At 45.2% G+C, this 288,358-nt stretch overlaps 4 protein-coding genes and 1 non-coding gene across 6 annotated transcripts; 4 read left to right on the forward strand and 1 right to left on the reverse strand.

The window, feature by feature from the left end:
- The first annotated feature begins 33,995 nt into the window (after positions 1-33,995).
- On the forward strand, positions 33,996-200,890 carry LOC142589974 (ribosome biogenesis protein bop1-A). 2 transcript variants are annotated; one of them, XM_075701746.1, is made up of 18 exons: positions 33,996-34,081; positions 54,709-54,777; positions 115,287-115,502; positions 125,231-125,431; positions 128,772-128,923; positions 130,131-130,350; positions 139,074-139,175; positions 140,705-140,815; positions 151,538-151,699; positions 153,792-153,872; positions 157,427-157,496; positions 164,849-164,981; positions 170,547-170,650; positions 177,083-177,297; positions 177,877-178,054; positions 185,908-185,992; positions 188,777-188,884; positions 200,684-200,890. In XM_075701746.1, the coding sequence occupies exons 1-18, from the start codon at positions 34,070-34,072 to the stop codon at positions 200,835-200,837; spliced, it is 2,373 nt and encodes a 790-aa protein (XP_075557861.1). In that variant the 5' UTR covers positions 33,996-34,069; the 3' UTR covers positions 200,838-200,890. The 2 variants fall into 2 exon arrangements, with proteins under 2 accessions (XP_075557861.1, XP_075557852.1); XM_075701737.1 differs by lacking the exons at positions 33,996-34,081; positions 54,709-54,777 and adding an exon at positions 112,859-113,115.
- On the forward strand, positions 35,168-35,939 carry Spase25 (Signal peptidase complex subunit Spase25). Its single transcript, XM_075701772.1, has one exon. It carries the CDS (start codon positions 35,219-35,221, stop codon positions 35,828-35,830), a length of 612 nt encoding a protein of 203 aa, XP_075557887.1. The 5' UTR covers positions 35,168-35,218; the 3' UTR covers positions 35,831-35,939.
- On the reverse strand, positions 59,057-112,486 carry LOC142589981 (protein fantom-like). Its single transcript, XM_075701759.1, has 25 exons — positions 112,414-112,486; positions 112,073-112,144; positions 111,614-111,737; positions 111,412-111,479; positions 106,791-106,888; positions 104,429-104,509; positions 98,558-98,631; positions 97,450-97,533; positions 97,052-97,157; positions 93,093-93,215; positions 88,502-88,648; positions 87,781-87,854; positions 86,931-87,073; positions 86,570-86,676; positions 84,855-84,971; positions 82,068-82,223; positions 81,418-81,480; positions 81,152-81,229; positions 80,221-80,336; positions 79,838-79,907; positions 76,408-76,537; positions 74,359-74,453; positions 68,957-69,098; positions 62,577-62,702; positions 59,057-59,149 (listed from the first exon to the last, which is right to left on the reverse strand). The coding sequence occupies exons 2-24, from the start codon at positions 112,074-112,076 to the stop codon at positions 62,680-62,682; spliced, it is 2,223 nt and encodes a 740-aa protein (XP_075557874.1). The 5' UTR covers positions 112,077-112,144; positions 112,414-112,486; the 3' UTR covers positions 59,057-59,149; positions 62,577-62,679.
- Positions 72,308-72,382, forward strand: TRNAP-GGG (transfer RNA proline (anticodon GGG)). The gene has a single exon. It is a non-coding gene; the product is annotated as a tRNA-Pro (tRNA).
- Positions 200,891-244,392: 43,502 nt separating the features above from the next.
- On the forward strand, positions 244,393-276,770 carry LOC142591812 (glutamate carboxypeptidase 2-like). Its single transcript, XM_075703961.1, has 10 exons — positions 244,393-244,736; positions 245,887-246,028; positions 262,447-262,569; positions 264,962-265,078; positions 266,045-266,228; positions 270,857-270,947; positions 273,934-274,017; positions 274,941-275,023; positions 275,871-276,137; positions 276,763-276,770. The coding sequence occupies exons 1-10, from the start codon at positions 244,393-244,395 to the stop codon at positions 276,768-276,770; spliced, it is 1,443 nt and encodes a 480-aa protein (XP_075560076.1).
- The last annotated feature ends 11,588 nt before the right edge of the window (positions 276,771-288,358 follow it).

Below are 288,358 nucleotides of genomic sequence, written 5' to 3' on the forward strand. Positions count from 1 at the left end.
GGAAAAAGAAAGAACAGAGACTTGACACAATACGTCATTCCTCACCAAACGTCTCCGACGATGCCGTAGACCACCTGTGATTTCTTTTTAAAAAATTCCTCAGTTGCTTACACGGGTGGACAAAAACATGGTAGGCAACCCTAACCTTTGACTCTGGTGTCTCTTAGTGACACTCGCCCCTCGGCGTTGGTGTCCTTTAAGCTAAGCAAGCGAACGTCTTTTCCTTGGCACGATATGCGGGCGAGGAGCGAGGGAGGGAGAGAAGGAAGCATAGCGCGCGCCACCTGGCAGGGCGTAGCCCACAGCGAGCGGCGCACAAAGCGCACCTTACGCGCCCTCTCCGGTGCTGACGTCAGAGCATGTAACGGACGCGCGTGCGCAGCTGTTGCGAGCGAGCAGGTGAGCACCGGGAGAGGAGAAACAAGAGAGGAGGGAGTGACATCACATCCGCTCTGCTAGGTAGATGTTCAGTCTATGCCAGGCAACTGTTTTCCATTAATTAGCCGGTTAAATACCAAGTCACCTTCTTGTGTGTGACGTCATTACTTTCGCTTTCTACTTCCGGGTTTCCAGGAATTTCGCCAAGCTCGTGCTCACGTGGCGGTTCCCTAAAGTCTACGATTATGCACTTTGGTGTGCAGTAATCAGTTATTTCTACTTAATTCTAATTGTTCCAGACACTTCAGTAACTCAACTTGTAACCAAACTTATGCTCTGATATCATATCTAAATGAAACTCATGAATTTTGTACTGTATTATTCTTTCTACTTTTCCGATTAACTTGAATTTCGTCCCTGGTCGTCTCATGAGGTGAACCGGAAGTGCTGCGCAAGAAACAAGAATGTCACTCGATGCTTGTGCCACTAAAAATGTCGAAGGTGTGCTTTGAGTGCCATAGAGCAGGGATGAAGAAAAAATAGAATTCGTTCCAAGGTCTGAATCTACGGTCTTCACCAAGTTAAACACACCTTTGACCCTTACATACCATCATAGTTAACGACCACTTGCGCTGGCTTAATTTCATGCTCAGCAGCACAAGGCTTTCAAGTGTCAAAGACCACAGGGCAGCGATGGCACGAAGAACTGAAACCTTTCTCGACAGTGTTGAGACCGTATACGTAGGGTCCTTCGTCTTCGGGTTTGGATTTTTCCAAAATTCCGGGGTGGGGAGTTGGGGTAAAAATTGGGTGGTATTTTGAGAGTAAAACCGGCGAGAAATCGTTGTTTTTTTTTTTTTGCTTGTCTTGCAGCAAAACCCGGGTTAAATCGGGGTTTGGTGTGTTTGGCAGCCTAGAGTTGGGGATTTTTGTCGTAACCTTTACAAACGTTTAACACAAGCAATAGTCTCCCTTTGGACACAAACTCTCTATTTAAACAAGCGAAATCACTCACTGGAACATGTACTGGAAAATAGAGCTTCTCGCAAATCATGTGACGAACTCATCTGCACAAATACTCGTTGTCAGGCATTATTATTACATTTAAAAGAAACCACACTCACAAGAAAAAAGACGTGTCTGGCGATCCTTTCTTCATTTTGTTCTCTGATATTTTTCTAAGGAAAAAGAATGCAAAAAGTAGTGCACATGGGCATGCTTCACAAGTAGTATGGTGCTTCGCACCATATTACAAGACCTTATAATTGTTGACGTATACGTTATCATGTGCATTGGAAGCATCCCTGTGCCCATCTTAGGGGACCTGCCGGGTTTACAGCTTTTGTTTATGGTCGTCCTGTTTTGCTGTTTCCGAGTATAGCTTCTTGCAACAAAATTAATGGAATACCAACTATACAAATCGGCCAACCTACTTTTAACGTATTTAGGTAAACGTCCTCTCAATGGCACAGCTACCGCTCGCGATGTAGAGCTACGTCGGCCCTGCTTTTACACGTGTGCGACGAGCGGGAAGTGCGATGCAACGCGCTATTGTTCTATTCTTGTAAACGCGGCTGCTATAAAAGCAACACGCTTTCGCTCACTTAAGGCCCGCATGGTGCTGAACATATGATTTTATATACGCCAATTTGAACTTAAGCGTTAGGCGGAAACAAGGCATTTGCCATAGTCGTACATTAATGATAATGTTAGTATGATATATCCATGAACACTTGCTCGAAAAAGGGGAGCAACATTCGTTAGTTTTACAACACCTGCACTTATCATCCTTTACAAAAGGGCCAATTTCGGAAAGAAATTGGATTTAACCATATTTTTATAAATTTGGCTCGGGTGCAAGAAATCGGGAAATATCGGGTTTGATACCAGAATACGAAGAACCCCACCGTATACGTAGGGTACGAGAAAAACAAGGACAAAAAGAAGACACATGCTGCGCTTACGTGTGTCTTCGCGTCTCTTCTTTTCCTATTCTTCCTTTTCGTCTCTGCTTCGCCCGGTAGGTGCGTGTAGCACAGTGAAGCAGACTTACGGTCCAGAGCCTGAGGACGCGGCGGACGCTCAATATGATTTATTCAGAGCGAAGCTGTCTACGGCTAGGATATGGACGATCGTGTCCACGCGTAGACTAACACTTTTTCATACGTCGGCCGCTCCTGAAATTAGTGCAATATCGGGTCGACCCGCGGCGGAGGTGAAGCAGGCGTTAGGCACTCCCCATACGTGGGCCCATCCCGAAGATAGTGAGATACCGGGCCGACCCACGGTACTTCCCATGCGTGGGCCCATACATCACTCCTCATACAGGCAATTGCGGTGCCAAGGGTTTGCCTTAACATGACGCCTGAAGCGGGCCTTTTTAATAGTATATTGTCACGACCCGCTCGGGTTCGTGAACGAAGGAGGCCTTGAGGCACCCTCCGTTAGACAGACGCTCCGCAGCGTGGTGGTGACGAACGTTGACTGGCCGCCGAGCAGCTGTGCTCGTCGGTGTTTATTGGGTTGCCTACCGAGCCTGGCAGGCCACCAAGCCTGGCGGGCAACGGAGGTTATGCCCGAGGGGGCGTCACATGCTTGTTACACCCCTTTACCCCCAGTTTGTTTACCCTTACCCCCAGGGTGGGCCAGGACGGAAGTTCCTGGCGAAAACTGGAGCTCCCGACTCCGGCAAAGACCCGGGACGGCACCCTCAGTCAGCAGCCAACTTCTGCTTCAGCTGCTGCAGGAGCACTGTGGATCGGAGGTCCGGATAGGAACAGGCCTGATATGCTCTGCAGAGAAATCTGAACTTCTCTTGTACCGCCAAACACTTAGGGGCAGGCCTCCCAAAGGATACGACAGAAACAAGGCTCATGAGGAAATCAAGCTACACACCAAGAACGGGCGGAATATCCCAATAGTAAACCAGCTCAAGGTGCTGGGTCTAGTAATCGAGAACAAAGGCACAAATGGGGAAACCATAAAGAAGTTAGACACAAAGGTAACAAAAACCATGAGATTAATCAAACGAATTACTAACAAGCACCAGGGTATGAAGGAAGAAAGTATCATACGGCTAATACAATCATTCGTAATCAGTCAGACCACATACATAGCAGCCTTCCACAATTTTTTTGCAGCTGAAAAGACTAAAATTAACAACCTGATACAAAAGGCATACAAACTAGCACTAGGGATTCCCATCAGTACGAGCACGGATCTCTTGCTAAAGTTAGGACTCCACAACACACTGGACGAACTCATAGAAGCACAACAAACATCTCAAGCAGAACGACTAACGAAAACCAAAACGGGACGGCATATACTAAGAAAACTAGGAATGAATTACCACAATCTATACGGGCAAAAGAGGACGATAACGAGAGAAATTCGTGACAAACTCCTAGTACCAAATATACCCAAGAACATGCATCCAGGTTACAACGACGGCAGACGCAAGAGTAGAGCAGAGAAAATGATCCGAAGCTTTGGGTCAAACGACAGAGCAACCTTCGTAGACGCGGCTGAATACCCACACAGAAATAGCTACGTAGCAGTAATCGTAGATCACACACAAAAAACTCTTACAAGCGTATCAGTTAATACCAAACATTCCGAGACAGCAGAGGAGGTAGCCATTGCACTAGCATTGGTCGCCACGAATGCTCAGTACATCATTAGTGATTCTCAAGCGGCCATTAGAAACTATGCAAAAGGTAGGATCTCGCCTGAGGCATGGCACATCATCAAAGTCAATGAAGCAAAATTCTCCAATGCAGAGAAGAACGGCAGGCAATTGCTCTGGTTCCCAGCGCATACGACTCCAGACATTCCCGCAGTCAACCTCAACGAGGTAGCACACCGCGAAGCTTGAGGTCTTACTCGCCGAGCTGAGCAAAGAGTGACTTCCATCGGTCAGGAGAACGCGGAGGAGGAAATCTGGAGAGAAAAAGATAGATTAACAAGATTTATGCGATATTATCAAATTCTATCAAAATAGGAGGCGAGTATTACCACCGCCTCACACTAAACTGAACAGAGCTGAGTCGGTTACTTGGAGGCGACTACAAACAGAAACTTTACGAGTCCTGTACAACTAAAAACTTTCTACCCCGATATATACGAGAGCGATATCTGCAAGCTATGCAAGTCTGTTAGAGCCACCCTTCAACACATGTTGTGGGGATGTGTAATATACCAAAATAAAATGGCAGTCTCCCCAGAAAATCTACAGGCTCAGTGGTCGGCCGTGCTGCTCAGCTCAGAACTCCAAGACCAACTTTGGGCCGTCCAGCGAGCCAAGGAAGCCGCACGGGAGCAGCAGCTCCCAGCGGCCATCTAGGTGGCCCCAGGCCCGGGCCTCCCAACCGAGGATTCCAAATAATGTTATCACATCATCATCTTTTTTCTGCTTACTTTTTGATGCGTGATATATTAGCTTCGCCTGATGTCCTCACTGAACTAAAGGAGGCTGCTTCGTTATGTTTGGTGACTGTAAGCACAAGTTAATGGGTGATGTGCAGGTTAAATTCAAAATAGATGGGTAATTGGGGCTTTCGCAATAAATCACGTATGCAAGCACTCTAGAGTGTTATGAGCATGTCTTGCGAGCAGGGAAGTAGTGAGCCCGCTGCCCTGGCAGAACTACAAAAACCATCAAGAAAAAATTAACCGAAAATTGGTGGTATGCTATCGAAACTCTCTGTACGAAGTTAAATGCGGTTGGATGAAATACAGCCTTTGTACGGATACGGAGAACTTTATTAAAAGTATCCCGCAGAAAGGGGACCTGCAGCTTCGTCGATAAAGCACACTTGCGCGCCGAGTTCCTTATCAGCTACCAGCAAGAAACGATATGCTCGGGCGCAGCGGGTGTCGCTACTCCACGTGGTTTCTTTTCAGTAATTTAAAAGCTCAAGTACACAGAAATAAAGAGGAGTATTCTGCAGCTGCTGTGCTGCGTCACCTCAGTGGCGACGAGGATGGGATCGAGGCCACTCGAGTTTGACGAGACAGCAATCAGTTGGGATGCCTACCTTGTTCGCCTCGAGGCTTACTGCGAAGGCAACGATATTAAGGACTCATCGAAGCGCCGGGCGCTTTTGGTAGCATCGCTCAGTGACAGCGTAGTTCGAGTTCTTCAGGGACGATGCCCCATAACGCCCGTGAACAGTTTAGAGTACGACGAAGTTGTGAAAGTGTTAGAAGAGCACTGCAGCCCGCAAGTGAACGAGACAGCGGCAAATCACACGTTTTTCATACGCAAGCAGGAAGATGGCGAGACAGTTGAAGACTTTGTGGCCGACTTACGACGCTGCAGGACCCTTATAGGGCGACACCGCGGGCCGCTCCCACTTGGGGACAGTTAGGCCTAACCTATAACCGCCGCATTGCAGGCTCTCTGGACAGTCCAAAGCTGACGATGATATTCCGAGCTCCTGATGGCCGAGTTCCACTTCTGTTCAGTGTTGTCCTTATCCTCTCGTAATGAGGGGCACAGCTTTGGCTCTTTTGGACGACAACAGAACGCAAATATTCACACGCACTAGATCGGCAGTCAGGGCGTTCGCCTCGGGCTCCATCGCGAAAGAGGCTCATAGTATTGTTAGGAACAGGGCAATCGCTCGACATACGATTACTTGGTTTCCGGCACAGTCTTTTTAAAAAAATTCTTATTCAACTGTTAGAGCATGCTATGATATGGCCACTATCAGCTATGGTACCCAATGTCGTGACATAGCTGTAGGTTACAACAGGTTTATATATTGTGGAAAAGGGATGGGGGACATGGAAACTGCGATGTGCGACAAAATTTTTACGTTGTGGTCCTCTTAGAATCGTTGCAAATATTTACTAAGCCATCGTTTTCTTTTCCCTATTTTCAGGTGTCATAACACGTTCCGACTTGGTTTCAGCGATGTCCTCGTTGAACTAAACAAGGCATTTTGTTTACATTTAGCGAAAAAAAAAGGAAGTGTTACGAGCAATATGGAGGTAAAGTTCAAATACAGGGAACTAATTATGGCATTTGCAGTAAGTTGCGCATGCAAGCGATCTGGAACTTTATGGATGTGTTTTGCAAACAACGAATTTATCCCGTTTCCCTGGAGGAACTGTGAACTCAGCCGATATCAAATCCAGCGGGAATTGAGCGGGGAAGGGGGGGGGGGAGGGAGAGAGGAGACTATGGTAAATCATCAAGCCAGCAACTAACTAGACCACCGAAGCCTTTTAACCATAGTAAATGCTAAAATGCCATGGCAAGGTAACATATATGTGTTGGTTGCTAGTTTCTGAAATATATATATATATATATATATATATATATATATATATATATATATATATATATATATATATGTATATATATATATATATATATATATATATATATATACACATATATAGGCAATTTTTAAAGTATATGCGATATAACTATAAGAAACTGAAACTTTTATTGCAGTTGTTCGAAAGAAACAGCTTCATCTGGAAATCGTGTTGTAATTCTTCAAGGTCGCACACATCTACTGTCTTTCTTTTTCTTGTGAATATTTCAAGTAAGTTATGTTGACAGTACTTCGTTGCGTATAATCTCGACAATACTATTACCTAAACTTGTGGTGCATTTACGCCGTAAACATAAACACCAACTACAATCCTTTGTTTAATTACTAAATTTGCTTGTCGCAAATGTGTATTTTTTATTTGTGCTGTATTGCTGCTACTGGGCGGGATCCAGAACCTCGGTGAGGCATTCATTGTCTTTTACTCCTGCATCTTCTTAAGATTTCATATACTTCGGCAGCAAGCGCGCGGTCGCGTGGGCTTTGTGTTGAGAGCGATCAGCTTTGGGGGCACAGTCGAGGTGAGCCGACGCCTCGTAGCTTTGCGGGTTCTGTCTTCTCGCCGCTCAGTTTGCGTTGAAGCGATAGACAGCACGAAGGTCACTTCGCTGGCTGCTGCTGCCACGCTTCCTCACGCCAGCGTTTTCACTTTGCGGTAATGTAATGCGGCAATGTTTTGCAGTAATGTATATGTTGCGCGGTAATGTGAAATTATTTTAATGTCCTCTGACGAAACGTATCACTTAGCTGCGATTGGTGGTTTAATTTGTGAACCATGCTGCGTAGAGCACGGGCCCAAAAACGTAAGATAAAGGCCACACTAATTTTTTATTTACTTAGAATGTCTTGAGGGGCTAGTTGGTTCATTTTAATGACTGAGTGCTAACTGCGCAAAATTGGGAAGCAGTACACCACGCAAGAAGAGACACACAGTAAGATCGCGAACACAATCGAGTTCTGTGAGTCTGTTCTTGTGTGGTGTCCTGTTTCCCAATTTTGCACATTTAGCAGTGATTCACGTGCAGTGCAACTGATTAGCATGCCCTACATGACACATGACTGAAGCGAGCATGACGCACAGGGAGGAAATGTGGGAGGGTAGCATTAATGTTCACAGTGTTACCGTTAAGCACATCTGCCCCTGAATAGCTCAGCGGCACATCGCGATTAAATAGCACCGCAGTTGCATAGAATGCTGGGATTTTTAATGATTGTGTGCCTCTGTTGAGACTCACACTGGGCATTAGCTATCGAAGATGAATACCAATGAAGTATTACGCGAGAAAATCCACGGAGTAGTAATCACCTTTAACTAGACGCCGAACGAAACGCATAGCCAGCGATCGGCAGACACAGAAGGAAAGGCGAAAACTCCCTGTGGGAACATTCCTTTTCAACTGCGTTGCGCGGACCAGCTCTGTGCCACCCGACCAGAAAATGGAACTTAGGATGCAGCATAATGATCTCACGATGCGTAATCGGGATCGCACAGGTTGCTGTTGCACTGGTTGCACTACGTTGCAGTGATCAATATATATCCGCTAAAGAGGCGTATCGTCGAAGTCACGCGTATCTTGAATTATTTAGCCTTACATCTTCCAAGAGCCGTCGACCAAATAGAACCACAAGTGCCACGATTACAAACAAAACCACAAAAATGACGTCTGGGGACATTCCGCTAACGTTAAGTAAAAAAAAAACGAAAGATAAATGCAACAGTTCTTTTAAATGGCCCATCAAATGCGACCACGTAGATGATACATATACCGGCATTTAAGATCACGACGCGCAAAAGCGGACAACTAAAAAGCTTCTGAAAGCCTATAGCGTAGTCCCTCACCTTTACAAATCCTTTAAATCGCATGTTTGATTACAGGCAGCAGTAACTTTTGTTGTGATCAACACCACATCACAAAATAAACGGCCGTTACTACGGTGAAGATGCAGGAAAGACGGCTAGATTCGGAAGCACAACGCGTTAACGTCCTCAGCCACCAACGGAAACAGACCGTGGAAAAGACCCTTTCTCTGTCAGTAGCGAGAGCGTTGTCATCATGACTCCGAAGCAGGAACAGACCGTTAAGGGCCAAATTGATCTGGTGCGCAGCACTTTTAACTAGAGTGCTCTAGAATTAATTTATCGAAGCGAGAGAGAAAGAGAGAGATATGAAGAGGAAAAGCAAGGAGGTTAATTAGCGAATGAGCCCGCAGCGTACGTGAGTACATGGTAAAACATAGGACAGGTGCGGTAAACACTTCGTGCCGCACTGCACCATGCGCGATATAATAGACTGCTCAAGTGTTTTTGTTTATGTCATGTCGTTCTTGCCTTTGCTTTCTTTCTTTCTTTCTTTCTTTTTTTCTTTTAACGTCATTTACAAGTCTACTTGAAACGCGCATACGTGTTGAACGACAGCATCCTTTTTAAAGCGCAGCTTCCGTTCCTGCGGCGAGCGTCGGCATCCTACCTCGTAACCGAGCGAGCGAGCACAGCGAAAGATGAGAGCGAACGCGGAGCGCAGCGAGGGATGAAAAAAGCGGCGAGAGCGAAGAGAACACGAGGAGGACAGCTGAGGAGGAGGGTATGGCTAAAGCGTGAGAAGAAAAGCACAGTGTCGCGCAAGAAGGATTTGGCGGCGACGATGGCTACGAGATAGCGTCAGAGTAGCGCGCGTCGTCTGTACGGAGACAAAGCGCTGCATGAGCGGAGGTTGTCTGCGGCGGCTGCTGTGAATTGCGCCCACGCGTCACCCACGCGCTTCCTCTCGCGATCTCCCGAGGCAGTCGCGCCGCACTTCGCTCCGTTTGCAACGTGCCGCTCGAGACAGATTGTCCGCGCCAGCCAATATATCGCGAAATGAAAACACGCATACAGCTGCGCTCAAATTTTGCATTAAGGAGTATCGTAATCATCAGTGATTTTTTTTCTTTTCGTCAATTTGTCGTCTTCGTGAATCTGTCAATGACCAGCATTCCCCTTGTCAACTTATTATTCTTGTTTACTGCCTATTCGATGCTGTTAAAGTATTTCCATGGCATTTCATCCAGCATTAAAGCGCATGTTGGTATAGTTATCTAATATAAAGCGAACCTTTCCTTGCACAATGATGAATACTCCAACGAGAGACGCTGTCTGCGGAATGCACATGCCGCCTCCTTGACCTACAGATCCCCAGGCTGGCGCCCTATCGTCCCTGCGCGGGGTGGGCACATGCTCCCCAGACACATGGCGATGCTAACCAACAGTGCCCCTCTGTTACGTCTCAATACCACAAAGGCGTTAATTGGACGTTTGCCAGGAACCAAGCCATCACGAATCCATCAGCGCATATCCCGATGTCAACGCAGCGGGGGCACCAACTCTTGACGGGTCCCACAAAAAGCCCTCAACCCGCCCTTTACCTGGCAGCCTGAGCGAAAGATGAAAAGGAGGGAAACATCGACGGCGATTTGAGAGTCACAGTCATTTAACGTTTACCACGAGTCAAACCGCCACCCATCCATCAGCGCCTATCCAGAGGTCAACGTGGCGTGCACACGAACTCTTGAGGGGTCCCACAAAAGGCCCTCACCCTGCACTTTACCTGCCAGCCTGAATGAAGGATGAAAAGGAGAGGAACAACGTCGACGACCTGAGAGGCGCAGGTTGCTTTCTTGCCACAGATTCCAAATCAGTCTATTCGGAGGCGGAGTTACTGCGGGTTATTGCGAGCATGGGCGTGGTATCGCAACGGAGTCAATGATTATAATTTGCTGCTGGACAGTCTTCAGATTCCCAAGTCGACTCGCCTAGGGAAGACAACGGTATTGAAAGCGGAGACTTTCGGAGCAGTGGGGGACAGAGGGTCTTGATGTGAACTTGGACGTTTAACTTGCTCCTGCATGAAGTGGGCTTCCATACTGGAGCCGTGTAACTAAGCTAATAAACCCTTTTTCCTTCATTTTCTACAACCTGATGTAGCAGTCGATGGGCTTGGTGGATTCCTTGCCCTAACGCCACCCTTAGCTATGACAAACTGGTTGGCAGCGGTGACGTCAAGAAGGCAGTCCTCACGATCTGGGATCGGCGGACCTATGTACGTGGCTCCGGAAGACACGAACTTCGCAAGATCGAGGGAAACTATAGACGTAAGAGTGACTTCTGCGGATCCGGGATCAGCAGACCTCCTCTTCGTGACTCGGGGAGGCACAACCGTCGCAGTAAAGGCGTGGAGTCTCGGACGACTCTAGGAATCTGGAAGGAAGAGCAGCAGAAGGCAGTTCCACCATCTGGGATCGGCGCACCTGGCAACGTGGCTCCGGGAGACACGACGTTCGCAAGCTCGAGTTTGGGTGAGTGCTTGGGCGACTACGTTTTGCCGGACGATAAGGACAGGGTTCTATCGGTCAATTAGCTGTCGTTGATCGCCACCGGGTGTGGTGTCAATGCAGGGAAAGTTGTCGTCAGCTCTCGAAAAGCATGGATATTATAGCGTAAAAGAAAGAGGAGCTGTTGCTTTTATCAGCAGAGCTCGGTATGGAGGTTAACCATAGGTTGAGGAAGCCCGAAATTCGTACGGCGATTGACAAAGTGGGTTTCGATGAGCACGAGCTCACAGAGGCCTGGGAAAAGATATGTCGCGAAAAGGAAGAGAAGGAGCGCGAGGGGAAAGAAAGGGAGGAAGAGAAAGAGCGCGAGAGGAAAGTGAAACAAATGCAGGAAGATATTCAGCTTGAGAAGGAACGAAGCCAGCATGAAATTGAGCTCGCGAAAATAAGACAACAGGAAGCGAGAATAGCAAGCAGTGCGGTTGTGGCGCCGGCACAAACAGAAAGCGTGAAAATGACGAGTTTGCCTCAGCCGTATAAAACAGGCGATGGCATCGGTCTCTACCTGATTAATTTCGAACAGATTTGTGTGAAACAATCATTTCACCAAGACACATGGCCAGAGCGGTTGCTGTCGTTGTTGCCGGGAGAGGCTTCGGAAGTCGTAGCACCGACTCAGAGCAGCCGAGTCTGGCGCGTACAGTTCCGTGAAGTCGGGTTTTCTCGCTAAATACAAGCTTTCCACCGAGGAATTTCGAAGGAGATTTCGGCAGGAAAGAAAGAAGCGTAATGAAAGCTTTGTTGAATTTGCATATAACCTGAAGGATAATTTTGTAGAGTGGGTGAATTAAAGGAGCAAGGGCGGATGACGTCAGTAAACTAACATATTAAATCTGCTTAGAGCAGTTTTACGAGACCTTGCCAGATAACGTACGTCTTTGGGTTAAGGACAGGCAGGAACGTATGTCTGTAAAGAACACAGCACAGCTGGCAGATGAGTACGTGGCAAGCCGAGGCTTCAGGCCACAGAGCCAGTACCACACAGTACTATCAATATTACCCTCTATGGCAGCAAACCACCCAAAAGGAACGAGACAACACTATTCGCAGTTCGGCGCGCACCGAAGGCACAGCGAAAGCACCTGAAAGAGGAGAAAGGAACCTACAAATCACTCGGAAGAGCTCGAATCGAGAGTTCAGTTGGCATGTTATCATTTTAAGAAAACGGGTCACTTCGCCCGAAACTGCCCAAACAAAATGTCAGTATTTGCTTGATAAGCAACCATCAGAGTAAGAGCGATCTTCTAAAGCCATACTTGACGGATCTACTGGTAAATGGCCAAGAGTGTAGGGTACTTAGGGACTCCGCGGCCAACATAGACGACGTACGTCGTTCATCCAAAGTATGTGAAAAGTGAAGACTATGTGTCCGAATGTGCATGGATAAGGCAGGTTGTGAGCGAAGACTCAGTGTACCTACCTATGGCAAAGGCACAGATTGAGGGACCTTTCGGAGATATCGAGACAGTGGCAGCAGTCTCCAATGGGCTACCGGGAGGCTACCCTTACCTTTTCTCAAACAGCTTGGAGTTACTACTAAAAAAGGGGGGTGCACATTTGCTGAAGCACAGGTCATGGATTTGACGAGGTCCAAAGCACGCGAACCAGCTCAGCAGCTGCGTTACAAAGAGGAACAAAGTACAAAAACGGAGGAAGAAACAGGTAGCTCCGGAGACGCAGGAAAATCGGAGGAGGAAATCATTCCGATTTTCCTGGAAGAAAATCAGGAGAATGGTCATGCCGAGAAAACGCCAATGAATAAAAGAAAAGGGCACTTGAAAGGAAAAGAAAACAGCTTCCAGGTGTCCGTGTTGGCACCGATCACGCACAGCTATGAACGCATGGTAGGTGTTGACAGAGAAACACTACGGATGGCACAGCAAAATGGCTCGACGGTAGCGATTCTGAACAGCGGGACAAATGAAGGTGTGTCGTTGAAAAACACTTCTATCGAAGTTTGAAACGGTGCCCTATACCGTAAGTACCAAGATAGGCGAGGACAGTCTTACGATCAACTGGTGGTGCCGGCTCCGTATCGCAAGGACTTGCTGTGCCTTTGTCATGACCACTCGTGGGCAAGACACCTAGGCATAAATAAGAGGAAGAAAAGACTGCTGCAGGAATTTTATTGGCCGGATTGTTTCGGAGAAGCCCAGGATTTCTTCCCCACTTGCGAGACTTGTCAGAGAGCTGACAAGTCTGACGACAAATGGAAAGTGCCATGGTAAAGGCGCCCATTATTTCCGAGCCTTTCCGGATAGTTGTTGAGGATTTGGTAGGACCGTTGCCAAAAAAAAAATGTGGGAGAAAGATACATTTTCACCTTATTGTGCCCGGCCGGCCGCAAAGTTTCCTGAGCCGGTTTCCTTAAAGGATACAACTTCGTTCGAGTTTGCGGATGCTCTGCTTTCCATATATTCACGCCTCGGTTTCCCGGCAGAAATACAATCAGACCAGGGAACAGTTTTCACGAGCGTACTCACGACAACGTTTCTCGAGAAATGTGACGTTAGAATTTTGCATAGATCGGTCTATCATCCCAAGAGCAACAGCGTAGAGAGATGGCATTCCGTCCTCAAGAAAACCTTGAGAGCGGTTTGTCATGAGAGGAAGTATGACTGGGACGGTTGCCTACCGCGCACACTCTTTGCGTTGCGCACAGTGCCACACGAGGAAACATGGTTTGCCCCGGCAGAGCTGGTATATGGCCGAAATCTTCGAGGCCCCCTGAGGCTAGTTCATGAGATGTATGGGAGGACGATCGGGTGCCCACAAGTGTGGTGGAGTATGTGCTGAACCTGATGAAAAGGCTACGTGAGTCACGTGAGATCGTAAAGTGTAACCTAGAGGCAGCGCAGGGCGCTTCAAAGCGATCTTACGACAGAAATGCGAGGAAGCGATCATTTGACACTGGCGACAAAGTGATGATCGTGCGGCCAAATCGCCAAAATAAACTGGAGGTTCACTGGGATGGACCCGCCGACGTTATTGATCGCATTTCAGAGGTGAATTACTCCGTGAGGTTACCTGGACGTAGACGTGACAAACGGGTTTGTCATGCAAACTTAATGAAATCCTTCTTGGAGCGAACAGCTATTGTTAGCACAGCTATGAATGTTTCAGGGGACGTTCCTCAGAGTTACTTGGTTTGCGGGGGAAAATGGAACCTAATGTGAAAGAAGTAATAACGCAGGCTGTTAAAAGGGAGGAGCTAGGAAGAGAGAAAGTGGAAGATTTGAGGAACCTTATTTGGGAATATGGGGATTGTTTTGAGGAGAAGCTAGGAAGCTTAGGACTCATTTGATACATGACATCGAACTAACAACGGAGGTTACCGCCTATCCCCGCGGCAGCTAGACATAATGAACGCAGAAGTAAGAAGGATGCTTCGTCTAGGGGTGATCAAAGAATCACATAGTGAGTATTGCTCCCCTCTAATGCTAGTTGAGGTACTAGGAAGAGATCCACGGCCATGCATGGATTATCGAAAGTTAAATGCCATCACGAAAGATCAAATCTACCCCTTACTGAATATAGAGGAGAGAGTATAACTCGTAAGCAGGGCGGCATTTATTTTAACCCTAGATTTAGTGAGCGGATACTGGCAGGTGTCCTTAACAGAACGAGCCAGTCGCTACGCGGCCTTTGTAACTCATTTCGGAGTTTACCAGCTAGTTACCACGAGCTTCGGCTTGAAGAACGCGCTGTTCTGTTTTTCAAGGATTATGGATCAGATGCTTGAAGGACTAGAACAATTCGCGCTGCCCTATCTGGATGACGTGGCCGTGTTTTCTAATGACTGGGAGTCCCACTTGCAACATGCACGAACGTTGCTTGAAAGAAACCGAGGGGCGGGCTTGACAATCAAAGCCGAGAAGCGTCAGTTCGGCCAGGCTCGTGCCACGTATTTGGGGCACGAAATAGGACACAGGAAGCGGGAACCTATGCAAGCCAAAGTGGCGGCCATAGTTAACTTTCTGAGGCCCGTAACAAAAAAGGATGTGCGGTCATTTCTGGGAATGACTGGGTAATACCAGCACTATATTCCCAATTATTCGGAGTTTTCCAGTCCACTAATTGACAGCCTCCAGAAGCATGAGTCAGAAGGAGTCACATGGAGCGCCGATAGGGAAGAGCCTTTCCAAAATCTGAAGAAAGTTTTGTCTGCACGGCCTGTACTTGTCTCGCCAGACTTTTGCAGAGAATTCTTTCTCCAATGTGACGCCAGCAACTGTGGTCTAGGTGTCGTCCTTGCCCAACTAAATTAAAGCGGAGAAGAGCATCCTGTGCTGTACCTCAGTCGAAAACTAACACCGCGAGAAGAGGCGTTTAGCACCTCGGAGAAAGAGTGTTTGTGCATAGTATGGGCCATTCAAAAGCTAGGATGCTATATTCAAGGCACTAAATTCGCGGTCGAGAGCGACCATGGCCCTCTTGCATGACTGAAGCAAATGTCAGGAAAAAACGGGAGACTACTGAGATGAAGTCTCATCTTTCAGGAATACAATTTCGAGGTCAAGTATAAGAAAGGGAGCCAGAATAAGAATGCAGACGGTCTGAGCCAGGGATTTCAAGCAACGAGCGCAGAGTAAATTTTTTTAGGAACATGTTTTATACGTATGCACTAGTGATGTTATTGAGTTAGGCAACCTATTTCTGCCTTATCGAGAGCTGACCACGACTGAAAACGGAGAGAGACAGAGTGAGGGGTAAAACATTGTAAACCATACGGGAATTATAGCGTCCGGTAAGCGTGTCGCTCGGGCACGCTGACGTGCGTGCGTGCGTGCGTGCGTGCGTGCGTGCGTGCGTGCGTGCGTGCGTGCGTGCGTGCGCGCGCGCGTGTGTGTGTGTGTGTGTGCGTGTGTGTGTGTGGGGGGGGGGGGTGCTCGAGCTGCCGTGTGACATCAGCCATCACAACTAGAACGATCTGCGAGGCCGCGACCGGACATCAATGCTTCAGGCAACCTGACATCTGGTTATCCTCAGGTCGAATCTCTTGGCGGCGGAGGTGTTTGTTGGATTTGGAATTGGACGCTTGCCACGAGTCAAACCACCACCAATCCATCAACGCTTATCCAGGCGTCAACGCAGCGTGGACACCAACTCCTGACGGGTCGCACAAAAGACCCTCATCCCGCACTTTATCTGGCAGCCGAGCGAAGGATGAAAAGGAGGGGAACAACGACGACTATTTGGGAGTCACAGTTCATTAGACGTTTACCACGAATCAAACCACCACCCATCCATCGGCGCCTATCCAGAGGTCAACGCAGCGTGGACATTAACTTGTGACGGGTCCCACAAAAAGCCCTCACCCCACCCTTTACCTGGCAGCCTGAGCGAAGGATAAAAAGGACGGGAACAACGTCGACGACCTGAGATGCGCAGGTCGCTGTCTTGCCACAGATTCCAAACCAGTCTCTCCGGAGGCGGAGTTACTGTGGTTTATTGCGAGCATGGGCGTGGTATCGCAACGGAGTGAACGATCATGATTTGCTGCTGGACAGTCTTCAGATTCCCAAGTCGACTCGCCTAGGGAAGACGATGGTATTAAAAGCGAAGACTTTTGGAGCAGTGGGGGACAGAGGGCCCTGATGTGAACTTGGACGTTTAACTTGCTCTTGCATGAAGTGGGCTTCATGTACTGGAGCCGCGTAACTAAGCTAATAAACCCTTTATCCTTCATTTTCTACGGCCTGCCGTAGCAGTCGATCGGCTTGGTGGATTCCTTGCCCTAACGCCACCCTTAGCCGCGACACCACTTACTTAAACTCTCATCTCACCGACCCATCCCTCCCGCCGAGTGGTTGACCGCCGCAACGATTCCTCGTGGACTTTATCGGCCTAGCGCTGAAGCACATCGCAAGTGACGCACTGGACTGAGGGCATCGATGCATTTGTTGACGTTTAAAACAAAACAAAAAAAATGTGTGTGTGCGTGAAGTGTGGGAAGCCGGTCACGTGGTAGAAGTAGGGAGTGGATAGGTATATATAGTGCAACGGAAGGCTAGTCTTCTCCGGACCACCACGGACCACCGTCAGTTGCACTTCGCTCCTCAAAGAGGCAGGACGTGTGTCGAGTGAGCTCCTGAACAACACTTTGCAATGGGATGAACACGTTTTAAATCATGGATCCGGAACGTGCAAAAGGTGCGACGTAATGCTAACGCATTTCTCTAGCATTTACCGCTAAATCGCCAGTGATCCTTTATATCTCGTAGGATAAAGTGATATCTCTCTCCCTCTATCTCTCCGGGTTTCAAAGGTACCTATATCTCGAACACGACCTACTGGAACTTCAGACCTGCACAGACAACCGACCTCTATGGGAGTCGCCTGCGCCCACTCTCGTTCAGCCGTTGGCCGTTGGTGTCGCTTTTATACGCGTAGTGCGCGCCGATGGACGCGCCACTGGTGGCGGCCTTGCGCAGAACACACGGAAGAGGAGCCAGGCGTGCGCCGTAGTTTGTTGTGTCGTTGATAGTGTTTCTCTGCCTTATTCACGTTTTCAGAGCAAAATAGGCAACACCCTTCGCATGTGTGGGGTGGCCAAAGCTTCAAGGAATGTCCAAGAAGAATTGTTACAGGGTGGGGGGCTCAAATACCAGCGAAAACGTGCCGGCGATACAGTTCTAATCATTCCCCGCAAAGCCTCATCAGCGGGAGCAACGGGAGCAAAAATGGATCGTCGCTTCGGCGAAAAATTTCTTGTTCCCATCCTTTCCTTTGTCTCGTCGGTGTTTTTTCTACTCGATAATAGTTACACGCGTAAGCGATGAAGTTCGCAGTGCAGCATACGGTTTAAAGGCATTTCGGTGAAATTCGGAATGCCGTTTGCCCCTTATATTGTTTTCCGCTTTACCGCGTTGGGCTAGCTAGGCAGCACGACTGCATGAGCGCATTGTGTTGTACGTTAAAGCTACAGAAGTTTGCAAGAACTGAAATTGTTAGTTTTATGTGGCCAGGTAAATCCTCGCACCAGCTGTCGCACACTTCATTTTTTTATATCTATTTTATGCGTGGCTTCGCACATGTTTAACTGTTGATAGTTGCTTCATGCATAACTCTTGTTGATTCTTTTGAGCTGCGAGGTTTTCACCCTGCCTCGTTTGTAAAGGGTATAATACACGCTGTGTCTTATCGGAATGACACCAAGCAAGTGCTTCTTTAACAGCTTTATTCATTTCGCTTGAGGGCATCTTAGATATTGTGGTTTTTGGGGAAATGTGTTTAGAAAATAGGTAGCTGCGGGCGAGAATTGCTAATAGTTGCTGCATATAGTATTTTTGTTCCATTTTTCGCTGAATAGTTCGCGTCACGTTTGGTAAGTCATCACACCTTGATGCTGTCTGAGCACACTTAACACGCAGAGTGATTTGTTTGTTTCAGAACGTAGTCGCTTCTTGCAAGTGAATTTTGTACTCAATTGAATTATTTCTTATTATGCTTATGCCGCAGAGGACTAAACCCGGCCTTGCCGCCAGCACTCAGCTACTTTGACTGGCGCTGCCCTGCCTTTAAATATATCATGTGGCACCTCCCTCTAGTAACATTAAAAAAAGTACTGAAAAGTTAGTCAGTCTTTAGCTTTGTACATTTCCAAGCAGCTCCCCTGGGGAATTTAAAATTGCAAAAACTGCAGCGCGAACGGCAGTTCATCGGCGGTACAGCACTAACACGCGCTTTTATTATACCATGCGTCTATCAATAAATTCGTAATTACTATTCTTCAGGCAACTTTGACTACACTTATTCGGCGAGGTCACATGTATTCATCGGCAGAAAAATCACAACGGCATATGCAGACATCGCACCGTGCGGATTTGTTTTCTAAGTCTGCACTAACGACGGGTGCTTATTATTGAGTTACAGAAGCAGCATTGCGACAAGGCTAGAATTAAAAAAAAAACACGGTCGAGACATCGCATTAGTCAACAAAATTTGTCGGCTAGTCCACATGAGCTCCACTTCGTGTAAATGGAGTTCATGGCGTCTGCGGGACGCACCTGGCACGTATGTCGACCATGTTGTCCCAAAGACCGGTAACATCGTGTTCATACCCGCTCCCACAGAGGTCTGCGTCTCCCCTACAGCTGTCACCACAGAAGAAGCAGTCTGGCACCCGAACAAAGGACAAATCACAGCCGCGAACTTCAGCCACCCTTGCTGCAAAGCGTTGTAGTCTGCTACTGCTCCCGCACGTACTGTTGGAAGCGCCCGCTAAGTGGCTTTCAATGGCGCCTCTATAGGCGGTGCACGAGGCGTATAGCAGGGCGTGCTGCCACTTAAAAGGCGACAGGGTAGTGACGAAGGCGTCACACACACAGACGTTTACACCAGCGATGTGCTTCGCTCGTGGTGGTTCATGATAGTGATAAGCAGACGCAGTGGCAGCACACCCGGCCAAATGCTATGTTCGTTTGTGTGCGGAACGCTTGGGAGCAGTGCAATCACGACACTCAAGCGGGCATGTCACATGGTGCTTTTTGTATTTCCCGGGCATCCGGAGTAAGTTGGAAGACACTAATACTTAATAGATAGAAAGACATAAAGCGTTTATTCAGACGTTTTGCAAACCGCTCTGCCACTTTCTAATTGGAATTTTTTCCCTAGCTTCGTTGCTTCAGAAGTTGGTTAATTAATCTTGGCTAATTATCAAATTAAGCAAAATACAAAAGATAGCGTGACACACTACATACAAAAGTGAGCAACATGCATTTGGTCGCGCCGTCATCTTAGAGCGCATCGGCATATTTTTAAACTTCGCTAAAGTTAGCTTAAACACCCTGTATATATATGTTAAAAGGAATGATGCAGTCGTGACAGAATCAGGAATACGATACATTAACTTTGCTTACAACTCGCACTTTAAGGAATGTTTCTGGTGAGGCTATGTTCTAAAAGTTGTTTTATCATTTCCTTTACGTTATAAATATATGACAGAGATTATTTTAGTTCCCTTTCAATATGCCCGATTGAGGAAGGTTTGCATGTGTAGCTGGTAATGTGTGTCCATGTGGTTTCTGTGCCAATTTTATAAATATTTATGCTTTCAGTAAGTTTAGTTGACGTGAACTGGCTGCCACATTCTCATTGTAAATGTTTCGTTTTACAGTGGCATGCAGCATACAGTCAAACTTCTTTATACCAACCTTTAAAAAAAGTCCCTGCGAGTTCGACATGAGTGTGTAAATTGCATGTTGCCATAATTCTTTGAAGCATGTTGCTAAAGGGAGACAAAAAGGTCGCTAAATTACCTCTAAATTTCACTGTAAGGTCATAAAAATTGTTGCTAAAGCTTTGAGTAAGGTTAAGTAAAAGTAAGCATTTTGGAATGCTATAATATTAGCGATCGTGGCATAAATCATTTACCGAAACATCTCATGTTTGTCTAGGGTCCGTGTGAGTGAGAAATAAACAGGCATAAATAGGAACAGGAAATAAACAGGAAATAAACACGCATAACACTTGTTGATTCTTTTGAGCTGCGAGGTTTTCACCCTGCCTCGTTTGTAAAGGGTATAAATCATGCTGTGTCTTATCGGAATGATACCAAGGAAGTGCTTCTTTCCCGAGGGCATCTTAGATATTGCGTTTTTTTTTGGAAACGCGTTTAGAAAATAGTTAGTTCAGGACGAGAATTGCTAATAGTTGCTGCATATGGTATTTTTGTTCCATTTTTCGCTGAAAAGTTCGCGCCACGTTTGGGAAGTCATCACACCTCGATGCTGCCTGAGCAGACTTAACACGCCGAGCGATTTGTTTGTTTCACAACGTAGTCCCTTCTTGCATGTGAGTTTTGTACTCAACTGAATTCTTTCTTATTATGCTTACGCCGCAGAGGACTAACCCCGGCCTTGCCGCCAGCGCTCATCTACTTTGACTGGCGCTGCTCTGGCTTTAAATATATTGTCACGTGGTAGTGACGGTGAAGAAAGAAGCAGTACGGTGGAATACAAAACTAGCTTTTATTGGGCGAACCTGTGCCCACAAAACAGGCTACACTTATAGCACAACGATAGCGGCGAACACGGTCGGCGATCGTCGGAAATCTGATCAGCGGGTCAAGCGCGTCGGCTTTTATAGAGCAGTCGTCGAATGTTCCAGACTAATCGTTCGGACCCGCGTGCCTTCCACAATGTTCTACACCATTCACGTTACGCGATGGAATCAGATAACACAAGGTTCGGCGACAACAGACAGCCGGGTAGAAGCATCGATAACTTTCCAGAAACGTCGGATACATGCAGGCGCGTCCCTCGCTGTGCGATTACATTTGTTAAGCGACGAAACGTGGTCGCCCGATAAAGATAAGTACACGTGTCAATACCCCCCTCTTAAAAAGCATCGGCCCGATGCTGCAAACAAACGAAGGTAATAAACAAAAGCACTCGTAGCAAAGAAAAGAACAAAAATGGCGAAGTTTGTCAGCGTCCGTAAAAGGGTTTAAGGGGACCTGGACGGCGTGCGACGGCGGCGTATGTCATCGCTTCTGGCTGGGGCTGCGGTAATTGTGGTTGCAGTTCAGGAACTCCTAGCGATCGGTGCACCTCTTCTTTCACGATGTCGGCGATCGAGGCCACTTGAGGCTGCGACGATGGCAAGACCTTGCGCAGTTCTTCGCGCACAATGGCCCTGATGGTCTCGCATAGATCGTCCGTGGCCAGTGATTGAATACCGGAGTAGCTTGTTGGCTTGGTGCGTCGGTCGAATTGCCGGTTCCGCAATTCCAGTGTCTTCTCGATGCTCGTCGCCTCACGAAGAAACTCGTCGACGGTCTTCGGTGGGCTTCTTACCATACCGGCGAAAAGTTCCTCTTTTACACCACGCATTAGTAGACGTACTTTCTTCTCCTCGGACATTTCGGGGTCGGCGTGGCGGAACAGACGGCTCATTTCCTCAGTGAAGATCGCGATCGTCTCATTCGGCAGCTGCGCTCTTGTCTCCAGTAGAGCTTGGGCTCGCTCTTTTCGCACGACGCTTTGAAATGTTTGCAGGAAGCCGCTTCGGAAGAGGTCCCACGTCGTCAAGGTGGCTTCTCGATTCTCGAACCACGTCTTGGCGGCGTCCTCCAATGCGAAATAGACATGTCGTAGCTTGTCGTCGCTTGCCCAGTTGTTAAACGTAGCGACCCTCTCATACGTGTCTAGCCAGGTTTCCGGGTCCTCAAATGTGGAACCGCGGAACGTCGGTGGTTCCCTGGGCTGCTGCAGCACGATGGGGGACGCTGGGGCTGCCATTGGGGTTGCCTTGGCCACAATCTTCTTGGTCTTCTCAGGTAGAAGTCCGTGCTCCGGGGGCAGCTGTTGAAGACGGCGGCTTGCTCGGTGGTCCGGGACTACGTTGGTGTTCTGTTTGCAGTCTGGGCTGGGATCACGGCTTGTCGGGGGCGTCCCGTACATGAACGAAAAGCACCTCCACCAGATGTCACGTGGTAGTAACGGTGAAGAAAGAAGCAGTACGGTGGAATACAAAACTAGCTTTTATTGGGCGAACCTGTGCCCACAAAACAGGCTACACTTATAGCACAACGATAGCGGCGAACACGGTCGGCGATCGTCGGAAATCTGATCAGCGGGTCAAGCGCGTCGGCTTTTATAGAGCAGTCGTCGAATGTTCCAGACTAATCGTTCGGACCCGCGTGCCTTCCACAATGTTCTACACCATTCGCGTTACGCGATGGAATCAGATAACACAAGGTTCGGCGACATAGACAGCCGGGTAGAAGCATCGATAACTTTCCAGAAACGTCGGATACATGCAGGCGCGTCCCTCGCTGTGCGATTACATTTGTTAAGCGGCGAAACGTGGTCGCCCGATAAAGATAAGTACACGTGTCAATATCATGTGACACCTCTTTCTAGTAGCATTAAAAAAAAAGTACTGAAAGTTAGTCAGGCTTTAGCTTTGTACGTTTCCAAGCAGCTCCCTTAAGGAATTTAAAATTGCAAAAGCTGCAGCAGGAACGGCAGTTCATCGGCGTATGCAGCAGAATTGCATCGGCGGTACAGCACTAACTCGCGCTTTTATTAACCCCCGTGTGTTTGGTGACTTCGTTGACTAGTGTACGCGTTTCCATCAATAAATTAGCAATTACTGTTCTTGAGGCGACTTCTACTGCACTTATAAGGCGATGTCACATGTATTCATCGGCAGAAAAATCACAACGGCATATGCAGACATCGCATCGTGCGGATTTGTTTGTTATAAATCTGCACTAACGACGGGTGCTGATTATTGAGGCACAGAAGCAGCATTACGGCAAGGCTAGAATTTAAAAGAACGATCGAGAGATCGCATTACTCAACAAAATTTAGCGGCTAGTTAACATGAGCTCCACTTCATGTAAATCGGGTTCACGGCGTTTGGCTGCGGGACGCACCTGGCACGTATGTGGACCATGTCCCAAACACCGGTAGCATCGTGTTCATAGCCGCTCCCACAGAGGTCAGCGTCTTCCCTACAGCTGTCACCGCAGAACCAGCAGCCTGGCACCCGAACAAAGGAGAAATCGCAGCCGCGAACTTCAGCCATCCTTGCTGCAAAGGGTTGTCGTCTGCTGTCTGCTACTGCTCCCACGCGTACGGTTGGAAGCGCCCGCTAGGTGGCTATCAGTGGCGCCTGTATGAGCTTGGCGCGCGTTGGGAACGGTCGTGGCTCGCGGACGCTCCTGTGGACGAGGCTTCAGCGACTTCGTTCGTAGCTAAGTACTCTTTTATCTTTATTAGCTAGTGTTTTGAAGTGTTTTCTTTTGCATGGAGTAGGGGCGCAAATTTTGAATTTTTGGTAGGAGTAGGAAACGTACCGGCTTTGTCTAGGTCTGGCGGCTCCCCCGTTAGGCCTAGGGGGTAGTTCTTTCAGCTAGCTCTTCGGATACTTACATGGAGTAGGGAGTGATAATTCTTTGTTTTTGTTTGGGATAGGGGTCGAGGTCGGGTTTGCGTGAGCGATTTGGCGAACTTGCTCGTTGGGCCTAGGGACGTAGGCCTAGCGATGAAATCGAAAAACGTGAAGGCCGCGGGGGACGGGGAGCAAATGCAGTGCGACGAGTGCCTGCGCTGGTGCTTCCTCGACGAGACCAAATTCCAGAATTTAGCAGACGCGGTGGGGTCTAGCTTCACGTGCAGGTCGTGCGAGGGCGTCAGGGAAGCCGTCCAAAAACTGGAAGAGAATTGGGCGGCTAAGTTTGAAGAGCTTAAGGCAAACCTGAGGGAGGAGCAGGAGAAGCGGGTAGCACTGCAGGCGAAGGTTGAAAATTTCGTCAAGGTGGAGGCGGCCCAGGCCGCGCAGTTGGTGAGGACTGTGGCCGAGCTTGGGGAGGCGAAAGAAAGGAGCGCCGAACTGCAAAGGCGGCTCGACGCTCTTGAGACTCGGGCAGCGGATAATGTCGGGTCAGGACACCAAAGCGAGGGCGAAGTGGGAGGCAGGGAGCCAAAGCAAGCGGTCGCCAGCTCGCCGCCGGTGAATCGGCGTAGCTATAGCGAAGCAGCGCAACACGCCCCGAGTGAGGCGACGCTGCAGCCACAGGAAGCCGGGAAGCAGGGAGAGGTAGGAGAGAGTGAAAGGGTGATTATCGCTGGCGACTCAAACATGGCTGGGTGCTCAAAAGCAATTGTGGAGAGGGTGAAAGGCGACAAAAGAGTGGCGGTAGGGACATTTCCAGGACAGACACTGGGTTCTGTCATGGAGCGAGCAAAAGAAAAGCTCACGGAAAATGCCCACGTGCGCAACCTTGTCGTAGTAGCAGGTGGGCTAAATGACGTCCTGAACAGGAAAGGGCCAGGACTAGCCCAGCGCTTGGCGAAGGGGGTGGACGACTTGCGCGAGCTATCCCCTCAGGTGCAGATCGTGGTGTGCACGGTGCCGGAGGTGCCTGTGCGTGACAGTCACGTACAAAGAGCCGTAATGGCTGCCAATGAGACAATATGGAAAATGAGCCGAGAGAAAGGCTTCGAGGTTGTCGAAGCAAACAGGGAAGTGAGAAGTTGTGGTGGTTTTAAACGAGATGGGATCCACTTCAATTACAGGCTAGCACGAGAAGTGGGCTGGCGACTTGGGGGTCGCGCTGTTGCTTTTTTAGGGGGCCCGCGGGCGCTCAGGAGGTCAGAGTAGGTAGTAATAAAGAAGGTCCCCTAGGGGAACATCAGAAGAGCATCGCCGTCGATAACAGAAAAAGGAGGAAAGCAAGAACAAGAGCTCGCCATGCAATAGGCTACATAAACATGCAGGGCGGTAGAAGAAAGGAAAAGTGGGCAGAGATTGAGGAGCAGTTACATAGAGAACAAATAGGGGTGTATGCGGTTACAGAAACGCACCTTAGAGACTCAGAAGAGCCGCCAGTTATTGAGAATTATGTATGGGAAGGGTGCAACAGAACTAAGTCGGAAAGAAAGGGAGGGGGAGTCGGAATGCTCATCCATCAGGGAGCCAAATGGAAAAGAGTAAATTCACAATGTCAAGAGCATCTTTGGTTATCAGGTACAATGAGTGGGAAAGAAACTTGGCTTGGAGTTACGTATTTGTGGACCGGAATAAATTGCACAGAGAAGAATAAAGAGTTAGTGGAATGCATAAGCGCTGATATTAGGGGTTTCGGGAATGGTGCTGAGATAGTCCTATTAGGTGACATGAATGCCCACATACAGGATTTAGATGGCTATACCAACAATAACGGGAAGTCAATGCTAGACCTTTGCGAGCAACATAACCTCGTGATCGTGAATACAGGGCCTAAGTGTGAAGGACAGATCACGTGGGAAGTGGGAAACCGGCAATCGACCATTGATTACTGTCTGATGACAGAAGGAATTCATGATAAGTTGAGAGAAATGGTCATCGATGAGGAAGGGTTTAGCAGCATAGGGAGTGACCATAAACGCATCATTTTGAAAATGGGATATGTAGTTGGGAAAGAGAGCAACGAAAGCAAAATGGCCAGTCCAAATTTGAACGCTGAACAAATAGCAAATATAGTCACTAGAGTGGAGGAAGAAATTGGCAAGTTGCCAAGTAAGGGGTGGGAATATGGTGAGCTTCTAAGTGTAGTAACGACAGAAATACGGAAAGAGAAACAACATGTTCATTGGAAAGGAAAAAAGAAACCGAAAAGCTGGTGGAACAAGGAGATACGAGAAGCGATCGCCGAACGACAGAAGGCATCTCGAGAGCACAGGCAGGCAAAGAAGGCGCAGTTGCCACAGGATGAAGTAACCAGTAAATGGGAAATATACCGGGAGAAAAAGTCTATGGTTCAAATACTGGTGCAAGCAAAATTAAAAGGTGAAAGTGAAAGTTGGTTGTCAGAAATACGTGAGAAAAAGAAGGCCGCACCTAGAATATTTTGGAATCACATAAAATTATTAGGCAGGAAGTCAAAAACAATACAACAACATATCCTAGACGAAGATGAAAAGAGACTGGAAGGAGAAGCAGCAATAAATTACATCCAAAAAGTAACAGCCGAATCTTTCCAAGGCAAGGACGAGGTTGTATTTGAAGAAAAAAAGAGCATGAAAGAGACCCAAGGGGGAAAGGAGCTAGTGCTTACAAATTTAAACTGGAAGAAAGCGGAAGAGAAAATTCCTAAGCGCACAGCCACAGGGCTAGACGAGGTTCCCGTTAGGCTGATAAATGAACTGGGACCAAAAAGTAAGGAAGCTCTCGTGAAAGCAGTTGAAAAAACTTTAAAAGATAGACGAATACCAGACAGTTGGCGACAAAGTAGAATGAATTTAATTTATAAAGGTAAGGGGGAGAAAGACAGAATTCACTCGTATAGACCGTTGACCATTACATCGGTAATATACAGGCTAGCAATGCAGGCAATCAAATTAAAGCTTCAAGCATGGGCAGAAAATAATGGCATTTTGGGAGAGCTTCAGAATGGCTTTAGAATAGGTAGGCGTTTGGATGATAACTTGTTTGTTCTTACTCAGTGTATTGAAATATCAAAAGCAGAAAGCAGGCCGTTGTATGTGGCCTTTTTGGACATTACAGGAGCATACGACAACGTAGACCGCAGCATTTTGTGGGATATTCTGGAAGGGGAAGGCTTAGGTAACGATTGTATACAGCTTTTGAGAGAGATTTACCTAGAAAATACTGTTTGCGTTGAATGGGAAGGGAGGAGGAGCGCGGAGAAAGTTCATATCAACAAGGGACTGAGGCAGGGGTGCCCTTTATCCCCGCTGCTGTTTATGATGTACATGGTGAGGATGGAGAGGGCGCTAGAAGGAAGTAATATCGGGTTTAATCTATCATACAAACAGCCAGGTACAGTAATAGAGCAGCAACTCCCAGGTTTATTTTATGCGGACGACATTGTGTTGCTCGCAAACAAGCAAAGTGATTTGCAACGTCTGGCTAATGTCTGTGGACAGGAAGCCAACAATTTAGGTTTGAAATTTAGTGTTAGAAAATCAGGTGTTATTGTATTCAATGAAAACAGTGAACAGACAGTGGAGATACAGGGCCAAGAAATACCTCGGGTAACAGAATATAAATACCTTGGTATATGGATAAACGAAGGCAACGGATATATGGAAACACAGGAAAAAACCATAACAGTCAAGGGGAAGAGAAATGCAGCCATAATGAAGCACAGAGCGCTATGGGGATACAATAGGTACGAGGTCCTCCGAGGTATGTGGAAAGGGGTAATGGTTCCAGGACTTACTTTTGGAAATGCGGTTGTTTGCTTTAAATCAGGGGTACAATCAGGACTCGACGGGAACCAAAGGTCAGTGGGTCGCCTCGCATTGGGCGCTGTTTGAATCCCACCGATGGCAACGGTTGTTGTGGTCGCACCGCTGGTGCGATCTGTTGGGAACTCGGCGCTGACGCCCGTTGTTGCACATGGGTCGCAAGCCCCAAGGGTAGCGTTGGCCTGGCGGCCTGGGGTACAACTGGAAGCATCCGAAGGTCCCGGCAAAGCATGAGTCGACTGGTAACAACAAAACAACTTGTTTATTTTAACATCGCAAAGAGTTGGCGGTCAGGTTGACCGAAGTAGAGAGACGGGAGTGCACTTTACTCAACAGAAGAAATCGGAGCCCTCCTTTTTCGTCCGGGGGCAGCTGTTTTTATACTCTCGCAGTTGAGGGCAAGAAGGAACCCCTCAATAGACGAGCACGTGATTGTACAATGAGATAAGGTGACGCATACTGTCGTAGCGCCGCCGGTCGGGCACAAAGACTGGGAGGAGAAGGTAACTCCTACTGTCGTAGCGCCTCCGGTCGGGCACAATGGCTGGGAGGAGAAGGTGACTTCTACTGTCGTATCGCCTCCGGTCGGGCACAATGGCTGGGAGGAGAAGGTGACTTCTACTGTCGTATCGCCTCCGGTCGGGCACAATGGCACATACACTCACACACGCACATGAAGACACGTGGCATCGGAACATGCCTGGACGCGCTTGGCGGGGAGCGTAGCGGCGACGCCGAACGGGCCAAAATGTCTGCCGCTTTGTTGCAGTCGCGCCGGCTAAACCGCGCGTCGTAGGCGAAACGTAACAGCGCTCACGGGAAGACTACACATGAAGCTGTGCAAGGGGATATGGGCTGGACTAGTTTTGAAGTGAGGGAAGCTCGCAGTAAAATTGAGTATGAAGAACGGCTGAGGAATATGGGGGAAAGTAAATGGGCTGCGAGAGTGTTCAGGTATCTGTACAGGCAAAACATTGATTCACAGTGGAGGAAAAGAACTAGGAAGCTTACCAGCAAGTATGCGGCCTGTGGGGTGGGCAACACAGCAACAAAGAAAGTCAAGCGGAAAGTCAGAGAGGCTGAATTAACCTCATGGGTGGCGGCAATGGAAAAGAAACCTGCCATGAGTAACTACTTAAGGGGAAAAAACGAAATTAGGAAAGAAACCATTTATGATAACTCAAAGGGAAGCTCATTACTTTTCGAAGCGAGATCGGGATGCCTTAGAACACGCACCTATAAAGCGAGATATAAGGAGGAAGAAGAAGCATGTGCTTGCTGCGGTAAAGCTAGGGAAACGACGGAGCATGTTTTATTAGAATGTGAAGACGTCTATCCAGCGGTCGATTTAGGCACCACTGGCCTCCTTGAAGCCCTTGGGTTCAGCGGGAGCAATGGTAAAGCAAACAGGTCCGCAATAGACATCAGTAAGAGGCGATTGGAGGATTGGTGGAAGAAAAGTAGGGAAACGACAAAAGACGGAGATGTACAAAAGCACAGTTCGCAATAGGGTATCAGAAAATTTGGACGTGGTAGTTCATAGTGTTTTTTTTTTGTTTCTCATTGGTTAACCTAGGTAGGATATTAGGCAGCATAGTAGCAAGAGCTTGGTGGCGCAAGCCACCGCCCCCTTCCAAAGGGGACGCTCATAACATCCATCCATCCATCCATGGGGAACCAGCGCTGGAGTTTTCACGACGCCTGCAGCGCCACCCTGGCGGTCAGAACGTGCACAATGCAGCCGCTCCCGCGGACGGAAATTGCTACTGGTAGCGGCGTTGCGTGCGCTGAAAGTCGAAGGAAAACAAAAGGACGCCGACGGTACTGTTGCGTATACAAGTGTCACAACTACGTCGGAATGAGGGAGGATGTATCCTTCTGCGTCTTTCCATCTAAACCCTACGAACAAGATCGGAGGCGGCGTCGGATCCAAGCAGTCCGGCGAGCGGAGTAAGTTCCCGTCTTGTCGCCCTGTCAAGCGGTGTCGGACTGGTTTCTAAATCGAATTTCGCGTGTGTGCTTGGTTTATTCGATACTGAAGATGGTCTGCCGTGGCAGCCAGTACCAAACAGTAGAATCTGCAGTCGGCATTTCGTCGGAAACAAAATGAGCAATAGCATGCACCATCCGGCATATGTACCAACCATTCTTCCTTCGCAATAGGACCGCCAAGCTCCTTCCAATGCCACCACACCAAGCGAACGATACGAAAGGTAAATGGTTTTCATTCATTGCCAAGAATTATGTGGCAGGGAAGCTGCCTTGTAATTCGAGTTGCGTGCGCATACTGCCGGCGCACGCGCGACTAAGCCGCCTATGTGTTTTTAAAAAAATGGACATGCGGATGAGGACTCGGCTCTGAGATGCATCCGGTAAATTTATGTAATTAGTGCTAAATGTAGCCAGGGTTGTTACGGATCAAGCAGCGGAGCACTCAAACCTTTGCTTGCCCGAGTCAGATGATGCGGCGAAGCTTTCTTCTCCATTGACTGCTGTGGCGAAGTAACATCAGAATTTATTATGTCTAGCCAGAGAAGTATGGAATGTCTTCAGGCCAACTAATACTTCCGAAACCATAGCGCAGCAAGACCGGCGCCGTAGCTGCTAGATTTGCGAGGCAGGCTGCCACACAAGCATGGGAATGGCGCACGGCGCAACCGTTAAATAAGCGCACGCGCTCGCCGCGACACACTGTGAAAAATATATAAAGCTTAAAAAGCTTCTTTCGTCATTTCTTCATTTGATGGCGCTAGCTTCTTTACGAAAACTGTCCACTTGAAGCGGCGCGAGAACGGAAACATGCGAACTATGAAACGGCCGCGGACGTGTCGTCTGGCCGAGCGGCTGGAATATGCCGCGTTTCGTCGCCAGGGCGGCGTGCAACGCACTATTTTCGACGCGCCGCATATCCAGCACTGGTTCCCCATAGGCGGTTCACGAGGCGTATAGCCCGTTAATTTAAGGTGACGATTGTCTACAGCTTTTGAGATAGATTTACCTAGAAAATGACGTTTGCGTTGAATGGGAAGGGATGAGGAGTGAGGAGAAAGTTGACATCAACAAGGTATTGAGGCAAGGGTGCCCTTTATCTCCACTGCTGTTTATTATGTACATGGTGAGGATGGAGAGGGCGCTAGAAGGAAGTAATATCGGGTTCAATCTTTCATACAAACAGGCGGGTACAGTAGTAGAGCAGCAGCTTCCAGGTTTATTTTATTCGGACGACATAGTGTTGCTAGCTAACAAGCAAAGTGATTTGCAACGTCTGGCTAATATCTGTGGACAGGAAGGCAACAATTTGGGTTTGAAATTTAGTGTTAGAAAATCAGGTGTTATGGTATTCAATCAAAACAGTGAACAGACAGTGGCAATACAGGGCCATGAAATGCCTCGGGTAACATAATATAAATACCTTGGTGTATGGACAAACGAAGGCAATAGATATATAGAAACACAGGAAAAAACAATAACAGTGAAGGGGAAGAGAAATGCAGCTATAATGAAGCACAGAGCGCTATGGGGATACAATAGGTACGAGGTGCTCCGCGGTATCTGGAAAGGTGTAATGGTTTCAGTACTTACATTTGGAAATGCGGTTGTTTGCTTTAAATCAGGGGTACAATCAGGACTCGATGGGAACGAAAGGTCGGTGGGATGCCTCGCATTGGGCACTCACGGGAAAACTACAAATGAAGCTGTGCAGGGTGATATGGGCTGGACTAGTTTTGAAGTGAACGAAGCTCGCAGTAAAATTGAGTATGAAGAACGACTGAGGAATGTGGAAGAAAGTAAATGGGCTGGGAGAGTGTTAAGGAATCTGTACAGGAAAAACATTGATTCACAGTGGAGGAAAAGAACTAGCAAGCTTACCAGCAAGTATGCGGTCTGTAGGGAGGGCAACACAGCAACAAAGCACGTCAAGCGGAAAATCAGAGAGGCTGAATTAATCTCATGAGTGGCGGCAATGGAAAAGAAACCTGCCATGAGTAACTACTTAAGAAAAAAAAACGAAATCAGGAAAGAAACAATTGATGATAATTCAAAGGGAAGCTCATTACTTTTCGAAGCGAGATCGGGATGCCATAGGACGCGCACCTATAAAGCGAGATGCAAGAAGGAAGAAGAAGCATGTGCTTGCTGCGGTAAAGCTAGGGAAACTATGGAGCTTGTTTATTAGGATATGAAGACGGTCGATTTAGGCACCACAGGCCTCCTTGAAGGCCTTCGGTTCAGCGAGAGCAGTGGAAAAGTAGACATGTCCGCAATAGGGATTGGTAAGATGCGATTGCGGATTGGTGGAAGAAAAGTAGGGAAACGACAAAAAACGAAGATGTACAAAAGCAGAGTTCGCAGTAGGGGATCGGAAAATTTGGTTGTGGGAGTTCATAGTGTTTTGTTTTTCTTTTTTTTAACCTAGGTAGGACATTAAGCAGTATAATAGCAAGGGCTTGGTGCCGCAACCCACCGCCCCATTTAAAAGGGGACGCTCATAATATCCATCCATGCATCCACCCGTCTGCTACTCCATGGTTGACTGGTGCGGCGTTGTAACTAGAACGACGGCTGCTGTGTTGTGACGAACTGCTTGCGTAGTTGATTATTTTTGCGAACACAGTGACAGTGATGGCACAAGACTTTGATCGCTCACTTGACTCCAAAAATTGACTGCCCGAACCTGAAAAATGTCGGTGGGTGTAGTCCGCGCTGCTCACTAAAATAGCGTTAAATAGCCGCCCCTATCGGCTTTTTCACGCAGTAGCAAGCCGCACTGATCTTGCACATTAATTCAAATTGTTTATAGAGCTCGTAAATTTTACAACAGTTTCATTGAGTACATTGTAAAGTTCGCTCCTGTGCTCTTTAGAAACTGGAAACAACCGTAAAGTCCGACCACAGAACGATTACCACTAATTTTAACTCTTAAAAGTTGTCCGTGAATGTCTCGTGAGTTCAAAAAGAGAATTACGCGTCGAGTTTCACTGCATACGTATCTTGCGCACCACCCTTATATGCTGCCGCCGCACCACGCAGAAAAGCTAGCTTTGCAGTTTGAAAAGGATTGCGTGACACAAGGCCTGCAGTGCAGCACGTTTTAAAGCACCGTGATCGCTCTTGCAAGCTTTCTACTGATGTAGACATCCAACAATATTAAAAACAAGATATGCTCACCTTTTCTTGAAACAGACTCGATCAATTGCACACATCGGGCGCAAGAATTACCTGTGAATACTTTTACTAGATCCTCTGTCTTTCACCATGGCTCACAGGAGTAAATCCTAATGTCATCTCTGGCATTAGGCTGTCTGTAATCAACTCAAGAAAGGTAGATTATACTATGAATCTTTTAAAATAATTTTTTTAAGTCTCTTGCGGAGGCTAGGAAAGGGAAATTTGTGTCATCTAACATTGCAGCTGCCACCTACGCTCGTTGTTTATCATTCTTGTGCCGCTCCTCCACCTCTAATTTCACTATTCAAGCGCAAAACATTCGCAAATTTTTTCTTTTTATATTTGTGAAATTATTCATTTACCGCCAATACAAGCGCTTTGTGCCTAACCGAAATAGCAGCATGAGCGTTGGAACAGATCGCGGAAGCAGACGACAGCGAACAGGTTATAACTAGCGCCACTCTGCCCGTACGTCCTGTCCCTAGTGGCAAAACAGTTGAACTAGACCAGGCGTGCTGGGCAGGGGACATCTGTATGGGTCTGGAGTTCTGCCAGGTTCTGCCTTTGGGTATGCTCTCCAGCAGGGACTTCCAGGGCAGCGCGTGACATGGTAATCTTCCTCGTCTTTCATATACAACCATACTGAGCACATCTAGTTTATGTGAATCCGGAGGACGATGCTTTCGTATACGACCAATATATGCAATTTATGCACTTGGCTTGCGATTTCAAGGTCGTTATTGGTAAAACCATGACATCACCCTACTTCGTCAGGACATCTCTCGAAACCAGGCTGAAAACAGAATAGCGCAAGTGCCCCTTCCTTGAGAGACACGAGTTGAGAGTGCACAGTGAAAAATATGAATACGGGCAAAAAAAAAAAAAAAAAGACAGAGAGGGAACGATTACGTTGTCTTATAGTTTACTTATTGTCTACCAGGGTATATCAATTCATAATTCTCATTTCTTTTAAATGATGTCCGTTCTGATGGCCAACACTGCATTCACACGTCACCAGCACAATAAGAGCCGATCCAGGCACGCTACGAAGACCTGCGGAGTGGTTCCGAGGTGTCTGTGTCCACATCACGTTCGATTGGAACCATGGTGTCGAAGGTATGCTTTCAGGTAGCTTGTAAATTATGTACCGTGTTTATTACGGTATCTGTTACTTGCACGGTATACGTACGTCGATCTACATGTCAAACGAACTCTTCAATCCTTCTTCAGTATTGCCAACGCGCGCGCTGAATCATGGCAACGACATTCAATTATGGGATATAAACAAACTAAAAAAGAAAGGAAATTCAAGCGGGTCCAAGGCCAGGCGACCATCAGGACGATATATGGAAGGCATTCCGTTTTACATTATCCTTACGTTGAGGAAAATGCCAACACGCACGCGAATGAAATGGTCAAGCGTTGCCGTGGTTTCCAGCCTATGCCACCGATCACTTTTACACCTCTTTCCCCTTTTATGTGATTGCTCGCTCAGTCCTCTATCACTCTAACGCCACATCAGTAATATTCCGCACTTCTAGTTGCAGCAAGAATAAAGAAAGCGTTTCCACATCAACGTTTTACTTCCGTGCCCAATTAAACAATGGCGCAATGAGATCAAACAACGAACATATTTAGTGGATGCGTTTTTTTGTACATTCCCGCACAGAGAGGTAATCTTGAAGTTCTGCATGGACAATGGATTGTCGTATTACCATAGGTATTACAGCAAAAAACAGCGGGCACCTTGGCTGTTCAAAATAGGGAGCGGTAGAACGGATAGATGGCAACTTCATTACATGGCGTTTCTACAATCCCACAAAGGCAACACATCAACTGTTATTACGTCCGAGAAAGGGACTAGCAAAAGCACCTTTTCTGAATGCGACGCTGCAACAAACGTTGGCTGCAATGCAACATTGTATGAACGACGCATGTTTCGTTTGTTTTGAAGAAAATCAGTTCTCGGTAGAAGAAAAATTTTGATGTCTTTCACCACTGGGTGAGAAATTATTTTGTTCATAAACTTAGTCATCTACATTTTTTATACTTTTTTACAACTATGTTTCATTGATTAAGGCGTTATACAATTTACTATACTTGTAACTTTGTAACATAATCTGGAACATTACAGTTTGTTCCTAGCGTGAGCCAACATAGCTGCGTTGGGAACATTGATAAAATATTTCCCGGCAGGCATCGCTTTCGCGGCCGACGGCTCGTCAGAAGCGTCATCATTCCGGACTGACTACCATGGCGTCCAAGCGTGCGCAAGATACCGGTGACACGTCAAGCGCCGAGAAAGAGGCTGAGAAGCCTGTCAAAATTGACAAGTGGGACGGGTCTGCTGTGCGAAATGCCCTAGACGACGCAGTGAAGAAGGTACTGACTGAAAAGTATGGCTACGTGGAAAACCACAGGCTGACCGACGGCCGACTGGCCATCTGTAGCATCGCTGTTGGAGCTGCGATGTTTGCGCTCTTGTGGGACTTTTTGTACCCGTTTCCCGAGTCGAGAACGGTCCTCATTGCCTGCGTGCTCTCCTACTTCTTTCTCATGGGCGTCCTGACGATGTACACCACTTTCCTTGAGAAAGGCATCTTCCTCGTGGCGCTGCAAAAAGATAAAACCGGCTTCGACCCCGACAGTGTCTGGACGGTGAGTTCATCGCTGAAGCGCTTCGACCACATGTATCACCTCCAGATTCATTACAAGGACGGAAAGACGAAAAAGACGCGCGAGGCCAAACTTGAGAAGTCCATCGCCAGCTGGTTCGACGAAAACGGCACCCTGGTCAGCGACCTCTTCGATCCTGAGGTGTGCAAGCTACACAACAGTCTGCTGAGCGAGAAAAAGGACAAGTGAACTGTTGTTCATTTATGAGGCACTGTTACTGTTCCCTGTGGTGTTTGGGTGAATCAGGGTCCGGGTTTTTTTTTTTATCTAACCTAATAATAAAGTAATTGTCATAACATGTTAAGTGGCAGCGTCAAGAATACGTCAACATACGTTTGCATTTTCGTGGCCACACAAGTTGCCCCTCTCATGTTGAGAGACGAGTGGTCTCTGCGCCTCTATAACACTGCTGTTAATGCTTCTAGAGGAGGCATGATAAGTGTGCTTGTAATTGGTTTTATCTGGGTAAGGTCGCGTACCAAAACCAAAATAGCGTTGCGCGCTACACTGGATTTTGTACTTGCAGATTGAAGACTTTAGTAGAGGATGGCCTTTTAACAGCCTTGGGACTGACACTGCTGTTTGAACCTCCTTTTGTGCAAGCCGCTTCTTTCAGCATCTGTGATAACTTCCCGTGGTTGATGTAAAAAGATTAGCAGTACAAGAAACCTTATTGAAATCTTTAAAATAATCAAGCCAATGGCCGCATGTTGTCTTTTGTAAAAAGAACTGCGACTTCTGGATGGAGCCAGTGCAAAAATCAGTGTTTCAGTCTTTCCATGTTTTATAAGTTGCAAAATTTGTTGTCAGTAGCACATAGCATCAGTTGACCATTGCATGGCTTTTCATATAGGTAGCCTGTACGAGACATTGTGGACATAATTGGAGCACTGGTACTCTAGTACTGTTCCAGCATGACTGCAACATCATTGCAAGCTGTCTATAGGCACCTTATGCTTAATAATACAGGTGATTAGTTTTAGCTCATAAACACTAACGCTCTTTATTTTTACATGCACTTCATGCAAATTTTGTGATTGAAAAATGTCATGAAATTGAAAGGCATGTGAAAATTTCAGCGAAAAAATGTGGACACTGAACTGAAAACAAAAAAATATATTTTGCCGGCTAGGTCTACTAGCCGTACCCACAAAATGTGGCATGTTGGATTGACTTGACTGGGAAAGTTTGCGCTATGGCGTCTCCTGAAGTGCTGTTTCTAGAGTCTCTGGCCTCGCAGAGAGGGATTGCCATTGTTCGACAAGGCGGTGGGCACTGGTTTCATCAGTGATCTGTTGGCGCAAGCCAGAAATCGCATTTAGTAGCCATGAATGTCCCCATAGTGCCCGATTTGCAGAGGGTTGGGGCTGCAAATTTATGGAGGTTTAAAGTGGCAGTTCACTACTGTTACAACAGTGCAGACCACGTGTGTCAAGCTGCTGACGGATGGGAGCTTACTGGAAAGCAACATGGGCTATGATAGATGCTGTAGCAGAGGACCCAAGGTTAATTTTCACTAGCCGGGATTTTCCCAAAGATCCGTACATGAGCACTCTTGCATTCTGCCCTTGCAGAATGTGGCTCCTGTGGCCAGGAATAGAATACATAACTGTGCTTAGTAGCAGAACCAAGCTGCCACAGTGCAGGTGTGTCAAGATGTGTTAAGCTGTGTTTGCATAGTGCAGCATCTCTGCTGGAAGTACACAGAAATGGCCGGGCAATGCAGTGATATTCATGGCGAACTAAAACATTTAAAATGGCACAGAAAATCAATTTGAATTTTAAAGCACTCTGAACATGCAGCTAAATACTTCCCTTATAGAGAAGAGGAAGTCTACATGTCTACAATCTTTATTCCTAAATGTTTCTCCAGCTAGTGAAGAATTTACTTGCATCTTATGAAGAGGTGCATATTTTGTGCGACTAGTAGGACAACGGCAACACAGATTATAGAGTTTCCTGCAATAATTACTAGAGAGAACTCTGATGCTGCAATCGTTCAGCCACCATGGGAATGATGGGTAGTTAGTGGGCTTGTCTGATCTTTGGGCTTGTAAATTCAGACGTTCTTGTAGCTTTGTTTATTATGCTTTATCTGCCTTTATTGTCCTATATTTCAGAGCAATCTAGACTTTTCTAAGTGCAAAAGACCGGGAACTTGCACAATTGCTACTAATTCTAGCACACAGCCTGTCAAGGTGGCCAAATCGAAACACACCAAGCATCTCAATGCATTCACATGCCCACGAGAAATTTACTGGGCATTCTATGCTGCTTGTGGATGCATGCATCCGTGGCATGATGGCTTCAATATCAGGCTTCTGTGCTAAAGGCCGTGTGCTTGCAGTTGCCATAGACACTAATGCCAGAGTTACCTCAAGTAATTATTGTATGAAACTCTGATGCAGACGGCTATAACACTGTCACATTGCATAATGGATTACCTGCTGTGCTTGCAACTTTCGTTGGCTGAAGGCTGACAAGCCAATAGAAACTTTTCTATAACCTTGTCACGAGAAGAGGGGAAAGTACTGGAGACATCTGCTTTTTGAGCCGTGGCAACCACATTTGGAAGCTTTGTGCACCTGTTTGTGTCAGCTTGTTTTATTTAAATCAGAGGTGCCTCCCACAAAATTCCAGTCCCTGGTTACCTTTCAAACTTTTTTTTTTTTAATGTGTATCATGCGTCATGGCCTTCCATCAACAGGAATATTGCTTTATATTCCTCTGCTGGCATTGAGTGACATGCTGTGCAGTTTAATAGGAAAGAGCGTAGCATCAAGTTTCAACATAAACTGCTGCTAGCAACCTTATAAGCAATGAAAATAGCTAACTTGCCGACCTGAGTGTTGGGTTTATTTTTCTGTGTTCTAGGAATCTTTCAACCATATTATGTAACAAACATTGCTTAAGTTTGAAAGAAGAAGCAACACACCATGCACAGGTTATACACAACTAATTATGGGTTTTATTAGCATGCCCTTAACATGCATTAGTACATTTGCACATTCATGTAAAGTGCATCTGCATTTTACAAAATGTGCACATGCTTTCTCAAGCACACTGCAACTGTTCACTGCAAAGAAGTTGGTGCTGACAGATGAATGCTTGACATGAACTCTACCCAACAATTAACTGTTTCACACTTTCAAGTTTGAGTCTAGGCAGTAAATGAGACAAGCCACATGGCACAAGCCTACTTCAGTTATTTACGATGTAGTAGAAATGCATGGATAAGGTGAACTGCACACTTCCAGTGTGATCATTCTCTTTAATGTTGGCTTTGCTAATATTGCTGTTGCCTCAAGCTTTTTTCAAATCAAAATTTACAAACTTGCTCAACCTGTGAGCTTGGCCAGAACACTTCAAGACAAGAAATGTCTTTCTCTATGGGGTCGTTCATATAAATTGCTGTGGTAAGTAGCAATAAGCTTTTAATCTTTGGCTAAAGCTATGAAGACATATGAGAAGTATGCTCGCTCTCAGCCAGGATGCGCTTCAGTGCCGCAAGTATTTCGATAGAAACATTCAGTTTTCCGATGACTTTGTTGTTCCTTGTGTCAAGAACTGAAAAAAGAAAAAAACTGTATAAGTACCAGTAAATTTTTTTTGCTGAAGGTAACCAACAGTTGCGAAATGGGCTAAGATAGAACTTACCATCAACATCTTCTTCTATAATGTCCTTGCCATACTTTACAATCTGTGAGAAAAATCTGAAGCTTTCAATGTGAACTGGAAATAAGGCTCCCACAATTCAAACCATGTAACAGTCGTGCTGACAGAATGTTGCATGTAACTACTCACTTTTTTCCCTAGCTATTTGCACTGTGCATTACCACAGAGTGAGGCACTTCAGAGTGCTTTTATATATATTTTTAATTCATTTGTTACCATTTGGAATGGTTCTCCCAGTGATGCTAGCCCAAATCGTATGCCTCAAGCCTCTGCACAAATTAGTGTTCACCTATTTTCCGTCAAAGACATCATCTTAACCACTGCTGCCATGCATGACTTCGTGAAGCTTTTAGGTCCACCAAAAACCCTTTGAGCTTCAACAGAAAATGTCAAAATCATGGACGTTAAACATGGAAGTGCTTATACCTATAAGGTATCACTGCTTACTAACAAGGCCCTGCAACTTTCCTGTTTGTCATTTACCACATTTAATCCTTTGTTACCATCCATCAAAACATTTGCATCAGGACACATACAAATGCAATCATAAAGATGAAAACTATTACTGGAGCATTTGCCTCAAAAAGAGACAGTACCCCACATTCGCAAGCAAATAAAGTGCAGCATGGTTGCACAATGCTCAGCCAATGATTGTGACTTGCAGTTCTGCAAGTGGCCTGCTCCTGTGTGATCCAAAACTCTTTCAATGACAAGAGGAGTGTTGCAGGCCCCTAATGTCCATGAGCCTGTCTCACATTGAGTAAGCTGCTCTAGCAAATTTGCAACTCTGCAGCCTTATTATAAAATTAAATTTTACTTGCCTGTTTCAAATCAACTATGGCAATACCAACATCTTGGCACTCGGCATCTTTGTTCTTGCCTAAAGGTTCACTCACCACTGTGAATTTTATGCTGAAAGAGTACAACACATGTCAAACACCGATTATGAAAGTGTTGAGCAATCTAAAAAAATGTGCCAGAGCCTACATGCATTGTTTAATGCTGTTCTAGGACATCCTGCACTAGCTCAGATTAGGGCTGGACGATTTAATGATCAACTTGCTGATTAATCGATTGATACTTTCATCATGATTAATCTGCAAGATCCTGAATAACATCAGGCAAGTGCCAATACCCCTGCCTCACTTGCTCAACCAGGAAGGGAACACAAGCTGCAATGTTCCAACTGAGGTAAAGCCTGTGGGTCTTGGGACAAAAGCCACCCATGCAATCTGAATTTCAAGCCAGTGGAGGGAAAATTCAATGCTGTGCAAGGACCTCTTCAGTGCAGCTGGTAGAACTGTTAATAAACATGGAATTCCCTGACTAGAGAACATTAACAAGCATCTTTGCCTCTGCAGTGGGTCCTTCAATTGCGTCCGAGTGAGCTTGATATCTCCACTCATGCAAAGTGTCGCTGCAAGGCAGGCAACTGACGATTCATTACACAATATTAAGACACAACCGAGGGGAAAAAAAAAAAGTTCGAGATAGGAAAGAGCGTCACTTGCAACTAGGTTTGTTGGAAGCAGACAGGAACACATTTATAGGAGAAGATGTTCAAATACGTTTGTGCACAGTAATCAGAACTGGCGCATATGTGTTGTCCAGAAAAGTTTTTCTGGGTGACACATATGCTGGGCGTACTGTCCGCATTCATGCTAAGAGCTTTTAACGTTCGACTTATTGCATACTAAGCTTGTTAAGAGGGCAATAGCTTCCATGTATCTTGTGGTGGCGTTGGTGAGGTCTTGTTCACATAAAATGCAGGAAAGTTGACTATCAGGTTGTACGGCTACGCTCAGCCGGATACCCTTGGTATGTCACTGTTGCCAAAAGCCCCCTTCCGAACTTAAAGACAAGTGGGAAGCCAAGCCGTTAGTAAAGAAAAGGGCGCAGGTTGTTCCGTACATGCATAAAGTGGTTCACAACTTAAAGAAAGTGGCCAACAGGTACAAAGTACCTGTTGTTTTTTCGGCTCCATGGAAGCTTGCTGGCCTGTGCCCACGCATCTCAGGGCTGCAGAAGCTGACCCTATGTGGAAAAATGCATGCAAGGCCGTATGTGACCTGCGCGGCTGACATGGTGCACAAAATTCCACTTGCAGCAGGGTGCACATTGGCCAGACAGGTCGTTGCGTCAATGATGGAGCAAGAGAACACGAGCTGTCAGTCCAGGATAAGATTAGTGCACATTTACCTATGCACTGTGATTCCTGCGTGTGTGGGCCAGATCTTTCCAATATCTGCAGACTTGGTAGAAGCAAAGATTCCTTCGCACGGGAATTAACGTAGGCTTATTTTATCAATATGACATGTAACGTCTGTGTAAGCGGCTTTATGGCTGTGGCTTTATGCAGCACTGTGTGCGAAAGTACTTGTGCACCTTGCCACCTTTCCCTACAAATGTGATCCCGTCTGCTTCCAAAAAACTTAGATGCTCTTTCCTGTCCTGAACTTTTTTTTCGTCCTCCGTTGCGTCTTAACATTGTGTAATAAGATGAACCAACTAGCCCAACAACAAGTATTGAAGCAAGATACCCAAGTGGGCGAATTGGTTAGGATTCATTGTTCTTTTGGTAACAGTGCAAAGGGGCACGGACAAAAGGAAGTGTAACACGACAACATCGGCACTGATCAAGTATTGAAACTGACAATTCAATCAGCACATCTTTTTTCCTCTGCGAAGTTCATGTTCATAAATAACCAGTTGTGTCGATTTCTTTAGCTGATGTTTGTAAATCAACAAGTACAATTAGTCAATTAATTGACTAATTGAAATTTTACTATCATTCAGATTTAAATTTTGTCACTGCCCAACCCTAGCTCAGATGCAACATGTGCAGAATCAACATATCCATGGATGCGGTAATTCCAGTGTCCATATTTACTTAGTCAAGGGTTCGACAAAATATTGTCTGGCGAGGAGCAAACATTGTTAGAAAAAATTAACACTCGCCAAAGGAGAAAACCTTTTTTTTTTTAACTTGAAGTTTCTAAAAAAACATTTTGTTTTCTACTTTGGAGAGTTTGTTTTTTCTGACAATCCATATGGGCAAACAGTCACCTTAGGCAAACCAAAATTTTAATTAAAGCCCAAACTTCTTTTCTTGTATTCCATTCTTCTGCAAACACAGTGGACAGAATCAGTTTTAGTTTAGTATTTCAATATAGGTACATTGAAAAAGTCAAACCGAAAGTCCTGTAGTCCAATACTAAACGAAGACATCCCAACATGCTTGTGACAAGTCTTCCTCTGCTGTTTTGGTGAATAAGAAGGCCCCAAAGATGGAGGGAAGGATGTCTAATGAAAGAGTGGTAAAACAAATAGCTGTACCACCGTTCTCATGAAGCTGCTTGCTTGCTACGCTATCGCATGTACGAGGTGAGTCATAATTAAAGCCACACAGTTAATGTATGTAAACAAGAGAACACCTTTGCTAGTCTTGGATGGGCCATTGCAATGCAAGAGGGAGCTCAGCTCAGCTGCAAAAAAGTTGAAAGGGTAGGAGTACCATGAACAGAAACCCCATGAGGCATCACTATGAGTAATATCAGGACCTCTTCAGAGTTTTCTTCCTCCATAGCCAATGCTGTCAGAGACAGAAGCTGGTGAACGTGTGCAAAGCATGCTACACCCTATTGCGAATGCCATACAACAATACAATGCAAGCAGCTTGCACATTCGGGTCAATTCCTTCAGAACTGCTTCTCGAAACTGCCAAGAACTGTTTTCCAATGTTAGGAAGAACCCATAACAGCTGTTGCTATATTAAAGGAAAGACAAGAAAGTGCCTGCTGCCATCGGCACATATTACAAAGGGGGAGCACATGATGACTGTTTTCTGATGGAATCATTTTAATCGTACAAGCCAACCAAAACTCTTGGAACTCTTTTGTGCTCATCCCAATGCCAAAGTTGGCTGATACAATCAGCTGCATGGTTTTCTCTTTTCTTGGATGGTCATCCTCAAAGCCCCTTCACTGTTGCTACCGCTGTCAGTTAAGTAGTGCCAACCTGCTCTCCTTTTCTGCCTCTTTTCCAACTGACAGAAGTGGAAGTGCCACCATGATGTTTCTGCCCATGGCCGCTGTCGCCGCTTTCTCCGTGACTGTACCAACGGTTGTATGTGCACAAGCTGAAGAGTACGGATTTTGCTTAGATTAATATTTGTCATGTCCTGATGGCACAAAAGATGTGCATTGTGTGATGTAAATTCAGGCTATGTGTAGGGGTTGAATAGACACTGCCTGAAAAATGAAGATGAGGAGTGATACATACACGGCATTGCAGAAGCATTGAATGACGAACTTATTTGCCCATTGGGGCTCTGCGACAGCCTATAAATGTGCTCGCACTCTGGAAACAGATGCGTACAGATTGCTTGAGCGTGCGTGTTCTCAGCAAGTGTGGAAACAACATGGAAGTCCACGCGGAATAAAGCAGCACAGAAACTTCCTACGGGAAGTGGCAGAACCAGAAATAGGCAATAGCGGAACCGGAACTAGGCAGCAGCGGCTCCTGATAGGTTGGAGCTACTTAAAGAAAAGCGTCAGCTGATGAAAGAGCTTTAGTCATCCTGAACCTGCCATGGTCTGAGCTCAGATGCCTGCAAAGTGCCACACTCCCCTTGTTTTTCTGCCACAAGGGGGCCAATGCTGACACGGAAACCTAGCCTGATGAAATGCTATAGACCCATTTGCTTCCCTTGTCACAAACCCACTCCAACAATTAGACCTGACCTTCCAGCGGGTCAGGGGCCCTGCACGCAAATCCAAGCAGAGCCAGGGGGGTATTCTGTAAGTGTCCACCTAGTGGACATGTCCCTTTCATCTGCTGCTGAAGTTCTGATTCGCTGGCTGTGGTACGCGTGAGAAGGAGACAGGTGCCCCCAGCCAATCAGCACTTCAGCAGCAGACAAAATGGACATGTTCACCAGGTGGACACTTACAGAATACCCCACCAGCTGTGGTGTCATGCTCACGTGTCCAAACTTATACCAGCTAAAGACTCCCCTCCACCCCTTCTCCTCCCCTCTTTCCTGGAAGCTTTTTATGTGTGGGTCATTCTGTGGGAGAAGGCCTGCACCAGCGAGTTAACCACCGTGGAGGCTTTCAAGATATCAGTGGAGACAATAGAGCGATTCTCCCACAGCACCCAATAGATCACAGCAAACATTTACTTTGAAGGTCTATAAGCACTCATCAAAGCCAAGGGCGACAATATTGAGTAGAAAAATTGCCTCCTTTGCTCTGTGAGATGTAAAAAAACTAAGTAGCTGTGGTGCACCCTGTGTGTGAAGGAGCTAGTTCTGAATTCCAAAAATTGCATCACCACTTGTTGTTCTTCATTGCCCACTTTACTGAAGCTGTTTTTGGTAAAATGACTCTATTTGCTACTTGAAGTTATATATATTTAGCCTAAAGGGTCCTTAAACCTCGTTTGATATTGAACACATTTTAAATAAATGTGCATTGTGTACAGAATGTGTGACGATGATCTTTGGCAAATATGGCAGTGTTATGCCTGCAGGGAAGTCTCAAATTAAATAAAAAACGATTCCTGTGCTCATCTCTGGGCTTTCCCAGTCCCTTCCTTGCATGTCAGGGACATGCACATGATGTGTCGAGGGCAAAAGCTGTTAACTGGTCAGTCAAGCAGGGACAAGACTGCCAACATGACAAGAGCTGGCTGTGTATTCTGAGAAGGAAGGCAGGAGCTTGCCCATTGTGCTCCACTAATCCTTCCACGAAGTTTCCATTCAGTTGGCATAGTATGGAGGGCGATCAGAAGTGCACAATGGAGAACCCCTTCTTTTCATTGGCTGATGCGACTTCAGCTTTTGCTGCACTGCAAGGAGTTGGTGATAGTACGCAGCAAGGAGGAGAAAGCACCCATGCGGAGGGTAAGGAAGGCAAATGAGAAATCACGGTGGCTGCGTAGTCAATTATTAAACAAACTTTGCTATTACTGCATCATTTAGGAAAATTATTGTGGCTGTATGTTTGTTGTTGGCTGATAAACGTCTGCCGCTAAATCACAAACTTTCGAGCTCAGAGTGGTTTAGGGGCCCACCTTAGGTTTAGGGTTTAGGGTTAGGGCTTAGGTTCACCTTCAGGGTTGCTTTAACACTAGCAATACTATCAGAGCTTAGAATTATTGCGAGTTAAGCCAGAAAGTTGCATTCACTTTTCTAATTGTGTAACTGCTTCTTAGGAATGATAAAACACCTTTATGGCAGATCTTAAAGAAGTATTATTATTATTATTATTAAGCTGTGGAGTTTTTCATTTTCAGCACAATTTTCAGCACAACAGAAAAATTTTCTTTTTTGAACAGACCGATATGAATAAACATGTAACTGAGAATGGCACAAACAACGAACCTTCCCAAGTCTTGACACTCTTGCCTCTAAGACTGTAAACTTCAAATATTGTCACTCCAGGCATACATCAAAATCAAGCAGGGTGAAGAGGAACTATGCGATGTGCTCAAGCAAATGGCAGCTTGATTACCTAGCAAGTCTTTTCTACATCACAACTGAATCTTCATATAATATTTCGTCAGACTAATGAGGGAATTGAATTTTAGAAATACTGGGCCCAAGGTTAGTGAGCCAACCCACAAGAGAGCCTGTGTCCAGTGTGCACCCAGTGACACTGACACCATTTATTCAGTACACTAAGATCTCTTCAGCAATGAAAGCCACTTGAATCCACTCTTTATAAAGCTTTCAAAATATTACGATGATAACCAGCCTGTCTCACTACAGCCTTAACAATTCCATGCTTAGCAAGCAATGCAACATTACTAACATGGCACTTTTAGGGTTTTTAGATGACATCATTGAAGCCAGGGCTTCCCTCCTCTCCTGATGGCGGTTGACATCAAGATGAACAACTGCAAGTCATTATAAGAAAGATGAGTTAGGCTGGCAATGACATATAACAGAATCTAGATGTAATAAACAAGCAAGGAAAAAATTGAAGCAGACTCAACTCCAGTTGGCATCAACGTAATGCAAAGCATACTTGGTTTGGTAGAGAATGGTTGTCATGAATCATATAAGTCTTCTGCAGCAAATGGTTCATGCTTTTATCCTATGGGTCTGTCTGTCTACATATATATACATATATATAGTATATGTGGATGGGCACATACGCAGTGGCCCAAGGGGGCACATACCCAGTGCACAGGGTATGTGTGTTTCTAGAAATCTGAAACTGCCTACAGTGGAGCGAGTGGAATGTGCATCTGTAGAGCATTCTAGGAGCAACCTGAGCACAGCGGGACCACACTCAAGCGGACTATCGCACTATCACAAGTTTAGCTGTTTTTCCTCATGTAAATCAATCATTATGCATGCTGAAATGAATACTACTCTTATTTCAGCCGACTGAAAGAAGCGATTCGTGTGTACTGGTCCTTTATTAAAAATTTGGAGGACGCTTAAGCTTCGCCTTTAGGAGCCGGAGAATGAGAAAGGAGATGGAGAGCAGAAGCGTTAGGTTCGGGACAAAGAGTACAGGCTGAAGTGAGGAAAAGTGGTGGAATGCGATAGCATTAAGGGGGTATGGTAGGGTAAACCCCCCCAAAAAATCGAATTTGCAATTTTGGCAGAGAAAAATTGACTGCACTTTGAGGAACAAACCTGCAAAAGCGCGACCTCGAGTGCCTGCTCAAAGCGGTTCAAATGTCGTGCCCAAGTGTGCCACGCACCCTGGCATTTAAAAATGGCGGGCAGAGTTCGCAGGCCAGTTTGTTTATCGTTGTCGTTCGGGGTTTTCTTCGTTAGGACGTGGTTTTTTATTTTTTGCTTGTGTGTGTGTGTGCGTGTGTGTGTGTGTGGGAAGTAAATTATTTGTACTAAAAGATCATGTAATAATTGAAAAAAAAAAAAAAAAAGACATCCACCTAATTGTAGCAATTGCCACAAAGGAAACCCATACGGGTACGTCGAAAGAAAAGCCTCGCAGTTGAAGAAAAATTCTTCCTGTTCTGGGACTCGAAACCGGGACCACCGCCATTCCGGGGCAGCCGCTCTACCATCTGGGCTAACGAGGCGGCGAGCAGATGGCAGGGCGAAGTCGAATTTGTCAACAACTCGAAGGAAGGGCAGGAGTACGACGTAATAGTCCTTTGCAGAAAAGAACTATTACGTCAAATGCTGCCCTAAGACAATGTTTGTTAGTGCTTACACATTGAAAACAGCAGCTAACAATGCTGTAGCCTACTACAATGACGATGATTCTGCACGAAAAGCTGTTCTGGAGGCCCTTGGAATTGTTCCAGGTGTGTTTTGTAATATTGCCCTCGACAGGATGGACAAAGAGTGTGTTGACAGGGCAGAATTCTTTTACTCTGCCGAGAGCAAGAAAGGACGATGGATAAAAAGAAACACTAAGAAGGGTCTCGGAGATACCTGCAAGAAAGTCAGCAGTGAAATGTATTCTCCTGGGTCATTTTGAGCATCCACAAGCAGTATGCGAACCTAAAACTTAATTTTTCTCAAAAATTTTATGGATTTCTCAAATTCAATGTACTTTTTCTTTCTCAGAAAGTATTCATTCCATCCCAGTGAAACTTTCTAGACATGTACTACAACCAGTCATAAATATTCTGAACTAAAAAAAATCTCTGATATGAATGATAACACTGGAAAAAATTACACTGCAAGACCCTCCCCCGTAGTTCTGTGCATGCAGCGATATTTTTTTGGGGTACAAACTCGAAAATGGACGTGAGATCTCTTTAGTTCAGATATAACCTATGAGTATTTAGAATAACATTGCGTAATATCATCACATTCCTTTGTGTGGTTGCAGAGGAAAGGTACATTAAATAATTAAACACAGTTAACATTTTGGGAGTGGACCACAGGAAAGGCAAACCATCTAGACACAAACAAAGTGTTTCATGTTGTACCTAAGAACATCTTTTGTAAGCGTGTGAAATTTGATGCGAATATCTGCAGCCGTTTCTAAAATATTATGTTATAACTAACATGTACCACTTACCCTACCATACCTCCTTAAAAGATCTCAGACTGCTTCTCACGCTTCCTGGCAACTGCAGCTTACGTAATTGTAATGTTTACCGGAAAACCCTGGTGGCGAACGCTATGCACGAAGGTGAGCTTTCTGGTAGAAATTGCGTGGGCCACGATGCGGCAGAGGCGAGCACCATCTGGAGGTGTTGCAAAGAACTGGGCGCACCTCTTTATGGCTTTTGAGAGTTGCGAGCGCCGCCGTGCGCAAATCTCAGAGGCCATGGCTGCTCTACGAATTTTAGAAACACTGGAAAATGCATTTGTGTTTGAGTTTCTGTGTAACAGAATTATGTTTTCTCGTATATTCAAATTACAATCCGAATCCGATGCTATCATGTCTGTAGGTTATGTGTAAGTGGTACTTTACAATTTTTCTGACGTATTTTACTTTGAGAAATTCAATTAGTTCAGTAACTTCTTTGCACTACATGGAAGGCCTGCGTGGTTGGTTATGCGTGGTTCGAAATGATTCTTCTGAAACAACAGTCGGTGTTGGACGCTGGACATGGGACAACGATGCTGGATTTTCTATGACACGGGGCCCTTAATGCTATTGGGTTAAAATTAAGACGTCAGTACGTAGATATCAGGGAACTTGACATCAGCCGCTTGTGTTGAGCAATTTTGCATTTTGCGAAAGAGGCCAGATACCCGTTACAGAAAACTGGGTTGTACTCGTCAAGAATGCTTTGCATTAAAAGCAATAATAGTACACAGATGCCTATGCAACAAGGGAACTACAATATGTAAGTAACAAGTCAGAAGCTGCAAAGGTGTATGCGATGTGAAGTTGTAGTTCAAAACAAAAGAAATTCTATTAGTCTGACTTGCTTTCAATAGTGCAACAGGAGGGTTCCCATGCTTTTAAATGTGCTACAGTACTTTAGTGAAGCAAATCTGATAAGCATGGATTCTGATAAACATGATTAGTTGAACCTGGTAAGTACAAACAAACTTTTTAAGATAACTTGGGCATACATTCTCTATGTTTACCATTATCATCACAAACAATGAACCCTAAATAGCAATGTTTAGAACAGCTATGCCAAACAGCTTTAATTTACGTAACTGGTAAGCACAATCTTACCTGAAAAGCATTAAGACCATGCCCTGTGATTCGAAGCCTATTTTCTTCAGTAGCATGGTTAGTATGGAAACAAAATTCTAGGCCTTACCCTTTCTAAAGTTGAAGGCAATTCGTTGCGGAGGTTTTGGCTTTGGCAGGGCAACTGGTGTTTCAAGTTCTTCTGGGGAGCAGTCGAGAAATTGGAACTCAACAAAAAGCATCTCCACTGACTTGTTTTTCAATACTGCAGCACCAGGCAAAAATCCCAGGTTAATCACTGAGAAAACTGCAGCATCTGAAATCTAGAGGATAGACAAGAGATTGAAGGAACATCTTACAAAAAAAAGTGGCTTAATTTGGCATAATCATCAGTGAGATTATCCTAGCAAGCTGTGTAGTTGAGACTGTTGACAAATGTATTTAGTAACCACCATAAGTACAGAGTGTATCAACTACAAATTGCAACAGCAAAACTGCCTTCCTTTTTTTCCACATAAGGCAAAGTTTAAAGACCAACCACAACTGAAAAGCCTAGATTCAGATAGTTTAGATAAAGAATAACCTCCGTGTAAAATTTTACATTTGAAATATGAGTGGATGCACAGAAAAGGCTCACGAAAGTTATAGTTCTTGACAACGAAACTGAAAAAAGAAAATGCCACCACTACAGCTTGCCAGAAGTGACACATGACTTGGAATGTGTGGCTTCTTGGCATGAACTCCAAGATGGGGCACCACCTGCAACTGCACGCGCCATGCTGACACATCTTGGAGGCAACATTCTGGGACTTACTTTGTATTCACACAGCATGAGGTGCACGCATCTGCTTAGGTGCCATTTAAAGGCTGCTAAGTAGAAAATTATACAATTAGCAACACTGTAGATTTGCCAAGATTGCTTCTGTAGTATGTACTACTAATTTATGACCAATTTAGCCAGAGTAAAATTTTGTTGTAGTTGGATTTTAAAGGGCCCTTCACCACTTGAAATTTTGTGATACACTCTTATGTTTTAAAATGGCATCTATGGATAGTTTTACCATAAGAATCTAAATAGGTTCATTATTGTAGGAGATGGAAGAAATTGAATGCCCTGTTACCATACAGCCAGGATGCAAGCACAACTGCCAACAGAGACACTATCTCCCTCTCCCTCGAGTAGCATCCACAAGTGAAGTTCCTTCTCCGCCTTCTCCTATACCGGAGCCGAGGGTCTGCATTGGGTTCACGTGACAAGCCCCACCTCCTTTTTTTTCTTCTCTTTCTTTTATGCTGAGCAGCACATTTCAAGTGGCTGTGTTTCATATTGGACAATTTACACAAGTAGTGCGCCATGGTGACTGATGCTGCCAGGACTGCATTCTACACCATGACATTTGTACGTGTTACCTCGACTCTCTGGCTGGGAGCGCCACTTCCTCAAGTGGGAGAGCATGAGGCATTTGGCTTGAAATTTTAGCTGTTTTTGTGGCGTACAGTGCTGTAATACTTTGCAGACATGATCATTAGCATGTCAAGCACGTCTGTTTAATACGCCCAAACATGGTAAGGGGCCCTTCAACACAAAATCAGTATCAAGTGAGCTGAAATATTGGACTACACTGCACTATAGTTAATGTATCTTTTTCAGCTGCTGGCAAAGCTGTTGCTGTGCACCTCATCATACCATAAGACATGCAATGATAAGATTTTCAGCCTTCTGTGACCTTATAATATTAAATGGTATAGCCCCAATTACCCCCTACATAAAGCAAAGTATATGTCAGCTGTCTTGTCTCTGATTTCACTTCTTATGCAGCTAACAAATGCAGACAGCTTCCCAAAAAGTGGTCACTCAAAGTGTATTTTTTTAAATGCGTCAACATTCCTTAGTTGACTGCATGTCCCCAACTAGTAGTAAAAACTAGAGGTGGGCCAATATCAACTTTTTTGAATACGAATCGAATATTGAATAGCCAAACGCAGATGCATATATTTACAGCAGGAATATTTATTTCGGTATAATTAGGTACCGTGCCTGTAGTTACTACCTAGTGCAAATGACAGCTAGCTTGCATTACTAACAAAGCCTGCATTACTGGCAAAGCTTGCATTACTAATTTTGTTTCAGCACTACTCTGAAAACTTTTTTCATTGTTCACTTATGATAATTTGATATACTTTGTTCAGCAGACGGAGAACAGTAACCAGACTTTAACATTTGGTTGTAGCAAAATATTTGGTCAGTTTGTAATATTTGCAAATATACCAAGCAGTTACTTTTCTAATATGAATATGAAAAGTTAATGTGTAGTATTTGATTTATATTAGAAACTTCCAATATTCACCCACCTCTAGTAAAAACCCATGAGACAGTGGCTGAGTATAACCATAGCTGCACCTTCCAAGCAACTGAGCAGCTTAGCTCAAGGAACAAATGCTGCTGAAATTCACAGAAGACTGTGCTGTGCATAGAGAAGGCATCACGGATGAACAACTCCACAAGACATATTTGCCACAAATGTCAAAAGGAAGAACAGATAATTATGGCAAGGGTTGTGCTCCACAGCAGCACCCAAACTATAGTTCCCTTAAGGATGGGAAGCCTCACTCAGTTTTTATGATGGAGAACATATGACCACAGCTCACACTTCTATTATGTATTCAACTTCTCCTCTACATGAAGCAGTGGTTGTACAGCCAATGCGGAGATGAGCACCAGTATGACAAACAATTTTAGGAAATAGGCAGCAGCCTTATTTACGCAGCGTATGCAGAAGCTTTTGGAACAATAGAAAATTCCATGGTATACGAGAAAAAGTAGCTGCGGGATGTATTTTAAAGAGGCATGTAGTATTGTCTTTTTCTTACCCTAGTGTTTTTTTAATTACTTTACCTGGACGAGGAAAAAAAAGAAAAGCAGCCCTCACATTATTTACCCAACACCACACATGGCTGCTCGACATGCTTGGGCTCACCTCTACTATAATCGGCTCATTGTTGAAGATGCACAGAAAAAGCACATGAATGAGATAAAACAGTAATGTCCTCCTACTGATCATCTCACTTGTTTGTTTCTTTTGTGTGCCCCCAGTAGTGCATCAAGCTATATTTACTCTGCCAGTATCTGCACCAAGTAGAGAGTCTGAAGTTACCAGGCTGTCTGCTCTCAGTGCCAGGCCACAGAAGTATTCTTGTGGGGGAATATGTGACCAAATGAAAGGGAGTCAAATCACATTAGGATTTCAATGCAAGAGAAATTCGAGAGACCTACAGTTTGGCATGACACATGGTTGTACATTTGTAATGTGCTTTCAAATGAATGCGTCTTGTGTGTGTATAGCTAGTATGTCATATGATGATGACAGGAACATAGACTCTGCCTATAAGGGCATGTAAGCATGTATACATTACCAAGTGTGATATACTGGCTAAGTTAATGGCTGGTCTCTCAGAATGACGCACACTAAACAATATTGGAACATATTACATATGTAAAATACACATGTGGAATAATTTTATTCCCAATTCAAAAAGTTGTGTTTAAGCTGTTTAACAGATTTAAATCCTGTAACATTCTTAAATGTGAGGCTGTCACAGCTATTTACCAATTCAGTGCATCCATCCTTAAGCGTGCAGAGATGTAAGCACATAAGTGTTTGCAAATTTTCTTTCTCAGCATCTTGCTTAATTAGTATTGCAATTTTCCAAAACGTACTAGTCTTGCAAGCTTGCAACAACTTTGTGAAAGCCAGCAAACCATGCAAAAGTATGACTAGGTTTGACTAGTCCCACATTGGGGGGGGGGGGGGGGTGGATAAGCATATAACCTTAAATGTGTCACTCCTCTTCAATGCAGCTGTTTTGACAACTACTACTTGTCCATTACTGAACTCTTCAAGACTCTGACTCTCTTCTGCAAGGTTGCTGTTCCCACCAGAAGCACTGCTGCCATCTTCTTGTCTCTGAACTTTGTTGGCTTTTACACCTGCTGAAAAGCACATTTACAATGTTAAATGCAATACTCACGGTGCAAGGCTACAAAAGCATCCATCTTGCAAGCAGCTCTCAGCAATACAAACAAAGACAAGTTCAGTCCGCTATTTGTTAAGCCTTTTCAAACATAGGGCAACAAAACATGCTAGTTTGTGCCTATACCGTTACATTGCATGATATACTGAACGCTCATCATAGATGGTAACAACTGCTTGAACATTAAACAAAATTTATTCATTATTACACAGCTAGGATAAAAACGATATTTTAGAATTTCTAAAAGTGCAGTAAATACTATAGGTGGAACACCAGCTGTTGGCAAACAATTGCTATTGCAAAAGAATGAGGCTTATGGGAAAATGTAAATCTGCTACCAATGGAAGCCGGAAGTTAACTTATATGCCTATGAAGTTTTGAAACAGCAACAGTTATAACTTGTCTCTGATTCCCATTTCAAGTTTTTGTTTTGTTATTCAATATGCAAAAAAAGGAAGAAATTCTACTTCTAATATCCTTAATTTACATATTTTGTGTTTTGCATCATTCATAAGCTGCGATGAAAGTGCAGAAATGTGATTTTGTAGCTAGTTGCTCACAAGCAACTACTGCAGCATAAAGGCTGGTGCAGAAGCAATCAATCACATGCCCTATTTAAACTACCTATAGTTTTACTGCTTTAATGACAAGTTGCTTTTTGTTTGGTGATGCCATGAATATAAAGAACTTTTTTTTTATCTAATGTGTACAAAAGACACCGCATGTTTGGCATGAGTGATTGAGCACAAAAGAAGTGCTGTCCACCAATTCCCTTCCCCAATTCAATATTTTTCTATGCACCAAGTTTTGCTGCGTGGCAGCTGTAAAAAATGTATGACGGAGGGGAATTCAGGAAGTTTATAGTGCATTAAACTTTGTTCATTGGTTTTCTAGTTACATTGCAAGCCTGCCCAACTTAACTTTAGGTTCCCAATCCTGCCCAGTCCATTAGAACATGGTAGTACACACACTCTTATGTCTATGCACAGCTGTGCTTAGTCATGCAGGGCATGTGCAGTTGCACTTCTGGCAGAACCAAAACAGTTGTGTTCTTACATAAGCACATGATATCTCAAAACCCCAAATATTCTTGTTTCATCCTCTCATTAGGTACTTGCTGTGGTGCTGCTGTTACTAAGGGAAGTTCCAGAATTGGTTCCTTACTGTGTCCACAGGCTTCTGGAACCTTTGGACATGCTATTGGAACAGTTATATGGCAGAAGTATGCTTAAAACCAACCTGAGGCACTATTACTTCCACTTGCAGGTGACAGACTGGACACGGATGTCAGAGAGCTGCTCTCGGCATGTTCACCTCTCTCTCTACTTCCTTTTCGTGAGTGTGAGCTCTGCTAACGAAATAATCAGACGTGTAAGACTACAAGACATTTATAGACAGTGTGAGCTGTGAAAGCGCAAGCACAAATAATTTTACATTGTTACTGAAGTAATCTTTCGGAAGTTTTATTGGGCAATAACGGAACATGACCACTGCAATGGTGGTGAAAAAAACAGAACAAATTGCTACCTTGTACACATAAACCACCTTCAAAATGACAAGGCCACCCTAGTTCAGTCTTCTACCTATTCAACCAATGATGCCAGTAGCTGCATGCCACAAGCAGTCTTTGAAAATGCAAAAATTAATTCTGCTGCGCCATTTTTTAAACTGATGACAAAGCGTTCTTTTATTTCTTAACTCATTTGTTACTGCACCTATAGAAATTGATAGATTTGATCAACAGATTTTCTACATTCCTGTTGGAATTCTACTAGCGACATCATGCACCGTCTGAAATGATGACTTAACTTTAACTATTTGTCACATTTGAAATTATTTGGCAGATTGGATAGCCATGGGAAAATAAAACTTTGTCTGCAGGTATCGTCGAAACAAGCCTCCAGTGCTCCTAGCACTTCTTTAATAAAAGAGCCACAAAACTGTGCTTTGGTTGACTATGCAACATAATTTTTAAATGACAGCAGCAGTGAAGATATAGAAGCTTTTCTTGGGTTGCCAATTTTCTGATCCAACGTACAGGCTGTTTTAACAATATCTCAAACAATAGATGCTCATCAGTGCTTGTAATTTTGATAATTGTGTTTGACTAATATCAGGTGCAACTTTATTTTCCCCACTGCGGGTTGCTTTTATCCATCAGCACTACGAGAGAATATGTAAAAATTATTATGAGCAATCCTTGCTGTCGCGTGGGGTTTTACTTCACACAAGTGCATGCAGTTGATTTCAGACCGACCTTCGATCGAAGCTTGTCTAGCTGTATACTCTATTAAATTTTGAACAGCGCTTGTGCAAGGGCCCTTATTCATTACTGTACAATGTTGCGCAACACTGTACAGTACTGTGCAGGAACTGAACAATGCAGGTGGAGGCTCCAGCACCAGTTGAACACACACTAGACCACTTTGCTTGTGCAGAAAAGCTGATCAAACACAATAATCAAGTATGCGGAGGCTTCCACATGCTTCCTGACTCGAGAACCATTGCTTCGTGAGCCCTAAAATATGCAGTAAAAAGCAAACCAGGTGCCTGCTGCAAACAGTAAAAACAAATGCTGCCTGTTTTCCCATTTGCAAAGCTACTGCTTTCCCGAATAGTATGGGCATCACTATGGCTAGTATTGACATCAACAAATATTCATATGTATACATACATACATACACACACACACACACACACACACACACACACACACACACACACACACACGCACGCACGCACGCACGCACACACACACATATATGTATGTATATATATATATATATATATATATATATATATATATATATATATATATATATATATATATATATATATATATTGTGTTATCCGACTTTTTTATCAGGAAGTTGGGATCTAGGCATCAGGCACATATTTTATATAGTTCATATCTTTTTTACTCCCAGTACTTATACTAAAATAACAAATTATTACTTTGTGTTCCTTGTGGTGCTTCAAGTTTCACATAAGAATCCTCTAAAACTCTCTAATTATTACTGCTATACATTCATTCAAAACATCAGTGATCAGGCAGTAATTTTATGTGTCTATGTCTTGAAATAATATCTTAAAACATAAAAGCCCTGAAAATGAGCACATTTCTAGCAGTAATGAAAAAGTTAAGCTGATGTGAAGGTGGACCTGATTGCTTACCATTTTCAGTGAGTGTAAATGGCAAATACAGACAAACCTCAATGTAACGAACCTCGATATAACAAAGCTCGCAATGTAACAAACTTTTTTCGTTTCCGTTTCTTGTTTCCATTGAAATGCATGTATTTTTGCATCGATTTAACAAAGTAGCTTTGTGCAGCAGTTTCGATACAATGAAGCTTTTGCAATCACAAAAAGCAAATCTGGACAAATTCTACTACCAGTAATGTAAAAAAAATTTTTACTTATTGAAAAAACATGAGTGGCATTTCCAGAGGTGAGACAGGTGGAAAAAAAAGGTAAAGTTCTCCCCCTACGTGGTGCTCAGATGTTTGCATGTTCAAAAAGCACATGTGATGTTTCAATGTCTAGAGTAATGTTTTGACGTCCAGAATAACATTTCGACATCTAAAGCGCCAATTTTTTTTGTTGCCACGCAAAGACACACTAAGACAGTAATTTCTTTCTCTCGTAGTTGTGGTCCTGTTACATTAGAAAGGAACCCACATTTTCTGTAGTGGTGTGCCTTTGCAAAGTACACTGTACGTGTGAGAATGGGTCCTGCCTCCTCTATCAGAACTTGTTTCCCCAATACAACAAGCTGCAGGTACATTCACACAATTTTTGAAGCTACACACAGTACCTCTGAGCAATGCTTTTCTTGCAACTTTCTTTCGTCGGTTAAACAAGCTTCCACTTCCAGTGATGCTACTTTATTGCCATGCGCTTGTCACAGATTAAAAACAAAATATAACTGTATGTAGAAGAAAGCTGTTGGCAGGACACACATGATACGTGCCTCTCATAAATACATTTGCTTGAAACAATGAAACTTCCACCATCATGCAAGTGTTACAATATGCAGAATAACCTCTACAACATCTATTGTGTTCCCATATATGGCACCACCACTGGCTGTAACCAGCTCTAACCACAATGACATGCACTGTGTGTTACCATTAGCTACCTTTTGAACACATACCAAAATATTTTTGCGTTTATTGATAACTGGTTCTTGTGGCCTCAAAGCATGTTGCTGGTCCTTTGTCATATCTCGGGTAGTTTGTAACAGCCGTGATGCAGAAGCTCGATGCTGAGCTGATGGCATTCTTTTTGATTTGTGAACACCTAGTTCATTTCTCTGAAAAAATAAAATACAAACAGCTGCAGGAATGAAAGCTTGTTCTATGCCTTCAAAATACCAGTGAAAATCCAAACTTCTAAAGAAATAGGTGAAAATTGGTTCCAGTGCTTTATTAAGTCGTTTTTATATAACAAAAAATAAACTTAATACAACTTCTACAAAATAGCGCTCCTAAATTGATGTCCACAAATTATAGAGCATTGCTTTACGTCAGGAAAAAAAACACACACTGTTGTATGTCTTAAACATTAATTAGAAACAACACAATGCACAACAAAGTGTTTAAAAACTTGAAACTACAATTCCCCTTCTAGGGCCAAGGAAACAAGACAACCTCATCTTGTACAAAAATGCAGTATGGCTGCCACATGGTAGCTTATTACTTTCACATAACAAAAATTACAACATCACTTAGTAAGATGTACCATTCAAGCTAACATTAATAGGGTCATTCTAGCATGCTTCAATTGATAGAATCGAAATGACCAGATGGAGTAATAGGTGTGATAATAATGCTGGCACTCAACACAATCATTTTCTTTGTGGGGCCTGCCAGCTAGCACAGTGCTTTTCAAATGTACAGTTGACGCTGTCACTAGCGCCATGACAGGCACCTGACTATCATGGCGCCAGAGCAGATGGCAGCTCCACGAAATAGTTAATTTGGATAGAAAAGCACTAAGATTGTTACACATGGCATTTACTCATTAGAAAAAGCCTTTTGTAGTGGTCAACATGTGTGTTAACTTTTTTGAAGCAGCAAACAGCAAAAAAATCACCATTTATTACACTATTGTTATTAAGTGGCATAACATTTGCAGTGGCACAGTGAACCTTCTTTTGGAAGACATCAAACAATTCATTCAACCCAAAATATAAGGACTGTATAAACTTGAATGATAGCTGTACTTCCTTTTTTTCTTTTTTCAAAATTTTATTAAAAACGTTGGAGTTGGCCATTACACAAATAAAAACCTTTTATTTTTATTTTTTTCAGTTGACAATTTCCTTGGGAAGGTTAACCTATTTTCTTTCCCAAATTAAACCACTGTGCCAATTAACATGGGCCAGGGTAGCTAACACGATGTACGACTTGGGTTTCTTGCTTTCGTGACAGCAAGACAGTTCTCGGCACCCCAAATGTCAGAGGTGCAATTTCTGCGCATTTAAACACGAAAAATATTTTAAAGGAAATTTTTCACTCAAAGTTGGCAGAGAAGCCCTCACATGACTGGGCCATGCATGCATCTACACACTGCACTAATCCATGTCAAACATCACTATGCAGAAACTTACCGATCTTGCTCTAGGTACAGGCTTTCTTGGAGGATTGTATTCATGCTCCCAAGTAATTTTTAGTTCCACTGAGCCGGCATCTTCACCCCAGGGCTTTTGAAAAATGAAAATCATGAAGTTTTACTGCCAATGTATTAACAATAGAAAAGCTAGTTGTTGTTTCATGTTACATAAAAGTAGCACTGAGCAGTAAGAATAAGGGGATCTGAGGCGCTCGAGCTTTTTGTTAGTCAGAACCTTAACAAGTGACTGAATATGAAGCCGCAGAAAGCATAGAAGTAGTTAATTGTTATGTATAATTGAAATATAGAAATAATCAGGTGAAGACAAATGGAAGTGGGTGAAAAGATAACTTGCCACAGGTGGGGACCAAACCCACATGCAAAACACTACATGCATAATTCAGGGGATGTGGGTTTGGTCCTCATCTGCAGCAAGTTATCTTTTCGTCCACTTTCATTTTCCTGCACCTGATTATCTCTAAATTTCAATTACACATAACAATTCATTTCCATGCTCTCTACGGCTTCATATTCTGTCACTTGATATAAGTAGTACATGATATGTGGACAAATACAAGATAGAATACATGCGTATGCTATGCCAAAGGTTGAAGTTCAGGCTTGTCATTACATGCGGCTCACAGTGCTGCTCTTACTACCGCATGAACGCTTTAGATATACGGTGAAACAGTCAGTGATTACGCGACAGTGCTCAAGAAACCAGTAAATGCTGCCTATTGACGTAATGTTGCATGATCGTTTCGTTTGTGGCCTCCGGAACAAGCAGGGCCAGAAACGGTTGTTCTCAGAAAAGGGCTTGATGCTCAAGCAAGTGTTTGACTTTCCACTGCAAGCTGAAAATGCCATTGAAGATCAGAAAAACATGAAGGCAGAATCTAATGACATTCATGAAGACAGTACAAGCATCTGCAAGACAGAGAAGCAAGGTAGCTCCAGTACCCATGCCCAAAAGAAGAATCGACGCTGTTGGCATTGTGACGCACAACATAGCCTAGACACTTGCAAGTTTCAGACAGCTTCCTGCAACTACTGCAAGAAACGCGGGCACATTGACAAAGTGTGCATAAAGAAGTGGAAATAAGCAAGAGCTAAGAGGAATAACAACATGGAAAATCCACAACAAGGAATTTCGACAACAGCCTCAGCACCAGATGTGGCGCTTTACGAACTCAACTCCTTAGGGGACGCACCTAGCACACAGAAGGTCATGATTCAGCTATGCAAACATGGCAAGCACTTGGATCTTGAGCTCGATCAGGTGCAGCCTGTACTCTCAACAGTGAGGCCACATTCAAAGCCACATGACACATGACTCACCACGGCTTCAGACGAACAACATTCTCCTATGCACATGGTCAGGTCAATCCCTTCGAGTGCTCAGTTGTGCAATGGTGGAAGTAATGTACAAGGACAAGATGTTTACATTACCGCTATGCCGTTATCAAGGGAGCAGGGTGTAACCTCTTCAGACGAAATTGGTTTCCTCATCTGGGTATACAGATAACAGGCATCAATGACGTATCAGACGAGGAACTTGTTTCCAAGCTTTTGGACAAGTACCAGTCTGTGTTCGATGATGGCATCTCAGGACACATCGGTCCTGCGGTACAAATTGAACTTGTAGAAGGAGCAAAGCCAAAGTTTCTAAAAGCAAGGCCAGTTCCTTTAGCGCTGCGGTCAGCTGTAGAGGCTGAACTGGATTGACTGCAAAATCAAGGCATAATTGAGCCTGCACAGCATTTGGATTGGGCAACACCTCTCATATTCGTTCGAAAGAAGAATGGCTCGTTGCAAATATGCGGTGACTACCATTGTACAGTGAATCAGGCATTGCAGAAGGCAGATTACCTACTTCCCACAATAGATGAGGTTCTCAGCCACATGAGGGGCGGCAAGGTCTTCAGCACCCTGGATTTAGCACAGGCTTACCAGCAACTTCACGTAATGCCGGATACAGCACAGATACTGACCCTGAACATGCTGAAAGGATTCTACAAGGTCAAATGGTTGCCCTTTGGAACCTCTGCAGCACCAGCCATTTTTCAGTGCTTCATGGAGACTATGCTGTATGGCATCAAAGGTGTTTGTTCGTACTTATATGACATGATCAGCACAGAACATGCCGTCACATTGGAAAAAGTCTTAAAGAGGCAGCGCAAGTACAATCTGTGCCTCGGCAAAAACAACTGCTGTTTTGCCATGGGACAAGTTTCTTTTCTGGGACACCGAATTGATGAAACAGGAGTTCACACCAGCAAAGAGAAAGTTCGAGCTATCACTAAGGCTCCAACACCAAACTGCAAGTAAGCGCTGCAGTCATTTCTCGGAATGCTGGCCTTCTGCGACAGATTCTTGAAGAATAGGGCAACAATTGCCAGCTGTCTACCAGCTCTTTCGGAAGGATGCCACGTGGAGATGGGAAACTCAGCATCAAGAAGCATTTGACAAACTCAAGAGCTTGATCCTCAGTCAGATCATACTGGCACACTACGACGAACTAAAAGAGATTCTTGTCTCATGCAACACTTCACCATAAGGCATAGGAGCTATTCTGTCTTAGCGTTATGGCGAGAATAGAGAGGCACCAATCGCTTTTGCATCAAGGACTCTAGGACCGGCAGAACGAAACTATGCACAGTTAGACAGAGAAGGCCTTGCTGTAGTGTTTGCAGCTCATAAGTTTCACAAATATATTGCGGGAAGAAAAGTAAGTTTCATCACTGACCATCAGCTGCTGCTCGGCATACTGGGCCCGGAGAAACCAACGGCTCAAGTCCTCTCGCTATGAATGATTGGATGGCATATAAAGTTATCTGCATATGACTACAGCAGTGTCTAAAGGCATGGCAAGAACATCAAAACGCAGAAGCGTTGAGCCGATTGCCATTACCAGAACACACCAAAGAGCCATGGCTACCAGCCGACGTTCTATTGTTTAAAGCGTTGTCAAGTCCTCCATTTAGAGCTACAGAGATAGCACGTCTGACACAGCAATACGATATCCTGAAAAGGCTGTACAAGACAGTGCAGGATGGCACCATGGAGAAACTCACTGGAGTTGAGTTCATTCCTTACCGACAAAGAGCGACTGCACTGGCAGCTCATCGTGAGTGCCTCATGACTGGATCATGGGTGATTGTAGCAAGCTCAGCATGGTCTCACATTCTGGAACTTCTACATGCTGGTCACCGAGGCATGGTAGCCTGTCGACAAGTCCTGGCTAAAATTTAAAAATTAAATTATGGGGTTTTATGTGCCAAAACCATGACCTGATTATGAGGCACGCCATAGTGGGAGACTCAGGAAATTTGGACCACCTGGGGTTCTTTAACGTGCACCTAAATCTAAGTACACGGGTGTTTTAGCATTTTGCCCCCATCGAAATGCGGCTGCCGTGGCCGGGATTCGATCCTGCGACCTTTTGCTTAGCAGCCCAATACAAGTCCTGGCTGTGGATACTGTAGAATAAAAAGGTTGTGAAAACTGGAAATACTTACACTGAATAATAGAAAAGACCCTTGCACCGCCTGTCCCCTGGCCAGTGGAGACAGGGGCACAGACGCTTTTCCAACAAGAGAACCGGGCTCAGTATCTTCTTCTTCAAACAATAATAGTACCAAGCTCTGCATACAAGTTTCCATCATGTAAAAACTTTTTTTCTCTCTCATTGAACACATGCGTACAACAAAATTGCTCTCCCCTGTTGCTGTGCAGGTAAATATATTTTTACGAGAGAGCTCTCAAAAAGACGGTAATGTAGCCAGCTACATTAAAAATCTAAATTAATTCAAGCTGGTGGGCACCTACATAATAAATTAGATAATTAAGGCATTAAGCAAGTTAAAAGGAAGTCAAAACATCATCCAATTGAGTGGGCATAAAAAGATTACATAGTGAACAGTGTTCACTACACAATCACTCTACTACATGCGCAGGAACACACACACACACAATCCACATATCACAGAAACCTTAGGCTGAAAGTGCTGGACACTAATACACTGAGTACTGTGAAATAACTGTAAAGTGTCAGCGATAAGACGCTCACTATTTCTTTCAATTATGATGTTCACATGTGCCCAGATCCTATTCAATGTGGAAAAAGCATTCTTGCATAAATCTGATATTTACTATACTAGCTGCACACATCTAATGAAAAACAGCATGCAAACTGAATGCGGAAAAAAAGAACAAGCGCTAGGCATTTGTCTCTCTTTTATGTGTCCAGTTCACACAAAGTCACTCAATGTTTTGCTTAAGCCATGTACTAACCGGCCCACATAAACACAATCTTGCCATCTGAGCACAAAGATAACTGTTCATTGTCATGTTAACCATGCATTATCTTTTGGTTTATAAATAATTGCTTTCAGCTTACAGTATCGAGAACAAAAGGATAAGCAATCAGAGGAAAGTTTCCAGATTTCGTGTGAAATCTAACCTGTGAAAGGAGCTGTTTGTGAAGTTGGCTGTCCGTTTTGATACGAAATGTGCAAATATGATGAAAATCAACACTGTTGGCGACAGGAGTAGAAAGCCTAGTCTGTTTCTCGGGAAAGTCACACAGTTGATAACAGCAATATAAGCTCTTCCGCAGGTGTCCTGGGAACAAAAGCGAGACTTGTTACAAAAGATATAGCTACAGCTGACAAGAAAGGTTATGCCCTACATTTTTTTTCTCATTCTAAAATGAAGATAACGTCATCAAGATTTACATTTTACAATAATGATGTTTCCCATGCATATATGCGTAATTGTACCATTGCTGGATTGAGGGCACTAATACAGAAGCCCACAACATAGGCATCACTATTAAGCGCTTGTCAGAAACAACATGCTGCGATTGAATTTGTATTGGTCGGGAACGAGACTTTAGCAAACATTCACATACACGTTTGTGAATGTTCTGGAGTGTAAAATCAATCAATCAATCAATCAATCAATTAATCAATCAATCAATTTATTTAATCACCATATTGCAAAAAGTATGCAAACACTAGCTGGACCTGTAGCCAGAGACTAGTCGAAGGTTCAATACAAGCATATATTTTTCTAGGAACCTTATTACACATGTCAAGTGAATTTTCTGAAAAACATTATTCAATATATACCTAGAATTCATAGGTGTATCTATTGGGAGGGGGGGCAAGGGGAGCAGTTTTCCCCCGGGCAAGGTATGTCGTTTGCCCCCCCACTTTTGAAAGTCGAGCTCTGGCACTTTCGGTTGCACACTGGAAAGCCCATTAAAGCTACAGCTGAAGCTAAATTTTCTTTCTTAGTAGAGTGACCACATAAGTAATGCTTTTCTTTGCTATGCACATCCCTGCTTTGACGACGATTGTCCTTTGTGCCTTCTCGGGACACCCTGTAGCGGACGACGCGCGGGATTCGCCACACACGCTCGCATTGTGGATAACGTCTGGAGCTGGGCAGTTCCCGCCATAACAAACTGTCAGCTCGCGCAACTTGCATCATGCCCAGTTTTTTGGTACTGCTATGCCCGCATTCTAAAACACAATCAGCTAAGTACATTGAATCCGCAGGTGAGAGGGAGGAGGTCCGGATAAAGTATTATAATCAGCTGTGCCCAATGACTGGTGTGCCTTACGGCCTGAAATCGTTGGTTTATCAAATGCTCGAACTATTTAATCTCTGTCCGTTGCAGTCTCAGTTTCTTATCACCATCAGACATCTAATTAAACCTCTTACAGGTATAGCTGTTGAATTTCATTGTGTAATCAAGACTTATTGTAGATGTGCTCGGGAAAATGACCTTGGTCGCAGAGCCATTTCAATACCAATGGAACACTGACTTGAATTTTTTCTAACCACACATGTCACTTCTGACTGACGATTTCATTTTTAGGTTGTTTCTAAATAAAAGCTACACTATTACTTGTTCCTCTATGTAAAGCATTAACCGACTGGTCGCTTTATCCAGTTTTTATGTGTTATACACAGCATTTGGTTGTTTTCCTCCGGTATCTGCCGTAAAATATGCAGGGTACCGTGTTTATATTTGTTCGACGTATGAAACAATGTTCCGAGCGACGAGCGATATATGGTTATTCTGTGAGTGTTCACTACAGCCTTTGTAGAAAGTTACTCATTGAAGCATTGAAGGTGTCATACTGCTGCTAATCCAGATGTTTCCTAGGCTGCCAAAACAATGCACGAGATACAGGCGTGAAATTCCATGAAAATAGAAAAAATTTAAGCGCAATGTGTTGCGAAACTTTCACTTTCCTGCTTTAAACGCAAGTATTGCAGGTAATTACTAAACCCTTGTTTTTTCATGTATTTTCGTGTAATATGTTCACTCACGAATTACAATCGACTGTCAATAAATGTGTGAAAGCTACATAATTTTATCCCAAGGTGCTGGAGACTCCATATAGAAAGCAAGTTAAGGCGGGAGGATGCCTCTGAATTTTATAGTGACCCATCATAATTACATAGTAATTAAATATTCATTAATTGTACACTCAGTCGTGCTATGTTTCTTCATTAATATATTTAATCACCAGCTCAAAATACTTGCACAGGTTAATTGTTGGACACAAGCATTACAACAATGGAAGAAATAATCTTTTGTGATTACTACTGAAACCCCCACTTCGCTTTCACGAAGGCATTACCCTCTTTGACGGGATGTCAAAGAGGGCAATGCCTTCGTGAAAGCGGTCATTTGAAGCAATACATTTCACTCAGAAGTGGAATGGCTGTACTTTAAGAAAGCAGAATGTTCAATTTACTCAAAGCTTAATGTTCATTGTCTATTCCTTGCAACCACTACACAGTAATGGCAAAAATAAGTTGCGTTCACAAACGTTACGCCATGACTGAAGGGGATATTACTAGATTTATAGTTTGTTTCTCCAGTGTTCTCGGTGAGCTAAACAAGGCATCTTGTTTATATCTAGGGAAAATTAGGGGCATGGTATGTATAAGGTGTAGGCAATGCTCCAGATGGGTGGGTTAAATGTGCATTTTCAAGTTGAATAGGTGTGCAAGTGGTCCATAGCCTTATTTAGTGTGTTTTACGAACGGTGTAAGACTTAGGCGGCTGCACCTGCATAATTATGACAACTGCGGTAAAATTGTGTGAACATAAGGGGAACAATACACCAACGTAATGTGCGATGGTAAATGTGTGTTCATGAAATACAGCATTAAAATATTGTGAATAAGTGTTCGAAATTATTATGCTACTGCTATTGTCCCAAGAGAACTCTGCGTTTAGGATACTTTATACTTTGGAGGAATAGGCAGCGTTCTAAGTGGAATGTGTCGTGCAGTTTTAACATTTCTGGGTTATTTAGAAGCCTTACGAACAATTATTGAAACCTCTTTTTTTTTTCTTCCTACTTTTTCATGCGTTATATATTAGTTTCCTCGGGTGTCCTCATTGAACTAAAGGAGGCAGCTTTGTTAGGTTTGGTGACTGTACGGACAAATTAAGGAGTGATGTGGAGGTGAAGTCCAAATAGATGGGTAATTGGGGCTTTTCCAGTAAATTACATATGCAAGAACTCCAGCGTGTTTGAGCGTGTCTAACGAGCGAGGAAGAATTGAGCCCGCTGCCCTGGCAGAACTATAAAAGCCGCCAAGGCCAAATTTAGCTCCCTTTAGCTGTGGCCAGTTCTACGTAAAGCAAACGGGGTGGTATATCAATCAGAGGCTAATGGAACATAAAAGGTCGTTAGCCGGTAGATCGCCTTCTAATCTTTCCCTACATTGCCAAGATTGTGACTGCACGCCTAAGTTAGATGAATGCGCGATATTGTACAGGCACAAGAATCAAGATACGCGTCTTATGGTAGAGGCATGGCATATCTATAATGGTGGAAGTGCGTGCGTGAGTCAGCCTTCGATTACTTTACATAAGGAAGAGATTAAGTGCCTTAACAGTCATCTCTCACATAGACCGGCACATGTACCCAATTGACACGTGGTGGTACCATTCCAGAGCTTGCGCAGCTGAGTCTTGTGTCTTCTTTCTTTCTTTTCACCTCAGTGCTCTCACCAGTTGATAGTCGGCGTTCGTGTTGTCCACTTCTTTTGTGTCCTGTCTGCACGCCTCACCTTTTCTTGCATAATGAATCCTTACCAACTAGCTCAGCTTTCTGTCCTTCTAAGCATTATTACTTGGTTTTCTCATGGATACGGGCAATGTACAGGGGGTGTTCACATGATTGTGCACGTTTGCTCGCACTGAAATTGCGCAACCGTCCTATTTAGTTTAGAGACAACAGCGCAAAAGTTACTTTCACAACTGAGAACACAAACATATGGACGGACGATGCACTCGCGACTAATTCATTCTAAGAAAGCACGCTGAATATAATACCTGCGGTGTACATGCGCATACAGGGAAGATAAAAAGCCAAACACAGAGGGATGTTCCAAAAGCAATACGAGATCAGATCCACAATGTAAGGCATCTTATTATGTGGCAGAAAAAATGCCTGAAGTATAGAACTCGCCTCACAGCTCCTTTTACATCAGTATGCCCCATTCATACTGCTTTAAGAAACCAACCTCCTCATAAATGTTAGATTCAGCATTCTTGATGCTGTTATCACCATTTTTCAAAATTTTCTACACCACTAGGGCGCGCATGTAGCCGAAAATCATGCCCCTCCATCTAATACTGCGGCCAGTCCGTGGGAGCCAAGAAGAAAGAGTGTGCTGTGCGCAGTGCACGCAGCTGGCGCACAAGGAGAAACGAGGAGGAAAGCGCTGTGGGGAGGAGAGTGTTGCTACTTTCAGATTATCAAGGGGCTTTAGGTGGCAGAGGTAATTAGCGCCATCCAGCAAACTGGCGGGAAAGCAAATCAGCTTCCCTCCTGCCCTTCCTCGTAACCACGATCCCCTCACCCTCTCTCTCAACTTCCTCGTAACTCCCTCACCTTTTACGGTCTCCACGTGCACCCGCCAGCACCACCGGCCCAGCTGGCCTGGCACCAGCTTAGCCGACTCCTTTAATTTTCATTTTCTGCCGTTATCGGCAAGCAAGTGTTGGCCGGCCTGGGCAGTTTCGTGTTCCTCACTTGCTGTGTGCTTGTGCACCGCAATATTTCACGACTTGCACCGTTTGTGCATCGTGCTATGGTGCACGAATACTTCAAGTACAAGTCCTCATTTCGATTTGAACTTCTTATAATTTGAAAAAAGTTTCGGACCCCTTTGAGTTCGAATTATCGAGATTCGACTGTATTTTTAGCAGTCTAGTCTGGGATAACAGCTACATGCCAGTAAAAACAATACTAAAACAATGCAGAACATAGTTAGAACTTGAAATCCCCCCAACCCCCCCTCCCCAATCTATGTTTTTGGACACTAAACCTTAGTAGAATCTGCATTTCTTTAAAATAAAATAGATGCATACATCTAGTGATATTCTTTCTGCTCTGCATTAATGAACACACTACAAACCTTGTGTAGTCTCAATTAATTAAAGTGTTAAACTGGCTGACATTATGTGTCAAGTTCCAGTGCTTCAAATAAACACACTTCTTTAAAAGTGAATGCATTCACACCATTTCAAATAAAGTTATAGTATTTATTCATGCTTTCATAATCCCTACATAAAGCTTAGAATGCCTAACACAACACAAGCCTAACACACTAGCGTGCACACTAGTTACCTAAAATTGCATTTGTCATACCAACTATGGTACCTCAATCCCTTCCCCTCTGCTGAAAAAAATATTACACTCATGCCAATTTTTATAAAACAGACTTGTTGATTTAAAAAAGTTAAAAAACCAACAATTTTCATGCAGTGACTAATGTTCCCTTTGAGAATAAAAATTGGCTAAACTGTTAACATAATAATAAAAAGCTATCACTTAACATAAAGTGAATTCATTACCTTGTTTTGATGAGATCCCCATGCAGCGAATGATGTTGACCTTAAGTTCATTGTACATAGCATTGGCTGTCTCTCCATTCTGCTTTCTGCTTTGCTGTCCAGAATGAGGCAACTCTTTTGGTGGCGACATTGGCACTGAAAGCTAAAAATGTTAAGTTTAAATTAAGCCTGTGGCAGGAGACACAGGTGTCTATGTACATGTACTATAAAGCAATAGGGTGTTTCACATAACTTGAATCAAGCTTCAAAAAAGAAAAAAAAATATGGTGGCACCTAAGCAATTCTTATGATGCGTTAATGCAAGAGCATTACTTGTTGCTGAGTGTGTTGCTGAGTTATGTCACCGAGTTTAGTGTTGTGGCAAAATGTTGCCGAGTTTAGTGCTGCTGTGTTATGTTTCCGAGGTTAAGGTTGCTGCTTATGAGGCCGCAACAATGCAAGACAACAAACCGGCCGGCCATACTGCGATCTCTCAGCTGAGCTTTATTTGCGGAGTTCTCATTAAGGTAGTGTTTCACGTAAGATTGCGTTGAGTGTTCTTTCTTGATGACACAACTTTTCAGCAGGATGATGCCACTTTGCCAAGCAATGACAGCATTTCTCTGAGTGGCACCATCGTGTTGACATTACATTTCTTCCTCGAATTCTTAGGCAAACTCCACCTCATACTCTGGAGGGGATGTCATAGTCATCGTATGACGGGTACCTGAAGCGTGTTTTGTCTTATTCGTCACCATCATCCACAGGCTCCGGCTCCGGTGTCTGTGGGTCCTTGACAATGCGAAAGGCAGAGCAAGTGTCTGCAGTTCACCACGCTCGCTCTGCAGGTGCTCGCTCCGCAGGCGCTCGCTCCACAGCCGCTCGCTCTGCCCTCTAGTGTACCGCCGGCCAGGCAGAGCCCGACCACGTGAACAGGCTCAAACATATTCATCACTGTTGCTTGTTGCAATGGTGACATAGTGGTTAGTGCACTTGGCAACAGAGCTATAGCAGTGGCGGTTGGGCAGAAGATTGAATACTCACCATGGCCTCTTTTTCTTTTTTTCTTTTTTTTTCGTTGAAGATGACATAATTTGCGTGCTGTTTTTCTGCTACGGCTTTCCGATGATGGTGGGGTCGCACAATGAGCCAAGTAATGCTTTCGCATTAAGTGATAGTACATTGAAGATCATTGAGAACAATGGCAGATTGGCATGCTGCTGCCTTGAGCAAGTCCAAATATATGTTGTAGTGCAGCAAGCTACAAAATTCAGATGAATCATGCAAATTTTAATTATTAATTTGTGGCTACAACTGTTGCTTAAAATGTTTTGAGGTGAATTTGGATGCAGTATATTTGTACCAACTTTTTTTTCTTTATTCAATGATTACCCCACTTAGCCCGAAGGCGCTACAGCAGGGGGGTTACAATATTGAAAAAAAAAAAAAAAACATCTTCATTGACATGGCACATTCGCTGACTTGACACGCAATTCCACTCATTAATGGAATGAACAAAAAATGAATTGGCCGAAATATTAGTTCTAGTGCGGTATTCTAAAATCTTGAAACAATGATCAGTATGTGCAGTGACATAATGAGGCTTGTATATTTCCTTTCGAATGCCGGTCTTACCATGAAATATTCAATAAAGGAGTTTGTCACAATTCTCTTCAATGAGAGGAAAGAATTTTATATTAATTTTCATATTGATACCGCCATCAGTTCTCGAGTACTGGCTTAAATCAAACCTTGCTGCTCTGTTCTAGATTTTTTCAGGTTTATCACTTGATGTTTTTTGCCAAGGGTCCCACATGGCACAAGCATATTCAAGCATTGGTTGAACATATGTTAGGTAAGCAGTTGATTTCAAACAAAGTGACGAGTGTCTCACACTTCGCTGTATAAAGTCCTGGCGGCCTTAGTGACCACTGTATCAAAGTGAGCATTCCATGAACAATCGGCTGAGAATCTCACACCCAAGTATTTATACTGTTGGAGGTCCCTAGTCTTTGACTATGGGACCTCCTAGAGTTACTGTTTCTGTAAAACATTTCAATCGCATCAATAAACTGAAACTGAAACTGCGATTTTTGCTTCACTATATTATTGCTGATGAGATACTCAGAGGTTAGCCTGTGTTTTTTACATTTAAAAGTAACATGACCTCATTTTTCAGCATGTAAGTTCATTCTCCATCTTGAACACCATTTAAGAACACATGATAAGTCACTTTGTAACAGGGAAACGTCATCTTCTTTTCTAATTTTCCTATATAAGACACATTCATCGGCAAACAACCGTATACTAGAACTAATTGCTGAACAAATATCATTTATATATATTAAAAATAAAAGTGGCCCCAAAACTGAGCTCTGTGGGACACCCAATGTGATATCTACGAAACTGTATTTCTTGCCATTTAATACTACGCACTGTCGGCAGAACGATAATTTTCGATCGATCCAAGCTAGAACTGTATGGTCAATATTTAGTGCTGCAAGTTTACCTAAAAGCAAAGGATGTGGAACAGTATCAAATGCCTTTTGAAAGTCCAGGAAAAGGCAATCAATTTGTCCGCCGGTGTCTATATGAGATACAAGGTCATGATAAAATTCTATCAGTTGTGTTGTGCAAGATAGACCCTTAAGGAACTCTTGTTATTGTGATGCTAGTAAGTTGTTTGTTAGTAAATGTGTCATTATCCCTTTATATAAAATGTGTTTTAATATATACATGGTATGCATGTAGTAAGTGAAATGGGCCTATAGTTATTTACATTTTTTTTAGACCCACATTTATGAATGGGGACGACATATGCAATTTTCCAGTCATCCGGGAGGGCACCCGAAGATAAAGGCTTGGTGTGGATTATGTATAGAAGTAAAGGGAAATCAGCTCAGCACATTGCTTTAGAATCCGAGGAGAAATGCTGTCTGGTCCATTTGCATTATTATCATTAATTTTGTTTAGTAATGCTCTAATCCATTAACATTTAGCTCTATTGACTTCATAGTCTGAATGGAATTTGTGCATGGTGAAGGACTACAGCTGAGTTTTGGCAAATATAGTGAATGAAAGTAATTATTTAGGCGTAATAGTTCTGCGGAAACCCACAAGGTGGAGAGAAGTAATGAATAAAGGGAAAATGAGACATCCACCCAAACGTAGCTAAGTGCTACAAAGGAAACCCATACGAGTTTCTCGAAAGAAAAGCTTTGTAGCACTTAGCTATGTTTGGGTGGATGTCTCATTTTCGCTTTATTCATTACTTCTCTCCACCTTGCGGGTTTCCGCAGAACTATTACGTCAAACTCTCGCCTTTGCTTCTGACTTGTTGACAAATTTGACTTCGCCTGCCATCTGCTAGCCGCCTGGTTAGCTCAGATGGTAGAGCGGCTGCCCCGGGAAGGCAGTGGTCCCGGGTTCAAGTCCCGGACCAGGACAAATTTTTCTTCAACTGCGGAGCTTTTCTTTCGAGGAACCCATATGGGTTTCCTTTGTAGCTCTTAGCTACGTTTGGGTGGATGTCTCATTTTCTCTTTATTCATTAATTATTTAGGCAAGCAGCTTTCTCAATGTTCTCAATATTAAAAACAATTTCAGTGATGACCGCTGGATCTGCTCCATAGCCTTTCATGTATTACCAGAATGCCTTGGCATTCGTTTTTATTTCCCTGCCAAGTTTTTCGAAGTAGCACCCCTTAGCAACCCTAATGTTTTGTTCGTACACATAGATTACATCATGCAACCTTTCAAAGTGACGAATGCTATTAGTTCTTTGGTGTTTTAATTATATATGCCTTTTATTCCTAACTATTCTTAAGATATGCGAAGTCATCCATGGTTTGATATGCTTTTTAAGTCTACCGCATTTGATACTGGGAATGTAGGTATCGGTAAGCTGCTTGAGTTTTTCCTTAAACTTATCCCACAATCATCTGAGAGGCATTCAAAAAGTGGCAAATGATCAAGCAGCTTCCTTGATATGTTGGCATAATCACCTCTGTCATATAGGTACATATTCCTGGTCACTTTTTTCTTTTGTCTGCTACTTTTGATTTTAACACTTGTGATGACAGACAGGTGTTCACTTATTCTCAGAAAAGCATTTACAAAATTTACTATAATTGGCAAGTTGCAGAAAACAAGGTCCAATGTATTGATTATTGATAGCACAAGCTGGATCAACAACATATTGCATTGATCTAAAAGAATCTACAATACTTTTCATCTCCAAGTTTAAGTTTACACTTGCTGTTTACAAAATCCAAAATACAATACCATTGCAGAAATTACAAGGACAGAGACAAAGAAAGCAACAGGACAAATAGCCTTGCAACTGTTAGCTTATTCAAAAGAAACTACAAGCTAATGATGATGAGTATTTAATGTGTGCATGTGATGAGAAAAAGGACGACTCTGGAAGCATACTTCAATAAAAAAGCTAAAATATAGCTTCAGACAATGTGTCATTACGCTGTCAGTTATCTGCACTGATAAAGAATACAGGTATCTAGAGCAACACCTGAACATAGATTAGGTCAGATATGGTTAAAGTGGTCTGGCAAATGCCTGAAATGTTAGTTTGTGGTTTCCTTTGAATAAGCTATACAGCTGTACGTCAAGCATTTCTCCTGTTGCCTTTTTTGCCTTCATCCTCATCTTTTGTGAGCTGGTTTCGTATTTTGAATAACTGAATAAAATCATGCAGAAAGAAAAAGTCCAGATTCAACTGACTCTTTGATTCCCATAACTCTACTAATACTGCAAAGTCTGAAACTCACAACAAATATGCAGACTATATGAGCATTAGCCACTTGTTTGCACTCAAAAATCCCTCAGCTTTCCACACTGTTAGAAACTTCTGCAAATTTTAAAGAATTTCCCGGACGGACAGATTCATCCTATTTTCTAGCTCGTCACTGCTGCTTATTTGAAGCTTCTCCAGGTGCTCGATCTTTTGCCTGCCACTTTTCAGGAGCACACATCCTTTGCTGGGCTGCTCCTCGCTACCTCACTTCTATTCTGCCAAACCTCTTTCCCTCCTTCAGCTACTGCGCATTCTTATGTGCCGTCCGAGGAGTCTCTCTGGCTCGAGCGCCACGCCTATCACAGCACATGCCATGGCACGACGGCACAGGCGGTCATTGTTGACAGGCTGGCTAAAAGCCAGAAGCACAAACTTATGCTAAGCATAACAAAAGAAAGAAGAGAAAGAAAAATCAACCTTATCTGCAAGGCTTGTGATCCACTAAGCAGTTCTTTACCAACATGGAATGCCCCTGAGTGCCATATACAGCAGTTGGATGTGAAAAATAATTTGGCTTCGTGCACGAACTTTCAGGTGTCAAAAACAACATGCAAAAATCCAAGTTTCAGTATGTGTGAATGAAGTGCATCTCAGAGTAAAATAAACTTACGCCCAACAGTCTTCTGGCTGGATCCGCAGCAGGTAAAAAGCGAACCCAATAGCTCAAAGTTCCAACAAAGTGCTTGTGCTGCTCATCTTGAACCCCTGAAATCATTTATACAAAACCTACATCAAACAAACAGAAGTCCAGTGATCCTTGCATGTACCATATGGTATTTGCAACACAAGATAGCAAGACAAAAGGAAGTATATCTCAGCAAACTTATTTATCTATAGCAAATCTATCTCAGCAAACAATATTTGAATATGTAAGCGAAAAGCAAATGAGTGAACTTAAAATGTAAATTTCATTTTCTGAACGCTTGTGCATTTCTATCGGTCATAAGTTAACATAAGTGGGTTTGCTGCTTCTCAAACAAATTTTCTTCTCTTATTTCAACATTAGCTTGCAGGTTCCTGTTTTATGTTCCTTCCAAACAGTGTGATATTATGGTATTTGTAGAAAACAAGTGATTAAAGAGCTCAGATTATCACATAATGTGACTCAGACCTGTTGATTATTATACTCTCATGCATCATCAACAATCACAAACATGGTGACCAGTAATAAAGAGGGCAAAAGAGAAGCCACAGTCAAGGGATAGCAGTAGTAGCATAAGCATGAAAAAGCTATTCTTAAATTGTCCAATGCACCTTAATTACACGCACGATGATAATTTCAAACCCCTTTAATAAACTTCTCACTCTATTCCTTTGCTTTCACTTAATATTCCCAGAGCTTTCAAAAGCAGGGACACAAAATCACTGTTAGTTTGTACAATCTTATGGCAGGCAGATGTGGAGTGAAGCAATGGTCTGAGACGCAAGCATTAAATTCTCCTTGTTGGTCTTTACTCATTGCCAACAAGCTGACATACATTCAACATCGGAATCTGAAAGTTTGAATCAAAAATTGTTGAAATATTTTAATTCACTGACACTTGCATGCAGATCCACTCACTTATTTTTTTTGCTAGAAAGAATGGTTAGAAACTTGCATTTTGGGCCCACTCCTTGACTGCGATCCCACTACTTGTGTTGGGAGAATGCACTCATTAAATAACAATGGAGTTATCAGGCTATTTTCCTTCCTGATAAGGCATTCCACCAATGAACATTTGTTAATGATGCTGTTAACAAACAGATAGGAAGTATACATGTTTGGATGGGTTCAATGTGTCTTTGGTGGCACATTGGCATGTGAGTTTAAGTGCACAAGATCAGCTAATTATTGGGGTAGAGGTACAAACAAAAGTGGACAAGCCCAGGCCATGCACAGTAGGCAAAGAGTTACACTATCTAAGTCACTGATAACAATGTGTCTCAGTGCTATTTGTCCTCTGATGCACTCTACTGCAACATTCTATGTTTGCCTAGGTAAGGTGGAGCTCACCTTTGAAGCATTAACCCGCCAGGCACTGTTTGCATAAGCAACCAACAACTTACTCTTATAAGTAGGTTTTTTTTTATATCTAAATTGCCCTAAAATGATATGGCCGGCTTTATTATCTCTGTTCTGTAAAAGCTGAGGGTCATGTACCAAGAATGAGGTAGAATGAGGTAGATGGTAACACCAGCCTGCACATTAACATGTTCTTTCCAGTTGTAGAGAAAAGTTTGTGTGCAATCTTGATTGGGTCAATTGAGATGTGCCGAGAAGCGCACATGCGGAATGTCTCACATGCCTTAATAAGAGATAGTCATCCTTGGCCTGCCAGCAAGTGCATGCGACATGCATTCGTTAAACTGTATTGTACTAATTAGCGCTAAACAAGTGTAAGTACAGTTATTGCCAGCTGCACCACCTTTACTTTGGCGTGGGGTAACCAAAACACATAGCCACGGAGGTGTAAATTTTCTTGGTTAAAGAAGAACAGCAGACAACAACGGTCCACACACTGCCACTCCAAGGACAATGAGGTGCACCAAGCCACTCTTTTCAGCATTTCCTATATTGTGTTTCAGCACATTGACTGAAAGGTACTTCAAAGCAATAAAACACACAATATTTTACCAGCCAATACTAAGCAGAAATAAGCAATCCAGAATCTGAACTTGCCAATGAGTGCTGCTTGCGCATAGTTGCACTTGAACGGATGTTGCAGTGCAGGCCTCAAAGCAATCTGGCAGGTGCCCAAGCTGTGGATGTCAGTACCGTGCACAGCTTGAACTTCAATCTGGACAGAGTCCTACGAAAAGACACAAGCCATGCTAGACATTCGAGGAAAAAAAGTGCAGGTCACATTTTCACCATGTCTCGCTAGTTATTTCCGCCATGCGCTCCTTCAATTAAATCAGTGACCTAGAACCACTGGGCCATTTTGTCCTATCGCCAGGAATAGAATGAGTGGAAGCAGTAACAAAAGCATTTCAAAACAGGCTGTAGCTTTTACCCAAATTTAAAATGCTATTTAATTTTGTATTTTATTTTTTGACAGTACTTTCTTCTATCTCTCAAGCAGTGCTTGTAGTATGTGAAATAATATGCACCACATTTGCACTGACCTTTTGAATTGTTTATTTAGCTTTTCTTTATATTTCCTTCTAAAGCAGCTATGCTAGTATTTTTTTTTAAATCTTTTTCATGAAACTTGATTAAGTAGTTGTTGGTATCACTCACCGGCGCTAACATGCTTAGTTGGGCCGGAAATGCGACTAAAAACAAACTGGCAGAGAACTAGGGGTGTTGTGTTTGCTGAAGGAGAGAAGTGTGATACTGCAGCACTACACAGTGTTTTCAAGGGATGCAAACATGCTGAGGCTGGTTAAATAATAAATTGGAACAAATTCCTGTATAGGCTGCCTAACAGTGAGCCATTCTTATTGAATGACTGGAAATTATTGAGCGGAACTTATCTGCTCCATGCATGCACTCAGGAACTGGCATCCCTACGCAACAACAGCAGCTATCCCACAACATAATCATTGGGAAAAGTCCTCACATCTATTGGTCTGTCTCCCTCGAGACTCTAATCAGTGTTTCCATACCTTATGAATTCAAAAGAAGTGAATATTCAACTACCTTGAATAGTGAATTCTTGAATATGAATCAAATAGCACAGACTATTTGATTTGTACAGTATTCGAAATTTGGAAAATTTGCGCACCCCTAAAGGAAACGCATATCATACTGTCACGATCTACCTGTGTCAGGGCTTCTGAATAGCCGATGCATAAAAGTTGACCTGACGTTCTTCTTCAAACTTGTTCACAGTGGTGTCAACTGTCCAGAGATACTGCATGACTTTACATTTTAAAATTTCGCAAAAGTTTACGTGAATACTTAGGCTTTCTTGCACCACACGTCTTTTTGCTATCATTATGGCACACAATGTCTTTCATATGTTCTACATCAAAATATGTCTTCTCAGTACATAACTGTATGTACTATCTGTTTTATGTGGCACTACTTATGCTGTCTTATCTTTCTATAGTTTGTGTATGCACCATCTGGAGTGGCTCAGTGACTATGGCATCTGCTGCTGACTGCTAGGTCATGGGTTCGCTTTACTGGTGGCTGCATTCCGATGGAGGTGGAATGCAAAAATACTCATGTACTTTGACTTGGGTGCACTTTAAAAAATCCCAGGTAGTCAAAATCAATCCTGAACTACCCACCACGATTTCCCTCATTGCCAACTGTGCTGCTTCGGGGCTTATAATCTCACAATTCAATCCTTTTCAATTTAAAAGAAACAAACGGTTGAGGGTCTTTCAAGCCGTCTCTTTGTGGCCTTTTCCTCACCCTCCTCCATGGTTAAATGGGAAATGAAGATTGATTGACTGATTGAATGAACTGACTTGTGAATGTAATTTAATCCACAAGTGCCCTTTTAAACATGAGTAAACTTCTCGCATTCTACATGGATCCATTTTAGTCAATTATTTTTCAACACATTTAACAACCCCCAAAAATGTTTACATCATTTAAGCCTCCATTTGTATGCTGATGATTTCCAACTTCATCATGGAATTGACACATTGTATGGCGGTGACTTGTTTCCCAAATATATGAGCTCTGTCACTGATTGATGTGACTAAAATTTCTGGCCAATTAATTCATCTAAGGCACGTGTTCTTTCTTTTAGTAGGCAGGCGGCTACATATTGTGCAGTATGCCTACACACTGCTTAACTTCTCATTCAAAAAGGCTAGTAGCACACATAACTTATAAATGCTGACTGACAGCCAACTGCTTTTACCTTGCACAGCAGACAGCTGGAATTCCATAACTGTGGCCATGTGGTCACTTTCTTCAAATGAGTTTTTTGCCATAGTTGTTAGCATTGAGTCTTGTTCTGTTAATTTTTGGTTCACATTTGTTACAGCACATGCTCTTTTATTGATTTCTGTTTGTTACTAGATGTACCTATACAAAGAGTTCTTGAGGTTTTAAGCAGATGCCTTTTGCTTAACTTTTCTGCTCTGTATTGCTCACTCCAATAGTTCCTTCTATATGGCTGCAGTAGTATGAACAAATAAACAAAGGAATGATTTATTAATGAATACATTTGTCACTGCTTTCAACACAAAGTTATACATAAACAGCAAGAATGAAAAAAAAAGTTAACTTGTTTCTGTGGTTTGTAACAGTGATAATTTGATCACTGCAAAAAAGTGTTTTGTTCATACAGCAAATCACACAAGGTATGAACAAAAGACGTTTTGTTCCTATATTGCATGATAAGCTTTGGAGATTATGCATTTACTCAGACTACAAATGCGTGTTGCACAAGTTCAATTCTGCATTCCTTGAAGAGAGGAGAACATTTTTTATTCATAGCGAGTCATAATCACTATTTCTGTCAGAAGCTAACCTTACCTTTAGTGTTCACTGTGCCTCAACCAAACTTGTGCAATTGCAGAATTTTCTGTGTTCATGAATAGGAAAAAATGAGCACGAAAAAAAGTATGAAGACAAGGAAGATGATGGGACGAGCACTTGTTCTATCATCTTGTCTTTATACTTGTTTTCGTGCCCATTTTTTTCAACATGTACCAACTCATCCAACAACTTAATTTTCAGTGTTCAGAATACGTAATTCCAGCCCCATCAAGCCCAATAACACATTGTTTGGTCCAAATAAATAGTTTACATTTGAAAGTTGACATTTACATCTCTCACTGTTCACCCCTTGACCAATTTCTGCAACTTAATTTGATTTAGAACTTTTAAGCACATTTTTTTCATTACTGTTCTACCTGTTTGCAGATTTTTTTTCTTCTGCCAGTTTATGTTCAGATAAGTGCACCATCATCCAAAGTCTCTTGCTGTTCATGGATCCATTGCAGAAATGAGTGAATTATTGAATCCTATAGCCATATGCACATTTTCTTTGAACAAGTCAGTGCTCAAAAACAAAGATGAATTCACTCCTATAACTGTGCTAAAACACCTTAGGTCCATAACAATTTTCACAATACCACCACTGCACAAATAAACAATCTAGATTTTTGCACAGGTGAAGCGTTAACTCAGGCGTACATACCTTGTGAAGGTAATCTATAAGGGTTGGATCCACAGCAACAGCATATCGAGCAGTGCAGTTGAATTCTGGGCTGAGGATGAGCAAGGGACAAGCACGATCATTGTGGACAACACTGGTAGCATTTACAGAGTAAAGAAAGACTATTAAAAAGTTACAGTAGTGGCACTGCAAATGTGTCATCAGAATAAAAGCGCTGTTGATACATAACTTTCATGCACCCAACATTAACTATAGTTTCATGCTGAAGAATCAAATAAAATTTTCTTGCACACTGTCTAGGAATCCTCCAAAATTTGTTGAACAGTAATCACCGTGCTGATCACAATTTCAACATAGATAATACTGATTACAATACTGATCACAAAAAATCTTTTACTCCTTACCATTTTCCAGTAGCAACAGGCGTTGATTGTGATTGAAAGTCAGCAAATGTCCATGTTGCAAACACAGGTGGAGGAGCACTGCCTTCAAATGCATCTTGCAATGCCACAAATGTTATCTAGAAATGAAAGAACAGGGTTCAACAAAAGCTATTCACATAATGAATGCACAAAGTGCACAAGACATTCTTTACAGTCAATACAGATTTACAGGGCTATGTCCATGTAGTCAAAATCGTTTCATGTCTTCAGGTTGGCAATGGGCATACAAATAAACATCAAACAATAATTTCATAAAACACTACTTTTTATCATCAATGACTTAAGGGAATGCATTCATGAACTGCAGAGGTGAAGGCAGATATTATACAAGGCTAATTCATGCTGCAGCTCTTTAGTGCCACACCTGATGCAGGTATTGTGCTTTTGACTGCATACTTCAAGTTTAGTGGATGCTTTTTTAATGAATATTTTAAAGGTCATACTAGGAGGACATTGCAAAACATGCTGATCTAGGATGGCGATGGCTCACAACCTGAATATAAACAAAGTTACTCATTAGAATGTTACTGTTACATTTTATTTAATTAAATGCCTCTTTATGACAGTTGTTCCAGCACAGGATTTATTCACAGTACAGCTACAGTGATATACTTTGCAACATAACTATAGATTTCTATAACAAAGTTGTATAACAACTAAAATAATCATCTTGCATGTTTAAAGAAATGTGCATCTCCATTACTTGCTACTACTACGTTTACTTGGGGCTATCAGAAATTAACCACTTCGAACTCATGAGCATTCCTAAATACCAAATCTATACTAAATACCACTGGTAGGCACTTCTTATGATCACTCATGCTTATTAAATTATGTAAAAGCTATGAACAAAACACACAGGCAGCTAGTCTTTTACAAAATATACACTAACCTTGTTTAGATGTATCTCCAGAAAACTTTGTCCTTTTCTTACCAAACTAAGGCAGTGCTCATCATCTGCTTCATTTGGCTGCAAAGGATGGTGACCAAGCATGTATTACAGTGTGTAGATCTGCAGAAAGGAGCACTGAAATGTGCCATTACCTTATGCTCCACAACCAATTTTTTTACCCTCTACACTTCTGATGCTTATACGGTCTTAAGTATGTGAAATAATAACCCAGCACAACTGAATATATTCCAATAATTGTCACCTACCGCACAAACTTCGGTAACTTGGACTTGCTTGGTTGGAATGCGGGCCAAATTCTTTTCTAAAATCTAGATTAAGTGTGCAGAAAAACAATGCAAACTGTATGAAACCAAACACTGTATGGGTTATACTCTAGCAGAAGTCCATCTTGCAACCACAGCAAAACACAAAATGAAGGACAAGGAAGGAACACCGCTTATGATGTTGCAAGGTGGAAGCCTTAACAACTTGCCCATTTTTCTATTCTGTTATTACAGAAGTGGTCTGTCCCTCTCAAGTATAGCTCTGAGACAATTCCAAAACAGCATGAAACAAACATCTATTTCATAAAGCGAACAACTTCTTTTTATCAACCCTCACCAAAAAAGCCACAATTTATGAGTACAGGTTTATGATTTGCATTAGAATGATGCAAGTGCAGTGCAAGAGAAAAACATGCTTAGAAAAAAAAATAAAGTACAATGCTATCACTTCATTAGTGTTTAAATCATTATGCTTCGATACTTGTGCAGTGCTGAAATACTATAACATGTAATCACAACACAGCAAGCATCACTGACTAAAGGTGTAATGTGAAACCTCACACACAGTGCACGACTGAAACAACGCATGACAACACACTTTCCACAGCAGCATGATACTCAATAGCAATCACCTCAATCTTTTTAGATTTCTCTGTCAGCAAACTTTGCAGCTCTTCAATACGAAGCCGTTCTTTTTCTATGAGCAGTTGCTGTTCTTCCTTCAATTTTGTCATTTCCTCATAGCCATTTTCCAGAAGTGTAGCTTGCACTCCTTTGTCAAGACACTGCTGCAAAAGCACCAAGAGAGTGTTTTCATCTATAGTTAGGGCCTTGAATTTTGAGGTAAAGCAATATTTTCCCAGATTTCTTAATTTTCTAATTAAATTTCTCAATCTACCTTTATAGGCACAAACAACAATTCAGAGTAGTATACAGTAAACTCTCTATATAATGACATCGCTTTATCCGAGGTTATAGTATTCCCATGTTACTACGATTCTCCCACAGCTAATCCACTTTTTAAAAAAAATATCGCTTATAACAAAGTCAATTTCCTGTCCAGATGACTTCGTTATGAGAGTTTCTTGTATACGGGCTGCCATAACTCAATTACCCTGTCACTGCCAATACTATCTATATAAATAAATTTCGTTGGGAAACAACACTTCTTTTGGCAACCTTCAAAAGCTCATTTGTAAAAAAAAAGAAAGCCATAATATTTTGTAGATGAGTGCTCTTACTTTTTATTTTTCATCATAAAAATTACATTTAATAACATAATTTTTTTCTGATTATGAGCCAGCAAGACATCACCCAAATTCTACACCCTGAATTTTGTAGAACACAAAACTAAAGAAACAAAGCATCGTGTGTGTGTGTGTGTGTGTGTGTGTGTGTGTGTGTGTGTGTGTGTGTGTGTGTGTGTGTGTATATATATATATATATATATATATATATATATATATATATATATATATATATATATATGGAACAAACACACTTCCCACTCACATTAATTGTACCTTCCTAAACCACCTGCAAATTTCTGTCAAGCTAACTGGAAGTCTCATTAATTGGAATTTCCACCATATGGTATAAGTAAAAAAAAGTTACACTTTATTAAGCGCAAAGCTATGCATAACAAAAGTACTATATTGAAGCTTTTCCTCCAGGACCAACAAAACTGTTCTGGTGGTCATCATAACTAAATAGGTACTTGCGTTGCAAAAATTTTGTTTATGCTTGTTTTTGTATGTGTTGTGTATTATTAGTAGCCTTTGGAGTGCAAGTATCTGCATAGTTTCTCCATGCAAGCTCAATTAAAGCCAAGTGTCATTGTGAAATGTAGGCAAGAAGTTTATGACAACTACTTTAATTAGACAGCAATCTAGTGCTAGCCACAGTCACCAAAAAAAGGCATTAATGTGTTTTTCATACTTTAAGGTCAGAACAATCGCCATTCTGTGAATGCAGCACTTTCTGAATTCTAATAACGATATAAGTCACTTTTTATGTGAAACTAATTTTCAAGATTTTTATGAAGTGCCAACAAATTGTGTAACGGTCTGTCCCACGAACAATTTACACTGTCTCATGAATAATATTCACGTACTAGCCATGTTGTTAAAGTCACCATCCACATATTATATGAAAATTTCAGCAGCGGACAAAATGAAAAAATCAACTTAAGAGGAACCTTTAGCTCAGGCCCAACTTTGACGCCGCCTATTCAAGTACATGTAAAACACAGAAACACTTTCCCGAGATAACCACTGAGCTGATTTTAATGAAATTTGTTGCATTTGAGACAGAATGTTAAATTCTAGCGAACGTTGGAAGCAGAATTTCCGTTTAGGGCCCAAATATTTAAAAAGAAGCTTTCAAAGATTGGTATGTTTGAAAACATAGAAGCACGAAGTTTACAAATTCGTAGCTCTGCATTAAAAACAGATATTGTAGTTATGTAAACTGTGTCTGTTAGAGCATCCAAAGCGGACAAATTTGACTTATCAATTTACATCTTATGTGAATCTGTTACAATGTTTTAAAGGGTACATGTTTTAAAGGGTACTGCAAAAGTCCTACTCCCATATTAGTGGTCTATTTGAGAGCCATATACTATAATGCATCAATTTTGTCTGCTTTAGATGTACTATTAGATATAATTTACAGAATTGTGATGCCATTTTTCATTGCTGAGTTAGAGTTTTAAATTTAATAGTTTCATTTACTGGAAATTTGTGATTTCCAACAATATTAGAATATTTATGGCCTAAATAAAAGATTTGCTACCAATAGTCACTAGATTTTAACTTTTTATTGTAAATGCAACAAACCTCATCAAATTTGGTGCAGTGGTTGCAAAGAAAAACGATTTATCCTCTCCCATGTATTTAGATAGGAGCTCCCAAGCTACAGCCTCTTGAGAAAAATAAGATTCAGAGTACATATGTCTGTAACTGCAGGTGGTCACAGGAGTCATCTGCTTCTCCCATTGTGGAGAAAATAAAGTGCATTTCTTGAAAAACGCTAAAATACCTGAGTTTGGTACAATTTAAAATGAAACAAAGTGGACATGTTAAATTATAAATGATTACTTATGGGGATTAACATCCCAAGCAACATCTTGGCTATGAGAGATGTCATAGTGGAGGGCTTTGAATTAAATCTGACTACCTGGTGTTCTTTCATGAACACCAAAATCTACATGCACAAGTGTTGTGAACTACCCCAATCTACATGCAGCCATAGCACCTAGAGTTGAAACCATGATCTTACACTCAGCAGAAGAATGCCTTAACCCGTGAGCCACCACAGCGGGTACAAAGGGTTAAATATTGTCTAAAGTATGGAGGAGTGCGAAGTAGATGATATGGATGCAAACACTTATGTTAACAAGCCCAGTCACAGATGCTAACCTTGGTATTTGCGGGGCCAGAGGGACTAAAGCCATTCATTAGCAATGCCCTAAGAGCATTTTCTGAACTTTCAGGCTGGATGATTCTGTCCGTTGACGAACTCTTGCGATGTGTCTCCTGAAAAGAGAAAACCGTAGTAAATTAGGCCAGAACTTAGCGCCACTAATTCTCTCAGTATTGTTGTGAAAGTCGGGGTTCTGTGTGGCCAACAAAGGTTCCATGGATGGTGCCATGCCAGGTGCTGGGAAAGAGAAGGGTTCCGAGCGACGTTGAAGAGAATGAAAAAAAAAGGGATTATATTCAAAAAAGGTACATGGTTCAGTTTTATAGCACGGCTCCAACTATCAGAGCACACTACATGCCAGAGTCCTCGCATGTCCGAGCCTCTTCTTCACAGCCGTCCGTATAGACTTGTTATGCCATTTATTTCCCCTTTCCCTCGTCGAGAGAATTCACTGGCCAATCACAAATGCCGAATCGTTCCCTTGTCTCCAACGTGGTGCACCTGTCTCCAACGTGGTGCTCCTGTCTCCAACGTGGCACAATATGAGGCAACCACGTGGCAAACCGTGAACCCGCCGTTGATTTTCCCGGGAGTCCCTGACAATGACTCTGTCATCCATCAGTGACTTCTTCGTGACGGTCAGGAGGGCGACATTGCTGTCTTGAAGCGAAGTAAATGATGAGGCATGAACATCAACCGTGACAGGTGCATGTCACTGGTGGAGCACCCTTTGTTCTGGGGGATCGCCAGGCACAACAGTATGCAATAGCATACTTAGGTTGTGATTGCGACGTCTTAGTAGCTGCATGCACGTGCGCCACAGGAGGCCTTGCACACTCTCATTCATCAAAGTGATGTTTCTATACCTCATTCTCTTATGAACTTGCGATTTCATGCACACTGTGACACACTCATGTACGCTCAACACACACTGAGTTTTTGGCTAGATACCTCCAAAGTACCACGGATGAAGTCTGCCTATAAAGCTATAAAGAAATGCATGATCGATGGTGGGATCGAACCTCTGTCTTCCAGCCCAGCAGCCCAAAACTCTGTAAACGTTAGGGCACCATCGCACACATGCCTTTTTCATACCAAGTTACTCTTTGAAACATCTGGCTTGTGCGTCATGTGCCAGTCTCTTGTATTCTTCCCTCATGACAGCTAGTGCTTCGAGACGCTGTGTTACACTGTTAGATACCTACAAAGTATGTGAGGTCTGCCTATAATGCTATCACATTAAAGAATGTCCTCTGAAAAACTTGATGCTTTTAAAAGAAGAGCCCTACTTTAAGCATTCAGTCTGTTTTCAATTCATATTTTGTCAGTAAGCACTTAACTGTCTAGTGCAGCAATGCAGCCACTCTTGAGAGAACAAAATATTACACTAGGAAGCACCAAACTATTGCACATTTAGTTCACAAGTATGAAACATGACACAGGCAGATTGATAATCGATTTCACACATGCTGATTTGCCAGAAGAAATGTACTGTTTACCAGTACACACACATTGATTTGCACTCACATAGATCTGCCAGAATGAAGCTGCTGATAAATTCTAAATATTCAAACAAACTGCAGGTAACTCTCCAGCTTGAATTTTAAACACACACTGACTTAATTCTTCCTGTCTATTATTACATAGTTTTGCCACGCCGCACTCTTAAGCAAGAACTAAATAGCCGAGCAGTGCATATTTTTAAACTCACCTTCTGAAGGTCCTGCAAGTTCTTCTCAACATTTTCTAGCCTGGCTGTTACCTCTGCATGAGCCTTCTCAAGATTTCCATGTTCTTCCTGGAGACTCCGGTACAGCTCTACAGTCAGTTATGCAAATAGAGTGAACTTTTTAGAGCACTGAATACAGAAGCATGTAACAAATTTCTATTTTATGGTAAAGAAGCAGCGTTTCAGGCAAAAGAAATAATAAGTTATGCACAGCAAGTGACCCGATTGCCTTTTGTATGTGGCACTGCGAGAGGTTGCTAGCTTCACATCTGTATGTACTACAAAGTACAGCAGACCAAACCCACCACATTGGGCCATCTTACGTTTTGCTGGAGTTGCTTACCAATTCTTTCTGCTAGCTCTTTTTCGAGAACTGCTTTTTCATCGTTGTCAGACTTGATAATCGCTTCTAGCTGTGTAATCTGCAACTTGAGGGCCCCAGCCTCTTCGTGCGACTTATTTTCATCCGCATCACTCCCTTCAAGGCTGAAAAAAAAAAAAATCAGAGCAGCCAACACCCTTTCTAATGCTCACATTGTGCTGCCTACAGAACACACACCACCACCCCTGCTGCAGTTTGCTCGTCTACTAACAGCATGTGCAAACTGTGGACACACTGAATAGAATTTCTCGTAACCATGTCAAAGCATCCGTTAAATGATTTTGACAGTTGTGCACCAATGCTTTGGTTTGGTAGAAGCCCTTGTGAGCATGAAAGGCCAATAAATTCTCTGCACAAACCTTGAAATCTATAAATGAATTTAAAGATATCATATTCCTATCGATCAAGAGACACATCTCCATGCATTTTCTCTCACACCTGCCCAATTTATGTAATGCAAGTTAAATACAGTTAGCTCTTTTTTTTTTTTACTGCATTACAAGACTACACGAAGCTATGACAAAATGTAAACTATTTGCAATGACCTTTTTAATGAATGAGACACCAACAACTAGACATGTATTGTTGTTCACACATAAAAATTATTTGCAAGAACAACTTTCATTATTGTCCACAAAGCAACTGTAGGAATGATGGTTTTAGCAATCAAGTGATTCCTTCTACAGTTTTCAAATCTCAAGTTCAATAGTCAGAATATTTACCGGACAATTATACACTAGCGTAAGCATTATTGGACTAGGAAGCTGATGGAAATCAACAAAGAAGCTCTTAAAAGTTTTAATTTCCCTACCTGTTGAGAAGCTGTTCATTAGCAGTTTTCAATATATCATTCTCTTGTTGAAGATCAGCAAGCCTTTGTTCAAGCTGGTGGGAAAAAGAGCAATTTTAAATGCAGTGAGTCACATTCAATTAGCTTTAATTTAATCAAGTATGCTTCATGGTTTTCAGAACTTTTGGGGGCCAATAATTTACAAATTAATCACAAGAATGAAGGTGATACAGGATGGGACAAATATTATGGCAATAATTCACTAGGCAGCACAAAACAAGATTTGTACTTTCAAAGCTTAGTAATTCTTTGTTGCCATAAAATCTAGAAGTAAAAACTAGAAAATTCTCAACAGCGCGTGTGGCTGAAAACTTGAACAGACAACCACTGGCTTTTTATTATGGCTCATACATGCATTACCCAAGAGAGTCTTCTTGCTGCATCATGTAATGAGTGGTCTGTATACTGAGGGCATTAGTATATAAATGGTACACTTTTGACACAGCAATGTTTTAACATTATGATGTTATAGAAAGTGAGATTATGATGTCACTTTCTATGGGCAGACATCTAATTGATGCCTACTATTGGCTGTTATGACAAACAATCAACATTACACATAATATTCATAAACTCAGTGGCACAGAGTAAAAAAGCAGAAATAAAGAGAAAGAAAGTTCTAAAGGGCAATAACAGCTCAATTATAAACTTTACAGCTGAAAGGCGTGGTCGAAATCCCTACCTCTGCAATTGTCTTTTGCATAGCTTCGCAAGCCCTCAATTTCTCTTCAAGCTGAAGATTGCTTGCTTGCTCTGTTTTCAGTTGGGATGTCAGTTGATCTACCTCTCCCAACAAGCTGCTGTTGTGAGCACTCACTCTCTCCATTTTCTAGGAACAAAAGTGACATAAAATACAACAGACTAGGAGTAAAAAAATGTTTCCACTCTACTGAAACATAAAAACGCTGCGGAATATTAAACTTGATGCAAGTACAGCAACTCGAAACTGCTGGCTGTATGAGGCTGTGCTGCGGCCTCAAACACACTATGAATGAAAGACATTGGGGACATTTCAAGCCAGCTTCTAATCCTCACCAACGCACTCAAACATAGATGAGCCTTTGAGTGATTACTCAGGGGCTGCTCAACCATTTCACTGCCACTTCCGGGGCATTCATCCTTTCAAAATTCCTGCTCCACACACGAACACTCATTTTGTGTTTTCAGTGCATTTTCTGCCTCTCCAGAACCAGTCAATAAACAAGAACATTTCATACCTGTTGTGCCATTTATGGGGAGATCATCTAAACACACACACACACACACACACACACACACGCACGCACGCACGCACGCACGCACACACACACACACACACGCACACAGGCACACAGGCACACATGCACACATGCACACACACACATGCACACACACACACAAAGAACATGTGTAAGTTATATTTATGACTGCAGGTGGAGAAAATGTCTTTGTACTCTGTCGCTCTGTAACAACAGCGTAGCCATGGAGAACCAGTGTGGTAGGCTAGCCCACACATTGACAGACGAAGAGATTTGTGAGCTATTCATTATTTTTGAATAGGAAAAAAACGACGACGGATCACAAGCTTTTATGCAGCATAAAACGTTCCCTGAACTAAAATTTAAAAAAAAAATTGCGACTGCAGCTGAGGATTAGATGGGCAGCCGTGGCCATGGCCAGTGTGGCAGGTTCATCCATCCAGTCATTATTGCATGTTTACAAACACTGAAATGAGAGAAAGCGACAACAAAAAGCTGCTCCTAGGTAGCATGGAGTGTCCACTGAACCAATTCGTGAAACTAACACTGGCATAAGCTGAGGAGTAGTCGGGGAAAAAAAGAAGCAGTAAAACAGCTAAGGCCCAAAGTAAAGAGTGCACCTATAGCAAAAAGAAAAGAAAAAGGAGAGAAACTCACACTCGTGCCATATGTGTAGCAAGTCAGAATGGCACTAAACAGTGCTGTTGTGCAGCAGGTGAGACAAGGGTCATGAAGGCATAGCTCTCATTGTGTATTCAACAATGTCATTGCAACTGAAACAAAATAGGTGCATTAAAATGCAGATGCTAAACATAATATACAAGGCTGAGAAGTATTGTCAGAGTAACAGTGTGCAAAGACAAAAATAAACACAGGAAGCTTAGGCAGTAAAAGTAGCAATTATTAATGCTAAGCTTATACTAATTTTCAAGTACTGATGCAGTGCTCTTTCATGCATTTCTCTTCTTTGTCAGCTCAGGGTGGAGGCTCAAAAGCTATGTATTGGGACGGTGCTAAGGCCATTTCCATTCTTAACAAAATTCTGCATAAATTTTTCTGCATTAGAAGAACCATCCTTTGGTGGCATCTGTGTAGGAGGCCACCACAGTGAATCTTGCTAGCAGTTGATAATCCTTGTATTTGCAAAGATGGCTTCCCAGCTTCCAGTTAAAAATGAGTTACCTGATAACACCATTCCTTGGCTGATGTTTATTTGCCTGAGAACAGTGCAATCCCATTATCATTTATACCAAAAGTTGAACAATTTATCAAATAAAAGGCTACAAAACTGGTTCTAACATTTTTATTGTGACGACTGTAATATAACAAACGTCATTTCACACACCCAACTGAAATTTATTTAGGTGGCTTGCTGCAAGTAGTAGAGCCAAACCAATGACTGACCATACAAAACATGGCAACTGCACTTGGGTGTTAACATTCCATTATAGCTGGATGTCTGCACACAAAAGGGAAGGTAACCACCCTTATATGCTGGGTAAACTGAAAACTGTCTACACAGCAAGAATCAACAAAGAGCTTAACTGTGTGGCTTGATTTGAGAGTGACAAAAGATAAGTGGGGTCTATGTACACTTGATTGCAACTACCAGTAGACTGAGTGGGAAACTGTCAGAATCAAAGCCAGGACTACAAATGCCCTAAAGAAGTGTTTGGTAGGATGCAGAAGGTGCAGTGCTGATAGAGATTCTGTCATGAGACCCCACATTCACTCCTGCTTACTACAACTTACTGCAGCACCTCTGTGACGAAATTAGATTTTTTTTAAAGAAAGGAAAAAAAGAAAAAAAAAACGGGCAACATATGATCACGCACAGCCTTTTGAACGACAAACATGACTGCATATTGGCTAAATAGTGTGTCAAACTTTTTTAAAATCTGGGATGGGAGGATCTGATTTGCCTGCCATACTCCCTAGGCTGTGCTATTTGATCATCCCTTATTTTAAGCTCTGCAGCACATCCCTGCAGTCAACAAGAACACTGAAGTGAAAGTTCTTGAGTACAACATTTTTAAGTTGTTCAACTCACAGCCTCTACAACTTTACTGCAGTGGAATCTAGTCTCTCTACACTTTGGTAAGAGGTCGTGAAAAATTGTGGTCGTTGACTAAGAAGCCTCAATCAAGAAATAATAAATTTTCCTTGTCATTGACTGAAAATGGAAATTACTTCTGCACTAACCCAATAAACAACTACACCGACGTTTCTTAGGCCAGACAAAAGATAGGTAAAAATACATACAGTGACATAGTAAGCACCAAACATCATGGGTTAATTAAGGAATGCACTTCCAAGACTTCTGCGCTAGCTATCTTCGGAATCAAGCTAATTAATTTCATCAAAGTTGGTCAAGTGCCACAGTGAGTAAGCCCCTCAGAGAAACTGATGCAATTATTGCAATGAACCAAATTCACAAAAACTACAAGAGTTAACAAAAAGATACCATAGTAGACAATATGCAAACTGCTGCATAATATCAAGCATTCACCAAAATAATGAAAATGTGCATGAAGTGTGCAGCATCGTACACATCAGTGGGATTAATAGCAAGCTGACTACTAGGTTGCTGAGCTTGGCTTCACATGGAAAGCACAAGTTGCATCATTATAAATAGCATGGCAATTGCAAATAAAGAATGTTTACCAGTGTAAATAATTTCTATAGAATCACAATGATGATCTCTTCAGAAGGCACAAATATTATGGCTACTATTTTAGCAGGATGGAAGCCTGGGCTAGTTCGTTCGATGTTAGGAATGGTAAAGCAGCGCAAAAGACATCAACAAAGGAAAAACTCTTTTTTTTTTTTTTAGACGCTGACTAATAACTTTCCTTTACTTGCTTACACGTGTGTGTATATTGTAACGAGAGTGTAGTAACAAGAGTAACAAGAGTGTGTATATTGTAACGAGTTGTAGCCAGGAGGCTACATGCCCGCCTGCCAGAAGATTGCAGTGAGGATGCATTATTTGGAGACTAGGTACGGACCGTCACTGGTCGGCGAGGGGAATGCAGCACAAGGCAGCACTGCAGCGGCTACGTAAAGCCATTGTTGTTTTCCTCAAGAAAACAACTGCGTAGTATGTAACTGCAGGTTTATGAGTCAAGAATAAAATTCAATTTAATCATATTAATGAAGTAAAATAAATTATTAAAAATAAACTTGCGACCACAAAGAGTAATGCTTTCACATTCACACACGTAAGCAGCCTTAAGTGCCCCTGCGAACCTTTTATTTTGCTTCAGCTAGTGTTGTAACTGTTGGCCTCCCATGAAAAACATTTTGCACTGGATTGTACAGTTAAGTTGGCGAAGTCACAACATTTACAAAAAGAAACCTACGTTGTGAATTTGTTTTTATACCAACGTGACAGGGAAACGAAAACGCAGAGAAGAGTAGAACAAAACAAAAAAAACTCATTCTTTTTTTTTTTTTTGCTACAAACCCGCTTGAATCAGTTAGAACAGGAACAGAATGGTGCTCAGGAACCGAACCCAGAACCGAACCTAAAAGGATTGAACCCAAAAGAATTCTGGTTCAACACCCTGCATGCAGCGGAGTAATAACTGGCTCGCATGTTCACAGGTGCCTCTTCTACAGATCGGTAACATTTTCTTACTATGTTCAAAAAGTGTTTCAGGGCCCCATAAGACAAGCTTTTAGTAAGGTTAACAGATTTGCATGATCCCTTCAAGGTCATTTTAAAAGAAACCTACTGTATTGTTCTTGGATGCAACTTCAATTTTTCCAATAAAGGGTAGCATATTTGGCCAAAAACCAGTTCGCCCTTATAATAATAATATATCACAGATCACCCTTATTCACAGTAACATAGAAGCAGATACCTTGCACTTTATATTGCTTCATTGCCCTGGCATTATATTACAATTGCTACCATTTCAATACGAAAAAGTAAAGCTGGGGGATGCTGAGTTGGATGACCCATCACAACTTGAGACTTATAGGTAAAATTGGCGTTGCAGACAGTGAAGCCAGGAGAACAAAAACACTCACCTTGTCTAGAGCTTCAAGCTCAGACTTGAAGGTTGATTCTCGGAGGGCATAGTGTTCTGCATCTCGTCGCAGACTTAAGATATCTACATTTCCCTGAATGTAGCGAACTTGACCCTGATTCACCTAAATGTATATTTAGAATGCAACATAGCACAATAATGAGCAACAGAAAAGCAGAAAATTATAAACTAAAACACTGAAACCTAATACAGTTAAACCTCGCTATAACGAAGTCAGTAAAATTGGCATTTTGCTTCGTTATATTTAAATTTCGTTGTATTAAAATTCAACCTTTTATCTATTTTTCTTACATAAAAAGGGGCTTCAGAATTTTCCAAATTATTGGACAACCCAAAAAGGCAAATTTGAATGAGAAAACAATAACTTCTGATGAATTTAGGAGTCGACGACGAATGACATGGTATCATGCCACACTAACGATATCTTCACATCGGTAGTACGAATTAAGCGAAGCCAGCCACGCTTTCGCCCGCAATCTACCCAAACAGCTGATAGCGTTGCCCGCACTGGAACGATGCTATCATGAAAAGCGTCAGTGGCAGAGAATGCTTCATCTGCCTTTCGCTCCAACAGGTCACCGAAACTCGAGATTATGCAACCTCCAATACTAAACGCGCGGAAAGATAGCTTACATGATGCCACGCCGTTTCTACACGCCCACTCTTTGTACACGCGGCAGATTACCTCTAAAGCAGGGTGCGCGGCTGCGCATTCGCTCTGTTGCGCTTACAGCCATGCGCAGACATGGCCAAAACGTGCGCCAGAAACTGAGACGTGTGCCAACTTGCCCCCCACTCTGCCCGCTCCCTCGTGCACACTTGATCGCGTTACCGTGAGCTACTCCCCTCCCCTCTTTCCCTTTGCTAGCATGGGAAGGCGGCACTCGTGAAGCCACCATCTTTCTCGTCTCACCCTCGCACGCTTTCACTCGCACCTAAAGCACACAGTGCGTGGAGCGCGATAGGATATCATCGCAGTTGGACTTCATGGGAACATGATGCGGCTCCACTTCGGCGATTGCTCTTGTCATGCCGCGTGTGATTTGAGAGGTGCGTTTGCGAACAGCCACTTGTGATTCAATCCTTTGACCATCTGCATCCGCAGAAGTTTCCGTTTATTGTCTCGGTATTAGTTTGTGGTGGCAGTGAAATTTCGTTATATTGAAATCGCATGCGAAACACTTCGTTATATTGAGGTTCTATATACGCGGTGTTCTATGGACGAGAGGTTGATGCACAGTTAAATACTTCGTTACATCAAGAATTTTATGATATTGAAGTTTGTTATATCGAGGTTTAACTTTATAACAATAGACTTGCATTATTAATTATATTACAATGTCCACAATGAACTATCATCATAATCATCATCAGCAGCAGCAGCAGCCTGGCTACGCCCACTGCAGGGCAAAGGCCTCTACCATACTTCTCCAGCTACCCCGGTCATGTGCTAATTGTGGCCATGCTGTCCCTGCAAACTTCTTAATCTCATCCATCCACCTAACTTTCTGCCACCCCCTGCTATGCTTCCATTCTCTTGGAATCCAGTCCGTAACCCTTAATGACCACCAGTTATCTTCCCTCCTCATAACATGTCCTGCTTCCATTTCTTTTTCTTGATTTCAACTAAGATGTCATTAAATCGTGTTTGTTCCCTCACCCAATCTGCTCTCTTCTTATCCCCCCCCTTTAACGCTTCACACATCATTGTTCTTTCTATAGCTTGTTGCATCGTCCTCAATTTAAGTAGAACCCTTTTCGTAGGCCTCCAGGTTTCTGCACCGTAGGTGAGTACTGGTAAGAAACAGATGTTATACACTTTCCTCTTGAAGGATAATGGCAACCTGCTGTTCATGATCTGAGAATGCCTGCCAAACGCACCCCAGCCCATTCTTATCCTGATTATTTCTCTCTCATGATCCGGATCCGCAGTCACTACCTGTCCTAAGTAGATGTATTCCCTTACCACTTCCAGTGCCTCGCTACCTATCGTAAACTGCTGTTCTCTTCCGAAACCGTTAAACATTACTTTAGTTTTCGGCAGATTAATTTTTTTTATTATTATTATTAGAGTTGTTATTATTATTACACAATACAATTACAAAGAAAATGTAATACAGAAGGAGGTCCCAAAGTAAAACTGTCAGGGGGACCTCCTGTTACATGTACAAAATCTGTAATATAGGATTAGCAACGAGGGTAAGAACAGCGTGAAAATATAATCAACATTAGAAGTAATTACTGAAACATCGGGTAGTTGAAGATTACACAAAAATTAGCAAGAATAATTCCATCTTGAAGCACACATGATGGTACTATCATTACAGCAATTGAATAGAAGTATAATGATTATGAACAAAAGTGCGCAATCAAACAGTGCAACAAAATAATTTACAAACGGCTGATAATCTATGAACATAAATCGAGAAAAACAATGAAAACGTGGCTACACAGTAATAAATGTATAAACACACGCATACATAGATTCACACCTATATATAGACACACATATAAACGTATGTACACTTGTCGAATAATCAGGTATAGTATGTTGTTCATAAGAACTGTTTTAGAAGCCGCCGGAAACAGTGTAATGAAGAGCATGATTTAATATTTGATGGCAGTGAATTCCAACATGAAATTGCGGAAAAGAAGGCTGTCATTTTACCGTAGTTAGTGTTGACTTTAGGAAGCAAGAGATTATTATTTTCAGAAAACCGCGTGTTATTTGTATTGAAAAGTTGCGTTGGGGGAAGTAACTCAGTTGGAATGTCACTGTTTCTACTTCTATACAATATAAGACCCAGTTTCAGTTGAAATGTGCAAGTTAAGGATAGAATTTCAAGAGTGCGAAAAATGGGCGCTGCTGATGCGATGTATGAACTGTGGGTAATTATTCGGACCGCCCGGTTCTGAAGGTGAATGAGGGTTGTCAGATGTGCAGGATATGTGTTGCCCCATGATGAAATGCAGTAAGTAAGGTGACTGTTAATGAAAGCGTAGTAAAGTGATTTTAGTAAATATTGCTGAAAACAGTGTCTTGTTCGAATGAGCACGCGGATGCCGAAAGCAGTCTTTTTAGTGACAGAGTTTACGTGAATGTTATACTTAAGTTGGGGGTCTAATGTAACACCAAGGAAAGTAATAAAATTAGATGGGGTAATGACGTAGTTATCAATGTATAGTTCAGGGGTTCTTGTAGGCATATTTTGGGACGAGTGAAATAACATAAACTTTGTTTTCACAGGGTTTACGTTTAGCAAGTTATTTTTACACCAAGACACAAGATTCGTGGCATCGGCGTTTAACTTTCTAAGTAGACTGTTAATGTCTTTATCACTAGTGAATATCGTTGTATCATCAGCATAGAGGATGCACTCAGAACTGTTAAGCGTTTAAACCATCCTTCTGCTATGCCTGTCCAGGTCAGTGAGCATGCACTGCAATTGGTCCCCTGAGTTACTAAGCAAGGCAATATCATCAGCGAATCACAAGTTACTAAGGTATTCTCCATTAACTCTTATCCCCAATTCTTCCCAATCCAGGTCTCTGAATACCTCCTGTAAACACGCTGTGAATAGCATTGGAGAGATCGTATCTCCCTACCTGACGTCCTTCTTTATTGGGATTTTGTTGCTTTCTTTATGGAGGACTACGGTGGCTGTGGAGCCACTATAGATATCTTTCAATATTTGCAACTGAACTTGGGCCCATATGCACAACTCACAGAAAGCAAACATTATACCACAGGAAAAACAACAGCTACGCAGACAAGCACATAAAGTCCATGATGTCATAAGGTAAGCACCTTCACTGTACTTCAGGTTTCACTAAGTTTGTACAAAACTGCAAAATATACTCTTTCTCTAAAACATAGAGCTAAATAAATGACCATTCAAATAGCAGGGCAGGGAACTTAGTTGTGTTCCAGTGACTTGCCTGTTCCTTCATCTCAGATAACTCAGTTTGAAGTTCAGCTTCCCTAAAGCGTGCCTGCTCTGCCACTTCAGCCAACTGCAAGCGCTGAGATTCCACGACTGCTTCCCTGCATGGGCGAGAGCAACCACAGGTCACAGTGCATGTACAAGAAAACAGAAGTCAAGCATACTTACAGTCCTTACTAATCCCTTTATTTTTGTATAAGCAACCTTCAAAGGCACTTGAGCTCTTCACCCTAACAGATACTTTCATGAACTTTACTGTGTAGAAACTATACAACAAAGTGAACTTCAATTTATCATGGTAAGTAAAGCCACCCACTGGGCAATTAAAAAGGGAAAGTTTGTGGACACTGGAACAGCAAACCAAGAATATATTGGCACAAAGTTCACACTTACAGTTTCTCAATTTCCTCTTTTGCTTCCTTGATGAGGCTGACCACATATGGGGGCGCATGCACTAAATCAGAAGCTCCCATCTTTCTGAAAATTTCAAAGAAATGCAGCTGCTATAAAGAAGTGAAGTCTGCTTATCTCCTAAAGTTACGCATGTTGCATGCCTTAGAATTTAAGCATGCAGTTTTGGCAGATACTTAAGGCCGCCTACCGAACAGATTATCTGGTGAGCCACATGACATTTTGAGTTTCAACCTAAAAGCTACTAAAGTTTTCAAGCACACAATTCATTTGCTAAAACAGCTGTCCAAAAATGGCATAACTACATATACAGTCGACTCTCGTTACAATGGACCCTGATAATCCGGCAAAAAAATGTCCGTTTTATCCGAAGTCCATAACATCCGAAATGCCTCACTTCCGAAGCTTTTGTCGGGATGTCTAACAACCTTATTGCAAAGAGTGAGTGACTGAACGTCCAAAGTAAAAAAAAAAAAAAAAAAAAAAAAAAAAAAAAACAAGTTGCAGTTTCGCTCGAAAGACGAAGCATCGGTTGTGATAGCAAATTAAGCAAAATAAGCGTGGTAGCAGCAGCGACCGAATTGACCTTTGTACTGTCTCTCGCTTCAATGCGAACTAAACGTCAAAAGCACAGCGCACACGAAAGTTACCGGCACTGGGCACACTTTGTCCACATCGCAGATCGCTTTCAAGGTATGGCGCCCACGTGACTGCGCACTTTGTCCACATCGCAGATAGGTTCCAGCATACGGCGGCCGCGCCGTAAGCAGCAGCCGCCGGAGTAAAATTACTCTCTCTCCCCCTCCACATGCCTCGTGCGCAAAAGAAGACGGTGCGTTTCCGCCCCGCCATGCTCCCTCGTGTGCGCAATACTGAGTGGTGATCACGCCCAATGTTGAATTTCATCTGCTGTAGCCGATAGTTTATTGCAGCACGGTCTGTTAAAAGTGAACTTCGTTGCATTAATAAAATAGGTAGAACAAACAGAGGCTGAAATATGGTCTGTTATATCCGAAAGTGTTGTACGTGGGTTTGTTGTAACAAGCGTAGACTGTATGTAATGAAAGCAACACAACAAATTTGTTTTTACTTCTGCAAGGAAACACCAGTCACTGAAGACTCATTTCCAAATGGACGAGGCTTTTGAATGGGACGGCGCAAACCCTGGAAGAACAAGGAGGAAAGAAAAGAAAAATCCGCCACAGTTCTCTTAGGCATGCATTCACACGGCATCAGTATACAAGCAGAGCAGAAGTATAAAGTGTATTCAATCACATTTATGAACTGCTTGCCAGCTTCAGGAGCACACCAAGAAAATGAAGACTTAGTTGCCTTTTTAACATGCATGCGGCAGATGGTGGCATTCTACATAGTCAAAGCATGCAGCAACTCAATTCGATTAAATCAAATCAGCCCTCATACAGAATATTTCCTTAACATTGTGAGACTGCAGCAAGAATACATAGCAGAAACTATGATTACATTAAATGACAACCTTATCCACACCCAATAACTAGAACTTCTCAAAGCACCAAAATATCTTAAATTGTCTTTCCCACATGACTATCATGCCTAATGTGAAGAAAGAAAAATAAAAACACTTTCTTCTACCGTGGCATGCGCTGTGTGCATTAGCAGCACACCATGCCTTTCCACGTCCACAGCCCTTAAAAAGACATGTGCAAATGTCAGCCATCATAATGTGCACAGGCGTGCTTGCACGGGACAGTGGACATGCAATTTTATGGCATTAGAAAGTTCTCCAAGCAGCCGATCAGCATCTCTCCGGGTAAATAAGGTTCCGTTAAAGAAAAATTAAAATAAACACCTTCGTCATCATATCTGTTTTAAGTGGTCAAATTTAATATTTAAAATTTTTCTACATCAAATAACCAGTGTGGCCATTTTAGCTATCTTTTTTGCTAGATAGTGAGTTTCATGGCTCTTTAGCAATAAAGTTTTCTATTTAGTGACCAGCAACTTTTTTAAGCGATGTGACAGAACAATTGGTGACATTTTAGCAACATTGAAGTTAGAAATTTTGTTTGCTTTCAAAATGCACTTTTTTATTAAAGAGCTACATGTAAGCAGCCGAAATTGGGTGCACAACACGTGGCCGCTGTGACCATGATGAAGCAATGGTTTCTTTCACATCGATGGTCTGCGCATTGTGCTACAAAGCTTCACTAGATTTACAAAGTTCTCGCACGCTTTTTTTTTTTAATTCTTTACGATACCGATTTGAATGGGTCTTAACGCTTTGTGTTCTGTACTCTCACCAAATATGTTCGACTGGTGGAAATTTACAAGAGTAGCAGTAAATAAATTTAACAAAACCCATTGCAGTCAATGTTAATGTGATATATAGAAGGCAGGAAGTGCAGCAATAATAAGATAGATTGACTGTTCAAAGGCATACACATAGGATAACCTGGGCTTTTTCAAGCGACTGCAAACACCCTGCTTCCTTATTTTGTGGCTTTTGGACAAATCAGTACTGCAGGGAGCGTTCAGCTAGATCAAGGGGCAGAGGCGCAGTCTTTGACATGCATAAAGGTGACGTAATTGTTATCACCATGTTAACATTCGACCAAGTGCGTGTTTCAGAATTTAGCTTTCCCTTCAGGAGTGCTGATAACTAGACAATTTGCAAGGATAATGTAGACCAAGTGCCTTTATGGTGCTGGAACAATCATATTACTCATGTTCTTTTGAATTGTGCTGCATTTGTAACCTCAGAATCTGAAGATAAATGCCGAATTTCAGCAGCCATTGTCCATTGTTGCGTAAGTAAAAGGCCATTACACACTTCTGGTAAATTCACTGTTTATTTCTCACTCACACGGACCCTAGACAAACATGAGATGTTTCGGTAAATGATTTATGCCACGATCGCTAATATTATAGCATTCCAAAATGCTTACTTTTACTTAACCTTACTCAAAGCTTTAGCAACAATTTTTATGACCTTACAGTGAAATTTAGAGGTAATTTAGCGACCTTTTTGTCTCCCTTTAGCAACATGCTTCAAAGAATTATGGCAACATGCAATTTACACACTCATGTCGAACTCGCAGGGACTTTTTTTAAAGGTTGGTATAAAGAAGTTTGACTGTATGCTGCATGCCACTGTAAAACGAAACATTTACAATGAGAATGTGGCAGCCAGTTCACGTCAACTAAACTTACTGAAAGCATAAATATTTATAAAATTGGCACAGAAACCACATGGACACACATTACCAGCTACACATGCAAACCTTCCTCAATCGGGCATATTGAAAGGGAACTAAAATAATCTCTGTCATATATTTATAACGTAAAGGAAATGATAAAACAACTTTTAGAACATAGCCTCACCAGAAACATTCCTTAAAGTGCGAGTTGTAAGCAAAGTTAATGTATCGCATTCCTGATTCTGTCACGACTGCATCATTCCTTTTAACATATATATACAGGGTGTTTAAGCTAACTTTAGCGAAGTTTAAAAATATGCCGATGCGCTCTAAGATGACGGCGCGACCAAATGCATGTTGCTCACTTTTGTATGTAGTGTGTCACGCTATCTTTTGTATTTTGCTTAATTAGATAATTAGCCAAGATTAATTAACCAACTTCTGAAGCAACGAAGCTAGGGAAAAAATTCCAATTAGAAAGTGGCAGAGCGGTTTGCAAAACGTCTGAATAAACACTTTATGTCTTTCTATCTATTAAGTATTAGTGTCTTCCAACTTACTCCGGATGCCCGGGAAATACAAAAAGCACCATGTGACATGCCCGCTTGAGTGTCGTGATTGCACTGCTCCCAAGCGTTCCGCACACAAACGAACATAGCATTTGGCCGGGTGTGCTGCCACTGCGTCTGCTTATCACTATCATGAACCACCACGAGCGAAGCACATCGCTGGTGTAAACGTCTGTGTGTGTGACGCCTTCGTCACTACCCTGTCGCCTTTTAAGTGGCAGCACGCCCTGCTATACGCCTCGTGCACCGCCTATAGAGGCGCCATTGAAAGCCACTTAGCGGGCGCTTCCAACAGTACGTGCGGGAGCAGTAGCAGACAACAACGCTTTGCAGCAAGGGTGGCTGAAGTTCGCGGCTGTGATTTGTCCTTTGTTCGGGTGCCAGACTGCTTCTTCTGCAGTGACAGCTGTAGGGGAGACGCAGACCTCTGTGGGAGCGGGTATGAACACGATGTTACCGGTCTTTGGGACAACATGGTCGACATACGTGCCAGGTGCGTCCCGCAGACGCCATGAACTCCATTTACACGAAGTGGAGCTCATGTGAACTAGCCGACAAATTTTGTTGACTAATGCGATATCTCGACCGTGTTTTTTTTTTTAATTCTAGCCTTGCCGCAATGCTGCTTCTGTAACTCAATAATAAGCACCCGTCGTTAGTGCAGACTTAGAAAACAAATCCGCACGGTGCGATGTCTGCATATGCCGTTGTGATTTTTCTGCCGATGAATACATGTGACCTCGCCGAATAAGTGTAGTCAAAGTTGGCTGAAGAATAGTAATTGCGAATTTATTGATAGACGCATGGTATAATAAAAGCGCGTGTTAGTGCTGTACCGCCGATGAACTGCCGTTCGCGCTGCAGTTTTTGCAATTTTAAATTCCCCAGGGGAGCTGCTTGGAAATGTACAAAGCTAAAGACTGACTAACTTTTCAGTACTTTTTTTAATGTTACTAGAGGGAGGTACCACATGATATATTTAAAGGCAGGGCAGCGCCAGTCAAAGTAGCTGAGTGCTGGCGGCAAGGCCGGGTTTAGTCCTCTGCGGCATAAGCATAATAAGAAATAATTCAATTGAGTACAAAATTCACTTGCAAGAAGCGACTACGTTCTGAAACAAACAAATCACTCTGCGTGTTAAGTGTGCTCAGACAGCATTAAGGTGTGATGACTTACCAAACGTGACGCGAACTATTCAGCGAAAAATGGAACAAAAATACTATATGCAGCAACTATTAGCAATTCTCGCCCGCAGCTACCTATTTTCTAAACACATTTCCCCAAAAACCACAATATCTAAGATGCCCTCAAGCGAAATGAATAAAGCTGTTAAAGAAGCACTTGCTTGGTGTCATTCCGATAAGACACAGCGTGTATTATACCCTTTACAAACGAGGCAGGGTGAAAACCTCGCAGCTCAAAAGAATCAACAAGAGTTATGCATGAAGCAACTATCAACAGTTAAACATGTGCGAAGCCACGCATAAAATAGATATAAAAAAATGAAGTGTGCGACAGCTGGTGCGAGGATTTACCTGGCCACATAAAACTAACAATTTCAGTTCTTGCAAACTTCTGTAGCTTTAACGTACAACACAATGCGCTCATGCAGTCGTGCTGCCTAGCTAGCCCAACGCGGTAAAGCGGAAAACAATATAAGGGGCAAACGGCATTCCGAACTTTAGCGAAATGCCTCTAAACCGCATGCTGCACTGCAGACGAACTTCGTCGCTTACGCGTCTAACTACGATCGAGTAAAAAAAAAACACCGAAGCGACAAAGGAAAGGATGAGAATAAGAAATTTTCCGCCGAAGCGACGATCCATTGCTACCGTTGCTCCTGCTGATGAGGCTTTGCGGGGAATGATTAGAACCGTATCGCCGGCATGTTTTTGCCGGTATTTGAGCCCCCCACCCTGCAACAATTCTTCTTCGACATTCCTTGAAGCTTTGGCCATCCCACACATGCGAAGGGTGTTGCCTATTTTGCTCTGAAAACACGAATAAGACGGAGAAGCACTATCAGCGACACAACAAACTATGGCGTGCTACGGCGCGCGGCTCGCTTCTCTCCCGTGCGTTCTGCGCAAGGCCACCACCAGTAGCACGGCCATCGGCGTGCACTACGTGTATATGCTATGTTCATTTGTATGCGGACAGTTTGGGAGCGTTGCAATCACAGCACGCAAATGGGTCTGTCACACGCTACTTTTTTGTGTTCTGAGGGAATCCACAGTAAGCTGAAGAAACTAATAATTAATAGATAGAAAGCTATAAACTGTCTAATTGGACGTTTTGCAAACCGCCCGGAAACTTTCTAATTGGAATTTTTTTCCTAGCTTTGTTGCTTCACTTTGCACTGTTCTAGTCATTCCAGTGCAAAGACTACAAATACCCCTGTTTGCACTCTTACTATTGTGATGCAGATTTTAAAAAAATACATCATAACATACATTACTTCACACTGATGTGTGTATAATAATTCATTCATAAACTGAGCAGAGGGAGATAGTCATCAACATAGTTGCCATTATATATGATGGCACTCTAGGTGGGATTTTTTTTTAAAGGCATTTATTAAAAGAAAAAGAGAACCAGCCCTCAGTGAAACCAGATCCACACTCACATTGCCACCTTCAATGATTGCAGTAATGTAAGCAAGAATATGGTTCCCATGTGATTTACTTAATCAATTTTAAACATAAATTCACAAACCTAGCAAACACAGATTCTTAAATAGACAAACTTCCTGGAAAAAGAAACTAGATCAAAATTAGTAACTTGCTCTAGACTGCATATTGACAGATAAATGTATCTGTCAGACACTGATATACACACTACAAAATGAAATATGCACTCATACGTGAATTTAGAAAAAATACGGCCCAACACCTCTTGCAATGCATAATGTTTGTGCCACTTTTAAGTGTCTATTCCCACCTGCTATTTTACACATGCTGGCATGCAAATTCATTGCAGCTAGGTGTAGTAAAGACAAATGTTGACCTGTGCTTGGTCTTAATCTTTTAATACTCGGCCTAATATGCAGCTATTGCAGTTTAGAATCAAGTTGCAACCTCTATCATAGCAATTTAGTGCCTCAGTTGTCCCACTATCAGTCCATGTTAATAAATGCAAACAAACATATTGAAAAACTTCTCCTGTTAGATGTTACACAGGCATCGAAATCAAGCATCAAAGATACGAATGACTCACAGAGTTGACCCGAGGCTGAACCCTGGAATAAGGACCTTGAAATTGTGTAGCTGTAGCAATAAGCTGCCTGCTGACTTGCAGCTAGAAATGAAGAATGGAGACACTATATAAGAAAAACACCACTTCACCCCATAACTGCACCCTATAACTGCAGTGAATCAAGATATTAATGCTTGATTTGGGTTCAAGTACACAAATTCAACTAAATTATAGAACATAACCCATACTTTATTCTGTTCGTTTGGTTCAGTGCTACATCCGACAGGCTGACATTGCCACCACTGCCCAAAACACAGGAAGTACACCTTCACAGCGCTTCAAGTGTCCAGGTTCAAACCACTCACAGTGCCCGCAGAAGTGTTATTTATTGTGCACCAAGGAATCTATGCCTCAGAGATGAAGGTATATTGAGTACACATACTTGTTCTCTCCAAGTTCAGCAAGTATTGCAAAAAACAGTTTAATACAAACACACATTTTTCCATATTTCATTCTATGCATTTACCTTCCACAAATTGAACACCTACATTCACCGATTTCTAAAAGTCCTCATGTACTCAGGAATGAAATTTTTCTCCTATACATAAACTGATATAAGTTAACATCTTCTAAACACCATCCATTTGCACTAATTCTATTCTAGACGCACAGTGTCTCATTTTTCTTTTCTTTTTAATTTTGGGCAACCATATACAGTCAAACTTTGATATAACAAATTATCAGCTATACTAACGAAGTAAATCCAACATATTTCTCGCCAATATCAGCATGCCACAAATATATGCTTATAACGAATATGAAATATAATGCAGCTATTTTCATGTAAGACGCAACTTTGTTATAATGAGGTTAAACTGTTTTAGTGTTACACCTTAACCCTCCCATAACTGTCCAAAAAGTTTTGGAGCCTATTACTGTAAGCTTCAGTCATTCTATTCATAAAAACTATGAAGCTGATGAACTCTGTTAGGTTACATTAATGTAAAAATCAATTATGAAAGCCAATCCCCCAAATGGCAGCTGTACAGAATTCTAGGGACAGAAAACACAAAAGACAAACGAGGCTTATTTGAAAATTCTGCCAGAGCAGGACCGAGCACACAAGTGTACAGGCTTGCAGACAGTTGACAATAAAGTACATGACACATGCAATATTATAAAACTTGATAATAGGCAAGAGAAAGGGTCAAGATGGAGACTTGAAATGTTCTAACAATGGGCGAACAAGTGAAGTCTCAGGCTGAAGCAAACGTTTCAACAAGGAGATTTATCTTCATCAGGACCTCAACAGTTGGTCCCAGCCATTTTTCTACAAAACAAGGTCCTAATAAAGTCTTTGACTGTGGGACTTCCTTCTGTATACTAAATACTTGTAATGTGACCCAACTTATAATAATAAGTTCTGATTCTGCTAAAAAAAAAAGACAACAGGGTTACTTTTATCACGTTGTAGTGACAGTGAAGAATAGAATTGCCAATAGTGCTAGTTAAAAATTCAACTCTTTATTGGGTGAACTTGTGTCCAGCAAAACAAGCAACACTCAATGCAGAATAACAGCGGTGAGCACAGTCGTCGGGTCATCAAAATATTATCTACAGGTCAAATGCGGCGTGTATTTGTACATAACTCATTGTAGATTCCAGCATAATTGCTGGTGCTTGCATATATTCGAGAATGTACACAACCATTCGTGTTATTCGTGCAGTCTGATTAGATAAGACTCTTTCGCTATAGAATCGGCGACAACACTTTGGAAATTTTGGATACATGTAGGTGTGTCTTGTGCTGAGCAATAACTTTTTAAGAGTGGTTAGACAGTGGAAAACGGCAAAAAAAAAAAAATCACTGATGGTTACGACGCTCCCTAATGCGAAATCTGAGTGCAACTCTATATGCATTTTCATTTCGCAATATATTGGCTGGCGTGGACAATTGGTCTTGTGCAGCACGTTGCAAACGGAGCGAAGTGTGGTGCCACTGCCTCCTGGAGATTGCGAGAGCCAGTGCGTGGGTGATGCATGGGTGCGATTTACAGAAGCCACCGCCAACAAACCTCCCAAACGACGCGTGCTACTCTGGCACCCTCTCGTAGCCACCGTCGCCGCGCTCCGCTTTCTGCCTCATGGTTCTGCTTCACCCTCCTCTCCCGCTTTCCTCCTCTCGCCTATTCTCTTTCGCCACTTTTTTTTTCATCCCCCACTGCGTGCCGCACTTGCTCTCATCTTTCTCTCTGCTCGTTCGTTGAGTTACAGCGGGAACGCCACTGCTCGCTGCTGGAACAGACGCCTAAGAGCTGCACTCTAAAAAAGATAAACAATGTATGTGCGTCACAATTATGTACCATAAGGAAATAAGACTTACCTTGCCCTTTAGCTGCATGTTTTGTTTCTCAAGAATCCTAACCTTGTTGTCCAGGTCTTCTACTTTCCCCTCCATTTCTACCATCTGACGCCGGGGTCCTGTTAAGGAAGGGACGGAGGGGGAGTATTTTCTAACTATTATGTCACTCACTGCCATTCAGTTCAACAGGGAGCACCATTGTGTGCACATTCATTTATTTATTTATTTAGAAAGACCTCGCAGGCCTACGAAGAGGCATAGCGTGAGGGAGGAATATGGCACAGTTTATCACAATATACAATCAGTAAAAAGATATAGTTGCATAAAGGGATTCAAATATTGTCATAAAACAATGAAGTTTACATATGTACAGAAAGATGTAAAAAAAAAGAAAGAAAAAAAGCAAAGGACTGAACAGATAAGCATTGCATAAAAACAGCAAGAACAGCAAGAAGTATTACATAAAAGCAGCAAGGTAATTTGTGTTGAGAAGTTATACACTGCGTAGCGTTGAAAAAAAAAAATAGACAGAAAACAAACATGTGGCATAATGCATGCCAATGTATTGAAAACGTAAATGCAATGGGATTGATAAGTACCCATGTACTAACTCAACCCTACGCACAGTGTGGAGAAAAACGTTTGACTATATTACTGCAAAAGACATCATGATTTCTGAGTGAAGCAATGCTACCTGGAAGGCTGTTCCAGAGATGGATAGCGTGAGGCAGTGGTGAAAAGTTAACTGCTTGTGTCACTCCATATACGTGGACATGGCTGAAATTATTGTGCAATCTGCATGATGTGAAGATGTGGTGTTTCAAGCATGGTAGGGATAATCCGTCAGAGTGAATGAATTTATGGAATAATGACAGCAATGCAATATCATGGTGAGTACTCAACGACTCCAACGATAGTTCTGCTTTGATCTGCGTTATGCTAGACTGGGCACTGTAATTATAAGTAATGAAACGACTTGCCCCATTCTGAATGATTTCCAACACTTGTGATTTGCAATTGATTTCCAATTGCTGGTGCGGAGACCAAATGGGAGATGCCTACTCAAGCTGGGGTTGCACAAACGTTACAAGTAAACCATTTTACGCAAGGAAGATAGAACACTGCACAAGTTCCGGTGCAAAAAAACCTAATGATTTGGACATTGGCCAACTTGGAATTTGGAGAAATTTGGAACTGAGGTTAAGCAGCGCGAACAAGGACTTAAGGAAACAAATACCACAGACAAGCACTGACTGCCAACTGGAAGTTTATTTGAAATTCACCAGCCATTCATATCTTATTCAGCATAGGCACGCGCACACCCAGTCGCAAAAACATCTGCAATCACCAACATCATAATCATTCTTCCAAAAATGCTATTTCTTTTCCCGACAAGGCAAGAGAGGGAGTGCTTACACATTTATATCCTTCTTTTCTAGTGTAATAAGCCTCTACTATTTCCCTTAGTGGTGGGCCAACTTGAAGTTTGAGCGTGGGCCAACTCAAATTTGGTAGTGGGACAAGTTGAAATTTGGGGTTGGGCCAATTTAAATTTGGGGCTAGGCTTATGCATACTTTGACAACTCCAGTAGAGTTTCTGCATACTTTCTTGCAGTACACAGCCCTGGCTACTCCCTCCCCCCATAGCGTGAATAAACCTAACCTGATTCGGAGTGGTTTAGGAGAGAAGTGCACTCAAGTGAAACTTTAGCTTAGGTAAATAAACTTCATTTTGTTATTTATTATTCAGGCTTAGTTATTTCTATAATGGCTATGTTTGCTTAATTACTTCATTAATTAACCTTACTTAAGGTTATGACAAGGACATTTATATCTGCAATTAATAGTTAAGATTACTTAATTAGGTCTAACTAATCTCAAGGTACCCTTAATTCTTTATTAGGCTCCATTCATTGGACCTTAGTAACTTTTGATTAGTCTAATAATTTAACATAAATTTATTTTAATTAGCCTCAACATTCCCAATTACCCCCAATGAATCGCCATTACACTTAACTCCATTTTACCATAACTAATCTTATTAGTTTTTATTAACCTTAATTACACTTATACCTCTCAGTACTCACTATGTATAGGCAAAATCACAAATCTCATTAGTCATACGTAGTCATAAGGCATTCTCATATACAAATCCGTAGGACCTCATGTACACCTACGCATGCAGTGCATCGTGTCACGCTTTAAAGACAGAAAAACGGATGAACGGATGAACAAAGTTCCGAGGGAAGAAGCCCTAGAATGCTTACGCATTAATATAGGTATGCCAGGAGAACCTAATAACTACTGGGTGTATGTTGATGCTTCCACGTTTCCAGTGCACTTGCGTATACAACACGGTTTGCTAGCAGCAGGCGTTGCACTGAAGGCCCCGCTCCTTGCGCAACAGTCATGCGAGGAGGGGAAAGAGGGGCGTTCCAGCTAATTCTAGCAGGCGCTTGCCTATCGGCCATGCCTGCTTATTCTGGCCGCCAACAGATGACACCACAAGCAGACTTGCTTCACCTTGCTGCCACTTGCTGGCGCTCTAAGCGTCCTCCGCAGAGCACGGGCCACGTGCTCGCGTGTTCCCTTTCATAAAGGACCACCCTGTACACCACTGGTTCACTATCTCTAGTTCCCATTGGAGTGCTACATGATCATCACTATTGGTTACCGGATGGTAGATTATGCAATCATCGGCAAATATCCGTATGCAAGATGATGTATTGTTAGGCAGATCATCTATGTAGATTGGAAACAGAAGAAGCCCAAGCATGCTTCCTTGTGGCATACCAGAAGTAACATTATATTTGGGGGAAGTGAAGTCATTAACAGAGGTAAATTGCTCTCGATTAGATAGAAAGTTATGTAACCATGACATTGTACCGGAGTCTAATTTTAATGCACATAATTTCGATATGAGGCAGCAATGTGCAACATGATCAAACGCTTTGGAAAAGTTAAGGAATAAGCAGTCAGCCTAAGTAGTGATTCATGTTAAGGTGGATATCTGTTGTAAATCAAGTAGCTGTGTCTCGCACGAAAAGCCTTTTCTGAAACTGTGTTGATTGCAGAAAAAGAAACTGTTAGATTCAAGATGGTTATAAATATGCAAAGCTATGATTCCACCACATCCTTTAATTGCTTTTGTATAAAGCCTATGCAGCTGACTGTATGGAAAGAATAAGCAGAAATTGCTAACTGTGGCTGTGGAAGATTTTAGTGCAACAAACTGCTCATCTTCCAAGCACTGCTACGAGCTAAAAGGAGCAGAAACAGGTACAGTCTTTGCCAAAAGTTTTGTGTCACTGTGCAAGCTACACAAACTGTCACCTGTCCCTCTGAAGTGTCTCTCTACACACTTTTGGCTCCCTTCTCTGAAGCCCAGGAGAGTGAGGAGCACTATCGCTCTTTATAGTCTGAGCTCTCAAGCTGTGAAATTTAAACAAAAGCTATTGTATGTCGACAGTTTCGGTCATGTGCAGTGTGGCCTTAAAGCTTTTAACAAAGGCTGTACATGACTCTTGCACATGTTAGCAAAATGGCAGTCTTAGGTTTCTGTCTTACAAAGAGCATGGCCACCAATTGAACATGATTATTCAAGCTGCCTACAGCTAGTGCATTTGTGACGTACGCATGCAAACAAAACAGTTTGTTTGCCACGCTTTTACTGACCCTCTCATAACACAGTTAGCAAATTACAATGTTTATAACTGCCAGTCTAAATACTCTAAGTACAATAAGTGTGACAGCAATGACTGCTTTTTACCAGAGAGCTCCCAGACCAGAGTAGTATGGTTTTCAAATACAGGTATGTGGGCTTGAAAAAGGCGCTTCACTTCAAGGCTCATGCCTTGAAGTGAAGGGCCTTACAACAAAGACAAACTCCTTAGCTACTCTTTTCAGTAAACCAAATCTTCCAATGATGACAATAATGCTATTCCTTTCATGAGTGAATCTCCTAGTGTTGACTGAGCCATAGCACTGCACTGATTAGTGTACAAGTCTTTCGGTCTTTGCTTGCAAAAGTATAATGTTCCTAAGCCTGCAGCTGCTTAAGGCATCTACATGTAGATATTACATGCAGACATTAGGAACACTTTATTATTCTTTATTTTATTAAATTTTATTTCCTTTTATCACTGATTTTGCTGCATTTATGCAATCACCTCGCACAAAAATATATGTGCTGTTTATAAAGAACCAAAATACAAATCTCTGCAATATGCAGTTATGATTTGTACTGCCAATAAAGATATTTTTGTAATTAAATAGAAAGAAAAAGTAGCAAAAACAGAAGACAGCAGCAAAATTGCAGCCTGGAAGGGAGGGGAAATGAAACCACAAACTTAGGTGATTTTCATCTAACATCAATGCAGATTCTAACAACTGAGAGAGAGATATATATGTTGTAAATCTTACAAGTCCTCTTGGTGTGCGTTACTTATTTTTAGCAAGTACATGCAAAACTTTGGACATGCGTCCAAACACACGTGGACGTAACTGTTGGAATTAAAGCTAATGTAAAATAAAAACAGTTTATATATATCCTACGAACTACAAGCTAGGCGAAAGAGCTGTAAAACACGGACGTCGTCATTCAAAGATGCTTTTATTTCAAATGCCGTCCAGGTAAACTTACCCAGCTCACTGGTTGTGGCACCTTGTTTGATCTTTTCATTAATAACTCTTGACAGCCGAGTGGCCAACCTTTGGAATTAAAATACGGGGTAATAACGCAAATAAATATGTTGTTAGAGTGAACTACTTTAGATCCAACGATTAATTCGAAAATATGTTCGCAGTCAAACGGTAGTGCACGTTCGAAAAACGAACGTTCTCACTTTTTAGCCTTTTCCTCTTGCTCTCTGGCGTGTTTCTTGAGGTGCACATTCTCATCTCGTAGTTGTAGATAGTCATATTCCAATGAGCGCCGGCCGAAAGCCTCTCCATCCAGTCGCGCGGACCCTGCAGGTGTTGGAAAACGCTATTTTTACCTAGCACACAATGCGATCATTGATCTGAATGCCGTTATCATCTTTTGAACACCATATTTCCCTAGCGCACGCAACCGTTGAGGCGAATTCAATAAAGCAAGCCACCTGCTCGAGCGATGATGGATTCGCAATACAGCTCGAATAATTTATCACTCGATCCAGCAGGCCCCCAGTAAAACGCCGCTGTCACGTAAGCCGGCTGAAAAACTCGCTTATATTTTCTATTTCTATACCTTTAACAGAAAACGCAAGTGAGCAGTATAAGAATAGGTGCAGGAGCCGCCGACGTCGGCATGCTGTACGTACCCATCTGTCGATGCGCCGCAAGCTTTAATCGTTGAACTCGTAGGTCTCATCCAGATGATTTACGGCAGCACGCTAAAAGATCAAACACAATTCGGTGAACATCTAATGCAATAGCATGGTCCAGCTGCAGAGCTACGAAATTATTTAAGTGTTGACGCGGGTGCAGCAGACGACCGCGCATCACGAAAGCGATCAGCGCGCAGATTCAAACGAGACGCTTCCTCCTCCTGTTTCGCCAAGTTACACCTGCCGTGCTACGTAGATTTTATTGACAATTAAACATACCAAGCATACCCAGGAAAAGTGATAAGCAGAGCACTGTAGTTAGGAAAGCCGCTCACATCAAGGCTGCACCGCGTCGATTTTCAAGTTTTTGTGTACAGAAATATGCAGTTTGTGCCTAGCGTCGTCTATGTGGATTGGATCGACTTCACTAATTATGTCTGCAGAAGTTAACAGATGGTAAAACATTTTGTACGAAACTCTATGGGTAAAACAGCATAAAAAGTGTTTATGAAAAATAACAAAAGGTTAGTTATAGATAACTGATAGACTGCTGCTGTTTTACCTTTTTTATTTAGTATTTTGGGAACTAACTCTTTAGTACTTCGTGAGGTCTAAGAGCTGTCGCCATTGTAGTCACCATTTTGCTGAAATAGTGAGCTGCAATATAGCTGTAATAACGACTTGTTTGTGGTTTGTTTATCGTGTTACGGACACCACACAGCATACAAATGATAAGCATGCAGACTGAGACGCGGCCACGGTGAACGCGACGCAGCAGCATGCCGTTGTGATCATCATCATGATTAGCGGCGTGTGTCCGTGGTCGCGTGTGTGCACGCATTGCTATAGGTGTTCTGTGGCATTGCCTCCTCGGTTTACGCGTGCTTGTGGTGAACTCAAATCTGTGCACGTGTGTCGCGTGCGTTTAGTAAGGTGGCAACGTGATGACTGCTAAGCGATCAACTCCTAAGGTGTCTGCCAAGTCTCGTTCACAGGAAACTGACAAAATCCAAGAAACAGACATGAAAAACCCCCAGGTAGTCCCCGATATTTGACGTGTGAGGTCATGCAGGTCTTGTACAAAGCATGGTATTGCATAGTCTTTGTCACTTCGAACGTTAAAACACAATGTAGACGAAATGGAAAGCGTACTCTTCGCAGCAGATACTAATTAAAATGCCGATGTGTTGTAAGAGTTACACATGTAAAGTGCCGATCGAGTGCGCGTGCACTGGCAATGCTGCTGCACGTCTCCAAACACTTCATCAAATCCTATAAACCGTCGTGTTGAAGCTTCTTTTTTTTTTTTTAACGTAATGTGGCAAAAGTCGAAGGTGGTTAACTTTTTGCTGCATGACGCTTTTTTAGCCTTCACACCGATAGCAATGGCTCCAGAAGCGAGAACGTGCACTTGCGTTGCACTTTTATATCGGCGCTACACAGCCACTTTCGATCGCGATCGAGCCCGATCCGGATCGAAATTCTTGACCATGATTGGCTCCCTCCCGCAGCGTGCGCAAATCAGCCAATCGCGGTCGTCAAATTCGATCACGAGCGAAAGTGCGCATGTGACACCCGTATTAGATACGTTTGTTCGGATGTCCCAAACAAAGTTTTTAATGTGTGGAGACGTTTTGCTGTTGGCACTTGCGGTGCCTGACCTGCAAGTATGGAAACCAGCATCTTAATTTAAAGATTGATTGTTGACTATTTATATGTCTTGGACACATTGGCTGACGGTTATGGCAGGGAACAACTATCGCAAAATTTTAATGTTAGCTGCCAAGCAAAGCTGTTTTTCAGCAGAAAAACTTGTCCACATGCTACTTCATTGCTAAGCTGAAAGCGCGAGCGGGAAGTGCTGCAGTGTCATGTGGCAAGTGCCTTGCATTCTTACGTTGTTGCTTTTTCTTTTTCCTTTTCGAAAGCAAAATTGGAAATACTATGCAACTCCATGAACCTGTTCTTCGCTGTGAAGTGAAAAGTATTGTTGGAACGAATGCTATGCTCAGCTTTTTTGAATTGGGCGCAATGGCCATGTCTATGAGCCTCATTTTTTATACAACTGTTGTCCTTAGGCATTATTAAGCTTAATACCATATGAGCCTCTGACGGAAGAAAGAGTTCTGCGGCATTGAAAGGAGTTATTGCATGAGAAGGCTTTGCAAGCTCCACTGCACTTCTTGCGATCCACCAGCCTATCTGAATACATCAAATGGAAATGCTGTTCCTGGTCTTTTCTTTTATATCTTTCTCTCTCTCTGCCCTCTTTTCAACTGCTATTTCTCCCATCCCATTTCAGGGTAGCAAATTGGAAATTCTCATCTGTGTAGCCTCCCTGCCTTTCCACTCTTCTCTCTCTCTCTCTCTCTAATCTCATATGGAAAAACTGGATATGATGATTCAATTTTGCTGTAATATTTATGCAAGGTAGATTTCGACTTGTGTGCTTCATGCTTAATCCAGCTGCCTTTTTCTGGTTTCTACTGCATGCAACTTCACTTTCTGCCACTTGCTTTAGGTACGAGGGCCGTACCAAGGCCTAATCAGCAGCTGGTCCTCCATCTTGCCAAGCAGCAGAAACCCTTAGATCTAAGTTACAAAATGGGATAATAAGTTTTCAGGGTCAGAAATCATTCTTCTCTTGTTCTTAAATAATTTTAAAAGTAGGTCTTGGTTGGAAAGCAGTTTTTCAGTGCAGCTGACTTTACAGCAATTTTGCAAATAGGTCTTTTCTGATGTTCTGTAAGTTGACTGCACTCTAAAGCTCCACTGCCACCAGGAAATCATACATAGGGTAAAACGCTTGCCGTACATATACTGACTTCAGTATTTATGGTCAACGGCAAAGAGATCTAGCTTCCGTATGCTGTTGTATTGTCCCAGGCTCTGAGCTGTCATTGCCTGCATTGATGACCACATGTGATGGGCAGTTACAGTCAAGTTTTTGTTTTGTGGGGACTACTGGGCTGGTATAGTGTAAGAATTCCTTTTGCTCAATTCTGTTCTTATGTTATCATCCAAGGCCAGCTGATCCCGGTGACAACTTAGAAGAAGCACTGACATAGAGTGAAAATTACAGCATTGGAATAGAATCGTTACAATATCCTGGCCCTGTTAGGTACATGCCCCACAGTGGATAGAAACAATCTCAACAGGTTTATGTCATAATTCTGCTTTCAAAAGATGACTTTTCTTTTCCTTCAAGGAGCGTGAAAGTGATGACTCTGACTCGAGTGTGTACTCAGACTTGGGCAGTGATGATGAGGATTCATCAGAGCTGGAGGAGAGTGCCGATGAAGGTGACGTCAGCAGTGGAGAAGAAAGTGATGAAGGTTGCAAAAGTGGGGATGATGAACGTGGCGACGAATTTACCGACGAGCCGGATAATGCCCAACAGCAGACAGATGATGAATCAGAGGATGTGAGTTGGCATCCAAGTAAATTGGGAGATTGACATTGTTATTGCTATTGTTTGTTTTGGCAATGTTACTGAGTTATTTTTCCTTTGTGTGTGTGTGCATGGCTACCACAGCTACCAAATAGCTATCATAGAAGTCTCCACTTTGGTAATGCATCTTTTTCATTGTCACTGTGTGCTCTTCATTGTTTTAAACATAAAGCATGGACATTGGCGCAATGAGAAAAGTACTCCAGTTGCTCTGCAAACTCTTGGGTATAATTAACAGCCAACTGCTGCAAAACTTTAGGCAGCCTAAAAATCTTTGTTTGTGATATCACAGGTGCAGATGAGGCTTTTCAACATTTTAAAAAATTAATGTTTGAAGTGCCAGTGGATGTGTCATATGAAGCGTGCAAAATTTAAAAATTCTTATACTGAAACAATAGGGAAGAGGGGCATAGAGTAAAGAAAAAAGCCATCATTATTGCTTTCTGGAAGTAACACAGAACCCAGAATTTTCTAGCCATTCTGGCACTTCTGGTTGTTGCTTTCTTGGTAAATTATGCATTGTTACTGAGTTCCCATTGTTTTACTTTTATGACAATAAATGCCAAGTAGCAAGTAGTAACATAAACAGGCTCTGTATGTACGAGAGTGAATCAGAAAGTCTTTGCCCCCCCCCCCCTTTTTTTAGCCGAATTAAGACTGTCAATGTGAAGTCAACATATCCATTCCCAGTGGTGGGCCATTCTCGGACCGACCCGGCCTTATCTCCTGGTCGCTTCGCTGCACGACGCTGTTGTCAGTTGTTGAAGATGGGAGGTTGTGCTTCACACGTCCACGTCGCATGAGCAACAGTGTGTGATTTGTTTTCTGTAGAGCAATGGACAAACGCCCATCGAAATCCACAGGGAAATACAGTCCATGTATGGGATAAGGTGTCTCGTTTTGAGAAGTGTGAGGTGGTTGTGTTGCGAGTTCACAAAAGGCCGTGAAGGCTTGCATCATAATGAGCGTTCGGGGAAGCTGCATGCATTGCTGACTGACGACAACATGGCACAGGGTATCTCAAATGAAGTGCTGCAATTGGGCAAATGTCTGAACCGGTATGGGGACTATGTGGAAAAATAGTGTAGGGTACGTAGAATACTATGTGTACAGCTAAACCTCAATATAATGAAGTCGGTAAATCGGCAATTTGCTTTGTTATATCGAAATTTCATTGTATTGAAATTTGAACTTTTATGCAACCAGTACAGTCGCCGATCAATTTTTCTTACACGAAAAGGGGCTGCAGAATTTTCCGAATTATTGGGCAATCGAAAAAAGCAAGTTTGAATGAGAAAACAGTTCCTTTTGATAAATTTGGGAGTAGACAATGAATGACAGTTTCATGCCATGTACGTCGACGATATCTTCTTAGCGGTACAATAAGCAAAGCCAGCCGTGCTTTCACGTGCACTCCACCCCGCGGCTGATAGCGTCGCCTGCACTAGGACGACACTATCAGGAAAAGTGCCCACAGCAGGGAGTGAATGCTTCGTCTGCCTCTCGCTCCAAGGGTCACCGAAACTCGAGATCATGCAACATCCAATATTAAATGCGCGGTAAGACGGCTTACATGGTGCCATGCTGTCTCGGCACGCCCACTCTTAGCATATGAGGCAGAGCACTTCTAAAGCAGGGTGCATGGGTGCATATGCACTTAGCCGCGCTTACAGCTGCACAGCCATGGCCGAGACGCGCACGAACTTTACCCCTCCTCCACATCCGCCCCCTCGCGAGCGCGCTTGATCGGGTTACTGCGAGCTCGCTCCCCTCCCCTCTTTTTCCTTTTCTCGCACGGGAAGGCAGTGCTCGTGAAGCCACCATCTTTGTTTGCTCACCCTCACACACTTTCACTCTCATCTAAACACATAGTGCACTTATCGCACTTGGACTTTATTGACCCTTTTCGCGGAGCAGCTTGTTCTAGAGAAACAAGATGGCACTTTCGTGCCACACCACACTTCGTCTCAGCGACAGCACACGAATATCTTGCTTCTACCATGCTTCTGTGCGATCAGCTGTCGGAAATGCAACTGAGTTTTCGCTGACGCACTGTGCTCCAGTCATGCTGGATTGAAGACGTGTGCAGTAGTTGGCTACAAAAGTAGTGACTGGCATATTAAGGAATGGAATGAATCTGTGTAGTCAAGTTTGCGGACTGCTGCTGCAACTGTCCGTACGTGTTACCGGCACATTGAGATGTCCAGCTTTCTTTGACAATACAGAAATTTACTCATCTGCCAGAGTTGTAGCGCTGACCATCAAAGAAAAGGCGTCAGCCCCAAAATGTCAGCAAGAGTTAGTACTGCTCTTTAAACAATGACAAAACAAGTAGCACCGCTTCCTGTCATAGCAAGTTTCGCGCACAATATCTACACACATCTACTCCAACTGGCACGGAAACTTACGCCCACTCTATTGCCAACATACCAAGAATGACTGAATTGGAGCACACTTGAATATATGCACTATATATACGGACAATAAATCACGGATTATGCCGATAGTGCACGAATGGCCAAAGCTGAATGTTTAATGACAGTCCATAAGAGTAAGCAAGTTACTAGCGATAATACATCTTTGCTACAAGGCATTAAAATGTATAAAATAGCTACGTTTCAAGCCCTGTGCACAGCAAGAAAAAATCTATCAACTGAGGACACCCGCGAGTGATTAGGCAGAAAATAATCAGATAGTGACTGCACCAAGGAGCATCACTGAGTCAGAAACATGACAAGCCACTGCTTCAGAATATTTGCCAAATAAAGTACAAAGATCAAAACACACTAATCTTGAATCAATTCATGAGCGGAAAGTTTGGATAGCTTGGAATACACATTTAGCCCCGCTTTTACAACAAGCACCATATATGCTGCTCGCGCCATCTGGACATTGGTTAATCAGCTCCGAAAGTGCTTTTGCATGTTCTCAAGCTGTAGCCAAAGCTTCGTCTCGTTCACTTAGTCACCTTCTATGATATCTCCCGAAACAGGGGTTTGCTAAGCCGCACCGGCGTCATTCACATCTATTGTTCATATGGATTCAACGGGGGCAGTTGAGGCAAGCAATGTACGTGTCACCACGTGATCAAACATGGCAGCGCCCACACGATTGCCGCGAAAAGGGTCAATAGGGAATATGGTTTGGCTCCACTTCGGCGGTCGCTCTTGTCGCGTGGCACATGATTTGGGAAGTGCATTTGCAAACAGCCGCAGAAGTTTCCATTTAGTGTCTCAGCATTCCTTCGCGGCGGCAGTGAAATTTCATTGTATTGAAATGGCATACAAACGCTCTTTGTTATTGGGGGCGAGGACTTACGAAGTCGCCATCTGTCGGAAGCGCCTCCCTTGCGTAGTATGAGGGATCACATGTCGCGCTCCTCACCAGTTTCAGTTACGGCGCTCAATAAAAACACCATACGGCAGCCTCCCTGGACATTTCTGTAAGTACTCTCAAAATGAGGGAAGTTTTCACGGTCGAAATAATAATCTTGGGCAAACTGAAAGCACAGGATGGTTTAAAGTCGCTATATCTTTACCGGATACATACGTGAACGCCACTGCGCGCGGTCGCCGCGATGGAGTCTCCCGGACCGGCTTCTTGCGTGAAAAGTGGGCAAACGCTGTGAGCAAACTACGGGAAATATGTTCTTACAGTGGGCTGTCTGTATAACTAAATGGAGTATAACGCAACGAGGCCTCAATGCAGCGATCGCACAGGTTCGCGGTGACCGACTGCGCGCCTGCATCCATGTACGCGCACAATATTTCCCTTTCGCTGCGAGTGCGTTTTCACATCATGCCCTGAGCTTTAGGCAGCAGCATATGAGCATTTGACAGCACACAAACAACCAATGTTGCGTGGAAACTATCAGCGCTGTTCAAAAATAATTTCGTTATAACTATGGACTTCGACATCTACCAGGTGACTTGGGATGTCCCGTCGCGATGATTGAATCTTTTTTTTTTATTTATTTAAGGCCTTGGACGTTTTACTACCATTATTTTTCAAGTTGCCTCGCACTGTATGTTTATCGGTCTTCTCAGTGAGCAATTACCTGCTGCTTCGTTTATTTAATCCAGTACACTTTATTGTTTGGTGCTACACAACTGTGAGCATACGTCATGCCTCTTTTTATGGGCTTATTCTGGTTCCTATTCCATTACTGTGAACTTGCCAGTATCTAGCATCAACAAGTTCATAGGTCAAAACTTCATTACATTAGCCTGGCAGCGCGCCCAGGCGAGCGTCTCAGTGCGTGCTTTCTGCTACTCACCGAACATTGCAGCCCGGACGCGTATTAGAAATCTACCTCGCATCTGTGCTTGCTGCACACTCGAGTTGTAGCTGATGGCTCTCTGCCGGTTCTAAGTTTCGCGAGCCAAGCTTCGCGCAGCTTCTTGTCCTGTGGCTACGCGTGAATAAGGCTGACACTGGACTCTGTTTCGTACGTGCAGCGCACCTCCAAAGGTGGCCACTACCTATTATAGTGCTTTCAAATGTTGTCAAGCAGACACCCAAGGCGGGAAAGCCTCACCACTTAATCAGAATCGAAGTGCAGGGACTTGAAACTTTTGTTTTCAGCTTGCTTCGGCGCTCCCGTCACACCAACGGTGGCGCCAGCTTTTCCAATGGTGGAGCTCGCCCCCAATATTGAAGTTCTAAATATATGGTGTTCTATGGACAAGAGGTTATGAAAAGTTAAATACTTGGTTCTATCGAGAATTTTGTATATTGAAGTACATTATATCGAAGTTTTCACTGTATTGGTAATTACCTGTTTGTACCTTATTTCGGTAATAAAAAAACAGGGGCAAAGACTTTCTGATTTGCTCTCGTACATACTATCCAAATATGCATTATGAAGGCAGTGTGGATGCATTTGTTTACATTTTTGGCATTATGGTTGTGGTTCAAGCTTTTCCTGGTAATTTCAATATTGATGGCTCCCCCAGCGGGCAGATGTGGCTTTCACAGCAGTAGGAGCTCCATGTCCTTCCTGGGTAGCCGCATGCAGCTACATGTGGTGTTCCGGGATCTATGTTATATCCACCTTTCGTTGCTCACCACCAAATGCTTGTGCTTTCTGTAGAAGGGCCATTTAAATGCTTTTAATTTAAAGTTACACCATTATCAACCCTACGATTTAGTCACACTTGCTTCGATGACATGTATTAGGAATTTGTAACAAACTTATTCCAATGACAGCTTTATTGCAGTTGGCATTTAAAACAGGCAGGTCATTTGGATCATCACTGTTCAAGTAGGCAGCTGGAGGTAAGGATATGTGACGATCGGAATAATGTTTGGTTGCTTGTGCAGATTTTAAGCTGATGTAGAAAAGCAGTGGAGTTCCAAAATCCAAATGGCCTGCTTACTACAAGACCAACTTTGGTCATGCCACAAACACGTGTAGACTTGTTTTGCTCATGTGGCAAAATATATCCAGTCTCAAGAAAATGCAAGCCAGGACACCAGCATACCAAGTGCATTCAAATTGTTGTTGGTGTCGAAATATAAAAATTGAATATAATGGTGCTTTTGTGTGTGTGTATGTTGCATGCATATGTACACACGTGCATGTATGTGCATGTGCATGTATGTGTGTGTCGGAACACTATGCTGTTCACAGCATCACTGAACTTTCATTCTTCCTGATCTGAAGTGGATGAGTGGTTCACAGCATCACTGAACTTTCATTCTTCCTGATCTGAAGTGGATGAGTGGATTTAGTGCCACAATTCAGTTTAAGTTTGAGTAACTGAAAATATATTACAAGTACCACAACCATGAGTGTTGGGAGTGTGGTAACTATTGCTCTGTCAAGCGCTCCATGGCTCCTTGACACTATTTGGGAACAGCCTAAGTGTTGAGAAAACAATGTGTTAAATGGCTACAGTGCTGGCACTTTGCATTTATTCAGTACGAGTGTTTGAGAAGGGGCTCTGGTGCTATTTGATTTTTGTCATCATTAGGCAGTGAAAGTGTTGAGCAATAATAGCTGCACCTATTTTGGCTGAAATTGCAGTGGTAAATATTGGGAACACATGCCTGGGGAAGCTGCTCTGTCGAATGCTGTGTTATAGGTAGGGTTTTGCATTTGCAGAGTTTATTTTAAGACAGAATCAAGGATGTCCTTATTAAATTATTTTTTTTCCAGAAAAGCCTAAGCTTATGTTTCCTTTTAGAGCACAATGAAATTCTCAGGTTTTTTTTTTTTTGCCTTTTTAGCATTAATCATGATTTTTCCCATGCTTCATCGCAAAAAAGGCAATATAGCAGTGGAACATTTTTTTCAGAGTTGACATTAACATAGCCATAAAGTTTATCCCATTACAATTTACTGTACATATTTACCAATGTTAGAATCTGGGGTGTGCTCTTTGCAATTCCCATAACAAAGCACTAAGAACACCCTTTCCATGTTCGTACTGGATACAGAAAAAAGCCAGTAGACCTAGCACAGTACATGAGATGACAGGCCAGGCTCAGGCACATGTCCTTCAGAAAACTGTAGGGCCCCTGTGATTTCTTCAATAGCACATGTCTGATGTGGTATTCTCACAACTCCCTTGATAGTAAGATATGCTGTCATGCCCCACTGGTAACAGTAAAATGGCAGAAAACAACTGCTCATATGCGTCGAATGCTGTTGGCATTTCCACCTTCATGTTTGGATTCACGATCTGAGCATGGTACCAGAGTGACTGGCTGGTGTACTGCAGATCATGAGCAAAGTTTTGCTGCATGACACAGCTACATTTTTCTGCAGCACCAGCGTAGCACACTTGAGAACTGTTAATGATTTCACAGTGGTTCTTGTCATCTACAGTGTTGTGCTTGCAGTCAACCCGTGCTGAGGTTGTCGCATGTACTGCATCATTTCATCAACTAGGCAGTGCCTGCAGACACACAGCAAGGAAATCATACACATCATGCAAGATAGTAGAGTCAGCTTCTAGTTCCTTAGTTATTAAGAGCAGTTTTTCCTTTGCAACACCTCTAGTGGCTTAGTGGCTAATGCATTGCGCTACTGAGCATGAGGTCATGGATTTGATTGCCGGCTGTAACAGCGGCATTCTGATGAAGGCAGAACGCAAAAGCACTTGTGTACCATGCTTTAAGAACCGCAAGTGGTCAATGTTAATCTGGAGCCCTCCACTAACCCACTGTGCAGTTTTGAGATGTTAAACACCAGAATTAAATTTTATTTATTTAGGGAACCTCCACTTGATGAGCAGCTTGTGCAATCATTTCATTGTCCCAATGAATGCCATGGTCATGTGATCACAACTGAGAACCCTGGGATGCGGAGTTTTCATGATAAACCCAAGTCATACATTTGTTTATTGGCAATTATTCTTTTAATTTTATCGAATTAATTTCAAAACACAGAACCCTAGTGATAGGACATGTACCTTCTCTCATGCGGAAAATTCTGCTTGGCATTACGATTTGATTTTTCTCATGCTGTTTCTTAACTATGGAATGGAAAAACACCTTTGAGTAAAGGTGTTGATTAATTTTCAGCTATATAGAAATGTCTGTTGCAATGACTATCAAAAAATGTCAGCTCATGAATAGCAAATGGGTGTTTTTTATATAGACTGTAGGTAAATGTGTTATTCCGATGCTGCTTTTGCATTTACACTTGATAGCATGCAGGGTGTCTACCAAACGGGTAAACCGGGAATTCTCAGGGATCTTGAAGTCTGGAAATACTCAAGGAAAATTAGCTGTAATTTTATTGAAAGGGAACGAAAGTCGCACTAATGCTGGCTCGAGTAACAGAGAAGAATCATAACAAATCGTCTTTCACGCCATGTCGTCGGCTGGAGGAGTTGCCAACGACCGATTTTCCGGTCACCCGATTTTTGGGACATGTCCGATAATTCGGACAGCTTTGCGACACCACCACCTACACCTACCCCATAGTGTTAATGTATAAGGAGGTATGAAATTTCGGACGCAAAAACCATTCGCTGTCCGATTTTCTGGACTATTTGCCATGACCGTACGTTCGAAATGGCATTAATCAAAGCCACCAATGCCACCATTTTGATTATCTCGCCACCTCAAACCGGCGCTCTCGCACGCGAATCCACTGGCAGCCGAAGCCACCACAACTGCAACGCTAGGCCTAGCTACTTCGACGTTCGCTACTGTTAGCAATGACGCCGACTCAGCCTTTGTAATCCTCGACAATGTCTTCGAAGCTCGGAAAGCATGACATGTTGCATATCCGAAGTATTGCAGTGAAGCTTAACAAGTGTGGGAAGGAGCAATTGTCACAGGGCTCAGTATGTATTCCTTAATTATACAGGCGAGCACCCGCCATCTTCTGTCACAGTACGAGCACCGATATACCTAATAAGCGTACTGGCAGGCCTTCAGAGCTTTTCCAGAGGTGCCTGTGGTGATTTGAGCCCTTAAGGGCAGTAAAAGACATGCATTCATTTTTTCCGGACTGCCCGATATTTCGGAAGTTTTCGCGGCCCCTAGGGAGTCCGAAAAATTGGACGTTAACTGTACAACCTACCAATAGGATGCTTCAAATGGTCCGTGGGGCGAATGCACAGTGGAAGGAGGATGAGAACAGAAAGGACCGACGCATTGAGGAACGAACGGAAAAGGAAGTGTGCTGCTGCTTCTTTGAAGGACCTTGAGCTCAGGAAACAAAGTCATGGCTGACTCCGACATGCAGGTGTCCCTCATCCAACCAAAATAAGCTCTTTAAAGCAGTGAAACGGAACACTGAGCCATTGTGTGTGCTGAAAGTATGTCAGGACAGGTGAGGTTGACTTTCCAGCTACTGAGAGAAGAAAAGCAGGAGGAGGAGGATGGAACTTTATTATTACAGAAATCGTTGTGCGGTTTATTCCTGGGTGGTTCCCTCTGACAGGGCTCCACTGGTGATCGCGGCTCGCCGGGCCTGGTCGAGGGTTGCCAGTTGACTTCCCAGGCTGAGAGAGAATCACGCTTGTGGCATTGTTTGGGCCTCATACCAATGAGCTTGCTAACAGTTGATAGAAATAGCTGATATTCGAAATTATTTGCTTTTGTATCCATCTCTTTTTATTCGTATTTGAAAATGTTCGACTCAATTTGCAATGGGCTTTACCATGTTTTTTGAAAATATTTTGTTTGCTGTGCATTTTACTAACCCCTCCCTTCTGTTTTCTTTTTGAATAAAATAAACAGCACTCATTACTATTCAAACTGCATTAAATCGCTTTTTATTTTTAACATGCTTACTAGAGAGTGACTGCATTGGGCAACATGGTGTCAGCCCGGCTTAACATAAGACAAAGTTCTGTGTCACTCAGGGAATATTGCAAAGGCACTCAGGAAAAACCTGGAAAACTCAGGGAATTTGGAAATGTCAACTTGGTAGACACCCTGCATGGGGTAGTAAGCAAAATGGACTTGCACATGGGTGATATACTGTGCCATACATGTTGCAAACTGCCTATGGTGGTACCAGTTATAGGTCTGTCATGATAGCTTTTGGAAGCTTTCCTTGAGACCAGTAGAGCCACTTTTTTATTATGTGAACAACTGATTGTTCTCAGGAAGGTCATTCTTGTGAGAATCATGGGCACACATATTTGGTAACAGCATTTTGGAACAATATATGTGTAAACCCTTATACTGATAGAGCTTATGTGCATCACTTTCATGTGGTTTTCTCCACTGATCAGGAGGAAACTACCAAGATGAAGTTTCATGGTGGCAAAGAGGAAGACTTTGTCCTTCGCAAGAAGCCTAGAAGTGATGGGTCAAAAGCTTCTCATGGCAAACGCTCGGCTGCAGTTGCCAAGCAGGAGGATGTAAAAATTGATAGCCTTGGTACTGAAGTGGCCAAGGCAGATGAATATGCTTTTGATTCATCAGACGAGGAGGTATGTGACATATATGAAATTATATTTGAATGTGTTGAATGTAGCTGCTACTTGCTACATGCCACCATGGAAGCACAAATTACTCTTTGTGCTTGAGCTCTCTATGCCACAGAAAATAAGCTTTAATAATTTACGTGGGATCTCAAATGTACGTGCTGCACAAGTAAAGATGTGAAGCCACATAAGCCCACAAATATAATGCGAAACAAAAATAAATGACCAGCAAGCTTATTTTTCTTCCCATTTTTTTTTCTTCTCCTCATTCACTTACGAGAATGCCTTGCATACTTGCATCCATCTCTTATGCTCTAGCGCATACTGAGAAAGAATCAAGTTTATCAGTTAAGGTGATGGATGGTGGATTGATGTATAACTGTGTGCCTATATTTTTCTATCCTTCATTTTGTGTCTTCAAGGGGAGTAGGTAGTGCGATTCAAAGACACAAGAGAAGACACAAAGGGACACACACAGCGCTAATTTGCAACACTGTTTATTGTCGAAAACCAGCCAAAGTGGTGTGCAAATCGTGAACTTCATTTTGTGCTCATGTTCTTTAAAAAAATCATTGCTAGCTAGCCCAGTTATCAGTCATTTAGTCGTTATTGTGACAGCACATTGTGCGCATGTTTCAGCAATTTTGCTGAGTTGGAGGAAGGACACACCTTATTAATTTTAGATAAAATTGGCCATTTGGCCATTTTATGGCCAAATGGCCAATTTAAGTGTCCAAATGGCCAAGTGTCCATTTGGACACTTGGCCATTTCTGCAGAAAATAGGCAAAACCTTATGCTACTGTTAATAGCTAGTCCTGGTTTAGTTTGAACAAAATGTAAACTAGGTATTATCTTATAGTGTCTATATTTTTATTTATTTATTGTCTGCATTCTGAAATTAGCATTGAAATTTTACTCTGTTGTGTAAAGTGGCACCATTCACTATGTTTTACATGGTTACATTGCTGTGCTTTCACATTAGTGTGTTGAAATTTACTTGCCTGGCACATATTTGGTTGGAGCCTACAACAGAAGGTGTTCATTGATTGAATACATTGTACTGGTGGCATGAAAAGTTCTGGAGGGAGAAGCACAGTACCAAGTCTTATAGGGCGTCATTCAGGGTTGAACAGTAAGATGCATATTATTAGGCCCTGCAACCTTGATTTTTTTTACAACATAACTCCCGAGAAGCTAGTGCTTGCCCTTGCTCTTTTAGGTGCTGCTAGGTGCTCCATGTGTTTCTTGCCCCATATTGTGCATTTCACAACATCTTGTGTTGCAAACGTTAATAGGCTTGTCCTGTATGTCTACCAGCAAAAGCATAATTAGGGTGCTTATTGTCATGAATGTGCTGCTAGCTTAAGGTATAGTGACTATGCCTTTTCGTCCACTTCATTTTTCTTTTTCTTCTTATTTATACATTTCATTTTAATACAGTCGCCGACCGATAAATCTGACAGCGATAATCCTGACATGCTTGGCAATTTGGACAGCTTCGCGGCACCACCAATGGCCCCATAGACCTAATGTGTAAAGATGGCCGATATTTTGGACTGCCGCCAGCTCTACATTCGATTATCCAGGCTCCGTCTGTGGCTGTAGTGTATGCCGACTCTGCTACCATTACCTCATCTGGCAACCTTGACAAGACATCAAGTATGGCCTCAGAGATTACACACTTGACAGTAATCCCCAAGGCCTTGCCTTTGTCAGGGCACTACGCCCCACAGATTTGACAGTAAATACCAATCTTGAAATCTATGCCTGAATTATAGGTTGCATCAACATCACAATCATCACATCCTACTCGGGCATGGAGGAAAGAAACAAAATAGGAAAGGTCCTGACGTCACGTTTTTGAAGCCGGAAAGGCAGCCATATTGGTGGGCCATCTCCCTTCGCGCCTTCAATCAGCTTTCCAGAGCAGATAGACGCGAGCTTTGAACTTCCATTGCTACAAGCCACCGCAAGTGTGTGCTGCCAACACGCATCAGAACAAAGCCTACAAAACTTCTGTAACAGTTTTAGTGGAGCAGACTTGATCCTGTGCTTTTCCGTGGAACATTGAAGAAGACGCCGAATACTTACGCCGTGATTACTTGAGTGTCTCTGTTGCTGGGTGACACTCACACTCATAGACCCTAAACACAACTTTCAAGCTTACACCTCACGCTCCAAAGTCAGCTTGCCTCGCTAACAGAATGTGCTGGGAGAAAGACAGGGACCAAAAAATCTCATCTCACGTTTCAGAGGCTGAAAGCAGCAGCGAGAGCTTCAGGAGCACAGTTGCTATGGCAGTGGTGGCATTTGGGGTACCAGTCCCAGTGCTCCTTCGCAAAAAACAACACGTGACTTCCGCCACACTTTTCCAACACATCTGTGCTGGCCGGGGCCTCTCCTATGCTTTCCTTCCTCCATGTGTTCTGGCTATTCCGGCAGCCCTGTGCATTGGCTGCTTTCGCCATTCTGTTTGTCGAGTTAGCCTTTCGGACAGCGTATCGCCATTCTGTGCTTGTTTGTTTAGTTTGCGTTCCAGACAGCGCTCTGCTGGCTCCAAACAGTCTTTCTTGTGAACTTATCGACAGGCCGCGTGAAATGGCACCAATGGTGCACACGCAGTCCGAATGAGCCCTACTTCGCAATTGAAGAGCCTGAACTGCCGCCTATCACAACGAGCTCAAATGCGGCCATCATTGATGACCTGCTAGGCTGCATTGTGCCGATTTCTGTCGCTGCTATATTGGAAGACTTTGCAGACATCGACAGTGCAGTGTTGCGTGCTGAACTGAACGATGACGAAATAATTGAGCAAATTTTTCCACCGTCAAACAGCGACTCTAACTCGGATACTGATGACGTGCCGTGTGCTCCGGAGTCTTCACATGTGGATCTGTCTTGAGCCTTTGCAGTCCTTGCATCAGTGTACAGTGACAGCACAAAACTGGCAGAAATGCAGGCGTACTTGGTTGCACTTAAATGGAAGTGCGTGCAGCAATGAATCGACCACTTATTCCTCGCACAGGGGCCTAAATAAAACATAAATAAAATGATCTTTTTTGAGTGCATACATTTTTTTCGGACATTCGATAATTCGGACTTATTTACATTCCCTGTGGAGTCCGAATTATAGGTCATCGACTGTATAGCAGTTAATTTCCCCTGTGCTTTTTTCTGGCTTCATTGTCTGTTTTCATGTGATTGTAGCGAAAAAACAAATCGAGTTCCTCCGTTCCGCTTATTCTTATCGGCCATTGCATGAAGGATGCGTTATGTATGTGGTTGCTTTTGTGTTGAGGCCAGCTTCTATTAAAGAAATGAAAGGGCATATGTGTAATCTTGCAGGATGTGCGCAATACGGTGGGAAACATCCCCATGGAATGGTATGAGCATTATCCACACATTGGTTATGATTTGGATGGCAAGCCTATCCTCAAACCACCCCGAGGCAATGAACTGGATGAATTTCTGCGAAGGATGGATGATCCAGACTATTGGTAAGTGCCCCCATGGTAACTTTTGTACCGTGTTTTTGTTCTCTTTTTTTTAACTACCCAAAAAAGCCAGGCAGTGTTGTAGAGTATAAGCTGTAAAGAACCTTAATCTTGCTTGAACATTGAAAGTGGTGTAGAAAACCTTGGCTGGCTTAGCTGAAAATATTTTTTTTGTTTTTATTGGTGAACTCATTTTTATTGGTACGTTTTCAAACCTGCCAAGCTTTGCGAATGGTAAAATGGCTGATTTTTAGCACTCATTTACAATTGTTGTATTGACACAAATATTTTGATTTTTTTATTTGCATATAGTTGAAGGCAGCACCAATTTCAAGGAAAGACAAATACCTTCACTGAGTCATTTGTTATGGCCCAGTTTTATGGAGCAATTGTTTCTAGGTACCTATCCACGTGGCAGTGACACAAACTGATAGAACCATGGTTTAACAGCAACCGAATCTTTGGCATGTATAAACCTCATAAACATTTGTGCTTGTCCATGGCGCAGATCATCGTTGATGTGACTATATTGAGCTCAGTGGCTCTTCGCAGCATCCCTGCAAAACAACTCTGAATTTTTAATAAGCAGTCATCATATTGAATAATCAAATAGTTTTCAGTATAATCACCAAATTTTAATATAATTTGGCTTCCTCTGTCGTGTTTTTTTAACTGTAAGGTTGGCAGGTATGCATTTTGGGTTTTAAAGAATAATGAGAGGCAGCCTAATTTAATACTGAAATTTGCTAAGCCCTTTTTAGAAAAAAGGTTTAAAATTAGAACAAATAATTCAATAGAAGTTTTGTCCCAATGTGTTGTTAACTACAATTTGTTATTAAACCAACTAATGTGATGGCAGCTTTCTATGCAGCATCCTTATATTGAATCCTTAGAAAAGAGAGGGCATAGGCTACAGAGTGCTTAACTGAAGAGAAAGACATGCCACATTTACGAACTGTACCTGTGTCTTATAGGGCCTTGTGCTGTTTATTGCCATTCTTCCATTGTATTGGTAGAATGCATTTTGTGCTTAAGATTATGTACTTGATAGGCATAGAAAATATCATCACTGTCACTTTGTCTTTTTATTCTTCTTGGACCCCTTAACCAGTCAGCAGGTGGTCTTGTTTGCACTATTTCTAAATGACACACATATAGGCCTTTCCTTTCTGGGTATTTTCACATTACATCTTTTCTGATGGTGTTGCAGGCGAACAGTGAAAGACAAAACCACAGGCCAAAATGTCGTCTTGTCTGATGAAGATGTTGACCTTATTCAGCGGCTTCAGCAAGGACGCTACCCCAGCGCTAGCTACAACCCTTATGAGCCCTTTGAAGACATCTTCTCTCATGAGACTATGATCCATCCTGTCACTAGTCACCCTCCTCAGAAGCGTAGTTTTGTCCCCTCAAGGATAGAAAAGCAAATGGTAAGAACCTGCTTTCCTATGGCATACTCTGTGCACATTTATCTGCGCAAACTACTCTTTTCATTTGTCAGACTACATTACTCAGCTTATTTTGCTGTTCAGTCTCAAGAAACCTCAAAGGCAGCTAACTCATGGTCAAATGTGCAAGTTGTAGCTTTCTTTTTCCTTCCAACTTTCTTTTTTATTTGCCCTAGCAGTTAACAAATTTCTGACATACCGTATTTACTCAAATCTAACGTGCACTTTCTTTCCGATAAAATGGGTCCAAAAATTGCGTGCGCGTTAGAATTGAGTGCAACCCTAAATCTGCGTTACCATATCACCATCAGCATTTCAAAATGGCTGCCTCGTATGCACTTCGAGCCTAGCTGCCGTAGCTTCCTCCATGTGCTGTAGTAAGTGTGCTTAGGTTAGTCAGTCCACTGTCCGTCTTCCCGTTTTCTGCGTTTGCTCTATCATCATGGAAGTGCCGACTGCAAAGACATGCCGAGTTCATCACGATGCCGCAATTGAAAGGAAAATGACCACATGGGTGCCGAGCGGAGATGGATGGGATTCGGACCGCATCACGGGTGTTCGGAGTTCTTGAAACTTCCGTGTGGAACTGGCGCAAACAGGAGAGGTGTTCTACACCGGCAGCTGCTACGTACGGTGCGGCCACACAGCTCCTATCTTGAAAGCAATCTGTGGCAAAGACAAGAGTCTACGCATCTAGGCGCACCGCGCTGTGTTCTTGTCGCTTAGTTCGTGTCGAAGCGAGAGGCCGCACAAAGCTCAATTCCCTCGCTCCTGCTACCGCACTTCCTCACTCCAGTATTTAAAGAGTTTTCGTAGTGATTGAGTGAGTCGTGCTCATGTTTGCTTGTGCGCACGTGCGTGACACCATGCTTGTTAATTTAACTAGTAAGTGAATGTTTAAAAGTTCATACGGCCGATAAAACTACTATCCTTACTTTTCCTATAGCTGTCTACTAATTCGCTATCATAATCGATGCTTCGCCTTTCGCATAAAACTGCAACTTTTCTTATTTATCACAACTTTAGTGCATTGGGAGTAAATCATTCTTTCCAAATGAGAGAAAGTTGTATTTCTGTACAAAAGAGTGAGGTGTGCAGTACTGCAAAGGACTTTTCTCTCTTTAAGTCACGGCAAATGGGTGTGCATTAAAATCGAGGAGTTTTTTTTCTCTCTTTTTTCTTTTTTTAATCACCAAAAATGTGTGCGAGTTACAATCGAGGGCGCGTTAGAATCAAGTAAATACGGTAATGTACAGACAATTCTTCATATCATGAAGTGCTGTGATCCGTGCTGGAGGAATTTTTGAGGAGGGCTGTGGAGGTTACTCTTAGAAAATCTTTATTTGTTGTGGGATATTTGGCAATTGATTTCAGTTGTATATCTTCGGGGTGTGCAAATATTCAAAAAATTTTATAATAACAAATAAATATTGTCCTATTCAGACATGCAAATATTTTTCAAATAGCTTTCAAATATTTAACATCATTAATTGGACACGGTAAAACATGAAAGTGAACCAAAAGTGCCATAAATTTTATTCCGGGCATAGTGGACTTTAAAAAAAAGTTACGTAGTAAAGTATGGTGGGTGTCACTGAGAGAGTCAGACTTTTGTGACTAAAGCGCAATCATTTGCTCCCAAATTGCTCAGAAGTGTGTATTTCTTGGTACTAGTACATATCCCATGTGTCCTAGCTAACATTAGCGAAACTGTTCAACGAAAGAAAAAGATTTGAAAAATATGGTGCAAGACACAATTATACTACCTGCGGTGTTATGACCATACACTGTGGATTTTAATATCCCATCTGGCACTGGGATTTTTAAATGTTCTTGTGTTTCCTTCTTTCGTTGAACAGCTTGGCTAATGTTAACTAGGACACCCTCTAATTATTGTTGCTGCACCTATGCGTTCAAATAAGTTCTCTCTGTCACACCTACGTGCTTTTTAAATTAAATTTGAGTACATTTGGTAGCAACATTAGTTGATATATTTAGTGGCACTATCTGCCACAACAAATTCTTTTCGCTCTGCCATCAGCATAGTCAACACACATTTTCAGTACACAGATACTAACATGCTCACAAGAGGGCCTTTTATAACTTCCATTTTGACAATGCACAACCAGGTATGCTCTGAAGACGGCCGATTATGCGAACTTAATGTATATCTGGCCAAAGTTGAACGACATTAACTGAGCAGCATGCACTTTAGTAAATTTTGTTACAATCTGTGTTTCTTATGTGCATATGACATAACACTTCATCACTGAAAACTGAAAGTAATGAAATATCAAAAAAAAAAGAAAGAAAGAAAAAGACTACTAAATGAGTAACAAAAACACCACAGTGAATTACATTCTCATGCCAAAGTTTAATTACTAATTTGTAATAAAGGAAAACACACTTATACAGTTGAACCTCGCAATAACAAAAGGGACGCAGGGAACGCGAAAAAATTTGCTTTCGCGAGAATTTCGTTGTTGCGAAAAGAGACAGTACAGATAGGTAATGCATCGCAAAACAATACTTTACTCTCAAAATTCTGTTAGCCTACTTTGGCAAGCTTTACTCGAGGATATAGAACCGCATTGCCGACGCTACAATGTGCACCGCATGCGTCGACCAGCAGTGGCAGTGCTGCCATGGCACAGTATTCTTGGTCAATTACTTTCCGAGATGCGATCACTTTTGCAAGATTTTGCGTAACTCAGCACCGGACGGAGAGCAACAGCTCACACAGCAGCATTTCTCCAGTGCACATTGTTGCCCGTAGGGGCGACGGGTCCAGTGCCAAGTGCGAAAGTGATCCTATCTCGTGTGCCCGAAGGCGAGCGATCGAGGTAACGGCCCTTTCGCGCAAATTTATGTTTGGTGCCGAATCCGTGCGCAATGCCTGTTGGGTGGCGCCAAAACCATCATTCTTGAAGCAAGGGATGCGTATTCCCAGACGATCGATCAATTATAGTCCGATGCATGACACTCCATATGCTGCGACTGCCATCTCAAGCGCCCATGTCGGTGGGATGTGGATGTCCTTGTTTTTGCTGCATTTTTCTCATCATGGCGCACATTACGTAGTGCACTGCCGTTGTCGGCGATCAGCAATATCAAAATATTAGACAATTATACAAAGTAAGGCTCATAGTTTTATGACCTTGCTGTATACATCTTTAATTCAACTTTGGTTAACTAAATTTTTTGGTTAATTTGATTTTGCAGTTAATTCAAATCCAACTAGTGGCCATGCATTTCTATGGGCCGAAAATGTCATTATTTCAATCCTAAAATTGGCCTTCACTGGATCATTCAAACTTGACCAGTTGGCATGCATGCACCTGACCCCTTTGGTGTTCTCAATAGCGACCCCTTTAGTTGGAGCGTCTGTCTTGGCGGAGCTTAAGAGACAGCTAATGCATTGCACACACGTCAAAAATCTCCCATCGGAAATACCTATTTTCGGCCTGCCTTAGGAGATTTTCAAGCAATAACAGTAGCTCACAATGTCCGATATAGTATTTACCTGATTTTAACTCGCACCTTTTTATTTTTGCTTGAAAATTGGGCCGAAAATTGCCTACGTGATGCAATCAGATACGAAACCAAAACTGTGTTCGCAACATTTGTATGCTTCATCACATAACACAGCTGTATTGCGGCGAAACTGATTTTAAGAAACTTGCTGCCATTGTGCAACACTTAGTAAATAGTTGCTCATTTTTCTTGCTGAAAAGTCAACTGAAATTTTCTCATTTGGACACAAAAGGGGTGTGCACATATGCTTTGAGGGCTTGTTAGAATCGGGCAAATACTGCAAAATGAATCAGTGGTGTGTTTTGGCATTTTTTCTGCATCTTGGTTTAATCTTGTCGGTCCTGCCAGGATCGAATTAACGAAAGTTGACTCTATTGTGCTTGAGGAGAACTGTTGTGATACTGTTGGCTTTGACTCTTAACACATTGGAACTTACAATTCTAGAATATTGCTACGGGATAGTATTTCCAATGGCGAAGAGCCGAGCAGTAAGACGATGACGACGATTAGAAGCTAGCGCGGGCTGTTGCCTCTTGGCCAAGCGCAGCATATTTTCTTGTAAATATACTTGTACATAGCTTTTCGTCTGCGTCTTCCTACGTAACATATCTGGTGGAGGTGGACGTTCCCTGTACCTCGTCACGGAGCTTCGCAGTGGACGGTACGTCAAGCCTTCCTTCATGGCTCCCGGCGACGACAACCCGACTCCGCCAGCTCCGACACCTGCTGCCACCTCGACGACCTACATCACTCTCCCCGCTCCCCGTGATCCTGGCGTGTTCTCGGGCAAAGATGGGGAAGACGTCGATGACTGGATCAGCCTGTATGAACACGTCAGCTGCAATAACCGGTGGGACCCTACTATTATGCTCGCCAACATAGTCTTTTACCTCAATGGCACACCTAGAGTTTGGTATCGCACGCACGAAGATGAGCTCACCAGTTGGGATTCACTTAAGACACAGCTTCGAGGCTTGTTCGGCAACCCCTACGGTCACCAACTTGCCGCGCAGAAGGCGCTTTCCGGCCGTGTGTAGACGTCAACAGAGCCCTATGTCACATACATTCAGAACGTCTTGGCTCTGTGCCGCAAAGTTGACACCCACATGACTGAGTCCGACAAGGTTGCCCACATCCTCAAAGGCGTTGCCGATGACGCCTTCAACTTGCTCGTTTGCAACAACGTAGTGACGGTTGATGCTGTTATAAAAGAGTGCCGCCGCCTGGAACTCGCTAAAAGCCGACATATTGACCAGCATTTTCCCCGTCTGCCCAACACCCCAGCGACATCTTCCTGTGCCGACATTCCTCGTCCCAACAACACTGCCGATGTTACCAGGATCGTCCGGCGTAAGATCGAGGCCGCCTATCCGGCTGCCTTCGACTCCAGTCCCACCAACACATCTGCAGTCACGGTCTCACTGATCCAGGCAGTTGTCCGCCAAGAGTTGGAAAACATGGGTCTTCTCTGAACATCTGAACCTTCTTGACGTGCAAGTCGACGGTGTTTCTGTGTCTTCACTCATAAACACTGGGGCGCATTTGTCCGTAATGAGCGCTGACCTTCGTAACCGGCTCAAGAAAATTATCACGCCCGCCACGACGCCTGTTGTCCGTGTCGCCGATGGCGGAACAGCCCCCGTAATTGGTATGTGTACCGCCCGCATCTCCTTCGCCGATCACTCGACAATCGTGCTATTCACAGTCATCGCTCACTGTCCCCACCACATCATCCTCGTCTTAGACTTCCTCTCCGCACATTCTGCTCTCATCGATTGCTCCGCCAGTACTCTCCGCCTTGACCTGCCTGTTCTGGATCCCGCTGAACAACACCCTACTCGCCTCAGTTCCGTCAACTTCGTTTGCTTGCCACCTTCGGCGCTGACTTACGTTGACTCCGTGTCATCCCCACCAGTCCCCGACGGTCACTACATCACGGCTCCTATGCAAGACGTCCTCCTTACACACGGGATCACAGTACCTCATACAGTTTTATCTATTACGGCGAATTGCGTCTGCCTGCCCGTGGTCAATTTTGGCTTGATGACACAAGTGCTGCCACGCGGGATGTCTCTGGCCCTACTTTGCTCATTCGAGGATCACTCTGTAGCCTCGATTTCAGTAGACGACAATTCAGCCGATCCTCCTCTACTGTCGCAGTCGGCAACTTGTACCATCGCCAACTTACAGAAAATGATTGCACCCGACATGCCTTCCGAGCACGCTCGTGCGCTCTGCCGTGTTCTGATTTCCTGCCAAGATATTTTTGACTTTAACAATCGTCCTTTGGCCCAAACAACAGCTGTCAAACATCGCATTAATACCGGCGATGCCCCTCCTATTCATCGCCGCCCGTATTGAGTATCACCGGCTGAGCGTCAAGTTATTCACACCGAAGTTCGCAAAATGCTTGCCAAGAATATTATTGAACCGTCATGTAGTCCATGGGCGTCACCTGTTGTGCTGGCAAAAAAAAAGGATGGCTCATGGCGCTTTTGCGTGGATTATCGGCACCTTAACAGGGTTACCAAAAAGGACGTGTATCCCCTACCTCGGATTGATGACGCCCTTGACTGCCTCCACGGTGCTCGCTACTTCTCCTCTATTGACCTTCGCTCCGGCTATTGGCACAGTGCCGTGGACGATCTCGACCGCGAGAAGACTGCCTTTGTAACATCTGACAGTCTTTATCAATTCAAAGTGATGCCGTTCGGTCTATGTAACGCTCCTGCCACTTTTGAACGCATGATGGACTCCCTTCTTCACGGTTTCAAATGGTCCACGTGCCTGTGCTACTTTGACGACGTTATAGTATTCTCCCCAACATTCGCTACGCACCTCGAGCGCCTCTCAGCAGTCCTGGACGTTTTTCGGCGAGCCGGTCTGCAACTCAGCGCATCGAAGTGCCAATTCGGCCGTCGCCATATTACTGTCCTTGGACATCTCGTTGACGCGAACGGAGTGCAACCGGACCCAGGCAAAATTCATGCTGTTACGCACTTCCCTGTTCCAAAGTGTGTCAAGGATGTGCGCAGCTTCATCGGCCTTTGCTCGTACTTCCGCCGTTTCGTGAAAAATTTCGCGGCCATAGCACAACCACGAACCGAGCTTTTGAAGAAAGACGCCCCTTTCCAGTGGGGCAATAACGAGGCCTCTGCATTCTCGCTTCTAATCGACCTTCTCACAACGCCTCCCGTTCTGGCCCATTTCGATCCTTCTGCGCCTACGGAAGTCCGTACTGATGCCAGTGGTCACAGAATTGGCGCAGTACTGGCACAATGCCAGCGTGGCCGCGACCGTGTTATCGCTTACGCCAGCAGGCTCCTCTTGCCCGCGGAGCGCAACTATTCCATCACTGAGTGTGAGTGTCTGGCCCTAGTTTGGGCGGTTGCGAAGTTCCGCCCATACTTATATGGCCGACCCTTTTGCGTTGTCACAGACCATCACGCGCTTTGCTGGTTATACTCATTGAAAGACCCTACAGGAAGACTTGGTCTTACGCCTTACGCCTCCAAGAATATTTGTTCTCTGTCACCTACAAATCTGGCCGACTACACAAGGACGCTGACTGCCTGTCTCGCTACCCGGTAGACGAGCCTGACGACGCCGACAGTAGTACAGTCGACGGCATTTTCTCTGTGTCTGCCTTCGCTAACATCGCCGATGAGCAGTACCGAGACCTATCACTGCGAGTACTCATCGAGCGTCTACGCTCTACACCTACCGATGTATCCGTTCGCCGATATGTCCTCCAGGGCGGCATTCTGTACCGAAGGAACTTCCTCCCTGATGGCCCTGATCTTCTTCTTGTCGTGCCAAAACATCTACGACAGACTGTGCTCCTTGAGATGCATGACGCACCCACTGCAGGACATCTTGGGGTAACCCGCACGTACGACCGCGTCCGCCGCCGCTTCTATTGGCCTGGTCTCGCTCGCTCCGTCCCACGCTATGTTGCTGCCTGTGATCCCTGCCAGCGTTGGAAAACACCTCAGGTGCTACCTTCTGGTCATCTCCAGCCGATCACCGTCCCTGTGGAACCGTTCTTTCGTGTTGGATTAGACCTCCTCGGTCCCTTTCCCACGTCATCCTCTGGGAACAAATGGGTAGCCGTCGCAACTGATTACGCCACCCGATACGCTATCACGCGGGCTCTCCCTACCAGTTGCGCCACTGACGTCGCAGATTTTCTCTTGTGTGACATTATCTTAGTGCATGGCGCCCCACGACAGCTGCTTACTGACCGTGGTCGTAACTTCCTCTCGAAAGTTATCGCCGACATTGTGCGTTCCTGCTCTATTCAGCATAAGCTGACTACCTCATACTCCTACCTCATACCATCCTCAAACCAATGGCCTGACAGAGCGGTTAAACCGTACTCTTACCGACATGCTGTCCAAGTATGTTTCGAAGGATCACCACGACTGGGACGTTGCCCTTCCTTACATCACATTTGCTTATAATTCTTCCCGGCACGACACCGCCGAATTTTCTCCATTTTATCTACTCTACGGTCGCGAACCGACCTTGCCCCATGACACGATACTTCCTCCTGCTGTGATCTCAACAACCGAGTATGCGCGCGATGCCATCGCCCTCGCCGACCATGCACGCGAGCTTGCCCGTGCTCGACTGACGGACTCGCAAACCACGCAGCAGCGTCAGTACAATGCCCGCCACCGTGATGTACAGTTTTTGCCTGGGGCCCTCGTGCTCCTGTGGTCGCCCTCTCGTCACGTCGGACTTTCAGAAAAGCTCCTTTCGCGATACAGAGGGCCCTACCGCGTGCTGCGCCAGGTGACGCCTGTGACGTATGAAATTGCTCCTGTGAGCTCAACGTCGTCATCTACTCTGGCATCTAGTGATGTCGTGCACGTCAGTAGGCTCAAGACCTACTACACTGCTTCAGACTCCGGCCTTTAGTTGCTCCGGGACGGCGCTTTTGCCGCCGGGGGTAGTGTTAAGGGATAGTATTTCCAATGACGAAGAGCTGAGCTGTAAGAAGACGACGACGACGATTAGAAGCTAGCGCGGGCTGTTGCCTCTTGGCCAAGCGCAGCGTATTTTCTTGTAAATACACTTGTACATAGCTTTTCGTCTGCGTCTTCCTACGTAACAATATGATAAAGAAATTGTTCATCAATTTAATCACTCTTTCATGTTTGACATAGGTTTCCAGGATGGTGCATGCTATCAAGATGGGCTGGATCAAGCCACGAGTCAAGCGGCATGACTCGGACAGGTTCTCTTTGCTTTGGGACAAGGATGACGAGGTATGTTGCCGCATGCATCCTTTCCTCTCCCCATGTTTCTTAATGATTCCCGCTGCATTTGTGCAAATATTACTCCTGAATATGCTTGCATTTACCGTCGAACCCACTTATAACATTATTCAAGTGCCTCGAAAATTCCATTGTTATAACCGGGTTGCATGAAAAAATTAAAATAGAGGGATGGCAGAGCTGATGCGAGAAAACTATAATGGTGGGGAGCCCAGCGCACCTCCCCACCACATTCCTCCATCCAGCTGCTGATTGTGTTCACTCGTTTAACTGCTTCCTGGGTGTTCCGATTGTGTGCAACAAGCCGTGGCTGTCGGCGTTAAGGAATGGATTTGCTATAACAACTGCAAAGAGGGATCACGGGCAGCAAGTGATATGCGAGCACCGCCGAGGCATTGCTTTGGTGGCCCCAAAAGTGACCCTTTAAAAAATGTGAGAAAGTTGCCGCGGCAGCCTGGCTGCTTGAGAAATCCAGAAGAAACGCTGAGGCAAGATCGCCAAAAGCATCTCGCCATGTACTTTTCACTGGCTTGCATGAGAAAACCCTATGTCCGTCAGCCTTGCATGCTTTACACAAAGCTTGCCGACAACCTTCTCCAAGGCATCCAAGTGCTCCACGTAGTGTAGTGAAAGGTTCCTCGCAAAAACGAAACCCCGGAGGGATGGAATTATCTGCCGGGCCTTCTGTGAGGACAACGTTGAGGCAGCCTGCCCTACCGTGTCATCGCTGCCGTCGTCGCCGTCGCTATCTGAAGCAAGCATGTTCATGATGATCGCCTCATCGGTTAGAAGCACTTAGTTTCCAAACCTATAGCCATACACTTTCTTTCCACCGGCAACGTCGTGCATTGCTCTGCGGGCGCATCAGCCATCTTCTGTTTTGGCGGCACGCCAAACCAACTGTTTGTCAAACGAAGCTGAGAAACCGAGTGGCCAGGAATGATTTAGATGCAACCAACAAAGACGAATGCGAGTAATTAAGCTGTTCGCAGAGCTGCACTGAATGAGGAGCCAGCGAGCAATCTGCGAGCAGCGCAGTTGGCGCGGTCCATTCGTGTTTCGGAGGGTGGGGCTGCTTAGAGCTATGGGTGCAGCCCATTCTTGTTCGGAGGGGTGGAAGGGCGACAGGAGAGAGGCGCATGGAGATGGCTGTAAAATGAGCACACAGTGGCTGTTGAAGCAGCAGTCCATCGTGCAGTGGCTCGTATTTCTCGTTTTCTTTTTTTCTTTTCAAGGATTCGCATTTCACTACTTTTCGGCTCGGACACCCAGCAGCCAGACTTCATCGTTATACCGATAATGCGGCATCTGGGCATTGTAGTAAGCGGGTTATATTACCATGGAAAAGATACCAAAGTTGATGGTGCAGCCGATATACATAACCGATATACATAATTGTTGAAATCGGTATCACTTTAAGTGGGTTCGACTGTATTTTCACGAGCAGCATTATACTGTTTACCGATTGTTTGTTAGTTTTGCTCTATTCCTTATCATTTTGTGAATTACATGTCTTGCAGGAGAAAACAAATGACCAAATGCAGCGCTATATTCCAGCACCGAAGATGAAGCTTCCAGGCCATGAAGAATCATACAATCCACCTGCTGAGTATTTATTCACAAAGGAAGAGGCAAGGCTTCTGGCTTGGAAAGCCTTTTACTTTTCCTAATTTTTAGTCTTATTCGGCATGTTGTAATTGATAAAGTAATGAAATTTTTTGCAGCTAATTGGCTTCTCACTGCTGCTTCGAACTGCTTACTTATCAGAGTGAAGTGTTTTAAGTTCCTGCAATGTACGACAGTGCAGTCCACTTATATTGATACCACCTATAATGATATGTGGGTTATAACGATGATAAGCATAAGAGTATCAACTTGTGCATTAGTGTTATGAGAAAAAAAAACATATAACAATATGTTATGACTGCATGTTAGGTACGATTACAATGATCAAAATTTTGCCTTCTGGGCGGCTTTTTCCATGCAGACTGAGCTTAACATTTGCGTTGCTAAGTTCCCTTCAAACGAAGAATGCCGAGATGGGGGAAAAGTTTGCCTACACGAGTTCGTATCTGCTGCCATTACCACACAGCGCATCTTGCCCACATTCTGATTGCGAAAGCCATGAAAAGCATTGCGAGTTGGCACCAGCTGCTTCACGTTTGCGTCGCGCGACCCACAGCCATGCTCCATACCCGTCCAGAGAAGAAAGAGAGAAAGAGAAAAAAAGTGAGAAGCAAAGTGGTGAAAAGTGAAAAGGTGTGTAGCACCCGCCCTGACTACAAGATATATACAGTGGAACACCGATTATACGACTTTCTCGGCACCGAAAAAGAGCGTCTTAAAATGCGGGAGTCGTAAAATCCGAACATAAATTATGCCTATAAATGTACTACTTATTTCGCGTGACGGATTTACGAGAAACTTCAATGTAAACTACTAACATACCCTGCAGGGCTTGGAAACCCAAATTACCAAAAAAGTAAATGCGATAAGAATTAATGCTGCAGTACAGGTACCAATCATGCTTTATTCAAGCGAACCTTTACGGCACTCCACTGCCCACTGCCACGATTCCTGCCAGCCGGCGCGAACTTTAAAAAAAGTCAATAAGTCTCTTGGACCTTGTTTGATCCGTGAACCAAGAGCTTTCGCTCGAGTTGGGCAACGTCCAAAAGGAGGTCCTCTGCGGCGTCACGTGAGCAGATGAAGTTCCGGATGCCGTCTATGTGCCGTAGCACCTCGGCGAATGTAGTAGGTACAGGCAACGGCATCTGTGGCGTCGGCGTTGTCCTCGTCCGATGTCGCAGCGGTGTCGGCACTAGGCAAAGCCTCCTCGATGGCATCATCCAGCGACACACTGCCACAGATCGCAACATTGTCGTCGGCCTCCACGTACTCAGCGAAGGTCGTGGTGAGGTGTAAACCCTCGAAATCGTTGTCTGCGAAGCCTGCATCTGCCTCGAGCGTCATTGAGGTTGTTGCATCCCCAGCAGAGGAGGCAGTCTCTTGCTTAGCCACAGTGCTTGAACGAGTTAGCGATTGTGCTTCGCGACACTGCATTCCATGAACTGGCAATAAAATGCATGGCGTCGAGCACAGTGATCTTTTTTTCCAACTCGCTGCGCTCCATAGCCGCCAGCCAACGCTGCACTAACCGTTTCCGGTACCCTTGCTTGACACACTTAATCATGCCGGCATCCAGCGGCTGCAGCCAGCTTCTGCAGTTGGCCAGAAAAAAAAAAACAACCTTTATGTTCTTCAGGCTGGACGTATCGGGTGAGTGGCACGGTGCAATGTCCACGAAAAGCAATATTTTCCTTGCCTTAGCACCCATTTTGTTATCCAGCTGCCGCAAAAAATTGCTGAAGAGCGAAGACGTCATCCAAACCTTTTTGTTGAAGTTGTAGCTGCACGGCAGCGTCTTCAAGTTCTTAAAGCTCTGTGGCTTTACAAACTTTCCAACAACGAGCAGGGGCAGCCTCTCGGAACCGTCCTCGTTAGCACAGAATAGTGCTGTCACATGCTCTTTACTACGCTTGCCACCATGACAGTTGTCACCCTTAAACGCAAGGGTTTGCTCAGGCTGCATATGGTAAAAAATACCGCTCTCATCGGCGTTGAAAACGTTGCAGGGCTTGTATGCAGCAATCATCTCCGGCAGCGACTCCATCTACTCGTTCACCATCGAAACATCCATGGAAGCGCTTTTTCCACAGGAGTGGCTGTACACAATCATGTTTCGTTTTTTAAAGCGATCCAGCCACCTGTTCAATGCCTGAAAGTCGTCGATGCCCAGATGCAATGCCACAAGGTCCGCCTTCTTTAGAATGGTGCCGTTAGCGTTGATCGCAGAGCTCCGTGCTTGATGCAGCCACTTGACGAGAACTTTTTCCTAACTTCTCATTCTGTCCTTCTTTTGCTGCTTTCCGCTAGAGCCCAAACTTATTGGCATTCTGCAGTATCACTGCTTTGTTTACCAGGATCGTCTTAAGTGAAGATTTGAGTACAGTCGAACCTGACTATATCGAACTCGTTTGCATCGAATTATTCTATATATCGAACAATTTCTGGTCATGGTACAGTTACAATGAGTATGTATAGCAAAAATTACGCTAACATCGAACAAAAATAGCAGTGACTCCCGATATATCGAACGTCAATCAGCGGAAAAGTGCCCCCAGAAGTTGGCTTTTCCTCGCGGTAACGGGGATACCCGGCGGCGCGGCTCCATCCAACTGCTCACCTTACCGTGATCGCGTTGCCTCGGGCTGCTCGGGCGAGCCATCAACACCCCCCTGCAAAAATGATCCTGGCCCCCTCGCAGCGCTTGCTGAGACAGCCAATCAGAGGCTCTTGTGCTCTCGTCATGCAAGATGGTGAAAGTACGAGTTGTCTCGCTGCTTTTCTGGTTCATTGTGTTTGCACATTGTGGGCCTTTTCCCGCAGTGTTGCCATGATGAAGCGGCAGAATTCGCCTTTCTTCATGAAGCTCGAAATCATAAATCGGGTCGAACGCAATGAGAAGTCGGATGTCCCGGCAGCGTGCAGGATTCTAAGGAGCACTCTCGGCATGATTAGGGCTAAAGCGACCAAACTCGCGACCCGGTGCTCGTGGCGCCCGACGCGTGCACACGGCCATGTACAAGTGGTTCTTCATGCGTACCGGTTTCTGCATGCTCGGTGATGACTAAATTCTGATGAATGCGACGAAGCCGTTGCCGGTGTTGCCGAAGTTTGGAGCGAGCTGTCAGAATTTTCGGAAGCTGTTGACGAATCAACAGTGGACGAGTTTCTGAGTGCAGATGATGGTGTCGCGACCACGGGAGAGCCCGAAAACGAAGACTACATCGCCGACATTTTACCGAGCACAAATGAAAGTGGCACAATGAGGAAAGCAACGACGGTCCTTCACCCACAACCTCCAAAGTGATTAGTGCAGTTGCACTAGTCCGGTGCTTCTGCGCGAATGCTGAAGCTTGCGGCCTCAACTGCTCCGATTCCTTTTGACAATGTGGGGAAGTGCGTGCGTCACAGGCAGCGAAATCGCCCAAGCAGAAGTAAATGCTGGACTAATTTATGCAAAACTAAGCTAGTTTCATTATTAAAGTGATTTTATGAATGGTATGTGCTTTTGTGCCGTCCAATTATTTAGCAGGCTTATATCGAATTATGCTCTATATCGAACTGATGGGCGTTTTTTTGCGAGTTCGATATAACCGGGTTCGACTCCATCTTAATATCTCAGCAATGCTAGCTTTCGTGGCTCCATGCCGCTTTTCCGCTTCCTCGATAATATTCAGCTTATCGCCGAGCAACAGAACTGTCTGCTTTCGGGACATCGTGCGTCGCGTTGCTCCACACAACTCAAAACCTCCGCTGAATGCTGTTCGCTAGTATTATGACGAAGAACACGTGCGATAAAACTAGGCCTCTCCACGCTACCTTGTTGGCAATCTGCTGCTGGGAAACTGGAAGGGGAGAAACGGTTCCCCAACGTGACGAGAAGCGATGCCACTGAGAAGGGAGGGAGAAAGTTATTATCAGACGGAGCGAGGAAAGAGACTTGCGGCACCTTTCTTTCGTCTGCTGTTCCGTCCATCGCTTCGCGAGTGTCGTCGTATAACGCGGGTCAGGCATAAAATTGCGTCTGATAACTGGGGTTTCTAATGCATTGCTTCTATGGGGACTTCACTGGGACTGCGCTAATCCATTGTAAAACTCAGGTCATTGAAAAACCGGGGGACGTATAACCGGGGTTCCACTGTATCTCTCTCTTAGCGAGCATGGAAACGCGTCGCCAAAGCAGCTCCAAAGCAGCAGACAGCCCAGTTTGTCGAAAATGGCACCGACAAAGTGCAAAGCTATGTCGCTTGAGACGAAGCTGCAAATTTTGCAAGGCTCAAAGAAGTATGAGCCAGCGCAGTCGACGATATCAACAATTATGAAAAACGAGAGTGCCGTGATCATGGAGGCTGGAACCAGTGGCCATGCTGATCACCGGAAAAAGGGTTAGAGACTGTTTTACACCATAAATAACTGTTTTAGAAATGTGGGCTTAGTGTGCCATGGCAAAACTACCCATTATAGTGAAACCAACACTACAAAAGCCACTGACATTACCGAGCTCTGGCAGCAAGTTGCTACTGACATATGAAACAGGATGTGCTTCAATGGAGGAGTTCTTGAGGGCAGGTAGTGCGACAGACAGTGGTGTTGTGCGACGGAGGCGATGACAGCAATGGCAGTGAGGACGAGATTGACAATGGCCCATTTTTGACCCTGACCCCGATGTTCACGGAAAGTGCGCTGTCGTAGATCGAGTCGCTCGTTGATGCTATGCTAAAGTTGCTCATGCTAAAGGATTGCCGCAAGTGTTCGCGTATAAGCTGGATGCGATGCACACCACGGTTGTAAGCCTGAAACTACTGCGAAAGCAAGCGCAGATTGCTCATATTCATAGGGGTTGGCAGCGCAACCCGGATGAAGAGGACAAAAGGAAGTGAATGATACGAGCACAGTCTAACAACTGGGTTTCTTTTTTATTTTTAAACAAGTTATTAAATATACAGAGAATAGGATCATGTGATGAAGTGACGCATACAAGTAGTGAAAGGGTGTAAGCCTATTTTGCCATTCGAAAACTTGGTTTCTTTATCATGCAGAGCCATAAAAGTCTAGCTGACGCATGCAATTGAGTTGACATGCATGAAGTACGCTTCCACAATCTCACTGTTGATTTGATTTCCATTTTTATGCAATAGTTTGGTTTTCTCAAACAAAGGTTTGCATGGGCAATTTCGACAGTGCAGGGCCAGATTCAAGCCTGTTGAATTCCTAATCGCACCTTGATGCTCCCTAAGGCGGATGTTAACGCAGCGTCCCGTCTGCCCAAAGTACTTTTTGCTGCACGAAAGTGGACTTACGTGCGCCACTCCCACCGAGCATGCCACGAGCTGCCTCGTGTGTTCGATGCAGCAACTGGCCTTGGACGCCTGTTAAGGTCTATTGACAATTGCAAATCTTGCTTAACGAGTTTTTAGCTGAAAAGACAACTTGAACACCATATTTCATGACTGTCTTTTTTCAACCATGCCCCATCTGATGTACATACGAGATGACTGCAAACTTTTTTGCTGTTTCTATCTGTTTCTGGGGTGCTTCCTCTTTTTTTCTTTTCTTCACTAGCCCTTCACATACTGATACGACAATGGATTTTGGAAAACCGGTGTTCTCTAGACGATTAAGCTTTTGCGAAAAGCTGAGATTGGCGAGGTGGTGGCATGGCTTTCTAAGTGTGGAACCTAACATGTCATAGCAATGCCTCTTTTCACTAGTCTTGAGTGTGCCGCTGGGTAGTTTAAAATTGGTTTGCTTGTCCTGGGGTTAATTTGCCAACAAATATGTTGTGCTGTTAATCTTAACTGTAAATCCAAAAATTTAATTTCATTATTAGTCAGCAGCTTATGAGTAAACCCGAGACCCATTCCTTCTTTATCAAAGGCTGCGAGAATGATGCCAATATCTTTGGAACTTGTTTGCAAGCAGATAAAAATCAAGTAGTCATCAACAAACCTAAAGCACTTAACCCTTTATTGGTGAGTGTTGCCTATGGGTAACATACCAAAAAAGAATTTTTTTCTGGCCGAGTTTCAGTATTGAATACAAAGTTTCTGGCTAAACGTCTTCGGCCAACACTGCATGACAGGCAGCAAGTGTAATTTGTTGGTTTAGAGCGGGACCACTGGATGAGGCAGAAGTTTGGCACACGACTCACTGCCTTTCGAACACAAGGATGGAAAATATCCAGTTGCAGGGGTATCACACATGTGATGTAAAGCGAATGAAATGTACACCTATGGTCCACATATGATGAGAGCTGTCTATGCAAATTGGGGTGAAGCCTACTCCCAGTTTCCTGCCTGGGGTTTTCCCCCATTTGCTTAAAAAATTTCCGCAAAATATTTTTTTCTTTTTGTTGATTATGCCTATTCTTGTATGTTTTGCATATTCAGATAGAAAATAAGCAGTCTTTCTGAGTATATGTCTCGTCATTAAAGGGACCCTGAAATGATTTTGACGATTTTCTACAAATGTACTGAGTCGTTAGAGTATGTCCTTCTGATCATTAATTGGCACATCTAAGTGCTCCGCGTAAAGCGTGTAATTTATTATAAGGTTTTAAAGATGGACATCGCTGCCGATCGCAGCACGCTGCTCGGCAGAATTTTAAGCCGCCCCTACCCATATGACGAAAATCACCCATATGACGTCAGTGGGGCGAGCTATCCGATTGGCTGACCAGGGCACGTGATCGATAATTTTTCCAACTTTATGGTGAACAAATGATCTTCGTAATAGTTGGAATATTAGTTAATTTGTTTCTATAGAAAGAAAGTAACAGAAAGAGAGTGCACAAGAACAATTTCTCACTACACTTAAGCACTTCCGGCACGCAGCAAGTGTCGTCTGCTTGTGTTACAACGTACTCCATTTTGACGAGAGCTCTGCGGTCAGAGTCGGTCTCAGTCTTTTCGCAAGCACCATGATTCAACTTTGTTGCCTTGCGGACTGCAAATGTAGTGACTGGCAATATGTCAAGCTGCGACATCGTGTCCCTCTGCAAGGCAGCATACGAGTGAACTGGCTGCTGTGTATCGGACTGCCGCTATCTAATCGGCGCCAGGATTTGCGCGTTTGTGGTCATCACTTTACACCGGAAGATTACTAACGCAATAGCATTTCTCGAGTCTGGTATTAGGGCAAACGCAAGCACGAGGGGACAGGGTTTGGCCGCTTGACTGTGCCGTAACGGGATGAGTCATGGCATGAGCAGAAGCGCAAATGTGAATGGTCTGCACGGTGCAGCCACCTGGTGGCACAGAGCTCAACCATACACAGTAGCAGTTACGAAGTGTATTCTTCTTTGCTGCTGGTGTGTATATTTCTTAGGAGTGAGGAGTGTAATCATCATCACATTGTTTTTATAAATGTTTAAAATGTTTTACACTTGGTAGAGCAATATTAGCGCTTTGTTTGGCTGGTTAAGCGCTGCGCCAACAAGTGGCTGGACCGTGCAGACCGATCAGGCTGCTCATGTACGTCTACGCTAAATTTCCTTCATCAGCTTGAGTTTATGCCTCCAGTCATTTGCCAAAATGACCAGATTGCCTGTGGTTACCGGAATACCAGACACGTTCGGCGCTACGACAGAATGCTCGCAACGCACGCTGCTTCGATAGCTCTCGCTTGGGGTCGACAACCAAGCGGCTAGCGGAGAGGTGTCACGCGGGCGGGGGCGGGCTCCAAAACAACCGGAAGTGGACGATGTGACATCGCATCGTGACGCAGAACCAGTGAAGGTGGAGCTCAGCCCTGATTGCTGAGGAGGAAAAGCATGGCTAGGGAGGAGGGTAACTTCTAATCGCTTGTAGCTCCATTAATATGTAACGCTTCGCATAAATTGTGGTGCGAATGTTCTACTTAAGCTGTACCCTACGCGTCTACAAAATTTGTCTGAACCGTTTCAGGGGCCCTTTAAAAGGTAAATCATTATTCCCACTTAGACACTATCAAGCGCCCGGTCAACACTGCGGAGAAAGATCTCGCTATGAATTGGTGCGGTCTGAAAGCCAATGCAGACTTCCTGCTTCTGAATCATAACTTCATTATCCCAGATAACGAACGTGGAATTTAAATAAAGAAACCAAGAGTTCGAGAAATGACTGAACTGGGACACCACTATCATTCCTAATCTTTAATTCATCGTTATCCATAATGCAATCTTTGATTGTCTTCATCAGCTGATTTCTAGGAAGGGAATAATATAAATCTGTGACGTCAGCGCTGAAAGCTGTGCATGCTGGATACACCCCTTCTTGTAAAAACCTAACGACTTCGTCAGAGTTTTTTACTTTGAATGGGTATTCTACCTGGATCCCTGTTCTTTTGAAGATAACCAGAGACTACGTGTTGCCAAGTGTTTCTCTCGGACAGAATTGTCCTCAAAGGTTGCTCAGGTTTGTGTGTTTTTATCGTAAAGAAAACCTCGAGGTTCAACGCCTGGCTTTTGTTTACTGTACCAGATAAATAGATGCTCCAGCTTCATTTCCAGCAACAATTTCCTTGCTTGATCTTTGACTTTCTTAGGTTCAACGTGTGCCTTCTTGAAATTTTTTGTTAAAGTGGCTGAGGCTTTCTCAGAAAACTGCCCTTCTGTTAGGAGGACGAAGTACCCTTCTTTAAACAAGCAGGTTTTTTTTAACAATGTGCTGTGTGTGTTTGCATAAATAGGAAGCTTGCACAGAGAAACCAGAAATATGGTAGCTAGCTTTAGTATCTAAGCAGGATTGTGATGCATGTACACTTTGCCATGCATACATTTTGCCTTGTTATGCAGTACTCATGTAAAAAAAAAACAAGTGAAGGCCAGTCTGCTGCTGCTGTGAATGTACGACTGGCCTTGATCAGGATGCTTTTCAATCCCGACATTAATGTCTCAGCATTGGGTTGTAGAGCTCATAACTCCCGAGTTTAGTTACGGGCATGCTTTTCACCTTAGCATTTAATCTTTGACAAGCGTTTCCTCGTCCTCCTCTTCCTTAATAGTGTGTAATGGCTGCCATAGACAGACCATTGTACTTCTACTGTGCTTTTTTGCACTTTTGACAGAAATGGCTGTCTCTCATTTTATTTTCTGCATTTATCCATCTATACCAAGTTGAAAGCTTGTTTTAATCACACATCCATTTTTCCCTGTCATACTTATCATGGTCAGAAAGTTGAACATCATGGTGCATGTGTTGCTTATGTGTATGTACATGCATAATTTACTCCACTTATAGTGAATTCTAATGGTGATTTGGGGAGCTTCCGATAGTAGTTCTTCTGCTCCTTGCAGAGCAAGTCTGTTCCATTGGCAGATTGAGAGTGCCTCCCATATCTTTCATTGGCAGATTCGGAGCAGCTCCGCCACTAGATCCACTCCACAGAGCAGCGCTGTCTACTCCACAAAAATTGACGTAGTCGACCGGAAGTTGCTCGGCCACCCACCGCTATATTGCGCACCCATGAACGCAAATCGTGGTTTCTTAGAAGAAATGAATGGTGCTTTGCATCGCCTACTTGCGTTTTTACTGCTTGTAGAGAGCAATAATTCATCTAGCTCATGTTCCAAATCGACCAACGGGGACTCAAGCGACGAGGAAGCTTTCAGAAGCTACTGTATTGAAGCAGGCTTTCAACATCATGTTTCGGCTGCTGGCCAAGAGACCAAAAGTTACAGGCTGCAGTTTGTTGCGGTCCCTAGCCAATGGAAAAATATACAGTAAATGTTACAGGTTTTTGTCATCCGTTTGTTAACCACCTTATCCAAAATAAAACCACTTGCTTAAAGCAGTTGCACAACATGCAGGGCCCAGAAATCTCACAATTACTTTGCTATATGCGAGCATAAACTGCACACGCGCACTCACACATGCTGATAGCAATGTAAACTCTTTCGCTAGCGGCGGAAGAAAATGAGAAAGGCTCGTGACATTTCGCACCTCCTCTGCACTAGTAGGACAACCGTGGGTGAAACACATGACCAAGGTCATGAATACCTCTAATGCATTATAGCCACATTTTGACTAAGTCACAAGGCAACTCACTGAAGTTAAACTGAAGGACATATGGGCAGTCGTGCCATCCGATTGAAAAAAAATGTTCATTGATAGCTTAAATGTTTCCAAATCAGGAAACACAATCCTTTCATCCCACCAGCCTCTAGGCAGTGCCATCAGCTTTCTCCTCATCACAACTATCATGACTGCTTTGCCACATCATATTTTGAAGTATGCCAGTACATCCCTACAATCAATATGTACACTGAAATCATAATTGGTGATGCTTTACATATAAAACATGTCTGTCTACAGTAGCCTCTGTCAGCACTCTTCTGTTGTTTTGTTGTGCAGTCCTTGAACTCTAAAAACCATTTCTGCTGCCTCAAGAAGTGCTATTGTACATGAACATGGCATGGCTTAAATAGCATCAGACATGTTGCATAAAAGAAGGAAGAAAAATCGTATTGGAGGCCACCACTTCTACTGAGGCATTTCTCAAGTGTGGATCATGTTCCTATGTGTTGCATTTTTATGATGACCTAAGAGCAAATCAGAACCTCGTATCCTTGACAGTTTTCATAAATAAACTCACCCAAACCAAGGTCTCGTGTCATTTTTCTCAGAACTTGGCAAAATATGGTACGATGCACTAGCATGGAAAGGCTTTGCATAGTTCCTTGTATAATATTGTATGATTGTGTGTAGCAGGGATGTGTACTGTTCATAAATTACAGCATTCTTTTTCAGGAAGAAAAGTGGCTGGAGCAAGAGCCTGAGGAGCGTCGGCTCAATTTCATTCCTCGTAAATACTCATCCTTGCGGCTTGTGCCTGCCTTTGATCGCTTCATCAATGAGCGCTTTGAACGGTGTCTCGACCTGTATCTGTGTCCACGGCAGCGCAAGATGAGGGTAAGAGGCAGCTCCGTATGTCATGAGCGTAAATGTAATATATATGGTGAACTCTGTGGAAATCGCAAGATATAGTATGGCAGTTCGACTTGCTGTGACTACTGTGCCACCCTGCACTGAGAGGCCTGACCTGCTACTTCCTGACACACTCGAACAAAAGTTATGCACTTTGCGCACAGGCTGTGCCAAATTTCTATTTTATCATCTTTCTAACTTGAAGCCTTCAGATTCCATCTCGGGCAGCCATACGTGACTACAGTGTCAGGCCAATGCTTAGTAAAGGGTGGGCTCGCACTCTTGAGCTTATGAAGAAGCGGTGCCACTGTGAAATGATCAGATGCTCTTTAGAGGGGTGCATGATGTTTCGGTGTTATCACCACACACTGTATAATGCAGAAGTACATGAAAGGCAGAACATGTCACTGGAGTTCTCTTGACAGCACACCGCCTCTTGATTAGCACAATATTAAAGTAGCCCTGCATTTACACCGCATGTAGAAAAGGACACCTTCACAAAAGCAGCAAACTTAAGATGCGAGTTATTCTGTGCACACTAGGGGTTATTATTTGAGCCACATTTGAAAGCACTATTTTATTTCCTGTTGCATTAGTAGGCTTGGAAAGTCCAGGTATCCTGAGCATGTAACTTTTTATGTTATGGTGTGTTGATACTAGTACTGCTAAGAGGGACCTTTGTGAATATTTTAATGTACCTCAAGCAGAAATGGGAGACTGCTGTAATAGCCAGCCTGTATGACAATTTTGCCATGTTGCCATAAACATAAGTAGCTTGCCAAAAATGTAGTCTGCATTGAATGATGTTCCACATGCCTCGGCGCTCCCTCGTTCCACACCAAGCACTTCGCAATACGGCAGAGAGTCAAGCAGTTGGGATTTTCCGCTTGGTCATGTTCGCTGTGTCGTTGTCACCCATGCAAGGGCTGCTCTGTTTGCGCTTTCATCTTCTGTTGTATGAATGCTAACTGCAAAGTGATCTGATTCATGTAACATGTAACCCGACTGTTTTGTCTGCAAAGTGGGTACTTAGTGGCTTTGGCCTTGCGCTGCTAAGCACAAGGCCACAGGATCAAATCCTGTGACCTCGTGAAATGCAAATGGGGGTGAACTGCAAAAACACTTGTGTACTGTACATTACGGTGTGCCTCCACTACGGTGTGCATCGTCATCAGATTGTGGTTTTGGCATGTAAAACCCCAGAACTTAATAAATCTTTTTTCTTTCATTCGCGATCACGTTTGGCTTGTGAATCCTGCTTAAAGGACGGGTGTTCAGTGCAGCTCATTGTTAAATTAAAAAATTAAATTAAATTAGGGGTTTTACATGCTAAAACCACAATATGATTATGAGGCATGCTGTAGTGGGGGACTTCGGAAATTTGGACCACCTGGGATTCTTTAATGTGCACCTAAGTCTAAGTACACGGGTATTTTCGTAGATCATTTTGATCTGAGATATCGTTTGCTAGTGCCGTGTGCACTATTTGCTTACTACTAAATGCAAAGTGGCGACCCGTCAATAGGAGGTGAATGAACGACCATGAAGGAGGAAAGAAGGCAGCTTCAACACACAGGGGTGGGTTCCCAAGGAGATAACGAAACTTCGAATGGCGGGGAATCTTGCCTTGAGGTGTGACTTCACGGCAGCGCTCTGCCATGAAGCGCTGCTGTGAAGCCACACCTCAAGGCCAAATTTGCATATAACCCTCACCCCAACTTTACTGTTAATCTTTTTTGTTGTTGTTTTCTCTTTTTTTTTTTGTGCCAGTAATATGTACAAAAATACGGTATGTTGTGTGGTAGAATCGACTCTAGTAAAGTAGTGTATGCAAAGTATCTGCATTTTGCCTACAGTTTTCTGTTGTGGTGTAAGTCGTATCAAGTAAAGTATCCAGTCTTTTATGTTTTCCTTAATTTCACATTGTTACTTGACTGATCCTTCTCTTTTTTTCTCCATATTTAGACTTGGATAGTAAGGATTTCAATTGATACGGTGCTCACATAGTATATGTGTATTTATGCTTCTTGTGCTCAATCATTTATAATTCCTGCTTTATTGTATTTCTTCTTCCCAGGTGAATGTTGATGCTGAAGATCTTATACCACAGCTCCCGAAACCAAAGGACCTGCAGCCTTTCCCTAGCGTGCAGTCAATTGTAAGTTCTTTTATTCTTGAAGTCTCTTGCTCCCAAGGATTTATTAGCTTCATTTCATTGTGCATAAGTAAAGCAGTACCATCAAAGTAAGTCCTTACTTTTATTGGTTGTCAGAGGCAAGGGAACATAATAGGTAGCTATATTAGAATAGGCATTCTTACGTGACGTCCCTTAGCAATAGCATTATGCATAGGAGCTGTGACTGCACTGCATCGAGTGAGCACTCTACCCGAAATAATAGTTTGACTCATTAACCATTTTATTAGTCGGCACCAGAAGTTAAGTCCACGGATTACAGCTCCAGCATACAAAAATCACATCAGTAGTACTGAGGGGCTCGATTTTGTTAATAATGACCACATAAAGCCAACAGACAATGAAGCCAAGGAAAACATCTGAGAAATTAACTATGGTATAAATTGGAATGTAGCAAGTAATAAAGAAAATGAAAGTGGTCGAAAAGATAACTTGTTGCCGGTGCCGAACACACAATCTCCGCATTATGCGTGCGTTGCACTACCAATCGTGCTACGGCTATCAGTTCGTCCACTAACTTGATTATTTATGTTTACTAGATCTAGCCCAGGAGTGTTAGCCAGTGCCGTTCAGAGCCAAGGTGGGCGGATTTGGAACATCCTTTTTTGTCCGATGGCATCACTTAACACGCGATCTTAGAGAGCAGGCAGGTGGCTGATAAGCCCTCGCATGCTACCTATGACATCAAGGCTGCCAGATTCAAGACCTTTGCCGTGGTGTCTGGCAGACTATGAGCATTAACAAAATTGAGCCCTTCAGTTCCCCTTCTTCTCTCGTTCATTCATTGCAAGAGCCTCGAATCTGGCAGCCTTGATTTCATTAAGTAGCATGCGAAAGTTTATTAGCCATGTGCCTGCTCTCCTAAGATCAGGTGTTACGTGATGCCATCGGGCAAAAAAGATGTTCCATATCTGCCCACCTCGGCTCTGAGTGGCGCTGGCTAACACTCCTAGGGCTAGATCTAGTAGACTTAAATACAGTCGACTCCCGTTAATACGAAGTTCACGGGGACCGCAAAAAACTTCGAATTAAACGAACTTCCAATTAAGCACAAAACACAAAAAACAGCACTTTATTTGTGGCGAAATCGAGTATTTTCTCTAAGAAAAATAGTCGGTCATCTTGCTTTTCTTCTTCTTGCCGAATCGCGCTGCTGAAAGCAAGTTCTGCAGGCTGTAGATGTGGCGGAACGCTTCTTCCGCGTTACCTTCAGCGGCAAAGAAGCGCTCCGCAAGAGCAAGGCCCACAGCTACATCGGCAGCCTTAGGTTGCGGCTCGCCTTCAACGTCATCGTCGCTTTCCTGGGTCACTTCCCGGGGGCCGAATAATCTCTACAATTTCGCTATCCGTCAGCGCACCGCACGTTTCGACCACCTTGTCTACGACGACGTAATCTTCAAAATTGACGTCCCCAAGAGCATCACCAAAATCAGTGCCGTCAAGCTCGCTTGTTGACGCTTCGTCCGCTGAAATTTCAGAGGCATCCTCCGAAGAAGCTGCCACAAAACCGCAAGCCCTGAAGCAGTTTGCGATTATTTCTTGCTTCACACGATCCCATGCTCGTGCCAACATGTGGATGGCACTAAGCAGGCTCACCTCGTACTTTGTGGAGCTATCCATACACAAAATCATGCGCTCGAGGAGGTGCCGCCTGTACAGGACTTTAACATTCTTGATGATGCCTTGGCTATTGGCTGCAACACAGCCGTTGTGTTTGCAGGCAAAAATGCGAGGCGTATTGCATTCAAGGCTGGCACATTCACGTGAGCACTGCAGTGATCGACGAGGAACAACACCTTGCGGTTCGAAGCAGCAAACTTGCGGTCCAATTTGCTTATCCAGCTCTTGAAGATTTCGGCCGTCATCCACTCTTTTTTGTTTGCCTCATAGTCCACAGGCAGCGTCTTCACGCCTTTAAAACATCTCGGCTTCGCCTTTAAAACATCTCGGCTTCGCGGCTTTCCTGATCACAAGTAACCGACATCGTTCCGTGCCAGTCATGTTTGCCGCAATCAGCACCGACACTCTCTCCTTGCTGCGTTTGCCCCCAGCACATTCGTCGTCCTTGAATGTCAGGGTCTTCTCTGGTAGAAGTCGATAGAAGAGTGCAGTCTCATCTGCATTGAAAATGTCTTCCGGTCTGTATTCGGCGAGATATTCACGCAGCTTTCCGTCCTTCCGCGTGGCGCATGTTTCCTGGTTAACGGACGCCTTTTCACCACACATGCTCTTGAAAACCAGGTCATGGCGATCTTGAAAGCGCATCAGCTATCCACCTGACGAAACGAAGTCATCGATCCCCAACATTGCTGCAAGCGTTCGGGCTTTCATCGCAATGATGTCTCCGCTGAGAGGAAGTTTGTTGCTCCTGGTCTTCCTAATCCAAACCAGCAGAGCCTTCTCCAACTCTGGGTAAGCGCCGGTGCGTGTTCGCTTCCGAGAAGTCTTGAACTTGTCGTTCTCAAATGCATCCATTATTGCGCGCTTGTTCTTGATGTAGTTAGAGAGCGTGTTCGGCTTGATCCCGTACTTTCGCGCTATGTCTTGTTTGGCGGCACCTCCCTTCTCAACTTCCTTCAAAACTTCGACTTTCGTTGCCAGGTCGAGCGTGCGATAAGAGCCACGGTTTGCCATGGTTATAAACTGCGCGACTAGGTACAGTCAACTCCGAATCACTCGTGGAACAACCTAGCCTACGAGCTTCCCGCACAAAGGCGCTCGACCAACACACGCCTCGACATACGCTGCGCATGCTGCAAGACTAATCTCGCACAATCTCGCCACTGCCAGTATGCAGCGCTGTGTGCATCTATGGCACCCGCGTGGCCTCCGCGATCAGCTCTGGCCACGTGCGGCAGCCTCGCGTGGCCTCCGGCGGGAGCCGCTTCGCCTCCCGCCATAGTTGATCGCGGAGGCCACGGCAGCCGTAGCAATGAATAATCACGCCGCTCCAAGGATGGCGTTGCGGGCGGCTGCGGTGGCGATGACACCAACGCGGAGCACGGAACTGTTGCAACACTTGAAAAATTGCACATTCTACCAAAGAATGACGGTCACCTCGAGGATCCCGGCTGAAAATTAACTTCCAATTAAACAATATTACTGGATGAGGACTTCGAATTATCGAGCGATTTCTTCTATAGGATTACATGCAAAACTGACGGGACCAGCACTTCACTTCTAATTAACCGAAAATTCCAATTAAGCGGCTTCGAATTATCGGGAGTCGACTGTACCCACGTTAGTGGACGAACTAATAACCGTCACCGTAGCACAATTGGTAGTACAATGCATGCGTAATGCGGAGGTTATGGGTTCGGCATCTGCGATAAGTTATCGTTTCGTCCACCTTCATTTCCGTTTTCTTCATTATTTTCTACATTCTAATTATACCACAGTTAATTTCCCCGATGCTTTCCTTGGCTTCATTGTCTGTTGGCTTTAGGTGGTCATCAGTAGTACTAGGAGTTTAGCGTGCACCTTTCAATTAATCAAATACTGTTCCACCTTTCTTTTAGGTGTATAAGGGGCATACAGACTGTGTTCGAAGTATATCAGTTGAACCTGTAGGACAGTTCTTTGCATCAGGTTGGTTGAAAACTCTTTTTCCTACTCTCCCATACTGCCCTTTTTCTGTGGGTGTGTTATTTGTACCTACGAAAAATTTTGCTTTGTAGGGGCAAGCAAGTTTGTTTATTGCATGGCAATGTGACTGTAATACTATTTATGTATTGAATTTGCTGCTGTGGCTCACCATTTCTGGATTCCATTAATGCTGTTTGAACTACAGGAAAAAAAGAAAGTTGTCAATTTCAGCAGAACATAGTAGTTTTGTAAGTTTTATATACCTCCAATGACACTTGGAGGTGTTCACATAAATTAGCTCTGATTTTCGCTCCTTGCATTCTCTTCCATCGTTGCTTTACTGTTCTACATGATGCCTTGGTCAAAGTATTTTCCAGCCACTCTCACTTGCTTGACGTTGTTGGTTAATCTTGATATTATGTGGATGAAAGGAATGACATATAAGAATTCAGTCTTGTTTCCACCCCAGGTCTTGGCACAGCACTGTTCAGGTCTTGTTCTCCTTGGCTGCCACCACAATCACTGTGCTGTCAGTGAGGAATTATATAGCAACAATCTCATAATATCAAAATTAATACTGTTATCTCTACCCCCCAATAACTACTGTATTTACCCAATTCTGTTACAACCCTGAATCTAATGTGCATCCAATTTTGCATGGGCTTAAAGTAAGAAAGTAAAACCGCACCTGAATGTAACTTGCATCTGAATATAACATGTGTCCGATCTATAAAATAAAAATGTAGCATGTCCCCACGTTCACGATCAAAAGAAATGAGACGTGCAGAATTTACCTTCACAGGCGGGCGGAAAATGTTTTTTTAAATGAGCTTTTGTGATGAACGTGGCACGTCTTTGTCACCATTTGCACTTCATTGACCACAGATATCAAGCATACTGGGAGGGTATTCTTCAGCGATCACTTTTAGAGATATTACAGTACTATCACTTTTGCGAGGCTCTGCATTGGACTTGTTGAAGTATGCGTCCGACAGCATTCCTGGCATTGTGCACAGATAGCATGGCACAGCGCCAGAAATGCTGGCGGCCGATTACGCCACCGCACCCGGTGCCAAGTTGTGTGAAATCTCGCGAAAGTGATAGTATCTCCAAAAGTTATTGGTCGAACACAAAATGAACCAACAGTAACCGGTCATAAAATCGTGCTGTGTCGCCATTGTGAGACGCCAATGATGCTGCATCTGATGGCTCTGACAGTAGGCTGTTGCTAACGCTCTGAACGCGGTTTTGGTTTCGTATCCATGCACGGGCAATTTTCAGACCCTCTTTTTTTTTTTTTTTTTTTTCAGTATAAAGGTGCATGTTAGATTCGGGTAAATATATTATACAGTGAAACCCACAATAACAAAACCCCGCGACGATGAAATATTTTTGTATCCCCAACGAACGCCGATAGGATTCAATGCGTTTCGTACTTCTCGACAAGGAAATGCTTCAGTACTACAATTACCAATTACCTCTGTGCATGTTACCTACTCGCGCAAGGCTAGCAGGCTTCAAGACGTGCTCAAATGCGATTGCTTTACACCAAAATTGCATAAAATACCACCACATTACACTTGCATGGCCGCTGCCATTTTTGTTTACAAAAACAACCAAGCGCCGGGAGCAATCGCATGTGCCGGAGACACGTCATGGCCGCCATCTTGTTTGATGATCAACTGTTCGAAGCAGCATGCATGTTGCTACCGACATGTGATGACGGATTTTGCACACCTAGTGCAGTGCTTAATGAGAGCGTCAGCAAGCTAAATGCAGTACAAAGAAATCCGCATCCCACCAACGTGGAATTGTGGGTATACGAGATACAATCACTTTGGCGCTCGGCATCAGGCGCGTCGGCATCTATGGGCAACAGCGTGTGCTGTAGGAATGTTGCTGTTTGCTTGGTGCCTAGTTAAGGCGGACACGGGTTCTGAGACCAAAAAATCTAGAAAAAAATTAATATTTTGAAAACAGTATTTTTGGAATTTCCTTTGTAGCAATAGCTACGAACGGGTGGATGTCTGATTTTCCCTTTATTCATTACTTCTCTCCACCTTGCGGGTTTCCGCAGAACTACTACGTCCAACACTTGCCTTTGCTTCGTGTTGTCGACAAATTCGACTTCGCCCTGCTATCTACTAGCCGCCTGGTTAGCTCAGATGGTAGAGCGGCTGCCCCGGAAAGGCAGTGGTCCCGGGTTCGAGTCCCGAGCAGAATGAATTTTTCTTCAACTATGAGGCTTTTTCTTCCGAGGAACCCGTATGGGTTTCCTTTGTAGCAATAGCTGCGAACGGGTGGATGTGGATGTCTGATTTTCCCTTTATTCCTGGAGGCTACTAATGCAATAGCACTTGTATATACCATATTTACTTGCATAATGATTGCACTCGCGTAATGATCGCACCCATGAATTTTGTCGTGAAAATTGTATTTTCTTTCTTTCCCGTGTAATGATCGCACCCCGAACTTGCCGCAGCGATATGTCGTGTGCCAAGTCTAGCTAATGATGATTGCTAATGATAATGATAATGCTGTTAATGATAAATATTGAAAATGATAAGCTAATGATAATGATGATCGGTTATCTGTCGAATGCTGACGAATGCTACGCGAAAGACTCTTCCAGACATACCAAGCGGTCTACACGCACCAAACATTCTTAAGCAGATGCCCCATTTTATTCCTTTCATCACTTTCCACACTTCCATGAAAAAAAGAAGAGCTACAACCAAACTTGCCTTGGCTTTGTTATTTGTAGGCTTTATAATGGTTGTGGTCAACAACACCAGCAAAAAAGGCGCCTTTTGATTCTTCTCGTCTGCACTTGTGGGCACGCAACAAAATGCGAGCGGCAACGATAGTAGCCACATTACACTGATACATTAGAAGTGTACCCTATTTATACGCTGACGCTTTTAACACAGCTAAGATATTTGCCCACCCTTAGCAGAAATGTGCTGTATTAGGATAGTAGTGAAGACAAATCCGTAGTTTCCACAGCATACCTGCCATGTGTTTCTATGTCACTGGCAGATAAGCAGGCCCATCTCTGTTTCTGTCCCCTCAAAGTGGACGTGGCTACGTTATTGCCGCAGGCTTGCCGATATTAATGATATTATTCATTACTGATAGGGAAGAAACTGTTTCAATGCGCATAATGTACTGACGAAAAGAAAAAAAATCACGTTCGGCTTGCTCCGCCGGCCGCCATTTTTGTTTTGGTGTCCCGCACTGTTACAGCGGGCAGCCGCCTGTTTGTTGATCTGTTGTCATCCCACAGCAAATATGGGATTAGAAAAAAAAAATTTCTTTTCGCGGAAAATTTAACCCATATAATGATCGCACCCCTGAATTTGTGGCGATACTTTTGGCAAAAAAGTGCGATTATTATGTGTGTAGATACGGTATTCAAATATTTTGTCGTGTTCTATTATAAAAATAAGCTCGTTTTCAAGTTTTCACAGAATATAATTTTTGGTGTATTTTAATACTTGCCGAAGCGCTGTCTCGGTCTTCAGGGCACATAGAACCATAATTTTAACAGCGGCATGTAGCTACACGTGTGAACTACACAATGCTAGGAGCAGATCCTTTTAATTTCGTTTTTGTAAATTTTAAAATCTGGCTACTAATTGGACCACATGATTGCCATGTCCGGAGATTGAACTTCAAATTGCTGTAAAATTGGTAATACCTGCAATATAAAAAAAATTAATCCTACAGTTGTGTTGCTTACACTTTTTAGTATCGGGCCATGTGTCTTTATAAACATTCTGGCTGATACTCTTCTTACAAATGTTCCGATGAACAGTAGGTGATTAATTTTAATTTTATTTTTAAAATCAGCATGGAAAACTCTGCCTGGGTGATAATGTTTATTAAATTTAGTCAAAAAAATTTTTAAAAGTTTCTAAACACCTCTCCCCCTCTTAAAAAAAATCTCGCAAAAGTGATCGTATCTCTAAAAGCAATTGACCGAGAATTCTATTCCATGGCAGTGCTGCCACTGCTGATCGACCCTTATGGTGCACTTTGTAATGTCAGCACTACGGTTCTATATCCTTGAACAAAGCTTGCCAAAGTAGGCTAACGAAATTGTGACAGTAAAGTTTCGTTCTGCAACGCATTACCTATCTGTCTCATTTTGCAACAACAAAATTCTTGCAAAAGTGAATTTTTTTTTGCGTTCCCTACTGATTTCATTATTGCGAGGTTCAACTGTATCACATCAGTATGCACTTTACTCAGTGCTAAGTTTCCATCGAAGTTAGCACCTAAACGCTATCTTAGTAGGTGTGCGAATAGCAGTTTTTGAGATTGAATCCTATACGAATCGTATAGTGCCAGAAGAAAATAGAATACGAATCGAAGAATTCCAAAAGCACATCAAATATCAAATATATTTTTAATAGTTTATGAATAATTTTCAGCCTTCTCATCATTAATATAAAAAAATGCCATCTTGGTATTCAGAACAAAGCAAAGTTTCTGTCATTACACTGAGCAGCAAACTCAGCGCTCTTAGGAGAATACACGGTTATGCATTATCATATAAAGTTGAGAAAGGTAACCTTGTGGACCTATTAATATCGGTATATACATTCGCGACCAAACCAGACGTGAGTGTCAAACAGTTGAACGTCACAATAACGAAATCGGCGGGGAATGCGAAAAGATTTGTTTTCGCGAGAATTTTGTTGTTGCGAAAAGAGACAGCACAGATAAATAATGCACAGCAGAACAAAACTTTACTGTCAAAATTTCGTTAGCCTAGCTTGCAAGCTTTGCTCGAGGATATAGAACCGCATTGCCGACGCTACAATGTGCTGCACCACATGCGTCGCACGGCGCAGTATTCTCGCTCAATTGGTTTCGGAGATGTGATCACGTTTGCGAGATTTTGCATAACTCGGCACTGGACGAAGAGCAACAGCGCATGCATTAGCATTTCTCCAGTGCACGCTGTTGCTCGTAGGCACCGTCACGTTCGTTGCCGAGCACAGAAGTGATCGTATCACGTGTACCCGAAGGCAAACTATCGAGATAACGGCCCTTTCACACAAATCTACGTCCGGTGCCGAATCCGCACGCAATGCCTGTCGGGTGGGCTCAAAACCAGTGTTCTTGAAGCAAGGGATGCGTATTGCCGGACGATTGCTCAATCATGGCCCAATCCGTGACACTCCACATGCTGCGACCGCTATCTCAAGTGCCATAAATTCCATGTCAGTAGGATGTGGATTTCTTGTTTTTACTGCGTTTTTCTCACCGAGGCGCACATTATGCGGTGCACTGCCGCGATTGGCGATTGTTGTTCGAAATGCACATTCAGTTTGCGTTCAGTTTCGCCTCACACAATAGGCCTCGTCCTCGCCGAGTCGCCAGCCACGGAGAACGTAAACTGAACGCGCATTTCGAATAATGATCTAGGACCCCGCCTAGCAGGCATGCAAAAACCATCGTCACATGTCAGTAGCAACATGCGTGCCGCTTCAAACGGGCGATCAACAAACAAGATGATGGCCATGTGTTTCCAGCGCACTGATCGCTTCCGGCGCTTGGTTGTTTTTGTAAAAAAAATGGTGGCACCCGCACGGGTAATGTGATGATATTTTATGCAATTTTAAAGCAAAACGATAGCATTCGAGCACATTTTGGAGTCTGCTAGCCTTACACGAGTAGTAAATATGCGGAGTTACATTCTAGCAAATTTCGTTTATGCGGGATTGCAGTACAGCGACATTTCATTGCCAAGAGGTATGAAATTCATTGAATCCTGTGGGCGTTCGTTGGGGATACGAAAATGTTTCGTCGTCGCGAGAATTTTGTTGTTGCGAGATGTTCTTATCGCGTGTTTTGACTGTATGTGGTGACAGAAGAGTGAAAAAAAATGCACTTTTTGTCTAGTTTGAATAGTCGGGGCAGATAGTGCCCCCTGTTGTATAAAGTACTGTTGTATAAACTGTTGTATTATAAAGTACTGTTGTATAAAGTACTATGTTGGAATGAAACGTATTCTGGTTTGGTCTGGTGAGAGAGAAGTGGTTCGGTGAGAGAACACAGGTGCTGTCTATATAAAATTAATATTACTAAATGATACCCACTGTGAAAAGCTGTGCCTAACAACATTTAGTCTCTAGTGATTGTGTTTGGCTGTAAAAATCTGGCTGACTGAGTAGTGCAGTGTGCACTGATACTTTATTTCCACTGTGCAAGGGATAAAGATATCGAGTTTTTGCTTCAATTTCTTGTTTCATTGTGTACAGTCAATGATGTAAAGTATTCGAAAGCAATTAGAAGAATATTCGTATCTTCAAATAAGGACTATTCAATTCGAGGACCGAATCTAAAGATGACTATTCATTTCGCAGATCAAATTGAACAGAACAATATTCGATTCATTATTTGAAAGTTTTGAATATTCGCACACTCCTATGTAGTATTTTAGCAGTGGTTTTGTTTTGGCATTGTTCAACTTTAAAATTCATTGCTGAAACAAAATTTTAAGGCGAAAGCCTTTCTAGGCTCATGGTGAAGTGAATGTCAGCAGTGTTGACCACCAAAGCGTCATCACGCCATATGAAGACAGATTAAAGAATGAAAAATGACTGATAGTTACAGTTTGTAAATGGTAACATTGTAATAGAGACTGGTAGAGGTTAATAATGACTACCAATTGTAATGACTACTAATGACTCCGAAGGGACCAATATGTCTAATGACAGCTTGTAATCACCACAATTGATTACAAATGACTAAACCTGCTTACTAGTGAGCAGTAATGACTAATAATGACTGAAATGACTTGTAATGACTATGAAATGACCAATATGTCTGACGACAACTTGTAATGACTACAATTGATTAAAAATTACTAAAATGCTTAGTAATGACCACTAATGACTAATAATGTCATTTAATGACTACATAAGGATAAATATGTCTAACAACGAATTGCAATGACTACAATTGATTAGAAATGACAAAAATGCTTAGTAATGACCAGTAATGACTAATAATGACCGAAATTACTTGTAATGACTACTGATGACTATGATATGAACATGTCTAATGATGGTTTGTAATCACCACAATTGATTACAAATGACTACAAATGCTTAGTAGGGAGCAGTAATGACAAAGAAAGAAGAGAAAGAGACGAATGATAAAAGGAAAAAGAGTAGGCTTTCGCCATTCACCTCTTAAGAGAAATCTTAAGCAACCCTGTAATTTTATACTGTCAAGAGCTGGTTTTGGAAGTATTGGAAGATGCCTGTGAAAGTGTGAAGTTTTGCATAATAGTCTTGTTTCTCTTTCTTTTCATTTTGTTTTTCTGCTTGAACACACAGGTAGTGATGACGGCACAGTCCGCATTTGGGAAGTCCTTACTGGCCGTTGCATGAAAACTTTCAAGTTTGAACATGCTGTCAAAGGAGTGGCTTGGTGTCCCAATCAGAGCATTTGCCTAGTTGCTGTTGCTGTGTGAGTTGCTTGCTCAGTTTGATTGCTTGAGTGCTTTGTATCTTTGAAGAGTTTTAGAAGCTGCATGGCGCTGCATTGTCATGTTCATTATTGCCACAATCAGATTGGGTACAGAAGTGAAGGGAGTGAGGGAAAATTTTACTGAGTTATGTGCATTAGAACAGAACAAAAACAGTAGAAGCTTGTTCATACATTTTGGGGAAAAAAATTTACTAACCGGGGAAACATACAATCCGAAGTAACTAAAAAAATTTGACAGACTCAAGTATTGTTAACATCTACGTAATGCAACGCGTCCCGCAGATAGTTGTAGCATGAGATTCTGACACACATTGAGCTTGGTGGTGCTCCAGCGGCCAGAGACGCGTTTTGTTGTTTTCCTATTGTGTGGTGTTTTAACTGTTTTCCTACCATGGGGAAAAATAGATTTTTCCACCAGATTCTTTTTTTTTTTCTGAAGGAACTACTGCACTTAATATTTTGTGTAATACACAAACAAAATGCAGAATCAATGCACTTTTCACGCATAAAAGTTCTATTAACAAAATGTATGCCATAAAAAAGATATAAGTTGGCAGAATCAAGGTTGTGGTATAAAATTAAATGATGTTTGTAAAGACATGCTTGTATCTACTAAAAAACTACGCAAGTAAAATTATGAGATATACAATATGTGTAGCCATCTAATAGACTCTACAGTGAAATCTCAATACAGTGAAACCTTGTTAAACCATAGTTGGCCGGAGCTCGGAAAAAGTACGTACTTAACTGTAGTACTGCTTAACCGCAATAGCTTGAGATCGCCCACTTACCTGTCAAAAACGGAAGAGAGAGCATGATGAAAGGGGAAAAGACATGCAGTATTTATTTACTTTGTGCAACAAAAGTGTTATTTTCGTTTGATGCCACGGCGGCCTAGCAGCGACAGCAGCCTCAAACTTACTGAAGCTGCGGGCCAGCTTTTAAACCAGCCCGCTCTTCTCGGCAAACACTCGCATTGCAGATTCCTCGTTAGTGTTGCATATTCTCCGCGCACGGGCGCGGTAGCGTTGTAGAAGTCGCTGGGCGCCTTGTCATTGCGGGGTGCTGTTCTTGTCGCGAGGATTGCATTTGTGAGGCTGACGTAACGCACAGCTTCTGCCACTGTTGGGCCTGAATCGCCTGTGCTGTCGCTTTCCGTGTCATCCTTCTCACTGTCGCTAGGTGACACTTCGGCAACAACAGAGGCAACGATGGCGAAAAGTTGAACCTCGCAGCCGACATCTCTTCGCGGTAGCAGCAGCGCTACCAAGCAACTTATTCACATTCAAAATGCAACACCGTAGTCGACAGTAGACCCATGTTGCGTGCCAGCGCCGACTTCTTCGTGTCACGTTCGACAGCACAAACAATGTCTAATTTTTCTTCTATGCTGAGCACCCAGGGTCTTTTTTATCCGTGCTTCAGCATGGCAAGAGTCCTCGCTTCACGGCGCTACAACGCTCTCTGGGATGGCGCCGAAATGATGTTGATGTTGATATGGCTTCACGCGCAAACACACAGGGCACTTGGAGGCCATTGTTCACATCTCTGAGGCTTATTGGTCTGCCGGGCCGCCCGATGGACTGCCCGATGTGCCGTGTTTGCGCGACGAAAAGTGGAAACACTACATGTTAACTGATACGTACGCAATAAGCTGGTACAGTTTATACGGATACAAAACACGTTATGTTCAATGGCCGCTGAGTCGGGGATTTGACTTTACTACTTCTAAAACGAAAGTACTGTTTAAGCGGAGACGGTTTAACGAGGTTTTACTGTGTAACGAACTTCAGGAGACCGTGGTAAATTGTTTGTTATTCTGGTTATAGTGGAAGCCACAAAATGAACCATTCTGCCCATCAACCCATCAGTTAAGTTGTCGCCATATGAGCTCTTCACGAAAACGTCGCTGTTCGCTCTCGGCACGTGCTGTTGACATTTTGCATAGATTCTGCCGCCACGAAGCACCATATAATAAGAGTGACGTGCACAAAGCAGATGCTGACGCCGAGGAAACTACCGACAAAAAGGTGGCTCCGTCTCGTCTCTGAAGCACAACGTTTCTTGCTTTTTGTTTGTTTTTCGCATATCTTGCCGTGGACACCGCAACTGTCTCGCTTGAGGCGGACACCTGAACTATGTCAGAACTATGTAAACGACACATCTGGAAACGTCTGGAAAGTGCAAAGTGCGGCCGTGTGGCATCTCTGCAAGTATAGAGGATACATTTCACCGCGCGTACCTAGTACGGCTGCAGATAGAAGCGTGAAAGGAAGAGGTGTGCGCAAAAAGAAGGGGTGAAAGAAGGAAGAGATGTGCCTCCATTGCTAGGCAACACTTTTCATGGTGGAGCACGCGCTCTCAAACCTTGATGCGTTCTCGCCTCCGCTCGCCCACATTCTTTTTTTCTTGGGCACCGTCTCAGGTTTTCCAGACCCTTGCATCGCAATGTCCGTTCTTTGCACCTTGTTGTCTGCTAGCCTACTGTTTCAACTGCGGTGAAGGATACACGGAAATCTCAGAACCTCCAGATTTCGGAATATCCGAGCTGTTGTTAACATCGCAGGGAGATTGAATAATGATCATTATTCTTAAAAGTTCGGTATTCTGAAGTTTGTAGTACAGTAAAAGCTCGTTAATTCGAATTCCACGGCGATGCTACGAAAATTCAAGTTATACAAAATTTGAACTAATGAAAGTCGGGGAAAAATTGCTAGGTTAAGGCGTAATATAGTCTGACGTAGAGTGAACGTGCGCGCGCACACACTACGTCATGTTAGAAAGAACGACGATGTCTGTAGTTAGAATCACTGGCGCAGCCAATGTAACCGGATGCGGCCAACGGGGTCCGACATGCCCGACATCGAGGTGACTCTTGCTCCATCCGCGCATTCATCGCGCCGACTGCAGTGACCCACAATACATTGCGTGATGAAAAAAAGTGCCCACGCCTCTTCATTGACGGTCGCAGACAGCCGTTCAAAGTGTTCAAAGCGGCGCACAGTTGGGGATCATTCTGCGCATGCTCCGTAAAGAACAGGCGACGCCGTGCGCGTCGACGTCTAGAGGGGATGGCATTTCGGCTAGTGTAGCACAAGCGTCGTAGCATGACTGGCCGCAAGCAACGTGTGCCGAAAATGTTGGACTATAAAAGTGCCTTTGCGCCGCTGACCCTTGCCGCAGGAACAAAAGCTGCTCTCTAAAATTCACCAGCGAAATGCATCACAACCTTCTGCGACGTTGGTTTCCGAATATCAGAGGCTATGCTTTTTGGTACTGCCAAAAAAATAAACGCGCAGCGCCGCGTCTGCATTTTTATCTTGAAGGTCTTGAGAGGGAGTGAAGCGACCTGCAACAGAGGCGTTGGCCATGCGCGGCCCACTTGGCGATGCCAGCGTCACCAACATGCTCCTGCGCACTTGCACTTTCCCCATCCACAATGGCACGAAGTTCAAATTATCGGTGGTGGAGCGGATTTCAGTGTGAATTAGCGGGATGTGTTACATATTGCTTTCAATACATTGTTGGCCGGACTGTGGCGGTTACTTCTAATTATCCACAATTTTGAATTAACGAGCATTTACTGTACTGAAATATTTTTAAATTTAAACTATAAGAAGTCAGCGGGGAATTTCGGAAAAGTTTCTTAATCTGAAAAGTTCATTAATGTGGTGTTCATAGTAACAAGGTTTCACTGTATCTCGGAAAAAATCTAAATTTTTCATTGAGTAGGTATCCCACTACAAAAATGCAACTAGTACAGTTTGGCATGCCGGGCTGCTCCTGCCGATGTTCCAGGCTGGCTTGCATCGTCATCACTCTGAGAGTCAAAGTCCGACAAAAAGGCAGCATCCTAAGACTCACTGCTGCTCCATCCATCGATAAAGTCGGCTGCAGATGCAGCAGAGTCGCGAGATCTGCAAACATTTGAAGTGTGTATGCGGCTCCTGGAGGCAGCCTTGTTTGCTTTCTACTTTGACGATCGCGAAACTTCGGAGTGCGTTCAAAAATTAACGCCTGACAGGGAAAAAACAAACTGCTTAGAAAACAGGAATGTTTCATGTCAAAAACAGGAATCCTTCATGTCCTATGGCACCGAGTGTCGTTGAGTGCGCAGAAGGCCTTTCAAGCTGCGTTTCAAACCATCGATAGCAGGCGGCTATTTTTGCTTTGTACTTTGACGATCGCAAAACTTCGGAGTACATTCAAAAATTAATGCCTGGCGGGGAAAAAACGAACTTTAGAAAACAAGAATGTAGTTCTGCTCCTTCATGTCCTATGGCGCAGAGTGTCAGTGAGAAGTGTGGAAAGTCTCAAAAGTGGCATTTCAAACCGTCGTTAGCGGGCTAACGATGACCAATGGGTGAGGAACGGAAGGAGTTAAGAGAGCGATGTGAAACCAAAGCGAAATCGAGCTGGTGGGTGATGCTGGATGCTGCTGAAGTGAAACGCGATGCTCACATTGTGCCACCTGCAGCCGGGAACGGCGGCGTGTTTGGATTATTGCATAATAAAAAGTGTGCAGTACACTACCACTGGCACTACGCACCATGTGCTGTGAAACAGGGGAAGATACTTATCGTAATTGGTTTGACGGCGATGGCTATGAATGCGGCGGGTGACGACTCGGCCTGAGATTTGCTGGTATCAAAAGAAGAAACTGCGCGCGCTGTCATTTTCACATGAGATAGGCGGCTATCACACGGCTCGATCACACGCGTCGTGCTTTTTCTTGATCACATGGAATTTAGCGGCCAGAAAACGTATACAATCGCAGTCTGCAGCAAGAAATGCTGTCGCGTTATGGTTATCGCTTGCTAAAAGTATGCGCTGCACTTCCGACGGCACCGCACACTGTGAAACAGATAGGCGAAGATGCTTATCACAATACAATTGGCAGTGATAGCTGTGAATGCCACGTGTGATGACCCCTGAGAAGATTTTCTAGTACCAAAATGAGAAACGGAGCAAGCGCCGGTGTTTTCATGTGAGACGGGTGGGCCAGTATTGTGGTGAAGCTGCCGGGGCAGGTAGCTATATATTGTTCTCGATCGCCTGTGCGCTTCGTGCATCTTCTTGTTTACGTAGGATCTAAGAGCTGGAAAACGTATCATACAATCGCAGTTTGGCGAAGTAAAAAATCGTGTGTTCTGGGAATGTGTGAACTGGTAAAAAATAAGCGTAACTCTATTGGGCCATTTTTTGTGTTCTTGATTGCGAACGTTGGCGTTGGGAAAATGTACGTAGCAGAAACGTATTAACGAGGTTCTACTGTGTTCTAGTGATTCTGTGAAGACATAATTGCCTTTTTAATCTTTTCTTTTCAGTGATTGACCTATTTTGCTATTGACTTTGAGTTTACCATGTCAGAACCCAGCTGTACATTGAAGCTTATCAAAATGCATTTGCAGTGATGCATTGTTTAAAATGCTTTATGATATGGTGGCAGGACTGTTTTAGCTAAGCCGTCAGCGCACACGCTTATACCACATTGTGGCAAGCAAGGTGAAAAATTTGTGGTAATGAAGCAATTTTCCTTTGCAGGGAAAATGCTGTACATATCATCAATCCTGGTGTTGGAGATAAATTGGTGCTAAACAATACTGATACTGTTCTTTCATCATTACCCGAAGAAGCCACTCCTTCTGGTGAGAATATGATGCCTTCTTATTCAAGTACGTAGATAGTATTGCTACAGTTCAGACAGACTTGGGAAAGGTCTTCTTGGGTAATATATTTTAGTAAGAGCAGGCAGAATATGGGAATTGTTTTCAACATGTTTGCTATCTGGCAACGCTTAAATATTTGCGACGTGTAAAGCCATTTTCAGCATTCACTCTAGTATGTAGAGGGATTGAACTATACCTGTGCCAGGTTTACGGCACAAGTAAGAGAAATTATTTTCACTTGTTTTACAGGGTATGTTAGTGGCCCCTGGAGCACCTAGTTCAATTATTATGCGTCCCCTAATTGCCCCCCCACACGTGAAATTTTCTCGTAAAAGCCCCGGCATGCTGCCCATGTGCTTGCAGGCTTTTGTCCCAATCTGACTTTACTTCTTTCATTGCACTCAAGTTAGGCTGATAATTTCTGTTAATTTTCCCAATCATCCTCACATCTTAGTAACTTCCTACGATGTCTGTTCCTTTAGAGCAGGGGTTCTCAAGCTGCATTCCACGAAACATGGGCTCCCCAAATAGCATTCATTTTTGGGTCCTATGAGCGATCACAACGAATTCGACCCCATTCCATTTTCCCCAACTCACTTCCACAATTTATTGATTTGTAGAAGACATCTTGCATTGGGGGGGGGGTTATCTTGGATTTAACGAAGCTATCCCACCCCACATTCACACAGCAGTAGTCTGCGAGAGACCAACATAACAGCAGGTCGCTAGATTCATCACTGTGCGATTTGCGGGCCCACAGTGGCTGTGTTGAGCACTTTTCATTCATGCTTGCGAGAGTGGTTTGTAATGCACGAGCGGGAATCAACTTGGAAGTTCTGCAAGCTGAGCGAATTTAGCGGTGTATGCCTGGTCAGCTCTTGTTGTTGAAGGTGACAATATTGGCTGTTTAAATGGCGTATTGTGACGGGCATGCAGGGCGCATTCATGTGTTATTTGTGGTTCCGGGGTGTCAGTGGCGGCACACGGCACAACCAGTATTTCGCACTGTGTCTGTTTTTACTCTATGCATAATGAAAACGCTCAACAAGCATTTCGATGCATGCAAGGGGCGCCGCTGCGTACCAAGCGACGCAGGCATTTAAAGGGATAGTGAATAAAAAATTTGTCGCCGAGACTTCTGTCTCCAGTGATAGCTGTCGCACCGAGAGCGACCAAAACAACCCTCTTTCTGAGGAGAAGTGAGCGAAAAGTAATTATTTTAGTGAATATTTCTCAAATCACAGCACCTACCGGCCTCCTCCGAAAGCTCCGGCAAAACCGGATGTCGCGTCACACTTACCCACCTCGAGGCCCATTGCGAGCGATCGTCCACACTGAGCGCGTGAAGGGGCGAGTTGATGTTTGCAGCAACGCACTTTCTTTGTTCGACCGTCCTAGTCGCACCGCTTCCTCATGTGAGCTGTTCGAAAACCTCGTCTTTCATCTTGTGGATTTGTGGTTTGATGAGTGGAGCAGCCATGTCAACGCCACCGAATGCCAAGGGTCTGCTGTGCGCATGTGAAAATGGCAGGCAGCGGTAGTCTTTTTCTCGCGTTCCTCTCATGAATGCTTCTCCCGTGAACCGTTGGCTTGTTCAAGCTGTAGTTTTGTGCACAGGTGCCGTTTGACCGTAATTTGTCGTTTGTACGACATTCTTAGCCAGATGTTTGGCCAATTCTGCCAGAATGAATCGAAATCCGCATCGTCTGAAGCGACAGCTGACGAAAAAATTTTCGCTGACATGAGACTGGTGGCGCCATCTCGTTTGCACTAAAGGAAGGAGTGCTCGGCTGCGATGAAACAACGGGACGCTGAAACCGCTGTGCATGTACTCGTTCACTCCGTGAATAACAAGACGCTCCCTGCTTACAGAGGCGCATTTCAGTCACTGCACATGCCTGGCTTCAATCCTCACCCGTTGCTTCATCGCATCTATTCTCAATAACAGCTACTTGCGCGCATCAAGCACCTGCTGCGCGAGAGTCGGCAGCCGACTGTTATGCTCACGCCGCCGGCCACACCTGCGCTGATGGCGTAGGTATAGGGAGGTCTACACGCGTCAATATCTTCAACGATTTCTACGTTTCTTTTTTGTACAGTGTGTACTCACAGCACCTGTATTGTGCATTGGTAGCTTTCATGTTTTACACGCTAGCAGCTACCCATAACATATACAACCAAGCGGGCGGAGCAAGCCGCTTTGCACAAAACACAGAGTAATTTCCTTGCATCGCCTGACATTGCATAGCCTGAGGCATAAGCGTCCTTGCTCTGTTGAAAACAAACATGGCAAAGCGTTTGCGTGAGTGAATCACACTGGGCGCACCACCACGGATGCAACACTGTCAATGAGGCGTGCGCCTCTCGTCTCACTAACTCATTCGTGACAGGTGTGAGCTTGCAATCCAAGCTGCAGGAACCACGTTTATATCTATCTGGTTTTCGCTTATGATGCTGCCCCTGATCTCTCGAGGCAATCGCGTGTACATGGAATGCACAGTGTAAACACCACTTTGCTGGTCCAGACTCCCTCGGCACCGCGGAGGGGGACTGCTGCGGCGGGTCGTCGTCAGTTTCGCTTGACGACGCGGACGGATCGTAGGCATACGCCTTTATCGTTTGTGGTCGTTCAGTAGGCCGCTCATCCAAGTCGGAGTCATAACCTCCGCTCATGCTGTCACTCTCACTAGAACTTTGCATTTTGCACTGTGCAGCGCGAGGAAAACAAAACTGCGCAGCCGGTCAGTTCGCTCTGCAGCTGCTGAGGGTAGGTGTGACGTCAGATCCGCCAGCTTGTTGTCGAGAGTGCAAGCGTCAAAAATAAAGCCATCCGCTCAAAAGTAACCCAAATAATGACTGTATACTATAGCAATTGTGTCTTAGGAATGCAATTGTGAGGCTTTCTCTATATTCTTAAATTTTTATTCTGTATCCCTTTAAGCTTAGCATTGTGATCAGTATATCGAAGACTATTCCTCAGCATGAGTGACTCTTTATATTTGTTTGAAATAAACTTTTGTGCGTCTAACACTTCATTTGCATCAAGACGCTATTTATGGCTCGTGGTACCAAGACTGGTAGCTGTGTGGTCGGTGCACACTGTAAATAGGTGCGTGGAGTGCCGTGAAAAGAAAATTAATGTTTTATGTATTATCATAAGTTTCTTATCAGGAGTGATGGCCTTTGCGATCAAAGATAACAACCAGACGCTGCAGCTGTGCTGCTTTGATTATTGTCCTGCTCGCACACAGGCATGTCCACAAGGAAGGCCCTGCCCCTTCCCCCCGTCCTCTTTGCTGTAAGGTTTAATGCAGAGTTTTCTACTAAAATTTTTATAGGAAACTATGCCTTAATGAGCTCTTATAGCAAGTTGTAAAGAGGGAGATAGGAAAGGTTCTGCGGCACTCTGGGAAAGCTGGTGAGGTTCTCCAAGGCCAGAAAGTTTGAAAACTCCTGCTTTAAAGCTTCATCCCCCTCCCTAATCTAGTTCTGTTACAGATAACTGTTTTAAACGTCCCCATTGCTTTTATTATGCGCAATTAGATAGGCATATAATTTCCTGTTACACCCCCACTGAAAGTGCTGCCTCCATATTCCTGCAAATTTTTGACTTGATGAACTTTTAGTTTTCTTGCATCATGCATAAACGCATAATCTACACTATCTTTTTGCAAATGCTTTTCTGCCCACAGCTCCTTGCCATGCTTACTGGAAGCTAATGTCTGTTTGCAGTCAAACCTTAGATTATAATGAAGCTTGATTTAGCAAAATCTATGATATAACAAACTTTAATTTCACACTTTTATTTCCATTAACTTTGTTCATTATTCCCTTGATATAGCAGAGTAATCTTGTTACACAGTACCAATTTAACAAAGTTCACTTGCTTTGCATGTGTGTACCTGGAGCCTCTGGTGCAATACGTAGATGAAAATTGTTGCCCCACAGTGTATTTGTTATTTACGCATGTTCTTTCACGTGCAAATGTTGCTCGCAAGTGCGAAAAAGCACTGGCCATCAAGCAGAGGATGGAACATGCCTCTTCGCCATCTCTTGTGCTGGTATGAAAAATGCCTGGGGGCACCATTCATGCTCACGGATATGCTTCCAAATGCGCCAGCAGCCTGTCAGAACAGGGAAACAGCTACTGAAAGTGAGCTTACAGGCACCTCAGTGATGTCCAAAGGGATGCTAGTGGTCTTAGTGTCACGCCCTGTCATTATTACAAATGTCATACTATCGCCATTTTGGCCTTGTGACTTGGTCATTGCAAACAAACAAAACTGCAGCTTAATATTGGCAACCTGTAATGCTGATAGACATCTACACATGGCACCATGTGACTGCAGCTGCTAGCAGTAGGTGTGACCCATGCGGAAGCTCCACTCTAGAAAATCTCTACTGCACACGCTAGTGCTTTTGATCCTGTAGTTATTGCTCAAGTATCTTGCAGGATTTTGTTCATGCATGCTTACCAAGAATATGCTATCCACCAGGACTCGTTATAGTTGCTTATAATGTAATCTTTAATACTGAAACACAGAAATCTTGGCTAAATTAATTAAGTTGCTTTTCAGCTTAGTTTTTTGGTGCAGATACAACTTAGTAATGTGTGTCAAGATTGGACTGTATACCAGTTTTCAGTGCAAATATCACAGCAGCAGTTTCTGAAGTTGTTAACACTGCATTAGAGTGGCAGCATCCTTCCTTGGATGGCAAAGCTTAAGGCACTGAGGATTAGCATAGAAGTGTGCGTGTGTTTCTAATAATAATTCTACTAGTTGTGAAATTCATGAGAATGATGAAAGCAAAAGCTGTGAACAGTTAATTGCGTGCAGGAGCATTGCACAGTGCCGACAAAACTTCATGTCTGGCATCATGCACACAGCTGCTGCTCGGAGAAGTGCCGCTGTGAATGCGCAAATTTATGTTGCTCAATGCCCACAATGAAATGACGGCCAGAATGCACTGACATCAGGGTATTTTAACATAGCATGGTATACGCAATCCACTACCATGCTCCATGCCAACACATACCACCTGTGCACATGTCCCTTCAGAGCAATCCATTGTGATACAGTGAAACCTCGTTAAACCGTAGTTGGCCGGAGCTCGGAAAAAGTATGCACTAAACGGTAGTCCTGTTTAAACGAATAGCATGAGATCGCCCACTTACCTGTCGAAAACGGAAGTCAGAGAGAGTGCGATGAAAGGGGAAGAAAACATGCAGTATTTATTCACTTCGTGCGACAAAAGTGTTATTTTTGTTTGATGCTGCGGCGGCCTAGCACGACAACGACAGCGGCCTCAAACTTACTGAAGCTGCATGCCAGCTTTTCAGCCAGCCCCCCTCTTCTCGGCAAACACTCGCATGGCAGATCCCTCGTTGGCGTTACGTATTCTCCGTGCACGTGCGCAGTAGTGCTACAGAAGTCCCGGGGGCGCCTTTCTCATTGCCAGGTGCCAGAGTTTGAAATACTTTTCATTTGGAATAGAGTTACGTTATTGCGCCCCTGTTCTCGTCACGACGATTGCATTCGTGAGGCTGACGTAACGCGTAGCTTATGCCACTGTCGGGCCTGAATCGCCCGTGCTGTCACTTTCCGTGTCGTCCTCATCACTGTCGCTAGTCGACACTTCGGCAACAACAGAAGCAATGATGCGAAAAGTCGAACCTTGTAGCCGACATCTCTTCATGGTCGCAGCAGCGCTGTCGAGCAACTTCGCATTCCAAATGCCACACACTGTAGTCAACAGCAGATCCCTGTCGCATGCCAGTGCCGACTTCATGTCATGTCCGATAGCACGAACGGTGTCCAATTTTTCTTCTATGCTGAGCACCCGGCGTCTTTTTTATCCGAGCTTCGGCATGACATGAGACCTCGCTTGCACAACGCCATAACGCTCTCTGGCACGGCGTCGAAATGATGTTGATGTTGATGTGGCTTCATGCGCAAACGCACAGGGTGCTTGGAGGCCGTTGTTTCAATCTCTGAGGCTTGTTGTTCTGTCGGGTCGCCCGATGGAGACGGCGCACTGCCGTGTTTGCGCGACGAAAAGTTAAAACGGCACGTTTTAACCAATCCGAACGCAATAAGCTGGTACGGTTTGTGCGGATACAAAACACATTATGTTCAGTGGCCACTGAGTCGGGGATTTGACTTTACTACTTTTAAAACGAAACTACTGTTTAAGCGGGTACGGTTTAACGAGGTTTTACTGTAGTAGATTGCACACTTTGCTGAAACATTTTATTATCGCCAGTATAGCTTCCTTGTATTGGCCATTGCATGTAGTGCCCAGCTTTCTCAGGTGGAATGGCAGGGATTCCAAAATGCTGCACAGAGTGTGGCTCACTGTTGTCTATGTCAAGACCTGCATCAGTCTGCATAAGTGGGTCTCTGTGTGCAGAAGGTGGCAAGTTTACTGCTGCAACCTGGGAAGCGGTGTTATCAACATCAAAAGAGTTCAGTAGCCAAGGACTACGACTGAGTGTGGTTCACCGGCACACAGTGTCGCAAGTAACATGGCATGCCAAGGGAGACTACTTTGCCGTTGTGCTTACTGGTGGCAGTGGGGGCGAGAGTGGGGTTGTGATCCACCATTTGTCCCATAGAAGATCACAGGTAAGAACATTTTTCTTCCTAGCACTGTAAACTAAGTCTGGGATTCACCTGTCACATGCTTTACGCGCATTTGCTGCATGTAAGTTAAATTAAGTTGGGCATGGTACTTAAGCTTGTACAGTGCATTCTTTTCTGTAATGTTTTCTCTGTGGTGATTTCGTTATTTTAGTTCATTTATTCTACTTGCACCTGCTTTGTCTCTTTTCTCGGTGTAATCAAATTTACCCTTCAAGGCAGCACGTCATACTTACCTATTGCACTGCCTTTGTATGTGTACTGTTACCCTATTATGTAAACTTAGTGACAGGTTTGCAGAATCGCAAATTGGCTTGAAAGATATTGTAGAGCTATGTTGTGCAAACTAAGCTTATAGTGCAAAAATACCTTGAAACTTTGTTTTTGTTCTACTAGATTTTAAAGATAGCTTTCAACAGTCAGTCACTCATTTCATCTAGTGAGCAAACATTTGGATAAACCACTTGTCAATGTGTTAAGACAGGGACTGCAATATTTCCCCAGCAGTGTCTTTAGCACAGTGGTCTGCAGGAACTATTTTCTGAGGCCTCTCTGTCTTTGCAGGCACCTTTTTCAAAGTTGAAGGGAACTGTCTCACGAGTGCTGTTTCACCCAGTACGGCCCTACTTTTTTGTGGCCATGCAACGCTTTGTGCGTGTGTACAACTTGCTCAAACAGGAGCTGTCCAAAAAGCTCATATCTAACTGCAAATGGATCTCGAGCATTGCTGTCCACCCCAAAGGTGAGTCACTGGCTAGTGGTTCAAGAGGGTGTGTTTTTCCAGCTTTCTTGACTACTCATTGACTTTTGAGCATTTGTCTCACTTTTCCCGATGCTTTAATACAGTCAAACCCAGATACATTGAATCTGAAGCGGATAACAAAATAGTTCGATATAGTATAGGTAATTCGATATATAAAATAAAAATGTTGTACAAATATTTTCAAGGGGATTTTACATGTGTTTGTTATACACAATAATTCATTATAAATGGGTTCAGTATGTCCAGGTTTGACTATTGACACATGTACTTATTTAGCCTTTTCTCTGGGACTGCATTTCACTCACTACAACTTAAAGTTATCGCTCAGTGCAAGACGCGCCTACATGATTTGGAACTTACTGGAATGTTATCATTGATTCTATATATTGTGTATATTCTCGTCGAACCTTGTATAATTGGATTGTATGCGCGACACAAATTGTGTAGTACTTTCTGGAAAGTACGCAGGCTCCAGCGATTACCCTGGAACCTTCGACAAGTCGTGTAAAAGCCGACACACTTGACCCGCAGATCAAATTTTCAACGATCGCCGACTGTGTTCCCCGAGCAGTCCTCAAGAAAACAGTAAATAAGTACATATCAGTATTGTATGGAGTTTGTTTGCAATCCGTTTGTAATGATGTTGATTAACTCTTTTCCTACCGTGTGGAAAACAGGTGTTTTTGGTAGGTTACGTCAGATTTCTTTTTTTTTTTTCTGAAAGAACTACTGCACTAAATATTTTATTTAATACAAAAACAAAAACCAGAATGAATGCGCTTTTTGATCAGTTGATCAAAAAGTGCATTTGAGCAGTTGATCAAAAAGAATGCACTTCATGATCAGTTGATGATTTTGGCACAAAGAACCCCAGAATTTAATTAACAGTTATTAAATAACAACTGTACCCCATTTTACATGTCTACTCCTAGTTTTGGAATTTTACATGCTGACGAATATGTACATCTGACTACATTAAAGGGACACTAAAGGCAAATATTAAGTTAATAATATAATAATATTTGGGGTTTTACGTGCCAAAACCATTTTCTGATTATGAGGCACGCTGTAGTAGAGGACGCCGGAAATTTTGACCACCTGGGGTTCTTTAACGTGCACCTAAATCTAAGCATACGGGTGTTTTTCGCATTTCGCCCCCATCGAAATGCGGCCGCCGTGGCCGGGATTCGATCCCGCAACCTCGTGCTCAGCAGCCCAACACCATAGCCACTGAGCAACCACGGCGGGTAAATATTAAGTTAAGCTAAAGGGATAGATTAGTGCTCGAGAATCTCTAAGGTGTCAGTATTATCATGAACAGAGCCTTAATAATCGAGAAATTGAGATAAATGCACGACACGATTAGAGACTCCCCCAGGATATTCAAGCACTTGCCCGACGACAAAAGCACTCCTCAGTTAAATTCTGTTACTAGTAGTCAACCACTCATTGCACAAAACATCCTCGTATTGTATTATAAGACGACATAAAATGCTACTTGTTCTGGTCTATTTAATATTTAGACAAACGAACTCATTGAAATTTCCCTTGAAAACTATGCGGGCGGTCGAACAGTTTTGTTTTCTCTCGACTGCGCACCGCCCACGCTTTCGCGTTTCAGTAGTTATCGCGTAGTGCTGCGCTGGTTTTGCTGGCTCGCAAAACTTGCACAAACTGCAAGCAGCAGAGAATTCTATTTCCATGTGATGTCGCAAAATGCCGAACAGTCTACACCACTTGGCCAAAAAGCAGCTGCAGCAGAGAATCTGCCGCTCGGACTTTATCTGTCTTGGCTCGGTAGCGCCGTCTGTCGGATGCTGTTTCACTCACCGACGGCAGCAAAGGGCGATGATGGCGTATGCAACGTCACCACTCCCCTCGGTTGGGTGGCGGGAGATTTGAATTCTGATAAAGGTATTCGGACCCTTCAGATGCAATTTTCTTGTAAACTAAGTCTTTTCTTGGCACAAAACGAGCGTTGTGAGGTTTCTGGAATGGTATTTAAGCAGTCCATGTTGACTTAGTATTAGCCTTTAGTGTCCATTTAAAGAGACACTAAAGGCAAACATAAAGCCAATGTGGACTGTTAAAGGAACTTACAAATGGCAAAGAATGTGTTGTGAGACTTTGATGGAAATTAAATTACCATGATTTATAGTGATGGAATTCAGCCCGCTGCTTGCGATTTAAGTAGGAATTATAATTTTAAATTGGAAAAGAAAGTCTCGAAAACCAGTACTAAGTGGCAAGACCTGGCGGTGAAATCTTGCTACTTCGGGTGTATTTTTTAAGATTACTGTACGTCATACCCCTGTCAAGTGGGCAAGTTAAGTGCACTTATGGGGAGTGCACTTCGGGACCTTGAGTGACACTTTAGGTTACGCGGTGCGAAACGGTAAAACAGAGCGCACTTGCACTAAAAAAATATGAAGGCAGACTAAAAGCATGTTTTTTGAAGATGTAGATTATAACAAAGAAACCTTCTAAAAAGCGATTGCTTTAGTTGTATTATAAATAAAAAACAATCTTAATATATATTTACCCCCCCCCCCCCAAAAAAAAAACGAAAATATTTTTATCATAAGAGAGTTACAAGTCAAGGCCGGCCAAGACGAATGCCTAGCCAATCCAGAACAAGATGGTGGCATGCGACGAGGTGGCATTTGATCCTGCTAGAACAGAATATCAGCAAGTTGTGTTCTGATTATTTTTTAAAAGCTGTTCAACAGCTAAAACGAACTTCTGTGACCTTTTTCTATGCATTACATTTTGTATCATTGAAACTGTTGGTGGCGAGGCTACGCACTTGATCAGCAAAGAGCGTTCCGTGAACGCACTCTGACTGGAGTCCACTCTTCTGCGACTACACTCCGCTTGGGACGTTTAGATTTGGGAAAGTGCACTTAAAACCGAGTGCACTCTCCGTAAGTGGACTTAACTTGCCTGCTTGACAGGGGTGTAAGTCGACTGTTATTAAGTACAGCATAATTATTGCTTAAAATTGCAGTCGGTATATTATTAGACACTCGCACATTATTTTATGCTTTGGAAACCAAAACGCACGCGTGGCTATGGCAACATGCTGAACTCCATGTCACGTGTAAAGGAGTCGTTTTGTTTTCGATCCAATTGGTTTCATTTTGACTGGTTAAACACCAAAGCAGTTGGACAGGAAACCACGAAAACATGAAGCTATTATTGCAGAAATAATTTATCAATTCAAAAAACATGAATCGTGAAGCAGGAACATCGACTTGATAAACAAAATCATACTTTGTTGCAGCTACAGCCACACTTGTCGTCTGTCTCCCACTAATGCCGGCGTATAATTGCTGTCACACTCACCTATCACTGTTTTCAGCGTGCTTCCAGTGAACAACTACATTCTCACTGCAGATCGAAAAATTCTGATTAAATATGTTCCACGGCGTTTTCTGCATTCGCATTTCATGATTAGACACCCTGACTGGTAAGCGTTTCAATGCACAAAAAAAATGGGTACCATGAAAATTGGTTGTCAGTCCCTCTAAAGTACCATTTCAGAAACCTTACAGTGCTTGTTTCATGCCAAGAAAAGACTTGGTTTAAGAGAAAGTCACCTCTGACGGGTCCGCATACTTCTAGCACAGTTCAGATCGCCTGACCCCGAGCGGGGAGTTGTGATGCTGGATATGCCATCACCACCCTTTGCTGCTGTTGGCGCGAAAAATGGCACCCAATAGTCAGTGCTATGGTTTCATGCGCATTAGGGTGCCTCAGTGTCCTTGCCTGCTGCATTGGGCCAGGAAGACATTGAGGCACATTATTCTACAAAATGCAAAAGTTCTGCTAGAAACCGAGCCAAGACAGAGCCGACAGTGCCATAGAGGAAGGGAAAGGACGTGCAATCATAAATATGATCTTTGACACTCGTCACAATGGGCCTCGTTCTTTGCTAGTTGCAGTTTGTGTGAGTTTCATGAGTCAGCAAAACCTGCACAGCACTATGCGATAACGAAACTACTGAAACGCAAAATTGTGGGCGGCGCAGAGTTGAGCGAAAACGACACCTTTCACTTGCCCACATTATATTCAAGGTTAACCTCAAAAGGTGTTTCGTGTGTGTGTGTGTGTGTGTGTGTGTGTGTGTGTGTGTGTGTGTGTGTGTGTGTGTGTGTGTTTGTGTGTGTGTGTGTGTGTGTGTGTGTGTGTGTGTGTGTGTGTGTGTGTGTGTGTGTGTGTGTGTGTGTGTGTGTGTGTGTGTGTGTGTGTGTGTGTGTGTGTGAATCTAATACAAGTAGGCAAGTATCATTTTCTTCCATCTTATAATGCAATGCAACAATCTTTTTATTGTGTGTGGCTAAGTACTAGTGACAGAATTATGATGAGGAATCATTAAGCCATCGGGCTAGTACTTGAATGTCCTGGTGGAGTCTCAAATTGTGTCCTGCATTTACAGTCGAACCCACTTATAATGATACCGGCTTTAACAATATATCAGTTACAACAATGAAAAGCTGCTGCATCGTCAAGTTTTGCATGGTTTCCATGGGGAAATAACTCGCTTACTACAATGCCCCGATGTTGCATTATCGATTTTAATTATGAAGCCTGGCTGCTGGGTGCCCGAGCTGAAAGGTAGTGAAATGCAAAATCCTGGAAATGAAAAAAAGAAGACGAGAAATTCTAGCCGCTGCACGATGGCCCGCTGCTTCAACAGCCGCTGTGCGCTCATTTTCCAACCATCTCCACACGCCTCTCTCCCATCGCCCTTCCACCCCTCTGAACACAAATGGGCTGCGCCCATAGTTCTATGCCGTGCCACTCTCCGAAACACAAATGGACCGCACTAACTGCGCTGCTCGCTGGCACCTCATTCAGCGCAGTTTTGCAAACAGCTTAATCGCTTGCATTCATCTTTGTTGGTTGCGTCAAAATCGTTCCTGGCCACGTGGTTTCTCAGCCTCGTTTGACTTGCCGCTGAAACAGAAGATGGCTGATCCGCCCGCTGGTCTTTGGCAATGCACGACGTTGCCGGTGAAAAGAAAGCGCATGGCTACAGATTTGGAAACTAAGTGCTTCTAACCGATGAGGCGATCGTCACGAATGTGCTTGCATCAGATAGCGACGGCGACGACGGCAGCGATAATGCGGCAGGGCAGGCTGCCTCAATGTTGTCCTCACAGGAGGCCCGGCAGATGATTCAGTCTCTCCGTGGCTTCGTTTTCACGAGGAATCGTCGTTGCACTACGTGGAGCACCTGGATGCCTTGGAGAAGGACGTCGGCAAGCTTTGCGTAAAGCATGCAAGGCTGACGGACATAGGGTTTTCTCGTGCAAGCCAGTGAGAATTATGTGGTGAGGTGCTTGTGGCGATCTTGCCTCAGTGTTTCTTTTGGATTTCTCAAGCTGACCGGCTGCCGCGGCAACCTTTTCTCCTTTTTTAAAAGGCCCCCTTTGGGGCCACTAAAGCGATGCCTCGGCAGTGCTCGCATATCGCTTGCCACCAGTGACCCCTCTTTGCATTTATTATACGCCTAATGCACTGCCTATAGAGGCGCCACTTATAGCCGCTTAGCGGGCGCTTCCAACAGTATGCACGTGAGCAGTAGCAGACGACAACCCTTTGCAGCAAGCATGGCTGAAGTTGGCGGCTGCGATTCCTCCTTTGTTCGGGTTCCAGACTGCTTCTTCTGCGGTGATAGCTGTAGGGAAGATGCTGACCTCTGTGGGAGAGGGTATGAAGACGCTGTTACCAGTGTTTGGGACAACATGGTCCACATACGTGCCAGATGCGTCCCGCAGACAAACTCTATGAACCCCATTTACATGAAGTGGAGCTCATGTTAACTAGCCGTTAAATTTTGTTGAGTAATGCAATGTCTCGATCGTCTTTTTTTTTATTCTATCCGTGCCGTAATGCTGCTTCTGTACCTCAATAATAAGCACCCACCATCATTAGTGCAGACTTATATCAAACAAATCTGCACGGTGCGATGTCTGCATATGCCGTTGTGATTTTTCTGCCAATGAATACATGTGACATCGCTGGATAAGTGCAGTCAAAGTCACCTCAAGAAGAGTAATTGCGAATTTATTGATGGAAATGCGTACACTAGTCAACGAAGTCATGAAATGCATGGGTTAATAAAAATGCGTGTTAGCGCTGTACCGCTGATACAATTCTGCTGCATACGCCGATGAACTGCCGTCCCCACTGCAGATTTTGCAATTTTAAATTCCTTAAGGGAGCTGCTTGGAAACATACAAACCTAAAGCGTAGCTAACTTTTCAGTACTTTTTTTTTAATGTTACTAGAAAGAGGTGCCACATGATATATTTAAAGGCAGAGCAGCGCCAGTCAAAGTAGATGAGCGCTGGTGGCAAAGTTGGGTTTAGTCCTCTGCAGCGTAAGCATTGTAAGAAAGAATTCAGTTGAGTACAAAATTCACATGCAAGAAGGGACTACATTGTGAAACAAACAAATCGCTCGGCGTGTGAAGTCTGCTCAGACAGCATCGAGGTGTGATGACTTCCCAAACGTTACGGGAACTTTTCAGCGACAAAGGGAACAAAAATATTATATGCAGCAATTCTCGTACTGAACTACCTATTTTCTAAACACATTTCCAAAAAAAAAACAGAATATCTAAGATGTCCTCGGGAAAGAAGCACTTCCCTGGTATCATTCCGATAAGACACTGCGTGATTTATACTTCTAACCAACGAGGCAGGGTGAAAACCTCGCAGCTCAAAAGAATCAACAAGAGTTATGCATGAAGCAACTGGCAACGATTAAACGCATAAAATAGATGTAAAAACATGAAGTGCGCGACAGCTGGTGCAAGGATTTACCAGGCCACATAAAACCAACAATTTCAGTTCTTGCAAACTTCGGTAGCTTTAACATACAACACAATGCACTTGTGAAGTCGTGCTGCCTAGATAGCGCAACGCGGTAAAGAAGCGGAAAACAATATAAGCAGCAAATGGCATTCCAAACTTTAGCGAAATGCCTTTAAATCGCATGCTGCACTGCAGACGAACTACATCGCGTACACGTCTTATTATGATAGAGTGGAAAAAAACACCGATGCGACAAAGGAAAGGATGAGACTAGAAATGTCCCGCTGATGAGGCTCTGCAGGGAATGATTGGAACCATATCGCCAGCACGTTTTCGCCGGCACGTTTTCACCGGTATTTGAGCCCCCCACCCTGCAACAATTCTTCGACATTCCTTGAAGCTTTGGCCACCCCACACATGCGAAGGGTGTTGCCTATGTTGCTCTGAAAACATGAATAAGACCGAAAAGCACTATCAACGACACAACAAACTACGGCGCGTGGCTGGCTCCTCTCCCGTGTGTTCTGTGCAAGGCCGCCACCAGTGGCGCATCCATCGGCACGCACTACGCGTATAGCAGTGCTATTCTTTAATGGCGACAGCCGTGGCTTGTCACATGCGATCGGAGCGCCCAGAAAGCAGTTCAACAAGTGAACATAATCAGCAGTCGGTTGTAGGAAGGTGGTAGGGAGGGGCACTGGCCCTCCCTGCCGTTATAGTTTTCTCACATCAGCTCTGCCATCCCCTGTTTTGATTTTTTCATGCAACCTGGTTATAATAATTATCAATTATAACAACGGAATTTCCGTGGCACTTGAATATTGTTATAAGTGAGTTCGACTGTACCCTGATTTCGCTATTGCTAAAGCTATGTTATCGATAATATTGATGCCTTAGACATTCTCGAGCATTAATCTATGACTTTAGCTTGACTTAATATTTAGTGTCCTTTTAATTCTCTGGTGAAACATGAAGGCTTAATGTATGTTTACCATGTTGTTTTTCTAGGTGACAATGTCATCACTGGCAGCTTTGAGAACAGGTTGACTTGGTTTGACATGGACCTTTCTGTGAAACCCTATAAAACACTGCGGTAAGAAGCTCTAGCTTGAATAGTGAACTGTGCATGGTCCTGTAGTGGTGATCTGTCAAGATGGCGAGTACGTTCTTGTAACAGCTTATTGTAAATCTAATATTCATTTAGTGCCTAAGACCTGTTACGACAGAGGTAGAATACGTAAGGAAGTGTTAGTAGCACATAGAATTGGCCAAGAGAGGCTACAAGCTAAATATGTCCCTTTACGTTAAGCAAGACATCAACCTAGTGTTTTAGCATGAGGCCTATTGAGCTCTTTGTTTATATAAAACTTTCATGGCAAATTTCACATGTCAGAGCAGGGCTTTTGCTTGTGGCTTTGATTTGTTGTGGCTGTGTAGTGTAAAGTTATGCAGTTCATGAGGTGTGCTAATTAATATATTTGAAATTATTTATAGTTTAATGCATTATGTACTAGCGTAATGAAAAGTAATAGCATAGAAAATATTGTAACGTTTCACAGACACATCGTGCTAACGTTGTGCAGTATTGATATTGTGATATTGCTCGTGTTGATTCTACTGCAGTTTGACTTGAGCTCAGAATTTATGCACACGTCCTTGGATCAAGTTTTCCATCTGTTTACCTACTTCTTAACACACCTTTCATATCACAGCTTTTATGTCCTGGCTTCCTAGATGCACTACTATATAAGTACTGACTGAAGCTGTGGGAATACATTATTTTAAAGGATATGTAGTATAGTACAGCAACTGATAAGTCATGTGCTGAGAATAAACATACAGGGCAGCTTGCATATCTTCTGCTAGCATATACAGTGTGTCCCAGCTAACTTTAACCAGAGTTTAAAGACATGCAGATGCCACGTAGCCGGACAGAACAAAGGTAATGTTGTTTGCAGTCACTTGGAGATACTCAAATTATTTTTAATTCCACCTAATTCGACCATTAGTCTTAATTAATTAACGGACTTCTCAAATATTATAATTAGATGAAAAGTGTCAATGAGAAATTTGTAGAGCAACATGAAAAACTCCTGATAGAGCTTTCTCTTGCTCAATACGTGCTACATAAAAGTGTTTTTCCAAGCATGAAAGAAGCCCGCAGATGCATGCAAAATTGCCACGCGACTGGCCACTCGAGGCACTTTGTGTGTATTCGCAGGCTTCTTTTATGTTCGGAAGAACAGTTTTATGCAGCACATATTGAGCAAGAGAAAGCTGTATCGGGAGTTTTTCATGTTTCTCTACAATTTTCTCATTGATGCTTTTCATGTAATTATAATATCTGAGAAGCCGATTAATTAATTGGGACTGATTATGCAATTAAATAGAATGAAAAAAATAACCTGTGTATCTCCAAGCGACGGCAAACAATATTACCTTGGTTCTGTCCAATTACGTGGCATTCACATATTTTTAAACTCTGGCTTAAGTTAGCTGGGACACCCTGTATAGCTGCAACACAACACAGATTTGTTTTGTCAGTCTAGCTTAACGTCACGAAAGCTTGCCTATATTAAAACATCCCTTCATGTCATATTGATGCATTGCAGTTGCTGTATTTGAATGTCAAGTCCCCACGGTCTTTCAGTTCAATTCAACTTTTACTATTCTAACATTTTTTTCTCCATTAGCGTGTCATTGAAGGTGTCTGTGTGCACAAAGGAAATGAGTGGTAGTTATTTTCAACTTTGAAATTTTGCGTTGCTGTTTTTTAGTATACTTGCTTAGCCTGTTTCGTGGATAAATCAAGGACCGATTTTTTGGACATGCCCAATACTTCGGACACTTTACGGCACCACCACGTGCCCCATAGAGCCATTGTATAACAACGTCTGAAATTTAAGATGCTGAAACCCTTCGCCATCCAATTTTTCTGACTCGTCATGACTGCAGGTGTGAAACGGCATTAATTGAAACCACTACCGTCACCATTTTGAGTATCTCGCAGCTTCTAACGAGCGCTCTCACACACCGATGCACTGACAGCCATAGCCACCACCACAGCAACGCTAGGCCTTAGCTGCTTTGACGTTCGCTACCAAGCTTCCTGCTGTTTGGTGCTGTGTTTTTCCTTGAAAGAATTTGCCACTGTGAACAATGGCACCGATGCCGCCCTTGTAATTTTTGTCGAAGGCTTCGAATGGCAGAAAGCACGGCAAAATTAAAACGTTGCATTGTGCCGGTTCCCGAAAGTCAGCTTCGCCGCAGTACGATGATATTGTGCATCGAAGCATACTTGAGATATTGCGGTGAAGCATACAAGAGTTGAAGGGGGCCACTGTCACTGGACACAGTATGTATCCCTTAATTACCATATACATGCATGCACGCGCCATTTCCTGTCACAGTACGAGTGCCAACATGCCTAATAAGTGTACTGGCAAGCCTTCAGAGCTATTTCAGTTGTGCCTGTGGCAATTTGAGCTCTTGGAGGCAGTGGAGGCAGTAGAAGGCATGCATTAATTTTTTTCGGACACCCCGACCTTTGGACACTTTCGCGGCCCCTAGGGAGTCTGGAAAATAGGACGTTGACATATTATAACTTCTGGTTTGATCACATGTTGCAAAAGTGCAATTTGTCTACATATCTCAAACTGTCGCTTTGTGAAGACACAAAAATATTTTTGTCGGCACGCGGAATAAAATTTTTATTTCAATGTAGCTCCTTTAGTTCAATAAAGGGGATGTCAAGGTGCAAGAAGCAGTTTGTGCTAGCATTGAGGCAAATTAAAATTGTTGACATAGTGAAAATAATTTTTTCTCGGTCATTACTGCAAACTTTTGACGTTAGTAATATCTCTTGTGCTTTTCACAGGCACCATAAGGGAGCAATACGACAGGTTGCGTTTCATCGAAGGTATCCACTGTTTGCCTCGGCATCAGATGATGGCACTGTAATCATCAGTCATGGCATGGTCTACAGGCAAGTTATTTTTGCTCATATTGAGGCTGTTATTATTACGATAGCAATTATATGACACTCCAGGTGCATTGTCGCCGTCGCCGTGATGTTCCATATAAAGTTGAAGTGCAATAACATCGTGACCATGTGCTGTATGCTGTGCGTGCGAGGGTGAGCCAGCGATGGTGGCTTCATCTTGTGCGTGCAAGGGAAGAAGGTGGGAAAGAAGTGGCTGGCAGTCTTCCATCGTGTGCAAGGCCCCAGGGGCGTTCTACTCTGGTGACAGCTGTGTATGGCGTGGCCGTGCTGGCCCTATCTTGAAAGCGATCTGCGATGGGGACAGAGTGTGCCGAGTGCTGATAGCTTTATGTGCGCTGTGCTCTCACTGCTTAGTTCACATTGAAGCGAGAGAGCACGAAAGTCAGTTCACTCGTTGCCACAGCCACTGCCGCGCTTTCTCACGTCAGCGTTTTAGCAGTGAGTGTCTGTGGTCATCAAGTGAGATGTGTTCATGTTTGCTTGTGCACGCGTGACATCATGCTTGTTAATTTGGTTAGTAAATGAATGCCTAAAGGTTTATACGGCCGATAAAACTGCTATCCTGACATCATATAGTTGTCTAATAATTTGCTATTGCACTCGATGCTTCGCCTTTCGGGCGAAACTGCAACTTGTTTTACAGCAAGAAGCGGTGGCCCTCCATGACCCCCACCCGTTCGTTTGAAACAGCGAAGCACAATTTTATCCTCATGGCTTGCTTCAGCATGGAGTTTGTTCTGTAGCTAACCACTAATGATTTTTAATTCTTTTGCAAATGTCCAAGGTAACGAGTGCACCACTCAACTCCCAATTTAACATGGCATCACATAGAAAGCGCATATTTTCGTGTTCATTTTGTATCTATTAACAGGGCATAAAAACAGAAATCTGTAATTGTGTTTATTTAAAAAAAGAACACTTCTAAAGAAAATAGAGTAAATAGTTTTTGTCAGGTTAATGTACAGTAACATAAAAATAAATGTGCACATAAAACACAAGGAATGCAAACTTTGAGAGAGAGAGAGAGAGAGAAGCTCTTTATTAGAAAACAGATTTTTGCCGGTATGTATGCAACCGCTGAAATGCTGCTCTTATAGGGAGGGGGAAGGAGATTAAAAGATTCCAGAGGAGAGTGGAAAATGAAGCAAGAAAATAAAAGTAAATATGAAATGCGCGAGTGAACCCTGATAATGACATTTACGGATGGTGGGTGAATTCAGGCCTTTCTATATTGTATAGTAAATTTTTAAAGCTTTCCGAAAATACCAATTTCTGGTAGATATTGGAACAATAAATACAAGACCTACCGCTGTTTTGAAGAGCCGGCCATTGGACCATAGATGATAGGTAATGTTAGCGAAACCCGCCGTGGTTGCTCAGTGGCTATGGTGTTGGGCTGCTGAGCACGAGGTCGCGGGATCGAATCCCGGCCACGGCGGCCGCATTTCGATGGGGGCGAAATGCGAAAACACCCGTGTGCTTAGATTTAGGTGCACGTTAAAGAACCCCAGGTGGTCAAAATTTCCGGAGTCCTCCACTACGGCGTGCCTCATAATCAGAAAGTGGTTTTGGCACGTAAAACCCCAAATATTATTATTATTATTATAATGTTAGCGAATCGTGATAAATCATGCCCATTTGGTGCTCAAAAGACCATCTTCCGTCACGATATGCAAGACATTCAAGTAACATGTGCTCCACTGTCTCTAAACTGCCACACTTATCACAGTAGGAATCAGTGGTATGCCCTATGCGATACAAGTAACTGTTCGTCAATGCAACATTCAGTTACAAAGTCCATGTGACAGTATCTCTAAGTGACGAGGAAGTGGTTGTGGAATTCTTAATCTTACTTCAGGATCAATCAATTGCATAAAGTTATCTTGGTAAAGTGGCAAATTCCACAGGTGATCTTTTTCTTCATAGGAATATTCTTTTGCCATGTCCAATGTGTCTGCATTTGTAAAATATAATTTTGAAAACTTTGTCGCCACTTCCGTGTAAGAAAAATCTATCGGCGACTGTACTTATTTGCATCAAAGGTTGAATTTCAATATAATGAAATTTCGATATAACGAAGCATATTGCCGATTTTGGCAATATCGTTATATATCAAGGTTTAACTATTTGAAAGCAGTCTGATGGGTCGCTGCTTGGGGAATTTCCTTTTTTGCTCTGATTCTAGGGATATATGACACGATTTCCAGTGGTGACAGTGCCCAGTGGTGACAGTGCCCAGGGTGATATGTCTTGTGACCTAATCGGCCACACCGAGCAGGAATTGAGATAGATATGCTTTTTAGTGCCTGCCCAAAGCTAGACATAGCACTGTTTCTAGAAATATTTTTGCACAAATTTCCTCCCACAAGCAAGAGAAAACTTGCAGCACAAAACAATGATGTTCGAGTATGTCTTGGCCTTCTGAAGGGGTCATCCCGCTTAGGAACAGTAGCAGAAGCTGGATGCCTGCCTCTTGACATGCTGTCTTCGTAGGAGACAGTTCGTATTCATCTCAAAAACAAACTTTGAGCATGTAGAAAGACCTGTAGCGATATATGCATGCTCAATGTGTGCACACCATGTGCAAAGCCACACACATGTGGTACACATTTCATGCATAGTCACATAGGTACAATGAAACCTCGATGTAAAGAAGTCGGTAAAATCAGCTGTTTGGTTCATTTTACAGTCGAACCTCAATATATAGAACAGCGCAGTAATCGCGAAATAGTTCGACACAGCCAGAATTCGATGTATAAAATCACGTAAAAAACACATAAAAAACTTCTGCAAATCAATCCATGAACCAAGGGTGTGATTGAGGATCGTTGTTCGGAGTGCGTGTCGGTTGCGTCGCGTGCAATTGGCCTAGGCAATGCCGACTTCGTCTGCCGTGCCGAAGTCAGGGCGGCTTAGGCCAAACGCATGCAGCGCAACTGAATGCTCGCTCCAAACAACGATCCCCGATCGCGCCCCAACCGTGGTGAAGGTAATACAGACTTGAAGCTTCACACAAAGTATTTATTTGGCTGAAAGTACTGCAGCAGTGTAGCCTGCTTCTTATTGGTAGCAGCGTGCTTAAAGGGCCCGTGAAACGGTTCGGACAAATTTTGTAGATGCATAGGGTACAGCTTAAGTAGAACATTCGCACCACAATTTAAATGAAGCGTTACATATTAATGGAGCTACAAGTGATTACAAGTTACCCTCCTCCCTAGCCATGCTTTTCCCCCTCAACTCGTTCGCTGAGCGATCGGGGCTAAGCTCGGCCTACATTGGTTCTGCATCACGATGCAACGCCACATCGTCCACTTCAGGTTGTTTTGGAGCCCGCCCCCACCCGCGCGAAACCTCTGCGCTAACCACTTGGCCATCGACCCGAAGCGAGAGCTATTGAAGCAGCGTGCATTGTGACCATTCTGTCGTAGCGCCGAACGTATCTGCTATTGTGGTAATCACACACTAGCTGAACGTTTCGATGGAACGGTGGAGGCATAAACTCAAGCTGATGAAGGAACTTTAGCGTAGACATACGTCAGCTGCTTGATTGGTCTCCATGGTCCAGCCACCCGTTGGCCCAGAGCTTAACCAGCCAAAGAAAGAGCTAATATTGCTCTAACCAAGTGTAAAACATTTGAAACATTTACAAAAACATGTTAACGATTACACTCCGAAAAATTTACATCAGCAGCAAAGAAGAATACATTTTGTTACTGCTACTGTGTGTGGTTGAGCTCTATGCCACCAGGTGGCTGCACCGTGCAGACCATTCACATTTTCACTTCTGTTCATCCCCTGAAACGACACGCAAGGGGACACGCCCAGGCCCTGTCCCCTTGCGCTTGCGTTTACCCTAATACCGGACTCTGGAAACGCTATTGCATTAGTAATCTTCTGGTGTAAAGTGACGGCCGCAGTCGCGCAAATCCTGGCGCCAATCGGATAGCGGCAGTCCGATGCGCTGCAGCCAGCCTGCTTGTCTACTGGCTTGCAGAGGGACACGATGTCGTAGTTTGACATATTGCAGTCGCTAATTTTGCAGTCCACAACGCAACAAAGTCGAATTGAATCATAGCGCTCGCGAAAAGACAGACCGACACTGACAGCGGAGCTCTCGTCAAAAACGGAGCACGTAGTAACACAAGCAGACGACACTTTCTTTATGTTACTTTCTTTTTATAAAAGCAAATGAGCTAACATTCCAACTATTGCGAACATCATTTGTTTACTATAAAGTTGGAAAAATTATCGATCACGCGCCCTGGTCAGCCAATCGGATAGCTCGCCCCACTGATGTCATATGGGTGATTTCCGTCATATGGGTAGGGGCGGCTTAAAATTCCACCGAGCAGTGCGCAGCGATTGGCAGCAATGTGCATTTTTAAAACCTTATAATAAGTTACACGCTTTACACGGAGCACTTAGATGTGTCAATTAATGATCAGAAGGACCTGCTCTAACGACTGAGTATTTTTGTAGAAAATCGTCAGGGTAGAAAGCGCTCAGGGTATTGGCAAGTACCCATGGCAGACACCGATCGGCCGAAGACAGCTTTTGTGACACTCGACAGCTTATACGAATTTAATGTAATGTCTTTTGGACTTTGTAATGCACCCACAACGTTTGAGCGCATGATGGACACAGTTCTGCGCGGCTTGAAGTGGCACACCTGCTTGTGCTATCTTGACGACGTTTTTGTTTTTGCTCCTGACTTCACCATGCACACCGGTCTGTTTTAACGTATTTAACAAATGCAGGGCTACAACTAACCTCAAGAAGTGCCGATTTGCTGCTCAGCAGCTGACAATTCTAGGAGGTTACATTGTATCCAAGGATGGAATTCTCTCTGATCCAGCCAAACTTCGGGCTGTTGCCGAATTCCCTAAGCTAACGTCCGTAAAGGAATTGCGCAGTTTCATCGGTCTGTGTTTCTGCTTCAGACACTTCATTGGCAATTTCACCGCCATCATATTGCCCTTAATGAAGCTACTTAGAAGCACCCGCCGTGGTTGCTGCTGTCGGGCTGCTGAGCATGTGTTGGGCTGCTGAGCATGAGGTCGCGGGATCAAATCCCGGCCACCGCGGCCGCATTTCGATGGGGGCGAAATGCGAAAACATCCGTGTACTTAGATTTAGGTGCACGTTAAAGAACCCCAGGTGGTCGAAATTTCCGGAGTCCTCCACTACGGCGTGCTTCATAATCAGAAAGTGGTTTTGGCACGTAAAACCCCATAATTTAATTTTTTTTTTCTACTTAGAAGCAACGGGCCCCTCACTTCGTGGTCATCCGATTAGGACGAGGCCTTCGCAAAGCTATGTTGTTTGCTAACGTCTCTGCCAATTTTGCACCATTACGACCTGACAGCCCCTACCGAGGTGCACACAGATTCCAGTGGTGTTCGCCTCAGCGCTGTTCTTGCCCAATACAAACAGGGATTTCCTGAATATGTCGTGGCTCATGCAAGTCGTACGTTTACAAAAGCTGAGACGAATTACACTGTCACAGAAAAAGAATGCCTGGCCATCATATGGGCTCTAAGTTCCAGCCTTATTTGTATGGCCGTCGATTTGATGTAGTTACGGACTATCATGCACTATGTTGGCTGTCATCTTTAAAAGATCCCTCAGGCCGCCTTGCCCGATGAGCACTTCGCCTGCACGACTACGATATCCGCATGCTGTACTGCACCGGACGCCAGCATTCTCGCGCTGACGCCCTCTCGCACTATCCCTTGCCTGACAACAATTCCTGCTGCTCACTATCCCACTTTACCATTCCTTCACTCGACCTTACCACCATAGCATCTGAGCAGTGCAAGGACCATTGGATTACCTCTCTTATAGACTTGCTTTCTGGTTCATCAGCACCACCAACCACTTGCACGCTGCGTCGTCAAGCTCACCATTTAGCTATTCGCGACAACCTGCGTCACCGACGCAATTATAACCCCGATGGGCATCAGTGGTTATTAGCAATACCTCGCAGTCTCCGTTCCGACATATGCGCAGCTTTCCATGCCGATCCACAATGTGCACACTCGCGAGTTTCCAAATTTATCAGCGCCTTCGACAGCAGTACTACTGGCAAGGGAAGTACAGCTACGTTCAGACGTTCGTTCGCTCTTTTCCCAGTTGTCAATGCCGGAAATCTCCACCCTTCGTCTTGTCAACTGGTCTGCAACCTTTACCTTGCCCTACCCGGCCGTTTGGGCGCATCGGTATCGATTTGTGTGGGCTTCTTTCTCTGACATCAGCTGGAAACCGCTAGGCCATTGTGGCTGTCGACCACCTCACATGATACGTCGAAACTGCCACCCTCTCGGCAGCTACAGCGCGCAATGTTGCCTCCTTCCTGCTTTATCTATTCATCCTGCTTCATGGGCCACCTGAAGAACTGCTCAGTGATTGCGGACGTATCTTCCTATCCGAAGTAGTTGAAGTCATCCTTAAAGAATGCCACGTTGTTCATTATACAACTACGACATACCATCCTTAAAGGGACCCTGAAACGATTTTTATGATTTTGTACAAACGTACTGAGTCTTTAGAGTAGGTCCTTCTGATCATTAATTGACACACCTAAGTGCTCTGCATAAAGCATGTAATTTATTGTAAGGTTTTAAAAATGTACATCGCTGCTGATCGTAGCACACTGCTCGGCTGAATTTTCAGCCGCCCCTACCCATGTGATGTAAATCACCCAATTGAAGTCAGTAGGGCGAGCTGATTGGCTGCCCAGGGCGCTCCATCGATAATTTTTCCACCTTTATGCTGAACAAATTATGTTCGTAATAGTTGGAATGTTAGTTCACTTGTTTCTATAAAAAGAAAGTAACAGAAAGAGAATGCACAAGAACAATTTCTCACTACACTTAAGCACTTCTGGCACACAGTAAGCATCGTCTGCTTATGTTACAACATGCTCCATTTTGACAAGAGCTCCCCGGTCAGGGTCGGTCTCAATCTTTTCGCAAGCACTATGATTCGACTTTGTTGCATTGTGGACTGCAAACGTAGTGACTGGCAATATGTCAAGCTGCGACATCGTGTCCCTCTGTAAGGCAGCAGACAAGTGGACTGGCTGCAGCGCATCGGACTGCCGCTATCCAATCGGCGCCAGGATTTGCATGTTTGCGGCTGTCACTTTACACCGGAAGATTACTAACGCAATAGCGCTTCGCGAGTCCAGTATTATGGTAAATGCCAGCGCAAGGGGCAGGGCCTAGCCGTTTGACCATGTCGTTTTACTGGATGAGCAGAAGTGCAAATGTGAACGGTCTGCATGTTGCAGTCGCCTGGTGCCACAGAGCTCAACCACACACAGTAGCAGTGACGAAATTTATTCTTCTTTGCTGCTGGTGTAAATTTTTTGCAGAAGTGTAATCATTAACACATTGTTTTTGTAAATGTTTTAAATGTTTTACACTTGGTTAGAGCAATATTAGGTCTTTGTTTGGCTGGGTAAGCTCTACACCAACGGTTGGCTGGACCATGGAGACCGATCAGGCAGCTCACGTACGTCTACGTTAAAGTTCCTTCATCAGCTTGAGTTTATGCCTCCACCGTTCCGTCGAGACGCCTGTGCTTACCGGAATACCAGACACGTTCGGCGCTGTGACAGAATGCCCACAACGCATGCTGCTTCTATAGCTCTCGCTTGGGGTCGACTGTCAAGCAGCTGGTGGAGAGTTTGGAGAGGCTTCATGCGCACGCTCCTAGAGAACCGGAAGTCGACAACACGACGTGCCATTATGATGCAGAGCTAATGAAGGCGGAGCTTAGCCCTGATCACTCGGCGAACGAGTTGAGGAGAAAATGCATGACTATGGAGGAGGGTAACTTGTAATCGTGCCTGACTCTCTTAATATGAGATGTTTCACATAAATTGTGGTGCGAATGATTCACTTTAGCTGTACCCTACGCATCTACAAAATTTGTCCGAACCATTTCAGGGGCCCTTTAAATCAATGGCCTTGCAGAACGCTTCAACCGTGCGCTCAGCAACATGCTTGCAATGTATGTCGCCTCTGACCACACAAATTGGGATGTCATTCTGCCCTTCATAACCTGTGTGTACAACACCGCTACTCAGAGCACCACCGGCTTTTTACTCTTTTTCTTACTGTACAGTAAGCACCCGTCGCACACCATTGACACAATTCTACCATACCAGCCGGATGCATCTGAATGTGTGCCCATTTCTGCCATGGCAAGACATGCTGAAGAGTGCCGCAATCTTGCACGGGCCTTTACCTCCAATGACCAAGAGCGCTAGAAGAGCACTCGCGGTGACACCACCTCTGCACCCACCTTTCTTCCCAGAGCGCTTGTGTGGCTTTCTGCTCCTTCCGCTACACCTGGGCTCTCTTCGAAACTACTGCCCAACTATGAAGGGCCCTACCATATTTTCAAGCACGCATTCCCTATAACTACATGATCGAACCTATTGATCTGTATTAGGACATGCACCGTCGTAGCCAAGACATCGTCAACGTCGAACACCTCAAGCCCTACTATGATCCACTCCACCGTTTATAAAGCTTTTTTAGTTTCGAAACTGCTCCTCCTAAAGCGGGCGCACTGAGATGGCGCTGCGGTCGAAGTTTGCACTACGCTAGCCACGCTGCCAACGCTGCAGTAGACGTGAGCATTTGCATCACATTTTCTTGTCGAGTGGTTCTGATTTTTTCCCTGTAATTGTGTGTCCATTATCATGAGTAGTGCACAAGTTGAGCTTCAGCAGCTTTCGGTGTATGGTATGGTTGCGGTGTATGGCTCATGTTGCCCTTGGGACCTGCAAGTATGCAAGTAATAATAATAATAATATTTGGGGTTTTACGTGCCAAAACCACTTTCTGATTATGAGGCACGCCGTAGTGGAGGACTCCGGAAATTTTGACCACCAGGGGTTCTTTAACGTGCACCTAAATCTAAGCACACGGGTGTTTTCGCATTTCGCCCCCATCGAAATGCGGCCGCCGTGGCCGGGATACGATCCCGCGACCTCGTGCTCAGCAGCCCAACACCAAAGTATGCAAGTAGCGTGGGCTCTTGAATGCCAGATTTCTTATTCTTAGCTGTCAAAAGGTAGATGGTGCGTGTGATTTGTTTTCGTTACAATGTGTTAAGACTGGGGAACCAAATGCCATCGTGTTTCGGGCCGGGATGTACCAGCGAGTACCGGCGCAACGCAGAGAAGAGGCACTTCTCTCTGCCGACCGGTCCGCTTCTCCTTGCAAAGTGGTAGAGAGCGATACCCCACGCAGACAAAGGGGTGCGGGAAACATCCAAAGTGTGTGACACCCACTTCCAAGAAGGGGACATTGTGAAGTCGTATAAACATATAATGAACGGAAAGTGATTGAAATTGAGTGCGGAGTATGGTCTCTCAGGAGTGATGCAGTTCCTACCAGATTTCCCAATCTCCCGCAGTACTTATCCTCAAATCGTAAACGGAGAAAAACTCCAAAAAAGAGAGCAAGTGTCGCAACAAACGCAGATGCAACTCAGAGCGACGCTGCAGAGGACACTGCACAAGAGCAACCGGAGCCCGTGCAAATCAGCCGTTTGAATGTTAATGAGTTGGTGGAAAAGAGCATGTCTTTGCGGTTGCCTCGACAGTGGAGATCGGCAGCTCCTGAAGACTAAATGGACAGCGATCACAGATTGGTTTTTACGATGCAGGAATAGAGGGAGAGGTATACACAATATCGAGCAGTGTCGTAGTTCGCAAGGAGATGAGCTACGTAGTATCTGCCCGCGGAAAACTGCTGCCGACGTTCCCCATAGATATGGCTATCACTTAAAATCACATAAAATGACGATCTTAACCTCCTGCATGAAGTGCAAAAGGGATACAATGGCTTCACAAGACTTAATACTTCCTGAAGCAATGCTTCTGATTGAACACGAGTTTGTGACTGGCAACCTTGTTTGTCCTTCAAGAGAACTGTTTAGCTGCCTGAAAAGCATAGAAGAGACCATTGTGCAAGCATGAAAAAAATAAGCCTTTGGGGACCTTTTACCCTAGTTACACGGGCAGCTTATGCCCTTGCCAAGACAGGGACAAACTATATCGGTTGCCCAGAGCATATCTGTGATTTTACTGCACAGATTGTACACTTCTGTTTGGTCGCACGAATGCACTTTTTTCCCGAAAGAAGAGCCAGGAGAACGACAGTGCCAAGAGAGCTCGGAGGGAACGTAAAAAAGCAAAGCTCTTGTGAATGGTAAATGGAGTAAAAAGGAAGGTCTCTGAAAGTCTGTGAAAAGTTTTAATAAACTATAATATGCTAATATGAGTCCACTAAAAACATCTCTGTAATGTTTTTATTTTATAACTATTTACCAGAGGTAGCAGAGCAATGTCAGCATGATATGCATTTATCAGGTAGCCCTCTATATGTGCTTTGAAAACTAAGGAGTCGCTTTATGGAACCTCTCTAGACGACCTTGGGGGGTGTATCTCGTCTTTAATAAAATCGGGGGAAATGTTCAAGCTTTGTTGTTTAAATTTTTGTAAATCCTGACTTGCGTGATTTCGCGTTCGGAAAACAGTAATAAAAATTATTCGCGATCAGTGTGATTGATACGGAGAGGTAGCATCACCTTTCAAGCGATAGGGCGAAGTAAACTCCTCATTTCGCCATACAAATGCGGAAGGTATGAAACGCCAGCGCCGAGATGCACAGACAGTCAATTAAATTCACACGATTTATAACATACTTTATAGATGTTTTGTTCAATAAACTGATTCATACGCCATATATTCGACAATGTAGTTTTCTACAGAAGGTTTAAAGCGTTTAAATGCATTAAAAACCAAAAGCGTGAAATGCACATGCACGAAAGCGACGATTCTGCCGAAAACGAAATGTAATCGTCAATGCCCACCTTTTTCTAAATCACTGATCGTTTGTACGCATATGTGGGCTAACTCCTAAAGCTTGTACAGCACAGATAATGACGCTGTGAAGCGTGAAGTTAAGCACCGTGCGAAAGCACAACGGAACGCTAGGCGCCTATAGCAGACGATGCGCTTCCTTGGCTCAAGCTTCGACAGTAGCACCGCGGTGGCGGGAGCAGAGGCGGGCCGCATACTCGCTACGGGCGCGGCGAGGAGATGGGGAACTGAAAAGGATCTATAAACGGTGGATCCACTCATAGTGAGGAGCTGTTAGGTCGCCGGCGGCTCCCTTTTCGTTCCCGGGGGTAATTGTAGCGAAGAAGAGGAACACTATAGTGGGCCACCCTCTCCAGCACTTTCTAGTGTGTCAAGCTCTCCAGTGATGTTCTCAGGGAATGCTGCTCATGCTAAGAGTCCGTGCCCTGCTCTGACGGTCAGCCCAACCACTGGTGGCTAATAAACACCTTTACAATGTTTTGAAACTGCTGCCATCCTGGAAATTCATTTAAAGTGGATACCTCCTGCAAGCTCACAGGCTACAATTCATAAATTGCTGTATGTGCCGTAAAGTTATAAATTACAAAGTTAATTAGTAATCTTTTTAATTATTTGAATATGGGTTTCGATTCCTTACGCTAATAATGTCTGCCTCTTGACTAATCCAGCTCAAGGATGAGAATGCTATCTGCCACAGGAAATTTTTAAAAAGTTTATAAAATTGATCACAGCATGTTAAAATTGCCTTGGTCCATAAAACTATGACTTTATCTGCATAAAGTACTGAATAATCCCATGGTTGGCAACCACTAAGGAGTGCCTTTTGTGTACATGTACTGAAAGTGAGTTTTAAAGATGATACCTCATTTTATTTTCAGTGATCTCATGCAGAACCCTTTGATTGTGCCTGTCAAGATCCTCCGTGGTCACTCAACTCAGAAGGGCATGGGTGTTCTTGATTGTGCTTTCCACCCACATCAGCCATGGGTGCTTACTGCCGGGGCAGATGGGACATTGCGCCTGTTCACTTGATGTCCATTGCTGTATTTCTTTATGAAAAATAAAATGGTTGTATATAGCAGGAAGCAGGTGTGAGATACTGGTCTGTCTGCATATTATCCACATCAAAAGAACAATAATGACATCAACTGAAGTGACAACATACATGGACATGGTGCACCAGTAAGAATTGGAGTATCTGGGGCAGTATTCCAGTGCGATCACTTTTAGGGATACTTTCACTTGCCAAACATGTCAGCATCTACTCTTGATAGCGACCCTCACACTGTGCTAAGACAGTGTGTTTGGCATTGTGCCAGGAATGTGGTCACTCGCAGATGAAAAAGCATCCAGCACAATATCTCTCGAAAGCAAAGGTATTCCTGAAAGTGATTGCCCATGAATACAGCCTCTGGCCTATGTTAGAGCCTACAATTGTCCTTGTTCCTGTGCTGAAATAAAAACAAGGTACACCTACTATTTACAAATAGCAGTGAATGCGGTTCTAAGTTACACCTCTGTAAATAATCACTGTTTGAACATAATACCACAAAGTGTTCTACTTCAGAGGGAAAAGCAAAACGATTCTGCTTGCATAATTTTCTGGCTTATACATGGTACCCCTGATAGCATGAGAAAACGGGAATGTAGCTGTTAGTGTTCTTGAGCGAACTTGCAGTTGACTTCCATTTATTTGATCTTAAAGGGGCCGACAGAATCGACTGAATTAGCTGGTGGCTCAAGAGGCAGGACACACTCCTGTTTTGTCAATGCTCACTTTCCCAACTACAGTCTACGCTCGTTACAGCGGACCCGCGTAAGCGGACTTTCGGATATAATGGACCATATTTCAATCTTAGTTTGTTCTACCTATTAATGCAACGAAGTTCGCTTTTAGGTGACCGCGAAACAGCGGACGAAATTAGCGGCAATTTTTGTGAAAAATCGAGCGTATAAAACGGACTTATGCCGTGTCGACACGAGCTGGCAACTGACTTGCGAGGGTCAGCCGACGATCGCAGCTCACTATGCTGGCCGCGAGGGAGGGAGGAAAGCGGAGCGAAAGCGCGCCGTCTTTCGCGCTCGAGGCACGAAAACGGGGGAGAGGGGGGGTGAGTTCACGAGACGTTCATTTGAGGGATCGCCAGTCGTTTGTGCGCAGGCGCGAGTAAGAGCGGGCGCGATAGAGAAAATCTGGAGACTTTTTCTCCTTGAATATATGGCTCTGCCTAGGCACTACGGAGGATGTTTCTTAGCGCGTGTACGTTGTATGCGTTTGTCCCCTAGACATATGCCGGCGTTACAGAGTGCGGTCGAGTTTGTTTACGCTCCGCCGATTGCTGCCCGCGCAGTGAGGCAGTGGACAAGGAAGCCCCATTTGTTGATCGCTGTGTCTGACGGGCAAGGTTCTGACTGGTGTTGTATAAGCCGCGGGTCGCTTTTTTCGTCGCGACGATAGATTGATTTTTTTTACAAGCACTGCTCCAGGAGGGCACATGTAACCGCCAAACGGAGGCCTCAGGAGAGCACCAGAGGTTATAATAAAGCAGGCGGCGCAGGATCTCCAGGGCATCCAATGAGTAGCGGGGGGGATCAAAGCTGGAAGCAGGGCGGCCCATAGGTTGGGTCCGCGGAGGCCGAAGCGTGCCAGGGGGTGTTCGCATAAATTGGCTGTCCGTGATAGCGGGCAGCCGATCTTATACAAACCTGGTACGCGCAGGCCTCGGCGAGCGCCAACCCACGGACCAGCTCGGGTTCTAGCTCCCCGTTGCCGCTTTGGTGTCCTGGAGGCGCCACCAATAATGCGAAATAATTACACGTTGTTACAATTAGTGAAAAAAAAACACGATTGAATAAATATAATTACCTCTAGCCGCCATATCGTGACACTAAGTTCAGCAGTACCGCGCCCCGCGACTTCTGCAACACCAGTCAGAACTTTGCCTCTGAAGGTACGTTGGACAGACTTTCTCGCGCCTGCGGCGCTGGTGCTGAGTCATTAGTCATCGTCACTGGCGGCCTTTCAGCCACTTGCGTTGAACCCGATTGCTAAGGCGCTCTGCCTTCTAGATTTTGAATCTATGCGGCCCGGGCTCTACTACGGTCGCTACTGCTCCCACAGAAACATCTGTGATGTTATTTACAAGGTACATCGCCGTAAGGCGCTAGAAAACTGTTATCCGCCACGACTGTTTTAGCACGAGTGTAGGAGGTGCGAGACAGTCTGTCTGACACAGCGGTCGCCAAATCGGGCGTCAGTGCCTGCATGCTGCTTCACCATTTTACCGCGCCGTCAACCAGCTCGACCCCACTCCGCCATGCCGGAACGCCTAGAGACAAACCCCTGCAACACACGCTAAGAAACCTCCTCCGTAGTACCTAGTCAGTCATATATTCAAGGAGCAAAAGTCCCCAGATTTTAGGTTTGTTCGATTAAAAAAAAGTGCACGGCACCACATACGAAAAGGTGCAGCGGGTGGCCGTTATGGTGTGCCGGGCTGCACCCACTCGCAGCAAGGTTCAAGGGTGCACTGTACTGCGGCGGCACCTTGCCTTGCACCCATTTCAATCGTGCACGGGGGTGCAGGGTGCACCGCTGCACCTTAGGGAATCGAAGGCCTAGGTGCAGCGCACCGTGAATAGGTGCAGAGGGTGCAGAGAAACTTGGCTGAATCGAATAGACCTCGCACCCGCTCTTACTCGCGCCTGCGCACAAACGACTGGTGATCCCACAAATGAACGTCTCGTGGCGAGTTCTACTCCGGTGGCTGCTGTTAACGGCGCGGTCGCACGGGCGCCGTATCTTGAGAGCGATCTGCGATGCGAACCAAATGCGCGCCCGCGCGGTCCTCATCAAATCGATTTGCGATGTGGACAAATTGTGCCCAGTGCCGGTAGCTTTGTATGCGCTGTGTTTTCGACGTTTAGTTCGCACTGAAGCGAGAGACAGCAAGACGGCCAATTCGCTCGCTGCTGCTGCCGCGCTTATCTTGCCTAATTTGCTATCGCAATCGATGCTTCGCCTTTCAGCGAAACTGCGACTTTTTTGTTTGTTTTTTTACATTGGAGGTTCGTCACTCACGCTTTGCAATAAAGTTGTTAGACATCGCGACGAAAGTTTCGGAAGTGAGGCGGCTCGGATATTACGCACTTCGGATAAAACGGACGTTTTCTGTCGGATTATCAGGGTCCGTTGTAATGAGAGTCAGCTGTATCTTGGGGTATTTTCGCGTCGCAAAAGAAAGGAACCTGCAATCGTGCACGAGCGCGCACGGACCCCGTATGTTGTTTATTCGTTCACGTACATTCCTCACTGTAATATAGAAACGAAAGAAATGATGCAATTTTTTTTTGTCCGGGTTACATTAGTTCAAGGCAATATTCATAACTTCGGAAATTTAAAAGAAAATCGAGGATGTCCTTTAAAGACTTTTCAAGTAGTACCACCAATTTAACAATATGGCTAAACTTGAGCGCTCCTCGTCAACTTTTAGTGCGCCGCCCAGGGTAAATGTGTTTTTTAACACTTCAACTTTCATGGCAGCAGGCTGACAAATTTTGAAAACCGTTCTCTTCACGTAAGGAGAAAAAAAATCTCGACTTTGACCAATATTGTGCAATGCACCATTTTCGCGATTTTTTTCTCTCCATCATAGCGGTCATACTCTAATAATTAATTAGAATCGATGCTATTGACCCGTACTCTATCAATAAGTATTTCTAGAACCGTATCCACTGTTACGTACGGGGTCCGGCCCCCTCCGTGAAAGGAATGCGCATCGGTTTGTGGCAGTAGACAGACTAGAGTTTGTTTTCTGCAAAAGACGCAGGCGAGAGCCGCTTGTATTCGAAGGGGCGAACTCTCGGTCCCTGTCCAATGGCCGAGTTGCTGGGAGCGGCGGAGTATTCTCGGAACTCGACTCAGGGTGGGGTCGCTTCCCGTTTCTGCCGCGCTGGTGCTTCCTCCAGCCGAGGAGCGGTGGTGCGTCGCTTGTGCACAACAGCCACAACCCTTTTTTCTTTGAGAGCTAACCAAAATGCTGATTCAACAAAATTTGCAAAAAGCGCTGCTTACTGACCGGGCCCTTCCATTTTTGGGGGGGAGAAAACATTTTTTATCTCGCAAAGAGTGATTTCGTCTTTCTTGGCACTAGGGCCCCTTGATCTTGCTGGCCACAGCGAAGATGGCGCCGCCATGTTTACACCACCTCACAGCAGCGCGCGTGGCCTTTGTATTTGCTGCTTCGCCTTTACACGCGAAATCGTTGCACGCTATGGGCAACGATGTACACACGCGGTTGCTTGCTCGAACCGCAACATGGCCGGTGTCCGAGTATTTAAACTTCCGGAGGATGTGGTAATCCTTCGCATATGTTACATAACTTATAGTCATGAAAGTTTAGTGACTCGAGCTTTTGTGCGATATATTTCATTGTCATCTTGCATTGTAAGTCTGAAGCAGTTTTACTCATCACTTCCACTTCATACAAATGCTATGACCTCAGCAAAGTGGTGTATTCCTGTATTATTTCAACCTGGGATGTCGCCAAATGTCTATGGCTATATACCAGTGAAATATGTCACAATAAAAATGCTTCCGCACATATTGCTAGCACACTGTTGTTTCTAATCTTTATACGATGTTTTCAGGCTGTATAATCATAAACAAGCTTCATCATCTTATTTTTTTCGGATTAGCTTATTTTTATTTTCTGAATTTCCCTACTCATTTCTTACCACCATAGTTGTTTTTGGACCCGCCGTGGTTGCTCAGTGGCTATGGTGTTGGCCTGCTGAGCACTAGGTCGCGGGATCGAATACCGGCCACGGCCGAGAACTCCAGTTGGTCCAAATTTTCGGAGTCCCCCCCACTACGGCGTGCCTCATAATCAGATCGTGGATTCGGCACGTAAAACCCCATTATTTATTTATTTTTTTATTTGTTGGCAAGTTTCTCGGGCACACCTGCCTTTGTTACAATGCTATGGAGAAAGTTAATTTCCATCGAAACATATTGACTAAATCCTCTTCTCACACTTCACACAGCTTATTGACCCTTTTGGTAGAGCAGTTAGTTCTAGAGAAACGAAATAACACTTTCGGCGGCACGTCGCCTCAGCGACAACGCACGAATACGAAACCATAACCGCTTCCACCTTGCTCCTGTGCGATCAGCTGTCGGAAATTCAACTGAGTTTTCGCTAACGCACTGTGCTCCAGGGCCGTAGCCAGGGGGGGGGGCTTATGGGGCTTCAGCCCCCCCCTCCCTCGAAATGTTTTCGTGCTGTCATGCACCGCCGACCAAAACGATCCCTGTCGCCGGAAATCATTCCGGATTTCGCCTAGAATGTCATTTTATGCTCGAAAATCCATTTCGGCGCGATCATTGCGAACTCTGGCTGCATATCGTGGCAACGTCCGTGCACCGGGAGTCACATTATGCAAGGATCCCCATCCGAGCACAAAGCTTCAAGGGCGTTTCGATGGCGAAGGGGCTCGTCGCGGCATCTCGGGGAGACCGCGGAATCTACGGAGGGCATGGATTTCAATTTCGAAACTTTGTGGGCATAATGTTCTCACAAACTTTGGATGCGAAAGGTGCACTGACATTTCCAAAGTCGTGCTTTAAATTTTCAATTCCGGAACTTTGTGGGTTTAATGTTATAAACATTAGACGCCAAATGTGCATTGACGTTTCTAAAGCCGTGCATCGGACCATACCGTGAGACAAACCAAAGTTGACTATAGTGTACTACTCTAAAGTTGACAAAGCTCGCCGCGAGGTCTAATGAGACGAAGCGTTGTGGTGGTTCATTTGTGTCGTCATTCAACAGAAAAGAATATCAACGTTTCTTTTCACCTGCGCCAAACCATCCATGTCAAGACACCAAAGCCAGCAAAGGTGACTGCGGTCTTATTTATTTTTCTACTTTGACTTTTATTCGCGAGAACTCATTGAGCCTCTTCAATTTTTTGTTTCTCTCGCTACCCGCGGGCTGCCGGAATCAGCTAGAGCGCATGCGTCTTTCTCGTGTTGCCCCGACCACCGCGCGGCGCACTTCGATGCGCGTTCGTTTTTTTCTGGCTGATTGGATTTTCGCCTGGCAGAGTTTTGGACGCTTTCTGGCCAGCAGACGAGAAAAAGAAACAATGATCGCTCGCCGCCATCACTGTGGGGGCTCGACAGATTGCAACGCGTTCGCTTGAGCGCAAGCTCTTCGGAAAGTCTTATCTCGCCGGTGTAGGATACCAAGCAGTATGCGTATGGTTCTCTGTGGACCAAGCGTCTCACGTTTTCTTCGATATTCCTTCGGCATATATAGGTGCCCAAGGTAGGCATTCGATTGTGGTCAACATGCTTTCCTTCGCGTTTCTTCATTTTGGTGCCCCCGCCGCACAAAAGAAAAAAAAAAGACATTGTTGCGGCGCAGCGAATTGTCGCGTGGTGAGAGTTCGATTTTGTTACTTCTTTTGCGGAAAGTAATGGGCCACAAGGCGCTTCATTTGCCGGATACTCTCATTATATTATTGGGATAGCAATTATGTGGAAACTCCAGGCGCATTCCTGCCGTCGCCGTCTCCTTCGTGTCCCGTATAAAGTCCAAGGGTGGTAACATCGTGACTGCGCGCCGCGTGCTGCATGTGCGAGTCAAAGCGTAGGGGTGGCTTAGCACACAAAGTCTTGAAAACGTCGTATTAAGGGATTCAACGTCTGAAAAGGATTTTTGACCAAAATCGACGCATCAAAGACGTTCCAAACAAGATAGCTTAAAAACGAGGGGTGAATACGTTTTGATAACGTTGGAAGCCAGACAGCTTAATAACGAGGGGTGAATACGTTTTGCAAACGACTCAAAACGCCACCGCCACGCCACGGCGCGTCAGCCTCTTTAGCGGCTTCTACAATATTCAACAACCCATCAACGCGATCCAACCTTGCGCAAGGTGGCGATACCGTCGTCAAATCATGTGACCAAGGTGGCCACGTGATTCGTGATGCCGGGCAGCCGGGCGAGCCGGGGCATAGTCGCGTCGTCATGGCGTCGTCACGTCACCGCACTCGCATTGCGCTGTGGTGTGTTTGCGGCTGTTCTGAACGTGCTGCCGCTGCCCTTTGCTATGTAAGCGTTGCAGTGTTTTGCTGTAAAGAAAACGATATTCTGTGATCAGTTTGGGTTGTGCGATATGTTTGTGTGGTTTTAATTTGGAAATCAGTAGTGTTTTCAATTGTTATTTGATCAAGGCGGCCACGTTATTCGTGAAGCCGGGCATAGTTACGTTATCGCACTCGCATGGCACTATGGTCTGTTTGCGACTGTTCTGAATGTGCTGCCGCTGCCCTTTGTCATGTAAGTGTTGCAGTGCTTTCCTGTCAAGAAAACGACATTCTGTGATTAGTTTGGGTTGTGCGATCTGTTTGAGCCGGGCAAAATAACGTTATCGCACTTGCATTGCGCTGTGGTATGATAGCGGCTGTTCTGAATGTGCTGCCGCTGCCCTTTGTCATGTAAGTGTTGCAGGGTTTTGCCGTCAAGAAAACGACGTTCTGTGATTAGTTTGGGTTGTGCGATCTGTTTGTGTAGATTAATTTGGAAAACAGTAGTGTTTTCAATTGGAGGGCGCGGAGTGGAGGGCACTAATCAGCTCTTCAAGTTCACTGTCATGTTATGTGAGGCGCCTTTTCACTGACGCTGTAATTAAGGCGTTAAGGGCAGTATAAGGACGAAAGTTAGAAGGACGAAATCGTGCCTGTGTGTCCCTAGCGTCGGGGTCGGCCGCTATGCGTGATCCTAACAAGAAAGCATTTTGCAGAATGCGAAGAAAGGCGGCAAAATTTTTGTCTGTGCGCACCTTGCCGATCTCCGCAATAGAGCCATCATCGTGGTATTTTAGTCTCCGGTTTAGCAAGAGTGTTGCAGACAAGGGAACTGGTTCAAACAGGCTTTTTTTTTAATGATTCACTACTAGTGCGGTATCCCAAATGGTGAGGTCAAGTGCTCACCCTATTTTCTTCCCTCGCGCTACAGCGCACTGACAGAATTTTGCGTGCACCATACCGTGCTTTTATCGTTTGCGCTTCAGGTTCTCGATTTTGTTTTCGCCCCCTTTACCCACGTGATGGGTATTTCATGGTATTACCGTGTACCACATGTGTCCATATATTGTGTCCAATATATGAAACGGCCAAATTCGATTTTATTTGACGCCTCAAATGGTAGTAATGTATTGAGTCCCTTGTAGCTTTGTGCTTGTTATCAATTTTACTATTTGGCGAATGGATACAGCATGTACGCTGCATAACTCGCTTGTGCATACTGCATACGTGAGTCGAGTATGCCCTTGGTATAAAATAACTTGTATGCTTTAGGTAGTACGATTGTTTGCAGTTTGGGAAATGTGTCGGAATGTACGCTGTGCGCCCTTCGCGCTTTACGGCGGCCTGCCGAGTTCGTGCGGGTGCCATGTGTGCGCATGGAGTTCGCGAAGCGCTCTCGCAGTTTTTTTTTAATATATATATATACATGTGTTCTGTTCGCGCGCTTCGCACAACAGGGCATGTTGCAGTTCTTTGTCCTTGTGCAACACATTTTCCTAGCGTACGTCTGTGCATTATTTGGTACCGGTTTCACACGGGGTTCTTTTAGCCGCTATCCAGTCCGTTACAAATCGAATTTCTCGGTCGTGATGGCTCCTCTGCGCAAGCTACGAGAGTGAGCCAGTCGCATCGATAATTTCGATCCGGATCGGGCTTGATCGCGATCGAGAGTGGTCGTGTGACACCGGTTTTACACATGGCTCCCACATAGGGAACACTTTAAGTTCAATGCTACTGAGTGAAGAGCAAGTGCATATATATGCCAGTGGTGGTATGTGGGCAAGTCTTTCTGGTGAAGCCAATACTTGTGCATTCAAAACATTTCAATTACCAGCGTAGTGCATCAATGTGTCTACTTCGACAAAATAGAGCACCAGTGCAGATATCTGAACATACCTGTCCAGCGCAGCAAGTGTGTCTAGATTGAAACCACTACCAGCATGTGCGGCAGTTCTATTTCCAGCAGCGGGACTGCACAATAATCAGTAGGGTGCTCTCAAGCTGTTTATCTATGAAGCTCTGTCTGGACTGTGTGCCAAATATTTTTGGACGTGAAAGTGGGGGTGAATTGGTAAACATCAGTGGAACTGTGCCTGGACTTTGTGGCAAATGTTTTTGGATGTGAAAGTGTGAGTGAACTGGCAAAGAATTTGCTCTGGGCTACATGTGTTAAACGTTTTTCTCATTCAGAGTGCTTTTTTGTTTACTTTAGGAGACTGGAGATGTGCGCAAAGTGGGACATGTCAGTGTGCTAATTATTGTATTTGCTGGCTTGCAAATTATTCGTTGCAACTTTGTTTTTACCAGAGAGGTACAACTTTGCCTCTTGTAAAGGGCTTTTTAGATAAAACACTTACTATTTATTATGACCATTGCTTCCTTTGTTACACAAATGCAGCTTCCAGTGCATTCCAGTTTATTTCCATGTTTATGTAAGTTTCTAATATGAGGCTTGCATATTCATTTCTCACGTTCTGGAGTGGCAAGATGCAGCATTACTGTCTCATCGTTCGCTGTACTATAGTAGTGTTCACTTAATTGTTACACTGAATCCCCCGTTTAAGTATTCTGTACTAATTTCACTTGATTGCTTTTTTGTTGTATGGTTATTTTTTTCTCGCCATTACCTTCTTTGATATATCCTAAAGGCAATATTTCCAATTTTGCATTGTTCCCATTTTTTTTATTTCTGTCACAGGATTGTTTTATGATGGTATGCGGTGGTATTTCTTTTTGTGCTCTTTTCAAGCTTCTAGATGATTGGTAACATTGCTTGGAGGCAGTTACCATCCAATTCATACTCTTGCATTTTTCAGTCTACTTCTTCCATTCGCTCCGATGTCACTTCTGCATAACTCTAGTCCATCTAATAGCACGCGCACTTTACTATGATAAATTAGACACTTTAGTACACTCCAGGTTTTTCTGTTCATTTTTGTATGTGTACTTGGAATTTTGTTTATGTGCTAGTGAATGTTCACTTTCGAGTTCATTACGAATCCTTTCTGCGACTTTTGTCATTGTTGATGTACTTTTATTTCTATTTGCATTTCTTACACAGTTTGTTCGAACCTTGCATAAGCATTACATTTTAATAAAGTGTTCTTGCTTTGTCACAATGTTCTCATTTCATGCACTCTTGGCATGAAGGGCTTGGTCTGGCCACCTGCCAAGACGTGGCCATTTGTTCTTTGCAGGGTGTCATTCCCATTGTGGTTGTAAGCATCGTAGCTTACTAAAGGTGGTATTAAGGATTTATTATTCCTAACAGGCTCATTTTCGTGCGACTTGGTAGACGATGCGAAGGCCATGCGGGGAACAATGCTTGGCACTGCGCCATGGCTCTTACAGTCAACACGGACGCTTCTACTCATCTGGGGCGCGATTGGAGATCGTTGTTCGAAACACCAGATCAGTTTCACCTCACGCGATTGGCCTAGGCCGTGCCAATGGGTGCGGCTGACGACGTCTGCGCGGCATAGGCCAGTCGCGTGAGGCGAAACTAAACGCGTGTTTTGAACAACGATGTCTCATCGCGCCCGTCACCCGCGAAAATTAGCTTCAGATGATCGTAAACCTTTCAAGACCGCTTCTAGACCAGCTTTTTGATAACGTCCTAAAAACGTTTAGAAATTGGTTACGAATAGTTTTGGCAAAGGGATTACTTGTGTCTTTCCCAATCCTATTTCTAGACCAGCTTTTCGAATACGTCTTGCAGACCTGTTCTAGATCGTCTCAAGAAAGCAATTAAGCCGGACATTAGCAGAGATATCCGACGTTTTCCCGCCGAAGTTCTCTCATTCGTGTCTTCTTTAACCCGTTTTTATCGTCTTGGATAAACGCTACGAAAACGTTACGTATCTCTTTTGTGCTACCTGGTGTTGCGTTTCGCCTGCGACACGTGGTTTTGCCGGCGCGACTGCGGCGGGGCGGCAGACATTTTGGCCCGATCGTCGTCGCCGCAACACTCATCGCCAGGTGTTTCCAGGCGCGTCTGCGGCGATGCGACCGCCTAGGGATCCTCCTCGCATTCCAGTCATTGTGCCCGAAACAGGCGATGCCAAAGCAGGGATCTCATTCCAGTTATTGGGCCCGAAACAGGCGATGCCAAAGCAGGGATCTCGTTCCAGTCATTGTGCCCGAAACAGGCGATGCCAAAGCAGGGATCTCATTCCAGTTATTGGGCCCGAAACAGGCGATGCCAAAGCAGGGATCTCGTTCCAGTCATTGTGTCCGACCGGCAGCGCCACGACAGGGTGCTACGAGATCGTGCGCAGCGCCACGACAGGGTGCTACGAGATCGTGCGCAGCGCCACGACAGGGTGCTACGAGATCGTGCGCAGCGCCACGACATGGTGCTACGGCATCGCTACGACAGTGTGCGTCACCATTAGCCCATTGTACATTCACGTGCTCGTCTTTTGAGGGGTTCCTTCTTGCCCTCAACTGCGAGAGTATAAAAACAGCTGCCCCCGGACGCCAAAAGGAGGGCTCCGATTTCTTCAGTTGAGTGAAGTGCTCTCCCGTCTCTCTACTTCGGTCAAACCTGACCGCCAACTCTTTGCGATGTTAAAATAAACAAGTTGTTTCGTTGTTACCAGTCGACTCATGCTTTGCCGGGACCTTCGGATGCTTCCAGTTGTACCCCAGGCCGCCAGGCCAACGCTACCCTTGGGGCTTGCGACCCAGGTACAACCACGGGCGTCAGCGCCGAGTTCCCCACAGATCGTACCAGCAGTCAGATCCAAACATCTGGTTGGCAGCGGTGAGATCGCCTACGACTTCAAACAACGGTCTGCCAGCGGCGAGATCGCTTCAACGGAGGCCAGCAGCAAAGAGATGCAGTTGACAGTATGCTGAGCAGCTCAACGACGATCCGGGAGCAGTGCAACGAGCCCTGTGTGACGACTGGTTGCCTGCAGCGGAACGACTGCGCGGAATTCCTGCCTGCGAGGTTTGGTGAGTGCGGGACTTTCTTCTTCTGAGCTTTGCCAGGCTTTTGTTAGTGTCAGAAACAGAGCTGGTAATTGTGGTTGTCGTTGCTGCCGGGTTAGTTTGCGGCAAGACAATAGTAAGCAGTAGAGAAAGCAGCATTCAGAGCAGCCATGGATTTGAAGTCGTTGCGCAAACCGAAATTGTTGGAGCTTGCAAGAGAGTTGGGTCTGGATGTCTCAGACAAACTAAGAAAACCTGAACTGCTAAAGGCTATTCTTGAGTTAGAGGCTGAGGATGACGAGCTGTCGGAATGCCTTGAGACTATTGAAGAGAGGGAGACTGCAAAAGAAAAAGAAGAGCGTGAACGTAAAGAACAGAAAGAGCGAGAGCAACAAGAGCGTGACCGTCAACACGCTTTGGAAATGAAGCGTCTTGAGGTAGAGATGGAACGCGCTCGTAATGGAAGTCAGGCACACGGTGCAGGAGAACGAGTATTGTTCAAAATGACTGACCTGATGCGGCCGTTTAAGCTTGGAGAGGACATTGGTTTGTTCCTGGTTAACTTTGAGCGAACGTGCGAGAAGCAGGGGTTCTCTCGGGAAACGTGGCCACAGCGCTTGCTCACTTTGTTACCCGGCGAGGCGGCCGACGTAGTCGCTCGCTTGGATAGAGAGGAAGCAGAGGATTTCGACAAAGTAAAATCGAGTCTGCTAAAAAAGTACCGGCTGTCTGCGGAGGCGTTCCGTCGGAAGTTTCGGGAAAATGAGAAAGGCAGAAGTGAGTCATATACAGAGTTTGCGTATAGGCTTATGTCGAACATGCAGGAGTGGCTCAAAGAAGAGAAAGCGTTTGGTGACCACGATAAAGTTCTGCAGTGCTTCGGGCTAGAACAGTTTTATAGTCGGTTACCGGAGAACGTGCGATACTGGGTCTTGGATAGGCCAGACGTGAGTACGGTGGCTAGAGCCGCTGAGCTAGCCGAGGAGTTTGTGACGCGTCGGGCTCGCGGAGCTAAGGACGGTCAAAAGGGTGAATTTGGCTCGAAGTTTGAGAGGCCGAAGTTCACGCCCATGAGATTAAAAGGGGACACGCGTAGTGCGGATGCGAGCGAAAGCAGTCCGACCAAACGTAAAGAGACGGCGGCAGCCAAACGCAGAAAGCGGTTCGAGATGAGGCGAGCGCGCTTGTGTTATACGTGCCAGAAGCCGGGTCACTTTTCGGCGCAGTGTCCGGAAACAACACCAAAAGTTGTGTTTTTTTCAATAGGCAGCACTGACGAGAACATGAAGCTTCTCGAGCCTTACATGCGAGACCTCCTCGTGAACGGGAAAGAGTGCCGAGTGCTTCGCGATTCCGCAGCTACGATGGATGTAGTTCACCCGTCTTATGTAGAACCCCATATGTTCACGGGCGAGTGCGCGTGGATCAAGCAAGCCGTGGAAGCTCATAGCGTGTGTCTGCCAGTAGCAAAGGTGCTTATTGAAGGACCTTTCGGAGCGCTTGAGACAGAGGCGGCAGTGTCATCTATGCTGCCACCCCAGTACCCGTACCTATTTTCAAACAGGTCCGATCACCTCCTGCGCGAGAAGGGGCTTTTGTTTGGTGAAGCTAGTGTTCAGGCCTTAACCAGATCGAAGGTTCGGGAGCTCGCTGCAAAGGCGGTAGTTGCGGGGCCGACGTTATCAAACAACGAAAAAGGGTCAGAGGCGCAGCAAGCTGATATTCAGAGCACGCCCGAACTGAATAGACTTGAGTCTGTAACGTTAAAGGCGCCAGATACTGGAGAGGAAACGCCCGACGCGGGAAAGTTAGAAGAGCTATCTACTGATTTGCTCATCGCGCCTACGTCAGACGGACTTGATAGGTTGCTAAAAGTCAGCCGGTCGGCTTTGATAGCCGAGCAAAAAAAGGATGGCAGCCTGGAAAACGTGCGCTGCAATGTCAAAGAAGGTATCGCCAGGAAAACTGCGCGTTTTGTGGAAAGAGGTGGAGTCCTGTACCGGAAGTATCTAGACCGAAGAGGAGTGGAGTTCGATCAGCTGATCGTGCCTCAATGCTATCGCCAGGATCTGTTGCGCTTGTCGCATGGGGGTTCGTGGTCCGGACACCTAGGAGTTAAGAAAACTAAGGACCGTCTCTTGCAAGAGTACTATTGGCCAGGGTGTTTTCGGGACGCAGACCATTTCGTGAGGACATGTGACACTTGTCAGCGGGTGGGCAAACCAGGGGACAAATCGAGGGCGCCGTTGAAATTGGTACCTATCATTACGGAGCCTTTTAGACGGCTCGTTATTGATACTGTGGGACCTCTGCCGGTAACAGCCACGGGGTACAGACACATTTTGACTGTGATCTGCCCAGCGACAAAGTTCCCTGAAGCAGTGCCGCTTAAAGAACTCAGCTCAGTTGAGATAGTTAATGCACTACTGTCCATATTTGCGCGAGTTGGTTTTCCTGCAGAAATTCAATCAGATCAGGGCACAGTGTTTACTAGCGCTTTGACGACAACTTTTCTCGAAAGGTGTGGGGTAAAGCTGTTACACAGCTCAGTGTACCACCCACAGTCGAATTCCGTTGAGAAGCTCCACTCCGTCATGAAGCGCGTGTTGAGAGCGTTGTGTTTTGAACATCGAACTGACTGGGAGCTGTGTCTGCCTGGGGTGATGTTTGCTTTAAGGACCGCGCCGCATGCGGCTACGGGGTTTTCGCCAGCTGAACTGGTGTACGGTCGCTCGCTTCGATCTCCGCTTCGCATGCTTCGAGAATCATGGGAAGGTAGGGGCGACGACCCAGTCGTGGTGGAGTACGTGCTTAAGCTCCTCGAACGCTTAAGAAGGGCACAGGAGTTGTCAGGTGAAGCAATGACAAAGGCCCAGCAGAGGGCCAAGGTTTATTATGATCGGACAGCCAGGGCCCGTCGTTTTGAGGTTGGCGATGAGGTCATGATATTGCGCACATCGCTAAACAACAAACTAGACGTGCAGTGGGAGGGCCCAGCACGAATTGTTCAGAAACTGTCGGACGTTAACTACGTGGTAAGTCTGCCAGGAAAGCGGAAAGCACAGCAAGTTTACCACTGTAATCTGCTCAAACCTTATAGACAACGGGAAGCAGTGGTGTGCATGATGATAAACGTTCCTGAAGAGCTTCCAGTCGAGCTTCCGGGACTAGGCTCAGTGACGAACAGGGAAGACACCGGTCAAGTCATTAGTGACCTTATCAGTAAAGCACCGCTGTCGCCCGAGCAGAAAACCGAACTACACCAGCTATTACAAGAGTTTCAAGGTCTGTTCTCTGAGAGGCCTGGTAGGACTTCTGTACTTACTCATGATATAGAACTTACCTCCACAGAGCCAGTACGATCCAAGGCGTATCGGGTGTCACCCCGCCAGAGCGATATTATGGAGGCTGAGGTAAAGAAAATGCTACAGCTCGGTGTTATTGAGGCAGGTGAGAGTGATTATACCTCCCCTTTGATTTTAGTTGAGGTACCGGGCAAGGAACCTCGTCCTTGCGTCGACTACCGCAGGCTTAATTCCATCACTAAGGATCAAATTTATCCGATCCCTAACATCGAGGAGCGCCTTGAGGAAGTTAGTAGCGCTCAGTTTATTTCCACCCTAGATCTTGTCAGGGGTTATTGGCAGGTTCCACTTACAGAAGAGGCTAGTAGGTATGCGGCGTTCATTTCACCAATGGGAACATTCCGTCCTAAAGTGTTGAGTTTTGGTTTGAAGAACGCGCCATACTGTTTTTCAAGTCTCATGGATAAAGTGTTGCGGGGACAGCAAGAATTCGCTTTACCGTATCTAGACGACGTAGCGATATTCTCCGCATCCTGGTCTGAGCATATGGCACACTTGCGGGCAGTGCTAACCCGCCTGCGCGAAGCAGGCTTGACAGTAAAGGCTCCTAAGTGCCAGTTAGCACAGGCCGAGGTTGTCTACCTCGGTCACGTGATTGGTCAGGGTCGTCGCCGCCCCTCTGAAATAAAAGTGGCCGCTGTGCGAGACTTTCCGCAACCGCGCACAAAGACCGATATTCGGTCGTTCTTAGGTGTCGCCGGCTACTATCAGAGGTACATCCCTAGGTACTCTGATATCGCGGCTCCCCTGACGGATGCTCTAAGAAAAACAGAGCCTCAAACAGTCGTCTGGGACGAGACAAAGGAAAGAGCTTTTAGCGCCCTAAAGAGTGCCCTAACAAGCCAGCCTGTGCTACGATCGCCAGACTATACAAAAGAGTTCATTGTTCAGTGCGATGCTAGTGAGCGAGGCATGGGCGTTGTACTGTGCCAACGGGAAAATGAAGAAGTAGAACACCCCGTCCTGTATGCTAGTCGTAAGCTGACCAGTCGTGAGCAGGCGTATAGCGCCACCGAGAAAGAGTGTGCGTGTCTCGTGTGGGCCGTTCAGAAATTGTCATGCTATCTAGCCGGCTCGAGGTTTATCATTGAGACGGATCACTGCCCTCTCCAATGGCTGCAGACCATCTCTCCCAAAAATGGCCGCCTCCTGCGCTGGAGCCTCGCTTTACAACAATATTCCTTTGAGGTGCGTTACAAAAAGGGGAGTCTCAACGGTAACGCCGATGGCTTAAGTCGAAGCCCCTAACGTAGGAATCAGCCTCAAAATTGTTTGTTACTGATGTTTTTCTTCCTGAGGCAGGATTTTTTTTAACATATTGCTTTTGTTTAGTGTTTCAAAGTGATGATATGCTTTCTAGTGCAATTTTTCAATTTGTGGACGCGTTCTGAGTGATGCTAGACTACTGTAAGGAACTAGGCAGTGGTATAAAAAGGGGAAAGAGCCTGGCAGGGCTTAGTGAGGGTTGTGCCGTGCTTGCTGACTGAGCGGTTGAGTTTTCAGCGTAGTTCTAACGCTTGCCGGGAACGAGAACAAAAATGTGAACTCTCCCGAAGTCACTTTGCAGTGTCCCGTGCGAACCTGAACGAGAGAACGAGGCCTTCTCTGTGCGCTGCGCTCAAGAAACGTCAAGGGACGCCCGACTTCGGTTATGAGCATCATCGAGCGACATCCCTCCGGACAGCGGATGCAGTCCCCTGTCCATCGGGATCTCCTTCCCCCGGCGGGGCGGTCTGTTGCGTTTCGCCTGCGACACGTGGTTTTGCCGGCGCGACTGCGGCGGGGCGGCAGACATTTTGGCCCGATCGTCGTCGCCGCAACACTCATCGCCAGGTGTTTCCAGGCGCGTCTGCGGCGATGCGACCGCCTAGGGATCCTCCTCGCATTCCAGTCATTGTGCCCGAAACAGGCGATGCCAAAGCAGGGATCTCATTCCAGTTATTGGGCCCGAAACAGGCGATGCCAAAGCAGGGATCTCGTTCCAGTCATTGTGCCCGAAACAGGCGATGCCAAAGCAGGGATCTCATTCCAGTTATTGGGCCCGAAACAGGCGATGCCAAAGCAGGGATCTCGTTCCAGTCATTGTGTCCGACCGGCAGCGCCACGACAGGGTGCTACGAGATCGTGCGCAGCGCCACGACAGGGTGCTACGAGATCGTGCGCAGCGCCACGACAGGGTGCTACGAGATCGTGCGCAGCGCCACGACATGGTGCTACGGCATCGCTACGACAGTGTGCGTCACCATTAGCCCATTGTACATTCACGTGCTCGTCTTTTGAAGGGTTCCTTCTTGCCCTCAACTGCGAGAGTATAAAAACAGCTGCCCCCGGACGCCAAAAGGAGGGCTCCGATTTCTTCAGTTGAGTGAAGTGCTCTCCCGTCTCTCTACTTCGGTCAAACCTGACCGCCAACTCTTTGCGATGTTAAAATAAACAAGTTGTTTCGTTGTTACCAGTCGACTCATGCTTTGCCGGGACCTTCGGATGCTTCCAGTTGTACCCCAGGCCGCCAGGCCAACGCTACCCTTGGGGCTTGCGACCCAGGTACAACCACGGGCGTCAGCGCCGAGTTCCCCACAGATCGTACCAGCAGTCAGATCCAAACACTGGGTTGTGTGCGCAAGGGAGAAGAGCGGGGAGAAAGCGCGCCGCCTTCCGCCGCGCGCGATTATCAGGGTGAGTGGAGGGGGGGGGGGCTTAGGTTTCTGTGATCTGTGATTTCGCAACATATTTACTTGCCTTGTTTGACACATTATATATAGTGACTTTTTCTTAGATACCTAGATTTATTGGAGACTTATACGTATATTTAATTTTCTTGTTGCAAGGTTTTGTGTATACGAGCAGTGAACTTTGTTTCCACTGACACTCTTTTTCCCTTTATCAAGCTGTATCTTCGCATTTATATATTCCATTGTATCTTCGCATTTATATTGTACGCGAACGAGTCAAATGAAAGTGAGCCAACCCACCCCGCGCAATAATGGTTCGGTTCATTATCTGCTAGGCATGCGCGTAGCACACAGGCATCTCTCATTTACAAAAGTGACACGCAGGTGTGAGGATAAATATTCTTTAATGCTTTCATACACTGGATTGAACATGGTTACGGGAAATAATGGACGCTCAAAAAGTTGAACAGCGTGGTGTCGTGAGGTTTTTGACAGCTGAAAGGTGTTTCCAAAAAAGAAACTTGTAGCCGTATGGCTGCCTTTTACGGGGGACATTGCATTTCATTGGCCACTGTGAAGCGTTGGAGCAAACGGTTCAAAGAAGGACGTGGAAGTTGCAAGGACGACCCAAGACCGGGCCAAAGCCACCGTGCAATCTCATCAACCTTTGCAATCCCCCCCCCCCAACGCCATTGCAAAGGTTGATGAGCTGATTAGACAAGAACAGAATATAAGCATCGATGAACTGGCAAAGCGTGTGTACTTCAGTCACGGTTCGGTTCACACTATGTTTCATGAATATCTCGATTGTCGGCTCTTGTGTGCCCAATGGTTGCCCAACACTTTTAACCACCGCCAGATGATTGAGAGGTTTGGCGCTGCCTTGAATCATCTGATCCGGTATCACAATGAGAGCGACGACTTGTCTGCAATTGTGAACGGAGCCCAATCATGGTGCTACTACTACGAGCCTGAAACACGATGGCAAAGTTTAAAGTGGAAACATTCGAATTCACCACCCACAAAGAAAGCAAAGGCCGTCATTACCACCGGAAAGGTGATGACTTTTTTTTGCGATCGTCAGGGGCCATTACTGTTCGAATTTGCTTAACCTGGAGAGACTATCAATCGTTTCCGGTATTGTGAAACGCCGGTTCGGCTGCGTGTCGCAATCAAGAACAAACGACGTGGAAAATTGACGAACGGGGTCATCTTGCTCCACAACAATGCCCGTCCCCACGTCGCTGATCTGGTTAACACAAAACTGGTGAAGTTCAAGTGGGAAACGCTGCAACATCCGCCATACAGCCCAGACCTGTCGCCTTGGGACATCCACATTTTGGGGCAATTGAAAAAACAACTCAAGGGAACCTGATTCGTGTCGGACGATTACGTGAAATAGTCAGTTACATACTTTTTGAAGCAGCAACACAAGGAGTTTTATGAGACATAAATCACGCGACTCGTTAGTCATTCGGACAAATGTCTAAATGCTCATGGAGAGTACTTTTGAATAAAGTACTCGGTTTGTCGTAAATTGCATTGGCTCACTTTCATTTGCCTCGCCCTCGTATATTTTGCAGAACTTCTGCTTTCTATGTATTCTCCCTGTTGAAACTTTAATTTCGGTGCAATTACTTACAATACACGACCGGCGACAACTGCTCTTGCGCAATGTATTGGAACAAAGGACAGCGTCATTGAGATCTTTCCCTAGCCATTGCATATGTTCAAAAATGTGAACAAAGTTCTTGAATGACAAAGTTGCATTAAAATATTTGTCCTCAACTTGTTCATTTCATGGCCTTTGCATTTTTCATATCAGCAGCATGCACTGCTTTGCTGGTTTCGAACTGATATATGTCACAAGTTCGTGTGATATTTTTTTTATTTATTAAATTGACAAAGAAACATGGAAGCATTGATCTCAGTTATTTCGGGCGCAATTTCTGGGACATGCTAGTATATTCTTTTATTTAAAAAAATACATATTTTACTTGTCTTGACAGTGCCTAGCGTTCAAGAATTCGTTTGCAGCATCTTTGGCAATGGCAATGCAACTATATATTCTTGTATTTGATCCCTCGACAAATTCTATGAGGAGGAGGCCGAACTCCAACGTTGTGGAGTTCGGCCTCCTACAACCTTCGCATTTCGCGTGCGATGCTCTACCAATTGAGCTAGCGCGGCGTCGTTTCCCCATCTTCTTCCTTCGGTATTTATGGTAGAGCATCGCACGCGAAATGCGAAGGTTGTGGGTTCGGTTCCCACCTGCGGCAACTTGTTTTTCATCCACTTTAATTTCCAATAATTTATCGTTGCTTTATTTCATTTATTAGGCACAAGTAATTTCCCCTATGTTGTCCTTGGTGTCATTTGTTGGCTTCCTATGATATGACTAATAAAAATCGGGCCCCTCGGTTAACCCCCTTTCTTCTCGTTTATATATATATATATATATATATATATATATATATATATATATATATATATATATATATATATATATATATATATATATATAAGTAACCAACAAACAAAGACATGGGAAATTACTTGTACTTACTAATTGAAGTGAGCCCGTCCCCGTACTAGTTGGTACGGGGACGGAGTTTCGGCGACCTTCAACAGCGACTGCTTGGAGCTCGAGCCAGATTGACCATCGGAGAGGGTTCGGCAGAGAAGACGAGGTGATGTAAAAACAAATAAGATAAGTTTATACATCGTTACGAGTAAGCGGTGCGCTCCAAGACAAAAAGTACAAAAAATTGGAGGACGCTTAAGCTTCGCCTTCAAGAGTGGAACACGACAGCGTTCCCGTCGACCCGCCAAGGGGTGTAAGACAATGGGCTACGGCGCAGCGACTACGCGCCCCGCATCGGAAGCGGTGAGCGTCGAGCAACGCAGCGTTCGGCGCGACAACGAAATGTGCGCCTGAGCAAGCGACGCACGCCTGAGCCTTAGAAACAGCTAGTTTCTAAGGCAACACCGCGTTCACTAGAGGCGCTTTTGTACCGCTTTGAAGCATCGAACTCGTGGCTCAGTGGTAACGTCTCCGTCTCACACTCCGGAGACCCTTGTTCGATTCCCACCCAGCCCATCTTGCAAGTTGTTTTTATTCATGAAGTGCCTGCTGGGATTTATCGCTCACGGCCAACGCCGCCGATGCCGACGCCGACGACACCGGCTTTTCTGCGACACGAGCTCCTTAACGCTGTCGCGTTAAAAACGTATAGCGTGCGTGCTCCTTCACGCATGGGTGGAGATTGTATACCTGTTGCCCTACTTATACCCTCCACCATCCGGGCAACCTCATTCTTTCTTGTTCCCTGGTAGAGCACCTTGTCAGCACACTGGTCAGCCCACACAGAGGAATACGGAGAAAAACCACGCCCTGGCGCAGAGGTGATGAGCGTAGGTCACGACGGGTGAGAACACTGGTCAGCACACACTGAGGGATTCGGAGAGAAACCACTGCTCGGCGTAGACGGGGTGGGCGTAGGACAAAGGAGAGCAGGATTTGCGCCGGTGCGTAATCCCGTCGCACACACCCGGCGGACAAGTTTTTTCATGTTGACGAGCGGGACGATTATGCACGTCGTGTCTCAGGCGCTTGGCATACGTTCCATTCATCGCTGCACACAGTAAACTGTAACAGACTTCCCAGCCGCCGAAGGAGATCCCCATGGGCAGGGGAGGACATCCGCTGGCCAGAGGGATGACGCAGGTCGGTGCTTGTAGTCATCGTCGGTTGTCGCACCGCTCTCTTGAGCACGAAACACTGTGGGTGTTTTTCCCACGTCGCTCAACGTCTCGGTTCGAGTCTAGATGCCTCAGAATGGTCTGCAACAGTTTCTCATTCATAGCACGTGTCGTCATCACCACACCGAGACTCAGCCTCTCAGTCAGCAAGCGCGAGACAAATTCTCGCTGAGCTCCGCCAGGCTTATTTCCCACTCAAAAATGACAGTTTTACAGATCTTACAGCAGCACTAAGTACACTCATAAACTTGTTATGTGCTTCGCAATACATGACTCAACCCCCATCTGTGTAAACTGAATAAGACCCTTCCAATCCTACGTCAGGAAGAAAAAACACTAGTTTCGGTGAAACGTTTGAGGCTTGTTCTCGATCTAGGGGCTTCGATTTGAGCCATCGGCATTGCCACTGAGAGTCCCCTTTTTATAGCGCATCTCGAAAGAATATTGCTGCAAAGCGAGGATACAACGCAGGAGACGGCCATTTTTCAAAGACGCTGCAGACGTTGTATGCAACCATTAGAGAGGAGAATGATCCGTTTCAATGACGATTCTCGAGCCGCAAGATAGCAAGACAATTTTTGAACAGGCCATACGAGACATGCGCACTCTTTCTCGGTAACGCTACGCCCATGCCTCGCTCGTTCACTGGCATCGCATTGAACCACAAAACCCTTCGTATAGTCCGGCGATCTTAGCACGGGCTAACTCGTCAGCGCGCTCTTCGGGGCGTTAAAAGAGGATTCCGTTTTTTCGTCCCAGAGGACACTCTGTGGCTCAGTTTTTTGAAGAGCATCACTTAGAGCGCTAGCTAGTTCAGAATACCCAGGGATGTACCGATGATAGTATATCCGGCGACCCCTAAGAAAGATCGGATGTCGGTTTTTGTGCGAGGCTTGGGGAAATTTCGTATCGCAGCCACCTTTATCTCAGAGGGACGGCGACGGCGCTGTCCCTCTGATTACGTTAGCGAGATAATTTCCGCTTGCTCCATTTGGCATTTTGGTGCCTTGGCCGTTAAACCTGCTTCACGCAAGCGGCCCAACACTGCCATCAGATGTTGCATGTGCGCCGACCAGGATGCAGAATATATCGCGACGTCATCTAAGTAAGGCAAGGTGAACTCTTCCTGTCCTCGCAACACTTTGTCCATATGCTTAAAAAAACAGTACTGCGCATTTTTCAAACCGAAGTATAGGACCTTAGGGCGGGAGGTTCCCAACGGAGATAGGAAGGCGGAATACCTGCAAGCCCGCTTGATCCAAGACCCAAGACTTGATGATTTGCCAGGTTTGGGGATCAGTACTGTAAGTGCCCGCTTCCATGCTTCCGGGACCTTGCATTCCTTCCATGTCTCGTTGATGACTTCTGTCAGGTATTCTATCGAGTGATCGTCCAGGTTACGGAGGGTCCTATTTGTGATGCCGTCGGGACCAGGAGCAGACTTGCTATTAAGCTCATACAGCGCCCTCCTAACCTCTTCCGTGCTGATGTCTGCATCCAGCTCGGAGTTGGGTGGCCCAAGGTAGTCTGCGTAGGCGAACGATGTCCCTTGCCGGGGACCAACAGGGAGCTACTTCTCCACCAGGCTCTGCAGGACTTCCTCCGTGGTCTTGGTTCGTGTGGCTGTATGCAGAAGCTTTGCCATCACGTGCTGCTGGTTGGACCTTGTGTTGGTGTCGTCCAGAAGATGCTTTAAAAGATTCCAGTTTCGACCATTCCGCATTTGACCATCAACTGAGTTGCACACCTCGTCCCATTGTTGCTTTGAGAGGGTGTGGCAGTACTCCTCTGTGGTTCTATTGAGGTCAGCAATCTTTTTGCGTAGTTTGCGATTTAGCCGTTGGCCCTTCCATCGATTGAGGAGTGACTGTTTAGCCTCTAGTAGATGATCTAGGCGACTATCCATCTTTTCCACGGGAAGGTCCGTGCATATTTTGTGAGTGTTACTCTTGATATCTTCCCTGATCTGGTCCATTCACTGTTCAAGGCTCAGTTTGGTGGTTAGAGGTTGGAGCTCATTCCTTATCTTGCGGAACTTGTCCCAATCCGTGAAGAAGAACTCCTTCGGCTTCTTAGGTGTTGTTGGAAAGTGTGTAGCGAGGATATAATGATCGCTGCCAAGATCAACAGCAGTGTTAGTCCATTGCGCCGTTGACAAATTCTTGACGAACGTTAAATCCGGAGTCGAGTCCCTGCACGAAGATGTTCCCATTCTGGTCGGAAAAGACTTATCAGTGACGAGCGTAAGGTCCAAGTCTGTAGCATTCTGCCATAACTCATTTCCCTTGACCGGGTTGTACATGTAGCCCCACGCGTAGTGCGGGGCATTGAAGTCCCTGGCTATCACCAAAGGATTAGTCCCGGCGAGGTTGATTGCCTTCCTCAGAAGCGCTTTTAAACGCTGGCGAAGGTCATTGGGGCTACTATACACGTTAAGAATGAAAACGCTCTGGCGTCTCAATCGGCCTGGTATGATTTCTATCATCACATGCTCTGCCTTACAGGTGGCCATCCCTAGGTCGTGAGTGATATATGTGAGCTTACCACTTACAAGGGTGCATACACCTCTCCTCCCAGTTTGACCAAGAATCGATTGATATCCCGACAAATTGACTTCAGCAGATATGGTTTCTTGAATAAGGATTACATGTGGTTTTTCGGAATTGCTGCGAATGTACTGCTGCAGAGGCGCTTTCTTCTTAAGAAAGCCCCTGCAGTTCCACTGCCAAATGCGAAAAGATTCATTTGAGCCCGCCATCTTGTTGCTGTCTACTTTTGTCCCCATATTCTGCGGATGAATTGTCCCCAGTTATAGGGGTCCCATATATGTGAGCTTACCACTTACAAGGGTGCATACACCTCTCCTCCCAGTTTGACCAAGAATCGATTGATATCCCGACAAATTGACTTCAGCAGATAGGGTTTCTTGAATAAGGATTACATGTGGTTTTTCGGAATTGTTGCGAATGTACTGCGATCACATGCTCTGCCTTACAGGTGGCCATCCCCAGGTCGTGAGTGATATATGTGAGCTTACCATTTACAAGGGTGCATACACCTCTCCTCCCAGTTTGACCAAGAATCGATTGATATCCCGACAAATTGACTTCAGCAGATAGGGTTTCTTGAATAAGGATTACATGTGGTTTTTCGGAATTGTTGCGAATGTACTGCGATCACATGCTCTGCCTTACAGGTGGCCATCCCCAGGTCGTGAGTGATATATGTGAGCTTACCGCTTACGAGGGTGCATACACCTCTCCTCCCAGTTTGACCAAGAATCGATTGATATCCCGACAAATTGACTTCAGCAGATAGGGTTTCTTGAATAAGGATTATACATGTGGTTTTTCGGAATTTCTGCGAATGTACTGCTGCAGAGGCGCTTTCTTCTTAAGAAAGCCCCTGCAGTTCCATAGCCAAATGCGAAAAGATTCATTTGAGCCTGCCATCTTATTGCTGTCTACGCTCGTCACTGATAAGTCTTTTCCGACCAGAATGGGAACATCTTCGTGCAGGGATTCGACTCCGGATTTAACGTTCGTCAAGAATTTGTCAAAGGCGCAATGGACTAACACTGCTGTCAATGTCGTATGTGGTACGACATTGACGCTAGGACCAGGGATTGGCAACATTACGTTCTCTAGGAACGATTCTATTTTGGACACATGCTTGTTCATACTTTCAGCTTGAAAGGCCATCTCGCTTTGTATCTGGGAGACCTTCTCCGCCAGTTGCCTTACGCTGTCGCTTAGCGCTGAAAACATTTCGCGAATTTCTGACCTTGCGCGTCCCGGAAGACTATCCTGCTCACAAGCCACTGCTCGTTTTTTAGAGGGTCTACGCCTCATCTTGTTCGCGCTCCGCTATAAGAACCTCCATAGGTTGGGGTGTTTCCAACGGAGCGGACGCAGGCGGAGGACGCGTTCCTCTCACGTGTTTGATCTCCGCGATTTCGGACGTAAGCTTTTTAATAACCTCCCTCATATTCGTATTCTCGCGTTCAAGTTGTGCTATTTTATGCGCGCTTCCTGTCGCATGCTCTGAGGATGCCCCCGACCTCACCTCTGCCTGTCCTCCACGGATAATGTCAGCCCAGGTGGTCGGTCTCGACGATCCAGGAACCGGTCCTGTCTGGTGCCCTCTGGGTCTGGAACTGGACCTGGTGCGGCTGTCGGGCCTAATGCGGCTTCCGGAATTGATGCGTATTCTCATCCCTCTAGACGCTGTCCGTCCTCTGGATCTGGAGCGCCTCCGGGATATGGAGCGCCCCCGGGATCTGGATCGCCCTCTGGATTGGGAACGGCCTTGGGTGCCGGATGGAGCCGATGAGTCCGATTCTTGAGAGCGTGGGTGCCTTTCACCGGAGATAGCTGGAAAGTGTTGCTCATCCTTGAAGGGTGGTGATGGCTTGCTTCTTTCCTCCCGCTCAGCGTTGCGAGCGCGTTCTCCTCTTCTGCGTCGAACTACGTACGGCGTCTGGAAGCGTTTCTTGCATTCCTTAGCTGCGGTCAGGTGGGCCTCGCCACATAACTTGCATTTTGGATCGCAGCTGTGTTGTTCATCGGGATTGGTTGCTCCACAACCCCTGCATACCACTTCCTCTGGTGACGGGCAGACATCGGAGCGGCGTCCAAGGCGTCCGCAGGTGTAACAAACATCCATCTGTTTGTGGTAAAGCGTGCACCTGATCAGAGTGCCCCCACCATCATCATCAGCATCATCATCAGCCTGGTTACGCCCACTGCAGGGCAAAGGCCTCTCCCATACTTCTCCAACAACCCCGGTCATGTACTAATTGTGGCCATGCCATGCCTGCAAACTTCTTAATCTCATCCGCCCACCTAACTTTCTGCCGCCCCCTGCTACGCTTACCTTCCCTTGGGATCCAGTCCGTAACCCTTAATGACCATCGGTTATCTTCCCTCCTCATTACATGTCCTGCCCATGTCCATTTCTTTTTCTTGATTTCAACTAAGATGTCATCAACTCGCGTTTGTTCCCTCACCCAATCTGCTCTTTTCTTATCCCTTAACGTTACACCTATCATTCTTCTTTCCATAGCTCGTTGCGTCGTCCTCAATTTGAGTAGAACCCTTTTCGTAAGCCTCCAGGTTTCTGCCCCGTAGGTGAGTACTGGTAAGACACAGCTATTATCAGTGCCCCCATACGCAACGTAATTTGGGACCTTATATCCCTCGAATAACACCACCACAGTTCCAGTATTCTTGATTCTTTTGGCACCGAGCGCGAGTGGATTTCTCCGGTTGACGATCTTCCTGTCAATGACCTCAGGTCCGTCCTCGATTGCGATGCGCCGAATTACCCCCTTGCAAGTGGCGTGCGGCGCAGCAACATACGCGCTCACCTCATGCTGCTTCCCGGCGACTGTAATGTTCTCCACAGTAGCGTAACGAACCGCGTGTTCGTGACTAGATGTGCTGATCACCATCACATTTTGCATCGGATTGGGGCACCTAGTGTCCCATTCTCTTTCCGTCGTACTGATACCCGTTGCAGCCCATATGGCTTCTGCGACCACTGTTGGGCCTGCCTTGGTAATACTCAGTCCGCCTCTGGGTCTGACCACAATCTTCATTTCGTCCTTTGGTAGTGGTGGCATCTTGCTGCCCCGGATAATCTTGCTTTTAGCTTCTTTATATCTATTTCGGTCCGGCAGCGTATCTTGGCCGTCAGGGTGGGGCGCGGACGAGTTTGCGCCAAGACGCCCGGAAGCGTTCTTGTAAACACGCCGTTTGGCGACCGTTATCCAGCCAGAATCTTTCCCAAAACCTTCGGGGGCTAAATCGTCCCCATCGTCTTCACTCTCCATCGCACAAAAAGCGGTGAACTAGCGCCTACAGGCTAACGCAGGCCAGCGGCAGCAGCCCAGCGTCTCGTCGAGACCGGCGCCGTTGCGTTTAGCGTTAGGATTAGCACTCAGTCCGGCGTGGTCGGCACAAGATTGGCGATAAATGTTCAGAAACTCCACCCACCTCCAAAAAACTGGTATCCACGTGTTCGGTAGAACTTCACTGAAATAATGCACGCAAAGTTCACGGGCCACCACTTCAGAAACCTCCAAGAGATCGAGAAAAAGCAGGAGCCGATCGGAGCGCGTCCGACCACACATTAAACGACCACTGTATTGGTGTCGTGTTTGTGCCAGCCAGTGGGAATTCCTATCACTCCAGTAGTGCGCATTGTGAAGATTAACTTGTGCGTTTCTGTAGAAATTAGCCTCATCCGTCCAAAGCACGAGAATGAGAAAGCCTGGTTCTTCTTTACATTTCGTGAAAATCCAATTGACAAAGTCAAGTCTGTTTTCAAAATATCGGTCTTAAGTTTTTGACAAAGATGTACATGGTACGGGTGCATACGACCTTTTTTTAAACTCCTCCACACTGTTGACCCTGAAGTTCCGGCCTCCGCACTGGCGTCGCGCACACTACCGTGAGGGTTAACAGCAAAGAATGCCAACACGTCTGTTTCCGCTTCTTGAACTACCGTCGCAGTCCTGTGTCGCAGTCATGTGTCGCTTTCCTGTGAAGCTACCCGTCTCGCAAAGGCCTTCGTACGTTCTAAGTATTGTTGACGAACTAGGGCGTCCTTCACAATGCCACATTCGGAATAGCTTGGCTGTCTTCCTCTTGTCGCCGTGCGCCGCCCCCAGAGCCAGAATCATTTAGCCTTCTGAATCATTCGTGAAGGGCATGACTGCCTTCTTGAAGAGCAGGTCACTGGCGTGGTATCGTTGAGATGTGCCGTTATTATCTGCGCACTGACACGTCAAGCAAAAATTATTTACGTACTCGACAACAGCATATGCTCGCCGTGTAGATCCTCCAAAACGCATTAGACCGACATAGCCTGTCCAAGGTTCGTTTCTATTGCTAAAGGGAACAAAAGGAACATACATCCCGGGCGCGCCTATCTACAGAACAAGATGAGTGTGCAAAATTACAGTCTCAAGTGCGCTGTGCTTGTCAGTGCGTCAGGGGCGTGTGCCCATGATGCCGCGACAATCACATAGCGTGAAGGCCTGTATCGAGCGGCCGCCGCTAGTAAATCCCTGTATCCGTGGTGTAAGATTTGTCAGTCGTAGTCGTAGGGATGAACTTGACTCTTCGTCGGGACTTAGGCGAACAGGATTTATTTTACAGTATTTACATATTAAACAACATAGATTGTACAATTTAGCGTAACTCCCGAATGGAGCCCGCAGGACGACGCATACAGCAAACGAGCACGCAGCTCACAAGTACATTTCGAGCACAGAGCACGATGACGAGCACACTTTAGCAGCCGACAATCGCTGCTTATAAGCACTTGGTCCCCCCTTGATTCCAAGGGGACGGAAACGTTCGTCTAGTCATTGTAAACATGCCGCCTCTCCCCGGGACGGCTTACACACACACACACACACACACACACACACACACACACACACACACACACACACACACACACACACACACACACACACACACACACACACACACACACACACACACACACACACACACACACACACACACACACAGGTGCATGGCCCGGAGCTGACGTCAGAGGGGCTTCGTAGAACTCGGAGCCGATCCGGGTAGCGCGCCCACGTAGAACATTGTCTTGCGTCTTGGTCGGCGCGTGGGAAGGAGCCTACGACGACGTTCCCGCGGCAACTCCCCCACCCGTAGCAGATCAGGTCCGCGTTGGGGACGTCGGTAACAATAATTGGCCCGCCGAACTCATTCCGTCACAACGGCGACGAGGCTAGAGCGTAACGGTGGCGGTTTCAGCACAAAGCCTGCTTCGTCAAACGCATCCTAGTTGAAGCGACGGAGAGTGGAGGACGTGCGTATTGTTCCCGACACAAAGTCGACTTAGTCACGCCGTGGCTAGAGGTTGGCGGCGGCGTTCCAAGATGAGGTTGCCACCGCTGGCGTAAATGGCTGGCAAACTTGCACTGCAGCTGGCCGTTCTTAACAGTGGCTATTCGCTCGAGCGCTGGAGTAGCGGCGGGCGAGCGCTTATCTATTTCGTATTTTGGATGTTTCCCGCGCTTTTGTTTTTTTTTTCTCGAAAGAACCAACGTGGCAAAGCTGAGCACGAAACTAATGCTTGATTCGGAGGCTATTTGCCCTACAACGTTGTGATTGATATGTTTGCGATTCAAGCAATAATTAAAAAGGTCAATAATAAAAATCAATTAATTAATCAATAATCCATGATGAAAAGATACTGGCTGTAAGTACACGCGACTACGGCTACTATGCAGTAGGTGCGATTTCTCTAGAGCTCTTGGTTGTTTTTAAAATCTTGGTCCATGTAAACTGGGACACCCGGTATATGAACCGATGGGCTGCAGATGAGCGACTGGAAAGAATGCTTACGCACTATCTGGCAAGTCCGAGTAGGGAGTTTCAAATGTAGTTTTCTTTCTGTCCGGAAATTTTTAAAAAATTACCACGCGGCGCACAATTCTATTAGCGGCGAGAATTTGGAGTGGCGCCTTCTCGCGAGTGACGTCACGGCCAGGACGTCACTCTTCGCTCGTTCTCTTCGTGTATACGCTTGGGGTATGCCCGTACGTGTTGAAGAATATGTCGGTTTCTTTCTGCTTCCATGCCTCAATGACAGCTCCTTCTTCAAAAGCGTGTGAGTCTAGAAAATTTGCGGCTTCGATATCGCAAGCTATGCGGCGTTGAAGGGGTCTACTGGTTTTGCAATACATATACGCGCCGTGTCTGTCCATAAATTTTGCGTAAAAAGAATGTCTGCAAATTCAACACGCGAAGTAGTGTATGATGCTTCGCTAAACACTTAACACTCCCTTAGTATTTAGCTATGGGAAACATTGCATTTTACAGGGAAGAAAAATCTTGGTAATTGGCGTCAACATGTTATCCGTGTTAGGAAGACAATGCCCAGCGAAGCTGTCATCATGATTCTTATTACTCTGGTGAGTCGTTCTAGTCAAGTATGGTCATTTATTAATGCGTAAAAAAAAAGAGATAGGCGCGCAATAATGCGCGCCTATCTCTTTCTTTTAAGCATTAATAAATGACCATACTTGACTATGTCTTATGAAAAAGTTTGCTGCTATTTTCACCCCTCTCTGAAACAGGCCTCCAGAAAACGAATTGCTCATGGCTGCTAACACGACGGCGCGTCATGTAGAGTATTTACATAGTTAATTCACAAATACCATAGTAGCAATCACTTGAGAGAAACGTTTCGTGGTTAAGATCGAGAGTCAATCAATTGCAAGCGATGAAATGTTTCATGGTGGCCCTCAGTAGCCTTTATCGACAGTATGGCGCACCCCTCACGCAACGGTAGCACCCGACTGTCGCTATGGCGAGGCACCCGTTGTTCGCGAAACCCATCAGTTCACTACAACTTCGAATTGAAACCATAAAGCAGTTTTTACAGTGCCAATTGGAATGCCTAAGGTATTCTCGAGGTACCACAGCGCAGCTTAGATTGCATAGAAAAGCAAAATTCAAGCACATTCTGCCTCACCATGTCTCGGTCCAGCGTTCTTTAATTGTACAAACGGAGAACTATTCGCTTCGTCGGTACTTAAAAGAGAACCTCGCAAACCTTCATAAAAACAACACCACAAGCCTTGCATATTTCATTTGATTTTTGACCCTCCACCGGGGAATTATGATATATTCAATATGTCCCATACTACGCATGATTGACACTTCGACTTCTTTCTGGCTGCAACCATACGGTCGAAAAGGCATCTCACTAAAGAATTTGGGCCAAGTAGCCTGTGTCAGTTCGCCAAACAGATTCGTCATGTATATTCCTCAAGCAAGAAACACCAGTAAATTTCTCAAGTGATCGAGTTGAACGTGTAGCACGCAAAAGGGAATATATATCGGTACATTCCTTTTCGTATTCTGCAAATAGCTGTAAGCCTTCATTAGCTTTACTTCAAATTACCGCCACTTAAAATAAACACGTGAAGAACCGCCTAATTTTGAGAAGCAGATAAAGAAGAAAGTGGTGCTTCTAGAAGCTAAACTGCAGTGTTAAGTCCTCGTGTTACTGCCGAGCGTTTCTCTGAAGACATGTAAAAATTCGATATTATACCATGAACCACTCGTCGTGAGCAAACCTGTTTTAACGGATTAAAATCAAAGTAACTGTTGTAGAAGTCATATATATAGCCAGCGTTTGTGACATACTTGTTGCACCATAGCAGGCATGTTATCATAACTGGATTCTTATATGCTACATTTTTGCGGTTGTCGATCCGCGCATGAAAAACCTGCAATGGGCTGGTCTGCGCTCCTTCGGTTGGCACTTTAGCGTTGCCTTTGAGAGCTGCATTGCCGTCTAAGAAATGAGCTTTTTCAATAAATGTTCACGAATGAAGACGTCGTAAAAATATGTTTGAGACGACCGCCGCAAGTATACAAGCAGAAAGAACGACGGCGAACATATAATAACACTGCAGAAAGCGCCCGGACACCGCCCGAACTATAGACCGTTTTTTCGTAGGCGCCGCCATATTGTGCACGCAGTGGCGCCGCCTATGAGCAGCGCCATACTGGCTTGGGTGAAAGCGGTGTTTTGCATGGCAGGTACACGCTCGGCGGTAGGTTCTGGCGTTCGTTTTCGCGGTCGTGCGGTCTGTTTAGTACGACGTGCGTCTTCTACGTGGTAAACGGTTCTGTGAGACGTGCTGAAGTATTTTAAGGCGTCATGGCCGGAGTTTCTGCTGGCGCTGAGGGGGACGGAACACGCAGCGCGATGTGTGCGCGCATATTTGAGCCTACAATCAGCCTCGGAGAGCAATTGTGTATATTTGAATGTTCCATTCACTATATAATGTGACATTATTGCAGTATTATCCTCTATTTCTAAGCTGCGGTTTAGGAGCCATGAAACATACGCGACGATCGTAGCGGCGTGGGTACCGCTCTGCTACGATAGGAGCTGTGATGTTATACTTTGACAAACGTTCGAACTGTTCGCTGCAGGTTACATTGCATGACTACTTGGTTCGATGTATGAGGTTCCCACCTCTGAATAAAATACTTTTGGCAAGTAATAGCAGCATACCTTACAGTCTGAATCAAGCTTGGCCAGCAAAGGAACTGTTTATGAACTGCGTGAGCATCCTAAGCAGTGGTAGGTGCTGGATTACAGATATCTTTGTTCTATATACCGCATGGTCTATAAGCATACGTCATCAGCGGTTATATATCTATAAACGTTGTGCGGCGTGACTATGCGAGGTCGTATTGCGGCGTTGGCCCGTTTTCTCTTGCTTTTTCGAGAAAGAGGATGATAATCGAATTTTTTTTTCGGTTGTGTTCATTTCGTTGTCTACGACACACTCACACGTATTACGGAAATTTTATCCTAAAAAATAGCCATCGCATTCTTATTATGCGATCCCTCTCATATATTATGGCAGTATACAGGCCAAAAAGGCAATGCTGAAGCGCACAGCTTACATATGTATCGTGCTGGTTCACCAACTGCAGTGATCGCTGTGTTGAGCAGCGCCATCGGCCTCATGCAGGAAGGCTAGCGTAGACATATAGTAATTTCAAGCCTACTAGACTTGAAATGCGCCAGAACGATGCCGGTGATCACAAATATTTGATAGCGCCCGCCGCTTGGCCGTGCACGAGCATGCGCTCTTATGTTTTACTCCCTGCGCCAAGCGATCAGAGAGTGAGCTGATTTATCATTTAATGCTGGTAATAAAGAGACACCGGGTTTCTTTGTTGAATTAAAACCGATATAAGCAAAATAGTTCACAACACATACACAGCGTGACTGATAATGTGCGTACACCGCGGCTGATAAAGCGCATCACATTTTTGCGCCCCCTAGACAGACATATTTCCGCCTACTGTAGTTACCCATGCACCGAAAGGATTCCCTGACGATCTTATATGAACTGACATGGCGTAAATTTCACAAAGTACCATCTAAAACATCTCGAAATCGTTCCGCAGCATGCGACAGCAATACATTCAAGCAGCGCCGCGCCGGATCGCCCAAGCCAGAGAGGAGTAAAGGCTCTCCGCGCGCGCTTTCCTCCTCGCCCGATGAAAAGGTCTATAGTCACTGTACCCGAACTTTAGCAGACGACAGGCGCGAGTTCATGCCCTGACGTCACGCGAGCGGCGCTCGCAGCGCCCCTGTAGTTCATTCTCGGGCCTAATACTTCTTGACCTCGTTTACTCAAAGAGGCGGACATTACTAGGAGGACAAATTGAAATGCATAATTAAATAATTAACAAAACTGTACCAGTTAACTTTAACCAATCACTTTAGAGCACATTTTTCAATTTACGAACTGGTGATCCGGGGAGTTCGCATGGCGCATCTACTGGAAGTAATTCTGAGGCTGGTGCCAGTCCCGCAACTGCACAGGGGGTTATGCGGGGCGCTTTAGTGGAGGACTCCGGATCAACTTTGACCACCTGCGGCTCTGTCAACGTATACACCCAATGCACGTTTTTGCACTTCGCCCCCATCGAAATGCGGATGTCGCGGCCGAGAATCGAATGAGCGACGTCGCGCTCAGCAGGTCAACGCCATAGCCACTGAGTCACCGGGCGGCCACTGGCACTAGTTTTTACACGTGTTGCTAAATTTTGCAAAGTGTTATTAAATAGTGGCCATCAAAACTGGTGCCACTTTTAAAATTCGTTCGAAAGTGACGCGCTTTGAGAATTCGCCGACTTCAGTTCGTCAATCGCAGCGTATGCTCTAAAGCGACCATAGTTAAAACCTCAATTACAGGGAAATTTAGTCACTATCTAAATAGCTACTTTTATTTCTCATGCCTCCTCGCGTAAAATCTAACTCAATTAGGCAGTATAACTGCGCCATCTGCAGCATGGCCACTTGGAAAATTTTATATATATATATATATATATATATATATATATATATATGATAACAATATGTATTATATAAAAAAGAACGCGTGAGGTTTTTCACAGCCACAGCCCGGCCACGTCAGAGTCCTTGATGTTTTCCAACGTATGTGTGACCAGGTGGCCGTTGCTGGATGAAGCTCGCCGCGTTCCTGTATGAGAGACCGAGCGCAACCCTTCTATGGTAGAAAGTGCTGGCAGCAGCCAAACCAAAACCTACGCCCAAATCACCCGTGACAGCAGCGGAACCATCGGTCATCACAGATGCACATCAATATTAGACCGCGGAGCTTAAAATACAGGGCTAAAAGGCCAGTAATAGAACGCCGCTGTGGATGCCCTCGGGCAAATTCACAACTAAAGAGGGGATATATTAAACCGAATAATGAGAACCGGAGAAATAGTATTAACCTAATTGTTTGGTTGACTCAGCTCGACCGCATTAGTCGGTGTACGGAAGAAGAGAAAAAATCGAGTGGTTGGGCGAGCCGCTGAGGGAGGAAGAAGAAAAGCGGCTCAGCCATCGTTCTTGGAGCGGTGGCCTTTCCGCGAGCGGTCCCAACCAGGATGTACCGCACGCCTGTACCCGTCGGCGGTTATGGTGAGTGCTTCCACTCGAGCCGAGTGCCTTCGGATGGAAGAATCCCATCGCTTTTTCGCTCGTTTCACCCGCGCCCGTGGCAAGAGCAATCGGTCGGCCAGATGGCATTACCATGGCTGCCGTTGTCGAGCACTTGCATGTTTATATATGCTTGGTCGGAATTATGTTCGGGCAGTGGGTAAAAGGCATTAAGGCGATGAGTACGCTATGTTCACGCTCTCGAGGACAGTTTACGGGTCATCTTTGCCTAAAAAAAAGTGGGGAAAAAAACTAGATGTATTCGCAGCCAAGGCGCTTCAGTGTTCGAATAGTATAGTAGAGTGCCCTGCAGCAATTATGTGTGCTGCAGGCGGCAGTAATATATTCTCTTTCTTGCGGCCCCCACGACCCGAAGGTTGTGCGTGTTGTCGTACAACGTCTGCTCAATGGCAGACAGTGCGCGCTGTGCAGCGCCTAATGCGAGCCGTCTGGGACGGCTCCAGCCGGCTACTGCGCCAACAGCCGCCGGTTTTAGTTTGGATCCTCCGCAACGTCACTTCACAACTTCGACTCCCACGTGACCTATAACTCGCCGAGCAGCACTCGGCTGCGCCGGAGCTCCACACTCAAAGGATAGTCACACGGTTGCTCGGCTCAAGCACATAGCATGTCCATTGTTCGTGTGCGAATGCCCGATCCATTCGTTTATCCCTCTGTTTCCTATGTGCGTGTTGTGCATAACGCAAGAACCAAAAAAAAAAAACATATCAACAGCCACCAACTATAGTCCCTCTCGTCGCCCTTTTGAGAGTCTGGCTCACTCCAATGCTTCAAAAAATGCCGCATTGTAACGTTCGCGATTCAAGAAACAATGTCACACGTATCGTTTGAAAACAAATGACTATATAGGGTCATCTGCCGAAAAAAGGGGTGACGTGCCTCAAGCGTTTTAGTTCACGAAGTCTTCCCAGTGCGCAAAGTACGTTGATGCTGTTAAAAGTCGGACGCTATTAAGTTTCCGCTGAGCGCGCTTTATGATACCAAGCTGTTTGTGCGTTTACTTGCAGAGCCACTGAACCTGAAATACAGGCAGTCAGGACTACTGGTTCAGTGAAAATTTATGGATTCATGTATTTGCATTTCAGAGCATTCTAGTGACAGTATTTATTTATTTATTTATTTATTTATTTATTTATTTATTTATCTAAAGATACCTTACAGGCCTAAAAGTGAGGCATTGAGTAAGGGGGCAGTACATAGAAAGTACATAGAATACATGACATCTAAAAACCGTATCAGTTTACAAACTACAACCGCAAGTGCAACCGAGATGAAATGCCTATAAAAACGACAGGTTGAGTAGAGTACGGAACCGAGTTCATAAACATATTTGCTCATAAGAACTGTCGTTGACTAGGCGCCTAACTAACATGTTCGCTATCACTAGTTGCCACCACATGACGTTGCGCACTGCTGTGCTTTATGACTACGAACTTTGAATATTCTGCAAAATACAAGAACGTTCATTTCTTTGAAACGGCGACACAGAAAGACGCGAACACGAATTGACAATAAAAACACAAGCACCGACTCTCTACTCAAGTTTATTCGCAGGAAAATATATACCCCACGCGTGGTTAAAAAGGTAAAATACAAGAAGGGAAGAAATGAATCCTTACCAACTCGCCCGACTGTCAGTTCTACTTACAGGAATGCCAGTTATGTACTAATTGCGTGCTCAATCAGCACAAGGTGAACATACTGCTGTTCTAGCAGGCGCTCGATAATCACGTGCAAAACCTGTCTGAAAAGCATCCGACTCTGTTTATTTTAAAGAAAACTGCGGAGTGCAGGTTGGCCGCACTGTGCGACATGGAGAGAAAGGCACGGTACAGGAGAGCTTGTGATGTGTTTAGCCTCTAGATAGGGTGACGTTCGCTTGCATCTGATGTGCAGGCCGGAGCATTTGTGTTGAGTGATTGAGTGCTGTCGTCTCATCTCGACGCGATTTTAAGCGAGCGAAAATGACGGAGCGAATTGGACAAAGATATAGCACATATGTGTGCAAAGCTTCGTGATAATCAAGTAGAATAAATTCGGAAGATTCAAAGCGTTTGGTGATGACGCGCTATGGACATGATTCGCATGAAGCCGCAATAGGGTCCAGCCGCCTCAGGGAAGGCCAAACATGCTTGTTAAGTGAGCCTATGGAGGTAATCAATAAGTCATAATGACGCTATTGCTTATGAAGTGTGAAGCTCGGTAATGGGAGACCGTTGGTCAACCGTGAGAAATTTCTCAGCTAGTAGCAACAAAGATGCTGTGAATTCAAATTTAAACACGATTTGGGTATGCAGCATGTGCCTGCGGTGTTCGTGTCTAGGAACAATTCGAAAACCTGGTAACTACACCTAGATAACGCCCCTGCTCATGCGCAGCTTATGTGATGCCATCTTTTTTGGTAACGCTCATTAGTTTGGTGATCCGTCAGGCTCCTCACTCTCCGCACATGGCCCCATGCGACTTTTGGCTCTTCCCAAAAATCGATATGCACCCGAAAGGAGCGCAAATGTAAATTTAAAGGCTTATTGTTTATTAGCTTTCTTATTCCGTAATACGGTGCTGCTAGACGGTGCTGCTCCATTATTTATAAGCAGGTGACACGCAAAAGTAACGCTAATATGCGACCATACTACCACATGCTACAATGAATTCTTATTACTTTATTCTGTTTCATTTTATTGCGATAGTAATTACATAGAAACTCCAGGCACATTTCTGTCGTCGCCGTCATGTTCCGTATAAAATTCAAAGGCGATAACAGCGTCGTCGCGCGCCGCATGCTATATGTGCGAGTGAAAGCGTGCGAGGGTGAGCCGGCGATGGCGGCTCAATATCGCGCGCGCAAGGGTGGAAAGTGGGGAGGAAGCGCGCTGTCTCCCGTCACGCGCCAGGCACCTGCTGGAGGGGAGGGAGGGGGGCGGGGCGTTCTACTCCAGCGGCTGCTGCGTATGGCGCGGCCGCGCGGGTCCTATCTTGAAAGCGATCTGCGATGAGGACAGAGCTTTATTCGCGGACTTTTCTTGGTTATGAAGCGAAAGCTACGGGGGCGAAGCTTCTGCACATGACTGTATTCGTACGCAATGTAGGCCGGGCGCGCTTGGCCACGGTTTCGGTTTTGCCGACCTCGCACAACCTCTTTAGTGAAGGCAGATACAATTAACTCGGCGTGAATCAGTGTTTATTCACTTCCGATATGTACCAAGTTCTGAACAATGAGCATCGCAGCCTGCGTCGGAGCTCCGAAGCAGCCGTATGGCGTCGGTATATAGAGCCGGAGCAGCAGTCAACTCGCCCACTCGTTTTTGCGATTTCCAGATGGGTTCGCTTGCTTTCCGCGCAGACGCTGGAAAAACTTTGTGTGTGTGTGTGTGCGCGCGTGCGTGCGCGCGAGCTTCAACAGTCTTGTTGCTAAAGTTGGTCGACAGCCTCTCAGGGGGGTTGATTGGCGGGACTGCAAGCGACGGACACTCACCAGAAGACAAAAGCGTTATTTTGCGTTTGATTAATGTGCAAAACGTGCGATGGTCTCGGGTGGGCGAAAACTCGAAAGAGCAAACTAAAGATACAATAAGATACAAATACCTGACTGGTGAGTGTTACGTATCGTTTCAAATTAAGTGCTTAAAAAAACAAAAAAGTATTGTTTTATATATCCCACGTAAGGAACCGAGAGCGAAACCGCGGGACTACTTCCATCAGCGGTGAAAGAGGCGCGCTTAGTTTCCGTAGCCTTCGCTTCATAGCCAAAAAAAGTGGTCCGCGAGTACAGCGCCGAGTGCTGATAGCTTCGTGTGCGCTGTGTTTTCGCCGCTTATTTCGCGTTGAAGTGAGCGGCAGCACTAAGGTAAATTCGCTCGCTGTTGCTGCCGTGCTTCCTCACTACAGCATTTTGACAAGGAGTTTTCGCAGTCATCGAGGGAAATGTGTCGATGTAATTGCTTGTGCGCGCGTGCTCGTTAATTTAGTTAGTAAACGAATGTTTACAAGTTTATACAGCCGATAAAGCTACTATCCTTTCTTCGTATAGCTGCCTTTTAATTTGCTATCGCAGTCGATCCTTCGCCTTTCGGGTGAAATCGCGACTTTTTTGTTGTCACTTTCTCAATCAGCAATTCAAGCATCCGTGTTTCGCTATATATATATGGCTGAATTTTGGCTGTGTTTACTTTTACATGAGCATGGGGAGTGTAAAGCAAGGGCAATGAACCTGAAGATCGGGCCATTTAATGCGTCAAACGTCGTTCAGAAGAAACATTCATTGCGGGATTAAATATTTCTGCGTTATTTTATTTTCTACATCCCCGTCACCAATGTAGCGAAGTTTTGCAGCATCCGCGTTGGTTTCAAATATTTATCTAAGAACACTTGGAAGTTTGAAATCAGTTACGTCGAACTAATTATCCGATAGACTATGGAACATATTCAACTCGTTTGAACAAAGAAGGAAGAAATTAAAAGGAAATCAGGGGTACAACGTAGGATGCCCCGAGTTTCTCGCTTGCCTGAGTTTGCTCGACGGCAGCAAGTTAGCGCTCTTGTGTCTCCCGTCTGCTTTCACCGTCCTCGTCTGGTCGTGCGCTTTAAGTTTTCAGTCAGTGAACAAAGATAGCGCTGAACACGCGAAAGCAGCAGACAGTAAAATGTCGAGATAAAGCCACGCACGTCAACACGACTGCACCCTGCGCACTCCGCTTCCTCGTTTCGAACACAGAGGACTGGGCAATGTTACACGCCAGCGCCGCTTATTATCAACGCAATATCGCAATGCCGTGACTGTGCCGCTGTCTATGTATACACACTCGGCGAGAGTCTCTTACCAGGCCTTTCTGGGGCGCGTGACGGGCGTGTCTCCACTTCCGGACATCATCCGTCCGTCCACCGTCGAATGCGAACAGTGCAGATCTGGCGCACTCTCACGCCACCCCTTTCTTTCAAGTACGTTTAAAGATAACATTTTTTTCTATAACTTATCTACACAGGTAACTCACTGGGTGGAACAATAAACAAGCGAAAGAAGGCACCGACGGTTTTACCACGTTACTCACCTTTTTCGGCCACCCATGAGGTAACGCCCGAGTGACGATAACCGAAGAGCGAATCTAGATAAGCCAGTGAAACTGGAGGCGTGCCGAGGATTCAATTTTGTCTCGATACTATTAGCTCTTTCATCGGAGGGCGTCATCAGACCTTGCGGAGATTCCGAACTTTTCCAAACTCGGGCCTTCCTGCATGACACCCCAGTACAGGTATAATACAATTTCGATGATGCAAATTTCTCGAGACCTCAAATATTCGTAACCGAAATTCGTATGATCAGTAACAAATGATAGCAGCAGCATCAAAGTGAAGGTTAGGCGTTCTCGTTTATTTATAAAGGCAACTTTCGGTTAAAGAAGTCACTGATGGTTTTCTGGACCGCTCTTTTACAAGTGTTGTCGAGGAGACATTTCTGGAATGCCTGAAGCTGCACGCTCATTCTTTCATCTAAACCTTGCGAGCGCTCACTTCACACCGCCAGTGAAGGGAACGAATTTCAAGTGGGCAGGTCTGCGGCAGGATCGTGAAAGTCCACTATTTCATAAGCCGACTTCACAACTTGAACGTCACGGCCGGCCGTACTATACGACGAATGTGAGAGGCCGTATAAGGTGGCGCAAATATTCGCATCATCCACCGCGGCTCGGGAGAGCGTTGGAGTCATCCTGAAACATTCTTCATTATACTTAATGCATTCAAGCCGAGACATCTTCAAAATTCGTATCAGCCCGAAATTCTGTTCAATCGTGATTGTATCGAGATTCGACTGCGCTAACATGGTTGAGCGACTGCAATGGATGTCTTGAAGCCGAGCAGGCATGTGCCGCAAAATATCTTTTTCCGGGTTCAAAATTTCTTCCAAATGTTGCATTGGAGCTGCTGTCTAGGAAAATGGAAGTTATTGCGCACAATACCCATGGTGGTTCGCTCCACACCGCTCGCGACACTAGTGAGTGGCTTTTCGGGACAGCGACATTCTCTCGCGTAAGTTATTTACGTCCACATTTTATTTAAAATCAAGGATGGAATCGGCGGCGGACCTCAGTCGAAGAGCGACAGCAGTGTAATGATTGTTGAAAGTATGAAGCAATCATTTTTATTCATGCTAGTTGGCGTGCCGCGTTCGCTCCGCGAGCGCATCATTCTTGTGATGTGCATGACTTCCTTATATGCGCGTGCTTTGATCGTTTGCTTTCTCTCTCTCTCTCTTTACGGCTGATGTTCGAACTACCCGAGTTAACCAAACCATAAAGTTGCAACGCGAACGGCGATTCTTCGAAGACCCTCCAAAAGTGTTTCGGCCGCGGAACCCTGTTGTCATGACCTTAATTGGGAACTGGAAGCGTTATGGCCTGGGTGGGGGGGGGGGGCTGTTAGGAACGGCCTGCAGAGGTGCCGACATGCAAAGTTTTCTCAGCCAACTGCAGCTGCGAGCGTGTAGAGCTTCCCCGAAGCGACCATGGAAGCCTTCACCGCCTGCCGCAGTGACTCGTTTCGTAGGGACGACGATGTGCCGCGTCAACACCCCCTCGGCGCCGCTATGACTAAACGTGGTCGGCGGACCAAGCATTGTTCGTGGATTAGCCGTGGCCGCTGTTTGAAGCAGGGGAGCCCCTGGAAGACATTTTGCGCGCCCGTCTCACGGGGCTTAGAAGTCATGGACGGCCGCGGTGGCCATTGTCTGCGGGGTCAACACTGGGATGAAGAGGCCCCTGCCCGGGCCAAGCCCCGTGTCTCCTAGAACCCACTCACCTCGGCGTGGTCAGTAAAACCTGTGTGGAAGAGTGTTTAACCCTCCCCCTAAAAGGCGGGTCGACTACGATGACGTTGGACGCTACGAATTGGCGGTGAACTGCCGTTTTTCCCTCACCGAGGGATCTAGGGAGGACGGAGTGTTTATAAGCAGCTGTTGTGTGGCTGCTGATTGTGCTTTCTTTCGCAGTCATGCTAGACTGATGAACTGCAACGTCCTTATGTAGATACTGTAAATAAACCCATATTCATCATTCTCTATGAGAAGCAGTCCTTTCCTTCAACAACGTCCTCAGCGTGGATGAGTTGGACGACGGCATGGGCCAGCTACCACATAGTTCATGCCCTACTACAAACCTTACAATTGGATGCCAGCGGTGAGATCGTTCTACAACTCTTACAGTGCCCGTAGTTTTATGCACATAGTACACAACGCCTGCCCCAACTAGTGGTGCATACCAATCGTCTTGCCAGTCGCAACAGACCGCCAGTGGGGCGTGCCGATTGCAAAAATGTGGCTGTTTTATCTATGCACATCTTACGCTGTTTAGATTTCTTTGTAGTCTATGTCACCCAATATGTTTTAATTGTTGCATTCCGGGAAGATGACCATTACTTATTATTTATTATTTTTTCGCTTCGGATTAGTTTTGGTTCACATATATTCCAAACATATCGGTTAGTGTTGAGTTCTTTCAAAAATTCCAGTTCGGGTTCGGCTTTAGGTTAAGCTCGGGGTTCATTCGACACCTTGGTAAGCGAGTTACTCAGAGTATACTTGAACTAATCCGTACTACTGACGCATTTTCTCATTCAATCGCATTGAAAGTTGAGTGAGTTGGTGTTGGTTCATTCTCGTAAAAATCAAAAGACAAGTGACAGCGCAGTCACTTGGCTTTTGCTCCTTCACGTCCCGAATTTTGGTGCTGTTCCCAGAATTGTTTATTCATATGACGCTTTTCGTTCGAAAAAAAAAAAGAAGACAGAAGTTCAGAGCAAGACGGGAATGAAAAGATCAGCAGCGGTCGAATAAGGTTAGCCAACGTTTTGACGAGGGAACTTGCGCGAACAAGGAATGTCTCAGACTTTCAGGCTCTGTATCCTGAGATGTACATTGTTCGACCACTGTTGAGCCTATTCATTCATCATTTAACAAAAAAATGGCACTTATGTACTCCCGCGTGACAGGTAAATAAGCTGAGAAGCCAAACTTGAAATGGACATACAAAAAATTAACAGAGAACGAATGGATTTCCCAGAGAGATGAACTGCACGGCCCCACGGTCCCAACTCGGAGTGTCGTTTACTGTGCTGTGGCCCATTACCTGCTGAGTGAGGCTGAACCGAAGCGCATCTAGGGTGCGTTGTTTTGTGCAGGGCAGCCGATGGCCCTTCAGAGGCGCGCCAGCATGTCACCGATGGGCATGATGTCGCCGGGTGGCCCCATGTCGCCGAATCTGGCGGAAAAGGTGCGCCAGGCCGCTATACAGCAGCGCAAGCAGTACGCGCGCACTCCCGCTGAGCGGCTACTGCTCAAGTGGGTCATCTGCTGGGTGCTTTTTGCCGCCGTGGCGACCACCTTCATGCTCTGGTACCTGTTCAAACTGAGTGAGAAACCCGTCGTGACGGACAGCATGAGCCGCCTGCTCAGCATCCACGACCATATCTCCACCGAGAAGTACCACCAGCACGACCGTATCTACAAAGCCATCGTGAACAACATCACAGCGCAGGCCATCAGGAACCAGTTCCAGTGAGCACCACTCATATCACTCATATGCACATGTTTTCCTCGTAAATAGCAAGATGTATTCTACCAAGCACATAAGTCGCTAAAGTATTGGTCCTGGCCAAAAATACGTATACGTCAACGTACGTCTGTCGTGTGGGGTTGTTTGTGCCACGTTTGTTAATAACGCCTTGAGTCGGGAACTCGAGTGATCCTTCGAAGCCAAGGTATTGTCATACGCTGTTCCCGCTGGTTCGTTTTTCTTAACCATAATGACTCTACTGCTGTGGGATAGAAGTGGTACACAAGAACTACGCTTTACTGTAATAAAGGCACCAGCAAAAATTAAAGAATTTTTGTGTCCCTGTAAGCGTGTATCCAGAGGCATTCGGAACGCATCGAATGTAGTGCTGGGCCGAACTGAATTGCGAATTAAGTTACGCTGAAGAACGTTTCCCCCAAACTCACAGGTATTGGGAGTTTGCTTAACCGTTCATTCAGCAGCGCTTCTCCCCGGACGCGTCATCTAGGTTGACGCTGCAAGTCAACCGACACATGTTTTTCACTTGGAAAGATATGACAGATGATGGTATAGGACATATGATGCAAGAACACTTGGTGCGTCACGAAGGACCAATACTTAAGTAGGAGACACATGTCGTGGTATGGCATCGTGTACGGCTTGTGACGCGTCTGAAAGATTCGTGCTTCGACTGCTGGGACATATTGGAACCGTGTGAAATCTATAGGCAAGCTGTTTTAATGCCGCTGTTGTTACGGACAAATTGGCAGGCCAGATTGGACGCCAAATAGTGCCATATATCTTTTGTTTTATGCCCTTCTCCGCATCTCGCACCACAGCCCACGTCTTCTTCTGTTATCTCCATAGAGGTTACATGAGAAAACAACTCGAGGGCACTGTGGCTGCGCCAAAGCTCTAGAAATGCGATGCCTCGCTCGGAAACAAATAAAAAAAATATGGTGCAACAACCCACCCTTCGGAATTTCGTTACACAGTCACTGTAGTAGACAAACGAGATAAGCATGAATGTTTTGGTATACGAAAGTTAGATAGCAAGATAGCGAAGAGTTGTCGCGCCGCAATGCTCCGTCTTGTTTGCGCGAATGTTGGCACGGGAAGCGTCTATACAGATCAAACTCACGTCCTTCGCAGTAACCTGACCTCAAGAAACAGCGGTGGATTGGAAATGATGAAGGAAGTGGCTGAGTACTGGAAACACATCGGCATGGATGTGGTGAAGAAGCCCATGTACATGGTCCTCGCGAGTCAAGCGAACCATTCGTCGGACAATAAGGTGAGCAGCTCGCCGCATCACAGATGCGGCGCGTTGGTATATATACAGTGTCCCAACTGTGATGCACCAAGATATCAAAATATGCAAATGCCATGTAGCTGAACAGAACGAAGATGTTTGCCGTAGCTTGGAGATATTCATATTATTTTTTGCGTTCCGCCGAATTACATGATTAGTTCTAATTATTTAATCAACTTCTCAAATGTTATAATTAGATTAAAAGTGCTAATGAGAAACGCCGTCCTTGCTGACAAAGTGGCTCATCACTTTGACATGCTTGCTGGCAAATTTGCACTTTTTAGTGTTCAGTTGAAAACTAGTGTTAGAAATGCAGGTCAAAACTTCGTCCAAACGCTGAAGTTGCAGGGCGAAAATTGGAAGAAAAATAACGATGTTGTCAAGATAACAGAAACAGGTTTTCCACTTCAGGCCACGTACACCTGTGTCTATCATACGGGGAAATGTTGCAGGAGCGTTACATAACCCGAACAGCATTACGTTGAATTCGTAAGTGTCCGTCTGGTGTTGCAAAGGCGGTTTTGTCCTTGTTTGTTTCGTGCATACGTATTTGCCAATAAAACGATCGGAGATCGAGGCTTGAAAAATATTCTGAACCTTGGAGGTAGTCAAGGGCATCGTGGATTCGTGGCATCGGGTGCAAGTCTTTGCGCGTGATCTTATTGAGTGTTCTATAATCGATGCAAAATCGTGCAGAACCATCCTTTTTCGGGACTAGTGCAACAGGCGACGACCAAGAGCTTGATGACGGCCGGATAATGTCGCGTTTGAGCATGTCAGTGACGTTTTCCTCGATGATTTTCCTATCCGCAGACGACACGCGGATGGGCGGCGGCGCACAATGAAGCTGCCATAGGTTTCAACGCGATGCACTGCGATGAAAGTGCGGCCGCGAAGCTTTGAGTGGACGTCAAATATAGAGATAGATAGAGAGAAAAGACTTTATTCCAGCTCAGACTAAAACCTATAGATATTCCTCCGTTAGGAGGATCATGGCCAGCTGGTCGGCGAAGGCTGCCGACGCCAACCACACCCGGCAGTGGAGTGGAGGACGGAGTGGAGGGCGAAAGACGGACTCTTTCAGCAGACGAAGAAGAAACGAGAAACTTTATACAATATTTACAGATAGTGGATGATAGCGTACATGGAAGCAATCAGTAAGAGTGCATCAGACCGACTGGACGGCTGGAGGCGACTCTCTCCTCTCACAATGGGCCGGTTCTCCCTTATATCCCTTCGGCGACTCCTCGTTGGCAGGAACCAGGCGGGGCAGGGTGATGACGTCGCCCGCGTCAAATTTTTGATTCGTCGCGGAGAAGTGGGAGCTCCCGTCACCTCACTGATATGCACGTGGTGCACGTGGTGCACGTAGTATGGCAGCTCCCATCGCCTCGTGGTAGCCACGTGACGCACGTAGTGGCGCCACGTGGCTACCACGAGGCGCCACTACGTCGTGGCGCACGCCTCGATGATAGGCACCTGGTATGGCACAACAGCATCCCCGCCGCCAGATAATACATCCAGAAGTCGAGCTGTTCGACGCGGCTCAACGTATATGATATGCTGATTGAGTGACGTCCTTGATGGGGTTAAGGAAAAGGCTTTGCCGGCCTCCCAGTGCTCTCCACAACGCCAGACCAAACACTATGAATACAAACGCTCTAACCCCTCTGTGCTCTCAACATCATCATTACGGTTATTGTACTAAACATGAAACACGCACCTGATAAAGAGCCCGGGATACAGACCTCCACAAATAGTACTCTCAAAGAAGACACATTCAAAGAGAATAAACAGCTAAAGAATAGATTGCGAAGCATTTCCTAACAGTCATTCGGACAGGCAAGACACAGCTGAGGCAATCGAAGAAAGTTTATATTTTGCCCTGTCTCGCTCCGAGTGAAATTGGATTTACCAACTTGCTGACATGCGTCGAATGACCAAACAAGTGTTTCAACCTCTTTCCAGCATCCTGACCGATAGAAATCTTGCGCTAGCCTAGCCTTTGTCTTCTCGATACCGAAGTGACCCGCCCAAGCGTTCCCATGCGCTAACTCTAAAAGCTGTGGTCAGTACTTTTCTGGCACGAGTTGTTGGTTGTATGTCCGACCCTTGAAATACTGACATTTCCGGTACTTGAGATCTGACCTAGTGTAGAACGAGATGTTCTTTCGGGCCGCTCCTTCATTTACATTAGCCTGCAGCACAGTTAGTGAAGGGTCACTTTTCTGTGCCGCGATAACCGTCTCTCGTTCAACCCTACTAAACTGCTCCCAGCAAGAAGATGCGGGACTAAGCAGTGGACCTTCCACTTCACCCTTAGGCGCCCCGTTTTCCCCGAGTCTCGAAAGGCTCCTTACCCACTGTCACTGATCCGGTAATTGATCCGTCACAAGTCTGAGTCCTCTACTTTTCATCAGCCGTATCTCCCGGCCTAGGCTGTCGCTGTGAGAAGGTTACATTGTCAGTTTCTTCGTTTGAAGATGAGCTTTCACGTTTCTTTGAGAGCGGGCGTGACCGCGATCGCGTTAATGTCATGCAAGCGAGAGTGGTAGAGAACGACCGGCCCTCCTTTTCTAAAAGCTGCTCCGATTTGTTCGAAAAAATATATGAAAAGTGTTCGGGTAAACTTGGACTCACGGCTGCCTCCGTTTGCAGCCTTCCAAAAGCGCCTTCGAGGGTTACCCTGGCAACTGGCAAGCACGTGCTCTGCTCTTCTGCGACTTGTCTGATCCCCCTGCATAGTCCCCGGGAGAAACACAGGACGGATGAGTAATATCCATGGTGGCGGTGGAATCGCGAAGTGCCCTGCACATTTTCCCGTTTACCACGACCTCCAGGATATATGGCTCGAGCAGCCTCAGATTTTCGTCTGAATGGCTAATGCTGGCGAACGCGATTTGCTCCGTGCAATTTGAGGAAATATGGCCTTCCTTGTTGCAACGGAAGCAGATAATTGGTCTCCGGGCCTCGAACCTGCGCTCTAAGTATGCCTTAGCTTTAGCGGCCCCAGCCGACTGGGCTGTCTCTGCTAGCCCTTCCCTCGCCCCCTCAGCCTTAGTCGATGCTCCTTTGCTGAACTCGTCGCTCGTAGATGATTCCTTATTCGGCAAAATTGGGCTGCGAGGTGAAAACCGCTTTAGAGAATAGTCCTTTTTTTTCTAGCCTATCTTCCTGAATAGGTTTTTCTTGGAAGTTTCGGCGCGTGTAATATTCCTCCGCGAGCTGCGCTGCCTTCTCTTGGTCTACTTCTGGGAGTTTGTCCTGTAGCCAAAGTCTAACTTCCTCTGGAAGAACTTGATAAAACTGCTCCAGTGGTATGCATTCAAGCACCTTGTCGTGGTTTCCATACACTTCTGCACTTTTGAGCCACTCTTTTAGGTTATACGTTAACTCGTACGCAAACTCAGTGGGCGACTCGCTGCCCCTTTTTGTCTGTCTAAACCGCTGTCGAAATGTGTCGGCAGAGAGGCGGTATTTGCGAAGAAGCGCGGCTTTTACCCTTCCATAGTTCTCGTAGTCTTCTTTAGACAAGCGTGCGAGAACTTGCGTGCGGCCTCTCCTGGGGCAACCGAACGAAGTTTTTGAGACCAAAGGTTTTCGTCCAGCCCTATCTTTTCACACGTGCGTTCGAAATTCACGAGAAAAAGTAGGATATCACCGCCTATCCTGTACAGTAGCGTCAGGTCCTGTATTCTCAGTTTAGGCGTATCGTCTCCACCGGAAAGGGGACTTTAACGCGCCGAGCTGATTCGAATTTGCTCTCTTTCCAGTTCTCTCATTTTAAGAGCATGATCTCGCTCTTCGCGCCTTTTTCTCTCCTCTGCCTCCTCGCGCCTTTTCTGCTCCTCTGCCTCGTCGCGCCTTTTTTTCTCGCTCCACCTCTCAACAATTTCTCCCCAAACCTCTTCGACTTCCTCCTCAGTTACCTCTTGGGTCCTCATAACGTCCAGGTTGGCTTTCTTTCGCCTTGCCGCGGCAACCGAAATTCCCATCTCCTGACAAACATCAAGAAGGTCCTGTATCCTGAGCTTCTCCATCGCGATCTGACGGCTTGTCTCCTGTTTAGTCTCTAAATTAGCTTTACTTCCGAAGCCGGAAATCTATGCAAGGCCTGAAGCGAACTAAGACAAAACCACTACAACCCTTTCAGAATACTTGAGCAATTGTCCTTATTATTTACATGTGCGGCAAAGGTCTGGCGATGCGAAAGGCAAACGTCTGGCACTCACACCTCCAAAGCAGCTGACGCCGGTGGTCCTCGTGCCTGCGGTGTAGCAAGCGTTATCTGGCTTCGAATCCCACAGCTTGCCATCCACTGTTGTGACTTCGGGGTGGAGGACGAAAGACGGACTCTTTCCGCAGATGAAGAAACGAAAAACGTTATACAATGTTTACAGATAGTGGATGATAGCGTACAGGTGGCAAGCAGTAAGAAGCGCATCAGACCAACTGAACGGCTGGAGGCGACTCTCTCCTCTCACAATGGGCCGGTTCTCCCTTAAATCCCTTCGGCGACTCCTCGTCGGCAGGAACCAGTTTGGCGACTTCTCGTCGGCAGAAAGCAGGCGGGGCAGGGTGATGACGTCACCCGCGTCGAATTCTTGATTCGTCGCGAAGCGGGAGCTCCCGTCGCCTCGCTGATATGCACGTGGTGCACGTAGTATAACAGCTCCCGTCGCCTCGTGGTAGCCACGTGGTGCACGTAATATGGCAGCTCGATGATAGGCACATGGTATGGCACAACAGGGGTTAACGTAGTGAGATGATTGTAGGGCTGCGGGGCAAGAGAAAAGGATGTGCTCTACATTTGCGTACTGTTGCGTTCTCCAGAGTAGCGTACCCCATCCCTGCCGATCAGTTGCGACGCCTTTTTCTCTAACCTCGACCGACATTACTGTTGCGTAGCGTGGCGTTGTCGGTGGGCTGCAGGCATCCGGTAGACCATGGCGACCAGGCAAGGACGAGACGATTTCTACTGCGAAACTTGCACGGTTTATTCAATGGTTGGTGAAAGATGAGAAGAGAATGAAGTCAAAAGTACATTGCGGGGCCCCTTAAATAGGCCCACTAAAATTGTAGGCGGGATCTTGCTCACGTCAATGTCACGTGATGTGCACTGAGTCCCACAGTGCTTGGCGGCGGCACCCACGCACCCGGCGACCTTTCACGAGCCTGCCTCCGCAGGGGCAACCCACGGAGTGAGTCTTGACCGGGGATAGGCGGCGGATCCCTTTTCTTTCGCGCGTTGTTGGTTCTCGGAAAGGGCGTCTGGTTGTGGATAGGCGGTTGATCCATTGTCCCAGTTGACGTTGTAAGTCCTCGTCGTGGCTTCATCCTTTCTTCTAGCCGATGTTGGTTCGCAAAAGTTCTCCTGTAGAGCTTGACAGTTCGAGGAAAGGGTCCCTCTAAAGTCGCACACACAAAGGAGCATGTAAGCAGTGCGGGGTGCCAGGTCATCCACTCGAGACAACCAAGGCAAATTAGGAATCCATCCTTCGTTTCGATGAGACATGGTGGTAGAGCATCCTTTTTGCCCGGGGTGTTACGCGACAACCGTAACATTACGTAGAGGGGCAGTTAGGACATGAGGGGTCGGAGCGGTAACGGTAAAGATATAGGCGTGCTGGAGTGATCAAACTGTTGAGCTGGATGGCTCTGAGAGTGTGTACCTGGGCAGTGGAGAGTAAAGCATGGGATGGCGGAAGAGTCTGCACTGAATGCCGGAGGTGTTTATAGTGCTGCTTCAGAGTTTTCTTAGAGTGTGCCTTGTCCTCTATGGGCGGGTAAGGCCAGGGTATCACTTGCGCCCGGCTATTAATCTCACGAGAGAGCTGATTACCGGTAATCCTCGCATGACCTGGCACCCACACCACTGTGACTAAAGCGGGGGAGAGAAGGGAGAGAGCGTCAGAAATGTCGTCATGAAAATTATTGGGGAGTCTGTTGTCGAGAAGGGCCAGGATTGCCGCCATGAAGTCCGAGCAAATGCGGTACGGAGGAGATGGAGGGAGAAGGGTTACTTCTTGCGTCGCGTGGACAATCGCGTCCAATCCAAGGGATATAGGGGAGGTAGGAAGTAAGAAGGGGGCCAGTAGTAGAAGTGATTGGAATGCCAATGGGTGTGGGCATTGTGACACAAGCAGTGGAGCCATAAGTTTAATTATACGTTGCATCAATGTAGCGTGTGACAGTGTCAGGTGGGAAAGGGTCGTGGAAGTGAGCGCGGGATTGTCGTCGTCCCTCATGAAGATGTGGGGTCGTATTAGATGGAATTGGGGCACAGCGGAGGTTGCTGAGAAGAAGTCGTTGAGGGATGTGCAGAAGAAAGTCAATGGGCCCGATGCCAACCCGCTGCAGTAGCCAATGACCCTGCGCAGAGCTGGGTAGGCGGCCCTGTTGACGATCCCTGTGAAGGCGCAAGAACTCTGCAAGAAGAAGAAATAGGCCTGTTACGTATAGTTTGGCTGTAGATGCGTGTGTCCGAAGATGTAGGGCAGCTTTATAGAGAGTGTTTAAAGCCGATTGAATGCGATGCATTTGTGTCTGCGTAAGGGCGCAGTACGGAAGTCAATAGAGGACTTTATTCAAGGCAAAGGCTGTTACAAGTTGATTGGCTCTGCATTCGTCGAGGCCGCCGCGCCGCTTGACCACTCCTCGGATTAAGTGATGTGAGGGTTGGGAGGTCAATCCCACCGTTCGTAACCAGTTGTCATGATTGGAGTCGGGCATGAATTAGATGGTAGCTGGCCCATGCCGTCGTCCAACTTCTCCACGCTGAGGACGTTGTTGAAGGGAAGGACTGCTTCTCATCGAGAACGAGGAATATGGATTTATTTACAGTATCTACATAAGGACGTTGCAGTTCATCAGTCTAGCATGACTGCGAGAGAAAGTACGCTGAGTAGCCGCACAAAAGCGGTTTGTAAACACTCGGTCCTCCTTCGTTCCCTAGGTGGGGGAAACGTTCGATCAGTCATCGGAGACGAGCCGCCTTTGAGCGGGAGGGCTTCCGCACCGGTTTCACGGTCCGGAACACGCTTCCGCACCGGTTTCACGGACCCCACCGAGGGCAGACGGACTTCGCAGAACTCGGAGCTTACGTCAGGAACGGTGCATGGGAAGGGGCCTCCAAAGACGTTCCCTCGGGACCTCCCTTGCTCACGGCAGACCGGGTCGGCGGTGGCATATTCAGTCACAAAGCCTGGTTCGTCGAAATCATCACGGCAATCCCGCGACGAAGGGTCGATGACGCGGCGTATTGTTCTCCGCACACAGTAGACTTAGTGACGCCGCGTGGCTAGAGGGTGGCGGTGGCTTTCCAGGAAAAGTCGACGCCGCTCTCGCACCTGGCTGACAAAACTTGCACCTCAGCAGGCCGTTCTTACTGTCCAGCGCTGACAACCGCAGGGCAGGAAGAGAACGGCTGGTGGCCAGGGGTGATGCCTTGGCTCGCAGCGACCACTTGTGTAATGATGTCACCACTCCAAAACATTCAACAAGGACAGGCAACTGCAAAGCGAACCCCACAACACGGCTTTGCGCCGAGATCACGTACCTTGGATCTCAGTTTAGACCCGCTAGGCTTCAAAGAAAACATAAGTGCAGAAACAAAAAAATGCTGCATTTGGCTATGCCAATTTTTGAAGCGATTTCGTGCTGACAAATTCAGCAATCATGGAGGGAATCCTGCTAAATGAGAGGGGATCTTCTTGGCTTAACAAAATTAACAATAGTAAACCTAAAATTTAGGCGGGACCCTTAAACGCAGAATACAAATTAGCCTGCTCAAACCATCTACATTGCTATGCAACTTTTCCTTTTTATATCTAACGGAGAAGTTGCACTCTTGCAGAGTGAGACTCCATCGGAGCAAGCGGCCATTTTTGTGTGACATTTAATTGAGCCACGTCAGAGGACAGTGGTCGGTCTCGAAGATGAACTTCGCTCCGTACAAGTAACACGACAACTTCTGGGCGGGCCAAACTAAACAAGCACATTCCTTCTCTGAAGCGCTGTATGCTTCCTCTATTACAGTTAGTTTACGGCTGGCATAGAGGATAGGATGCTCCTCGTTATCGTCGCCGACCTGACTAAGTACCACGCCCATACCTCTGTCGCTTGCGTCGCATTGAACTATGAATTCCTTTGTGTAGTCTGGCGCGCGAAGCACAGGACGAGAAACCAATAGCGTTTTCAAACTTTGGAAAGCGTTTCTTTGTTCTTATCCCAGTGTACGCTACTCGGTGCTTCCTTTCGGAGGGCGTCCGTTAAAGGACTTGCCATTTGCGAGTAATTCGGAATGAACCGTTGATAGTACCCCACAAGTCCCAGAAATGAACAAAGGTCTGTTTTCGTGCGCGGCTGAGAAAATTCTCCAATCGTAGCTATTTTCAACTCGGCCGGCCGTCTCGTGCCCTGGCCAACAAGATGGACCAGATAAGTAACCTGTGAACAACCAAATCTACACTATTCCGCTTTCATCGTTAAGCCGGCTTCCCTCAACCGTGAGAACACCTGTTTGAGGTGCGATACGTGTTGTTCCCAGCTGTCCGAAAAAATTGCTACATCATCAAGATATGGCAAGGCGAACTCCTGCAAGTCTTTTAGGAGAATATCTATTAACTTAGAGAAGCTAAACGGCGCGTTCTTCAGCCTGAAGCTGAGTGCGAGAGGGCGAAAAGTGCATACAGGTGAGATGAATGCGGCATAGCGGCTGGCACTTTCTGAAAGGGGAACTTGCCAGTACCCCCGCACGAGATCTATAGTTGAAATGTATTTAGCAGCGCTAACTCTTTCAATTCGTTCTTCAATGTTGGGTATCGGGTACAGCTGATCCCTAGTGATGGCATTTAACTTCCTGTAGTCAACACACAGACGAAGGTTCTTGTTGGGGGTTTCTACCAGTATTAGCGGTGACGTGTAGTCACCCTCAGCGGGCTCAATAACTCCCAACTCTAGCATGCGCTGTACCTCTGCCTCCATAATTTCTCTCTGTCTTGGAGACACCCTGTAAGACTTTGATCTTACGGGTTCGGTTGATGTCAGCTCTATTTCATGCGTTATTAGTTCGGTTCTACCTGGCCGATTGCTGAATCTGTCGAGATATTCCGCTAACACCTCTTTTAGCTCATCTAGCTGCTCGGGTCTTAGAGCGTGCGAGCTTACCGAATATTTTACTACTTCTTCTAAGCCGATTTCAGAGTTGGAGGTCGCCTTATACTCCTTAAACTTGGTACTAGTGCCATCCTGCTCTTTGATGGCATAGTTAACGACTCCGCTCCGTTCTACATACGGCTTCATGAAATTGCAGTGATACATCCTCACCTCCTTCCTGCGAGCGGGCATTTTCAGAACATAGTATCTGAAAGTTTGTGCAACACTTTAACGGGCCCGTCCCAGTGAACTTCAAGCTTGTTCTTTCTTGAAGGTTTGAGAATCATTACCTGGTCTCCGACGTTAAACCTACGAAGCCTCGCGTTCTTGTCGTAATAGAATTTGGCGTTCTTTTGAGCTACTCCCATGTTCTTTTCGACTAGTTCTTGGGTTGCGCTTAGCCGTTCCAGCAGATTTAGCACGTATTCAACCACTGTTGGACTCTCTCCTCTTTCCTGCCACATCTCTCTTAACATTCTCAGTGCGAGAACGGAGTGTCCTCCCAAACACTAGTTCTGCTGGCAAGATCGAACCCTGTAGCCTCATGTGGAACCGTTTGCAAAGCCAACAACGGTGCCGGCAGACAGTTCTCCCAGTCCTCCTTGTGCTCGTAACAGAGCGCACGCAAAACTCCCTTAAGCACTGAATGCCACCTCTCTACACGGTTTGACTAAGGGTGATAGACGGAACTGTGTATCAACTTTACCCCGCACTTTTACAAGAATGTGAAAGTCAGTGCGCTGGTGAATACTGACCCTTGATCCGCCTGAATTTCAGCTGGAAACCCAACTCGTGCAAATACTGTCAAAAGCGCGTCTACTACTTCGGTGGAGCTGAGCTATTTCAGAGGGATTGCTTCTGGAAACTTTGTAGCCGGACACAGCATGGTAAACAAGTACCTGTAACCCGATTTTGTTTTTGGTAGAGGCCCTACCCTGTCTATCACAAGTCGTCTGAAAGGTTCTGTTATTAAGGGCACTACATTTAGTGGAGCTTTCCATGTCTCTCCTGGTTTACCCGAGCGCTGGCAGGCGTCGCATGATCTTACAAAGTTTTCTACGTCTTTGAAACAGCCAGGCCAGTAGTATTCCATAAGTAATCTTTCCATTGATTTGTTTATGCCTAGGTGGCCGGACCACCCATTCCATGACAGAGACTCAAAAGGTTCTCCCTATACTCAGTAGGTACGACTAATTGATCTAGAATCCTACCCTTTCGATCTATGTAGTGCCGATACAACAATCCTCCTCTCTCTTGTATCGTCACGTTGCGCCTAGCAATGCCTTCTTTAGCTGTGTGGTGTAATTTAGCTAAGCTGCCATCATTCTTTTGCTCCGCTGCCAGTGACTCTCTGTCCACACGTAAGAGCTGATCAAAGTTCTTTGAGGCCGGTGATAGTAATGACCCTGTCTTGCTTGCAAGTGCATCAGCGGGCTCTTCCTGCAGGGGTAAACGTTGACACCCTAGCGATACGCTCTCATTGAACTGGTCAGCTGGCGGGCTTTCCTCGACCGCTTTTTCATCCCTCGAGCCTAGCTCGGATTTGGTTATTGAAGTTATCTCTGTTGCTGCTTCCGCTGGAGCAGCTGGTGCATTTTCAGCCGAAAGCGACGCGATTTTACGAGCTTGGCCTCGCGTCAATGCCTGTACTACGCCCTCTCGCAGTTTAAGCCCTTTTTCACGCAGTACCCGATTCGAACGATTCGAAAAATTGTAAGAGTACTGCAGTGACAAAAAATTGGACACTGCAGCCTCGGTCACTAGCTCCCCAAATGGTTCAGTGATTTTGACTTTTGCCATGGGCAGACACACGCTGTCTTCTTCTACAATCTGTTTGATCCATGCTACTTCTTCAGTGAAGTCATCTACCGTCACGTAAGGCGGATGGACAACGTCCATCGTGGCGGCACTGTCTCTTAGCACCCTGCATGGTTTGCCATTAACTTGCAGGTCGTGAAGATATGGGCTTAAAACTTCCATATTCTCGTCTTTCTCATCTACGTAGGAAAAAACTACGCTAGGCTTTCCGCAGTTCACAGTGATATGTTCCAGTTTGTGGCACTTATAGCAGCGTATCGGTCTAAAAGATTCGAATTTTCTTTTCTGCTCTTTTTGTATGGTTTCCCCGTTAGGTTTCTCCTCGCTCTTTTCTGCGGGCTTTTCCTCCACGTCTATAGGCTCCGATAGTCTAGTCTGCGAACCCCTCTTCAACGGAAATGGTTTCCGCGGTCCATTTCGACCGTCCCAATTACCGTCCTCGGCGTTCAGCTTTCTACGCGTGGCGTACTCTTTGGCTAATTCAGCCGTCCTTCCCACAGTGTTTACATTTCCTCCGTCTTGCACCCACAGTTTCACAGTTTGGGGGATGCTTTTGTAAAACTGCTCTAGACAGATGCATTCAATGATCCTGTCTCTGCTCTCGTACGCTTCCGCGCTTTTCAGCCACTCGACTAGGCTTGCCTTTTAAGCTATATGCTAACTCCGGGTACGCCTCGCTATCTTTCTTGCCTGTGCTCCGAAACCTTTGCCGAAAAGCTTCGGCTGAAAGGCGGTATTTCTTCAGGGGACTAGCCTTAACTTTCGCATAATCATATGAATCCTGTGCACTGAGGCTGGCGATTACTTCCGCCGCCTCACACGGCAACATAGACAGCAACCGCTGTGGCCATGTACTCGGTCCGAAGTTCATCTTCTCGCAAGTCCTTTCAAAATTGCATAGGAACAAGCCTATGTCGGTCCCGACCTCAAATGGCTTTAATAGCCTGTATGCATGCATTATGATTCTGCCTTACTTGATCGTCCCAGAGCCCCTTCACTTCCTTGAGACAACTCCAAACATTTTCTTTCAAGTTCAAGTTGCATTTTTCTTAACTCGCGATCTTTATCGCGTTCCTCTCTCTCTTGTTGTTCTCTCTGTCGTTCTTCTCTCTCTCTGTCCCGTTTCTCTCTTCTTTTTTTTCAGAAGTTCCAACCCCATTTCAATTTCTTCCTCACTGGCCTGTTCGGAAATTAGCTCGAATAATTCCGCTTTTAGCATTTCTTTGCGTACATCTAGGCCCAGTTCCTCGCCAGCAATCAACAATTCGTCTCTCAGCAGTGTGCTTAACTCCATGATTGCTACTTTACTGCCTTGGTCCTGCTCGCTAAACCTACTTAGGAAAACACAACCTAGCCAACAATCAACAATCTAGCTTCCCTACAGTTCTAAACAGAACAACCACAAAATGAAGCCTAGAGAGTCAAAGCAAGAACCAAGCACTCGCCGCAGACACAGCACCACGTCGCAAAGTCCGTCTCACCGCTGTCAGCCAGTTGTAAGGATTGGGAGGTCAATCCCACCGTTCGTAACCAGTTGTAAAGATTGCACTCGGGCATGAATTAGATGGTAGCTGGCCCATGCCGTCGTCCAACTTATCCACGCTGAGGACGCTGTTGAAGGGAAGGACGGCTTCTCATCGAGAACGAGGAATATGGGTTTATTTACAGTATCTACCTAAGGACGTTGCAGTTCATCAGTCTAGCACGACTGCGAGAGAAAGTACACTGAGTAGCCGCACAACAGCGATTTATATACACTCGGTCCTCCCTCGATCCCTAGGTGAGGAAAACGTTCGATCAGTCATTGTAGACATCGCCTTTGAGCGGGAGGGCTTCCGCACCGGCTTCACGGATCCCAACGAGGGCAGACGGACTTCGCAGAACTCGGGGCTTACGTCAGGGACGGTGCGTGTGAAGGGGCCTCCAAAGACGTTCCCTCGGGACCTCCCTTGCTCACGACAGACCGGGTCGGCGGTGGCGTGTCCAGTTACAAAGCCTGGTTCGTCAAACTCATCTCGGCAATCCCGCAACGAAGGGTCGAGGACGCGGCGTATTGTTCTCCGCACACAGTAGACTTAGTGACGCCGTGTGGCTAGAGGGTGGCGGTGGCTTTCCAGGAAAAGTCGACGCCGCTCTCACACCTGGCTGGCAAAACTTGCACCTCAGCAGGCCGTTCTTAACAGTGAGTTACTTGGTGGTATGTGGGGATCGTGGACTGTATTGCTCGGGTGAAAGAGTGGTCTTGGAGGGGAAAGACTAAAACCCGGCATGATGACGTGCGGGCGATGGGATTACCGGCGAGAGTGAGAGAAAGGAGGGGTTTATAGACCGTTCGTACTTATAGTAGTGGAAAGGAGCAGTAGCTCAGATTTCTTTGGAGCCGCTTGCATACCGGACCGGGAAAGGAATTCGGAAATGAGGTTGAGGCCGGATTTTATAGTGTGAACTCCACCTACCCCGGTGACCCGTGAGTACACCAAAGGGTCTTATCATCAGCATGGAGAATGGACTGTAGGTGGGGAATCTCAGACAAGGCCTTCGCGAGAGGGGCTAGCCCGAGATTCAAAAGGGTTGGAGAGAGCGCGGCCCCTTGAGGTGTTCCGCGAGTGAGTGAGATGGGTGGGGATAACGTGGTCCTGAGACCTAACTGAGCTTGTCGGGAGCGGAGAACAGAAGAAACGTAAGAGTAGAGTTGGGATCCACAGCCATCAAATAAAGATGTGCTTTTGAAGCAGCACTCAAACGTATTCTTTCTGTGCCACAGTGAGATCGTCATTTATCGTGGCTGTTAAAACTGCACTACCATCATCATCAGGAGGTGAAGGCAAAGGTCGTGTTTCCATGTGAAGGGGAACAAGCATAACAGGTTCTGTGTCCGTAAAGCAAGTAACAGGGGTGCCTTGGGGCATCGCGATCGGCGAAAGAGTTGGATTAAATGTCGTGACTAGCGCACTTCTGTCGTGAAACCTCACCAACTTAGAAGTGATGGGGAGTCCGCTAGAGATGTGGCGACCTAATATTACAAGGAACGCATCACCATCAACGATGGTATCCGAAGTCAGTCAATGTTTGAATATCCTCATGGCCAGGTGGAATCAGACAGTCGGCTGCTGTGACGAAACGCAGGGTGTGTGCGTCGAGCTCAGTTCAGTATCTCTGATATGAATTACACGTTGATGGCAAGAGATCAAAGCTGATGTGGATGATAGAAAAATCCCATCCTAAAATGAGTTCGTGAGTGCAAGAGGACAAGACGAGACACTGATTGTGGTGACGTATGCCTTCAGTGAAAACGCGCACTGCGCAAAGTCCGCAGGGCTGAACAAGGACGGCATTAGCCTAACGAAGGGATGGGTCATTATAGAATGACTTCACTTTTCGTAAACGGGAACACAGATCGGCACTAATGACTGAAATCGAAGCACCCGTGTCAACCAAGGCTTCAATCGACACACCTTCAACACACACCAACAGTATATTATACGGGCGCTCCGGAGGGGTCCGATGTAGTCCTAAAGATGCAGCTTTCCCTCCTGAAGCTGCCGTATCTAGTTTTCCGAGCGATGGTCAGCAGACGAAGTGGCCGGAGGAAGAGGACACGAGGAACCGTGCATCGGCGAAGGAGAACGACGACGCGCGTAATGGAAACTTCCGGCTGTGCCGACGTTGTCCGGAGATGAGGAGCGACACTCGTAACGTTGGTATAAGAGCGGTGCTCTTGTGGTACTGGGGCATAAAACGCAACTGCAATTAATTAATTATTTAAATTATTGAATTAATTGAATTCATTTAGTAAGTACAAGGAATTGCCCCTGTGTGGTCCTTGGTGTCTTTGTGGGCTTCTTATGCTATGACTACATATATATATATATATATATATAATGCGACCTCAGTGTTGTCATCTCGTTGCTTTTAAGTCGACATTTGTCTGCGGTTCCTGCGGCGATCTAGTGACCCTCGAGAAGCAAACCACACTATGGAGCTCAGCAATACGGCTGGGTGCGCTTTGTTACAACAGCCTCATATCCCACATCACATAAATTTCCGCACTACAGAATGAAACGTATACCATCCCCTTCCCCTTGACATGAAGCTTCACAAGTGCATACACTTTTCGAACTAAAAAATAGTGCAACCGAAGTCTCCTTGGGTTTTACTGGAAACCAAGCGGCTTGCGGGAGTACTCAAGCGGAATTAGGGCAAGCCTCATGCGCGTTCCCTAATCTAAAGCTCTGTAATATGTGCCAGTGCAATCTATACCCCGTGACGTTAATCAGCTAAGAAAATGGAGCCTGCATGCAACGTGTCAGAAAAGGGACCTCATTTCGTTGGACCAGATGACTGGCACCCCATCCCCTCTTCCCCAACCACATGCACGCACATACACACAACCTCCAGAGACAATACCCCTCGTGGCACAATCGCAACATGTCGCCGGGATAATACTCTAATCCATTCTCTCAGTGTTCTATGCCGTCCGCAAAATGAACCTGAGAAAAGCATGAATGCTAGTCTTATGCTAATGCCCCTATCGAAACTCTATAATACAGTGTGATCTGGACCGCAATTCTACCATAAGGATTCTGTATCTTGTCCTTGCTAGATCGCCAGCGAGAGTAGCACTAGCTGCGTGCTCAACTTTGTGGAAATTTCATGCCAGCTCATAGCCATATTTGTTTTGTGAATTCCTGTAACACTGTTGCGGACGTGAACCTTCCGCTCGGTTCAAATTCTAATGTTTTGACAACTTCGTTGCTAGTGATAATACTGCCTCCACTTTGTCTTCCACGCCTCTCACATAATCTTCTTTTCACTGTGTAACATCAAGTGTACCCTGTAGTCGAGTACCACAGGGAAGTGAACAAAGGTGTTAACATATGTAAGCGTTTTGGTAATGTTTATTCGAGGTGGGATTATGAAGCCGCCGTACGAGAACTTAAGTTGAAACATATATTTAACCACGTTTTGTTAAAATGCGCTGGTCCTAAAATCACATATGTGAACGTAATACACTGGCAGGCCGTCGTAGCGTAATATCACTTCATTCTGCATTATGTGCCTGTGTCACTGCCGGAGGTAAACTTCTGAGTCATTGTTGCAGCTTTGCGTGTAGGTTTCCTTATGACTGTGGCGAGGAGTAACAAAATGTTGCTCTCTGCTATTTGTGGCGTCTTTTTCGGCAGGTACCTTTTCCTTTATTCACTCAAACATTTGTGTTTGCTGTAATCGTTCTTTATTGTGTAAACAGTCGCAGTTCCAGCTGCTTTGTCGTCCTGTATTTCCGTACTAACTCCGTATAGGAGCGCGTTGTATGGCTATAAGTTGACGAAACAAACTGCGGTGTGGCTCGCATTTATTTCGTGAGCCATCGCCCTGCGCGTATATGCTTGATAATGCTCAGGAGCCGTCTTTCTACACCGGCGCAGGTGATGCTGTACAAAGACAATCAGCTGCTGCTGACATGTGCTTCCAGAGATACCATGGTGCTAGCGGGAAATACGTACATATCCCCTGCATACATGGCCTACTCACCGCGTGGCACAGGCATGGTAAGCAAGGCTTAGAATTATATTACAGCGGAGCTGTGTATGGCTAGAGTGCCATAGAAGTTTCGTGTCCGCACACAAAACTATCATCATCAATGGCTCATACCCGCGCAACACTAATACCCCTGTAAGCAAGCAAAAAATGCAATGGCTCATAGCCTCGTAAGGCAAAAGCTACAGGCCCTCAGCAAAGGTAAGCGAGCAGTGCTTACATTCTTTGGAATCACGCAAACAACATCTGTACAGAACAGCATGCCGAAACCTGTCGTCGGCTGCCTCGGAGAAACCTAGTTTGGTAGTGTTGAGCATGATTTGCGATGGGGAAGCCACGCGTGGTTAGGACTCCCGAAGAGCAGCTCACTTACGAAGCCCCACGGCGCGGACTCGGACGACCGCCGTGCCCGAGAGGCCGACCGGAAGCGGCAGGCCAGACGCCTGTCGCGAATCGGAGAATGCGGCGAAGAGACGCAAAGAAGTCTCTCCGATGTCGAAATATGATGTCGAAAAGTTCATGGCTACTCACTCTGTGTGCGTTAGTTGCGATGACACACCCCTCCGGTCATTGTCGGTGAACTGAACGTGGACCTGTCGGCACCGAAAAGGGAGTGGTTTACACGCTTCGGGGACATTTCGCTTGCGATGCCACACCGATCCGGCCCAACCGACCACCCAGTGGCGTAGGTGCATGGATTTGACATCATCAAATATTGTGTCTGCAGTTGCGAGTATGCCGATCAGTGTATACCATAGCGACCTCAAAGCCATAGGGATGTAATGAGTGATGATGATGTAATGAGTGATGCAATACAGTCGTTACCACAAGTTTTCTTACCACGATGTTTACAGCTCCGCTGGTCACCTACCTTCTCAGGGCGGAATGGCCATGACTTTTGCTTGCGTGCGCTTTCGGTGTTATCATTTGCTCGATCATGGCTCATCTGTCATTACTTGCGTTGTTTCGCTGCCTGACGATGGATATGCAGTTTAATAAGGTGCGTTTCTGGGCTTTACGGGTGCAGTATGCTTGTGGGAAACTCTGCAATACAACTTGGACAAGACGTGAAAGAAGAGAAATATGACGATACGGACGGATGGATACAGCGTCAACGAGCCTGCGGGCCTAGCTTTGGAAACTTCCGCTCGGCATAGGATGCCTATTGTATGCAACTTGCACTAACGCTTCCTTTAAATACCAACAGCTGTCACGGCGTCTATACTCGTCAGCGACTGTCTAGGGTGTTGCGATTCGTCGTCGCAATGAGTGAGTTGAAGTGGTAACAAAAATAATGGCTAACACAACGCTCCAAACGGGAAGCGCCGATAGTGCTTCTGCCTCATATCTGGGCAAATAACTATTTGACGATCACAAAAGGCTCGTTTATTGCGCATAAAACGTGCAGCAATTACTCTAATTCTTTTTATGTTTCAGTTTCATTTTGTTATACGTACACTTGAATGTTTTTCTTTTCTTTCGGCTATAGTATTCCTTCTGTATTCAACTGGCTTATCCTAGGAAGCCGCTCCTCACTTCGATCGTCGTCATCTGTTGAGAGAGAGAGAGAAAGGATAACACGTGCTTTCTGACCCTCCTAAAGACTTTCAAAGCTGCCACGCTAGAAGGCCAAACGTTCGCTTGCCCTCATACACCGAATCCCGCACATGCATGTATACAGGGTATTTTTCTTTTGTCTTCTTTTGTTTAGGCCATACAGATTTTTTATTAAAAAGTTAAAAGCGAAGCGAACGTGGCGTTTTTTCAGCGGAGTTCCTAGGGGTGGACATATTTTGCCGCAAATAACGTTAGCTTCAGAAGACTAATTAACATCTATCCAATAATTAACTATATCAGTGCCTTGGTGCCATTGGTTTAAATGACGAATGCCCACTTTTATTAACCTTGAAAATAGCACTTAATTCGACATATTCACAATCGAATTTCAAAGCTCCATTGAGGCAATATCGAAACCGAGCGCCTTCCACTGCTTCGTCTGACGGAAACACCCCCTGAAGAAGTGTGGGGCGAAAGTTGACTGATAGAATGTCGCGCCAAATCCTGACACAGCCGCACGTGCTTGCCAGGAAAAACGAGCCGTATCAGTAACCGACGCAACTGGCCGAGACGTTCAGTTTCAAACATCAAAAAAAAAAAAGGGGGGGGGGTGCTTTACGTGCCAAAGCCACAATCTGATTACGAGGCAAGCCGTAGTGGGGAATAATTTGGACCACCTGGGGTTCTGTAACGTGCACCTAAGTCTAAGTACACGGGTGTTTTCGCATTTTGCCCCCATCCAAATGCAATTTCTTCATCGCGCTTGTTAACTGAATGATCTAACACCACATATGTCACTCAGCGCACACATCTCGCCTTTGGTGCCTTCGCTTTCCTCCTTTCCAGGGGCCTCCGGTATACGTGAACTACGGCAGAGAACAAGACTACAACTACTTCAGGGATACGGACCTGCACGGCAAGGTTATCCTGGTACGGTCTGGAAAGATAACCGGTGGACAAAAGGTATAGATGATCGTGCTTTTTCTTTTTTGTACCTGGTTCACGCTTTATGAAGCAGCATGCGGGGGGGAAAAAGAAAGACAGTCAGCTCAAAGATATGTCCTGTTTCGTCTTGACAACTATTTCACGATATTAAAAGGTAACGTCGCGGTCATTCGCGTTCAAAGATACCTGATCAGGCCTGGCGCTCGGCAGTACGCGTAGTCGCTCGTCGCATAAAGATATTGACGCCCTTCCGATCTACCGTAGATCTCTGGGATGCGACCCGTCTGGCCTGAGGACTCCATGGAGACCCGTTTCGAATATGCCGCGAGGTCTCCGAGTTTTTCCGGGCACCTTCCGATTTGTGTCCGCTTAAGTGCTCCAGCTGTCGCGCCCTTTATAGCTGATGCGTATATGCGTACAAAGTCGAGATGACGTGTTTTTGTACGCGAGCGTGCGGTTACCGAGTGAAGTACGGCTGAAGGAACGACAGCCACACGAGCAAAAGAACGCTTCTGCTACTATCCATTCGCTCGCTGATTCTACCAAATTAGCAATCGGAACGTTAACAGAGATTCAGGTTAGAGCCTGGAGGCATTGCAAGCGGTATACGTCTGCTTGCGTAAGAGCCGAAATTGTTGGATTTCGCTGGGGCTCAGGCGAGCCTTGCAGCGTAGACATATATATAACCTGCAGGGCCGGCAAAGGTGCTTGCTCACTATACACCTCTTCACTGTTTGCATTCCCGAGTCACAGCACGTGTTCTTTAGACTATTGCGAGCACACGAATGAAGATCGCCTTGTTCTATCTTTTGTAGCGTGTCCTCACAAACTACGGGAACGCGCTAGGAGTTTCCCTAGGAGAAATGTCTACGCTTCTGCTGAAGTGATGCGAAACGCCGATCGTGACGCCAAGACGACGGCGTCGTAATACATGCTGGACCCAGCAGCGGCCTGTTCGCATAATGTGCGCTGCGTTGCGCGCAGGTGCGCAACGCCGAGCGGGTAGGCGCCGCGGCCGTCGTGGTATTCCCGGACGCCAGCGACCTGGCGCCGCGAGGTGACACCCAGCCCTTCCCAGACTCGATCTGGATCAGCGGCAGCGCCATCCAGAGGCAAAGTGCCGCCTACATGCGGGGAGACCCCCTGACACCTGGCTACCCCTCCGTCGGTAAGCAATGCGAGGTTTCCACTCTGGTCCCTCCAAGTAAACCATTGAAGATTGCTTGCTTGTGTCCGTATCTCATTCCTTGCATGACGGTTGCTCGGTGGCTGCGAGGGATTCTGCTGCTGCTGGGCACGAGGTCGCGGGTTTGGTCCCCGGCAGCGGCAGCTGCACCATTGCGATAAAGTCTGAATGCAAAAAAAAAAAAAATACCTATCGCGTATGCGTTGCTTTAGGATGCACGTTGAACAAAACTCCAAGTGGTCGTCAGGCTGGATGCGATGTGGGCACCGAAATACTTTGGGGGCACGTTTTCTAATAGTACACCGTTCAGATTATATAGGGAAATAAGTTGGTTAGTCTCTCTATCCACACGCATAAATTTGCACTTACGAACATTTATTTCCTTTACGCATGCTTTACATATTGAGGAAACGTACGAGGGACTGTTAGAGGAAACTTACTCTGGCAAGTCGTTTATACCGGATATTTCTGCGAAGTCTGCCAAAAATTCCTGAAAGGGGGGGCGGGGGCGGAAACTCGTGACGAAAATACAGCTGTTAAGAAACCAGATTATCGGGAATGGCGGACGTCGGGAAACATGATTATCTCATTTTCTCGCTCATTAGGTCAATACACTAAATAATATAATTAATTAGAGTATTTACCCGGTTATTGACAATGTAAATCGAAAGGGGAAAATGGGCGAGTTGGTATGGAAGCATGGCTAAATTCAGAGCGCGAACTACTGGGACACAAGCTAAGGCACAAGAAAAGACAGGACACGGCGCTACTTGCTAGTAGTAGTTCGCGCTCTGAATTTAGCCATGACAATGCAAATTATTTAGCGAATTGACGAGATGATCTCATATCACTTATCAAATAGGGAGAAACGTCCTTCTCCTAGGCGCTGCACCACAGGAAAGTTTCTCTTTCTTTTTTTTTTTTACAGGGAAGCAGAAACTCAGCGCTTGAGAAGCGCAGAAAAGCACGTGTGCAAGAAACGTCAGCTGTTGACGTCTTCTCACGTCAACCAGTCTGCGCCACGAGAGGCGAACCATCTTTCTTAATTCGACGCGGTGATTACGGCTCGAGGCAGGCATTTTCCACACTACGTCATCGATGTGCTAAAAACAATCCTTAGCGTACGGGCTGGTTGGGCCAGCTTGGCCAAAGATTGGCTTGGTGGCGCGCGTGGAATGGGGACGTTAATGCGTAAACATTTCTATGCCTACTCAGCGAGAAGAAACGTCCGTCCGTCCATCACGTGAGACGATCGCTTTTAAGATATGGCCCATAGCAGCGAGCGAATTGACCTTCGTGCTGCCTCTCGCGTCAACGCAAAATAAGTGGCGAGAACACAGCTCGCACGAAGCTATCAGTACTCTGCAGTAGTTTGCTTGCGTCATCAATCCACCTTGCGCTGCCGTCCGCAGCAGTTCGTGTCGCCGCAGCGCTGTCGTTTATACTGGTTGGATCGAGTTTCATAACGTTCATAATGACACCGGGCTGCGCAGAGATGAACAAGTGACACAATGCTTACGAATACTTAGACAATTGCCAGATGACCTTTTGCGTGAATTTTTTTTGTAGGTAAAATATGAACTCCTTTGTTCGCTTTTTTTTTTCGCTTTTCTTTTCGTGCGTACTTGCCGCTACCGTCAAAGTGATAATCGCGACCTTTTAAGATCGTTTAAGGTTAACACCTAGCTTGGTAATTGTATGTGATTGCCAATGTTATGCACTGCCGACGAAAGCCAAGGGTACGCCGGGAGCCATAATCAGTCATGTCCAAACAAAGAACATGGTTCGTCTCGTGTGGCGCAGACCGCTAACGTTTCTTTGTCCACGCGGTTTTCTGCGCTCCTCAAACGCTCATGCAGTTTCAGTTTCTCAGCGAAAAATCGAGAAACTCTCGTGATGCAGGGCCTAGGGGAAAGGCTTCTTGCGCGATATCAAAGGTGATATGAGACCACCTCATGAGTAGCTACAAACTTTACATTGTCAGGAGCCGCGTAACTACACCAGTTAACTAGATTATTGAGTGTATTTACCTAATCAGCGAGAAAATGAGAACAGTAAACTTGTTTACAGATGTCCACCATTCCCAATAATGTACTTTGTAAGAAGCCGCACTTTTATGTTGAGTGCTCTATTTTTAGAAATTTTCTGTAGCCTTCGTAGAAACACCCGGTATAAACAAGAAACGCAAGTGAATCATGTACAGAGCCCTGCGGTACACAAGGATTTGCAGTACATAAGAATGTACGTACCGCACAGGGCTTAGAGTTGGAATCATTGGACGAGACAAGCTGAGAGCGGCAGTAGCGAAAGCATTCTAGCCAAGTTAAAATTTTCATGTCAAATGTCAAGCAGGCTAAGTTTATACCGGGTGATACTCCCCAAGTTTTACGGAATTTTTAGAGGTAACATAATTCTACTCCTCGAGCTGTATTAATCAGAGAGTCGTACATTACTTGCAACAGAAATCAAAACACATAATCAGCGAATTAACAAAATTTCACTAATGAACTTCTTGATTAATTACTTTACAGCACATATTGCAATTTACGAATTGTAGCTGGTGAGTTTGCAGGGTATATCCACTTGTAATAAATTTCCAGGAGGGCACCAGTTTGAAGATATGCGCCTTCAAACTCGCCCTAAAAATGCGCTGCTGTTCCACTTCCTTTTTTTTAACAAAGCACTCTTTTATGCAAGAACAACAACAACTCCGGAGCGAGGGACTCCGGATTAATTTTGACCACCTGGGTATCCTTAACGTGCGCTCAATGCGCGGCGTACGAGCGTTCTTGCATTTCGCCCCCCGTCGAAATTCGGCCGACGTGGCCGGGGTTTGATTCCGTGACCTGGCGCTTAGTAGCGTAACGCCCTAGCCGTTATAAGCAGCCACGGCGGGTGCGCTCTTATATGCGTTGAAGCACAAGCACTACAGTAAGGCCCGTGTATTTCGTCCCACACTTTGGTAAATACAGTCTAGCCCGATTATAACGAAGTCGTCGGCGGGAATCGGAAATCACTTCGCTATATCCGCTATTTCGTAATATGTGGACTATGAGAAAAAAAATGCAAACATGGGCATACCGATTTATTGCCGCTGAAAGAAGTGATCCAGCGTCCCCTGAACACGTTTCGCGAGTGCGGACTTCATGATTGCGGCTTCCATACCACCCAACTGCGAACCAAAGATCTGGTCGAACTCCGGAATCCCGAGGTACATCCGTAACGTGTCAACAGCTGCGATGGCCGCTGCGGAGGTAACCGGCTCAGGGGCACAACTAGCATCGTCGCATTCGCTGTCGGAGGCGCTGTCCGCCAAGGTCTCTTCCATGACACTCCCGGCAACTTCGTCAGTCGTGAAGTCCTCGGTGGCAACAAGGTCATCGTCGGCGAAAACGAAGTCCATGTGGCTTAGACCCGCAGGCACAAGGTTCAAGTCGCTAGCGGAATTCCAACGCCGGTCTCGCAACACGAGACCGGCGTGCCATGCGATGCAGTGAAGCAACCTTCCGCTCCGCGGGAGAGCAGACGACGCCACGAAAGGACGCCGTCAGCCGAATTTTGCTCTTATTTTCGCGGAAAAAATCGCCTTACGGACGCAAAAATGTGTTGATTGACAGATTATTTTTCGGTTGGTATTAGATCTCTTCGTTATATCCGCTGACGCGCTCTTATTTACTTCGTTAAAGCCGGACCCAAAATGTATTGAATATGCAAAAATGGGAATGTGAAATTGAAATCCCTTCGTTATAACCGCTATTTCGATATAAGTGGCTTCGTTATAACCGGGCTAGACTGTAGTAACTGGTGTCCTCCTGGGAATTCATTTCAAGTGCATACGCCTGGCCAACTCACTGGCTACAATTTGTAGACTGCAATATGTGCCATCAAGTAATTGAATAAACAGTTAATTGTGAATTTCTGTCAGTTCGTTGAATATGTGTTTCGATTTCTCGTCCTACTAATGTCCGCCTCTTCTTGTAATCCAGCTCAAGAACAAGAATTGTGCTGCCACAGGCGCTTTTTCAATATTACTACAAACTTACTAAAAAACTTACTTAAAAACTTACTTACTTAGTAAGTTTTACTTACTTGGTAACTTAGTAAGTTTAATTAAAAACTTAAAAGTTATCACCTCGTATAGCAGACGCTGGTGACAAACCTTGTCGAAGGCTTTAAAAAGTCTAAAATTATAGTCAGCTAGTGATGATTTGTCAATAATAACATTGAATTTGTGGGAGGAGGATATTATCTGCGTTTTGCATGTGTATGGTTCTTCGAAAACCAAAGACGGCAAGGTGATAAAAAAAGAACGCGTGTTCAAAGATTTTACATGAAATGATAATAAGTGATATGGACCATGCAATTAACAGCAGAACGCTTATCACTTAATTTTAAAAAGCGGAATCACTTGCTCACATAATTTAGTGTAAACATGCCTTGTTTGTCCAGTGGGGGTGCATCTGCGACGCCATGCTTGCCGCGCACCAATGCAGTTTCCGAGCGTTTGGAGAACTTAATTGCGGCGCTGATTTTTTTTTTTTATTAGCTGGCAATATGCAGTGTCGCGTGATCTTTAGTAAGAAACCCGCTTGGTCTTTTCTATTTCGCAGATTCACTCTATCGCAGCACTGTCGACGATGTCGAGATGGCGCAGACTGTTGCACAGCAGATCAGCTATGATGATGCAAGAAGCATCCTGAAGTGAGTCACTGTTAAAAATTTCTCTTCACAAGGGCAGCTTTTAGTTGAACTGCTGTTAAAAGCCACAATGCACGACCGTCAGTTTGGTTTCACACGAAAAAAAAGAAAAGACGTTTCGTTTCTCTCGAAGAAAATCAGACAATAAAAGATAGAGCATACCTCACGCATTTCATTCTGCGATTTCAAGTAAGTCCAATAAAATTTGAAAGATATATCGCTAGTAAAATTATTGCGTGTTCAAATTTACCCTCCTGAAGAACTGCAAATTTTTGGAGCCTCATATCAACATTTGAGAATTTCTTGTTTCTTTTTTTTTTTTTTTTACTTACCTAATGATCTGGGATGACTTTTGTCAGTAGTTTTTATCATTTGACAGCCTGGAAGGGGAACGAAGGGTGAAAGAGAACAGTCGAGAACTAAGAATTGTCCACGTCCGGGCTAGTTGAACGCAAGTTTTCAGCATGAGCATGTTTAGGAGAAAGCAAGAAGGGAGCGTCAGGAGAGGAGACAAGCGACTCACAGCAGGGCGTCATGTATTGATCTTTTTCTTTTGTGATAGAAATTGTTTTACTCTTTTCGCTATATACTCACTGACCAGGGGCAGCCGGAGAGGCGTATCATCATTGACACAGTCGTCGTCATCAGTGTATCTTTCTCGTATTTCTCTGACCGGCCAAAACAGAGAAAAGAAACCGTTGTTGTTCTTTCTTTCTTTCTTTCTTTCTTTCTTTCTTTCTTTCTTTCTTTCTTTCTTTCTTTCTTTTTGCTTCCTTATTCATTTTTCTATTTATTTATTTATTTATTTATTTATTTATTTATTTAATTATTTATTTCTGATAGCCGCACCAAAGGATCAGCGTTCAGCCGGAGTTGTGTCGTTGATTCTGTATTTTTGTAGCGCGTGAAGCCGTAAAAGAAGCACCTTAGAATTCCACTAGAATGCCGTTATTGCAGCACCAAACGACTCCCTTAGATGCTCGCTGAAGTGCGTTGCGCGTGGGATTGAAGGGCTTAATCATGGAACATTTGATCTGGCTCACTTGTAAAGAAACGCTGGCCTAGTATCCGAGAAGAACCGACTCTAGCATTCTCGAAAAGTCTCTGAGAAACCCGGTAAATCACTGTGCGTACGAGACAGAGGGGGGAGGGGGGGGAATCACTACCGGCCGCGGGATGCACGTGGACTCGAGTCGCGCACGAGCAACACTTCGATGAGAGAAGGCCTAAGCGCTCATAGTTGTTACGTGTAGGTACAGTCGACCGCATAAGTTTGCGGACCACGCGAGCGCGTGACCAACAGCGCGCGCAAGGATGCCTCAGTGCACACCTCCTCCCCCCGGCGTGCTTTATTTTGGAGGTAGTCTCCGGCTGGTGCAAACATTTGGCGAGATGAGACGGCTGGTAGCAGCATGTGCGCTGTATTTCCCTACACCGAGTACATGAGGTCGCATAATCTCAAGTTTAGGAGACTCGTTGAAGCGACAGGCAACACAAGTGTTAGCTCCTCTCTTCTTGCACTCTTCATCATACCAGCGTGGTGACAGACAGTGTATGCGCGGTCATAGAGTGAGATCTACTCATATATGTATGTGCGCGCGTGACACTATGCTTGTTAATTTATTAGCAAGTGAATGTTTACTGCAATATATATGACCAATAATCTCACGAACCTTACTTCGTGTAGTTGTTTAATGCCTTGTTATCGCTATCAATGCTTCGATTTTCGGTCGACACTGCGACTTTTTTTGTGTTTCCATAAGCACGAAGTGTGACGTTCATCATGCCTGTAGGAGCTGCGTGCCGGGTGGCTATTAAAATTATATAGGAATGCCCAAGGTGTGTTTTCATTGTTGAAAGAAGAAGGCCAACCAGAACAACGGTATTACAATTCCACCTGAGGACTACGAAATGACCAGAAATGCCAGGACTAGTGGAGCTCTTGCCACGCTGATTGTTTCTTTAACGATGCATATTTTTTTGCACCTAATGCAAGAATATTATTGCTGTTATCTCGACAATTTTACTACTAACTCGCTCTACTGATACTGATGCGCTTCATTAGGTGTCGAACGTGGTCTTGCTTCTGCCACTCTCTTCACGTCATCTTGTATTGATTAGGGTTTTAGGCTACTAGGTTTAAAACACACTTGGAAGCGAAATATTAGTTTCAGTTTGCTGCGCGCGACGAAGAAACTAGTATTTGCACAACTCATTTCTTTTGTGCTCTGCTAATAGTTATTGAGTTAAGGAAAGTGCGCGGCTTATTCACATGGCTGCTAACGACATACGAGTGCTGCCAATTGAGCGCTGCTGAAACACACACGCACACACAGACAGACGCAAACACACACGCACGCACGCACACACACACACACACACACACACACACACACACACACACACACACACACACACACACACACACACACACACATGCGCGCGCGCACGCGCGCACATTGGATGTTTCTTCAGAACGCGGCGGAACCTTTTAGCATTGTCTAACATTGCAAAACCAAGAGAGTTTGTGAAGCGGGCTTCGCCTCATAAAGACTGATATTGTGAAAAAGCCATCTGTTGTGTACGCATACATCTTGAAAGCATACGCAGGCGCTTATGCACACATGCAACGACAACTTGTGAGAGGCGTAGTATGTACCAAGCTTCTACCAACGTGAACTAACCCTCACTATCATTTCAATACATGCGCTACACGTGGCGACGCCATTTTCCCCAGGACTCCCATGGGCACCCGCTAGGCTCGCGTACGAATTCGTGCAAGTGCTGGGGACAATGAGGAACAACAACAGATGAGCACAGCAACAGATAAGAACAGTGAGGAAACGAGAAACACAAACCGCTCCGCGTTTTCTTTTCGTGTTGTCATGTCCTGCGCTATGTCCATCTGTTGCTGCACTTACGGATTCGAAGCGTTGAGGCACCCCGAAAGTCGTGCTCATGGAGTGCTCATCACTCTCTCTACTCGCAGGGAACTGGACGGCACGGCGTGCCCCGACAGCTGGGACCCCATGCTCGGAATACCATGCTTCGTCAACGCTACGTCAGCACTCCAGTAAGCTTGTCGCGGTTGACGCGCGTTCCTCTTACATGCAGCACTCCGAAGCTGTAGCTTAGGCGGCCAGAACGCGCGAAACGTACTTCCCTGTGAAAATGAGAGATCCACAATCGCCAGAAATTTACCGCGTTTAACGGCAAACTCAAAGCGCCAGCACCTCTTCACTCCACGCAGCTTTCGTCTTCCGTACTATCATAAGAGAAAGCACCTGGATGCCTTTACAGCTTTTGATCGTTTTCATACAGCGAAACCTGTGGCTCTTTTTTTTTTTTCTTAATGAAAAACATGTAACACAACAGTTACATTTGTGCACGAGAAGAACTTGAGTTTCGCCTAGTTGGTGTTACCGCCCGTGTCATCGTTTTGTGTTCTCTTCCCCTGTCTTCGTCTTTAATTGCGGTCGATATGATATGCCGACATTTGTGCAGTAACTTGAAGTAGCTCCTTTATCTTCCAGCACATCAAATAAAGTATTACTAGCTTTGATGCTGATATTAGTTCTGTCAAGATATACTTAGTTAGCCCCTTGCGCAATGCCCAGATTGTGGACCCTTAGGGTAAATAAATGAAATTAAATATACGTTTAAGGTGAGTCACTAAACCTTCCAGAACAAGTGTTTCATGCAATTCGTTAGGATTAATTGACATGATTCCTGGGATGAACTCGCTAGGAAGCAAGATCGTAGCAGATAACCAGTTAGGTACATTTACAGCTCAAGGGTTCTGTTTTGCTGAGGTTTTGTAAGCCAAGTGTATCCGAGAACTCGACCTCGTGAAATAGCCATCTGAGCGAATAAGTTGTTACGAAGACGGCATGACGAGTGTGGGACGACAATGATGGAATAACGGAATAATGATTATCCCTTCTCCCCACTGTCCGCATAGACGGATGGAGTGATATAAAAAACATTGACGTTCAGATTGCAGGTGGAGGTACACAACATGATGACGGAACAGCACTTCTACAATGTTATTGGCATCATCAGAGGCAAAGTGGAACCAGGTATGCGAAATTGCGAGTATCTACGAAGTTGGACACATTTATTTATTTATTTATTTATTTATTTATTTATTTATTTATTTATTTATTTATATGTCGGTAGGTTAACTTCGTATTGTCGAGGTTGAGAAATTTGGGGAGAGCGAGAGGCCATAGCTTTTGACAAGTATTTTATAGCGAAACGTTTTCTGCAGAACACTTTTTAACAATTTCAGCCGTCCCTACGAATATTTTCCTTTGTTCGCGCCGCTGCAATCACATTGCTACCGTTTGGCAAAGATATTGATATTAGAATGGGTGTCATATTAGTCATTTGCGTCGAAAAACGTGCTTGATCGGCATAGCTCAGAAAAACACGCGAAACAAGGGGGATGTTCATGCATCCTTTGAGCTGACATTTTAACCTGTCGTCTATACGCGTGTACATGGTGTGCACAGAAATTTTCAGCAGAAACGCTTGTAATGAAGCTCGACGAAGCGAGTACCCATAATGTCGCTCGACGTATTCGTGTGTGCACTCAACGGGGTCCGCTTTCGCATGGGGTTAATGTGCGAGCTGCGGGTGCATTGCAAGGCAGACCGCTTGGCTTTGTCACTAAACTAGCGTTATACCGTCGTCAAGAGCCCAGAGAGTCGCGCCTGTCCGGCTGTGACGTATGAGCACTGCAGTGTAAGAACAAGGAGAAACCGCGACATCATGCGTTACGGCGTATCACTGACAGCGCCACACTAAATAAGCAGTTGTGGGTCCTATTACCGCGATCGAACCGATAGCGGTCGCAGTTTCGAGGCCTGTTTCTCTGAGCGGCTGCAGCGGCCAATGTGCACGCGTGGCGCACTGTGCGCGCAGACCGGTTCGTCATGATCGGCAGCCAGACGCACGACGACACCCGCGGCTCTGCGCACCCGCTTCTGTCGGTGGCCGAGATGCTGGTGCAGAGCAAGGTGTTCTGCCATATGCACAAGAGCCACCGCTGGACGCCCCGGCGAAGCCTCATGTTCGCGCTCTTCTACAGCGAGGAGGGCAGCCTCATGGGCTCCACCGAGTGGGTGGAGGAGAACATGGCCCTGCTGCAGCACAGCGCCGTCCTCTACATCACTGGCGGCTTGCTAAGCGGTAGGTGCGCACGACGGCAGCCCAGAGAAAGCCTGACGCTCCGCTTCGAATCTGCCTTGCCTATACACACTCGTGCACTGGTCGCGCCTCGAGGGTCAAAGAGAAAAGGGCTGAAATAAGGCGAGAAGAATGAGCCCTGGTTGCTACCACGAATGTCCTACCTCTTTATTTTTTGGCAGGTTAGCGTCGCATAAACGTTTACCGAGTGTCCGAAATGCGGAGTGAGGTGTGCCATTTGGCGTTCCGGAGCAATAGCCGAGAGAAATTGTGGACTCTCTGTACGCGCGGCATTACAAGATGGCGCGCGAGGCAGCACGTCGCCCTTGCTGCAACTGCCTAAGGCGAAGCTTGAGCTCGCGGCTTAAATAGGATCACCGTGTCGTATATACTTGTTGCACTTACGCATTCTTTTGTCTTGTCATCGTCGCGTATTGCTAGTGTCTCCTTCACTCGGTGAAAACGATCTCCCTGTGCTGTCTTGTTAATAAATTCGCTCGCTCTTCATAAATGTACAAACCTGCACTCATAGTTTCAAACAGATGGTTGGCCTACCGGTGTAGCTGGACGGCATCAGCTGTGAAAAAATCGTGTGCTATCTTGTCTAAACTGACATTTCATATTTCAGTGCCTTGAGCGCTAAATGAGTTTTGACTGAGAGAGGACTGCTATTTATAACGTTAATTCGCCCGCCTTATCTATATTAACCTGTGCTGGGTCAGATTTATTTGTCAACAGGTTCAGGTTTGCATGCGACTAAAGGTCACGTGAATTCACAAAGGTTTTGGTTTGCAAGTGCTGTAAGTTGATACTTGGGGATCCGCATTCTGGGATATGTTGTTAGGGTTGGCGTCGGACACCACGGGCGATACGTCATCCCCCTAGCCTCTACTTGGTCGGAGCCCACGGGCGACAGGTCATTCACCCTACCCTCTGGGACGGAGCCCACGGGCGACAGGTCATTCCCCCTACCCTCTGGGACGGAACCCACGGGCGACAGGTCATTCCCCCTACCCTCTGGGCCGGAGCCCACGAGCGTCAGTCAGCTTGCGCACAAAGGGCCTTCTACCAGGATTCGTCGAAAAGAGGGCTGACTTCTTCTGCGAGGGTCAGCGTCAGTCAGCTTGCGCACAAAGGGCCATCTACCAGGATTCTTCGAAAAGAGGGCTGACTTCTTCTCCCGTGCTCGGTAATGCAGGAGGAGGGGCCCTCTCTCTGTGCCTGTCACGTGACATCAACGGAAGCAAGATCCCGCCCACACTTGTAGAGAGCCTATTTAAGGGGCTCCGAAATGTACTTGATACTTCATACTTGAGACTTCATACTTCATGCTTTTCTTATTTTCTTTCAACTACCTTTGAATAAACCGTGCAAGTTTCGCACTAGCAACTCGTCTCGACCCTGCTTGGTCGCCATGATCTACCGGATGCGTGCAGCCCGCCGACAACGCCACGCTACCCAATAAGTAATGTCGGTCGAGCTTCGATAGGCAGGCGCCGCTACTTCTCGGCAGCAGTACGGTACGCTACCCTCGAGTACGCAAGAAACAGGTTGCTAGCGGTGGGATCGCCTACAAACGCAACAAACTGGTTGCTAACGGTGGGATCGCCCCTGAAGTGCAACAAACTGGTGGCAGCGGTGGGATACGGAATCCTGGAGACCTCAACTTGGACGACAACTACGAGATCGTAGCCTCTTCGTCCTGGCGACAACGTTCGGAAGGAAGGTGTCTGGATCATGACTGCATATGGTGAGTGCACGGCTTTTCTTCACTGAGATATCACTTGGCTTTTACGTATTTTTTGGAAAGTACATAGCAGTGAATTTTTTTTAAACCGTTGATGGAAGTTTGAGTACGTCAAGATTGTATAGAGTGAAGGTTTAGCAGCACTAAGGTCAGCCATGAACTTGAAGGCACTAAAGAAGCCGGAATTCTTGAGCTTGGCCAAAGAGTTGGGCCTCCAAATTGCCGAATCAAAGAGAAAGCCGGAGATCATTGAGGCGATCGAAGCGACGGGGCAGACGACGAGGAACTGACGGAATGCCTAGAGAGCATTAAAGAGAAAGAGGAAAAAGAAGAGCGTAAGCGCCTAGAGGAAAAAGAAGAGCGTAAGCGCCTAAAGGAAAAAGAAGAGCGTAAGCGCCTTGAGGAAAAAGAAGAGCGTAAGCGCCTAGAGAAAGAGGAAAGAGAAGAACGTAAGCAAAAGCACGAGAAAGCGGTAGCGGCATTGAAAAAACTGATACAATATTTTCAGCAGTTAAAGGAACCAAGACAACGCCTATCTGAAAATTCTGTAGGCACTACAGAGCAGAAGAATGAGAATGTATCTAGCAGACTTTCGCCAAAAGCCGACGAGGAAAGTATTGCCTGTGAGATTAGCGGCCCATTCATACGCGAACGGAAAGGGCTAGCTGCTAACGATGCCTTAGTGACAACAGAGGCCTTTAAAGACCAGAGTGAGAGCGACGAGGTGCTGTGCCAACAGAGGACTGTAGAGACAGCTAGGCCAGCTGCGAACAAATTGGCACAGTTACCGCGCGTGTGCGTCGCATCTCATGGTAGCGAGGTCGTTAGCGAGGTACAGAATACTGCGGACTTGACAGACGCGAGCACCCATGTCGAGTCAGATCTGCGTGCCGAAGTGAGGTGCCAGCTGGACGATGCAGTTGAGAGTAGTTCTCGGGATGGCGAGCTCCGTAGCTCACGAGAAAACAACTGCATTGTTCAGGGATCGGTGCGGCTCTCCGCCAGTCTAGGTAGCCTAGAGATGGATGATTTAATTAGGAATCATTCGGACTGTGCGTGTGAGACAGCGCTCGAGACCGACGGGCTGTGTGTCGATGCACAGCGTGAGCCGGGCAATGCAGTAGAGGGCAGTTCGCAAGAGCGCGAGTTGCATAGCTCGAGTAAAGCCTGCTGGATTGTGCCAGAGTCGGTTGAGCTGTCCGCCAGTCGAGGCAAAGATAGAGTCGATTTAAATGATAATCACTCAGATTGTGCTGGCAAGAGACCGATCCGGGCCGATGAGATGTGTAACGGCCAGCACGAGGCGCCAGAAGGCGACATCAAGGAGAATTCAAAGAGAAAGCGCCGCAGAAAGAAGCGCCGTAAGGATCGGAATGAGATGGCTAAAGTAGCGAAGCCAAAGACTGCGACAGGCGCGAAAAGGCAGGGCGCGGCGAAAAGAAAGGTGCGGTCGTCACGGACGATGTTGACGCATCAACCACGTTCGAGCCACCGGTCAAAAGGGGACCAAGGAGCATGTTCTGCACGGACGCGGAAAAAGGGCACGGGGCAGTTAAATTCCTCGTCGTTCCGTCGTTCTTTTCAAAGCTAAGCATGCATTACGAAGAAGCGCAAGGTGGCAAGACGAGACCAGGTGGGGAGTGGCGACGCGGTCAATCGAGGTCATGATGAAAGCGGGGCGCCAGGACGCAAATTGGCAGGGGACTCTAACGTCTTGGGGGAGCTGATAGTGAGTCAGCCCTTTTGTTGTTCCCCCGTAGCCAGAGTAGCTTTCGGTCCGCGACCCCCTCGAGTACGGCTCAAAGTATGAGTCAGTCAAAAACGTTTGAAACGGGAGACCAAGGGAGCTTCCGTAGAAATGAAGTGTTTTGTTTTATTTTTGAACATTTGTAAATTTTCGCAATTTGAGACTAGAGTTTCTTTCAATATGTAAGGTATGAGCTCTGTTTGTGTTTTGTTAGAGCAGCTCGAGATTTGAAAGACGCGGTTTTTTGTAAACATGTAGTATCGCAAGGTGTTCATTAATAAGTGGATAGGCTTTCAAATTTTGTGTGTAAGTAACCTGAGTGTCAAGGTTATCGTTGAGAGGCCTATGGTAACGCGTGTGTGTTTTAGTTAACCTTCTTCTTTTCATGCGTTTCTTATTTCTAAGGTTAAGCGCGTAAGTTTTCAGTGAGTGCATGATTTGCACAGAGAAGCGTTTTTAGTTCCTTTAGCGTCGGTCCTGTGTGGACGAAAGGAAGCCGAATTATGACTGGGTTGCTCGTGTGTGTTGAGGGCAGCCGTATTCTGACTTCTTTAGTGAGCGTGCGTAGAACGAGTTATTAGCAGACGCAAATTTTTTTAAGGGTTCTGCGGAGTGCGTAAGTTATGCAAGTTTAGTTGCTCGTTTAAGCTACGTGTCCTGTAGGGACTAAAGGAAGAAACGTGAGTATGCGTAATGAAAGATTTGCCTACGACGCAAGTACGCGTTGTGAATAGTTACCACAAGGCAAGCGCGCTTGTGATTACGTACTTGTGAAGATGGCCAGACTGTTCAGTGGCACCAATACGTGCGATAAGTACGCCACTGCGATAGGTTGGAAACATGCGGTTCGTGTAGTTTGGGCGGTGCAGAAGCTAGCTGGCTATATCGCTACAAGAAGGGTAAGCTTAACGGCAATGCCGACGGTTTAAGTCGTTGCCCCTAGAGTATCGAAAGCCTCATGCTCATCCGGGTTTCCATGGCATTTTTTTCGTTCGTTCATATGTTTTCCGAAGTGACGCCGATTGTTAGCTGATTTTAATAACCACGTCTTAACGCTTTCAAGAAGTGGCTGTTTTAAGTGTTGAGGGGGGGGGGGGGAGGGAGGACGCGCGTAGGAAATGGAAAAGGTGTAGCGGGTTTTCTTTTTTGTTAAAAGCCGGGTGTGTCTTGGGGGAGAGTGGCCTTCTGCTCGCTGCTTTGTGGTTGTGGGTCCGGCACTGTTCTGGGGTGATTACTTTCCCACGCAGGAGACGAAAAGTTGCGAGACTTGCTTGCAAAGACTAATTTCACCGGACCGGACCAAGGAGAAAAGTCACAAGAGCGCCACGAGGACGGATGACCACTCCCCGGAATCTACCTGCTACGAACGAAGGGTTCGTGACCTCTTCGGGGAATCCTGATACCGAAACGCCGATCCCTCGTACAGCGGCTGCTGGCCCCTACACGACGGGATCTTCCTCCTCCGCCGGAGATGCTGTTAGGTTGGCGTCGGACACCATGGGCGATACGTCATCCCCCTACCCTCTACTTGGTCGGAGCCCACGGGCGACAGGTCATTCCCCATACCCTCTGGGCCGGAGCCCACGAGCGTCAGTCAGCTTGCGCACAAAGGGCCTTCTACCAGGATTCGTCGAAAAGAGGGCTGACTTCTTCTGCGAGGGTCAGCGTCAGTCATCTTGCGCACAAAGGGCCTTCTACCAGGATTCTTCGAAAAGAGGGCTGACTTCTTCTCCCGTGCTCGGTAATGCAGGAGGAGGGGCCCTCTCTCTGTGCCTGTCACGTGACATCGACGGAAGCAAGATCCCGCCCACACTTGTAGAGAGCCTATTTAAGGGGCTCCGAAATGTACTTGATACTTCATACTTGATACTTCATACTTCATGCTCTTCTTATTTTCTTTCAACTACCTTTGAATAAACCGTGCAAGTTTCGCACTAGCAACTCGTCTCGACCCTGCTTGGTCGCCATGATCTACCGGATGCCTGCAGCCCGCCGACAACGCCACGCTACCCAATAAGTAATGTCGGTCGAGCTTCGATAGGCAGGCGCCGCTACTTCTCGGCAGCAGTACGGTACGCTACCCTCGAGTACGCAAGAAACAGGTTGCTAGCGGTGGGATCGCCTACAAACGCAACAAACTGGTTGCTAACGGTGGGATCGCCCCTGAAGTGCAACAATGTCCGGCCAGAGCTGAGAAAAGAAAGAAAGAAAGAAAGAAAGAAAGAAACAAAGAAAGAAAGAAAGAAAGAAAGTGCCCGCGTTTATACAGGCGTCGGGAAAAAGTCGCAGTTTCTCCGTTTGAAATTTCAGTCTAGCGATGGCTGTGGGCAGCATGCATTAAGACTCGCAGCGTGCTTAGCCTAGTATCAGTTAAGGAAAAAAATATCCGCTGTTGCTTACAAACAACTTGCGCCTTCCTTTTGGTATGAAGGCTTCCTTGTGCAGGCCGCTCGCCAGATAGTGTTGGATCTCGATCCAGGAGCGCCTAGAGCCCGAGAAACGAGAGAGTCGTGCGCATGATAGTGCGGCCCATAGCCCTGCTTGCTCACGGGCCGGGCGGGTTTCGGGGGTAGCCTTTCGAGTCAGATCGAGCTTGCGCGGGGATGAGCGTACATTACAGCGGACCGAACTTTATACAAGATCCCACGTCATGGGGGGGGGGGGGGGGGGGTCTTTGGTTTTCCTCTTGAAGTCTCGCCCACAGCTGGGCGCTGATGCAATTGTCTAACCCGTTTTCTACACTTTTGGAGAGCCACGGCTGTTTCGCTTTTTCCTTTATCGCGCACCTTTTAAATTTGCGCGCCGTGATCCACCTACCTTTCAATTCGGCGCTGGTTCAGTTGACCGTGGAGCCATGTGGAGCGGTCACGAACCAGCGCAGTTGTGCACCGTGCTGCGCATCGGCTGGCACATCTGGCGTGGCACTGCGGCTCCCACTTCGTCGACGCTTGACAGCGCAGTTTGCCGGCTCATCGAAACGGGTAATGGGAGATCGCTGGCAAGAGTCCTGACGTGGACAGAAATGAGCGTAGTGGTCGTCAGCGAAGCCGACTGCATGGTCCGATCGATATCAATCTGCATGTCAGTTCCGTTTTGCAGTTACTATACGATAACAAACTATAGGGATCGACAAAACTAACGTTTCTGATTTGTTATTCTTTCTAATGGTGAAATACTTGCTTCTTGTAGGAGACAAGTTCTCGCCGCGTGCCACGCCTGGTCTTTCGTGGTCGCTGCGCCATGTTGCCGACCTGGTAAGTATACAGGCTGGGTCGCGATCTCTCGACTCATTGTTTGGCAGCGCAACGAATGGACCAGAAGAGACGACAAAAGCGGTTCTCTCTTGACAGCTCTCGGTTATCCACCAGCAGAGCTTGCACAACGCGTGCCGCCATGCGTTACGCGTCTGCGAGCACCTCGTTCACCTTCCCAGATATCGGTGTTTTCAGAGAAGCAAAGTAAAAGAGTGCGCGAGTCCACGGTGTAAAATTACGTTGGCAGCAGCCGCTTGAAAGGAGTGGCAGCAACATTATTCCCGGCCAACGCGGCCATCGTCTCACACAGCGCTCGCGTACCGCATTCGCGCGACGTTTGCGTGGGTGGAAGAGTTGTTTCCGTTGTTCATGAGTAGTGAGGCACAATATTTTGCGCACCGAAAAGCGAGTGCCTCACCAGGACATCACCAAAGTGGCCTTGCGAGTGGCGGCGGCGGATGTACGATAGCGCCAGGTCAGCGACTGTTTCGGATGGAGCCACAGGCACACGATGGTATCACATGTCGTATTTGACAATGCTTCGTAAACTTATATTGCTAGCTGTAATCTCATACGAGTGGCTTTTGTTTTCTCTTGTTTCATTCTGTAATGATTAACCACTAGTTATTTTTTCGAGAGTATAAAAGCCTCCGTATGCTATCATGAGAGGCCAACACGCACGTAGAGCATCGCACGTGTAATGCGAAGACGTGGGATGGTTCCCCACCTGCGGCAAGTTGTTTTTTCATCCGCTTTCATTGGCATTAATTTATCATTTCTTTAATTCAATTGGTAACTACAAGTAATTTCCTCTGTGTTTTCCTTGGTGTCTTTGTTTGTTGGCTTCCCATGATATGATTAATAAAAATTGGGCCCCTCGATTAACCCCCTTCATTCGTCGGTATGCTATAGGTGAGATTGGGGTATAGCGGTTTCTATGTGTGGCACAATATCGGTTGTCCGTGCGGCGGAGTACTGAGAGAGGGGGAAAACCAAGGAAAGATTGAAATAAAGTGGAAAAGGGGAATGCGCATAAGGGGGGGGGGGGGGGGCGTCGCAGCATGGCACCGGCACCAACCACGATCGATTGCAGCGGCTGCTTGCGGCTACATGCCTCACGTCTTCCTAAAATTGGTGCCCGTCACGGTGACTCAGTGCAGTCCTGCTGTCGAGCACGCGGTCGCCGGTTCGATTTCTGGCCTCGGTGGCCGAATTTCGATTAGGTTTTAACGCGAAAACGCTCTTGTACCGTATACTTTTGGTGCACTAAGAACACCAGGTGGCGAAAATTAATTCCTGAGGACCCGTCTCTCATAGTGCATTAGAACAAATTCCACGGTTATTATTATTATTATTTAATTAGCACAGCTTAACGTATTTCAAGCTTCCCTTCGTTAGCACTAACTGCTCTAGATTTAAAGGGACACATTGTAAACTAAGCTGTTTGTCAGCCTCCACTGGCGTAGCTAGGAGGAGGGAGGAGAGTCGACCTCCCCCCCCCCCTCCGAAATTTTCTGACGAACCCCCTCCTCCTTTCCCACGGAACAGAAAGTTACAGGAGGTGGGCTCCGAAAGAGCGACGTGGATGTAAGGGAAAGCAGGAATGTGAAAGCAAGGCGAGAGCAAACGCGAAACCGTTGCACGTAGAAGCTGCGTGATTGAGCGTCTGTTCCGAGCAACCAAAAGGACTGTCAAACTCTGGCGGACTACTTGGCGCTGTGACACATGTGCAAAAGCTCCGCTATCGTAGCTTTCCCTTCATTGCCACAGAAAGTTGTCTACGAGTATAGTGACGGCCCAAAGTGTGTGTGTGTGGCAGGGGGTGGGGGGGAGGGGTCATGGGTGCGATCCCCTCTCCCATGCACAGAACATTGCGGCCCCACTCATGGCGCGCCTCTACTTCATTACGGATCGTGTTGACCATAATTGCTCAAAATTCCGCAAAGCGCTAAAAATTCTATTCACAGAGAAAAATAGGGCGAGCACGTGCATAAAATTTGGGGGCACTACGGCTCCCCACCAGGCCTTCGTGTCGTCGAAGAGCTTCTCATTTCTGGTACTTGACCGAACATGGTACTTGACCACGCTCCACGGAAAGGATCATTCCGAAAATAATGCGACTTGCTTGTCGAGGAAACGCATAATAAGCACTCCCCCCTTTCCCCCACTTTTTCTTCTTTTTCTTTCCTTTATCTCTGACTTTTATTATGTTAATAAACTTGACAAGTGCTTGCTGATAGGTTCGTTTGTAAACGCTGTTAAGACTGAAAACAGTGCAAAAAGCCGTACAGAAATGAACACCCACAGAACGCTGATTTGCGCACAGCAAACTATATCAAGGACGCGGGTGCTGGGCCAGGGACGCTAAGAAACCGCCACAACAAACAGGTGAGGGGGCAGCTATAGGTGAGTGGCCTCGAAGTTTACGCAGAAACAAAAATATTGGAATGTTAGTGGCCGCCGCGCCGTTCAACAACCCGGTGAGTGTTGAAGAGTGAGACAGTGACTAACGGAAAATAATTTTAAGAAGGGGATTGGGGGGGTCGGATACGAGGAGGGGGGGAAGGGACGCGAGTAAGAGGCGCTAAGAACGAAGATGGTGAGTAATTATGGACAATGGGTAATTTGGGGTGATGGGACAATTATGGATATTTAGGGAGAGCGTCTCGTCACTGCCCGATCGCTCTACGCCAGACGGCCGTGGCCAGTCGCCTAGCTGATGCTCACCTACCCGGTCGTAACACGTGCTGCTTGCGGCGGAGTGCCCATCCTAACGGAACGTGTCGGCAGTTTTCAGAATGGACGGTTGTCAGGAGTCGTGACGCTTTCAAATGTGTCGGAGCTACTAGCCCTTATTTTACTGCGAACTACGGATGTTGTAATTTTCACAAAGGCTTCTACTGTCTGCCTCATCAATTCCAGATTGTGATCAAATAACAATACGCGTCGCGTGATGACTAGAAAAACATGATCGCAAGTTACTGCCAAACATCTTTTCGAACAAGTCGGACAGCAGGGTCACCGAAAGTAAATTAAATTTCATCATATGATACTATCGAAGTTCCAGCGCAAAGCTTCGTTCCTGTATTTTGAAATCTAGAACAACATAGCATGTCCGCAACGCCGAAAGCGCGATTGAGTGATAGGCGACTTGCAAGATAGTGCCCGCCCTCTTCCGTACGTAGCTGTGGCCGTAACACTAACTGGGAGATCTGACTGGAAAACAACGGTGATCCCCACTGTTACCTGGGCTGCAACAAGTTGGGCCTGCATACACGACACACGATATTGCGCTGCCTTGTTTTTTGTTTGTCCCAGTTTTTAGCTCAGTTCGTTTTTTTTTTTTCAGGTCATCGACATACACAGGTCATTGACATACATTATATAAATGCATCAATTCGTAAGCGAAAATTTAGTTTTGTTTAATATTGTTAAATTTGCAATATCACTAATTCTAAAAATAGCATAAGGATGATAACATAATTTGATGCGAAGTGGCTGCACGCATTAGCAATGAAATACTTTTGTCAGAAATTAAGCAAAGTGTTGTTTAGGCAACGCAAAAACGTGAATCTCGTTATTGGGAGTGCTAGTAGTTTCCCTTTGCGTGGTCCACACACACACGCACATTTTGAGATGGAGGGGAGGAGGGATAGTTGTCGGCGGAGGACGCGCGCCTCCCGAAATAAATTTCTAGCTACGCCAGTACTGAAGTCGAAAAAATGTGTAACTAGGAGAAAATGTATCCTACAAACCGGGGGCGCCACTCAGGTTATGTGAAGTGTGGAGTAGTTGCTGCTGCCGTATGTGAAATGAGGTGCGTGCGCTTAGCAGCCAGTGCGCATGTACACGCGCACTCAATGTTCGGCGCTGCACAAGCGGCCGGTGCAATGTGAAGAAAGCGCGCGCGTGGTTTGCTGGTTTACCCGACCTTGCATGCAGTACATGCAGTTGTGTAAATTTCAAAGTACCTGCAATTCAGGCGCGGGCAGTGAAAGGTAGCATAAAACAGAAAATAAGCGGCGGACTTGTACACCTTCAACAGCATAATCACAGCCCCATTTCCAGCGAGTCTGTTTCCGCTTTGGACGTTCCCTTGCATAGTAGGCGTCATGCTCCTTGTCAAGGCACTCGCTGCGCCGCTGTTAAAAGCTGCTTCGACCGCCGACCTGGTACGGAACTGACGTAGCGTGCAACTGCTTCTTTGCACAGGTGAAAGCCAACGACACAACTACTCTGTTTGGCGAATGGACGCAGGACAAAGAAGGCGCTGCAGCTAGCATGGCTGAGTAAGCTGCATGGTACTCTTTCGTCCGTTACACAGAACGCACTATACAAGCAATGCTGCGGCATGCGCTACCGTGGCGAACGCTTGACGCGAAGGTATCACAGGAGACGTCTTCAATGTTTAAGCTAAACGAATAAATAAATTAATTTTAGAATGTATACATTCAGACTTGAGAACATTGGTAGATTTGTCGCAATGCAGTTGGAAAAGATAAGGATGCATACAATTAGATGGGACGGGATAATAATAGGTGCACTGCTTCAAGAAACACGGCCAGTGTTATAGATGAAACCAGTGCTTCTATTCTGGAGACAAACGAAAATGAAAAATGGTCCGTTCATCGTCGCGTTTCGGGAAAGTCATAACCGCCCAGTGACTACGGCGTCGCGCTGCTCAGCTCGAGGTCGCGTGTTCGACTCTCGGCCGCGACGGCCACAGTTTGATGGAGGCGAAATGCTGGACAACGCTCGTGTACTTACATTCAGGTGCACGTTAAAGAACCTCGGGTTGTCGCAATTAACCCGGAGTATCCCAACTACGGCGTGCCTCATAATCATGTTGGGGTTTTGCCACGTGTGAAACACCAGAATATCAATTTAATTTTTTTTTCCTTCGGGCAAAGGTAGCCTTCCACAGTAATACAGTCTAGACTGTCGAGAGCGCACGCCAGCATCTGCCTCTGAGGGGAGCGGCAGCGTCTGCACCTGTTTGCAACAGTGAAAATGTAACAAAAGAGCGCTTTCTGACGCAAAAATGTGATGGGGAGAAAACTAACGACCAGAATGGCTTTGGGAAAAGCCATCGCCCCTTCTGCTTGACTGCCCATGTCGGACAGCTTGCATTGGTACACTTCACGTCGACCTCTATTGGCATCGTTCGATACCTTACGCATCCAAACATTATTTGACGGATAGTTAATGAAAGTGGCCTTGACGAAAAATTGCAATCGCTAAATATGATAGATGGAGACAAATATCGAGCAATACGGATAGTAAGGTTGACGTTTCGGCTCGTTGGCGGGGCAGCCTTGCTTGCAGTGATGGTAACAGCGACGAAACGGTCACTTTAGTACCATGCGACGGGGACCAGACACCTAGCGTACATTGGTGGTAAATTCTGATTGTGTCGTCCACCGTCTAGTTTGGATCCGGAAAAAAGAGTCGCCATTTGCGACCCCGTTGTAAGCGA

This window comes from Dermacentor variabilis, chromosome 1, assembly GCF_050947875.1.
Source record: "Dermacentor variabilis isolate Ectoservices chromosome 1, ASM5094787v1, whole genome shotgun sequence".
Taxonomy (NCBI): domain Eukaryota; kingdom Metazoa; phylum Arthropoda; class Arachnida; order Ixodida; family Ixodidae; genus Dermacentor; species Dermacentor variabilis.

Coding starts and splice junctions, on each gene's coding strand:
- Spase25 (XM_075701772.1), top strand. CDS start 35,219: ATGGCGTCCAAGCGTGCGCAAGATACCGGTGACACGTCAAGCGCCGAG.
- LOC142589981 (XM_075701759.1), bottom strand. Junction 76,538..79,837: donor TTATAGATTACCTTCACAAG/GTATGTACGCCT, acceptor GTCTTTTCGTAG/GACTCTGTCCAGATTGAAGT. Junction 69,099..74,358: donor CAGCCAGAAGACTGTTGGGC/GTAAGTTTATTT, acceptor TAACATTTTTAG/CTTTCAGTGCCAATGTCGCC.
- LOC142589974 (XM_075701737.1), top strand. CDS start 113,023: ATGACTGCTAAGCGATCAACTCCTAAGGTGTCTGCCAAGTCTCGTTCA. Junction 113,116..115,286: donor CAGACATGAAAAACCCCCAG/GTAGTCCCCGAT, acceptor TTTTCCTTCAAG/GAGCGTGAAAGTGATGACTC. Junction 185,993..188,776: donor AAACCCTATAAAACACTGCG/GTAAGAAGCTCT, acceptor TGCTTTTCACAG/GCACCATAAGGGAGCAATAC.
- LOC142591812 (XM_075703961.1), top strand. CDS start 244,393: ATGTCACCGATGGGCATGATGTCGCCGGGTGGCCCCATGTCGCCGAAT. Junction 274,018..274,940: donor AACGCTACGTCAGCACTCCA/GTAAGCTTGTCG, acceptor ATTGACGTTCAG/ATTGCAGGTGGAGGTACACA. Junction 275,024..275,870: donor CAGAGGCAAAGTGGAACCAG/GTATGCGAAATT, acceptor CTGTGCGCGCAG/ACCGGTTCGTCATGATCGGC.